Source organism: Pongo abelii, chromosome 7, assembly GCF_028885655.2.
Source record: "Pongo abelii isolate AG06213 chromosome 7, NHGRI_mPonAbe1-v2.0_pri, whole genome shotgun sequence".
In the NCBI taxonomy this organism is placed as follows: Eukaryota; Metazoa; Chordata; class Mammalia; order Primates; family Hominidae; genus Pongo; species Pongo abelii.
The window spans coordinates 38709576-38997933 of NC_071992.2; the positions used below are offsets into that span (position 1 = coordinate 38709576).

The 288358-nt window shown below is 38.7% G+C and overlaps 2 protein-coding genes and 1 pseudogene across 2 annotated transcripts; 2 read left to right on the top strand and 1 right to left on the bottom strand.

Annotated features, from left to right (window-relative positions):
* The first annotated feature begins 13897 nt into the window (after window positions 1–13897).
* On the top strand, window positions 13898–178043 carry KCNU1 (potassium calcium-activated channel subfamily U member 1). The gene is made up of 28 exons (XM_054561100.2): window positions 13898–14092; window positions 16791–16910; window positions 25107–25295; window positions 33519–33580; window positions 34687–34777; window positions 35785–35896; window positions 36955–37030; window positions 38300–38375; window positions 43844–44014; window positions 45233–45324; window positions 47280–47390; window positions 61906–62011; window positions 63138–63220; window positions 64660–64729; window positions 65154–65306; window positions 68825–68937; window positions 69296–69367; window positions 73955–74044; window positions 74178–74275; window positions 92831–92948; window positions 140465–140561; window positions 144062–144286; window positions 145686–145875; window positions 153551–153625; window positions 157228–157367; window positions 172870–173064; window positions 174837–174947; window positions 177428–178043. The coding sequence occupies exons 1-28, from the start codon at window positions 13898–13900 to the stop codon at window positions 177767–177769; spliced, it is 3573 nt and encodes a 1190-aa protein (XP_054417075.2). The 3' UTR covers window positions 177770–178043.
* LOC103891304 (putative translationally-controlled tumor protein-like protein TPT1P8) lies at window positions 105368–124098 on the top strand. The gene is given in 6 exon segments (XM_054519090.2): window positions 105368–105429; window positions 122890–123025; window positions 123218–123362; window positions 123365–123607; window positions 123610–123645; window positions 123965–124098. Coding segments are annotated over 6 exon segments (756 nt in total).
* A 53175-nt stretch (window positions 178044–231218) lies between the features above and the next one.
* On the bottom strand, window positions 231219–231731 carry LOC129060831 (large ribosomal subunit protein uL24-like; annotated as a pseudogene).
* Window positions 231732–288358: the final 56627 nt, after the last annotated feature.

Consider the following 288358-nt stretch of genomic DNA (forward strand, 5'->3'; position numbering starts at 1 on the left):
TATACATTTTAGGGAGACAGGAGACCTCAATCAATATATGAAGCTGCACATTAATTTGGTCCAGAAAGGCGGGACAGCTGGATGCAGAGAGGAGGCTTCCAGGTAACAGGTAAATAAGACACAAAAAGTTGCATTCTTTTGATTTCTGGTTAGCCTTTCCAAAGGAAGTAATCAGATATGCATTTATCTCAGTGAACAGAGGGATGACTTTGAATAGAATGGGAGGCCGGTTTGCCCCAAACAGTTGCCAGCTGGATTTTTCCCTTTAACTTGGTGATTTGGGGGTCCCAAGATTTGTTTTCCTTTCACACTACTATGCACTTACTGTTGAGATGATTTAGTGAGGCAGTCTGCAAAAACTGTTTAATATAGAACTCTGTGCTCAATAAATAACAGCTCTTATTACAGTAGTCCCCCTTTATCCACAGGGCATATGTTCCAAGACTCTCAGTGGATGCCTGAAACCCAATACATGCATACAGTACAACGATTATTCCTACACATGCAGAGCTACAATAAAGTTTAATTTATTAGTTAGGCACACTAAGATATTAACGACAATAGCAAAATAAAACAAAACAACAATAATAACAAAATAAAACAATTATAACAATATCTTGTTCACAATTTCACAGATAGAAGATTTGCTCTTACTATATCTCTTAGCAACCTCACCATACAATTTCTTTTCTTTCCTTATGGAGAATTTTCACATTTTCACTTTAAAAAAAAGCACTTGATGGCTTCTCTTTGGAAGATCTGAATTGCCAGCATCACTAAGGTTGCATTTGGGGGCCATTATGAATAAGTGAAGTGGCATCATTCATCTGGGGTAATACCTGAGGTTCCTTGTCCCACAGCCACAGAAAACTAGGATTTGGATACACCAGGGTGAGGTTCAGAGCAGAAGTTCAATAGGCGAAAGAAAGAGAAAAGCTCTCTAACTGCGGAGAGGGGTCCCAGTGAAAATGAGTTGCCAGTTCCTTTGTGAAATGAACAGGGTTTTGTAGACTACCTTGAGGAGGTGGTGTCTGATCTGCATAGGGGACAAAGAATTGTTTGGACCAGATGTGCCATTTACATAGTGTGCAAAGAGGCTGGCTGCCGCAGCTGAATCTGTTGTTATGCAGACGGTTCTCTACCTGGCTGACGCCATGTTGCCTGCTTCTTTACGGTACACGTGGCAACAAAAATAAAGGGAAGATGGAGCCTCCATGTTGAACATACCTGGCTTTCAAGTAGCCCTTTTCTATTGGCACAGCTGCTGGCACGTACCTGTGCAATCTTCCAGCTTGCTTAGGTCTGCAGCTCCATTTTTTTGTGGGAAAAGAAATAATTTGGGGACTGCTCTTTATTAAAAGGGAAATTCCACCGAGGACTCTCTTACCCTCACTATCTGCCTAATTTCTTTTTAGCTCCTGTATCATAAGGGCGACTTGACCCCAAGCACTACAATTCCACCACACTCAGTTTAATAACCAAGAGGGCTCCTAAGTGACTAGTGGGCAGGGAGTAGAGACAGTGTGGGACCTCTGGTTAAAAGGATTAATGTCCTTGATGGAGGTGGAGCAGGATGATGTAAAATTTTATCACACTACTCAGAATGGTGTGCAATTTAAAACGTAGACATCTTTTATTTCTGAAATTTCATGTTTAATATTTTCAGATTACAGCTGACCATGGGTGGCTAAAACCATGGAAAGTGAAGCTGTGGATGACGGGACTGCTGTATTATTATTGAGTGCCCGAGTGCTGTCGCACTGAGGGCTTGATACTTCAAATTGAGAAAGAGCTTTCCTCATAGTACCTAACTTGACCTCATACTGTCTACGAGGCTTCAGGGTAGGGTAGGTGTTTTATCTCCATGGATTATGTAGGGTTTTGTTTGTTTTTTTGTTTTTTCCCAGATCTGATAAGTAGCAAATCCAGGACTCAAAGCCCTCCCTGGAGGATCCAGGGCACTTTTCCCCTGGCCACAGGCGCTCTTGCCTTTCCAGTAGAGGAGCTCCAATTTGTGGAGGCCGTGATTCCCCTGTGAATAATGAGCTTCTAAACAATGAAGAGTGGTTTGTTTGGTTTGTTTTCATTCCATCTACTAGAACCAGCCAGGTAGTATTGAAGCCCAGAAGCCTTGCTACTGTGTGCTATCAATTTGTTCAATGATTATTCAAGGAGCAGGTGATTTCCATTAGATGGTCCATTAAATGGGGATGTGTGTCTTTCAAACTGGAAACTCTCAGCAAACAGAGAAGCAGAACTGGCTGGTCTGCCTCCCTAGGAGCCACTGTCCCCAGGCTCACCTTGGGTGGGAAGGATAACAATGTGGTTATCTGACTGTTGTGTGGTCAGGCCAGGTACTAGACTCTGAACATATCCACTGCCAACTGTTATCTTAGCCAGCAGTGAGAAGGATATGAGATGGGTCAGGGAGGGAAAATGACAACCAGTGTGTGACAGACAGGTTTAGAAGAAGACTCTAGAAACCAAAAGAGCTCACAGAAGCTTATTTTCTAGCTGGAGAAGGGGTTAGGGAGAACTCACAAAGCCAAGAAAGAAAGTCCTAGATGATCCTTCTAACATCACCATGATCTTTCTGGGGAAAATGAGTTAATTACCTTCTACCTTTCTGTGTTTTTGTTTTGTATGGGCATATTAAATGGGGAAAATGGTTAAGACTCTCCCACTTATGTCTTGATTTCTGTGTTAGACCTTGGTAATCTATGACTGAGATCATCTTGTAACATGGTCTTTGCTGCAAGAAAAGCCCATGCTCAGGAAGACATTTTGAGTGGAGATGCAATAAATGAGTTTATTTTTTAATTCTTTCACTAAGTTTACTAATCCAAGGATGGTGATCCAGGACAAGGATGAACTTTGCAAACCTAAATCCTCTCTGGATTTTCACACGTTACCTGTGTTACACGCAACCACCCTGCCTAGTTGTACTAATGAGATTCATATCCATAGCCCCGAACACTTGTCCTTCCAGTTTCATTGAGGTGAGCACCAAGGTAATTGCCAGGAAAGTCGTCAAGGGCTCTCCTGTATCTCATTGTTAATCAGGACTGCATTTCTTTCCCCCTATTCTGATCAGGGACTGCAAAGATGTGATTTCTGAAGGGTTTATTTGGCACACCCCTGGGGGAAAAAGAAAAAAAAAAAAACACACACAACTTTTCCTTATAAAGGGGGGTGGAAGTGGTGGAAGTTGTGGGGGGGGGGGGTGTTGACAGTTCCCTAAGGGCAAAAGTTAGACAGTGTTGCCCTCTGCTGGCAAAATTTCCCAAGAGCGACCTTTGCTTTGAAGAAACTGCAATGACACTGGCTTGTCAGGGACTGGACACAGGGCGTGCGGGACACAGCATACTTGCGTGTGGAGAGGAAGGTGTCACTTGCTCAGAGATGGCCATTCCATAGAGAGTTGCTACCTTGACAAGCAAACAAAATCTTGCCACCAAGTTGCTATGCTTTCTCCTTTCACTATCTCTCCTGGCCACAAAAGATTTGATCTTTATCTCATCTGTAGTACTCCCTTCTCCCATCAGTTCAATGCTTGTTAGAAATGAGATTAGAAGATATTTTAAAACTCAGAGGATTTGCCAAATCAAAGGTTTTTCCAAATAAGCTTACCATTAGTCCTCATGACTGCTTGCCATCCTAGGGTTTTCTTTTTTTCTCCGAAATACTATGCGTGTGGATGAATTGGGGTAGCTCTGCTTTCGCAGTTTGAAGAACAAATTCTTCTGCCTGGGTCTCAGTTTCCTCCTTTTTAAATAGAATGAACAGAATTAAGTGCTAAACATATTTAATGCTCAATGACTCTTGTACCCCAATACCTATCCATATGGTTTTTGCATTTTATATTCCAAAGACCCATAATTCAAGGACATGCTGAAAAAAGAAAATAAATGTATTAATGCAAACAGCTCCACATCAAGGGCATTGCATAGAAAGGCAGCTTTTAGACAAATGCAATTGAAATCACAATACTGATGAAGAAAGTCAGAAATACCAATAAGGAAGGCAACATTACCCTTTGATGGGAGAAAGAACAAAGCTGGGTGAATAAGTAAAGCTCTGCATAAGAATATGTTAATCATGTAAATTTGTTTGAGTTCTTTGTAGATTCTGGACATTAGCCCTTTGTCAGATGAGTAGATTGCAAAAATTTTCTCCCATTCTGTAGGCTGTCTGTTCACTCTGATGGTAGTTTCTTTTGCTGTGCAGAAGCTCTTTAGTTTAATTGGAAGGATATGAACAGACACTTCTCAAAAGAAGACATTTATGCAGCCAAGACACATGAAAAAATGCTTATCATCACTGGCCATCAGAGAAATGCAAATCAAAACCACAATGAGATACCATCTCACACCAGTTAGAATGGCAATCATTAAAAAGTCAGGGAACAACAGGTGCTGGAGAGGATGTGGAGAAATAGGAACACTTTTACACTGTTGGTGGGACTGTAAACTAGTTCAACCATTGTGGAAGTCAGTGTGGCGATTCCTCAGGGATCTAGAACTAGAAATACCATTTGACCCAGCCATCCCATTACTGACCCATCCCATGCCATATAGGATTTATAATCCTATATACCCAAAGGATTATAAATCATGCTGCTATAAAGACACATGCACATGTATGTTTATTGCGGCACTATTCACAATAGCAAAGACTTGGAACCAAGCCAAATGTCCAACAACAATAGACTGGATTAAGAAAATGTGGCACATATACACCATGGAATACTATGCAGCCATAAAAAACGATGAGTTCATGTCCTTTGTAGGGACATGGATGAAGTTGGAAACCATCATTCTCAGCAACCTATTGCAAGGACAAAAAACCAAACACCACATGTTCTCACTCATAGGTGGGAATTGAAAAATGAGAACAGATGGACACAGGAAGGGGAACATCACACACTAGGGCTTGTTGTGGGGTGGGGGAGAGGGGGGAGGGATAGCATTAGGAGATACACCTAATGTAAATGGCGAGTTAACGGGTGCAGCACACCAACATGGCACATGTATACATATGTAACAAACCTGCACGTTGTGCACATGTACCCTAAAACTTAAAGTATAATAATAATGATAATAAAAAGAATATGTTAATCAGTTTCAGGGTATTTCATTTGCCTTATGCATGCACCTTATAGCATTTGTTTGTATTTTCTTGTAAATATGTGAATTAAAATAAATTTTATTATGGAGAGTTATTTTATCTATGGTGTTTTAGTTTCTCTCTTAATTGAAAAACTACTGGGCTGTCCTCAAACCAAGAGGGACCTAACGGCCAGTCCTTTCAACTCCTGCCAGAGCTCGCAAGGAGACAGGAGGCTGTGGCGAGGAGTGTTTGCATGAATGTGCCAATTCAACAAGATCTGATACAGAAAGATGGCTTTCATCTCCTATGCTGTTGGGGGGTGACAACTGTTTTTTAACCTAAGCCTCATGTTGGGACTCAAACAGATACACAGTTTATTGTAATTAGGATTTTGGAAACACATTCACACAGCACCCATGGATATAATGCAACCAGCCACTGGGCCAAGGCTTGGTGATTTGCTTTAGTCTTTTAATGATAGACCACTAATTCCAAACAGGAGCGGTAGAGAGGATGGGCAAAGGGCTGGCATCAGAAGCTTGGCCAGAGTTGCTGGTCAGAACTGCCAACAGTGAGTCTCCACTGCTGTCTCCTTCACTCTGCTTTGTGGTGGACATTAAGCATTCCAATAAAATCACCAGCTTGATGCTCAGCTGGCCTGATTGCTGAAGAGACTGATTGCATTATTCATTCTCATGAAAAGATTTTTAGGACTCTCAAGGATCTATAGAGATTATATTAAAAAAAAAAAAGCTCCAGAGTTATCAACAGTTTAATTTATCCTCCTATTCTCTCAAAAGGAACAAAATCACAGAAGACAATAGACAGAGCCTGAACAGAAAACAGGTTTTCGCTGAGGCTGAACGAGTTTGGAAGCCCTGCATGTTATGGGATTGGGTGCCCCTCTCTTAGCCTTTTATTTTTTCTTATTCATTTCCCCTTTCCACTTTTTTTCCAGACAGGTTTCTCTATCTTCTTTAAAAAATAAATAAACAACACCCCCTCCACCAAAAAAAAAAAAAAAAAAAAAAAAAAAAAAAGCCCCAAAACAACAAAAGCTTGCTGCTTGCTAATTCCCTATGAAATACTTCCATCTACTGGCTGAATGGAGAAGACTCATATTTTAACTTTTGTTGAATTTGTACCACAATTTATGAACACCACTCTTCAAATATTTAATACAAAAAATTAGGAATCGCAAATCCAAAAATTAAAGAAACTGAGAAATGCTTTACTTTGTATTTAGCAATAGACCCAAGTAATATCCCCATGTATTTGATATAGGTATGAACATACAAATGCACTTTGCAAACACTCAAAATGAGGCACAGATCTGCAGTACTGCAGAAAGCAAATTGGTGAGAAAAAAGGAATTGAGAGACTAGGGAGAGCAATGGTAAGAGATGATCTTTCTGTCAAGCCAGTCAGGATATTTTAAATCAGACCACATAGGGAACAAGGCCGTGGCGTTAGAGATGAAGTCAGAGACAGTGGCCAAGGTAACCACATTCTCTCTATGAAGAAAGGTAATTCCGTGAGATCTAAAAAGAAACCAAATTGGATTTCAAGTTATGTTATTAAAGGGGATGCCTTCAATAAAAAGCCATTCAGAAATGATGCTTCTTCCTTTGTGTTCATTTTTTAAGAGTCCATTTGGAGAATGAGGTCAGATTCTAGAAATATGGTAAGGTGTTTACAGTCTGTTACAGAAATAATCTAAGATTATAGAATAAAAGATTGGTAGTATGTCAATGCCAGAAGGGATCTCAGAGATCATTTCAGACTCTTCTTTACACTGATGAGAAAACTATGCTTCAGGGAGCATAAGAAACTTGTTCTGAGTCTTATATTTCAGAAGTATATTAACAAATTCAACAAAAAATACAAATAAAATTTAGGGTTTCCATATGGATTTTAAATGCATTATATTGTTTGTAATATTCTTTCGAGAGTTGTTAGTTTCTAAAAGCAGATCCATATGCACAACAGAGCATCACAGACATCCTGCTATTGGGTTAACATTTATATCACAGTGAAACGTCTTGCTGTGGTTTGTCCATTTAGAATAAACAGGGAACAACAGACTGCAGAGAAAATACAGTGCCTTTTTCAAAGGGTAAGTCTCAATAGGTCATGAGGCGAAATAAAATATGGATTGAATTATGTTCCCTTATTACCTGGGCGTGGTGGTGTGTGCCTCTAATCCCAGCTACTCAGGAGGCTGAGGCAGGAGAATCACTTGAACCTGGGAGGAGGAGGTTACAGTGAACTGAGATCACACCACTGCACTCCAGCCTGGGTGACAGAGCGAGACTCTGTAGGAAAAAAAAAAAAAAATGTTCCCTCAAAAAGAAGCTTCTCTGAAAGTAATTAATATGTCACGTACCCTATTGGTGAAATGTAAAAAGAGGGGTTAAAACAAAAATGAATCCTTAAGGAGGTCTAAGGTAAAGACTTGGTGACTTAAATAACTCCATGTACACATGTTGAGAAACTGAAGCTGTAATCTTTAAGTCAATTTCCTCAGTGAGAGATATAAGAACTCAGCAAGGAGAGATTTCCCTGGAAGCCCCCGGCTGTGATGGGCTTTCGCCATGACTCTAGTGCTCTGTGGCATTAAAGCCATTTCCATCCCCAACTTGCTTCTGCCATTGACTGGCTGCATGAATTGAGGATTGAGGCTTAGCATTTCTCAATGGTATGAATTTCCCAATAGTATGAATGTGCTCTGAGGATATAAAAAAAGCTCTGCTTGTAGAAATAGAGAAATGTGGGGTTATAGCATTAAGTGCAATGGATGCATTTAGGCACTTAAGAAGGCAACATTACAATATAATTTATTACTTCCGGTAGCATTGCAAACACACACACACACACACACACACACACACGTATTCATGAGTGCTGCTATCTACACTTAAAAATGTAATTCTTACTTTCCTTTCTCAGATATGGCATGTTTCTTCAAGAGAGTAAATTTTTAAAATTAAACATTTATTCAATCCCATTATAAAGTATAATTTTCCAGAATATTTGAGTGCCCTGAGGTAAATTATAGAAATGTGTACAAAGTGAAGCAATTTTTCTAATCAAATCACAGACATGTTAAAAAATCCATCTGAACTAAAGAAAAGAAAAGAAAAGATTCCGTAGCACAGTCTTCATTTCTTAGATTTACTATTAAAGGCATAGCAGTGAAAAGCCTCCCGGAACCACCCAGAGGTATCACTCACAGACCCAGGATCAGCTTTGAGGCTTCCTGGCCCTCATGTCCCAAATGCTGACTTTTCCCGACATCACTCACACCTGCCCACTTGTGTCTCTTCCCACCAGCCCCATCCCATCAGGACTAGCGTCCTGTCACTGTCGAGACCAGCTGTCTCTGCATGAAAACCAGTGTGATGCTTTTACAACGGAAATGCAATGACTTACCTCCCTTCTTTAGAACCTATCAAATATTTCCTCTTGACCTTAGGATAAAGTTGTTCTTGGTTTAGCCTAAGCTGGAACACAAAGTCTTGCATAATCTGGTTCCCTTTAAGACAGCCAGGTTGGAAAGGGTCCCCGGAACATCTCCAACCAGCCTGCGCACTAGGAGAAATGCGCACTGGGGTGGAGACACGGAAGTTCATGCCCTTTGGAGCAGGGAGGAGCCTGGCCCCTCCTCTTCCTGTGTGGAACCTGGGATTCAAGTTGCTGGCGGGAAGCGCCCGAGCAGGGACTCGCCTTGCGAGAGTCCCTGATTCGAGCCTCTTTTCTTCCTTTCACTCAATACAACTCTCCCCTACTCACCATTCAAACCGCCTACGAGCCTAAATTTTCATGGCCATGGGACGGACAAGGACCCCGTCTTTAGCCGAACTAAGGAAAAGTCCTGCAACACCTTTACACACGCCCAGCCTTCTCTTGGGTCACTGCGTTCCACCTGGCCGATGATTAATGCACTTCAGCACTTTGGGAGGCCGAGGCGGGCGGATCACGAGGTCAGGAGATCGAGACCATCCTGGCTAACACGGTGAAACCCCGTCTCTACTAAAAATACAGGGGTGGTGGCGGGCGCCTGTAGTCCCAGCTACTCGGGAGGCTGAGGCAGGGGAATGGCGTGAATCCGGGAGGCGGAGTTTGCAGTGAGCCGAGATCGCGCAACTGCACTCCACCCTGGGCGACAGAGCGAGACTCTGTCTCAAAAAAAAAAAAAGAAGGAAAGAAAGTGCATTCTCCTTTCCACATATCTTCTCAGCCTGATCATGCTCTACCCCAGCTTCCTTAACCCCTTCTGTAGTCCTGGCCTGGGAAGCTTTTCATTCTACAGACCTCAGCTTCAAACAAGACGTATTTGAGGTAGCTTTCCTGACCCCCTCGATCCTCACTAGGTTAGTTTATTTTCTAAACACTTTTTGCAGTTTGTCATTGTAAATGTCTTCCTCAGTTGACTCTCTTCTATGAGGGAATGAACTGGATTTGTCTTAGTGTCCCTGGTGCTCCCAGTCCTTGGTATAAGGTAATTGTTAAACACACACACACAAACACACACACACACACCACAAAGATTCTAGCTTGCAGCTGGTAGTGAAAAAAATAGTTATTGTTTTTTATTCTTATCAAACCATCAACTACAAGGAGAATACTATCTTAATTACTGTGAAGGGTATCATTGCTTCAAAATTCTCTACCTTCCAAGTTCTGAACACTGAACTGCTACCAAGCTACGAAGGGCTATGCCTAGTCACATGTCCACCCATCACCAAATAACTCACTAACCGAGAATAATTACCAATTTTTTTTTCTTTTTTTTGAGACAGAGTCTCACTCTGTCACCCAGGCTGGAGTGCAGCGGCACGATCTCGGCTCACTGCAACCTCCACCTCCCGGGTTTGAGGGATTCTCCTGCCCCAGCCTCCCGAGTAGCTGGGATTACAGGCACCCACCACCCCGCCTGGCTAATTTTTTTGTATTTTTAGTAGAAAGGGGGTTTCACCATGTTGGCCAGGCTGGTCTCAAACTCCTGACCTCAGGTGATCTGCCTGCCTCGGCCTCCCAAAGTGCTGGGATTACAGACGTGAGCCACCGCATCTGGCCATAATTACCAAATTTAAATTTGCAAAGATGGTGACACTTTGACACTTGATCCAAATCAGGTGCCCCTTTCACTACACACACATACACACACACGCACATGCACACACACAATGAACCATGCATTACACACTATGGATGATGCTTTCGTCACAAGAACAGTTTGCCATCAAAGATGGGAAATATGGAGCAGAGAAATCTGGATAACTTGGGTTAAGTTTCATGCAAATTCAGTATTTCATTCACGTGACAAATATTTTTGAGGATCAACAATGTATTCATTCAATCGCCAAATATTTACAAAGTCTACACATTCCCAGGCATGTGCCAGGTACAATACTAGACAGAGTAATCGGTGATGAGTAAAGCGGAAATGATATCCCGTGCTTGTGGAGCTTACAGTCTTGTGAAAGGAGATAGAAAATAAACCAGGCAACAAGTAAATCACATAACAACAAATGTTGAGTACTATGAAGTGCTATAAAAGAAAGAGTCAGAAAGCCGTAAGAGAGACCTAGGGAGAACTGAAGGACAGCAAAATAGCAGCCACTACTGAAGTGAGTGCTCTGGACAGAGGAAACAGAGGCATTGTGCTATAAGGGCCTGGACCAGGAAAAGGTTTGCACGTCCTCATAGCTAAGAGGAGGCGGTATGATTGGAGCGCAGCATAGATGATGTGTCGTGGGGTAACCAGTCGCTGTGGTTTGCCAGGACTAGGCGGTTTCTCCAGTCACTGGACTTTCAGTTTTGAACCTGGGACAGTTCTGAACAGGGACTGTTCGTCACTGTAGGTTCAAGATGGGTTTGAAGAGACTGATTTTGAAAGCACCTGCACATTTTTCGACTCATTTGCAGACAGTAATATTATTATCGTGATAACAGCATATTAGAAGGACAAACTACCTGCCTGTTCGAATTGAATGGAACCCTTTTTATGTTCATAGAGCAATATCTGCAAAAAGGGAAGAGGTGCCCAGGATGCATTATAATACAGCAGAATCAAAATACTTTGAAAATAGTGTTAGCCCAAGCAGCGCCATCCTGTAAACCCCTGCCATTTTGCACAGCCTGGTTAGGGTGGAAAATTCCCCTGGAGGGGCTCGGGCCGTGAGAAACATCCTGGCAAGTCCCAGGCCTAACTGTCTGATTGCAGGAAATTCTTCCCTTATCACATCCTGCCCTGCGGCGACCCATACTGCCCCACCTCTCCTGTGGGGACCTACAACTGCTCCAGTCTGTAAGCAGGGCTTGGGCTCCAGCGCTGTCTGGTGTTCCCCTTCTGCAAGTCTTTGTCCAATAAACATGTGTTGCTGTTGAGCAACCTCCCCTTGTCTGTTTCTTTTCTCCATCCTAACAAATAGTAAATAGAAAAAGTGAAGAAAATGAGAAAATTAAAGGGATAATGATAGATTAATCATTACTTAAAATGGAGAATACTAAGTAAAAGATGTGGATGAATTTTGGCTTGGAAACTCTGATCTTGTCCACATAGTTGTAAGAGTATATGCACACACACATATGTGAAAGAGATAAACAAGTGATTTCTCCCTCCCTCCTTTCCTTCCTTCCTTCCTCCCTCCCTCCCTTCCTTCATTCCTTCCTTCTTCCCTCCCTCCCTCCCTTCATTCCTTCCTTCCTTCCTCCTTCCCTGCCTCCCTCCCTCCCTTCTTTCCTTCCTTCCTCCTTCCCTCCCTCCCTCCTTCCTTCTTTCTCTCCCTCCTTTCCTTTACTTCTTCCTCCTCCTTTCTTTATAATTAATGCCATTCAAAAAAGGAACTGAAATGGCTAATGGCATCTTATATTGAGTTTTATGCTTTTCAAAATATGTTCACACTACCTTCTTGAATCCCCACAATAATTCTATCAAGTAGGTATTATCTTCCACATAAAATCAAAAGACTACGAACATTAAAATGACTTGTTAGACATCACACAGTAACTTAATAGAAGGACTGGGCTGGAACGCAGGGCTCCTAACTCCTAGACCAGTGTTCTTTTAAACATCGCCCTTTGTTATTAGCTAGCTCAATGACAGGATTTTGTAGAAATTATAGGTAAGCTTAAAGGCAGGAAATGTAACTGTGGCAGCAGTCCTAGGAAATGCTACAGTTATCTTCTGAAACAGCCTGCCAAACAGCGTGGAGTCATGGCAGGCTCCCAAGGACAACGTGATGATTCCTCTTGGGCCTCTTCACCTGGTGTCAGGTTATCTTCGTAGTAACTGGGGTGAACTAGGCCCTCCACTGGGCTCTGACATTTCGCCTGCCACTTGTGCACACTGAAAGGCATGACATTTCTTACACCTTTGAAAACATCAGGGAAAATCAAAGAAATTTCTCTCATTCTGAACTTTACCTCTGCTGGGCCAAAGGTTTGCTGCCAGGGCAGTAATAAAAGCAAGAAAGAGGAGAGTTCCATAAAGAAGAGATAAGTGGAATGGATTTATGGGCTGAAATAACAATCAACCAATGACCACACTAGTTAAATTGCCTTCTTCAATACCTGCACTCTATACTATGCCTTTCTTATGTAAAGAATAAACAAAACCTTTTTTTTTCTGTTTCAAGGTAATCTTGATTTTCATTGTGTGTAATTAAGGAGTACAACGTGATATTCTTTGGATTGATGCACAACAGATACACATATTTTCAAGTCACGTGATAATTTAATACATTCACATAATTTGTACAGATCAAGTCAGTGTACTTGGGATATCAATCAACTTACATATTTGTATTTTCTGTATGCTGGAAACATTCAAATTTTTCTCTTCTAGCTATTCTTGAATGTACAATAGATTATCATAAGCTGTAGTCACTTCACTGATCTATAGAACATTAGATGTTATTTCTTCTATCAAACCAAATATTTGTACCCATTAATCAACTTCTCTTTATCCCACTTCTTTCCTCAGCCACCCTTCCCGGCCTCTGGTAACCATGAATCTACTCTCTATCTTTACGAGATCCACTGTTTTAGCTTCCGCATATGAGTACAAATGCAAAATGCTCTTTTAATATACTTATGCATAGTGAAACAGGGACTACAGTCAAGCAAATTCACGTATCTATCATCTCACAGAGTTAATCTTTTTTTGTGTGCGTGTAAGAAGAGCCCTTAAAATCTACTCTTTTAGCAAAAATCCTGAATACAAAATAATTTTGTTAATTATGTTCTTTGTTCTGTGCACTAGATCTTCTAGACTTACTCATTCTGCATATCTGCTCCTTTGTATGAGGGATAAATAAAAACTTTAAAGTACTTCTCTCTTCTGTCCTTCCAAGCCCACTAAGCATGTGGCATCCTCCCAGATAAACAACTCATTCACACACATAGTTGGCTGTTGTTTCACTCCAAAGGAGTTGATTTGAAATTATTTGATTGCCTTAACTGAACTGATAACCAGCTGATCATTGCTACAGATAATGGGATTTCTTCAAGGCATAGAGAAAGTCAGTAACAATCCGATCTAGAATTATGATTTTTTGACTATTCATATTGTAGGCCTTAGCCATCTCCAGTTGTGTATTCATTCACAACCCATGAGCTGGCACCGGGAGACTGGCAGACCCTTGTTCCTGGAACCTCTCACTGGTTATCACGCCTAACGTTGGAACACTGTGGTACAGTGAACTCTGATTCCTGGAATTGTTACCAGGTGACCATGATGTCATCAAATGGCCTGGCAATTCTGTCTACTGATGTCTCGAACATGTTTCGGACTAAGCAACGAAATGAAACTTGGGAAGACTTGCCAAAAATGTCCTGCACAACTGAGATCCAAGCAGCATTCATTCTCTCCTCCTTTGTGACCTTCTTCAGTGGACTCATCATCCTGTTGATCTTCAGGCTGATCTGGAGATCTGTTAAAAAATGGCAAAACATCAAGGGAACAGGAATTATCTTGGTCAGTTTCCTTATTAGGGATCCCTCTGTGTGAAGTCGGAGATGAGTTTGGGGTAGTTTTGTGTTTAGTAAAAGATCTAAGCTTCATTCAGTTTTTCAAGCTAACAGAGTCAGCTTCTATGGCCTGGTGCCTCAGAACGGGTGGTAAGCCAGACCTCAGGCCACATTTTGAAGCCTGAAGAGACAGGGCCAGGCCTCTTCTCTCTCCCATCACTGGAAAAAGCAATGTTTTGTGTGGATAATGATTAATGTTAGCTCTGGAAACGGAGGTCACTGTTCTGAAAAAAAGGTTCATAAACACTATGTCCATGCCTCTATCTTGAATTTTAACAAGACAATTGTGCTAGGTCATAGAAAGGAGGTGAAAGGGAACAAGACATCAACGTCAACCTTGCTTTCATAAATTGTTCATGCATAATGCATGTGTACTGACGTGTACATTGCCTTTTGTGTACCATATGAAGACAATACATTGAGTTGCACATACACAGAGAAGCCCATGCATACATGCCTGTGCCATCCAGTCATAGATGCAAGGACATTTCTTATACCCAGACAAGCTTAGCAGGAGTTGATGTTGTTGAATAACAGCTGGCAAACGATGATGATGAGAATAAATGATGTATTATACAGATAAGGCATTGCTTAAGAGCTTGAAATAAAGCTCTCAAATGCTGTGTAATGGATGCTCTATTATCAGAGATCAAAGGCAAAGAGTTTTACTATACCCTGTGTAGTTTGTTTCCAATTTTGCTTCCCAAACTTTCTTTCTCTGATAGATTATAGCAATTTCCATAACACAACACATTTCACCTGTGCATCATAATATTGAAAATTTGCTTAAAACATTTCTTTTAGTGCTAAAACCTACATAAAATATAATTTATAAATTGGTAAGTTTTAAGGTTATTGGTAATATGGAATTTTGTTTTCCATATTTGAAAATTATCCAATATTGAAGCTTATAGATTTTGTTCCTAAACAGGTTTATTCTATTGATTATTTCTACATTATGGATTTTAAGCAGTGGCACAATAATTGGAGAAAGAATTCTGGGATACTGACTTATGGGTAAATAGCTATGATGAATCTGCATCCTTGTTTCTACCTTGTTTTGTTGTTGTTAATGCACAACTGAATTTGTAGGATTTTTAAATCTTCTTAGTCTTCTGCTCCAGGCAATGTTCTTATTCTCCATTATGTTCATTTTGTGTGATTACAAAAATGTGAGAGTACATTTGTCAATTTCCTATATTTTTCATTTCTTACTCTGGTGTAATTTATGTCTACACTTCAATCCAGGTGTGCCCTTTAATTACAAATATTTAGCAAATGTTACAAAATGTTAAGAAGTGAGCCTGAGCAACCAGAATGCTGTACCATTCTGCTTTCGAATCTTGAGGAAAGAGTTTGATCAAGTTGAGTTACTTTTCAATAATTTGTTTTGTTACATCAAATTAAGAGTGACCTGTTTTTCTCTAAGCCTTTGGAGAAGTTGGACAAATGCAAAAAAAAAAAAAATCAGAAATCTAGGTGTACTGTGAAGAGTTATTTTAAAAATTATTTGGAGAGTTACAATTTCTCTCCTTAAATGTGTGTTTAAAACATTTATTACATCTATAAATATGATTTTATTATATCTTAGGACCAATTTGTTTTTCCACAGAAGGTAGTTCCAATTTTATGATGGAATTCAAATGAGTATTCTATATTAATGTCATACCTAGTATTTTTTTAAATTAATTCTCAGACAACATTTAGAAACAGACATGAGTCATGTGTATTAGAGGGCAAATCATTGATCAGGATGTGAAATTTTATCAAAGAGTTTTTTAATGAGACTTCCCTTCTTCAGAAAATATGAGTAGAAAAATTAAGTGATTTTGAAATCCTGGCTTCATATAAAATGAGCTTTTTTGGAAGTCAGAGGGACTCATCTAGCTTGGTGTGGGTAGTCCTAGTTGGTTCGTGTATTTCTTTGTGGTGGTTCTAGACTATTATCAACAAACAATTAATGCCAGCTCAGGCCTCAGCCTTTCCTCATTGCCTGATATTAGGAAAGTCATTTAATTTCGCTATACCTTGGTTTCCACATCAATATAAAATTTATTTAGTCATGCCTAACTTTATCATACGAGATTACTGTAACATTCAAATATAATAAGTAAAGACATTCTATAAATGTGAGGAAGGATTTATAATTTCAGAATACAACAACACCAGGCAAAAAACTAAAAGCAACACAAAATTGCTGAAAACTTCCCCCTTCTCTCACAAAATGCGGACACTTAAGTAATCACCTAAAAAAATCAATTTGTAATCTTTTTTTCTTTGTCCACATATCTTGATGAAAACTGTTATGCTTATGCCCAGAGCAGAAGGAAGCATGATGCTCCCAATTCTGATCGTTGCAATGATGTCAGTTTGAAGGGTCTGGGACTGAGTATACATGAGAAAGACATGGAGGAAGACTGCAGAATTCAGTACAAAAAAAAGCTGTGCGGAAAACCAGGAAAATGCAAATCCAGTAAAATCCCTTTTATGAAATATTGAATAAGCAACTTCAAGGTTCCCTGGTTTGGACAAGATAGAGCGATTTTTGACTGATACCATCACAAGAGGCTCTATCAACATAAGTAAAACAGATTTCTTTCTCTCAGATCCAGCTCACATTATAAATTTCTTTCTCTTGATTATAGGAACTGTTCACATCAGGTACCATCGCTAGGAACCATGTAAGAAGCCTCCACTTTCAGGGACAATTTCGTGATCGTATAGAAATGTTGCTTTCGGCCCAGACCTTTGTGGGGCAGGTGTTGGTAAGTACATTTTTGGTGTTAGCTTGCTAACAAACTTTAGCCATAGGTGTGATTATAGTCAGTATAAATCAATTGATTCCCTAGGTAAACAACTGATGTTCCTTTGGTCGTCTTTTCTGTAATATCACCACCTCCCCATCCCCACCTCCTTGTGTCTACCACTCTTTACCCATTATCTTGCTTTGTTTATCTCTGGAGTGAATATAATTACTAAAAATTGTATTATATTATTATAATAATTTTATAATATTAATATAAATCATGATATATTATTAATAATGTTATATAATTAATATGTAATACATTATCTGTAATAATATGTAATTATATGGAATAATTATATAATTATTAGTAATTATATTCTTACTAATTATAGTTAATTACTAATTATATAATTATATATTTATAAATAGTAATATATATTTACTAATTGATTATATATTTATAATTATATAATTACTAATTGTGTATTAAAATTATATTTTATATTTATTTTCAGTCTTTCCACTTGGAAGAAAGCTTTGTTAGGGCAATAGTTGTGAGCATTTGGTTCTCCTTATATATGCAGATGGGTGTGCACATAGATATTTTCAAAAAATGTTTAGTAAACTAATCAGACCTGAAGTCTATAGCTACTTTCCTCTTCTTTGATTTCAATAGACCTCTTTATTTCATTATGCAAAGTAGCCTTTAGTGTCCCTCTGTGACATTTATCACTCTACTTCCTATTTTAATCTCGGTAATTTGAACGTATTAAATCTCACTTTGGGCATCATCTCCTCGGGGCATCCTAACCTTACCTCTTTATTAGGCTAAGAGTTCCTCCTCTAGCTTCTGTAATATTCGTTGAGCATTGCTATTAAAATTATCTGTGCACATGCTTGTCTCTCCCAGAGTACAGTGAGCTCCTGTCCATACTATGTCATGGAAATGTTTATTTCCCATTGTCAGGAAATAACAGATGCCCTATAAATGAAGATTGCACTGATCATCCTTTCAGTAGTGTAGTTTGATCTAAAATATGAAAAGATGAAATTCGTAATTAGGGGTATGCTGCCATCAGATGGTCTTATGGTGGAAGTAGGTTCATGTGAGCTAAAGATTATCCTCTGTTTTTTATAACTAGCAAAAACATGGCTCTTTTCCAGTTACTGTTTAATTCCAATCTAATAAATTGCTAAAGCTTGGTTGGAAGTATTAAGTAAAACTCCTTTCATAAAAGCTGCAGGGAATGTTGAATCATCTGGAAATGTGCCTCTCCTTTTTCTGTCTTCTAAAGTTTTTGATCTCCTTTGCTGAAATCTCTGTGGGTATGACCCATTGAAGAAGGATTTTGTAATTCTCTCTGATGATATCAGGGATTTCTTGGTTAGGATCTCTTCAAATGTTCAAGTCATGTTTGTATGAGAAACTTTGGGAATAATACATTAAAGGTCACTAGGGTGAGGGAGAAGGGAACTTACAACATCCATCATATGAGCATTGCATATGGGAAGTGGGTGGGAAAGGAATGATGAAAAATTATATACCAATAAAAATTACTTATTTAATGAAGGGAAACTGTATTATTTTAACCTATAACAGCTGGTGATTATCTAGTTGGAACAGCAGGAGGCAAGGAGTAAAGCTTAGATTAGAATAAATACTCTAGGCCGGGTGCGGTGGCTCATACCTCTAATCTAGCACTTTGAGAGGCAGAGGCAGGAGGATGGCTTGAGCCCAGGAGATCAAGACCAGCTTGAGCAGCATAGCAAGACCTCACCTCTACAAATAATTTAAAAGTTAACTCAGCGTGTTGGCCTGCACCTGTGGTCCCAGCTACTCGGGAGGCTGAGATAGGAGGATCGCTTGAGCCTGGGTGGTCAAGGCTGCAGTGCTGCAGTGAGCTGTGATCATGCCACTGCACTCCAGCCTAGGCGACAGAGAGAGACCCCATCTAAAAAAAAAATACTCTAATATTGAAAGGCATGACTGAGCCTCTTAGAGATCCCAAGTACAGTTTTAAGTTCTCTTAAAATGGCTTATAGTTCCTTCCTTCTATCCTTCTTTCCTTCCTTTGTAATTCGTTTACTTCTTTCAACAAATATTTATTGTTTGCCAAGTACATGCTAGGCCGACATTCTAGGTATAGTGGAAAGTTCAGGCAAGAGACTTGCATTTAAGAAACTTAAATTCTAGTGAGGGTAGATATGAAAATTACATACATACATAAATAAGATAAATTCAGATGAGGAATGCCATGAGGGAGATATGAGTGAAGTGTTTGTGAGGTATGGTTGTTATGGAGTAAGATCACAGTGATGAGAGAAAAAAATCTCTAAAAAGGTAAGATTTGAGCTAAAGCATGATGACAAAGAATAAAGCAATTGAAGAATTAAGGAAATAGAGTTCCAGATGGAGAGAATAGAATTGTGAAGGCAGAGCTCCACAAGAGTTTACTGCAAGTACCAGAAGGAGGCTCCTATGCTAGGGACATGGAGGGCACGGGACAGCGAGGTCTGAGAAGAGACTGGAAAATGGCACAATGTCTTAAGATTCATAGGGAGGAGCTAAAAGACTCAAAGGGAATCACTCTGTTCTAAGGTAAAGGGATGTCTGAGATCTTAAAACATGAGTTGACATGGTCTGATTCTATTTTAAGGTTCAAGAGGCACTAAAGGCTGAAAATAAAAGAACTGTCAAAAGTAAGCCAGGAAAATGATGGTAGAAATTAGGAATACAATTTTAATATCACGTAAGTTTAAGTTCAACAAAATTCAACCATAACCTTTGAAATGATAAATGTAACAAACCACAAAGAAGATATAACATCATTAACATCACTGCACCAAAAATATAACCCCAAGATATGTAAAACATTAAAAAGTTATTTTGATAAATGAAAAATAATTAAAATAAGTGAACTAAGTATCAAATGCAAAAAGTTAGAGAATAAAAACATTAAATCTAAGCAGAATAAATTTAAAAGATAGTTAGAAATTAATGAATTATAAAACAGCCAATTACTTCAAACAATGAAATAGAGAAATCAATAGCTAGTCTATAAACAAGGAAAAAAAAGGAAAAAGTACAACTATATGAAATAAGACATTTAAATGAGAAAATAAATATAGATAAAAAGGAAATTGAAAATATATATATGCAATTAACTTTGAAAACTAGATGATTTTTACAATAATATGAATTACCAAAACTGTCCATAAAAGGAGAAATTTAAACAGACAAAATATCTGGAAAAAACAAAGTTGTCAAAGACCCATAATCATCATCACCACCCTCCCTTTTTTCCCCTTCGATGAGAGACTTGGATGATTTCAAAGACCAGTCTATAAAACCCTCAAGGACTAGCTATCTCTAATGCTATTTAAACAGCTCCAGGTCATGGAAAAGAAAGCATTACATTTTCTTTTCCAATGAAGACACAGTACTTATATGAAAATCCCCCCAAATAGCAAATTTTTATATACCCTACAAACTAACGCCCTTAATACTTTGAGGGAGAATACATGGGCAACCACTCAACAGAAGACAAAGAAAAGGAATAAGGAGGAAGAGGAAAATAGGAAGAAGGGAAAAAAAGGAAAAGGGGAAAGAGGAAAAGAGAAAGAAGGAACGTGAGAAGGGAACTCCAACAGTCAAAAAGATTCTCTTCAAAAAACACGCCCTCTAGAGGTCTTCCTATATTATTAATATTAATAGAATATGACAAGGTATCGATCAACTCTGTAGCATCTATGGGTTTGATGTTTAGTGCATCTATGGGTTAGGTGTGGTATATCAATTACCTGCGGAAAAAAGCGTTCTTCTAAATTTAGTTCCAAATATGATCCTATTCTCAAACAATTATCTTATTCCTTTTTGAGATTTTGTGTTGTTGTAAATTATGTAACTGACTGTGTTTCTCTATTGCTTTGTGGCCAGAAAATGTAAAACCAAAATTATGGCTTATTTTTAGCAAGTGTATCTATTTTTAGCATCCTCCCAAGCACTACTGTATGCTCACATTCTGTTTTCCTGGCCTCTCTGGCTTCTTTTTTTTTTTTTTTTTCAGGTAATCTAGCATTTTGTGTTTTTGTATTCTGCCTTAAATCCTTTCTGTAAATGCATAACCTTTTCAGTGAACATGTAATCCTCTCTGTAGATAAATTAAGCCCCTAGCAACAACAACAGTTGTCAACCTTAGTATACAGAATAACTAAATGCACAAATAAAGCATCATAATTCATTTGGAAATGGGAAAGAATATTTCAAAAATGGTGCCTGGAATGACTAAATTACTTATTTTGCTGTTTTTTGCTCATTTTCCTAATGTAATGCAACCTCTCAGAAAAAAATAAGAAAAACATAAAACATATTGGAAAAGATCAGTCTCTTCATATTTTATATGCATTGTTTATGTGAAAATAAAATAAACCTTTTCCACCACCTTGAGATGAGCTGTATCTTTATCTTTGTTTTTTTCCACTTCCTTTCCTTATTCCATATTTTATGTCGAATATACCATCAAGCATCAAGAATTTACTTTTGTATATAGCATGAGAATACAGTTTAGAGATCATTATCACATGAATAAAGAAAACACTGGCAGGAAACACTACACTATCTTCCTAGAAATTTTTTTGCAGATGATTACCTTGTTTATGTTTTTCTCTGCAGTGATCATTTATGGATATTATTGTTTATCTTTTCATGCACATGATACAGTATTTTAAAAGTACAAAGTAAAAACTAAATTCCTTCCTTACCCCTATCCCCAGAAGCAAGTACGTACTGCCATGAGTTTCTTCCTTCAAAGCTCTGCAAATTCTCAGCAAGATTGTCAGATTTATTTTATTTAGGTGTTCAGGCCACTTAGGATACTCTTCTCCTCCTATAATTGTATCTATAAATATAAATTTTGAAATAATGCGTTACTTCTTGTGGCACTTGTTTGTGGAGAGTAGTAAAGTGTATGTGGCTCGTGAAGCCAGTGGAGGTAAAATTAGATCTGAATTCAGGTTAGTCCATAGATCCTGTCTTCAAATAGGGATACACCCTGCGAGAAAGGGAGGGATGTCAACAGGTTTCTGAAGGGTCAGCAGGTGGAACAGTTCTCCAACTTTCCTAGGTTCTACTTCCTAATAGTGATGAAGCTGCAAACTCCACATGCTCATTTTCCTTTTCCCCACTGCCATTTCACAATCCGTTTTTCAAGAGAGGCACTATCATTACCTGCTTTTTAAATGAGGAAACTGACACATATCTCATAGAAATACAATGTAAAATTTATAAAGTGGGGATGAAAAATACTATCTATAGATTTCAATAAATGAGCTAAAATATAAGAATAAGTTAACATTGTAATCATTATTATAGTGTTGTCATTATTACATGAGTTAATAAGTGTAAAATATATATAGGTTCTGCATATAATAAGCATTTATAGGTATTGTTATTAATATTTGTATAAACAAAATATCTCAGGACTTATATCTATAAACATAAACAATGACTAATATTGATGTTGAACCCTGTCTCTTTCTAACAATAAGTGATATCTATAAATACCTACATTAATTTGAAAAACCCAAATGTGGCACATATACACCATGGAATACTATGCAGCCATAAAAAATGATGAGTTCATGTACTTTGTAGGGACATGGATGAAGTTGGAAACCATAATTCTCAGCAAACTATCACAAGGACAAAAAACCAAACATTCGCATGTTCTCACTCATAGATGGGAATTGAAAAATGAGAACACCTGGACACAGGAAGGGGGACATCACACACTGGGGCCTGTTGTGGGATGGGGGAGGGGGGAGGGATAGCATTAGGAGATATACCTAATGTAAATGACAAGTTAATGGGTGCAGCACACCAACATGGCACATGTATATATGTGTATCAAACCTGCATGTTGTGCACATGTACCCTAGAACTTAAAGTATAATAATAAAAAATAAAATAAAATAAAAATAAATAAATAAAAAGAAAAATCCATCTCATGGATGAATTTCTTATAAAATTTTACTTTTTGTTTTGTAATGATCAGCTTATAATGTTGTTTAATAAAAATTATAATGACAATTCAATCTAGAAAAAAATATATAAAATAATATTTTGAGGCAGATGTCAAGAAATTTAGATTCCTTTTTGGTTTCTTGCACCTATCTTGAGATTTCAAACGTGCTCTCCCATTTTTCCATTTGTTTATTATGGGAAACAATATTTGTTAGGGGCATTAAGCAGTAATTACTAATCAACATGACATTTTATGTTGTAACTAGGATGATCATAAACACAGATTTCTGCTAGTTGTCCTAGCGTAATTGTTAATAGAGCCTCTTTTATTCTTAAAAGTCTATGTATGGTCAGGCATAGTGGCTCACACCTGTAATCCCAGCACTTTGGGAGGCCGAGGCAGGTGGATCATGAGGTCAGGAGTTTGAGACCAGCCTGACCAACGTGGTGAAACCCCGTCTCTACTAAATATGCAAAAATTAGCCAGGCATGGTGGTGCTCGCCTGTAATCCCAGCTACTCAGGAGGCTGAGGCAGGAGAATCACTTGAACCTGGGCAGCAGAGGTTACAATGAGCTGAGATTATGCCACTGCACTCCAGCCTGGGTGACAGAGCGAGACTCTGTCTCTCAAAAAAAAAAAGGTCTATATGTTTGGACAATAAATAATATAGTCACCTTTGTTTTAAATGAAAGCAAGTCACAGGTCATTTTCCAAAGAAGAGGAGCCAACAGGGAGAACACAACTTTGTCTCCTTGATAGCCCCACAGATTAAATTCCAGCTTTGATTAGAAAGAACCTTTTTTTTTTTTTGGTATGCCTCTTTTTCTCTAATTTGCACCTTTCTTCCCCTTTCCTCATGGGTCATGTTCCTACCTTTTGGTCTCATTTAGCTTTTTTGGAGATGTACATGTTTCATTAGTCTCATGAAAAAGTAGCTTTATTCATTAATTCTACATACATAAATATATATATACCTCAGTGTGTGAGTACAATTTATACACATACACATATGTATAATTAATATCTTCCTTCGCCTTCTTAATTTTAGTATTTTTTTTCCAATTTATCTTAATTTTCCTTTTCTCCCCCTCTAGTCAGTTATATGAACGTATCACATGCTACACCACCAGTTCAGGATGAGCATTTTCTCATAAACTTTTTCTAGTACCCAAACTGCTTCCTCTTACCAGCCAAAAGTCCATCCTGGCCAGGCATGGTGGTTCATTCCTATAATCCCATGACTTTGGGAGCCTGAGGCAGTAGAATCACTTGAGCCCAGGAGTTTGAGACCAGCCTGGCAACATAGTGAGACCTCATTTGTACAAAAAATAAAAATATAATTACCCAGGCATGGTGACACACATCTGTTGTCCCAGCTATTTAATTGAAAGGCTGAGGTGGGAGGATTGCCTGAGCCCAGGAGGCTGAGGCTGCAGTGAGCTGAGATTGCACCACCCACTCCAGCCTGGGCAACAGAGCAAAACTCTGTCTCAACAAAAACAAAAACAAAAACAAAACAAAACATAAGAAATGAAAGTCCAACCCAAGCTGAAGAAAGAGAAGTCTAGTTGGGCTCTAAATTTCTTGGGAGGAATCCCTAAATCCATGTTTCCTCTTTGCAAGGAGATGGGGCAGGGAGAGCTAATTCCAGCCCACAGGGCAAAAAGGATTAATGGGTAATAAACACATTGCTCAATGGTTCTTGTGAAGCTTGCCCTTTAAAAAGAACATCCTCAGGACAGGTGTTTTCAGTGGCAGTGGCTCACACTGTTAGCTTTGGCAGAGGAGCCTGGGCTCCTTCCCCCTAGAGCCTCTACCTGCCTCTGTCACCAGCAGTGACTAATCTTGGATGTCTCATGCACTTGGCACTTTCTCTTAATCACTGACCCTGATTGCAGATACCCAGCAGCTCTGTCAGTAATCCCCCTCACATCTGGCATCCACATCCATGCCTTGTCCAGGCTGTCAGTAATCATCCCCTTCAAGGCCAGAAAGTGGCTGGTCAATGAGGGGCACAGGGACTTGGTAGAAATGGCCCCCAGGATGGTGTGTACCTGATCCATCCCAGACTGGCACCCCAGGAAAGTTCCTCAGTGGTTGGCCGAAGGTGATGTGGGGGTTGGGCTGGACACTTGCCCCTTCCTTTGCAGAAGCAGTGTGGTACTTTCCAAACTTCTCCTGTCCATAGTTCCCTGAATCTGTGTCCTGGAGGATCTGGCTGTACTTGACTTCCTCCTTCCAACATCGTATTGATGAATTCACTGGACCATTGGATCTTCACAGAACTTGTGTTCTTGGCTGGGGCAGCTTTGATGAGTGTCTTTCTGAGATCCAGCTCATCCTTTGCCCTCTGGATCAGCTTGGCCTTGGGCTTGGGGTAATATTTGTTGTCAGTCTGGGCATCCCTGTATTCAGGACCAGAGTTTCATCATCTCCCTCAGCTTAGCCCAGAGGCACAGGACAGCACCACAAGCCCAGGCTAGGTCCCACCATCTTGCACAGCCTTCACCGTGGAAACAGCTATCTGGGCTGGCCAAATTTTCCAGCTTCTTGAGTTGAAATTAATTGTATCCGAATTTTTCCTCTGAGTACTTCTTTGGCTATATCTCAGAGACTCTGCAAGTAATGCTCTTATTTTTATTGATGCATAATTCATCTTTTAAGTTGTTTAAATTTTAATTTTGGTTTTTTGTTTGATACATTATCTATTTAGAGAAATGTTGTATGCTTTCACTTTCCTCAGATGGAGGGGTTTTCGATTGGGGATAGAGTGGCTATCTTTTCTACTTTGGTAGAAATTTATGGTCCAAGAATGTCAAAGCTTTTATGATTTCTACTTCACGGAATTTATGGAGAAATTCTTTTTGCCTAGTACATGATCAATTTTTACTACCATGTAATGGAATTTTGAAAGACTATTTGATGTATAAGCAATACTAATTATGTTATATGTGTTTTCCGTATCCCTAATTATTTGCTGAATGATTGAAAAGGACATGTCAGACAGCTTCATTTACAATTTTTTAGTTTTATTGACTGTCATGTATTTCCAGCAGACTTTGAATGATATATTCTTATACGATATCCACTGATATACAAAGTCACCTATTGTATCTTCTTGGTTGATAGTGCCTTTCATCATTATGAAATATCCATTTTTGCCAAATTTTGTATTGTTTTTGGCTTTGTTTTGCTTTTGCTGCAATATTTTGGAATGCAATATTAGCATGTAACATTGATCCTCCTGTTTTCATTGTATTCCTACTGGACTAGGCTATCTTTGCCCAGCTCTCTTTCAATCTTTCTTTCTTATTTCTTCTTAAGTATGTCTCTTGGAAGTGTCATATAGCTGGATTTTTGTTCTTGTGTTGATTTAAAAATACATTTATTTTTTAATTTGCCAGGAGAATGTAATCATTTTCCTTTATGGTGATCTATTTTATTGGTATTTATATTATAATATTTGGAGATTAAATATACTGCATAATAGAATATCTAAATATTAGTGGCTTAAACAAACAAATGGGAGATCTGTTAGCAAGAAAGAGAGAACAGGTATTGGACACACACTAGGAGCTCTGCTAGGGTCTGAATTTCCTATCTCACCAGAGAGGCAGAACTACATGATGATTGTGAATTTCAGGAGATTTTGGTTCAAACACTTGCGCCTCCACTTCCTAGTATGTAATCTTGAGTGAGTTAATTTTTCTAAATTGGAATTCATTCACATAATATGAATATAAAGGAGGTTATAATAACATCCATTAGAGTGTTGCAAGGAGAATTCTATCATAATACATGTAACCACTCAAGGCAGAGTAAGCACTGACCATTGGCTGATATTTACATTTCTACTTTTTTTTTATTACTTTAATTTATTTTTTGGCATCCTCTACTGTGGATAATTTAATTTTAATAGACTATTATAGGCATTATGTAAATCAAATGCAGAACAAACTGTCTGCTCTATATTTCTCTGTGTATCTTTGTGTGTTTGTTATATCTATATGCTCCTTTTGTATGAGAATAATTGCAGGGGAGTTCTGGTAGCATTATACATCTAGCATGATTTCTTCTTAATATTCGCTTTAAAGTTTAAAATTACATTAAAACCTAATTTTATCAGTTTTATTATGTACCAGTTTTTCTTACATAACATACTATTTCTTTCTGAATGTTTCTTCTTTTTTTTTTTAAAGAAGTGCCCATATTCATTTGCCATGGGGAAGTGTGGGTAGTATACTTTCTGAATCTTTGAGTGTCCAAAAAAGTTTTTTTCTTGCTCTTACAAGTAAACAACAATGTGGTTGAGTTTAGAATTCTTGGCTTGCAATCTGTTTTTCCTAAAACTCTGTAAAAGCTGCTCCAGTGTTTTCTAGCACTTAGGGCCACATGCCAGGTACTAAGCTATTGTCTAGCAGCTCCAATGTAGCCTCTCTCCTCTGTTTTGTGAGGCGGGGCCAGAACTCAGCAAGTGTGCCTCTTCTGTAAGCCTGCTCCTAGACTCTGCCAATGGGGAGTACAAGATGAGGCAGGAAGCCTAGAGGTCAGAAAAGGGAACTGTTTGTAGCTTCTGTGTTTCGTGTCTGTTCCTTTCAGTCCCACCTACTCAACAGATTTTTAGTCCAGTTGCTGTACTTGGTTCTTGTTTCCATTTTTTTTTCTTCCAACACTGCCACAAGCAGCTCACAGCATCTCTGCAGAGGCACAATTACCATCAGTGCCAGGATCCTTCCTCTTAAGTCTTGAGGACTAAGCTGATTATTTTATCTTGCCCAAATTCCTATCTAAGGGATGTGGGGAGTCATGCCCTACAAACCATAAATTCTCATCAGATGGGTTTTATTTAACCCTATATATTGTGAGTTACTTTCCAATCTGAATGGCATAGCATTATGCCAGAAGAAGAAAGTCAAAATATTTTACCCCAAAACATGTTTCTTTGCCGTATTTTGAAATGGCCCTGCAAAGCTGTCCTTTGTGGGGGAATATTTGCATCTGTAAAGAATCTCTATTAACATAGCTAGATCTTTTTCTTCCAGGCCCTCCCAATCCTAAAGAACTTAACTAAGAGTCCAGCACATTTTTAAGATCTGGATAGGAAACACGTGTCATCTATTGTCTCTAAGGGCAGCCATCATAAGACTTCAGAAGAACCTTGTTCTCCACAGTCTTTAACCTTAACCTGAACATTTCCTTTCTATCAACCCCAGGTCTCCAGACAAACTCAACCAATTGTCAACCAGAAAATGTTTAAATTTACCTATATCCTGGAAGCTCCCCACCACTGCTTTGAGTCCTGCCTTTCTGGACTAAACCAATGTATTTCTTAAATGTATTTGATTGCTATCTCATGCCTCCCTAAAATATGTAAAACCACGCTTCACTCTGACCACCTTGGGCATGTGTTCTCAGGATCCCCTGAGGGCTGTGTCACCGGCCATGGTCACTTATATTTGGCTCAGAATAAATCTCTTCAAATATTTTACAGAGTTTGACTCTTATCGTCGACAGTCTGAATCCCAACTCCAAAAAGCACCTCTTTTAAACTACTAAATTTTCAGAATTCCAACCTCTTTTTTATTGATTCCCCAGGCACCAGGGTGCAGAAGCTCATAGTTAGTTATGCCCGTGTTCCTCTTTTTGCCTTTCTGATCCTCCAATCCTACTTAATAAATTTTTAAAATTCAATTCTCTTAAAGTGACTGGTGTGACTTCTGCTTTCCCTTCTGGATCCTGACAGATACAGATTAGAAAGGAGAATAACAAAGTCAGTCTTACTCTCTTTAGTTTGCAGATAACCCGTGTTTTTATATTTTCCAATATAGAAAGTTATAGCCTATCTTCAAAATCTGAAATTTTGCCATGATATGGCTGTGTGTGTGTCTTCTTTCAATGTTTCCTCCCTGACAAGTCTTGGTGGGCCTTTTAGATCTAGACTTAGGTTAGTTTTCAGTTCAGGGAATCATCTTTTGCTTTTTTCTTTAGCTGTTCTTTTTTTGGGGGGTGGGGGCAGGGTAGAAGTCTTTGTCTTATCCTTCTAGAATGCCCATTATACTTGTTTCTCTTGCATTTAACCTCTCTGCCATTTTTTTTTTTTTTTTTTTTTTGATGGAGTATCACTCTGCTGTCATCCAGGCTGGAGTGCAGTGGTTCAATCTCGGCTTACTGCAACCACCACCTCCCGGGTTCAAGCAATTCTCCTGTCTCAGCCTTCTGAGTAGCTGGGACTACAGGCACACACCACCACACTTGGCTATTTTTTTTTTTTTTTTTGTATTTTTAGTAGAGACAGGGTTTTACCATACTGGTCAGGCTTGTCTTGAACCCCTGACCTCAGGGGATCCTCCCACCTTGGCCTCCCAAAGTGCTGAGATTACAGGCATAAGCCACCGGGCCCGGCCCCTGCCCTTTTAATTATAGTTTTTATCTCAGTGTTTTTGCTTGGTGGTTTTGGAGAATTCCTTTATTCTAGTTCACTTTCATCAGTATCCATTCTGCTATTCAGTACCTCTATTGAGACATTAATTTTGTCAATCACATTCCCTCCTGCCCTAAGACTTCTCTCACTTATCATTCCTTCTGATTGTAGGCTGCATTTATTTTATCAGTATAATATCCTCTCAAATCTCACTAGAAACTCTAATTGTAACTTTAAAATGTTGAATCGTAACAGATTCTGTGTTAACTCTTTCATGAATGTCATTCCATGTACTTTCTTTGCCTGATCCTCCTGTTTTCCTATACTTCTCAGAAAACAGGCACTTATCCATGATATGTTAATATTTCCAAAGTTTAGAGTACTCCTGGTGCCCCTTTTAAACAAACTGCATTGGATTTTGTTTCTTATCTGAAGACCCCCCACATCTATCCTCTAACTAAACAGGGTTTTTTAGATCCCATTGTGAAAATCAAAGTCCCAGGTTTCTATGTGTTTCCTCATAAAGATAAGCTTGGGGAATAAGGCTGGGGCCAGCAACTCTACAAACAAGGCTCTGTCTGGATGAGGTCTCCACTCTTTCAGTTAATTTTTCTTTGACTTCTTTCTGATGTGATTCGTAGAAAAAGAGCTGTTGCCACTAGCCAAGAGGTTCCTCCTCTGAGAGTGCTCAGCCTCAGGGTGTCTCCTCTCGGCCACTATTTGGCTGGGTGGTCCCATCTCCAATCCATGGCCTCCATGGCTCAGGTAAAGGGCTTTCTACCTGTCTCTGAACAGCCAGCTCTTCCAGATTTTGCTCCTCAAACCCAATGAAAAATTTACAGCTCTTCTCAGAATTATCTATCATTTCTACCCGACTCACTGAACAGTGTCAGTCAGAGCCCTGGCATCAGAAAATAGTCATCTTGAGAGTTGGTAAGAATGACTGACAACAGTATATGTTTGAAAAAGGAAAGTGTTATTGGAAGGAAAGAAAACTGCGGTAGAGTTCAGCAACGTGCTTCAGCAAAACAGGACTGAGTGTTCACCAATGTGCTTCAACGAAACAGGACTGAGTGTGCAGCAAGGTGCTTCAGCAAAACAGGAGTGAGTATGTTGAGATGGATTTTTCCTTAGGGGTGTTTCTGGACTTTAAAGCAGGAGCTTAAGGGAAATTTGAACCATATTAGCCACATGGGTCATCATAAATGATTACATTTGTAGACATTTTGGTGCCTTGATGTCAACAAGGGTTGCGCAATGAGTTTCTACATGCATGCAATCCAGAGATGTATAGAAATTCTAGTTACTTATAAATTAGGGGGAAAGAAACATAGAACCAGATGCCTGCTTTAGATAATAGGAAAGTCTGATTACTTGTAAATTCCTCAGGTAAGGAGTTTTGAATATGGATGGTCTGCTTGATGGGCACCAGGTGATCTTTCCTCTCCTTAGTGTCCACAAAGCTGTCAGCTCCCAGCGCCTTCTTTTGGTTTTAATATACATTTTGCTGTTGGTTTCCTATGATTTCTGGGTAATAATCTTTGGGTTTGTGGTATTCAATTCTTAGTTTCTATCTTTTTTTTTCTTTTTAAATTTACTTACATGTTTTTATTCATTTCCATGGGTTGGGGGGGGTTTGTAAATGTAAGTCATATATGCCATCGTCTTTCCAGAAATCTGTCAATATTTGATTTTTACTTGAACCTTTTATGGGATTTCATAAGAGAAAAAATGTATATAATCATATGTAAAGAAAAGCAAAAGGATTTCATTAAAATTATTAATAATTATCAATATGCTGCTATTAAATGTATATATGTGTGTATATATACACACACACACATATATATATCTCCACTCCCAACAACTTTTCTGAGCTTCAGACCACAGTTGCAACTGAATATCTGCATGAAACCATCAAACTTAGTACTATCTTCATCAACACTTAACCTAGATTTTTTAAATGGAACTTACAGGGCCAAGCGCCTTGGCTCACACCTGTAATCCCAGCACTTGGGAGGTCAAGGCGGGCAGATCGCTTGAGGCCAGGAGTTTAGGACCAGCCTGGCCAACATGGTGAAACCCCGTCTCTACTAAAAATACAAAAATTAGCCAGGCATGGTGGTGGGTGCCTGTAATCCCAGCTACTCGGGAGACTGAGGCAGGAGAATTGCTTGAAGCTGGAAGGCGGAGGTTGCAGTGAGCCGAGATTGTGCCACTGCACTCCAGCCTGGGCAAAAGAGTGAAACTCCGTCTCAAAAAAAAAAAAAAAAAATGGAACTTACTATAAGAGCTGAGACCCCAACACTACCACTTACAAAGCTCTTGAAAGAAAACCAGTTGAAGCTCCTAGCCTCTTACCCAATCACTTGTAAACTAGGGTCAACTTGAAACAGAAGAGCGTTTTTGGAAGGAGCTCTGCTGTTGGAGAAATGTGAGGGTACTTTCCTCTCATCTCAAACTTAGGACAGGAAGCTGAATAGGGACCACTCAGAAATCTCAGTTTGCCTTCCTTGGAACTTTGGGAGCACAGAGGACAGGTCTGTGGCTCCTTTGTGGCTCATTGTTGGCTACCTGCTTTGTGTCAGACGAGTTGCCACCCAGGACATAATCTGTCCCTTCCAGTGTTTGTTGGAACAAAGAAACCTTAAGAGTTTCCATGTGCCAGATGTGAATCACATGGGAGAGACTTCTATAACCAGCTGAATGGGGAATCTGGGAGGATAAGAGTTCCAGCAGAAAATAGGAGGGTGAGAAGTAGTGAGAGAAGAGTGGCCGTGAGAGAACAGGCTTCACCGAAATCAAGGGAACCACAAATGGGATGCTTAGCCATTAAATATCAAAAAGATTGTCTTTCCTCTTCCCCTTCCCCTTGCATTTTCCCCCTTTATTTTGCTTTGTTTTATTTTCAAAGAATTTCACTTCTAACATACCAGATGATTTGCATATTAATTATCTTCATTTGTCATCCAGGCTGTGATGTCAATGAGGGGGCAGGGATCTTTGTGTATATTGATCACTGCTGAATAGAAGAATACTTGGGTCCCAAGAGGAGCTAGAGAAATATTTGTGGAATTTGAACATGAATTCAGTTGGAATCTCCAAAGAACAGTGGGACCACTCATGAAAGTAAACATTAAAGACCTTTCATGCCCAGAGAGCCCCAGGGTGTGAGCTTCATGATCTAACACCAGTCAGAGAAGCAAGTTCCTTCTCTGATGTCCCCTTTCTGATCCCTCCCCACATGGAGCTACAATTCTGGAGAGGTCAGAGGTAGCCTAGTCAGAAGAATCTAGGAATAAAAACCTAGAAATGGTTAATAGAGATGAAACTGAGTCCTTTCACAATATACATAGCCCACCCAAGGAATATCTGAGCTAAAATAAAGAGAAGATTTAATCCTAAATGAAATCCAGAGTTTCATTATTAGAATTACGCTGGACTGAACATGTTCAAAAGCTGGATGGTTGGAAACTAGAAATAACTGGAGGAATGTTAAATTACCTAAAATTAACCTGAAATGTCATGAAGGCTGCCAAAGATTTTATCCAAACACCCCCAGGGCTTTGAATGGACAGTTTCCAATTGCATGCCCTGAGTTACCCCTATTTTACAGAGGCACTGGCATGGTAAAAAAAAAATCACCTTCTTCTCACTTGTAGCATTTTCCCTACTGTGAAAATTCTGGCTATCCTTTAGGGAACACATGTCTGGAATTTTTTCTATAATATAACCAATAATTCAAATCCAGGGTCTATTTCCAATAACCCCTTCTTTTCTAGCATGCGATAAATTGCATAAAGCCTATTAAGCACTTAATAGATGTTTGATGAGTGAATAAGTGATCACAGGAAAGGACCTCTTGAGATCAAAGATTAAAAGGCTCTAGAAGCAGCAGGAAGGACGAACTGTGTATTCTGAAGTGTGTGCAAGTTAAAATTAGATAAGTAAAATGGGTACATATTCATTTTTTTAATACTCAGTAAAGGTCCAATCAAGTTTTCTTGAATCGATAAACAGATGAATGAATGAATGAATGAATGAATGCTAACATAAGTGAATATGTGAATAAATGGCTACACGTACACAGGCATGGTAAAAAGAGAAAACACACTTTTGTCAATTTATTTAATGCAAATGAAGTGGATTTAGACATTTGTCCCTGTTTTTCATTTTCAGGTGATCCTTGTTTTTGTACTAAGCATTGGGTCTCTTATAATCTATTTCATCAATTCTGCTGAGTGAGTACATTGTCCAGTCATGCTTGTCTGCTATTATCAGTATATTGCTCGTCTAATTTGGAATTTTCTCCTCAGGAATAATGCTTAATATACTTTCACACACACATGCACGCACACACACAAGCTCATAAAAAATGATACGTTTGGCTTCTCCCAGTAAGCACTAAGCCCAGCTCTGCAAAATATACAAGAGTTTTCTTGTATCCTGCCACCTTCCACTGCTAGGGGTCAGGGTGGTCTGCAACCCCCACCCCAGATTTACTCTGGAGTCTCTGGGACACCAGCCTTCAGCTTTCTTTCCCTCACTTAGGCCACTCATGAAGGTTTTATATGTCTTTGGTTTCCTTAGGTGTTGGAGCAGAAACTGTCGTAGTTTCAGGGTTTCTCATAGGTTTCAAGCAACTTCAGATGGTATTGAGAAAGGAAAATGCCAGCCCTCACCTGTGACAAAGAAGCAAATTGTTGCCTGCTGTCCTCTGAAAGCGTCCCTTTCTTATTTCTCAGGGTTAGGGCAGCTATTTTGGACAAAGCCCAATCTAATCTGAATTCCATGTCAATCACTTGGGAGTTATATTGGATTTCTAGCTAAAATGGAATTGGGATTGCAGGGCCACAGAAAGCCAGGCAACTTTAGAGAACCTAGGGAAACTGGTTGTCTTTGCATTGTAAATTCCTAAGAGATATTTTAGGAGATTTTCTTTGAAATTGGTTCAAATCAATCCATTTGACCTAGAGTATCTCTGTATCAGAAGAGAATAAAATGAAAATATACTCACTAGATAGATGATCTTGCAAACCAAGAAGAGCCCCATCATCTCTCTGGCTCTGAATCCCCACTGTTAAAATGGAAATAGAACCAATACATACTATGAAAGAAATTGTGGGTAATTTTCCTGTTATTTCCAGTGCCATGGGCAGTCCACTGGTTTTGTTCATGCATTCCTCTACTCCCAAGAGAAAAGTTAATTTCCTTGAGATCTTAACTTAAGTGTCTGGATTCATGGTGAATAAAGAAAAATTTTCCTATTCTTTCCCTTTAGTTGGTCTTATATAGACACCACTTTTAAAATGTTCATCTTCACAAACTGTCCTTCTTTCTTTTCCAGCCCTGTTGGAAGCTGTTCATCATACGAAGACAAAACCATTCCTATTGATTTGGTTTTCAATGCTTTCTTTAGTTTCTATTTTGGATTGAGAGTAAGTACCTATTGAAAGTGGGAGTGAATATCCAAACACCACAGGCACAACATACAGAGAACTAACCGTGTCTCAGTTAGTCCTACAATCTGCCCGAGTTTTCAAACTCTAAAGATAGATCATCTGTGCCCTAACTTGTTAAATATATACCGATCCCTAAAAACTCTCTCTCCTGCACGTGAAACCCTAAACCAGGTTAAAAGTTCCAACACAACATGAAAGTAATTCTTTTGTTAAATGCCATCACCGTGTTCCCATGGCCTCCTTACTGGCTTCCCATCTTTACTAATAATGACAAGCGAGCAGAACTTGAGTAGCAAGTCTCTGGAGATGTCCTTGGCTCCACTGGTGGCATGCCAGCAATACAACTGTGGAAAATAACTTTGTATCTTTGTTTCATTTTGTTACACTCATTTGTTAAATATTTCTCTCACTCGAGGTATTTATTAAGACCTGCTCTAGATCTAGATTTCAATCTCTTCATTTCTTGTTTGTGGGAGACTAATGTGTGTATATAAAATATACACATATATGTATGTATATATAGGCATGCATGCTGTGTATAAAAACATACCTTTTTTTTTTTTTTTTTTTTTTTAGACAGGGTATTGATTTGTCACCTAGGCTGGAGTACAGTGAAGCGTTCTCAGCTCACTGCAACCTCTACCTCCCAGGTTCCAGCGGTTCTCCTGCTTCAGCCTCCCGGGTAGCTGGGATTACAGGCAGCTGCAACCATGTCCAGCTAATCTTTGTATATTTGGTAGAGATGGGGTTTTGCCATGTTGGTCAGGCTGGTCTCAAACTCCTGACCTCAAGCTATCTGCCCGCCTTGGCCTCCCAAAGCATCCACATAGCATATAAATATATGTGTCTGTGTATATGTAAAATAGAAGGAGATCAAGGCTTCAGCTGATAAGTAAAATGTAGCTGAATAGTGCTATCTCTTGTGTTCACTTTAAAATTCTTGAGGGTAACAGAATTTGTGTTATTCTGTTTCCATTTCTTAGTTTATGGCAGCTGATGACAAGATCAAGTTCTGGCTGGAGATGAATTCAATCGTAGACATCTTTACCATCCCACCAACCTTTATTTCTTATTATTTGAAGAGCAATTGGCTAGGTAAGTGTGCTGTGGGAATGGGTAGCAATATCTAGGAATAAAACAAAAACTCAACGTTCATTTATAAGTATCTATTTTTCATTTTTCCTTAATGCCTGACTGTCATTTTAAAAACCTCTCACCTTAATAGTATGGTTTTGTAATACACTTGCAGAAACCTTTTGACTTTAACACTTAGCAATGCAGCAGGCACACAGTAGGTGTTCAATAGTTGTTGATGGAATTGACTGTATTTGTAATGTGAGAGGCAAGGCTCCAACATCTCATTCCCCTGGTAGCACCTTTATGCTGGGATCCCACAGGAGCTGGGGGAGATGAAAAACCTCCCTTTGTCTTTAAAAGCTAATCATCATCTCCATATGTGCTATGGCATTTTAGAGAATTATTTAATTAGTTGTTTTGTCTTTAAGGTGAATGTGTTGACAGTGCATGGACATTATGTAGCTTTTATCAGTTTCATGTAATTTTATATTATGATTTATTATCTATAAAATAAATATGAATTCCATTCCTTGCTAATGTTATTATCATACCACCTAAACTAAAACATCATTCAAACATTGTGAAGCATATCATAGAGATTGTATAGTCAGGAGTTTAAGTGGTTAAGGGAAATTTTGCTCTCCGTTCTAAAGAAGAGTTAAATAGAGTAACATGAATAGTCCCCATAATATGTGAGGCATATTCTACATGCTTGATATGGATGCTATATCATATGGGGAATAGTCCCCATAATATGTGAGGCAAGCTTCTACATGCTTGATATGGATGCTACAACTCTGTGAGGTTGGTACAATTATAATAGTACCATTTTACATTTTACATTCCCATCTTACAGATAAGGAACTAGAGAAGGCGAGGGGATTGCCTTAGGTTATAACAGTGTCCGGGCTAGCATTTGAACTACAGCTTATGCTGTTAAACCTATAACATGAAAATAGATTTGGAACATGTCTAGAAGAAAAAGAATGTAAGCGATTCCAATGGTGTTATAATGTAGGCTCACTCTGGAGTCACCCTCTGATTTTGGCAGCTTTCTCCTTTCCATTGGTTTGTAGGTTTAAGGTTCCTAAGAGCATTGCGGCTGCTAGAACTCCCTCAAATCTTGCAAATTCTACGAGCCATCAAGACCAGGTAAATAGCCCTGACTGAAGTACTGCTTACTTATTAGTTTGGATTAGAAAATGAATGTATTAACTGGACCTTAAACTCAATGCATTTCTTATCAGAATTTCAGTGCAAAGATCATGTAATCTCTCAGCTGCCAAAATATTATTTGTTCACATTCTCCCATTATATTACATCTTACACTAGCTGAAAACTTTGCAATCCTTTTAAAGAGCTGGTTTAGTCTTTGTTTTGTAAAGCTATGGTGTATAAGTTTATTTAGGTTTTAATTCTAGGTCCCTCCACCAAAAAAAAAAAAAAAGTCAAAGTAATTCAGAGGCGTTGGTTCTATATATTTGCTTTAGTAACTCATGTCTCTGCTGGCTAGGTAAAAAAAAAAGAAACACTTCTTCAGCCATATTGGAATGTAAGACAATTCCCCGAAGCATACATTACCCAGTAGCAGCAAGCAGTGAATTATTTCTTGCAGAAATATAGCCACCTAAGTATTTCCAGACAATAAGAACAGAATCCAAACTACCTTTGAGCAGCAATACTTGTAAAATTTTAAGCGGTTTGGTCTGTTACCCACTCAAAATCTCCATGCCTTGACAGTCAAATTAGAAGCATCAAATATTAGAGGCCAGGTGGATTTCACTGCTACGTGTTTATGAATTATGAAGAAGCTGGAGGAAGAAAGTCTGGTCTTGTGTGATGGGTGGTCCTGCCTGAAAACCAGGGAGATCTCAGCTAAGCTCTAGGGCTCTCCTTAGGTGACAAGGGCCCCTCTGATCTTTCTTCACTTAAAGACCCTGTTATCAGTTCAGCAGTCTGAGTGACTTTATATTTTTGTGTTCTGTTCAGAATTTTATTTTGCAAATCTGCTCCCTGAATTTCTACCCCTTGGATTCCTAGCATAATGCATTGCATAGTATTATGTTGGACAATATAACAATCTCTATGATCCACATGTAGATATTTTAAAAAGTGATATGAGGCTAGTGGATATCGCAGCAAAATTCAAACTTTCCGAACAAGTATATGTGACTGGGCGAGTTTCAGAGCTGTGTTTCTCAACCTCTAATGTGTATATGAATCAAGCAGAGAATCTTGTACCAATGCAGATTGGGAGATCGGGGCAGGGACTGGGATGCTGCATTTCGAATATGTTCTCAGGTAACGCCATTCCTTCTGGTCCATGAGCCACACTTTGTGTAGCAACATCTTAGAGGATGAGGTGTTTATGTTGTTCTGGAATCTGTTAGACCCAACAGCTCTTTGTCTCTCTTCCTCTAGTAACTCAGTGAAGTTTTCCAAACTGTTGTCAATAGTTCTCAGTACCTGGTTCACAGCTGCGGGATTCATTCACCTGGTAAGCATCTCATCACAATCCCTAGTGGTGTCTGTTGTTACCAGCATCCATTTTTTGAAAAATGGAAGGAAACCTGCTGAGCCCCTGTCTCCATCACTGTAAGCCAGTTGGAGGTGTGTCTTTCTACTTCCCATTTTCAGGTTTTCTTTACCCTCATATTCTCACAAATATGCGTCTCCTACAATCAAAGTGTCTCTGTTCCCTCTTCCAACTTTCAAAACCTACTCTTAGGGAAAGACCTAGTAAGCTCCAAATGTATCAGCAATAGGTAAAATGTATCACTATATCTTATAAGGGTTCTGGCATTAAAAAAAAATTAAAAAGTGAAGGAAACAAAGCCAGTTACAGGATTTCAGACTTATAAATGCTGAGACATATAAGGGAGGATTTACTGTTGCAAAGGGGAGTTTGGGGGCTTTCTTGATCCTCCTGAAATCAATCTGTATACCTAGCTGCCTCCTTTGCCTGTAGGAAAGTCTGGTTCTTATCCCACATAATGAGAAATCTAGGAAATGGATCTCAGCTGTAGGAAAGGAACTCCTGGACTTTACTTCTTGAGGACAGTTGAGGAGCAGTCATTAGCAAATACAGAAATTGATGGGAGATGTTAAAAGCCCGCAAAAGCCTTTGAGATAAACAAAACAGAATGCATAACAGGTCTTTTTTATCTGAGCCCTTCTCTCAAAATTAATATAAAACAATAACAATTTTAAAATACATTAAAAAGTTACCATTGTTCAATTCAACAAGAAAAATGTCAAATGCAAACAAGGATATGAACCTTCAAGAAATCTGAAGCTCTCTACATCCTCCTCAGCACTCAGGAAGGAGAGAGATTTTCCTGAAGTGTCACAGCACTAAAGGCTGATTCCTAGATTTAGAGAATTGAACCTTAGAGTCCTGGGCCCACCAGGGGATAAGCAGACATTAGTGTCCCTGTAGAAACCTCGTGGCCACCACAGGATGCTAAAGGAAAAGTCATTAGGACTTTTTTTTCTTTTTCCTTTAATAGCTGTCTCAATGAGAGGCTCTAAGGCTTAATGTGGCCTACAAGCATATTATTATATTTGACCTAATTATGGTTTTTTTTGTTTGCTATTTTGTGTCACTCGCTGACTTTTATGAAGAGCTCACATAAAAATCAGAATTTCTGAATTCTTTGGGAAAATATAAAGTTCTAATAATCCCATTCTCCCAAGGCCACCAACAGCCATAGCTGAAGAATAGCTTCGGATCACGAGGTCAAGAGATCAAGACCATCCTGGCCAACATGGTGAAACCCTGTCTCTACTAAAAATACAAAAATTAGCCAGAAGTGGTGGCATGCATCTGTAGTTCCAGCTACTTGGGAGGCTGAGGCAGGAGAATCGCTTGAACCCAGGAGGCACAGGTTGCAGTGAGCTGAGATTGCACCACTGCACTCCAGCCTGGCGACAGAGCAAGACTCCATCTCAAAAAAAAAAAAAAAAGAGCTTCTCCCTATAGCTTCTCCAGCTTCTCCCTATGTACAGCAGGTGCTCTTGGGTTTAACACAGTCTCTGCCAGGCCTACTTGAAATCATTATAGTCTTGCTCCACTCCTCTAAGGATATGAGCATGTTTCCCTGCTGGACATCTGGTATCCCAGGAAAGGAGACCTCCAGCAAGGATGTAAGCACAGAAAAAAGGAGAAGCAATCAGATGGCATGTGAATTAGACAGTGCCACTTTGAGCCATACCAGTTTCTAGAACATTAAAAACCTAGAAAAGCTATATCCCAGAACAAAGAAAATAGCAGATTTTATTGAGGGGATATTTGAAATGACAAGCCAGAATAAAAGCTATGGTTGCCCTAACTCACCATCTTCCCATTCTCACACTATCCTTCAGCTAAATGATGATATCATTCAAAGATGAGTATTAACTAGAAAGGAATCAATATGACACCTGTGCCTAAATTCTGCTAAAAATAACAAGAAGGTGTGTTGGACAGCAGAGAAATATTAGCATAATAGAAGTTACAAAATAAAACAGTTATGAGAGCAACAATTAAGATAATTTGCCCAAGGTAACAAAGGAAAAGTTAAGAAAAAAAGTCCTTTATATTTAAAAAATAAAAATAAGTTTTTTAGAAAAACTGGAAATGATCCTTCATAGAATATTTATACAGTTTTAACCAAGGGATTATTAAACAATAGAAGTAATTGAAAGTGGGCCAAAAGATATCAGAGAAAAATAGGAAGAAGAGTATTACGGAGCTAAAAACCACATTAGAGGGAAACAAAATATAATAAATTTGACAAAATCACATTCAAAACATGATGGACAGGACTGGAGCAAAAATCTTGACATGGAAAATAACAAAGATACTCAAATGGTTGTAAAAAAGAAACATGAAAGGACAATATTGATTCAACCTACTGTAAATATCATTAGGGTATTACAGAAAATAACACAATAAATGGGACCAGAAAGGTGTTTTAAAACAAGGTGTTGAACCTGTAGATTAAAGGATAGACTGCATTCCATGAAAGATAATTCTAAATTATTAATTCTAATCATATATTGGAGCAGTTACAGACATCCTGGGATAAAAAAGATAATCCAAGCAGAACAAAACAGGGTCTATACAGGGGAGAACCAATGAGACTAGCCTCAGTTTTCTTGACAACATTGGTCTATACCAGAAGATGATACAGCAGTGTCCATAAAGTTTGCATAAAAGAAAGTGTAACCTGTCCTGTAATTTTAAGCATGCAAGGGGAAATGCACCAGTGAGCTTCTTTTGAATCTGTATTAATAGCTTAATGATAAAATTCAGCCACATAGGAGATTAATGGAAAGAGAATTCAAGAATGGGGAAGCCATGGTAAGAAGTAGTGGTAGTGGCTGGGCACGGTAGCTCACACTTTTAATCTCAGCACTTTGGGAGGCCAGGGCAGGCACATCATTGGAGGTCAGGGGTTTGAGACCATCCTGGCCAACATGGTGAAACCTCGTCTCTACTAAAAATACAAAAATTAGTCGGGCGTGATGGCAGGTGCTTATAATCCCAGCTACTTGGGAGGCTGAGCCAGGTGCATCACTGGAGGGCAGGAGTTCGAGACCAGCCCGGCTAATGAAACCTAATCTCTACTAAAAATATAAAAAAATTAGCTGGGCATGGTGGCATGCACCTGTAATCCCAGCTACTCTAGAGGCTGAGGCAGGAGAATCACTTGAATCCGAGAGGCGGAGGTTGCAGTGAGCTAAGATCATGCCACTTCACTCCAGCCTGGGTGACAGAGTGAGAATCCATCTCAAAAAACAAACAACAAAAAAACCCTGATATTTTGGCCAGGCCCCTTGGCTAATGCCTGCAATCCCAGCACTTTGGGAGGGCAAGGAGGGGCGGATCACCTGAGGTTGGGAGTTCGAGACCAGCCTAGCTGACATGGGGAAAACCTGTCTCTACTAAAAATAGAAAAATTAGTCAGGTGTGGTGGCAGGCACCTGCAATCCCAGCTACTCAGGAGGCTGAGGCAAGAGAATTGCTTGATCCCAGGAGGTGGAGGTTGCAGTGGGCCAAGTTCATACCACTGCGCTCCAGCCTGAGTGACAGAGCAAGACTCCTCTCAAAAAAAAAAAAAAAAAAAAAAAAAGTAGTGGTAATGATTACTGAATGGATAAAAAATAGAGCTAAGACATAACCAAGGTAATTATCACTACAGACTAGAATGTAGATGCACAAATAAAATTAATATAGCTAATATAAATGTTGATGGGCAGGTAAGGGGAGATGAAAGAGTGTCCTCATATTCTTTTTCCTAGTGTATCTTATCTAAAGTTGAAACAAAGTTTAAAATAATAAGAATTCAGTTTTGAAATATGGAGCTAAAATAGATAATGATTCAGTCTGTTAACATTAGTCCATAATACTTTACCTTAACTGTATTTCCCACCTTGGATTGATGGGTCAATGCTAACATGGTTAAGAGGAAGAACAGTGTGAATAAGTGGACCTGCAGAAGGCTGCCAGCTCCCTTCCTCCATAAACTAAAGAGATACTGAGAAAGTGAAAAGGGATTTGAAACACCAAATTATTACTCCCAAGGACAATGAGTTAAATTTTAAAGCATTCTTTAAAAAATTATAAAGGATATTTCCAGGTTAAAATAAATTTAGTTTTACTTTGTACATGTTGTGCCCTGTCGTATTGAATCCCTGTACTACGACATTGTAAAAGGCACTATGGGATTTTAGCTTAAAGGGAATTGTGCCAATAAATATGAATGATTTAAATCTGTGTGACTTAAATTTGGTTTTCTTGTAATGTATGTCTTGGAAAATAGTGAAGACTCCAGAAGTCAGTGACTTTGCAACAGTATCCACTATCAGCCATAAGACTTAAGAACAGACATATAATCCCATTCTTACTTTGGAGAGGAGTATTATAGGGGTCCACACTCTTAACCTATTCATTAAATTTAAGAAAGGATCAGCACTTGGCACATCACTTTTAAAAAGGGAACAAATATCTGAGCAAACTGCATGGTTTCTAATTTCCATCTCAGTTCTTAAAAACAAAACAAAAAGCCCCCTTCCCCAGTCAGACATCTCTAAGATTTTATCATCTTTTGTGCTAAATAGAAATGGAAAACATCTAGAAAATATGTGAGCTGAGGAGAGAAAAGGATCTAAAAGAAAAAACAAAGAAATGAATATTTTATTATAAACTATGCATGTATAAATGTATGTTATATACAATATGTTATATTATGCAATATTTTACATATATTTATAATGTATGTAATAATGTGTCTAAGTTACTTCATTTATCTAATATAAAAATTCTGATAAATTTAGTTTTCTTGAAAGGTGAAGACTCAAAGAAAAAATCAGAGGAAAATATTTTTAAAGGTTTTTTAAAATATTTAAAGTTAAAAAATAACTTTAAAATTTAAAGTTATTTTTAAAAAAAAAATCACTGAAAAGACCACTGTGCAAAGAGGGAAACAACTTGGAAAAATCGGTTTGTTTTTCCGTAGACACTAGCATTCTATGTGCTTAAGCTCACTGAAATGAAGTGCTCATTTAAGTGCTTCTTTCCTTAATGATAATCCTAATCTGGTTAAAAAGTGAGAATATGTCATAATTGCTCAGTCTGAGAGCCTTTGGAGTCCCCTGGCTCCAGGATGCAATGCTTGTGCCCACTTGAAAAGAAAGCCCAGAGGCATCTGTCCCCTGTGGAGCTTTTCAAATGCTGTGCTGCAGCTACAAGCCATCTCAGATTTCGGCAATGATCACAATTAAGGAAACCAAGACTTTATACTCACTACCCATGATTTACAAACTCTTCCATTTATGTAAACTCTTCATAGCAACCTGAAAGCCATTTGGTATTTCATTTGGATTAAATGAAGTGCAATTAATCTAATGTTTTGCCTATTCTTTAAAAATCTTCTCTTGGATTCTATTCAGACATTTCCTGAGTCTTCTCTCTTTGGACAGGTGGAAAATTCTGGTGATCCCTGGCTCAAAGGTAGAAATTCACAGAATATATCATATTTTGAGTCAATTTACCTGGTCATGGCAACAACGTCAACTGTTGGCTTTGGAGATGTGGTAGCCAAGACATCCTTAGGACGGACCTTCATCATGTTCTTCACACTGGGGAGTTTGGTGAAGAATATTTTTAATATATTTTGAATATAGCTACATAAACCAGAAAATATTTGGTTAACAGTAATCAATGAAGCAATATAGGTTTAAGAGTGAATGTTGCATTACTTGGGGCACATATCAAGGGCAAATGAAAAAATGCACAGATCCCATGTTTTCCAAACTGCATCCCCTGGAGCTCAGGATAAAATTGCTTGGTTTCCAGGAATGAAGGATAGTAGACAAAGGAAGCAGAATTTCCTTATTAAGCTCTACATTGATTTGAGAAAACCTATCTTCCTTCATAGTTTGCCCATCAAATTAAAGTCTTTCTTCTAAAGAGGAAGGATATTTGAGATTTGATCTGAAGAAAATTCCATTCCTCCCAGCTCAAATGAGTAACCTTTCACTAAAACAGCATTTAACTTTAGAGATATGAACATCTGTGCCTGGTTTACGAGTGTAGCAAAGGCAAAAGCCTTCTTTTCTTTTAGTGACTTTCATTTCAATTCCTTAAAAACCACAAAAGAGTTCTCCACTCCACTTTTTTGATATCTACCCATCCACGGTCTCACATCCCTTTTTTCAGTCATTGTCTCTTAACCCTCCTCTGTCCCATATGCTTTCATTTTTCCAAGCCCCAAATAGAATAAAGTCAGAGTGAGAAGGGAAGTTAGAAGTGATAAAAGGAGGGCCGGGCACAGTGGCTCAGGCCTGTAATCCCAGCATTTTGTGAGGCCAAGGCAGGCGGATTACCTGAGGTCAGGAGTTCGAGACCAGCCTGGCCAACATGGAGGCATTCCATCTCTACTAAAAATATAAAAATCAGTCAGGCATGGTGGCAGGCACCTGTAGTCCCAGCCACTTAGGAGGCTGAGGCAGGAGAATCCCTTGAACCTGGGAGGCGGAGGTTGCACTCCAGCCCGGGAGACAGACAGAGACTCTGTCTCAAAAACAAAAACAAAAACAAAAGTGATGAAAGGATAAGACATGTGGTGAAGTCACCTTGCTGCTATCCTTTGCTTTCATCATTTTGAATACAGAAAAGCCTTGTATTAAATTTTAACAAAATTCAAAGGCTGAAATAAGGAAGAAAAACTAGGTCCCTTTAATATGCTATCATGTGCTCTTAGATGACAGAAAGTTTTATGTGCCCTCCTTTTCCTTTCTAATCTTGACATTTTTGGAGTATCCATCAAAATAATGAGAACTAAGGTTTTATTTGCTGATCAATTTTAGATATTATTTGCGAACTATATACCTGAAATGGTGGACCTGTTTGCTAACAAGAGGAAATACACCAGTTCCTATGAAGCACTCAAAGGAAAGAAGTAAGTAGTGTTTTAAGTATAATTTCTACAGTTTAAGAAATTCTATTAGCCATATATCTCATTCTAGACATCTATTGTCTGGCTTAGCTGTAGAACCCAAGGCGAATATATCAGCAACATCCTGCATTCACTAAAAAGGATTGTGCTAAACTAAATACCACAAGAAAATGATATTTGCTACTTGACCCAAACCGCTACATAGATGCTCATAAGAAAACTAAATCAACTAAAATGACAGATAATGTTGTAATTCACTGTCAATAAATATTATTGATGATGGCACTATTTGTACATTCGTTTTCACTAACTTCTCCTATAGCCATTACCAATTGTCTTACTCATTTTCCTTGTATGGGTAACTTATGGCTAACTTTACATAACAGATCAGATTAAAGCCATGATTCCAATTAAAAATAATTAATTTAATTCAGTTGTCTTAGCCAAAGCTCCCCTAAACCATCGGGGGCTCATTTATGGATGAGGATTTGCCAGCGTGAGAAGTTTCTACCCTGTCTTCTATAGCGCCTCCTAGATGACTGATTTTTTTTCCATGCCACAGCCATGTGTTCCCAGGAGGAAAATGGAGTGGAGTTGTTTTTATATTATTTCTTCTTGGATTCATGTTACCTTAGCTTCCATTACGTTTTTTTCCCATCTAAGACAAAAAGAATGAAATGGAGATCTTAAATTCGATGTGATGCTTTTTAAAACTTAATCCCTGTCTGCTGTAATGAAAGAGGCATAACGGAGATAGGCTCCCTGAAAGCAGTCTCTTAATACAGTTGGATGAAAACTGTAATTGATCTAGGACTATGAAGAGGAAAGGAAAAATATGATGAAATGAACAAAAGATAAATAATGAGAAGCAATGGATTTAACTAGATAAGCCAAAATCCGGCCTCATTTGTCTCAGGAAAGGCCTATGGGACACACACTAAATCAGTCAATAGTTCTGGGAACTTTAATGTTAACTTAGGCTAAAATTATGTTTTCAGTTTTCTTCAATGACTAATAGGAGAAAAATAGCTCCTTTAAATGCATTAAACCTAAGAAAATTTTTCATGACAAAAACTATATGCATAGAGTTCTGCATCTGTCTTCAATGTCCCTCCACTGGGCTCATGTTTTTGTAACTACCAGATATTTGTAAATGTGGAAGATAAGCTGAAACAATCTGGAATGTGCTGCTTTCTCAGCCATGATATTTGGCTGAGAAATGGAAAAATTGATGAACTTTTCTGCTCCTCAAGAAAAAAACAAACAACAACAACAACAACAAAAAACCCTCTATCAGACAACTAGGAATCAAGTGAAAAAATGAAGTAAAAAGTCTATTATAAGTTATAAATAAATGTGAAAAATCTAGCAATAGTAATAGTTGCTCTTGTATTCTTAAAAAGCTAGGTGCAATTTAAATGTTTGGCATCATATTCTACTTGAGATGAGATAGAAGACTGTGGATAGCTGATGCTTCTTTTGTATTAGAAATGCAGTCCTTAGTGTTTCAATGTTTAAAATCTGGGTGATGCAGGCCAGGCACAGTGGCTCATGCCTGTAATCCCAGCACTTTGGGAGGCTGAGGTGGGCGGATCACCTGAGGTCAGGAGTTCAAGACCAGCCTGACCAACATGGAGAAATCCTGTCTACTAAAAAAATACAAAATTAGCTGGGTGTGGTGGTGCATGCCTGTAATCCCAGCTACTTGGGAGGCTGAGGCAGGAGAATCATTTGAACCCAGGAGGCAGATGTTGCAGTGAGCCGAGATCACACCATTGCACTCCAGCCTGGGCAGCAAGAGCAAAACTCCATCTCAAAAAAAAATAAAAAAATATCTGGGTGATGCAAATACCATATTTATTGAAAACTAAGTTTAAGCTAATTATTCATCTCTAAATGCTGACAGGAAGGTGCTTGTGTTCCTCGGATGATCCATCTCACCTGTTCTTGCTGCCTAGGTTTATTGTGGTCTGTGGAAACATCACTGTGGACAGTGTGACCGCTTTCCTGAGGAATTTCCTCCGCCACAAATCAGGAGAGATCAACACTGAAATTGTTTTCCTGGGAGAGTAAGTATATCTGTATGGCTCACGGGTTCTAAATTAATACTTAAAATATGTGTGTATATTTTTAATGCAAGAAAATTACCTCACAATATTTACAGAAAAATTAGGTATTGATCATAAACAAAACAAAAAAGAAAAGAAATCTTTGACCAAGCTAATCTCTGCAAATATTTTGGAATATATCTTGTCAGATGTTCTTCTGCATAGGTACTAATATGATTTAAGTGATTATTATTTGGCATTTAGGTTACTCTACACGTTATTATCATACATGACTATAATCTTATGCAAAAGCCTGGTGCACTTTATAATTATTATTCTGTTAATTCTCAGAATTAGAAATGTGAAGTTCAAATCAACACAGAAATGATTATTCTTGATGCTGTTGTTGTTCTATGCAGTCTATCTTTCCACTAGCAGAGCCTAAGTCAAATATTTTGTCAAGCACTGGGAAATACATATTTAGTACAGAAGGATTTTAAGTATAGCTTAGGTATACAAAATGATTTCTTATATTTTAATTTTGTAATTTTCAATTTGGTAAGATTGGCTAATTTTCTATGTTTTGACTGTTGGCTTTTCTCTTTGAAATTTCTCTTTCTTTCTTTCATCCTCTCCTATTAAGTGGATTACCTGTTGCTTTATTGACTTTTCTACTCAATATATGTTGATACTAGCCATTTCGTGTTATATGTTATACATGTTTTTCTTCCAAATTCACCTTTTAATTTTTTTCATGCTTTTATTTTCATACAGAAGTGTTTGATTTGCATGGACTCCACTCAGCTCATTCTTTTAGTGTTTAAGATCCATGGAATTGCTTTTGCCTGCTGTGTAGAGAATTAACTTCTTTATTTTTCTCAAATGATTCATCAGTTACCCAAATATCATTCACTAAATAAGTCAGCCAGATTTTGAAATGACGTTTTGATCTTACATAGGATTGTATATAGCATCGCCTCCATCTTCTGGCACTGTGTAGTTGAGCACTCTACTTTTGCATTATGACATGTTCAATTCACCATAAATTTGGGCCTTCATGTATGGAATAACCGATAGCAGTTTGAAGCACTCTATGATGTTACTGACAGCCAAGAATTCCGTTTAAGTAGCATCACTGTGTCCATCTTTCTAGCAATTTGTGCATTATTTAAATCTTTTGTTAGAAAACAGTAAAAACAAAGAGTACAAAACTAGAGATTAAAAGCTAATTATTATAATCCAGTTGAGACAGAGAGGAAATCAATAGATGTGTGACGTGTTTTACCCATCGTTGCATTTTTATGGACTTACATGCGTTGTTGTATGTACTTACCAAGATAATGAACAAATTTTTTTTTAATTGTGAAAAATGTGGAAAGTATCTAGAATTTTGTTAATTTCATCTATACTCCAATGACTGCAAAAATTTACATCTTCTCTTGGACATTCTCTGTGGCTTCGTGTTTACACAACTAATTGCCTCCTGGATATGTTTAACCTAGTGTTATGAAGGCCCCTCAAGCTCAACATTCTCAAAAGTGAACTTATGATCTTGTGTTCCCCTTTCCAACTCAAAGGCAAACAAACAAAAATCAAAGAAGGAAAGCAAACAACATTTTCTATCCTAGTAAATGAGACCTGATTAATATACTTCCTTAAAACAGAAACCTGAGTATTATCTCTGATACTCCTGTCCCCCTCAATCCTTATATACATTTTCATCAATACCATTAACTTTGTCTCATATGTAAATCCTAATTCTATTTCCACCATTTCTTCTCCACTACCACAACTCTATTCATAGTTAAATCTTGTCTTCCCAAAATTTCTCTAAAGGCCACTTTATTTGTTTATTCTTTGTGCTCCAAAGCTCTTCTCCCTTTATATGACCAATTTATTCCCATCCTTTCCACTCAGAGAGACAGTCCCTGTCCATTCTATCTAAATTGGTGTCCTCTAATTTCCTTCTATCTCATTACTCTATTTTATTTCCTTTAAAGCAATTATCACAATCTATAATTGTGGTAGAGTTTCCTTTAACACAGCTGTTAACATTTCTTTCTTTTGCTATATGCCCCTTCTCCCATTTAAATGTGAATTCTCTTTCTTCTCCCTTTGAATCTGGACTGACCTGTGGCTTAATTTGATAAACAGAACACAGAAGATGTGACACTTTGCTACTTCAGGCCTAGCGTTTAGGAGGATTGACAGTTCCAGCTTCCACTTAGAGCCCTGAGTCATCATGTAAAAAGCCATACTACCTTGCTGGAGAGAAGGCCTAGTCAGCTGTCAGCTACTCTAGTCACATAGCTGAAGCAACAGTCATGTGTATGGCCACTTTGGACATTCCAGCTCCCTGTGAAGCTCCTGGATGAATGTACCTATGTGGATGCCCCTAGTCAACAATACATGGAACAGAAGAACAACCTAGCTGAAACCAGCCAACCTACAAAATCATGAACATAGTATATTATTGTTGCTTAAGGTCTATAATTTCTAGGATGGTTTGTTTTGCAGAAATAGATAATTGATACAACAAGTGGTACTAGAAGTGGGGTGCTATCATACCAAGAGCAAAAATGTGGCCTTTTCCTTGGAACTGGTGGAGACAGAGGCCAGAAGAGTTGCATGGAGACTCAGTAAAGGCTGGAAGAGCAATGAGGAAATTGCTGTAGGGTGCTGGAAGAAGAACAGCCCATGCATGGTTTTATGGCAGAATTTTAGTAACACTGTCACCAGCAATAATATGGAAGACAGGAAATGTACCTAATGAAATTGTGAAGCTAAGAAGATTTCCCAAAAGAAAGTCATTTACTCTAGTTTAATCATGCATGCTAAGGTATTATGAGAAAATTCAGCAAAAAAAAAAAAAAAGAAATTCTTTAGTTTTCGAGCAGAACTTAGAAGAAATATAGAAGGCCCAGAACAATCTTTCCAGATGGTCAAAAAAAAGGAAGAATGACCTCAGAGAGAAAAAAAATCAAATTTAGGGTGCAATCTATAATATTTGACCTCAAGGTCAAAATTGAATCAAGGATGCAACTGTAAGGTCATTTGTTAAGACCTCAGAAAGATTTAAGGTGGTGACTTACAGAGGCTCTCAGTCAGGCAAAGGGGCTGCAAAGAAGCTTACAGACATTCTTCTCGGAAGCCTGACATTGTCAAAGTGGAGAGAGATCTGTCTGCAAGGAATCATGGATCTGACTTTTAAAGCATGACGTGAACCTGAATTAGGTTTATAGAAAATACTCAACAGAATTCTGCTTCAAACAAAATTTTTCTGATAGCAGCCCTACCAACTTGAAGTAAAAGGGAAAGAAAGAGTTGAAAACAAAAAAAAAAAAATGCTTCTGAGCCCAATTTAGCACACACAAGAATCAGGCAGAGAAAGCTACTGAAGTATAAACATAGACCTTTTATTAAAGAAAGGGAGCATGGTGACTCAGGATCAGAGGACAGAGAAAAGAATTACGGACAATAGATTAACTCGTGAGCACAGAACTGGGCCATAATTGAGAAACATTCTCTACCCCTAATAACACAAGCTCAGATTTCAGAATTTCTGTGGACCCGTGATTTCTCAGTGCCCTCCGTTACAACCCCCACCACTTTTGATGGGGCTTGCCCGTTGCAATTTTCCTATCCCTGTTGGTGTCATCATGGTGAGTTGGCTGTTGGATTTGGGGTATTCACTTCTCCATTCAGTTTACAGGTGTTCACATCAGGACTAGATGTATTTAAGAGCCCCCATCCAGGTCTAGGCCTAATTTAGATGACAAGATCCAGGACTTTGAGCTGATTCTATAAAGAGATGAGACTTTGGGAGGAAATGTGAGAGTATTTTGTACAAGGGAGGGATGTGGATTCTTGTGGCCAGGATGCAGACTGTGGTAGTTTAATGATGGCTAATAGCAATTCCTCTTTATACATACAGATGATCCCTGGTTTATGATGCTTTGACTTAAAACATTTTTTTTTTTTTACTTTATGATGGTGCAAAAGCCATATGCCTTCAGTAGAAACCATACTTTGTATACTCACTTTCAGTACAGTATTCAGTAATAATATGAGATACTCAACACTTTATTATAAATGGACTTTGTGTTAGATATTTGACCAAATGTAGGCTAATGTGAGTGTTCTGAGCATGTTTGAGGTAGGCCAGGCTAAGCAATGATGTTTGATAGGTTAGCTGTATTCAAAGCATTTTCAACTTACCACGTTTTCAACTTATGATGCGTTTATAGGGATGTGGCCCCATCATAAGTTCAGGAGTGTCTGTATTCTGCTTCTCCTACCAAAAGTGGAGTCCATTCTCCCTTCTATTGAATCTGGGCTAGCCTTTTGACTCACTTTAACCAATAAGATATCAACAAGTGACAATATGCCAGTTATGCCAGCCCTTAAGACTCCTGACAGCATCTGCTTTTAGTATCTTGGAGCCTTGAAATATAACTATAAAAATAAATACACACACATCTATGTATGTATATATGTATCATACATATATACATACATATATATACATATGTATGTATGATGGAGAATAAGGTCCATCCCACTGCCAGTCTTTCCAGCTAGCTCAGTCGAGGCAGCACAGATGTAAATGATGCCATCTTGGATGTTCTAGACCACTAAAGCTCTCAGCCAAAGTCAGTCCTATAAAGGACTCTAACAAAACCACAGGGAACAGAAGTGTCACCCAGCTGAGCCCAGTCAAAACAAGGAATACAAAAAATAATAACTTGTTATTTTAAGCTACAAGGTTCTTGTAAGATTCTATACAAAAATACATAAATGATACAGTATTACCATTTTCTTTCTTTGGTTACTTGTTTATTGCTTGAACAAAGCAGTATCTAACATATTACTCTATGAAATGTTATGAAAATAAAATATTAACTTATATTTCCATAAGTCAGACTGCTTAGTTGCATGCAAGAAAAACTATGGCTAAATTAAGCAGAAAAGAATATAAAAATAGATATTACACAGCTCTTAAAACCACCAAAAGCCAGATAACTAGGCTTAGAGACTACACAGCAAGGAGCAGTGATGATGTGATACCTCTTTCCTTGAGTAATTTGTTTTATGAGTGGGCGCATAAAGGTCGACTTCCTTGTCATTCTTTATGCTGACTGCATGTGTCTTATACATTTTGTATACGTACTATTTTTTACAATACAATTTAAAAGATGAGAACTTTCTAGGTTTGACAAAAGAAATCAGTTCTCAGATGAGAAGGTACAATAAATCATGTATACTTCCATGTACTTGAAATGTGAAAATCAAAACATAGGGATAAAGAGAGGCATGCATGTGAGTGTTGTCATAACAGAGGGGGCAGCTAATTCAGCAATTGTTAGGGGATGGGGCAGATCAGAGTACGTATTCAGAAGAAAGTACCATTCAAGAAAGTATTAGGTTGGTGCAAAAGTAATTGTGGTTTTGCCATTAAAAGTAATGCCAAACAGTACGTGACTGTAAGTTACACATCAAAAGCGAAATACTTACCATGAAGTGTTTATCTCTCTTTCCCTTTCCCCAGTCCTACTGCTCAGAGACAACTGCTTTCAGTTCTTTCAGACTTAGTATTTCTTCAAATTTTAAGTCTAAATTTTACCACTTTTTTGATTCCTCAGTTATAAATGGTATTTATTAACCATCAGATTTGCAAATGAGAATTGTTCAACACTCTGCATCACTTCTATTGTTTCAGTATTATGATCTTAAATCTGTAGTTACACGATTAGTGTTTATATCATTGCGGCAAATAAATATTATTCATTGCAGATTCAAGTAAAAGTGTATAAGGATAACAGTATATTTCCTCAAAATTTTATTTTCAATCCTCAATGATTGTTTCATTTTATAATATGTTTATCATATATCTTATATCATATAGTATATATAATAGAGGTACCATGTGAATGACAATAAATATTTTCCGATTTCTCCAATATGTAATAATACAATAGGAACAAAAGTTGAGTGAGAAATTTCTAAGAGTTGCACATGGGTCATTGGACTATAGAAAAAATATGCCAGAACATTTATTCATGTCTAAAATAACAAGGAAATAATTAATCTCCTTGTTCAAACCTTTTTTTTTTTTTTGAGAAGGAGTTTTGCTCTTATTGCCCAAGCTGTAGTGCAACGGTGCGATCTCAGTTCACTGCAACCTCTGCCTCCCAGATTCAAGTGATTCTCCTGCCTCAGCCTCCCAAGTAGCTGGGATTACAGGCATGCACCACCACACCCAACTAATTTTGTATTTTTAGTACAGACAGAATATCACCATGTTGGCCGGGCTGGTCTTGAACTCCTGACCTCAGGTGATCCACCCGCCTCTGCCTCCCAAAGTACTGGGATTACAAGCGTGAGCCACCACACCCAGTCCCTGTTTAAGCCTTTTTTATACCAAAATATAATTCAAAATATCACTTAGAATTAAAGTGATTATAAAGTGAACATCCATGTAACTACCACTCAAGTCAACAAATAAAGTAGTGCCTCCTTATCTGCAGTTTTCCTTATCACAATTTCAGTTATATATGGCCAGTTGTGTTCTAAAACTTAGTGAGTACAGTACAATATGGTATTTTGGAAGAGAGACTGCTTGCATGTACATTTTATTACAGCATATTGTTATAATTATTCTATTTCATTATTAGTTGTTATTGTTAATGCCTTACTGTATCTAATTTATAAATTAAATGTTATTATAGGTATGTGTATATAGGAAAAACGGTACTGTATATACAGGGTTTGGTACTATCTGTGGTTTCAGGCATCCCCTGGGGGTCTTGGAATGTATCCCCTTCGGATAAGGATGGATTACTATATTCCATAGCTAGCACACCAACACAACCCTCTGCAGTTGAAGCTCCATCTTTAGTTCCTAGAAGTAACTACAGTTCGGACATTATATCTTATTATTTTTTGTCTTATCTTCTATGCTTATTTAGAATATTATTTTCCTTTTCCTGTTTTTTTAAACTTGTATAAATGGAATATAAATTTATTTACCTCAATGTTATGTTTGTTAGATTTATCCATATTGCAACTGCAAATAGTTGTATAATACTTATTTTTATTGCTGTGTAGACAATATTCTATGAATGCACCACAATTTTTCTTAATCCATTCAACCATTGGTGGCATTTCTCCCCTGTACTTTGGCTATTATAAAGAATGGTGCTGTGCAAATTTTTGTATATGTATCTTGGTACCCAAAAATATAATTGTATGGTAATAAAGTTTAAATATTTTTCTTAGGTAGAACTGTCAGTTGTCCGAAATGATTTGAACGATCTGTACCATACCAGTAGCCCTGAGAGTTCCTGGTGCTCTACATCCTACTAACACTGGAAATGTAACTCGACAAACTAACACTTAGAAACAGCAGTCTTTTTAATCGTAGCCATTCTTGTGGGTAGTACTTTATTAAGATAGTGGTACTTCTTGTGGTTTTAATTAACATTTTTCTCATTACTAGTGAGGCCAAGCATCTTTTCAGATCCGTAAGCCACCTGGACTCCCTCATAATAAATGATGATCCATTTGTCTTGACCATTTTTATGCTGAATCGTTAGACCTTTTTTATTTGCATAAGTTATATGTGATTGGAACCTTTGTCAGGTACATGCATGATTAAGCTTATTTCATGTTATAAAATCTACCGACTTAAAGTTTTATGACAAATTTCATTAAATTTACCTTAACATTTAACCTTTTGTTCTATTTATCTCTTCTTGCACCTCTGCTCTTCCTTCCTATTGTAATGATTTTCTTCATGCCAAAAAGTAAAAAAATTTTGGTATAAGTTTAAGGAGTACAAGTGCAGTTTTGTTACATGGAAACACGGTGCAGTGGAGAAGTATAGGCTTTCAGTGTAACTGTCACCTGAATAATGTACATTGTACCCATTAAGTAATTTCTCATCTCCCAACCCCTAAAACTTTTAAATTTTCCTTAAATGCAGATCTACCAGTGACTAACTCCGTTGGATGTTGTTTGTTTTTTTAAGTGTAAAGATGTCTTTTTTTTTTTTCATTCTTGAAGGACAATTTCACTGATACAGAGTTACAAGCTGACAGTTTATTTACTTAAGAACCATGAAATTTTATTCCACTTACTTCTGACTTCTGTTGTTGCTATTAAGAAGTCTGTTGAATTACCTTGTTGAAAGAGCTATCTTTTTTAAAGGTCATACATTTTACTTAATATGGATATATGTTATACTTTTCCTGTGATGTGTATAGGTTTGAATTTCTATTAATTTACCACAGTTAGGATGCATAAATCTCCCTGAGTCTCTGGATTGGTGTCTTTGATCATTTCTGGAGGATTCTCAGTTATTTTAATTATTTCTTCAAATGTTGCTTGTGTCACCTTTTTGTTTCTCCTTTTCTTCCGGGATTCCAATTACAGGTTAACTCTGCTAGCCTTTTTCTTTTTTATTGTTCCAGTTATATGTCCTGATTTTTTTTTTTATTATTATTTTATTTTATTTTTTGAGATAGGGTCTTGCTCTGTCGCCCAGGCTGGAGTGCACTGGCGCAATCTTGGCTCACTGCAACCTCTACCTCCCGGGTTCAAGCGATTCTCCTTCCTCAGCCTCCCCAGTAGCTGGAATTATAGGTGCCCACCACCACGCCTGGCTAATTTTTGTATTGTTAGTAGAGATGGGGTTTCACCATGTTGGCCAGGCTGGTCTCCAACTCCTGACCTCAAGTAATCTGCCCACCTTGGCCTCCCAAAGTGCTAGGATTACAGGTGTGAGCCACTGTGCTAGGCCGTGTAACCTGAATTTCTTATCCTCTCTTTTGAACTTATCTCTTCCCTTTTTATATCTCTGTGTTGCATTCTGGATAATTTGTTTTGACCTAGATTCCAGAACCTTAGCTCTTTTTATGTGTTTAATCTACTTATAAATTCATCCATTAAGTTTTCAATTTCAGTTATTATATTATTCAGTTCTAGAATTTACATTTGATTCTTTTTTTAAAAAAAATAACTTTTATTTTGATTTCAGGGCTACCTGTGCAGGTTTGTTATATAGGTAAACTTGTGTCATGAGGGTTTGTTGTACAGATGATTTCATCAGCCGGGTATTAACCCCAGTACCCATTAGTTATTTTTGATTCTTTATCAAACGTCCTGTTTTTATTTTTTGCATTTCTACCTTACCTTTTGTGTATTTCAACAAAATAAGCATAAATATACTGTAGTTAGTGTCCAATAATTGAATGCCTCATGTCTTTGATTTTACTGGCTGTGGCTTCTGCTGAATGTTACACATACTGTCTTGTTTTCTTTCTTTCTTGTGTGTGTGCCTATTGTCTTACATTATGCACTGATTCCTGTTTTGCACAATTATACATGGAAACACTGTTAACTTAGAAACATGATGTTACCTTCTTCCAGAGAGTGTATTTCTTTACTTCTTTGAAGCACAACAGGGCACTTCTGCCTCAGGACCATCTAATCCAAGCTCAATGCTTGAAACTCTCTGTACTTCCTAGGTGACAAACTCAGGATGACAGCCCATTTATAAGCTAGTTTATTCAATTTTACCCTTCTTCTTTGCTTCTATGCTTTTGTTATGCCAGTTTATATTTTGGAAAATATATCAAACCCTTCATTTTGTATGTCAGGGGAACTGCACTTTTTTGTCCTTTGACTTGTGTAACAACCAAATGTTATCTCAGATTGGTAGCTGCTTCTTCTGAATTATAAAATGCGTTCAGGGGAAGAAAATTGGACTTAACTCCCGAGTTATTGATTTCTCTCAAGTTTTGGCCTGATAACTCTTCATTGTCTGCTTATATCATTGATGACTTCTTAGGAGACATGTTTAATATTTCATCCAGCTTTTTTATATATCCTCAGGAGGGAGTTGGCTGAAGTTACCTAATTTATTATTCTTGAAAGTAGAAGCTCTCAGCTCTGTTAATATTGTATGTATGCAAATATAAACAGAGTTCTCACTTTTCCACATATGCTGATGGTCATTTATCACATACTGAATCCAAAGTGTTCTAAGGAAAAGGGGGAAGTTTCACTCATAAGGACTGATAATTTCAGAGTATTTGAAAATATTGTAATTGATAGTGGGCCTGATAATAAAGGTGTATTGAGCCCATTGTACCATTGTAGAGACTTGGCTTTAGGGAAAGTAATTTTCTCTGTGTCAGTTCTGATTGTTGGAGTACTTTGAGTAGAGGGATGACATGATTCTTCATCAATTGTGAGAATTGCAAATTTCTTCTTCAGGTTTGTAATTTGCCTTTTTACTGAATATTACATGTTTTTAATATTTAAAAATTTTTAATATTATCACAAAGATTGAATATTTTCTATGATATTAAATCACTTTTTGTTTTTTGTTTGGAAAATCTTTCCCTATCCCAGTGTTTAGAACATGTTGAACTACATTTCCTACTAAGATTTAGTTTTCTTCTTTGAGTGTTAGAAAATCAGGATGAGATTTATTATAATTCTTAGTCATAACATTCATAATTGGTTTACACATAAGCACATTTTGGTTATCTATGTTACTAGTTCCTTTTAATAATTTTGTAAGCACCAATGCATGAACTCACCACCAAGGTCAAATTTAGGACAATAATCTATATCTAACTGTATAATCCTCCCCATATTTCAACTTATGGTCAATTTTTTAAATATCACTACCATTCCTTCTTTCGCATATGTTTTATTACATCTATATTCACATCTAAAATGTGCATATTAGTTTAGACATGTTTAACTTTATAAAAGGAATACCATACCAATGTAATCTTTGGGATTTTATTCAGTTTATGTTAGTAAGATGCTTTCATATTTTTGAATGTTGCTGTAGTTAATTGGTTGTTCCTGTTAGTGATATTCATTTCCCTCAGTTCCACTCTTCTTTTGGTGTGATTAGGGTTATTTCTATGTTTTGCAATTGGAAATAGTTTTGTTATTAACATGCTTATATATGGCTCCTGGTGGACACACGAAAAGTGTTTCTGTGTGCATGTTTTTGTGCATTTGTGCTTGTACGTGTGTGTGCTTAATAGTGTCAAGTATGTGAATGTTCATTTTTAGGCCATTAATCATTTTTTCCAAGTCATTGCACCATTTGCAAGCCTATCAGGAATGTGTAAGAGACTTCATATATATATATACACACATTCTTTCTAACAACTGGTATGGTTATATGTTTTAATCTTTGCAATGAAATCAATGTAAAATGGAACCTTCTTGTGGGTTTTGATTTCTATGCCCTTTAGCGCTACAGATGTGGAGCTTCACCATTTTTACTAGCCACACATCTTTTCTCTTTCCGTGACATACTCATCCATGTGTTTTGCCTATTTATTTTTTTACTTAACTATTGTGTGTGGTTTTTGTTATTTAATTTTAGGAATGTGTAATATATTATTTGCAATAATTCTTCATCAGTTGTGGGAACTGCAATTTCTTCTTTCAGTTTAAAATTTGCCTTATTACTGAATATTACATATCTTCTGATGCTTAAAAGTTTTTAATATTATTATAGTCAAATATTGAATATTTTCTATTCTATTAAAGCACTTATTGTTTTTTGTTTAGAAACTCTTTCCCTATTCCATTGTTTAAAATATGTTGAACTACATTTCCTACCAATAATTTTAAATTTTTGTTTTTGTCATTTATGTCTCTAACTCATTTAGAATTGTTTATAGAGTAAGATACATGTATAAAGTTTTTACTTTATTCCATATAGATATAACTATAGTATCAATGCCAGTTATTGACCAAATCCTTCCCTCTCCTCACTGATCTGGCATGCCACCACTGTGAATAGAGTACTTTCTATTTTATAGATAAATTTTATATATTAGTCTTGTAATTAATTTGTATATTAATCTTATATCTAATCACATAAATTTTATTTTTTTCTTTCGTAATGTTAGGGGTCTCCATGTAAATAATTGTATATATAATTAATTGTAAAATTATTTATATTTGTGTAATTATAATTATTTGCATTAAAACAATTTATGTTTATTTTATTGTCTTTATAATAAAATAAATATAAATGAAGATTTATAAATCTGTATGAATCTTTATCAAATTTTCTATTGCTGCATTCATACTACAGTCTTTTAATTACTAAATCTTTATAACTAGTTCTATCTATCCCTAGAGCAAGTCTTTTTACCTTTTATTTTGTTTTTTTATAGTTGACAAGCTTTACTTGGCCCTTTATATTTTCTATAAATTTTTAAATTATTTTATCATGTATACTATTTTATTATGAAAAACTGCAGAAATTTAATGCGAATCTAATTGAAACTTTAGATGCAGCATTGACTGCTTTATGCTACAAACTCTTTCCAACTTTTACTATACTGGGGTTATTCATTTATTTAGTTCTCATTTAGTACCCCTTAATAATGTGGTATGATTTCCCAGGTAGAGAGCTTACTAACTTTTATTTCTAGGCACTTGGTATTTTCTGATATTAGTAAAAGTAATATCTTCCAGTTGGGTTTACTAGTTGTTTGCTCTTAGTACAGGAAAAACACAGTTAAATTTTGTATATTAGTCTTATATCTAACCACATAAATTTTATTTATTTCTGTAGTAATATTAGGGGTTTCCATATAAATAATTATATTTATATTATTTATATTTGTATAATTATACTTATAATTATTTACATTAAAACAATTTATCTTTATTTTATTATCTTTGTAATAAAATAAAATAAATCTTTATTAATCCAGATTTATAAATCTTTATAAATAAAATAAATCTTTATAATAAAATAAACATAAATTGTACACATAAGGATTAGAAAGAAGGAAATAAACTATTTGTCTGAAATAATATAATTATTGCTGAGACATCAAATATAATGTTGAAAAAGAGCAGTGATGATATCTTTTCTTTACTTCTCATTTTTAAAAGCACCTTTAATATTTTTTCATTAAAGATATGTTTTTTATTTTAAAGATACTTGTTGGGTTAAAAATATTATCTTCTATTTCTAATATACCATGAGTTGTATTTCTTAACTCCGAAGAAATATTTCTGTCAATTTGTCTGCATCTGAGGTGATTATGTAAGTGTTGTTTTTTAATTTGTTAATGTGGTGAATCACACTGATATTTTTGATAATATGATTATTTTGTCTTTTTTAGTATTGGTTAGGAACTATTTCCTATTTTTAATGTCTTTAAAAGGCTTTGTATAAAAATGAGACTATGTGTTGCTTTAAAGTATGGTAGAAGTTAAATGTGAAACCATGTAGAACTAGTGGTTTTCTACATTTTATTGGGGGGGGTATGTGTGTTTGGGTGTGTAGGTTTGTGTGTGTGTGTGTTTGTTGTGTTTTGAGAGATTTTAAACTACAGCTTCAATTTCTTTAACAGTTTAGGCTTTTTATTTCTTCTAGAGTTAGTTCTGGTAAGATATACTTTTAAGTAATTTGTTCATTTTGTCTACGTTTTCAGAGCTGTTGACATTTAGTTATTTGCTGTCTACTTTTGCTATTTTTTATATCTACTTTGACTATCTGTATTGTATCTTCTTTATTCAATATTTGCATCATTTTTGTCTTTTATTTTTTCTCCATTAACTTTACAAAACTTTTGTCTATTATGCTAGGTTATTTTTCAAAGAACTGACTTTTGATGTGGTTTATCTTCTCTGTTTTATCTTTTTGTTCCTTTTTCATTGTTTCTTATTCTTGTTTTTATCATTTCTTTTATTCTTATTTCCTTGATCCTATTCTGTCTCCAAAGCTATAAATTATTCCTAAAGCACTGCTGTTGTTGTATCCCAAAGCATATATATTTAATATTTTCAACATATTTCTAAGGATAATGATAAAGAATTGTTGCAATTTCTTCTAAGCCCATAATATTTTTAGCAGTCTATTTTTTTATTCCTAAATCTGAAAACTATTTTTATTTGTGTTTTGGTTAACTTCTAAGTTAATTGTATTGTGATCAAAGATCATTATATATAATAACTGTGTTTTTGTACTGTGTTGAGGCTTTCATTGTCTGTCAAGTAAACTACCATTTTGATAAATATTTGTGTGTTCTTTATAAAAATTAGTTCCTCTAAATGTTCTTTGCAGAATTTATAAATATTAAACATGTGTGTTCAAAATCCATGATGATTGTTTTCTGCGTGCTCTATCAATAGTTTAAAAAGATATGTCAAAATCTCTCATAACAGTGGCAGATTCATCAATTTCTCCTTCTAATTTTTTTCATATTTGCTTCTTATATTTAAAAGCCATTTTATTAAATGTATAGTTGTTTTAAAATGTTATGCCTATTTCAGTAACTCAGTTTTTTAAATTAAATAGTGAACTTTTTCATCCTTAGTAATTACATTTTTTAAAAAAATAGCATTAACTTGATTTGTATTTTTTCATATTACTATGAGGGATTCTACTAAATGTACCAAATATGTTATAAAAACCTCTAAACCCAGAGTCAATCATCTTTTTTCTCTCATTGCTGCCACATTCTTTTTTGTCCAGGACCCCTCCTTCTTTGGAACTTGAAACCATATTTAAATGCTACTTGGCCTACACAACGTTCATTTCTGGATCTGCAATGAAGTGGGAGGATCTGAGGCGAGTTGCGGTAAGATCTAGTTGTTTTTGTTCCTTGTAGTTTTCCTTAGTTGCAACAATTAAAATGATAGGATATATTGCTTTTTAAAAAAGGTATTATTTCAGCTTCTTTAATTGGTGGAAAATATAACTTCCTCAACTTTAAAAACAATTGTAAAGGAGGTGTAGTAATTGACCTCCAAATCTGATTTCAGAAAGTCAAGCAGACCTCACTGTTTGCCAACACTTATATTTAAATTATTTATTTCACAAAATTCTCTATCTAAATCAGTTTTATTTTATCAGCCTAAGAGGTCTGAAAAAGGTATGGATAGCAAGGTGTGTTTGATCTTACCACACAAATAGAATTCTTACCAGAAGGCAGATCTCTGAGTCCGTCAGCTTTAATCAACTTCTCCTCCTAAATGCATGGATATGCTTTCCAACAGGAAAAACATGAAGGAAAATAGTAGAAATTTCATTAAAAGTTGTGACTAAAAATAATGAGCAACAGCCAACCCTCTAGACAGGTTTGGCTTAAGATCAAAGGCAGCTTCTTGTCATGTTCTCAGTCTCGGAGAATCAACAAACAGAAAAGTTTCTGTTTAAAGCCAAGATCTATAGAGTAAACATGAAGAATTGACAGACCCAGAAAAATATTTCTCTTTCCTGCAATTTAGTACTGTAAGAGCCACTTCAGTAATTTTCTAGAACTTTGAAATTCACACTCCACCAATATTAAATAACTGCTTACTTAGAGCCAAGTAGACTCCCAGTTCCTCTGTTTTTACTGTCCTGAAAGACAAATAAATACACAGACAGTTGCTTATAAAGGTCTTAGGGCTTATCACTAGGCATCAAATAATGGTGATGGTTGGTAGGAAAAATATAACTCCGTATTTTACCCATTTGAAAGCAATCTTTTACGTATGTCAGAGACCCTGTGCCCTGGCCCATCAGCTGCAAGCCTTGCCCGTTGCAACATTTGCAGGACAACAATCCTGATGTAAAGACATCCTCATTACAACTCATTCCCAAATGTGTCCTCTTTTGTGTTAGCAATTTTATTACAAAATTCTAAGAAAACCCGAAAGGGGAAGACCAGAGTATTTCCCATGTAATTAACAAGGTGGCTCCTGTCCGATCTTGAAGGGTAGGTGGAATCTGCAGAGGCATGCCTGATTATAGCCAACCCTTTGTGCAGTGATTCCCATGCTGAAGATATTTCCAACATTATGAGGTAAGAAGCTGTGTTTTGTATGCTATAATGATTATTTTTTTCTATCTCTTTTAAAGTAATGCTCAGTACATAAGCATAAATAGGAGAAAATGCCGTCTATCATATCACTAGGTTCATCGTTTTCCAAGGTTCTGCCTACTTTTTGCCCCCTCCCCAAGACTGTGCAGATGGATGCAAAAGGAAATGAAAACAGAGCATCCTGAGTGTGAATGTGCTTCTCCATATAATTCCCTGAAGTTTCATATGTATAGTAGCCATCTGAATTTAAGAAGCAAGCATACAAATAACTGATTATTGTTCAGATAGAACCATTATAACTAATATCCTCTCCTCAAAAACAAAGATGCAATTTTATGAACCCTATTAGTGCACTTTATTTATTGGGATTTTTCTGTAGTAGTTGTAGTGAAAGATTATGCATGGTCCGATATGACGTGCTTTTTGACCATCGGTAAGTATTTTCTTTTCTTTTTTTTTTTTTTTGAGACGGAGTTTTGCTCTTGTTGCCCATGCTGGAGGGCAGTGGCGTGATCTAGGCTCACTGCAACTTCCGCCTCCCCGATGCAAGCAGTTCTCCTGCCTCAGCCTTCCAAGTAGCTGGGATTACAGGCATGTGCCACCACGCCAGGCTAATTTTTTATTTTTAGTAGAGATGGGGTTTTACCATGTTGGTCAGGCTGGTCTTGAACTCCTGAGCTCAGGTGATCTGCCCACCTCAGCCTCCCAAAGTGCTGGGATTACAGGCTGGGCCACCGTGCCTGGCCTGACCATGGGCAAGTATTTTCAAGATGGCTAGAGTCAGTGCTATTACATTAAACTGTGAACTCTTCTAGCAAGAACGTGACTTGTGATAACAAAGATCTAACTGTGATTATGATGACAATGGCATTTTGGCTAATCCAGACGAACTTCCAATCTCCAGAGTAAAATAAACACAGATAGCTGAAGGTGACATTACATATAGCAAGAAACAGCTGAAAATCTGTACCATACATAATACAGTAAATATGAGGTAGATCTTAGTTTCTTAATTTGTAAAATGAGGAAGTTGAATTAGACAGTCTATGAACTATTTCAAGCCATAGACTACCATCAAATTTCTATTTTTACATGTAATTATTAGGTTTGGGTTTGAAGGCTAAAACATGAAACTGTTGATTTCCTTCTCAAGAATTGGCCTCAGAAGAAAGAAGAACACAGTCTTCTAATACCAAGAGATAATCATTCCATAGATTTGGTTGGCAAAGTCATGAAAACAATGATGCTCTTCTGTGTAGGCTACTAAAAACATTTTTAGAAAACAACACAACAATAAGCTTTATTATAATGCCAAGTTTTTCTATGCTTACCTACATATCAATTTAACTCTGAATTAAATTATATTACAAAGCCCTTTGGCTATGACACATGACTAATGAGAGTGTTCGGGGTTTATATAGGGTGCTCTCTATCAAGAACTATGACTCTACCACTAGAATCATCATACAGATACTGCAATCCCATAACAAGGTATAGTAACATTCTAGCATATTCCATCTCCTTTTATCTATATAGCTAGACGAACTTTTTTATTTTCTAATGGATGTGTAAATAAAAAGTTTTTGCCAATCATGGGTAAAATTTGGAGTCTCATTAAGATGGATAATCACTTAACAATGTAAATTGGGGGAAGAATTAGAGGTTTAAGCCATTTGACCTGATTTTGCAACTCTAGCTATTTTTGTTTCAAAAAATGAGAGCCATTGACCACTAACCACTTTCAAATGCTGAATTTGTTCTTATCATTTTCATTGACCTGGGCACCACTTTTATGTGCAAAAATGAAGAATATATGATTTCAAGTAAATTAAGAAAAAGAAAGACATCCATCCATAAGAGCTTTCTTGAGGTGTGTTTATTCCTAATGCTTGACCTGCTTTGTACTATGGAACAGGTTTATCTGCCAAAGATTCCCAGCTGGAACTGGGACACTGGAGACAACATCATCTGCTTTGCTGAATTAAAGCTTGGATTTATCGCCCAAGGCTGTTTGGTGCCAGGCTTGTGTACCTTCCTAACATCTCTATTTGTGGAGCAAAACAAAAAGGTAACCTTGTAAATTAATGTTGGTTCTTGGCTCTGTCCCCATGTCCTACATATTAGGATCAGAAATAGGAAAAAAAATTGAGAAAAGCATCAAGGCTCCAAGAAATGAGATTTGACTTCTGCTTGGGCTGGGAAGGGATTAGAAGATCAGAATTTAAAAGTCCCAGGTACCACATTGACCTTGAAGAAATCATTTATTTTATTCCTGCCTAAGAATATTTATCTACAAAACAGAAAAAATATAACTCTGCTTCCTACCTACAGTCCAGGATGTTTTAAATCAAAGTACATTCATCAAAGTAGAAGCATTGAGTTATTGAAAGTGAAAATATAAATAAAGGTTATATTATTAATGAAGGATTCATATATTTCAATACAAATTAAATCCAAAATAGTAATTGGTATAATAATTATATTCATCAAATAGAAATTATACAAATAGTAATTAAAATCTAATTTTTCCAGGTTGTTTTAGGGAGAATTCCATGCAGGAATAATAACAGTAACCACATGATGAGTGCCTACTGTCTTGTGTTTCTCCTTAATAATATGTTAAGTTAGTATCCCAGCAGTGAATTGGTGAAGCTAACTAACTTGATCATACAGTAAGTTAGTGAGCCGCAGAGCTAGAACTGTCTGGTTCACAGTGTTGTTACCACAGTGCTCTATGCCTCTGGTGTTATTTCCACACAATGTCTCACATCAAGATTTTTGATATTTTTGTCTGAGACAAAGTAAGGGGCTAAAAGTGACTCTTGGGATAAATTTTGGTAGCACAAAAGGTGGTGTTCCAAATATCATTTCCATGAAATGCTCCAGGCAAGGTGTGCTAGCCCTTGGCTGGACCTGGTCTTCCTTTTATTAAGCGCTTGCAGAGAATGACCTTACTTTCCATTTAATTCTGAGTCCATGCTTGCCTTTCATACACTTGACTTCCCTCTTGACCTCTCTTTGGTCGCTCTTTCCTCTGTTCTCTTTTTTCTGTGTTCAGTACAAATGTTTGCATCTTTTTCTGTTTCTTCCCTGGTGCTATTTAAGGAAAAGCAAAAGAGGTAAGAGGTGCTCTGGCCAGCTATATGCTAACTGCAACAAATGGAATGCTTCTGTATTTCCTTCTGTGAATGTGAAGAGATGTAATATACAGGTGAAAAGAAATGGCAGTCAGGGTGGAGGGAATGAGCCTTCATGCAGCTACAACACACAAGCTTTTACTTCCATGTAGTGGTCACTGTATACAGCCTAGAAAACGGTTGATAAGGACACTGTCTTTGTGTTGTATATTTAGAAAGTAGCAGAGAACTTCAATATTTCTTGTGATTATTGTGATTTCAATCTCCATGGTTGGAGAAAGTAAATGGAAATAAATGGAATGTGAACTCTATATGAAGACTTATCCTCCTTCATGAAACTATAGAAGATAGGGATGTAAAACCATCCTCTTGTATTTTTCTTATTTAAAGAGTTGTGGCCAGGTGTGGTGGCTCATGCCTGTAATCCCAACACTTTGTGAGGCTGAGATTGGTGGATCACTTGAGCTCACGAGTTCGAGACCAACCTTGCCAACATAGTGAAACCCTGTCTCTAGTAAAAATATAAAAAATATTAGCCAGGCATGGTGGCATGAGCCTGTAGCCCCAGCAACTGGGGAGGCTGAGGCAGGGGAGTCGCTTGAACCTAGAAGGTGGGGGTTGCAGTGAGCTGAGATCACGCCACTCCACTCCAGCCTCGGCGACAGAGTGAGACTCTGTCTCAAAAAAAATAAATAAATAAAATAAAAATAAGATCTAGAGTTGTAACCTTCCCACTGAAGATGATCACCTGTCATTATTTATACAAGATGGATTTTAGCTTACAGGAATTGAGAGATATTTGTGGTCTCCATAATGTTTTTTTGAGTGAAGTCTGAAATCTACTTTCAGGAATCCTTACTGAACAGCATCAGGCAAAATATGTGAAAGCTGCATTATTCTTTGGTGCTTTCGATTCTATAACAAACTATCGACTTTGTTTTAATGGCTGGGACTCCAGAGTTTTATGACTGATTTCTCTCAGAGTAGGCCCTTACTTTCCCTGACTGTCAATTTCTCTATCTATAAAATTAAAATTATTAATCTCATAACTGGCTTTTTCCAAGTATTGAGTTAATATTTGTAAAACTTCTGAGAACTCAGATTAAAAGGCCTTGAATCAATGCCATGTGTTTTAATTATATTGATCATATTGTGAGAAATTGTAGCTTGAAGAACATTTCCAGTTGGTCCTGGGTTCAGAGCATGGCCTTAAACTTAAATTTACATTAGATCTGATCCAACTGGCTTACTTGAGCACTCAGATTCTTTTATCCAAAATCCTCCTGTTTTCCTTTCTGATCTTTTTAAATCTATCTCAGGAAGTGTTCTCCATCCCCACACTATCATTTTTTACCTTCTTTCAAACATTGAAACATTTAGATTAGAAGCACTAAGCCAATTTATTTAGTTATTGGAAATTAGTGGTATGAACCACCTAATAATCAGAGCCCTCCTCATGAGAGGACTTTAAGAAAGTGGGAAAAGGAAAAGGATTCATTCAGCTGAATCTTGGTGGTGGAAGTAGGCACTGGAACGCCTGAAATAGTCTGTCCTTTTTAGTAGGGCAGAATTGTTTGTCTATGTGTTTGTTTTTGTTTTGCTTTTTTTCGAAACTGCATCATGACCATCTGAAGAGAATTTCTGAACCAGCCATAACTCTCCGCAGCAACAGTGCTCCTAAACGTTTAGAAATTCAAAATTTTCATCTGAGATTCTGGGTTTTAAGAAGACTGTCTTGCCATATCAGAACAGTGTGGTGGTGATTCTCATGGCAGTAGGTGGAGAAGGATGAGTAAAGGGTCCTACACAAACGTCAGCCACGAGTTCCTAACAGCCTTTCTGTTGGGTTGGGTGCATTTACCAGTTTTGAGATATCTTTCTCCTTTCACATCTCCCATTTCTCTGGAAACCTACCGTTTGCCTTGATTTCTCCATTCTCTCTTCCATGCATCAGGATGGCCCTTCAAGTTCATTTGAACTTATGAAGGGTTCTGATACTGGACAGAAGCTGTGAGTATTTTCTTCTTTGAGGTATATGGTTAGTAGAAAACTAAAATATTTTAAGCCAATCTTGAGTAGTCATATCCAGAGAGAGAGAATTTAGATTTCACATTAACTTTTCCATCTGATTTTTACTAACTCAAAAGCTGAAATCAGGACTGGGTGATGGAGAATTCTCACTGCCAGCAAGGAAACTTGAATGACATCTGGAAAGAAAATAAGTAATGATGTGTCTGCCTCATCCTGAACTCTGGTGAAAATAGTTGAGATGGAGTTAGCTTTTTAGTTATTCCTTTAACATTTCTCTAGTTAGGCACTAAGATAAATCTCTTTTTTATGACTTACATGCAATGAAGACTCGTTTGTGCTTAGCAGAATATGCAGTGTGAATTCTAACATTCTACATTCCTTGTCATTTTGCTTCGTGTGGCATGATTATGTATTCCAGGTTACGCCTAAACAGACCTGGCAGAAACACTTCTTGAATAGCATGAAAAACAAAATTCTGACCCAACGTCTCTCTGATGACTTTGCTGGAATGAGCTTTCCTGAAGTTGCCCGGTAAGTGAAGTGTGAAATACTTCCCTCGTTCTTCAGACAACAACGTTCTTTCAACAACGTTCACTGAGGGCCCACTATAGGCCAGACTCCATTACAAACTGAAGATCTAAGAAGGGACAGCCCAGGGTCCCTGAAACTTAGAAGTTTACAGTTGGGGTGGGACAATTTCATCTCTGTCCCAGTTGGCGCAGTGGCTGTTGGTTACTTTAGGTGGATTCACTTACAAGGGATCATTCCACATTGGGAGTTCTTTCCTCTAAGATGTTGGTTTCCTCCTAGGCACAGGGCACAGAGTGTTAGTTATTTTGTTGTTCACTGACCCCTTGCTCTCCTTATGTCTCCTCGTCTTCCTTCCCAGGCTCTGCTTTCTGAAGATGCACCTCCTGTTGATAGCCATCGAATACAAGTCCCTCTTTACAGACGGTTTCTGGTACCAATAAGTCTGCTCATCTCTTCAGTTTTTTTTTTTTTTTTTCTGGAGAATCTTTGTGATTAAGACTTTTTCCAAAGATGCAGCTATAACTAAGCTCTTTCCCTTTGGTGGATTGGCTGAGAGGCAGCCTCTGGGGCTCCCTGACTCCTCTGCTGTGCTGTCTCTGATGGCTTGTGTTAGGGTGGTGACCCTCTTGGGCAAACACTTCTCTTTTGTTCCTCGGACCCTGCCCCAGTTCTCTCTCAGGAGCAGAGAGGAGAAGAAATGGTCACCTTCTCAGATCTGTTTCTCTTAATAATATTATCAGATCTTGACCATGAAATAATACCACAAAGTTGAATTATTTGTGATAAAAATGTTCCCACAAACACTGGCCATGCAAAGTAAAGGACAATGCTGGGCACGGTGGCTCATGCCTGTAATGCCAGCATTTTGAGAGTTTGAGGCAGGTGGATCACTTAAGGCCAGGAGTTCGAGAGCAGCCTGGCCAACATAGTGAAACCCTGTCTCTACTAAAAATACAAAAATTAGCAGGACATGGTCATGCACCTGGGCCTGTAATCCTGGCTACTTGGGAGGCTGACGCATGAGAATTGCTTGAACCTGGAAGGCAGAGGCTGCAGTGAGCCGAGATCATGCCACTGCACTTCAGCCTAGGTGACAGAGCAAGACTCTGTCTCCAAAAAATAATTTTAAAAAAAGTAAAGGACAAAATATGGCAAAATGGGAATCTGACCAGCCGACTGGACAAAGGCTTTTGTTGACAGAGTTGATAAAGGAGACCTATCATCACCAGACATCAGCATTTCCCAAAAACCCATAAGTGAATAAATATGAAAGTAAGAGAAGTTATCACGTAATGCGAAATAAAATTCAGAGCAAATGAAATATACATAAACATAAATGGAAGAAAAGGTGGAAAAGAAAGACAAATAGATACTATAATATAGAGAAAAAGATCTGTAAAAAAAAAAAGAAAAGGGGTGGGGCTTAAATGGGATGAGGGCAAGAAAGACTGTGTGTTGGCTCATGTGTACTTTTCAGTGAAAAATTAACTTGTGCTAAATAGGAATTAATAGACTAGTTTCTGATCCTGACTGATTTGCTGGCCCTATAGCCATGGATAAGGATTCATCATTTGTGGAATGAGGAAATAGTGTTAATGAATCTCTCACGCACCTTCCTGTTCTAAAATTGACATTACCAGAAATTGTAAAATTATAGGAAAACATTCAAAATGCAATAATTTTCAATTATATCGGATGGACTATAAAGGAATTATTAAATGTGAAAAGTTTGGAAAGAATCAAAGACCTGTCTGAGTTGACAGGATATAGAAAGCATCTGGGTAGAAGACATCAGTGGGATTATAAAAAGCAAGTCATCAAGAAGAGAATAACAAGTAGTATTGTCTGGCTGCCTAAGTTCTGTTTAAAAATCCTGCTGTGCTCAAGAAAATCTCACAAGCAAAACCTCTGAATGTAAACATCTGCATAAATGAGCCTCCTACTAGAAACAGGTCATAGTAAAATGGGTAGACTTGGAATCATAAGCCAGGTAGTTTGGGTTTCAGACTGACCCAAAATTTTATCAAGTTTTAGTAACAACTTTGTTTTTCAATCACCTGGATTATATGTCAGAATTATTTGCATAAGTTTTTTTGTTTTTGTTTTTGTTTTTGAGACAGTTTCATTCTTGTTGCCCAGGCTGGAGTGCAATGGCACAATTTCGGCTCACTGCAACCTCCACCTCCCAGGTTCAGGTGATTCTCCTGCCTCAGCCTCCCGAGTAGCTGAGATTACAGGTGTGTGCACCATGCCTGGTTAATTTTTGTATTTTTAGTAGAGACGGGGTTTTACCATGTTAGTGTTCTCAAACTCCTGACCTCAGGTAATCCAGCCACCTCGGCCTCCCAAAGTGCTGGGATTACAGGAGTGAGCTACTGTGCCTGGCCTGTTTGCATAAGTTTTAAAGACTTATAGATTCCAAAACCCTACTTTTCACTGCAAAACCAAATCTTCAAGGGTGAGCCTGAGAATTCTTTCTCAAGTCTCCATGATACAATTGGTTTATTCACTGGAATCTGGAAACTACAACCACATGCCCTTAAGATCCTTTCTACCTCTTAACATTCTAGATTTCTGTAAACTTTATTAAGATGACAGTTAGGACATCACAGACCAGAAACATTAATATTTATTTAGCAACTAATCTCATATAGATTTAAGAGGCCCTGTTTACTACCTAGCACACATGTACCTCAGTGAAAAGGGGATCTATGGAAACAGAGATTTAACTTTGCCTTCTCACTGGGAAGTCTGGCGAATCAAAAGGATTAAGATCTGATTTGGCAAATGTATTGATAAGAACATTCCCTTACATGATTGACACTTTGTGACCAACACTGCTATAGACCTGTTACATATGTTAACTCTTGAATAATCCTCACAACAGTGCTGTGAGATGGGTACTATTATTATTAGTCTCATTTTACAGAAGAGGAAGCTGAACCCCAGAAAGTTAAATGATTCTCCCAACCTCACACAACACCCAAGTGGCAGAGCCAGGATCTGAACTCAGGTCCTCTGGCTCCAGGGCTGTGCTTCTGTAACCATTCTGTAGTAAATTCACTGCTGCCATTATTGGTAGAAGGAAGACTGCACGTTTAAATAGTTGGACTTTAAGCAAATATATTGAAATTCTGGGGAAAAAGCCTATCTTTTCTCACCTTATAATTCCTCTTCTAATTGGCAAGCTTGAAGAGATCGTAAGACTTGCAAAAGACTTGGAGAATTATAAGAATTTTTCTTAGGGAATTATTTGTCACCTGCTAACAGATGAAGCTGGATCTGACCCCAGTCACTTACTGTAATGATTTTGTTCCAGGGACAACCATTCTCTGATAGAGCAACCAGCCAAATCATAAAGAGAGAATCAACTAATAACTCCATGTTAGGAAAATCCTTAGGAGAGGCTCACCTCTTTTCTCAAATACAGTCAAATATATGTTTTATTGTGACAGTATCTTCATAGCTAGATATTTAGTATGAGTTCAGAGAAACCTTTCTCCTTTAAAAAAACAAAAAACAAAAGAAGCAGCCATGCGCAGTGGCTCATGCCTGTAATCTCAGCAGTTTGGGAGGCCGAGGCAGGTGGATCGCCTGAGGTCAGGGGTTTGAGATCAGCCTGTCCAACATGGTGAAACTCTGTCTCTACTAAAAATACAAAAAATTGGCCAGGATGGTGTTGCACACCTGCAATCCCAGCTACTCGGGAGGCTGAGGCAGGAGAATCACCTGAACCTGGAAGGCAGAGGTTGCAGTGAGCCGAGATCGTGCCATTGCACTCCAACCTGGGCAACAAGAGTGAAACTCCGTCTCAAAAAGAAAAAAAAAGTCTATGTAAGACACAACTAAGCATGCATCTGCTAGTTAGTGAGCATCAGCCAATAATATTTAAGGGGCCACAGTTGTATTTTCTTTTCCTTCCAAAGTTAAAATCAATTATTTCACTCACTAATATGTCAGTAAATACTCAGAAAAGGCCATCCATTGTCTGAGGTAGTAATCTACCTGAACACAGCTATACAGCCTGGGTCTATTCTTGGCATAAGACTGAAGAACTTTGGCCGTGCAAGCTCATTTATTTTTGTGAGGATCCTCTAACACTTGAAAGGTGTGAGTATCCCAGCAACAGAATAAGCTTTGCCAGAATTAAAACTTCACCTCATTTCGATGTGAATACAAGAGGAGGGATGATTTTTGAAGGAGGAAAGAAGAACTTCGGTTCTGCAAAAAAGAAGTGAGGGGAGTTATAGGGTTGTAAGATCTCACCATAGACATCTGAATTGAAGGAAATAAAGGCAGGAGATCCTGAGAAACAGGGAGAAATGTCGGTAATTTGAAAAGCCATAGCAGAGTACTGCATCAAAGAGTATCATGGACAGAAAATTACAAAACAATATTCTCAAACACATAAACCACAAGAAAATAGAAAATCAAAAGTTTCAAGTAAGATAACAATAGAAATAATTCACATGGTTCCTGCTGTCAAAAATCTGGCAATCAAAATAAGCAAAACTGAAGTCAAAAGAAATGCACAACCTCAAAAACTGCATAGGTGAATACAAGAAACTTTTGAATCCAGCTGGTGAATTAAACATTAACTTTCAATGGCAAGTGGCCTAAAGATGAGCACTACTAGTATGACGCTAAGCCTGGCAATTGTGTGGTCTCGGCATATTTGTCATTTGATAGCTTAAATCAGCAAGATGTTGTGCACCTGAGTTGGTCAGACCATCTCAGATGCATGACAGAATCCAGGAGAGACTTCCCCGCAGGTCCACTGCGTGTTCAGCTCACTGATCAAGTTGTTCCCTGGCTCCTCTCTGCATAGTCAGCCCCAATCAAACAAAGAATTACAAATGTCAAATTCACATTCTCCACTGTGTTTGGCAGTAAAAGGAGGTTGAATACGATTAACTTAGCAACTTAGAGAATCCATTGATCATAACAGAAAGAGGCACCAACTGTTGCCACTGAAATCAGAGGGAAACATTACCGTGTGTTTATTTTTTGTTTCCAGTGGTCTGATACTAAATCCACCTGCACAAGTTAGGATACGTAAGAACACATTAGGGTTCTTTATTGCTGAAACTCCAAAGGACGTCAGAAGGTAATTTTTTTATTACTTTATGGGGGAAAACCACTAAAGCAACTACAGCTTAATGGGAGGCCCACTGAGTCAGCACCATGCCTCCTTTGCGTTAAGACTCATAAATCATTCTTGGTTTTCTTTCATTGTCCAGAGCCTTGTTTTACTGTTCAGTCTGTCACGATGATGTGTTTACTCCTGAGCTAATTACAAACTGTGGCTGCAAAAGCAGAAGCCGGCAGCACATCACAGGTAATTACACTTTATTTCTGGCTGTCCTTAGCCCAGCCTCTAGGGAGCTGCCAGAGGAAAGAGAAGAGGGTTCCATCTCTTAAAAGGCAATGTCCATTTGAACTTGGCCAGGAAGTGGCAGACATTTCCTCACTGACCACACGAGAGGTGAGAATCAGTGTTTTAGAGCTGGAAGAAACCTAACTAGTTATCTAATTCAATTCCTTTAAAGGCAGGCAAATGCATTTTAAGAGATCCAGTCACTTTGTCCAAAGTTACATAGCCAGTTAGTGGCATCACCAAACTCAATCCCAGGCATGCTGACTTTCAGCCCATTGCTTTTTCATGATTTCACAGTTTTTCACAACTTCAGATTGAAAATTCAGCCTATATCTGACCACTTGGTTGGCCATGAGGATGCTACCTCATGACCATACCTTGAGTACCCTGTTTACTTAATGGGTAGCAAGAAGTTTAAAGTTTACTCATCCTGACATGGTGCCGAGGGAATGTAATTTTCTCTATTTTCTCTAACTGAACTCAGCAGTTTACCAACACCCCTTTCCACTTAATGGCAGAAAAGAAAAAATTAGTCTCAAGCATTCATAATCACTTAGTCCCTTCTGGTTTAAAATTTAGCCTCGGCCAGGCATAGTGGCTCATGCCTGTAATCCCAGCACTTTGGGAGGCCAAGGGGGGTGGATCATGAGGTCAGGAATTCAAGACCAGCCTGGCCAAGATGGTGAAACCCCGTCTCTACTAAAAATACAAAAATTAGCTGGGCATAGCAGCGTGCGCCTGTAATCCCAGCTACTTGGGAGGCTGAGGCAGAGAATTGCTTGAACTTGGGAGGCTGAGGCAGAGAATTGCTTGAACCTGGGAGGCAGAGGTTGCAGTAAGCTGAGATCACACCACTGCACTCCAGCCTGGGCGACAGAGTGAAAAAAAAACAAAAAAAAAAACTTTGCCTCATCCAGGTACATTCAGACTCTTTGTGTAAAACCCCAGGGTTTCAGAATTTAAACTTAAGTCAATTCAAAATATGAATTTTCTATCAGGTCTGTTTTCATCCCTAAGCTTCTTGTTCTCTCCTTCTTCTCAGAGTGCTATTTAAATGCAAGAATAAGCTGGCTTAGCATCATGAGTGTTCTTGCAGTGAACCACAAGTCTTCATTGATTCCTCCTGAGGGTCCTCATTAACTTTGGTCTGCAATCGTTACCTTCTGTCACCTCTGCATCAATGACCAAGGAATTTGCTCCTCCTGGCTTTGGGTCAGGCTCTATCACTTGTTACTGAAATCCATTCTCCTAGTCTTGAAGTCTGCAAAACTCTTTTCAGTAATCCTTGTCTTTTCATTCCTTTTTAAATTTTTTTCTGTTACTTTTAGTTCACATGTAATAATTGTGTATATTTTTGAAATACAGAGTGATATTTTGATATAGATATACAATGTATAATGATCAAATCAGGGTAATTAGCATATCCATCCATCACCTCCAACTTTTGTCATTTTCATGTTGTGAACATTCAAAATCCTCCCTTTTAGTCTTTTGAAAATATACAATAAATTATAGTTAACTATGAAGGACACTATAAATTATTCCTCCTGTCCAGCTGTAACATTGCATTCTTTAACCAATCTCTCCCCATCTTCCCCTCTCTCTCCCCTTCTCATCCTTTAATAACCACAAGTTGAGTCTCTACTTCCATGAGCTCAATTGTTTTTTAGCTCCCATGTGTGGGTGAACATGTGGTGAACCTAATGTCCTCCAGTCTCATTCATGTTGCTGCTAATGACAGGATTTCATCCTTTTTAATGACTGCATAGTATTTCATTGTTTATACATATCACATTTTCTTTATCTATTTATCTTTTGATGGACATTTAGGTTGCTTCCATAACTTAGCTATTGTGTATAGTCCTACAATAAACATGGAAGTGCAGATATCTTTTTGATACACTGATTATTTGTATAGATACACAGTAGTAGAATTGCTGGATCATATGGTGGATCTACTTTTAGTTTTTTGATGTATTCCCATACAGTTTTCCATAGCAGCTATACTAATTCATGTTTCTACCAACAGCATATGAGTTCCCTGTTCTCCACATCCTTGTCAGCATCTATTGTTTTGTTGTTTGTCTTTTTTGTAATAATCATTGTAACTGGAGTAAAATGATAGCTCATTGTAGTTTTGATTTTCATTTCTCTGATAATTAATGATGTTAAACATACTTATATACCATGTGTATGTCTTTTGCAAAATGTTTATTCAGATCTTTTTCCTATTTTAATCAGATTATATATTTTTTGCCATCGAGTTCCTTTGATATTCTGGATATTAGTTTTATGACAGATGAATGGTTTGCAAATATTTTCTCCCATTCTACAGGTGTCTCTTCCGTCTGTTGATTGTTTTCTTTGCTGTGCAGGTTTTGGTTTAATATAGCACCATTTTTCTATTTTTGGTTTTGTTCCCTGTGCTTTTGAAGTCTTAGCAATAAAATATTTGCCTAGTTTAAAATCTTGAACCATTATTTTCTTCTAGCAGTTTTGTAGTTTTGGGTATTCCATATAAGTCTTTAATCCATTTTGAGTTAATTTTTATATGGGGTGAAAGAAAGGGGCCTAGTTTCATTCTTCTGCATATGGATATCCAGTTTCCCCAGCACCATTACTGAAGAAGATCCATTCCACTTGGTGTGTTTGTGGCACCTTCATTGGCCTAATGTTATTTTAGTCTCTCTGCTGTTTGGCATTTTAAACTCTCCTCCTTTATATGCATTTGTATGTCAGGACGTGGAAACTTCAGTGGGTTTCTCTCCACATTTCTCCCCACTTACAGATGCTGTCTTGTTTCTTCTTCTGCAGTCCTCTTGCATTGTTGCTAGACACAGTTTCAAGAGCACCCCACCAATAATCCATATGAAAAGGGAAGCATCTCTCTCATTTTTCTCCTTGCACATCAGACAAATAATCACATTTTCCTGGCCTAGTCACCCCTTATCAACCTGAAGCACTGTATATATGTGTGGGGGAGGGAGTGGAGAACTGGGTTCTTTCTCAGAGATCAGGCTCTGTCCTATCTTTATAACATCTTTATTCAGATATATTTCAAATACCATGAAATAAATATATATCCATTTACAGTGTACAATTCAATGAGTTTCTTTATACAAATAGAGTTGTGTAGTCATCACTACAATCAATTTTAGAACATTTTCCTCACCTCAAAAAAAACCTCATACCCAATAGAAGTCATTCCTCCTTCTCCTCAACCCACAGCCCTGGAAACCACTAGTCTACTTTCTGTCACTGTAGATTTACCTATTATGGTCATTTCACAAAAAAAAAAAAAAAAAAACGAAACAAACAAAAAAAACCCCACAACAACAACAACAAAAAAGGATCCTATAGTTTGTGGCTTGTTGTGTCTGGCTCCTTTTATTCAGCCATGCTGTAGCATGTATCAATACCTCATTTCAGCCGGGCACAGTGGCTCATGCCTGTAATCCCAGCACTTTGGGAGGCTGAGGTGCGTGGATCACTTGAGGTCAGGAGTTTGAGACCAGCCTGGTCAACATGGTGAAACCCCATCTGTACTAAAAATGCAAAAATCACCTGGGTGCGGTGGTGCGTGCCTGTAATCCCAGCTACTTGGGAGACTGAGGCAGGAGAATCTCTTGAACCCAGGAGGTGCAGGTTGGCAGTGAGCCGAGATCACACCACTGCACTCCAGCCTAGGTGACAGAGCAAGACTGTCTCAAAAACAAACAAACAAACAAAAACCCCACCAAAAACCTCATTTCTTTTTCTTGCTGAATATTATTCTGTTGTATTTTTCTTGCTGAATAATATTCTGTCATATAGATCTATACCTCATTTTGTTATACATTTATCTATTAATGGACATTTGGGTGGTTTCCACCCTTTACATATTGTATATAATGCTGCTGTGCACATTGGGGCACAAATATCTGTTCAAGTTCCTGCTTTCCATTTTTTTTATGTATACATCCAGAAGTAGAATTGCTAAATCAAATGCAAATTCTATGTTTCATTATTTGCGGAATCACCACACTGTTGACCACGGCAGCTACACCATTTTATGTTCCCACCAGAAATGCAGAAAGTTTCCAATTTTTCTACATTCTCACCTACACTTACTTTTCATTTAAAAAAATAATGGTCATCCTAATGGTTGTAAAGTGGTATCTCATCGTGGTTTTGATCTAAATTTTCCTAAATGGTATTTTTTCATGAGGATCTTATTGACCATTTACGTATCTTCTTTGAAGAAATATCTACTTTGATCCTATTTTTAAATTTGATTATTGTCTTTCTACTGTTGAGTTGTATAAGATCTTTATATATTCTAAGTACATAGTCCCTCATCAGATGTATGATTGGCAAATATTTTCTGCCATTCTGTGGTTTTGCTTTTCATTTTTGTTACATACTTTGAATCACAAAATTGTTTAGTTTTGATGATGTTCAATGACGTATTTTTTATTTTGTCACTTGTGCTTTTGTGCAATATCTAAGAAGGTTTTGACCAACCTAATTAGGTTTAGGAAGATTTACTCCAAAACTTTCTTCTAAAAATTCTGTATCTTTGGCTCTTACATTTAGATCTGTGATCTTTTTTTTTTTTTCCTTTGGTACAGTGTCTCACTCCATCAGCCAGGCTGCAGTGCAGTGGTGCAGTCATGGCTCACTATAGCCTCAACCTCCTGGGTTCAGGAGATCCTCCTGCCTCAGCCTCCAAAGTAACTGCGATTACAGGCCCACAACTATGCCCAGCTAAATCCTGCATTTTTTGTAGAGATAGGGTTTTATCATATTTCTCAGGCTGGTCTCGAGCTCCTAGGCTTAAGTGAGCCATCTGCCTCAGTCTCCGAAAGTGCTGGGATTACAGGCATGAGCCAATGTTCCCAGCCTCTATGATCTATTCTGAGTGATTTTTGTTTATGGTAGAAGACGAGGATCCAACTTTACTCTTTTCATTGTGGCTATCCAGTTGTCCCAAAATTCATTTATTCAAAAACTATTCTTGTCAAAAAACAATTGACTTTAAATATCTGGGTTTATTTCTGGGTATCAATTGTATTCTATTAATCTATATGTGTAACCTTATGCAAGTACCACACTGTCATGATTACTATAGTTTTGTAGTAAGTTTGACCCTGGGAACAATAAGTCTCCAACTTTGTTATTCTTTTTCAATATTATTTTGTTTAATCTGGATTTCTGCATTTCCATGTGGATCAGGATCAATATGTTAATTTCTGCAAGGAAACTAGCTGGGATTTTAACTGTGAGCCTATTGAATCTATAGATCAATTTTGGAAATATCTTAATTATATTAAATCTTCTGATTTATTGATATGGTTTGGCTCTGTGTCCCCACCCAAATCTCATCTTGAATTGTAATCCCCATGAGTCAAGGGAGGAACCTGGTGGGAGGTGATTGATTATGGGGACAGTTTCCCCCACGTTGTTCTTGTGATAGTGAGTTCTCACGAGGTCTGATGGTTTAAAGTGTGGCACTTCCCTTCTCTCTCTGTCTCTCTCTCTCTCTCTCTGTCTCTCCTACTACCATGTGAAGAAGGTCCTTGCTTTCCCTTCGTCTTCTGCCATGATTGTAAGTTTCCTGAGACCTCCCCAGCCATGCAGAATTGTGAGTCAATTAAACCTTTTTTCTTCATAAAATAGTCTCAGGGAGTTCTTTATAGCAGTGTGAAAATTGATTAATACACGATGAACATATGATGTCTTCATATCTACTTAGATCCTCTTTAATTTCTTGGAACAGTGTTTTATAGTTTTCAGATCATAGGTTTTGTATTACTTTTGTTAATTTGATTACTAAGTATTTATTTTTATTGCTACTGTAAATAAAACTGTTTTCTTAGCTTTATTTTTAGATGGTTCATATGTAGTATATAGAGGTACAATTGATTTTTGTATATTGGTCTTATATCCTGCAACCTCACTGAATGTGTTTATTAGTTCTAATAGTTTTTTGATTGCCTCTTATTTCATTTTCTTGCCTAATTATCATGGCAGAACCATCAGTACATTCTTAAATAGAAGTGGTGAGAGCTTGTATTTTTACTTTGTTCCTGACCATAGGGGGAAGGCATTCAATCTTTCACCATTAGTTATGATGTTGGCTGTGAATTTTTCATAGATGCTCTTTATTTGGTTGTGGAAATTCTGTTCTATTCCTATATTGTCAAGGTTTTTTCTCATGAAGAGCTTTGATATTTGTCAATTTTTTTTGCTTTATTGAGATAATTACGTGGTTTTTGTATTTTATTCTATTAATGTGGCATATTGGATTAATTGATATCCAAATGTTAAACCCACCTTGTATTTCTGAGAGAAATCTCACTTGGTCATAGTATAGAATCTTTTTTATACATTGTTGGGTTTGATTTGCTAGCATTTTGTTGAGGAATTTTGAATCCATATTCAATACAAATTTTGGTCTTTAGGTTCCTTTTCTTGTATGTCTTTTTCTGCTTTTGCCATCATGTTAAAACAGGCCCCATAGAATGAATTGGAAATTCCCTCCTCTTTTATTTTTTGGAAGGGTGTGTGAAGGGTTAGTGTTAATTCTTCTTTAAGCATCTAATAGAATTTTCCTTGTGAAACAATCAGGGCCTAACTTAACATTTTTTATTATTAATCAACCTCTTTACATGTTATAAGTTTTTCAGGTTTTCTACTTCTTCCTAAGACAGTTTTGGTAGTTTCATCTACCAATTTGTTCATTTAATCTACATTATCAAATTTATTGATTTATATACATCTAATCATATGAGTATACATCTGATCATATAAGTATACATGTTGTATACTTATGTGTACATATGATATGCATAAGTATTGCTTTATATTTCTTTTATTTTTTCAGACCAGTAGTAATAATCTGTCTTTCATTCTTTATTTTGGTAACATGAGTATTCTCTCTTTTTTGCAGCTAAACTTGCTACAATGTTTATCTATTTTGTTGATCTTTTCAAAAAGAACAACTTTCTTAATGTTTTTTTTCTAATTTTTTCTATTCTATAATTGATTTATTTTCATTCTAATTTTTATTATTTCCTCCTTTCTTCTAGATTTGGGTTAACTTGCCTTCCTTTGTTCAGTATCACCTAAGGTGAAACATTAAGTGAAGTAATTGATTTCAGACTTCTCCTTTCTTTAAAAAAGGAAAAAAAAACTAGGCTGCCAGGTGTGGTGGCTCACACCTGTAATGCCAGCATTATGGGAGGCTGAGGCTGGCGGATCACCTGAGATCAGAAGTTCGAGACCAGACTGGTCCACACACCAAAACTCCATCTCTACTAAAAATACAAAAATCAGCCAGGTGTGGTGGCACATGCTTGTAGTCGCAGCTACTCGGGAAGCTGAGGCAGGAGAGTCACTTGAACCTGGGAGACAGAGGCTGCAGTGAGCCAAGATCATGCTACTGCATTCCAAGCTGGTTGACAGAGCAAGACTTCTCTCAAAAAATAAATAAATAAATAAATAGGCATTTATATCTAAAAATTTCCCTCTAAGCACCTTTAGAAGCATGGTGTATTTTTAATGTGTTATGTTTTTATTTTCATTAATTTAAAATACTTTATAATTTCCTTGTGTTTTCTGTTTTCTTTTTTTGTATGTTTTTGACCCATTATTTAGAAATGTGTTGTTTTTACTTTCACATATTTGTGAATTTTCCTAATTTTCTCTTTTATTATGTTCTTATTTAATTCCATTGTAGTTAGAAAGCATACTTTGTATGACAAATTCTTATAATATTTTAAGACTTGCTCTATTGTTTAATACATGGTCTATCCTGGAGATTATTCAATGTATACTTGGGAAGATCATGTATTATTCTGTTGTTGGATGGAATGTTATATGGATGTCTGTTAAGTATAGTTGGTTTATAGGGTCAGTTAAGTATAGGTTGGTGTGTGTGTGTGTGTGTGTGTGTGTGTGTGATTTTTACTTCTTCATGTGGATTTGAATTACTGCCTAATGTGCTTTTATTTCAACCTCAAGGAATACTGTTAGTATTTATTGTAGGGTTTGTCATATGTCAACAAGATCTAAGTTCTTGTTAATCTTAAAAATGTCTTAATTTATCATTTATTTTTGGAGGATAGTTTTGCTAACTATTAAATTCTTTGTTGGCAGTTGTTTCTCATTCAGCACTTTAAATATTTCATCCTACTTCTTTCTGGCCTCTATTGTTTCTGATTAGAAATAGCTTTCAATTTGATTGGTCATCCTTTGTACATGATGAGTCACTTCTGTCTTGCTGATTTGAAGATTCTCTGTCTCTGTCTTTGAGTCTCACATTTTTTATTATGACAGGTCTCCATGTGTCAATCTCTTTAAATTTATCCTACTAGGAGTTTATTAAGCTTTTTAGTTGCGTAGATTAATGTTTTTCAACCACTTTGAGAAGTTATTGGCCATTATTTCTCAAATATTCACTCTACTCCTTTCTTTACTCTCCTCCTGGATCTTTCATTAAATCCTTTGGTACACTTGATAATGTCCCAGCGGTCCCTTAGGCTGTCTTCATTTTTCTTAATTCATTTTTCTTCTGTCCCTCAAACTGTATAATCTTCATTCACCTATCTTTGAGTATGCTGATTCTTTTTTTTTTTTTGCATGCTCAAGTCTGATCTTTAGTTCCTCTTGTAAAGTTTTTATTTCAGTTCTTGTACTTTGAACTCCAAGATTTCTACTTAAAAAAATTTGTAACTATTTAATGATATTCTCTATTTTGTGAGACATCATTCTCATATCCCTTTTGGTTATTTATATATAGGTTTTTAAAGCTCTTCAAATATATTTAAATTAGCTGATTTTAAAAGTCTTTGACTAGTAAGTACAATATCTGAGCTTCTCTCAAGGACGGTGTCTATTGAGAGCCTTTTTCCTGTGTATTTTTATCTTTCTTGTTTCTTTCCAAGTCTTATAACTTTTTGTTGAAAATTAGACATTACACAGGTTATAATGTGTTATTTATGGAAATCAGATTCTCCAGTAGACTTTCCGAAAGTCTATCTCTCTGTCATTTGTGGCCATTGAATTTTCTATTCTGTTAGTTTAGTGGTAAGCTTATAATTGGACAATGATTTTTGTTAAACACCTGGAATCAAAAAGTTTCTCAGTCTTTGTCAAAGGATTCTGTGTTTGTGTTGGGGCATGCCTTCAATATTCAGCTGTAAAGTTGACAACTCTGTTTAGCCTTCATTTTCTGCTTGTATGAAACCTCAAGGTCAGTCAGAGATGAGAGCTTTGGAACTTCTCAGGCCTTTCTGCTTATGCATACAGCTTTACACAGTTCTGGGCATCTTCATTATCATTTAGATTTCCAGTAATATTCCAGAGTTTTTCAAAGTCCCTTATAAGTAAGAAGACATTTTATTCTTCAGTTTTCCTTTTATGCTTTTATTTGGTCTTCAATTTGCCCGGCTATCTGTTGCCTCAGGCACATGTGACATTAATATATTTGATAACACTCCCTGGGAATAGGCTTGTAGCACTAGATAAATGCAAATGAGGTTGAAAAAGACAAGCCATTCAAGTAGGGTTATGCAGGGAACCACCAGACAAGTCAAATGATGACTCTTCTTTGGAAATAAGGCTTTTGAATAACTATATTTCTGTTGTACTCCCTCTAGCGCCAAGAATATGGAGTATTATGTTTTGAAAGCTATCGATGAGCTGTGGAGCTGGAGATGAAACTAGTGTAAATTAAAACAACACAAATCTTATATCTCTTACTGCTATCTATTTATTTCTCTTGACTAAATGTTTTCAAGGCTCCTGTTGGTTAGTTTCCAGAGTTCTGAAAAAAAAATAATTCTCACAAGTTTTGCCAGTTTATTCTATTTTTATGGAGGGGCAGCCTATCTCGGGTCCTTCCTCTACCTTTTATTTTATTTTTTTTTATGGTATCTTGTCTTCATTTTTTAAAGGTAGTTTTCCTGGGTATAAAATTCTTGGTTGGCAGTTTATTTCCGCACTTTTTTTATGACATCTTATTGCCTTCTAACCTCCGTTTTTTCTGACAAGAAGTCAGCTGTTTCACATGTAAACCACATTTTTCTCGTGCTGGTTTCAAGATTTTTCGTGATGTAGGGCACAATTTACTCCACAACAGTCACATTTTGAGGTTCTGGGTAGACATCTATTAATATTTGCGGAGACAGTCTCCAATTTATTAACCCCTCTAGTGAATAATTAACATCAGTTAATGTACTTTTCAACTATAAAACTTTTATTTGATCCTTCTTAAAATTTGTATTTGTTTATGGATAATGTTTCTTTAGGGAGATATTGTCATCATACTTTTATTTCTTTAATCAGGATTTCCTTCATTTCTTTCAACATATTTAGAATATTGGCTCTTAATATTTTTTCTGCTAACTCTGACATGGACTCTTGCACAGAAAGTTTCTTTTGCCTGCTTTCCCCACCCTGTGTATAGCTCATGCTTTCCTGTTAATTTTCATGTCTCATGCTTTCCTGTTACTTTGCATATCTCATATTTTGTGTTGAAAATGGATATTGTAGATAATTATAGCAGCTCTGAAAACCAAGGCTTGTTGTTGTCACGGTTGTTTAGTTAGTTGGTTAGTGATTTGGCTGAACTGTTTTATAAAATAAATTTCCCCTAAGTGTGAAATCTTTGATGTTGCTCATTGGAGAGTGCAGCCTTGGCCTACAGTGGTTAACAACCATTGGGCTTATAGTGGTTTTAGCAGGGCTCGTTTTAATGGTCTCTTTCCCTGATCTCTATGGTAAGCTCTCTGCCTCTGTTGGTATCACACCCAGCTCCTAGACTACACTAGCAGGCTGCCTATTATTGTTTTTTACTATGCCTGAGGTATCTATCGCTCCACAGTATTATGCAATTAAATTTGGGCCCCTTTGTAAGAGTGGTTTCTAAGACCAGTCTTTGCAGTTTGTTCTGTCCCTAAGAGAACAGGTATTAACTGTATTTTTTCTGGTTCACTATGGTAAATTCTGACTTACGGTTTATCTTGTTCTCATGGAGTTACTAGCCTCCAATTAATTGTTTACCACCAAAATCACTGTTGTCAAAAAGCACCCTTGGGCTTGAAATTCTTGATACTCTGTTCCAAGTAAAATCAATTCCTTTGGGCAGAGCTTCAGAGTTCTTTGTTCTTATGGCCTGCCTCTCCTCCTGGGCAAAATCTCTGAGCCATTGCTCCCGAGCTTGCAGGATGGTGGGTGGTATTGGAAAAGAAGACGCCTCTGTTGAAGTGACACACCTGTTTTATGAGTAGGACACTAGCACTGGTGGTAGCCTCTGGCTTTCTTTGTTTGCTTCTCCCACTTTGAAACCTCTGCCTTGGGGGTGAGCTGGAGCCAGGGAGATTAATGCTTCATTGTTTTCATCCTGTGATACCTAAACAGAGCCTCACCTATAAATGAGAGCTGTGAAGAGTAAGAGAGTCTCTATCCTCTAGGATGCACTCACCTGAAACTTAGTTTCTGCAACACAGAGTGGGAAGGGGATGAGAAATACTGAGGCCGTGTCCCTCACTGGGACATAGCACAGCATTTGACTGGGAGCTGGAGGGAGGGGGAGCCCTGCATTCTTGAGCACACCTGTCCAGAATGAAGCTTTTATCACACCCAACTGGGTTTGGAGGAAAGGAAACAGTCTCTGGTTCAAGTGCCAAAGATTCTTTCTGCCCTTACTAAGATTTAGTGTATTTTATTGAATACAAGTTTTCTTTGTTTTGTTTTGTTTTTTTGTTTATTTGTTTTTTGTTTTTTTGTTTTTGTTGTTGTTGTTGTTGTTGAGAAGGAGTCTTGCTCTGTTCCCCAGGCTGGAGTGGAATGGCTTGATCTGGGCTCATTGCAAGCTCCACCTCCCGAGTTAAAGTGATTCTCCTGCCTCAGCCTCCCGAGTAGCTGGGATTACAGGTGCCTGCCACCACGCCCAGCTAATTTTTGTATTTTTAGTACAGATGGGGTTTCACCAGGTTGGCCAGGCTGCTCTTGAACTCCTGACCTCAGGTGAACTACCCGCCTCAGCCTCCCAAAGTGCTGGGATTACAGGCGTGAGCCACTGCGCCCGGCCACAAGTTTTCTTCATTTGCTATATGTTCACAGGACAATTTCTAGAGATTTTCAATGTGTGTGTGTTTATGTTTTGATAATTTCACTAGTTAGGGCTGTTTCACTGAGGAGCCAGTTTATGAAGCTTCTGCTGCTGCTATTCCACACCCAAAACTAAAGGCTCTGTCTTAACATTATCTTCTGTGAATCTTTGTACTTCCCCTTGAAAGCCTAAGACAATTTCAAGGATGGAAAAAACAAAACAAAACAAAACGAAAAACTGTTCCTATGTAATTTCCTGAAATCCCTGTTATCTACATCCTGAAATCCCTATTTCTACAGGGTAATTCAACTGAATGCTTGAATCTGAAGAATATTTTTTCTTAAAATGTCTTCAAGACTTTATTTTGGGACTGGAAATTTAAACATGGACTCCTTACATTCAATAAAAATGTGAATCTTTTTTGAAGCAGTGGATGAGTCTGACTAAATAGGAAGAAAGTCCCATTAAAGGAAGGGCCCATAAAAAAGAACAAGATAATACACTAAAAAGTATAATCTCACTATACATGTCATCCTATTATATGTAAATTTAGTATAGTTTCATGCAGTATATATAAGCCTTTAAACACAGTGTACAAACCAAACTTTATGAAAAGAAATTACACATACAAGCACACACATGCATATACTTCTGTCATTCTGCAAACAAAAATGTTTTATAAAAATAAATAATCATCCCTTTTTAGCTGACTTTTGTGACTTTACTATAAATATTTTAAAACAGAAAGTTGCTCTAGTATAAATGTTAAAATATTTCTGTATAAAAAGGAAGATTCTGCCTTTATATTTGTAGACATGCCAAATTTTACCCACTTCTATGACATGTATTTTATGATATCTAGGGATAAGTTAATGAGACTTTCAATTTACAATCTAGTTTCTTAGCTTCAATGTAGTCATCATACTCTTCAGAATCTTTCATTACTCTTAAAATAGAATAATTTCTTTTTCCTACCCTATACTGTTCCCCAATCACCAGTATTACCAAATCTATTCCACTCCAGCTGGAACTCTACTAATCTGGTACTGAGATTCTAAAGTAACAAGCAGCAAATGATCAACTGTTACTGACTTCAATATGCCAGATGATGGCAGCAGAGTACCATGAAATGCTCACAGCTCAATGGCTTGGTGTGTCGATTTCAATCTGGAGATCCTGGTTCTAACTAAAACGTGCCAAAAGAGAACACTATTTTAGAAAGAGGCTGCTTGACCACATAGTTTTAAATGTCATGATAACATCTGGGCATTCTCTTAGAGAATTAACTTTCAAAAAGGGCTTAGGAACTTATCAATAAATGACAACATAGAAACCTTACACTGACTGAATTAGTACAATTATCAGGTTGAATATTTTATGGGTTTAGAGCCAGTTAAGAATATCCTCAGTCCACTCCCTTCAAACAGTTATCTCTTTAATGAGTTCATTAAATTTCCTTGGTCCCACTGCTTTCTCCCCGCTACTATACTCAATGAGAACTCAGAAGACTTGAGTTGTGATCACAGCTATTCCACTGATTACTGTGGTTGGCGAAAAACATGTTAGCTTTTGGGGTCTCAGTGTAATCATCTCCAAAGAGGGGAATTCTTAGTGTCTATGGCCCTTTTCAACTCTGGTGCTCTATAATTCTGAATCCTTCTTTTTTTGATTACTTCCATTTTTCCAAACTAGAACCACACTAGAGGTTCTCCAATTAAATTCATAATCAAATATTTTACAGAAGAAACATAGAGTGCTGGTTACGAACATGAATTCTGGATTGGCCATTTACTAACTGTGTGACTTTAGGCAAATTATTGAAATTTTCAAGGTGCTTCAGAGTTTTTTGAAATGTTGACAATAACATTGCATATCTCGGAAGGTTAAATGAGAATATCAGTACATAAAGAATATATAAATTGATTATATTAATATAAAAAGCATTAAGCCTAGTGCCTGGCCAAGAGTAAGTTCTGCATATATGATCATTATTATGCCACCCATGGGAGCACAAACTCAAAAGGAATCTTTTTTTCTTTTTTGATCAATGAAATACAGATAAAATAAGAATTGAAAGAGAATTCCTAATAGATTGTACTTATTCTAACCCATTACCTGATTTTTTTTTTTATTTGAGATGGAGTCTCTCTCTGTTGCCCAGGCTGGAGTGCAGTGGTGTGATCTCAGCTCACTGCAGTGTCCGCCTTCGGGGTTCAAGTGATTCTCCTGCCTCAGCCTCCTGAGTAGCTGGGACTACAGGTGCCCACCACCATGCCCAGCTAATTTTTTTTATTTTTAGTAGAGACAGGGTTTCACCATGTTAGCCAGGATGGTCTCAATCTCCTGACCTCTTGATCCACCCACTTCAGCCTCCCAAAATGCTGGGATTACAGGTGTGAGACACCGCTCCCGGCCCATCCCCTGATGATTTTTGGGTTCACAGCATAAACACCAGTAGGGCTAAGCCTTCAGAGTAGGAGGAATAATTGTCTTTCTGATCTTCTTCTTAATGGAATTAGATAAGTTTTTGGGCGTGAAGTTTCCCAGCCTCAACTCTACAGTTCACTACCTGCTATGTCTTCATTGCAGTTTCTAACACCTAGGATTTAAGAATAGTAGTATTCAACCAGGGCAAGGAGGGGTGCATAAGAATCTTTACATGTGATAGAGTAGAGGGAATGCGCAATTTGGAAATAGCCCTTAGGAAAGTTGTGCCCAAATTCTCCTAATCTCCACCCCTTGAGAACTGTTTTAGAGTCTGCATTAAAATGCTACTATTCTGCAATAGAGTCAAATCTAATGGAAAGCAGAATTCTGAAAAGGAAATTGGAAAGAGGGTGCAAAAACAGTTAGGGACAGGAAAAAAAAATGACAAGAAATGAGTTGAGTAGGTGGTCCAAATATGGATTTATTTTACTTTACAGTTTTCTTTAGGTTTGGCCCTGGGTCACTTTTTGTTTTTTATAAACATTCCAGACTATTAATTGACCTTTTTAAGGAGGAATGACCCCAGCCAACGTTTCCTAGGGAGGAGAACTCCAAACTCATAAGGTAGCGATTTAGCTACCCTAATGAATCTACCAGCTCATCTTCCCAGCTTAGCTTATTTAACAGCAATGAAGAAGAGTCAGAGGTCCCATGGTCTTACATTAGGTAGGAGAAAGAATAGAAGATAGTTCCTGCATATTTTCTTCTCTAAGAGTTCAGGACCACATGTACACCAAATTTCAATAAAAAGAAAAGCAACTTGGTAAGAAGTCTATAAAGACCCTACACAGATATATTGCACTCCTATATTTGTGTCAGTTGCAATTATTCTTCTAATGGTACAGTTGTGTGTGGCTTTCCATGATTTCCAATCATTAGCATTATTTCTGCCCCAGCTGAGGCCTTCTTTCTCATCCTAATGACTACAATAGCTTTCTACTTGGCCTCCCTGGCTCTGGTCTCCTTTCATGCCAATCCATGCCATTTTTCATAGCTATAATAATTTTTATGACATTCTGATCATGAATGGATACGTAAATAAATATGGAATAGATAGGCAACTGTTACCCCACTTCTGCAAGACTAAGGCATGGGCTTGCTCTGTTGCCCTGTTGCTTTTTCAGCTTCTAAAAATAGTGGTTTTTATCTAGAATATGTAATATCACTTTTTAGGCGTGTCACAATGAGTGGTAAAGTACTACATTTTATAAATAATTGCAACAATTTAGCTATTTAGTAAATTGGAGAAGATTTGGGATAATCTGAATAATATAGGCATTATTTTCACTCATTTGAACAATGATAAAACTTCTTGAGGGAGATAGAAATAAGTGGAATTATTGCTATCCATATGGAAATCACATATGAGGCATTTCTTAAAATGCAGTCCTATCATGTATTCCAGAAAAGGAAAGATTTGCTTGTTGCTTTCAAGGGAATTACTTTTTGAAAGAGAAAGATAACCAAAATGTTGGCCATGTATTTAGAAGGACTTTCATTTTTTCTAGTCATTTATAGGTCTCAGATCCCATGTTTTTTTTTTTTTTTTTTTTTTTTTTGGTATCCAGTGCTTTACCTAGAAATCTGTAAGGTATCCATAGGGAACTCATGGTAAGTCATGACAAGACATTAACAGTCTAGCTAAAGTGTTAGGAAAAATCCATTTCAACTTTCCTCGCCTAAAATAGATTTAAAATATATTGCACACTGTTGGCTATAGGTAGGTTAGATAGATAGATAGATAGATAGATAGATAGATAGATAGATAGAAAAAATATCAAACAGAATGAGATCAGAGAAACTTCATTGCTTATCTACTGCCTTGAGGAAGGGACTTTGTCTTGTTTTTTTCTTTAATTTTTTCCTCAAATATTTGAAGCAATATTGAAACTGGGGAGAAACTGTTGCAACTTCTTTATCTGCCCTATCTTGCAACCTGGTTAATAAACAATTTTCAACTTCCTTTTTGAATGCCATTAGAATTATAGAATTTAGACCTGGAAGGAATCAGAAGAGATCACTTGGGCCAGTTTGTCCTTGACCTTCAGGTGGTCAACACCAATCAGAAACATCAGCAATCGCCATACAAGCTGTTCTGTCCACCCCACACACATGCACATTCTTCCATAATTACGAAAGCTTTCAAAATTATAAAAATCATTAATGTGTTTTCAGATGAGGTTTTAAGAATGATTCAAGGAAAGATTCAAAGCTTTAGCAAAGATTTTGAGAGTTTCACAGAAAGCACTCACCCCTCCCACTTATCCTTCCCCCAACCCTCATTTTTTAACAGCTGACAAATGTTATTGGCTAGAGAGTTAGGCTTTGAGAAAAGGAGAGACGTCCTAAAAGTTCTATAATTCCTAGGCTAGTTTGGGCATGTTGTCTTAGACATTCCATAACTCAGTTTCCATCACAACCAGCCAGCCTTTAGAGACTGACAGTTGGTAACACAGCTAGTCCTTGCTCAGATTTTACTTCAGGTGTTCCCTTCCCAAGCCGTTCCCCCCAGGGCAAAAGGTAACCCTGAAATAAGGAAGCATCAGTCAAGTGAAGGCTTCTGAGGATTACAGGTAGGGTAAACTTAATTCCAAACCCATCTCTTAGCACACCTGGGTGATGCAATCACTGCCAATTTAAGTTGAGAAATCACATATCCAAAGGATGTCCTTCTTCTTCCAGAAGTGTGTTTTGACTCAGTTGATGTTTTTATGGATTAGAATGGTACAGAAAAGAATTACATCAAAAGAAAGACATTTTCTTGGCTTTTTCTGTCTGCCACTGATCAAAATGAGGTGATAAGTGGGATTAAGGGCTTGTCCCACGTGAACGCCCCACTGTGGCTAGTCCAAGTACAGAAATAATGCTTATGTTGAGACAGTAGGAAAAGGTCATGTCTCCTTTCTCCACTTGGGTGGGCAGGGGAAGAGGAGTATCAGTGATGACTGCCCCTTGATGTGGTCCACCTCCTTATTAACTTCTGCTCAGACAATCTCTCCATCTCTGATCACCAAGCAGTCAGGTTCTGGCAAGCGGATCACACAGGCTCTTTGAAAACTGAAGAGAAGCATTTAATTTGCAAAGCGTTGTTTAGAATATGTTTTTTAAACATCACAACAGCAAGTGCAAATTCTTATTGTGTGACAATGCCTACCTAGCCCAGAGGGTTGAAAATGATTCTTGGGTTGAATCTGGGTTCCAGGATAAGAACTGCATGATTACATATCAACATATGGGTTCAGGAAGAAGTAATGGCTCACCTGTCACATTTTTCCATATTAAAATGGCTTCATGGTGCTCATTGAATCTATTAATTCCAACCTTCTTGCATGTATCCTTATAATCACCTTTCAAAGTCATGGTAGTATCCCCATACTGAAGGAGAGAAAATGATTTCCTTTTGTGTTATTTCCAGATTTGGAAATACACAAAGGCTTTGATATGCATCTACTGTAAGATCAAGATTCTTCAAAAGTCAAAATTAATAATAAAGAAAGCCTCAAAGAAAACATAAAGCAAAAGGAGGTGATGTCCAAGCAGAATGAATTGCAAGCCTGGGCAGCATCTGCAGGAAGGAGACAGGATTTTTGTAGAGTGATGCTTTCTTAGCGTCCTAAGGTGCCTCTAGACATGCTGTAGCAAATGCACTTGGGTGAATTGGGAGGGGTGATGGATTGGAAAGGTGCAGCAGCTACTGAGTAGGTACTTATTTTAAACACACCATATGGAATTGAAATTCTCTCGCACTCCCTAATTCTGTAGAAGGAAACCAAAGAGTTTGCTACAATTCATCCTTTTCTAACTAGGCTGTAGCTGAGACTCCCCAGCCTTTCCCTAGTCAAGGGTCTATAAATGGCTCAGCCAAGGGGAATAGTCCAAAAATCCCTTGTGAAGAGATGTGCCAACTCACTGAGGTTTCTATCCTATTGCAGTGCCATCAGTAAAGAGAATGAAAAAATGTCTGAAGGGAATCTCCTCTCGTGTATCAGGGCAGGATTCTCCTCCAAGGGTATTTGCAAGCACTTCAAGCATATCAAACTTCACCACCAGGTAAGAGCTGCAGAGAACCCTGGTCTTCTATAGTTTTTTTGAGAATCAGTGGGCCATATATATTGTATTTAAACCAGAATATTTGCTTTATAAACTCCTATACTGACCAATGGAATTGTTCCTCCCCAAAATGAGATCATCTCCACCTTGCCCATATCATTAAGCTAATCAAATACATCTCTTTCTTCCATTGCTCAAATCATCTGTACCCATAATAACCCAAAAGTTAGATACCCAACTTTCTTTCAGACCACCTTTCAGGCACTTTAGAAATGTAAGTTAGAGCCAAATTTTAGCAGCTCCAAATAGCTTTTCTGTTGTTAATCAATCCCCTATTTCCAATACATTCAAGATGTGATTGTCTTAGTTTTTGCATCTGCAAAATATGGGCAACAAATCCCTCCCCCCTGCCCTTTTCCTTGCAGCTTTTTAGTACACTAAAACCTCCACTAACCAGAAAGCAGAGTTGGAGGAGGGTGACCTGCTTAGTTGATTTTAATTAGAGGGGCAATCCGAAAGTTCTATCATTTCAAACTTTAATGAAAATAACTCTGTAGTATCTTGACAACATTTCAGTTTATTAGGGATAATATACCAGGAAGACATTTGATGATTAAAAACTGTGATTATCTAAGGGTAAATATATTATCAAAGAGTCATTATACTCTGGCATTACATAATGTTATAAATATTTTGTAGGTGTTTTATAGTGATTAAATGAGATTAGGTATTTAAAGCACTTTACTGCTGCAGCCAGTATGGAAAACAATATGCAAGTTCTTCAAAAAATTAAGAATAAAACTACTATATGATCCAGCAATCCTACTTCTGGGCATTTATTCAAAGAAAACAAAATCAGTATTTCAAAGACAATTCTGTACCCCCATGTTCATTGCAGCACTATTCGCGATAGCCAAGACACAGAAACAACCTAAGTGTTATTCAGAAAATGAATGGAATAGGGCTGGGCATAGCAGCTCATGCCTATAATCCCAGTGCTTTAGGAGGCTGAGCTGGGAGGATTGCTTGAGCCCAGGAGTTCAAGACCAGCCTGGGGCAATATAGAAAGACCCCGTCTCTGCAAAAATTAAAAAAAAAAAATGAGCCAGGCATGGTGGCACACAGCTGTAGTCCTAGCTACTTGGGCTATTGAGATGAGAAGATTGTTTGAGCTCGGGAGTTTGAGGTTACAGTGAGTTGTGTTCATACCACTGCACTCCAGCCTGAGTGACAGAGCAAGAGCCTGTCAAAAAAAAAAAAAAATGGATAAAGGAAATGTCATACACACACACAGAATATTATTCACTCCTAATAAAGAAGGAAATCCCTCCATTTGCAGCAACATGGATGAACCTAAAGCACATTATGCTAAGTGAAGTAAGCCAGACACAGAAAAAGAAATACTGCACAATATCGCTTATATGTGGACTCTAAAATAGCCAAACTCATAGGAACAGAGTGGAATGGTGGTTATCAGAAGTGGTGGGTGGGGGAAATGGGGAGCTGTTGGTCAAAGGGTACCAAGGAATCACTTTGCTTGATTCCCGGCTGCTAGTATTTCCTCATTAAATGCTGCTTATTATTGCAATGATCAATTCTTATAGCCAGGAAGGTATTTAAAATTGGGCCAAGAGTGTAATAAGTGCAGAGCCTTCCAATGATGTAGATTTTGCAATAAATCTTTTACTTGTACTTGGTTTTGATACAATTTACCTATTTCTTTTAACACACAGAGAGTCCTCTTCTGTTTACCTGAGGATTCTGGATTGTTGGGTTTGGTTAATGGAAATTTTCCTGTACCCTCCCAAAGGTGGGGTGGGAGTCACAAGTCTGCGCCACCAATTTTCCCTCCCTTTTATGCACTTTCTAAGAGCAATATAAAAGTCCGGGAATTACAGTTTGTGCCCTTCCTGCCTTCCAACCCCAGATTTTATGAAGTGGATGAGATAGCCTATGGGAAAGCACTGAGAACTAGTTGAAGGAAAGGTCTTGGGGCATTTCAGGGACCCAAATTTTGCCTGGCTATTTCCAACAACAAAACAGTTACAGATGAGCACTGGGATCTGCAGATGCATTTTCTTCAAAAATCCTTGGTAAATAGGCATTTATTGAGTAGCCTGTATGTGCTAAGTAGGCACCATGCTTGATGCTTTTGTAAATATAGAAATCATGTTTCAACTTCCATGCTGTCTAGATGGGTAAACAAGATGGGTTCATATAAAATGAATCAGAGGCCAAAGAAAGAATAAGTGATAGTTTTTGACAGCACAGTAAAGTGACTATAGTTAATAACAATATATTGCATATTTCAAAATTACTGGAAGAGAAGATGTAAAATGCTCCCAATGCAAAGAAAGGGTTCACTTGTGAGGTGATAGGTATTCTAAATACCCTGACTTGATCATTACACATTCTACACACATATCAAAATATCATGTGTATCCCATAAATATGTACAAATATTATGCATCAGTACAAATATACAGAAAAGAGAGGTTAATTTTATTTCCTAAAAAGTACAAGGGAAAGAAGTTGGAAAACTTTCACAATAAAAAGTTTTTGCAGTTCAGTATAAACACATAATAAAAGCCAATCAATTAATCAATCAGAGGCCAAATAAAGTGATACTCTTTCAAGTGCTACATTGATGGTTCTGGCAGAAGGTAGGGGAAGACGAGGTCAATGAGAGCTGGAAAGATTGTTCTAGAAAGCTTCCTGTGAGGGGTGGGATTTAGAAAGATGGGAGACAGTGGGAATCTCAACTCTTGTGAATAGAGTGACATGGATAAAGCCTGGGGGGAACGTGGCATTTTCCATGTAGCAGCTAGCCAGCCTGACAAGAGGAGAGAATGCACGGTAGAGTGTCATGGGAAAGTCTCAAATTTATCAAGAACACAGTCTTAGATTTTGGTATTGTGCATGCATGCATGTGTGTGTACACTATGTTTATGTTAATGCAAAGTTGTTATAAAAACATGATTCAAACTTGAAAATTGTTTGTGAAGACATAAAGACAACATATGTGATAACACAGAAAATGCTCCAATCATGTTTGTGCTTTTGTTTATTCTCTCCCACATCTTCTCTGTGATGGTAAAGGGTTGGGGAGCCATAGATAATCAAACGCCACAGAAAATTCTCAAGTGTAATTTTACCCATTCAGTTTCACTGGCTTTTCTTTCTATTCTTTAGCACAGCTGTAAAAACAAAAATAATTTAACATATCGGAATTTTTCCCATTGGTTTTAATTCCCGTTGTCTGTAATAAACAAGAAAATGGTTTAAAGCAGCCATCTAAAGGGAGAATGGATCCAGATAACCTGGTTCATCTGCATACCTGGTCTGTCAGCCCTATTTCTGGTTGGGGATCCCTAAATATGCTTTTGACCCCAAGTAGATCAGAGATTGTGATAGTAACCCATGAAGATGATTGCTAAAGCTGATGATTAATTCCCTTGCACTTCTTAATTCAAAATCAAGGTAGGTTTGCATGAATTAAAGAGCTTTAAACAAATAAACGAGGGCCACACTTCAGAGTTTTTTAGATGGTGGTATATCCTTGAACAAATATGTTCCATTTGAGGGTAAGTCTCTGTGATATTTCATCAACAGAGTTGGTTAGTTCAGGTGACTTACGTACCGTGTTAGTGGGTCGGTGGTAGAGTACTCCCACTTAGTACCATAGAAAACAGTTTGTGTTTGTTTTGTGTTTATGTTGTAGGACAAAGGGAGTTCCAGCTAGCAAATTGGCAACATATGTCTAGAGGATCTATGTTTGCCATAACAACAATGAGTGGTAAAATAAACTGGATGGCTTAATAGAGACTAGGAGGCATTTTTGGAAAAAAAAATGTAAAGTGTGTGCTATGTGCTATTTGTGATCCATTTTTTATGCATTAATAGTCTTGCATTCACAAACCAAAAGCAACATATTATTATTTATAGTTTTGCTGACAATGAACTTGATATTTTTAAAGATGTAATATTCAGGCCACCAGTGGGTTTTCCAGTAAGTTCAGAAACTACTATTTTCTATTCTTAGTACTTAAAGCACTACAGACAGCCCTAACTTATACAAAAGTTATTGTCCAATATTTTACGGTATCCCTGGTGTCTTTCTTTTCCCATAGAATAAGCAATGTTATAAATAGCAGTTATATTGTCAGGCTAGCACACAAAAGACTGTTTAATAGATGGTAGTTAAATATATATTTGTTGAATGAATACGTATACAAACATTAGCTCTATTTGCTTGAATTTTATGTCCTTAAATCAAAGGATCATATGATATAAGAGAAAGAAAGTATTTCCTGTTTCTTTTCAGGGAGATAAAGTTAGACCTGTGCAGTGTTTTATAGTAAGTGAAAATGAATCTCATTCATTTCTGGAGCTCCCTGGTCCTAGCTTCCAATTTCTTTACCTTGGCCATTCCACTTTGGGTGAGTTAGGACAGTTTTGCCCACTCTACCTATTACACAATTATTTACTATTCTCTGCTTCTTCTCTATCAAAACTCTCTTCTTTAGTAAAACTGATTTTAATTAGATATTAGAAAGAAAAGGTTTAGATACAACTGATTTGTATGATGTTGTGACTAATAACACCATAACCACAATAAATTATCAGCTTTCTAAAAAGTAGGTGCGAATAATCTCAAATGAATAGTGAAAGATATTTAATCGGTGAAACAAGGCAGAAATTTCCAAGCATTGTATAACAGACCTGGGCCAGGAGAGGAAATCATTTTTAATAGAAATGCTTGTTTTGTTTGGCCCTATCACACTTTCCCTGGAAATTCTCCCTACTGGGTCTGCTTAAGTCAACTTATGGCCCATATTGAAATCTAAATACTTTTCCATATAACATCCCTTCTCACCATGTCTTAATGGTATCTATGAATGAGATCACATTTATAATATCAACTTCATCTTCATCCTCTTTATGTTCTTTTACAGATACCAGAGACCATAAATGCTATTTTTTTCTCTCTTTGCCAATGTCCAAGCCAGCCTTAGTCCACAAATATTAGCCATGAGCAATAGCACCTATGGCAGACATGAGCTCCAGATCGCCATCTTCTTAGCTTGTAAGCTTCAGTTTTCTCATCTGTAAAATGAGATGATATTAGAATCTAATTGAAATGTTGTGAGGATTGGTTGAGACAGGACTGACTCAATTCTTATATAGCGCCTAATATACATAGTGAAAATACAGCAAGTGAAAAATGTTTCATGCTGTTGTTGTCATTGTATTTCCTATCACCATCTGCTGTCATGTCTCTGGTTCTTAGACTTCTACGTTTTTGCTACCACTTTCTTTCGCATTTTAGAGGAGAGGTTACAGAGTTCAAGCCTCACAAGATTTAATTCACTGTCTACAACCACCATTTATAGACCACCAGCCTGACAAGCATACCAGCAGGGTTTTCAGTGAAGATCTATGATGCAGTAGTTCCCATTGGTAAGGTCACTTTGCCATGTCCAAGTCTGCCTATAGCTTGCTATTCTCCCTGCAGAACATTCTTTTCCATGGCAATTCTAGCTCCTTCCTTGGCTATTTTCCAGTGCCTTCCAGTCATCCTATGGCAGTCTTTCATTTCCAACCAAACTGTAGTCCATCCTGAAGGACTGCCAGGATAGGCTTTGCCAAGCTGGAAGCTTGCTAGTAAGTAGTGCACTGGCTGTAAGGATGTAAGAGGTTCAATTCAACTGGAATAAGTTGTTTGTTTCTTTTCTGGCACATCTATTTCCAGCCCTACATAATTTATGCCCATGCATGACTCCTGAGACACCTGTCCCTATGACCTCTCACTTTCATGCCCCCTCTGCCATACATACCCTGTTGTCTCAGGAAAAGAAGCTGAGCCCTTCCTCCCTTTTTACTCTCAGTTCTGTACACTTTATCGAATTATGTGTCCCAAACTATTCAGGCAAGAGAATCCCCATCTATTAGCCTCAATGATGTCTGAACTCCTACTGAGAGCCGGCCTCTGAGTCCACCTAGTGGGGGCAGAAGATCAGATACAAATCACCGTACATGGCTCTTTTCATGTCATATCTGAGCTTTCTGAAGAAATTGATCAGATGAGATTATCTGAGCAATTCCTTTTATCCCTTCTTATTTTATATTAAGCTTTTAAAACTACTTTCCCTCCAGACAAGCATAGACTTTCCTATTTGAGTGTAATGTAGCCCATAACTAGTAAATCAAAAGCATTCTCTGGTTCTTTCATTCATATATGCCTATTGAGTGATGCCTTTACTGTAGCATTTCAAATCATGTTCTGGAAATCTACATTTACTTAACACTGGCCAGTATTTCATCTTCTAGAGTTACCTTTCCCCAAGAGTCCAATTGGCACTTATGTTTCCCATTCTATGGTTTTCCACCTGAGATTCTAGAACCTCTAAAATATGCTTTCTCTCATTTTAATTGATGGTATAATTTGGGACCACCAGAATCCCTAGCAGGGCTATGTGTCTGCAATGAAGTTTAATAAATATCTTCATCAGGTCTCAATAGCAAGACCAAAGAAGACAGCAGGACTAAATATATTCAATATAATTATAGGGATAGTCTAGGGGTAGGATTGAAAATATACATGCATGTATACATATAAAAACTATACTTTTAATCACAATGAGCCTGAGTTCCAAAGACAGATGAAAGAGTTAAGGTGGCAGGGAATATAGGAATAAGAATTTTGAAAAGATGACTAGGTATTTTCCTTCAGATCCTATAAATACCTCTTTTCTAGTTCTTATTTTGTATTCATAGGTGAAAATCCCATTTTTGGGAAGCAATGTGCCACAGTCCTAGCAAAGTACCATATATATATATATATATATATATGTATATATATATATATAGAGAGAGAGAGAGAGGGAGCAATAATTCATCAAGTATGTATTGAATAATCGGATTCTTTAGATTAACAAATAAAATTTTATTGTTATTGCTTAAAAATAGCAGAAAAATAGCTTCAGGCTTCATAAAAGCATCAGAATTGTACCATAGAAAAGTCAGCATCTCTCTTCATTACTCTCATCTCCCTCATCCTGCCTAGCTTTGCAGACTATAATAAAGGAGAGACAAGGCATTTTGTAAATATCTTTGTGAGTCTGTGGACAGGTCTTTTAAAAAACTAAAAACAAATTCTCCCGGAATTACGGGTATGGAAATTGATTTGGCTTTGTGCTAAGATGAGAAGTGGCCCTCAGATCATTGTGATAAAAATTACCATGGGATGACTGATCATTTACTGAGTGCATATATTTATTTGCATTAGTTAACTAGTATTTGCATGCTTTTATTCTTCATTTCATTTATAATCTCCTAAAAGGCAGGAATGAGACCTTGTCTGTTTAGGGTCATATATAAAAGACCAACTCTATTAGACAAGGTGAAGGTTATGCGAAGCTTAGTCACTGTTTCTAAGTAAAACTCTCTTCAAGGCCTTGAGACATGACTTGCATAGTTTCCAAGAAAAAAAAACGTGAAGTAGGCAAATCGCACTGATTTTCACTTTGTGTTATTTGTCCTCTGAGTAACACCTTACCATCGTCTTTCTCAGGGGCTCACAGTCCCCAGGTATTTAAATGTCCTCATCAACATCTATTATCTAAAACTTCATTTGCAAAAACAGAAGAATAAAATATTAACCCTTCTGGGGCAGTTTCCCTTTCATCATGGATCAAGGACTTCAGCTAAGGAAAAAAGCCCTAACTAACAAATTTCAGGTATCAACGTAAAGGGGAGGTATAATTTTAGGCAACATCCGATAAGAGTCTTCTATGTACGTCCAATACCACATCTCGAACCCTATCGCATGCTATGCTATGTTAGCTTTTTGGCTTCAGAAAGAGAGATAAAGGGGGACGCCACCCCGCCCTGTACCTATGGTGGGGGCTCCAGCAGTAAACTGTAGAGTGTCAGATCACAGTTCTGTGATGTTCATGCTCTGTGACCATGAGCAAGTCACTTACTGTCCTGTGGCTCAGATCCCCCATCCAGTAAAATAAATAATACAATCTCATAGAAATGATGAGAAGATTAAGTATAAGACTTTGAGAGAAGTTCCCAGCATTGAGTAGTAAGCATTCAATAAATGCTAGCAATTATCGCTACACAAGAGTCAGGAGTGTCCCATAAAATAATTGAAGTCAAGGTCTGGAGAGTTACCGCAAAGCAGCTTTCTGCTAATATTAAAATTCTGCATTTGTGCTAACACCAGCAGTTTGAGTAGGTAAGACAGAGGACTTAGAGATGAATGTTATTTCAATTAACATCTTGGGCTGGGTGCAGTAGCTCATGCCTGTAATCTCAGCACTTTGGGAGGCCAAGGTGGGTGAATCACCTGAGGTCAGGAGTTTGAGACCAGCCTGGCCAACATGGTGAAATCCTGTCATGCCTGCCATCCTAGCTACCCAGGAGGCTGAGGCAGGAAAATTGCTTGAACCTGGGAGGTGGAGGCTGTAGTGAGCCAAGATTGTACCATTGCACTCCAGCCTGGGCAACAAGAGCGAAATTCCATCTCAGAAAATAAACTAACCAAACAAACAAACAAAAAAACCCCACAATTTACATCTTGTGGGGGAGGCAAAGTGGCAGCAAAACTCACTTTTAGTAATAAGAGAGGTAGACCCTGTCTCATTCTCCCCAGGAAGCAATGTGGTCCTTGCCTACTAAGAATAATTACTTTCTTTCTTTCCTTCCCCCGGCCCCCACCCCCACCACTTTCTTTAAAGATATGAGAATGTAAGAATTCTCCACCCATATTAGACCATGCTTGGCTCCTAAGACCACGCCAGTTTTGATAGTGAAAGTCAAGGACACAATCATAATTGTCCTCCTCAACTTAGCATCAAATATAATGGCTGTTTACCCAACACTATAAATTATTGGCTTACACAACACAATATATTATTGGCTTTTATACAATTATTTATACTTTTAAAAATAAACATCAAGAACAAGTGAGTGTGGAGTCTGTAACAATCCCCATTTAATTGGGAAAATCTTTCTTGCTAAGAGAGGGTTAAGAAAAGGCACTTTTAACAAATTCTTCTTCTTCTTGAATGCCCATTTGAATGCCCAATTTTGAATGCCCTTTTGAATGCTCAAATTCTTCTTCTTGAATGCCCTTTTCTCTCCCTGCTCTCTGTTCCACAGCTGGCTGAGGACTGCAAGCACAAGGCAGGCAGAACTTCAGGGCTGCTGGGCAGCTTTACAAGTTGGCAGCTGTCTTCAGCACATGCGCAACGATCAGGACAATAAAATATTGTTCATTGCTTTTACCCCACAACCAATTAGGTCAGCTGTAAATATTGGAATTGCTTGGTAAACATGCTGGAAGATTGTGCTGACTTGTTAATATAAGTGAAAATGTAATTAGATTTATAACACTTTTTTTCCAAGTCATAATTTACAACAGCAACAACAGGAGAAAAAAAAATCTCTTGCAACCTGCTGAAATATCATTATTAAAATGCACATGAAAAGTCAATTATGCCAGAGGGAGGTATTTAAGAGAAGTGAGTTTCCATACTGTGGGATTACACCGTGGGGATTACATATTTCTTATTTATTTTTTTCCCTGGATCTTTTCTGCTGCCAAATGAAAAGGAACAGATATTTTACTTATTTCACTCTGAAATATTGCTGCAGATAGTGCTAAGAAGTAAACCAAATAACTGACTCCCTGGAAACCTACTCAATTCTCTTCAAAGCCCCAGGAAAAGCCGAGTAGTCACCATTCTTTTTTATTTATAAGCCCATCTCGCTTTAAGCAATAGTCATGTTCCTTAAAACATGTGGAAATCATTTTTTTTTCCTAAATGCTATTCTGTTTTACACTCTAAATGAGAAGATTATTATATAGAATTCTGTGGGGGCAGTCCTTATGTAAAGATAATAAATAAGCCCTCATTTTCATTTTAAAATCTGGAGTTTCCCCTGCTCACAGGGTCATAGTGGGAACACCACTCTACCCTCACTCAAGGATGGTACAGAGTGGCAGGACATTCATGTGATGTCCCAGGCACAGGTGCCAGCCACCATGTGCCCTCCCTGGGCAGGAGATCTTGGTGGCATCATCCCTGAGCTGGGCTTCATCCCATGAGGAGTGTTTGGGGCTCTGTGGGTCAGGTGAGGACACAACCATTATTGTCCCCCTCAAATGAGCATCAAATATAAAGGCTGCTTACCCAACACTATAGATTATTAGCTTACCCAACACAATATATTATTGGCTTTCATACAATTATTTATACCTTTTAAAATAAACATCAAGAACAAGTGAGTATGGAGTGTGTAACAGTCCCCATTTAATTGGGAAAACCTTTCTTGCCGAGAGAAGGTTAAGAAAAGGCACCTTTAACAGATTCTTCTCCTTGAACGTCCCTTTCCCTCCCTATTCTCTGTTCCACCAGAGGGGTTCTGTTCCTTCCTTAGAACCCCTCTGTTCCTCCCAGAGGGTTTCTAAGCCCACTTACAATCATAACCCAGCCAGGTTGTTGCCCTTCTGCTTCCTGGTTTCCTCCTAATGAATGTAAGTGGTATTATATCTCATCTACATTTAAGGTACCAGTGGGGAAAAAGCGAGTTAAAAAAAATCATAAGGCCATGTATAAATGTGAAAGAAGCTGCCATTTTCTGTCCGTCTCAAACTTCTAAAGTGTTCTGTTTAGATAATGGAAGAAATCTTTTAATGCATTTTATTAGAATTGCTAGTGCATATATTGCAGATAAATTACTCTTTAGGGAAAGATTTTGGTGTTGCTACATAAGAATCAACCAAAATAAATCACATGTATATGTGTGTATATATACACATATATGTATGACTTATTTATACATACCAATACATACATACATTACATATATACTTTACAGATATATAATATATATTACAGATATATAATAATGTTATATATGTTATTATATAAAACATATATACATTACAGATATATATACACACACACACATTACAGATATATTATATATATACTGGAAGATCTAGAAGAGCTAAAAATAAGGAGTGGCAAAGTTTACAGACTTTGATTCAAAGTAGCCTTTTAATCCAGTGATACAGCTTTGTAATTGAGAACAATGCAAATGACCTTCCAAAATAAAAATGTCCAGTTTTTATTTACTTATTGCTTGTAATAATTATGATTAATACCTTTATATTCACATTTTATTACAAGTAAAGAGCACATTAAAATTTCTGGTTCATAGAATAATATTTTTATGAAAAATATTTTCATGCAGATTAGCTAGCTTTGCTTCAACTAAAATATTGTTTGATTTTATACTCAGTCAAGTCTGGTGCCTGGATTTTACACTGTTTAGGTATAAATATAAATATCCAGAGACCTTCTTTCTAAAAATCCCTGTTTTCGGCTGTTGCCCACAGCATAGGTATCTGCTGCCAGGACCATGGGCAACGTGCTTTCTTTTTTCTCACTTGACTTCTGTTTTATTCCTTTGAGAAATTCTTTAATGGATCAGCCTTGGAAACCAGTTTTAAGAGACTTAGAGATAGCTCAGAGGCAAAAGACAGTTTGAAGGGATTTTCAGGGCCAGGTCAAGTATCTGCTTGGCTTGTGAGTTTAGGCTTCCAGGAACAGTTCCAGTATCTCCTGCCCACAGCCACCGAGGTCCCACTCAAACTAATCGATTTCCATAATGCATCCCCTAGGCCCACCCAGGACAAGTTCCGAGCTGAGCAAAAATAAAAAGTCTATGAACCCACTGGCATAAGGCTTTGACTTCTCTACATAGATTCTATCTGTGTTTCTTTACAGCTAATCGGGAAAGATTTGGGTGAATGTGTTAAAAAAGAAAACAGACAAGGAACCATCCTGGGTGGCTTTTACGTTTTTCTGTTTTTCAAAGTCAAAGAGCTATGTCAGAGGACTCTCAATCTTTAGGGAATCAGGAATAAGATCACAGAAGAAACATGTTTGTATAATTACACAAGCAGATCATCTCTGTCAACCCTGATTCTATCCCTCCTTCCAACAGTCTTTCAAGGTCTATCTTCCCATCTAGAACCATCTTCTTTCTTGGAGGTAGGGAAGGGTAGGCATTCCTAATGAGGTGCTCTGTCACCAGACATTCTTACCCCCACCTCCAGATCTGTGGAGCTGCCTCAAGTTCTCCTCCTCCTTCCCCTTCTTCCTCCTTTCCTCTCTTTCAGTTCACCTTGCAGCCACTACATTTGGTTCTAGTATTTTTTCAAGCCAAGAAATAAGAGTAGAGAAGAGATGAAACCGTACTTTCCAAGGTGGGTGTGTATGTAGGTATGGATATAAAAATGTCAGGGGATAAGAGGCTTCTTTAAACCCTTGTCTAATAATATACCCCCTGGCTGGCCTGTTTCCACCCTGAGAATCACAGCACACATACAAGGCCAGATGTTGGTGATGGGAGCACTGAAGCGGAAAGGAGGTGAGGAGACAAGAGAAGAAATGGAGAAGTAGGAAGAGCAACTGGATTCTGGAAAAATAATTTACTATACCAAAATACTAAATTACTATGCCAAATAATCTACTATACCAAATTGTAGAATACAATTATAAAATCAACACTTTTCCCAAGCACCTGATTTCTCTCTAACTCTCTGTTACCTGCACTTAGAAACACACTCTAAAATAAGCAAAAACAAAGGGCAAAGCAGATGATCTACAGTGAACCCAGCAGGGGCTGCAGATTGCTCACATCTGGGCTAACAGTTGGGGTAAGGATTCATAGAATCAAGTGAGGAAGATGTGAGAAAGGTTTCTCTCCTCAATTCAGTCAAGCCTCTTGCTTTCTCTATTTTATTCCTAAGGATTTCTTGAATCTCTAGTTTTTCCTTTTCTTTTTTTTTGAGACGGAGTTTCACTCTTGTCGCCCAGGCTGGAGTGCAATGGCATGGTCTTGGCTCACTGCAACCTCTGCCTCCTGGGTTCAAGCAATTCTCGTGCCTCAGCCTCCCAAGTAGCTGAGATTACAGGCGCCTGCCACCACACCCAGCTGATTTTTTTATTTTTAGTAGAGATAGAGTTTCACCATGTTGGCCAGGCTAGTCTCAAACTTCTGATCTCAGGTGATCCTCCTGCCTCGGCCTCCCAAAGTGCTGGGATTACAGGCATGAGCTACCACACCTGGCCTAGTTTTTCCATTTTTAATTCAAATCCCAAATCAAGCTACCATCTTCTCTTCCTAGACAAACACTGAAATATCCTCTGGTGTGGTCTTCCCATATCTACACTTGTCCCTTCTTCTCCGTTTTTATATCACAGCTTGAGGGATGCATAAAAAATGAAAATGTGAAATACTGCTTCCCTGGAATGGTTTCTCCATGCCCTTAAGAATGAGATCAAAATCCTTAACAATGCCCGTTGTCATATAACTCCTATCTCTCAAAAGCCGTCTAAACTCGAACTATATTCTACCCTCTCACTTGTCCAAATATGCATTATACTTCTTATCTGCCTTGGTCCTGTGTGTATACATAGAATGTGCTTCTGTCTTCCCATCTTTGCCTAATAAATTCTCACTGCATTCCAAGAACATTCCAAAACTCAACTCTAAATACCCCAGATTACCAAGAGAAAAAGGACTTTGTATTTTATTAACATCCCAAAAATATCTAGCTTCTCATTATAAGGAATGATCTCTTTTCAAACAAAAATATGTCTCTCAGGTGGTATTTTAAAAAGCTGATTTAGCAATAAAATATAAGCATTTAAAATAATGCCCAATTAGTTGCAAGTAAGAGAAACCAATTAAAAATAAAGACAAGAAAATTTCTGATAAGGAATTTCAGATCAGAAAAACTCTAAGGGAGAAAGTGATGTTGGCCTTCAGGTGAGACTGGAGCCAGGAATGGGCAATCTGTGTGCCCCACCCAAGGAGGCTGCTCTGTCAGCTGCATTCTGCCACAGGTCCATGTGAGCTGTGGTGTAGACCTCACCCTCCGCACAAAGGCTCTCTTTACCTCTGTAAAGCAGCAGATGGTTGTCCCTGTCCTGAAGTCATATCCCTGCTCACAAACTAGGTGACTAGCTTCTCAGTTTCCCAGTTTCTCATGACAAGAAGAGAGTATCCAACTGACTCAGCTCAAGTCAGCTTTCTGTGTTATATCAGGAAGTGGAGACATTGGAAACAAACTTGACCATTGGGTAGGGGATGAAATAGTTCTCAAAGAAGTAAAGGAGTGCAGATATGGACTTGGAAGAAACGCCAAAGGAATTATTCCAAATAAACACAAGAACAATACTCATAGTAAATAAATACTTTTAAGCATTATCACATCAATTAGGACATATGTGTATATTTTATATATATAAAATATAGTTATACATACATATCTGCCCTAATTGATAGGATAATGCTGAAAAGTATTTACATATTTTATATAAAATATTTATTTATATTGTATATGTATATAAATATATAATACATTTTAATACATTATATAATATATGTTTTATATATATTATATATGAACAATTTTATATATATAGGAAAATTCAGACTGGCTTTCCTCTCAGGTGAAATTTACTTAGCAACTATGACAGTAAATCATTGGGACGTTGCTGAAGTCACTTTCTCAGATCTTCTGGAAGGCCTACATTGAGTGGGCACCGTAAAACATTGGTTTATGGCTTGGGTATTTCTTGCATTTTAATAAGGCTTGGAAACTTAGATGTTATTCACTGCAGCTGCCAATCAAGTACTTGTGCAGTTCAGGCATATATGTATGTGTGTATATATATACATATATGAAATATATGAGATATATAAAAATATCTTTTTAGGTTTTATATATATACCCATATATGCTGTAATTTTATATAAAATTACATGTTTGCTGTACCTACTAGGTACTCAGTGGTATAGCACCACTTGTGGTATAAATCTAACCTTGAGAAGTATATGTCTGGTATGCAAGAAAAATTAGCTATCAATTAATTGCAGAATCGATTGAATAAATTAATGCAGACCATATTTCCATCTAATATTTGTTGAGTGCCTTTGATATGCATTGTGCTTTCATGAATTTATTAATGAGAAGGCTGTGTTGAGGGATGGGTCAGGTATTGTGCTAGAGATCAGAAAACTGGGGAAATTAATAAGGAAGGCTTCCTGCAGGAGGCAGGTCTTGAGCTGCATCTGAAATGCCGAATGCTTCAACAGCTGGTGTTCTGTGATCTGTAGGAATAAGAAAAAAATTGTTACAAAGCAAAGCAAACCTGATTGGCTTTCCCTCAGGTGAAATTTACCTGGCAACTATAATAGTAAATCACTAGGACTTTGCTCAAGTCACTTTCTCAGATCTTCTGGAAGGCCTGCCTCGAGTGGGCACTGTAAAAGATTGGTTTGAGGAGGAGCCAAGATGGCCGAATAGGAACAGCTCCGGTCTACAGCTCCCAGCATGAGCGACGCAGAAGATGGGTGATTTCTGCATTTCCATCTGAGGTACCAGGTTCATCTCACTAGGGAGTGCCAGACAGTGGGCGCAGGTCAGCGGGTGCGCGCACCGTGCGCGAGCTGAAGAAGGGCCAGGCATTGTCTCACCCGGAAGCACAAGGGGTCAGGGAGTTCCCTTTCCTAGTCAAAGAAAGGGGTGACAGACGGCACCTGGAAAATCGGGTCACTCCCACCCGAATACTGCGCTTTTCTGACAGGCTTAAAAAACGGCGCACCAGGAGATTATATCCCGCACCTGGCTCAGAGGGTCCTACGCCCAAGGAGTCTCACAGATTGCTAGCACAGCAGTCTGAGATCAAACTGCAAGGCAGCAGCGAGGCTGGGGGAGGGGCGCCCGCCATTGCCCAGGCTTGCTTAGGTAAACAAAGCAGCCGGGAAGCTCGAATTGGGTGGAGCCCACCATAGCTCAAGGAGGCCTGCCTGCCTCTGTAGGCTCCACCTCTGGGGGCAAGGCACAGACAAACAAAAAGACAGCAGTAACCTCTGCAGACTTAAATGTCCCTGTCTGACAGCTTTGAAGAGAGCAGTGGTTCTCCCAGCACGCAGCTGGAGATCTGAGAACGGGCAGACTGCCTCCTCAAGTGGATCCCTGACCCCTGACCCCCGAGCAGCCTAACTGGGAGGCACCCACCAGCAGGGGCAGACTGACACTTCACACGGCCGGGTACTCCAACAGACCTGCAGCTGAGGGTCCTGTCTGTTAGAAGGAAAACTAACAAACAGGACATCCACACCAAAAACCCATCTGTACATCACCATCATCAAAGACCAAAAGTAGATAAAACCACAAAGATGGGGAAAAAACAGCAGAAAAACTAGAAACTCTAAAAAGCAGAGCGCCTCTCCTCCTCCAAAGGAATGCAGTTCCTCACCAGCAACGGAGCAAAGCTGGACGGAGAATGACTTTGATAAGCTGAGAGAAGAAGGCTTCAGACGATCAAATTACTCCGAGCTACGGGAGGATGTTCAAACCAAAGTCAAAGAGGTTGAAAACTTTGAAAAAAATTTAGAAGAATGTATAACTAGAATAACCGATACAGAGAAGTGCTTAAAGGAGCTGATAGAGCTGAAAACCAAGGCTCGAGAACTACGTGAAGAATGCAGAAGCCTCGGGAGCCGATGACATCAACTGGAAGAAAGGGTATCAGTGATGGAAGATGAAATGAATGAAATGAAGCAAGAAGGGAAGTTTAGAGAAAAAACAATAAAAAGAAACAAGCAAAGCCTCCAAGAAATATGGGACTATGTGAAAAGACCAAATCTACGTCTGATTGGTGTACCTGAAAGTGACAGGGAGAATGGAACCAAGCTGGAAAACACTCTGCAGGATATTATCCAGGAGAACTTCCCCAATCTAGCAAGGCAGGCCAATATTCAGATTCAGGAAATACAGAGAATGCCACAAAGATACTCCTCGAGAAGAAAAGCTCCAAGACACATAATTGTCAGATTCACCAAAGTTGAAATGAAGGAAAAAATGTTAAGGGCAGCCAGAGAGAAAGGTCGGGTTACCTTCAAAGGGAAGCCCATCAGACTAACAGCAGATCTCTCGGCAGAAACTCTACAAGCCAGAAGAGAGTGGGGGCCAATATTCAACATTCTTAAAGAAAAGAATTTTCAACCCAGAATTTCATATCCAGCCAAACTAAGCTTCATAAGTGAAGGAGAAATAAAATACTTTACAGACAAGCGAATGCTGAGAGATTTTGTCACCACCAGGCCTGCCCTAAAAGAGCTCCTGAAGGAAGCACTAAACATGGAAAGGCACAACCGGTACCAGCCGCTGCAAAATCATGCCAAAATGTAAAGACCATCGAGACTAGGAAGAGACTGCATCAAGTAACGAGCAAAATAACCAGCTAACATCATAATGACAGGATCAAATTCACACATAACAATATTAACTTTAAATGTAAATGGACTAAATGCTCCAATTAAAAGACACAGACTGGCAAATTGGATAAAGACTCAAGACCCATCAGTGGGCTGTATTCAGGAAACCCATCTCACGTGCAGAGACACACATAGGCTCAAAATGAAAGGATGGAGGAAGATCTACCAAGCAAATGGAAAGCAAAAAAAGGCAGGGGTTGCAATCCTAGTCTCTGATAAAACAGACTTTAAACCAACAAAGATCAAAAGAGACAAAGAAGGCCATTACATAATGGTAAAGAGATCAATTCAACAAGGAGATCTAACTATCCTAAATATATATGCACCCAATACAGGAGCACCCAGATTCATAAAGCAAGTCCTGAGTGACCTACAAAGAGACTTAGACTCCCACACAATAATAATGGGAGACTTCACACCCCACTGTCAACATTAGACAGATCAACGAGACAGAAAGTCAACAAGGATACCCAGGAATTGAACTCAGCTCTGCACCAAGCGGACCTAATAGACATCTACAGAACTCTCCACCCCAAATCAACAGAATATACATTTTTTTCAGCACCACACCACACCTATTCCAAAATTGACCACATACTTGGAAGTAAAGCTCTCCTCAGCAAATGTAAAAGAACAGAAATTATAACAAACTATCTCTCAGATCACAGTGCAATCAAGCTGGAACTCAGGATTAAGAATCTCACTCAAAACCGCTCAACTACATGGAAACTGAACAACCTGCTCCTGAATGACTACTGGGTACCTAACGAAATGAAGGCAGAAATAAAGATGTTCTTTGAAACCAGCGAGAACCAAGGCACAACATACCAGAATCTCTGGGATGCATTCAAAGCAGTGTGTAGAGGGAAATTTATAGCACTAAATGCCCACAAGAGAAAGCAGGAAAGATCCAAAATTGACACCCTAACATCACAATTAAAAGAACTAGAAAAGCAAGAGCAAACACATTCAAAAGCTAGCAGAAGGCAAGAAATAACTAAAATCAGAGCAGAACTGAAGGAAATGGAGACACAAAAAACCCTTCAAAAAATTAATGGATCCAGGAGCTGGTTTTTTGAAAGGATCAACAAAATTGATAGACCGCTAGCAAGACTAATAAAGAAAAAAAGAGAGAAGAATCAAATAGATGCAATAAAAAATGATAAAGGGGATATCACCACCAATCCCACAGAAATACAAACTCCCGTCAGAGAATACTACAAACACCTCTACGCAAATAAACTAGAAAATCTAGAAGAAATGGATAAATTCCTCGACACATACACTCTTCCAAGACTAAACCAGGAAGAAGTTGAATCTCTGAATAGACCAATAACAGGAGCTGAAATTGTGGCAATAATAAATAGCTTACCAACCAAAAAGAGTTCAGGACCAGATGGATTCACAGCCGAATTCTACCAGAGGTACAAGGAGGAACTGGTACCATTCCTTCTGAAACTATTCCAATCAATAGAAAAAGAGGGAATCCTCCCTAACTCATTTTATGAGGCCAGCATCATCCTGATACCAAAGCCGGGCAGAGACACAACCAAAAAAGAGAATTTTAGACCAATATCCTTGATGAACATTGATGCAAAAATCCTCAATAAAATACTGGCAAACCGAATCCAGCAGCACATCAAAAAGCTTATCCACCATGATCAAGTGGGTTTCATCCCTGGGATGCAAGGCTGGTTCAATATATGCAAATCAATAAATGTCATCCAGCATATAAACAGAACCAAAGACAAAAACCACATGATTATCTCAATAGATGCAGAAAAGTCCTTTGACACAATTCAACAATGCTTCATGCTAAAAACTCTCAATAAATTAGGTATTGATCGGACGTATCTCAAAATAATAAGAGCTATCTATGACAAACCCACAACCAATATCATACTGAATGGGCAAAAACTGGAAGCATTCCCTTTGAAAACTGGCACAAGACAGAGATGCCCTCTCTCACCACTTCTATTCAACATAGTGTTGGAAGTTCTGGCCAGGGCAATTAGGCAGGAGAAGGAAATAATGGGTATTCAATTAGGAAAAGAGGAAGTCAAATTGTCCCAGTTTGCAGACGACATGATTATATATCTAGAAAACCGCATTGTATCAGCCCAAAATCTCCTTAAGCTGATAAGCAACTTCAGGAAAGTCTCAGCATACAAAATCAATGTACAAAAATCACAAGCATTCTTACACACCAACAACAGACAAACAGAGAGCCAAATCATGAGTGAACTCCCATTCACAATTGCTTCAAAGAGAATAAAATACCTAGGAATCCAACTTACAAGGGATGTGAAGGACCTCTTCAAGGAGAACTACAAACCACTGCTCAAGGAAATAAAAGAGGATACAAACAAATGGAAGAACATTCCATGCTCATGGATAGGAAGAATCAATATCGTGAAAATGGCCATACTGCCCAAGGTAATTTACAGATTAAATGCCATGCCCGTCAAGCTACCAATGACTTTCTTCACAGAATTGGAAAAAACTACTTTAAAGTTCATATGGAACCAAAAAAGAGCCCGCATCGCCAAGTCAATCCTAAGCCAAAAGAACAAAGCTGGAGGCATCACGCTACCTGCCTTCAAACTATACTACAAGGCTACAGTAACCAAAACAGCATGGTACTGGTACCAAAAGAGAGATATAGATCAATGGAACAGAACAGAGCCCTCAGAAATAACGCTGCATATCTACAACTATCTGATCTTTGACAAACCTGAGAAAAACAAGCAATGGGGAAAGGATTCCCTATTTAATAAATGGTGCTGGGAAAACTGGCTAGCCATATGTAGAAAGCTGAAACTGGATCCCTTCCTTACACCTTATACAAAAATCAATTCAAGATGGATTAAAGACTTAAACGTTACACCTAAAACCCTAAAAACCCTAGAAGAAAACCTAGGCATTACCATTCAGGACATAGGCATGGGCAAGGACTTCATGTCTAAAACACCAAAAGCAATGGCAACAAAAGCCAAAATTGACAAATGGGATCTAATTAAACTCAAGAGCTTCTGCACAGCAAAAGAAACTACCATCAGAGTGAACAGGCAACCTACTAAATGGGAGAAAATTTTCGTAACCTACTCATCTGACAAAGGGCTAATATCCAGAATCTACAATGAACTCCAACAAATTTACAAGAAGAAAACAAACAACCCCATCAAAAAGTGGGCGAAGGACATGAACAGACACTTCTCAGAAGAAGACATTTATGCAGCCAAAAAACACATGAGAAAATGCTCACCATCACTGGCCATCAGAGAAATGCAAATCAAAACCACAATGAGATACCAACTCACACCAGTTAGAATGGCAATCATTAAAAAGTCAGGAAACAACAGGTGCTGGAGAGGATGTGGAGAAATAGGAACACTTTTACACTGTTGGTGGGACTGTAAACTAGTTAATTGTGGAAGTCAGTGTGGCGATTCCTCAGGGATCTAGAACTAGAAATACCATTTGACCCAGCCATCCCATTACTGGGTATATACCCAAAGGACTATAAATCATGCTGCTATAAAGACACATGCACACGCATGTTTATTGCCGCATTATTCACAATAGCAAAGACTTGGAACCAACCCAAATGTCCAACAATGATAGACTGGATTAAGAAAATGTGGCACATATACACCATGGAATACTATGCAGCCATAAAAAATGATGAGTACATGTCCTTCGTAGGAACATGGACGAAATTGGAAATCATCATTCTCAGTAAACTATGGCAAGAACAAAAAACCAAACACCACATATTCTCACTCATAGGTGGGAATTGAACAATGAGAACACAGGGACCCAGGAAGGGGAACATCACACTCTGGGGACTGTTGTGGGGTGGGGGGAGGGGGGAGGGATAGCATTGGGAGATACACCTAATGCTAGATGACGAGTTAGTGGGTGCAGCACACCAGCATGGCACATGTATACATATGTAACTAACCTGCACATTGCGCACATGTACCCTAAAACCTAAAGTATAATAATAATTTTTAAAAAAAGGGTTGGGTTTCCTCTGTGTTATCCAGTATTTAATAATCTATTATACCAAAAATCTCAGATATAATCTCTTTCCCAGTTTTATTTATTGTAAAGAGTGATTATTGATACATACTGAAAAATTAGGTATAATCAATATGAACTTTCCATCACAACTGGAATTGATTAATTGAGATCATAAATTTAAAATGTAAATATACCTGTAACACAAATTACATATTTTTTGTTTTATTGTTAGAAAATGTAATTATATGATTACAAAAGTCTGAGAATAAAAAGGTAAGATTTAAAAAAAAAATTGGTTTATGGTTCGGGTATTTTTTACATTTTAATAAGGCTTGGAAACTTAGATGTTATTCACTCCAACCACCAGTCAAGTACTTGTGTAAAAGCAAGACAAACGTAACAATAAATGCTAAGCACTCCAGCGTACAGCAGCTCTGGCAGGATGTACTGCAGGCTTTATGAATGTATGAGAGTGAATATACAGAAGCTTGGGAAAAGGTCATTGGTATTTTTGGAGCAATAAATCAAGTATGGAAAGATTTGCATTTTGACTGTATAACATGCAGGACTGGATTAGAGGGAGAGAATACTTTGAAGTAATATTTCTCTGCTGACTTGTTTTATTAGCTTCTTTTAAACATGTTACATTATTGCTTATAGAATTTCATTTACTCGGATTGGCAGCTTGATAAATACGTCTATTGGCGATGATTTGGATTGCTCTGGGCATTAATATTATTAAAACCTGTCACAAGGAAATGTCTGAAAGATGACTTACTGTAAAGATTGCAGCATGAAATAAATCATCCAGTGGTATTTGTTACCATTTATGGCCTCTTGGAGCTGAGTCAATCCCTTTTTATGTTGCATTATTTTTCAAGTTTTTATAGCCTTACATTATATATTGCTGTCAGAAATGAACAGATGGGGTGTCGAACACAGGCTTTCTGAATAATTCCCACCCTCCAGTTATCGGTATGAAGGACAAGTGCAAAACTGTGCGTTCTCAAGCAAAAAGGAGAGAGAAGGAGGTGGGGAAGTTGCTGTTGAGGAAAGGGATCCCTTTGTCAGATGCTTTAGGCCAATCCCACCAGCTGGTTGGAATCCCTGACTGGCAGTCACCCTGTTTGGGTTTCAAGCAAGAGATGAGGTGGCTGTATCTGGCACCAACAGCCAAAAACTGCAGTTTTCAAATGCATTTTTTCCTGAGTGCCTCTTGCTGAGACACCCACCTCCACATTTGGAGGTAAATGTGTCATATTACTTTTTTCCTAAAAAGCTGAGGAAAAAAAAAAAAGAAAGATGCACAGAAAGAATTGAATATTCTTTGAGTGAGTGACTAATACTGCAAACATCCTGTTATTGGGCTTGGGGATGGGACATGAAGGATTCTGAGTAATGTGGATTGCTTTGCAGGGCCCTGGGCATCAATATAAAAAAAAATAAAAGGAGCACCCTGGAGGTTCTCAACATCTCACAGAGGAGGCAGGAACATGGTGCTCCAAGACTTCCTACACACTGAAGGGCAATGTGCCCTTAGGGGTCATTAGCTGCCCCCACTGACAAGACCAGGCAGCCACCAAACCTTGCGGGAGCCCTTCTGCAAAGCTCTGAACCATTGCAACCATTGCAACCATTGGAGGAGGAGAGAAAGTTAACTCACTAAAAGGCCAGACAACTGTTTTTTGTTTGTTTGTTTTTGTTTTTGAGACAGCGTCTTGATCTGTCATCTAGGCTGGAGTGCAGTGGCACCATCATAGCAGACTTGAGCAATCCTCCCACCTCAGCCTCTGGGGTAACTAGTACTACAGTCATGAGCCACCATGCCCAGCTAATTTTTAAAATTTTTGGTAGGGATAGGGTCTCACTGTGTTGCCCACTCTGATTTCAAACTCCTGACCTCAAGTGATCCTCCCACCTTGACTTCCCAAAGCACTGGAGTTAACAGACGTGAGCCATTTCATCTGGCCAAGCCAACCAACTTTTTAAGAGGAGGGGGAAACATGAAATTTTCCTCACCTAGTCTCCACACACACTACGACGTCCATTCTGAGTAGTTGTACAAAGTACTAGCATATTATAGAGGAACAGAAAATAGACACAAAGCCTAAGTGTCTGGAATTCAAATTCATTGCTCACCATCTTGGGACTTTGAGTGAGTCACTTAATTTCTCTTCATCACAAAATGTGGATAAAAATATTTTTTCCTGCCTACCTCACGGTGTTGCTGGGAAAAGTCAAATCACACACACACACACACACACACACACACACACACACACACATTCAAGTTTACTGGCCCCTACATTTGTCAAAGATAGGTATTCGAGTCACCATGTTACAGTCAGATTCTTACCTTGTCTCCTATAAAGCTCTGCATCTTCATGAGTTTATCAATCTCTGTTACTCATCTCCTCATCCCCAGATCCCTAAATGTTCAGCCCTTTCTCCACCATCTCTTAAAAGTGCTACCTTACTAGGAGCGATTTGCAGACAGTCATCTACAGCCTCTCCAAAAAGAGACCCATTCTCTCTTACCACACCTCTTGACTCCCTTGTCTCAATCGTTTCTTCGTTTATGTCATTTCTGAAAGGACCTTTCATATGAGTTTCTTGTCTATTTGTCTCATTCGTGTGAGGATGTCATTTGGATAAGCCCATTTAAAAGTCCATATTTACCAATCACACCTGAAACCGGCAGGGCTGTGGAGGAATGTTTCTTCCCAGGCAAAGTTCACAGCGTTGCTCCTTTTCATTTGAGATCTCATTCCTGAGTAGCACAGAAAGTTTTTTGTCCTTAACCCAGAGAGAGAGTGTGTAAAAGGGTGAATTTCAGATAGTTGAGTTTATAAAGGCAGTCAATTAGGTATGTATGCCGAGCTAGAATTTCTGTATTCCTGTGAGAGATACCTCTTGTCCCTTCTCTGCCTCTTTTTTCTCATTGCCTCTACCAAAGGACATTTGCATAAACCCCATCGTCCTCACCAAATTAGGAGCACTAAGCCTCCATAGGCTGATACATAAACATTTCATTATTATTATTATTATTTTTGAGATGGAGTTTTGCTCTTGTTGCCCAGGCTGGAGTACAGTGGCACGATCTCGGCTCACTGCAACCTCCTCCTCCCAGGTTCAAGTGATTCTCCTACCTCAACCTCCTGAGTAGCTGGGATTACAGGCATGTGCCACCACACCCAGGTAATTTTATGTTTTTAGTAGAGATGGGGTTTCTCCATGTTGGTCAGGCTGGTCTCGAACTCCTGACCTCAGGTGATCCTCCCACCTCGGCCTCCCAAAGTGCTGGGATTACAGGCGTGAGCCACCAGGACCTCCCGCCACATTTGTTTAACTCTTAAATATTGCATCAGTCTATAAAATATGCATTTCTCTTTTTTCTTTCTTCTCCTTCCCTTCGTTTTCTATCCATCTCTTTTTTGCCTTCCTTATCTTTTGCATTTTACTTTTACAAAGATATATCGAATGAGTCATCAAAGTTCTTAGCATCTTCTGAAAAAGCATCATGATGTCTGTGTTTCCACATAGTAATTTTCTTGTCTCATGAGAAGTTATAATTCACCAAGCTGAACAATCAGTGAATTACCTTTTCTTTCCTCTGGACATTTAGCGTGAACCAGCCGTCAATGTTCTCTCACCATGCTGAGAAAGTTGATGTTCACCAATTTCCTCTTCAGTTGGTGGCCTATCACGCTTTAAAGAAGAGACACGTGGCACTAGGCTTGATGTCTGGCTCTCTTAGTAACTGGCAGTCATATATTCTCTCCAGGCTAAATCCCCTATCTGTGAAATTAGAGAGAAAATGAGACGTAGTCATCTAAGCTTTGAACTTTATCATTTACTCCTGTTCCTGCTGTCATATCCAGAAACAACCTCAGGGTAACAATTTCTCCTTGTTGTGCTCTGCCTTTTCTGGGAGGAAAGACTTCCACTGGCTTGGCAACATGGCTCACACCTGTAATCCCAGCACTTGGGAAGGCAGAGGTGGGAGGATCACTTGAGCCCAGGAATTCAAGACCAGCCTGGGCAACATGGTGAAATCCTATCTCTACAAAAAAAAATACAAAAATTAGCCAGGTGTGATAGCTTATGCTTGTAGTCCCAGCTACTTGGGAGGCTGAGGTGGGAGGATCATTTGAGCCCAGGAGGTCGAGGCTGCAGTGAGCTGAGATGATGTCACTGCACTCCAGCCTGGATGGCAGAGCCAGACTGTCTCAAAAAAAAAAAAAAAAAAAAAGACTTCTGCTGATTATAGTTGCCAAATATCTGTGTCCAATCAGTTGCAAAATACTACCTCATGCAGAGTTCATAAATCCTCTTCCTTCTCCTAGTTCAGCTTTCATTTTAAAAAGTTATCATAAATTCACTAAAACCATTAATTCATGTATTAAACTATCTGAAAGGTAGGGATGCATCTTCAGTGTGTTGGGTGTGGGGTTGGGAAGACATGCAACTTTGACCCAGAGTGACCTGAGATAATGAAGTTTCATAGTAATGGCTAATTACTGTTACCCACCTCTTTATTATTAATTCCACAATTCTGGCACATAAAATAACTTAATCATTTTCAGAATTTGCATGACTAATGGAGTGAGTTCTGATAGAATAAGGATAAGTTTCATAATTAGGTTTTGCTGGGAACTTGAGCAAGCCGGTCTATTTATAATTTGGTCAGCTCCTGATTTTTAATGAGGACATTGAGAGGGACTGAAGCCTCTGGCGGCATTCACTTCATATTTTAATTACCCACAGTAATTCTGACAATTACACATATGTCATAAATCACATCATAATGACCCGTGAAGAAAGTGTATTTAATTACTGAAAGGGGAGTTTTCAGGTTAAACGTGTGGCAGGGGTATGCCGTGGTGTGAACCACATTTGAAAACCAATAGCCGGGCGCGGTGGCTCATGCCTGTAATCCCAGCACTTTGGCAGTCTGAGGCGGGTGGATCACCTGAGGTCAGGAGTTCCAGACCAGTCTGGTGAACATGGCGAAACCATGTCTCTACTAAAAGTACAAAAATTAGCCAGGTGTGGTGGTGCACACCTGTACTCCCAGCTACTCCGGAGGCTGAGGCAGTAGAGTCGCTTGAACCCGGAAGATGGAGGTTGCAGTGAGCCAAGATTGAGCTACTGGACTTCAGCCTGGGCAACAGAGTGAGGCTCCATCTCAAAAAAATAAAAAATAAAAATAAAAACCAGGAAAAAAGAAAAAAAAGAAAGAAAACCAAGCCTCCTGTTTCTGTGGCCTAGGAGAAACAGTCTTAGTGAATAAGGAAAGCTGTGGTTGAATTTCTAGTTTTAACTCTGGCTTGTAAAGATCTTTGAAGTCATCACTCCTGTTCTTACAATAACAAAAAACTAAACAAACTGAAAACTAGAGACTTTTCTTGGCCCATCAGTGAAACTGAGGTTATAGGGCAAAATCCAGAAATGTGGAGAATTGCAGCTGAGATTTGCTCACTGGGGGAAGCACTGAAGCTGTAAACTAGTAGGAATATTTACATGATAACTGGGATAAATTACTAGAGGCTGAGTGTGGATAGGGTATAGAATGAGAAACTCCTGGGGGCACACTTTGGAGGGTTTTGCCTTCAGAAATCCTACCAGGTTCCAGGATTTTTCCAATGAAAGGTCTAGAAAAAGTCCCTGAGAGATTCTGGCAGGGTGAGAGAAAGAGTAACGATTGTGAAATACAACCAGAGGCCGGGCACGATGGCTCACGCCTATAATCCTAGCACTTCGGGAGGCCAAGGTGGGTGGATCACCTGAGGTCAGGAGTTAAAGACCAGCCCGGCCAACATGATGAAACCCCGTTTTTACTAAAAATACAAAAATTAGCAGGGCATGTTTGTGGGTGCCCGTAATTCCAGCTACTGAGGAGGTTGAGGCAGGAGAATCACTTGAAGCCAGGAGAAGGAGGTTGCAGTGTGTGAGATTGCACCACTGCACTCCAGCCTGGGCGACAGTGCGAAAATCTGTCTGAAATTAAAAAAATAAAAAAAAAACTGAAGTCAGGAGTTGGAGACCAGCCTGGCCGACATGGCAAAACCGCGTCTCTACTAAAAATACAAAAATTGGCTGGTCATGGTGGTGGGCGCCTGTAATCCCAGCTACTCTGGAGGCCAAGGCAGGAGAATTGCTTGAACCCAGGAGGTGGAGGTTGTGGTGAGCCAAGATTGTGCCATGGCACCCCAGCTCAGGAGACAGAGCAAGACTCTGTCTAAAAAAAAGAAAAAGGAAAAAAGAAATACAATCAGAGCATTCTCCATTACAAGGACCTGCTCTCCAGGGAAAAAAAAACTTTCCCAGGGCTTTGCCTCAGCTGAGGGAATGGCATGTCTCCTACTCTACCCCTGTATCACCTGAAGAAGAAAGGAGAAACATGGGGAGTTAAGATCCATGCTGATGGTCACAGCCTCCAAAAACAGACCCACTAAAAATCTGAGACTTCATCATACAATCATATAATCTTCCTGTATCCCACACATTACCACCACACCAATAGGGCTTCAGTATCACAAAAGTGAATTATAGTTGAAAGAGGTGCAAGGTACAGATTATTCAAGAAGGAGTTCTTAGGAAAACCCAAAGACAACAAAGTAGACAAAAGCAATGACACTAGAGGAATTTAGAGCCTCTGAACACTACAGCTACAGCAAACAAACAGTGCAATTCGTAGCTAGATTAACATAAAACCTCACACTGAACACCTATTTACCTCAGTTCTTATTATCCAATACAACATATCCTATTGTAAAACAAAATTGCAAAGAATGCAAAAAGCCCAAAACAAAACAAAACTCTCTCTGAGATGTTCAATTTAAAACCACACCATTTATAAATTCGGAAAGGAGACTTTATTTCTTGTAAAAGGTTACAGCCTGTAAGGTGGCCATCCCACAAGCCGGGAAGTGTGCCTCCAGAAAAAACCAGAAACAGGAATTTCAAAGGAGAAGGGGTTGAGGTAGGAGCTTTATGTTGAACAGGTTGGCAAAACATACATATTCAACAGGTTACAGGAAGAGCTATGAATATGCATGCAACATAAGACCCATGTTTACCTTGGGGTGGAGACTTACTACTTTTTTAATGTTAGCTTTAGGGGTACAAGTGGTTTTTTGGTTATATGGATGAATTGCATTGTGGTGAAGTCTGAAATTTTAGTGTACCTGTCACCAAAGCAGTATACATTGTACCCAATATGTAGTTTTTTATCCCTCATCCTCCTCCCAATGTCCCCCTTCTGAGTCTTCAGTGTCCCTTATACCACTCTGTATGCCTTTGCATACCCATAGCTTAGCTCCCACTTATAAGTCAGAACATACAGTATTTGGTTTTCCATTACTGAGTTACTTCACTTAGAATAATGGACTCTACTTTCATCTAAGTTGTGACAAAATACATTATTTTGTTGTTTTTTATGGCTGTGTAGTATTCCATAGTGTATATATACCATATTTTCTTTATCCACTCATCAGTTGATAAGCACGTAGGTTGTTTCCATATCTTTACAATTGTGAATTATGCTGCAATAAACATATGTGTGCAGGTGTCTTTTTGACATAGTTACTTATATTGCCTTTGGGTAGATACCCAGTAGTGGGATTGCTGAATTGAATGGTGGATCTACTTGTGGTTCTCTGAGAAATCTCCATATGTTTTCCATACAGATTGTTCTAATTTACATTCCCAGCAACCGTGTAGAAGCATTCCCTTTTCACCACATCCATTGTTTTTTGACTTTTAATAATGGCCATTCTGGCTGGAGTAAAGGTATATCTCATTGTGGTTTTAATTTGCATTGATCTGATGATTAGTTGAGCGTTTTTCTGAAAATGTTGAGCATTTTTTCACATGTTTATTGGCCATTTGTATTTTTTTTGGAGAAATGAGACATTTAAATGTATCACAACTAGTCCCTAAACATCAAAATGCCTTTTCAGGGCATGAAGCCATGTAAGAGTGTATCTTCTGGAAACCAGCCAGAACCAATCCATGGTTGATGGTCTTCTTATCTGTAGAAAGTGGTGAAATCAGTCTCTTGTCCAATAATAGCTGTAGTTAGGGCTGGTAGAACAGAGATCAGTTAGTCAGAATGTGGTGGTGAACTACAAATTGTTTTAATATTGCTCATCTTGAGGTCAGTGCTTGTTTAGCTGCTAGAGAAACAAACAAAAAGTTTTGTGGCAGTTAGAATGTCATTTATTTCTGAAGTGTAGGGTACATGACTTAACCCTTGCCTAGAATGGTCTTAAGTTCCATTTATAATTTGGTATCTTATTGCCACAAAGTGTCTGTTCTGTCAGTTTCATAATCTCTATTTTAACATTAATACTTGTCAGTAGTTATGTTGAAACAATAGAAGGGAGGGGGGTATCATGAGGCTCATCTAATCTTCTCTCCTGTCATGGCTGTGAACTCAGTTTTTAAAGATTTTTCTGGGGTGCCCTTGCCCAAGAGGGAGTCTGTTCAGTTGGTCAGGGAAAGGGGGATTTAGAATTTTATTTTTATTTTATAGAGGAGAAAAACCAAGTAACAGAGACAAACTAAGAGATGATACCAATTTGGAATTATCAGAATTTGAAATAAGTATGATTAATATGTTAAAGACTCTGATAGAAAACATAGACAACATGGAACAACAAATGGACAATGTAAGCAGAGAGGTAGAAATCCTAAGAAATAATCAAAGGAAATACTAGAAATCAAAAACACGGTAACAGAAATAGAAAATGCCTTGATTGGCTCACCAGTAGACTGGACAGTGTGAAAAGGAGAGTAGCTTTTCCTCACACTCCTCCCTCCCCCACAACACCACTCTGGCTGCACTGTGCTCTGAACTCCAGGCTTCTGCTAAGCCAGTGCCACCTTCATCTCCGTTCAGCCCCATCACGATTATCTTCCAGGACCTCATCAGCCACAATGAGATGTTCTCTGACATTTACAAGATCCGGGAGATCACAAATGGGCTGTGCCTGGAAGTGGAGCAGAAGATAGTAAGACAACAGGGAACACTGATGACTCACTCATTGGCAGAAATTCCTCCTCTGAAAGCACTGAGGGTGAAGTTACTGAAAGCACAATAATCACTAGTGTTGATATTGTTACAAACCATCACTTGCAGGAAAGCAGCTTCACAAAAGAAGCCTACAAGAAGTATATCAAAGATTACATGAAATCAATCAATGAAAAACTTGAAGAACAGAGACCAGAAAGAGTGAAACCTTTTATAACAGGAATGAAGAACAAATCAAGCACATCTTTGCTAATTTTAAAAACTACTAGTTCCATTTTTTTTTTTTTTTTAATTTTTGAGATATGATCTTGCTCTGTCACCCAGGCTGGAGTGCAGTGGCATAATCACAGCTCACTGCAATCTCTGCCTCCTTTGTTCAAGTGATTCTCCTGCCTCAGTCTCTTCTGTAGCTGGGATTACAGGCATGCACCACCATGCCCAGCTAATTATTGTATTTTTAGTAGAGACAGGGTTTCACCATGTTGGCCAGGCTGATCTCGAACTCCTGGCCTCAAGTGATCCACCTGCCTTGGCCTTCCAAAGTGCTTGGATTACAGGCATGAGCCACATGCCCAGCAAAACTACCAGTTCTTTATTGGTGAAAACCTAAATCCACCTGGCATGGTTGCTATGCTGAACTACCATAAGGATGGTCAGTATGACCCCACATATGATTTTTTAAAGAATGGTTTAGAAATTAAAAGATGTTAAGAAATTTGGTAATTACTTTGGATCTATCACCTGTCATCATAACTGGCTGCCACTTGTCATCAGCACAACACCAGAGATTAAGACAAATGAGACTGATGTCATCTTGAGCTTTTTAATTGTTTTGACTCTGATTTATTTGGTGTGGAGGCATCACTTTTAAGGAAAAAAAACTTGTCGCGTAGATTGTCTAAAAATAAAATGCATTTAAACTAAGAAAGAGAGAGAATAAGTACTCTTGAGGATACATCTTCAGAAATTTTCCAAACTGATATAAAAGGGCATAAAGAAGAATAAAAAATAAGAACAATATCAAAAGAAAGTGGGACAAATTGAAAATGTGAATATATGCATAACTGGAATATGAGGAGGAGAAAGAAAAATGGAGAAGAAGCAACGTTTGAAGTAATAGTAGCTGAGACCTTTCCAAAATTAATAATGCCAACCCACAGACCTGGAAATCTCAGAAAACAGGTAGGATACATAACAAAATATATACAACTACTCATATTATATTCAAACTGCTAAGAAAAAAAAAAGAAAATTACAAAAGAACCCAAATGAAAAAGAAGTCATCTTGCCCATGGAGAAACACAGAAAATAATTATAGTTGTCTTTTTGTCAGAAACCATAAGTAAGAACACAGTAGAGTGAATTAAAGTATTGAAAGAAAAAACCCCATCAACCTAAAATCCTATTTGCAGTAAAATTTTTCTTCAAAATTGAAGGAAACAGGCAGACTTCCTCAAACAAAAACTGAGGCAGTTTATCACCAGCAGGCTTACCCTACAAGAAATGTGAAAAGATGGTAAGAAAATCTTCAGGCAGAAGGAAAATTATATAGATCAGAAACTGAGATCTATATAAAGAATATTCAAGACAGAATAAATGAATTAATTTTTTTATTTTTAATTGACTTAAAATATAACTGTTTAAGGTATTCATAGTAAAATTGTAAGAGGTGACCAATATACCTAGATACTTGAAATGAATGTCAGCAGTGTCATAAGAGATGGAAAGGATGAGTTGGAAATACTCTGCAATAAGCTACGTGCACTATACATCAGGCAGTGTAGTGTTTTTCAAAGAGAAACTTAAATCAGTTAAAAATATATATTGCAAATTTGAGGTCAACTCCTAATTTAAAAAAATAAATATAAGTGTGTTGTGCTACAAAAAGAGATAAAATGAGATCATATAAAATGCTCAATCAAAACCAGAGAAGACAGGAAAGAAAGAACAAATGTAACAAATTAGAAAACAGTTACAAATGTGGTAGACATTAATCCAACCGTATCAATAATCTTTTCAATATGAGTGGTGTAAATACAATTAAAAGACAGCTATTGTTAGAGTTGATAAAGAAACAAGATTCGACATGTGCTGTATATAAGAAATCTACTTTTAATATAAATATTTGGACAGATTAAAAATAAAATAATGAAGAAAGATAAATCATGCTAACACTTATATTTAGTACCTTTTTTCTTGATGTCTATTGTGTTTATTATTAGTATAGCCACTACAGTTCTCTTTTAATTACTATTTTCATGCCGTTATTTTCCATCCTTTTACTTTCAACCTATTTTTGCTTGGAATCTAAATTCTGTCTCTTGTAAATGAAATACATATTTTATGAATATTATTACAACCTCTGCATTTTTATTAGTGTAATCTATTTATACCTAAATTGATTATGAATAATGAAGCATTTAAGTCTGCCATTTGGTATTTTTTATATATGTCTCTTGTCTGTTTTTAATCTATTCCACCATTACTGCCTTATTTTATTGTTAAATAGATATTTTCTATTGTACCATTTTAATTCTCTTGTGATTTCTTTTAGAGTATTTTTATTTTATTAGTGGTTGCCTTGGAGATTACAAATAACAGCTTATAGCAATATAGTTCATATTAATACCATCTTATTTTCACAGTACATAACTATTTTACTTCTATGTAGCTCTATTTCTTTGCCCACCTTTGTGCTATGATTATCATACAAATTACATCTTTATAATATTAACAGGTTCATCAACACAATCCTATAATTGCTTTGCAAACTTGTGTTTTAAGTCAGTCAAGATAATACGAAAGGATGGATGGATGGATGGAAAAATGGATGGATGGATGGACGGATGCATAGAGAGATAATACTATCTTTCCTATTTACCTGTGTAATTACTTTTACTGATACTCTGTTTCTTAATGTGGATGCAAGTTAAGGTTTGTCATCCTTTCATTTCAGCCTAAAGGAATTGTAATACTCTTTAGTATTGTTTATAATAAAAGTTTGCAAACAATAATTCTGGCCATTTTTCTTCATCTGAAAATGTCTCAATTTCTTCTTCATTTTTGAATAATACTTTGTTGGATATAGAATTCTTAATTGATGTCTTTTTTTTGAAAACTTTATATATGTTCTTCCACTGCCTTCTGGCTTTCATGGTTTCCAATGAGAAATTAGCTGTTAATCTTATTAAGGATCCCTTGTAGATGCTGAGTTGCTTTTTACTTGCTGCTTTCAAGACTCCTATTTGCCCTTGGCTCTGAAGAATTTGATTATGATATAATCCAGGTCTGAATCTCTTTGAGATTACTCTACTTAAACTTCCTTTAGCTGCTTAGATATGTTAGGTAATGTTTTCATTAAATATGTGAAATTCGTGTCCATTTATCTAAGTTTTCTTTCTTCTTCTTTCTCTCTCTCCCCTATTTCTGGAACTCCCATTTTGTGTATGTTGATACACTTGATGATGTCCCACAGTTTTCTGAAGCTTCTGTGTATACTTCTTCAATAGGTTTTTATTTCTATTTTTCTGACTGCATTATCTCCATTGACTTATATTCAAGCTCATTTATTCCTTCTTCTGCCAACTCAGGTCTGCTGTTGAGCTCCTCCACTAAAATTTTATTTTCAGTTATTGTACTTTTTAACTCCAGAATTTCCATTTGTTTTTTTCTTATAATCTATCTCCTCATTGATATTTTGTATTCAGTGCTATATTGTTCTCATACTTTTCTTTAGTTCTTTAAAAATGGTTTCAGTTAGCCCTTTAAATATATTTATAATGGCTCTTATAAAATCTTTGCCCAGAAAGTCCAATGTCTGGGCTTCCTTCAGGATAGTTTCTATTGGTGTTCCCCCCCCCCCGCCCCGCCCCCGCCAGGTATGGTCCATACTTACTCTGTCTTTGTGTCTCATAATTTTTTGTTGAAAGCCAGGCATTTTAAATAATGTTGTATGACAACTCTAAAAACTATTTTGCTATGCTTTATTGTATATTGACACTTAAATCTCTACTCAGTTAGCTTTATGGTCAGCTAATGTTTGCACTGAGATTTCCTTAAATGTCTTGAACTGATAAATCTTCTTATATTTGACAAGGGATTCTGTGTGCATGTTGAGGTAATTACTTTGACATTTTAGCAGTTTACCTCTTTGCCTTAGCCTTCATTTTTGGTTTGTGCAGTCTCAAGATCAGCCAGAAGAGATTAGGAATATCTCAGGTTTTTTTCCCCTGGGTGTATTTACAACTCTAAACATGCACATTGTTTTATTTTTATTTAGTTTCCTACAGTGAATGTTTCAAAACCTTTTAATACCCTCTATAGAAGTCTGTTATTTTCTTTTGTTTTGTTTGAGACAGAGTCTTGCTTTGTCACCCAGGACAGCATGCAGTGGCACGACCTCAGCTCACTGCAACCTCCGCCTCCTGGGGTCAAGCAATTCTCCTGACTCAGCCTCTCAAGTAGCCGTTATTACAGGTGGGAGCCACCATGCCTAGCTACCTTTTTTTTTTTTTTTTTGGTAGAGATGAGGTTTCACCACATTGCCCAGGTTAGTCTTGAACTACTGACCTCTGGAGATCCACCTGCCTCAGCCTCCAAAAGTGCTGGGATTACAGGTATGAGGCACCACACCTGGCCCTCTCTATAGACTTCTAATTCTCCAGCTTTTTCTTTTGAAGATTTTATAAGTCTTTTTTTGGCCACATTGTTAACTATAACTCAGATATTTGCAATTTTAAAAAATTGCTGCTGATTATTTTTTTTAATATGCCTCAGGAAAAATTCCACTGAGAAAGCTCCCAGGCCAAATAAAGATAAGCCCTGTGAGAGTGCATTTCCAGGGAGCTGCTAGAAAGCTCAAATAGTAACATATTCTGTGAATAAGGATATTTAACAGCTTCAGATCTATTATTTTCTCTCTGGTGGCTGCTGGACTGCTGGTTTTTAGAGCTACTGTTATTGAAAGGCTTCTGATCTTGAAGGCTACTGTTGAATTAAAGATAGTGGAATGGGAATAGCACTTCTCAAAAATGCCATCAAGCTTATTGTTCTTACCAAGATCTCACCATTTTTCTTTAACAAATACTCCTCATATTGCTTCAAGTCTCTGGTTTATTTCCAGAACTCTGAAGATGTTGATTTTGATAATTTTTTTGTCAGTATTCTCATTGCTTGTGTGGAATAGTGAATATTCAAAGGCCCTAACTCTGCCATTCTGGAAGAATGCCCCTTGTAGTTACTTTTTGTAGTTATTTTTCATCTTCCTATTAAACTTGTAATGGTCCCTCAAGCTGGTTTAAGACCATCTCTTTGCAGCAACACCTTCCTTCATCTCTAACTTGACACTTTTAATCTGCAAGCCAAAAATCCAAAAAGCTTAGAAATATAGATAATTCATGAAAAAATTTTCCATTAACAAATTCCACTGAGTATTTGTGATATCTTTGGTCTATGCAAATGCTATTTTAAAATGGTGTCAGGCTGCTTTCTAGATTAGAAGTCAAAATCCACTTCACTACCTGTTTTTATATGGTTTGCCGTACAAAAGCATTGTGTTTAATTTGCAATGAAAGTATAGCTGTGGTTAAAGACTACAATACACGTTGATATTATCAAACTTGGCACTTATCACAATATTCCCAATTCATGGTAAAGCCATGGTTAGAAAAATTATAAAATTTTAAAAGAACATCTTAACACAGCAGAATTTGCAACCAAAGTTTGTTTCTGAGTGACTCACTTATTAGCCAAGCAAGAGAAGTCATTTACTAATGGTGAGTCAATTATATTGTGTTTGATTGCAGCAGACCAAAAAAATGTATCCAGACAAAATAAAAGTGCCTAGTACTATTAACCTTTTAGCAAAAATCATTGCTGGAAGAATTGAAGACATCAGAAGCAATATCAATATCACTTAAAAATGAGGAAAATAGTTGTGAGTGGTTTCCCTTGGCTTTTAATATGTTAATATACATTACTGATACAGCTTAGTTATTGTGTATTCAAGGAGTCAATGCAGAGTTTGAAGTGCCTAAATGGCCTCTGTGAATAGTCTGCATGGCACTATTACGTGTGAAAATATATTCAAAGAAGTTGAGAAAATATTAATTCAGTATAATCTGAAGCAGAATCTGCTAAGATGTATTACAGCTGATACAAACATACATGTGGACCAGAAACAGTCCTAGTTAGACAAATTTACAAAGTTCGTAAAATGTAAAATGCATAAAGACTATAGTCCTTATTGTGTTATCCATCAGAAAGTATTTTGTGAAGAATATATGAATTTATCATGAGTTATTGAACCAGAAGTGTCAATGGTGAATTTCATTAGCTCTCATGAACTTTGCCATTGTTAGTTCCATAAAGTTTTGTAAGAAATAAAATCTGAATATCCTGACTTACCCTACCACACATCAGTTTAAGAATTTAACAATAGTAAAGTTTTTTGTGATTTTTTTTGAAACAAAGTCTCACTCTGTCACCCAGGCTGGAGTGCAGTGGCACAATCTCAGCTTACTGCAACCTCTGCCCTCACAGTTCAAGTGATTCTTCTGCCTCAGACTTCCAAGTAGCTGGGATTACAGGCACTGACCACCACGCCAAGCTAATTTTTTATTTTTAGTAGAGATGGGGTTTCACCATCTTCGCCAGGCTGGTATCGAACACGTGGCCTTAAGTAATCTGCCCGCCTCGGCCTCCTGAAGTGCTGGGATTGCAAGCATAAGCCACTGTACCTCGCCTTTCGTGTTATTTTAAAAACCTGGATCAAGATTAAAATGTTTCTGAATAAGAAGAACTGTGCTGTCAACCACTATTTCCGAACACTAAATGACTTCGAAACTTACTATTCACTGCAGGTTTCATCATCTCTATTAACAAATTTAAAATTGAAAGTCAAAGCAGAGCTAACATGTGAAACTTATACTATCATAATTACAATGACAATCATCAGTCTTTGAATCACAACTAATATCATTCTTCTTTATATACTTCCCATGCTGTCAAAAGTTAAAATAAAAAATGAGATTACTATTTCCACACAAATTTTCCGTAGATATATTTTCTGATCTCAGTTTCAGCTTTGTCGTTTTAGACCTTGATGCAAGTGCTAAAAAAATTCTGTATTTCAAAGTTTACTTAACAATGCAAGTGAGAAGTTTCTACCTAAACTTTCATTGCAAGTGATTAATCTGCAATATAATGACATGCTAAAAGGCAAATATCAAAAGAATCTAATAAAATGCTATAAATGCCTTCTAAGCAATAAATATGCTCAATTATTATAGAATCTTATGCTCTTGGAGCACTATCGGTATATGATAGTACCTATCTGTGTGAAAAGACATTTTCAAAGATAAAATATGTTCAATTTTGTTGTTGTCAACCTTAACATATGAATATTTGCAATTAATTTTGATTATAGAGAATATTAACTATGGATGCCAATTTTAAAAATCCCTTAAAAATTATTTTTTTCATTAGTAGACCTATAATTTAAGAAATTTAAATTACTAAACTATTATATTTTAAATATCATCAATGAATATTTATAAAAACTTATTTTCTTTCTTGTTATGTTAAGTACCTACATGATATCAATTTAGCCTCTTGGCCTGAAGAGCTTAAAATATTTATATCTAGCTCTTTGCAAAATAAAATTTGTCAACTCTGTTCTAGATAGTTAAGATGAACAGTATCACATCAGATGTCTGGAAACAATAGTCAAAGATTAGATTTGTGATAATTTGATAAGAGCAATAATTTTCATTCCAAACTATTAATAAATGTTTTGAGTTTAGATTAATAGGTTGTTGGAAAATTGGGAAAAGTAGGGGTAAATAATACTTTTAAAGAGAAATTGACTCAATTATATAATCTTAATTTTCCATGGAAACAAAAGTAATAGTACAGCAGATAAAGGAATCAAAGAATAGAATGCGATGATCTTTAAGACATCTAAAATTTGGTGTGGTACTGTTGGACTTTTACTCCTGGAACTCTGAGAAAGAAGGTCCGTTCCTTTGAGGTGATCAAATAGAAGAGGTTGGAGGAAGATTTCAGAGAACATGCAGTTTATTTTCTTTTTCATACAGTAAAAAGAGCTTAGACATGATTGGGAATCTATTTCAATGGAGCTTTTGATATAAAAAAGAAAGAGATTATAGGAAAACATTTCTTCTTGCAAAATAATCAAGAAACTGATCACCAGGAAGTGAGATATTATTTATATTTGTATTAAGATAGTTTCATACAGATGCCAATTTATTCTAGTCTGTAAAAGCCAAAGTTGATTACCTAAAAAACTTTCACAGTACACAATTTTGCATCTTCCATTTACTCCACAAGATCAGTAAAGAGAGAGATGCATGTGCTTCTGCCTGAGTTATAACTAGTGGTGAACCATGGGGTGATTTTGTTCTTGCTATGGGACAATAGCAAAAAGAGTCTGAGTCAAAACTCACTTATCAGCATGCACAGTGGTTCCACTGTGCAGACATTTGATTATACATAAGACAGAATTTTATTGCCAAAAGCTGTGTGTATGTGTGTTTGGTGGTGATTTTCAAATTGTAGAACAATTCCCATAAAATTTATAGACTCATTCTCTCTTTCTCCCTCTATTGTAGAAAAATTCCCATAAAATTTATAGAATCATTCTCTCTCTCTCTCGCTCTCTGTCTGTCTTTTTCTCTCCCCCCATAAATGGCTGCAACTAAGTACAAAACATTTACAAGGCAATAAATGACTTCCAGTATTTCCCTCTGGAGCTTTAGAATAAGAAGTGGAACATCTAAATAGTTTCTTGATGCAACAGGTCTTAGCTTCAAGGAATCCAAATATGAATGTCACTAAGAGTCACACATCAGGAAAGCTGAGGACTTAATGACCTTTAGAAACTCCATTTCAAATTAGAGGTGAACAGAGCAGGGTGAATATCCTCCTTCTTACCCCTTTTCATTTTCATTCACCTTTAATTTAAAAAACTAAAGCATAGGAAACATCTAAGCATGAGTGCCCCTGCCTTACTGAGGCTATCTCACCCTGCACTTCTACGGCCCACTAAAAATCTCTGATGCTTACCTTTCATCCCTAGTCACAGCCCTACACTAATCACATCTTCTTGTTAAAGAACACTGTCCATAACCTTTTCCCTCCCACAAGAGACTTCTAATTTTAACTTTTCATCTTTAATCAAGGCATGCCTCCTTTTAAAAATAGCCATTGTGTAACACACAGACTGGGAGGACTCCATGTCGTGAGTGATCCCAAATGGCCTCCATCTCCATTATCTCCATTGCTTCTTGACAGGTCGCTGGTACTAAGTAAAATGTTATAACACTCAGGATGTCTGTATTCACAGGCTTTCCTCCAGTGATGGCTTCCAGATGTGAGGAAATTTTTAAAGTTTGTGGTCCTCAACACATCACCATTGGGTCCTTCCAATGTTTTCAAAAATCCATAATCACAAGCACACTATGTTGACTCCATTTCAACATTCAGCCACAGGGATTTCAGAGAAACTAAGCAATATGGATAAGAAGAGTTCACAAATAACTTCCTATTTCTAGAGAAAAGACATTAAAATATTCACATACCTGCAATCATTTTAATTTCCTCTGCAGAGTTTGATACCTACCCCCTGTATCCCTCTCTCACATACGTAAACACGTGTGCACCTCACACCAGTAACATTTTGATGGGTGCTATTGTTTCCAGTCCCAATTCCTTTTGGGGGTTATTAATGTTAATAATTTTCCAGGCCAAGCCTCCCAACCCACTGCATAAGGAAAGCATTTATGTCATGTTGAACCCTGACCTGAACTCAATCCCATAAAACCTTGGGAAGTGGATCAATACAGTGAAAAGGGAGGTAGTTTTCAGATATCTCATGCTTCAATTCCCCATCTCCATACCCCACCAAAAAGGAAAAAAGAAAAAAAAAAACAGTCTTGTGTCTGAAATTTGCATTTGTTTCAGTAATGCGTTTTAGGATTGAAAGTGTCAGAGTAACTGACTTCATTGTTCAGTTCCTTGTCCAATACACAAAGAAAACTGTATGCCACAACTGTCTATGGGAGGGAAGTATTTTTTATTTAGATCAACTTCTGTACTTACTATGCAAGTTGATATTTAGAAAGTGTTGGAGAGTGTGGGAAAGAGCATCTAAAACTACAACCTTATGCTGAAAAAAATTGGCTGAAGAAATTGCTTTCATGAGGATTGAGACTTGCCCTGAGCCCCAGGCTCTTCTGCCAAGGGCACAGACTCCGACTTTTATTAAAGGTACCTGCCGCTCTGGGTCATGTCTCATTTGTCCTAATGTTGTAGAAAATTCCAAATGCAATTTCCATGAAATATAAAGGGATTTAAATGAGGGTTCATCTGAAGAATGGGTGAGAAAGAAGGAAATTGTCTTTTTATCTTTCCCTTTTCATCTGGTAACAATTTATATTCAGAGATCCCTATACAAATTCACAGAAAAAGCTCTGCAGAAAAGCTGTCAGTTTTTACTTATCAGAAATAAAGCAAAGCTTAACAGACAGAAGTTTAAATATGGGCTCAGATGTGGGTTTATCTAATAGAAACTCTATCCTAGTCTTGCCTCACCTGGGCTGGGGCCGCTCTGATCTTGGGTCTAACTTCTAAGCTAGAAGGTAGAAAAAAAAATGCCTTCATGGAGATTTCAGATTGTAAACATTGAAAACAGAGGCCATGAGTTTGACAGAGCCCATCTGTAAAGCAGCGTTTAAAGGCAAACAGAACACTCTGCTCACAGCTGATCTGGTTTACCTTAGAACACAGTTTACATTCTCCTACATAAACTGAAATAAGATTATACTGAATAGAATGATATCCCGAATTTTCATATACCTCCTGTTAAAAATACCATTTACAGATGTTTTTTAAATCATATCTTTTATCTCTACTATTAAAGTTTATAATTTAATAATGACTTCATGAAGACTCTGTGTATGCAAAGAATCAGGAGAGACCAGGAAGCAGAGAGAGGTTGAAGAATACAGAGGCTGTTTATCTTAAAACATTTCAGGGCTGTTGGCCTCCTAGCTGTCTTCTCTGTCTTCTCTTCCATTAAACATCAGCAGAACTCATCAATAAACACAGAGGTGTAGAAAGTTTTCTGCACAACGTGGAAGGCTTTCTAGGCATGATATTCCAAGTGTTTTATTCTTTCTTTCCTCCTCTTCCTCCCAGAGAGCTTTTCAAATTAGCACAAAGAAGTATCGCCATTTGGGCAACAGAGTGACCAGTTTTAGCCCTGAAAGTCTCCGTGTCCTAGCAAACCCAAGCAAAGCAGAATGGCCAGTAGACAGTGTGTTTATTTTCCTCTTCCCAGATGGTTTCCTAAGGTTTTCCCAGATGGCAACCAAGGGGGCTTGGTGCTTTGGAAGTAACCAGGCTGCTGTCAATGTATGTCACATCCCATGAGATTTCATGGCAGGTCTTTTTAAAATTTTACCCGGTAAAAGAGTAACAGCAAGGATTAACTGGCCAAGCTGGATGCAAGACACAGAGCCTGGTGCCTGTTTCACTCCTCATGAAAAAGGAAGGAACCACAGAGGCCTTTCTAACAGGGAGGGTGAATTATGTCCCCAGTTGCTTGGTCCTGAGAGTTTCTTGGCACTCACAGGATCTCTTTTCAACTTGCTTATACACAGGTTTCTGGGGAAATGAACTATACAAAATTATCAATTTTTTTAAACCTTAAATTTCCCTCCAAGGTAAAATAAAACGCCTCATAATGAATAAACAGCAATGAGATGAAATCCAGAAAAATTAAATCATAATGTGGCCATAAAGATTAGGCTCAGTTTTTAATATTTGACTACAATATGTGTATAGGTGTGGGAGGGGGTATGTGAGTAGGATCAGGTGGGAAGAACTGATTATGTAACCTGCCCTTACATTCCCCAATTTTAGGTGATTTTTCCCCCATAACATACAGAAGTCATCAGAATTGACAATAAGTGGGTGTTTCCAAGTCAGGTGTAAACTGAATAGCCTTGCTATTTATAAAGTCATTGGAGAGAGGGCAGATGTAGCCTTTGATATACAAAAATCTCAGAACCATCAAAGGCATCCTGTGACACAGGATTTTTTTCTTGATTTTTGGCTAGAACTTGACTATTACATTCAAGAGACAGTCACAATGGATTTTTCAAAAGATTGAACCAAGAAAGCCACTCAAACTGCTGGACACGCAAATGCTTTTCCCTCCTTCTATCTATGCTAGAACTTCCTGAAAGTTGTTATTTTTGTAAAACTCAAATCTTGCCCCAAAAATATATTGCTCTGCATCTAGGCCAGAAAACTCTCTCTTAAGAATTTACAAGCCATCTGTGGGGTTTTAAGGAAATTTCAAGTAGAATGGTCATAAACCAGGATTTCCTAACACAGCCGAAAATGAGGTCTACAAAAGAAAAAAAAGGAATTGTAGAGGCTTTTTGAACTTTCTAATAAATATTGTGAACAGTGGAAGATCTCATTTTTTGGCAGATCACCTTCAAGAATCATCTGAGTCAAATCTGTAAGTTGGAGAAAATAATGATGACAAATTTACATTCTTGGAAACCATGCCTCCTGACCTAGCACAGTGAAACCTAGTCCACCTTCTTAATAGAAGTTTTCTTACATGGTTTGGTCTCTCTCTCATCAGGTGCCACCACTGGCAACCAAAGGCACAGGGTTTATTTATTTTTTCCTTTAACTGATAGGATTTATACAGGATAAGTTGCTAGGAACATGGGAGAATAGAAGTTCTATTCAGAATGGTCGCAGAAAACAGAGCTGCCTTTCCCTGCTGGAACACGTTCAAGTGACACGTTCTGCTCATGAGGCAACACGTTCTGCTCATGAGACACAGTCTTCATGCATATCAAAGCAACCCAAAGAAAAGCAGTCATCAGAAAGGAATGCTGATTTGTGTGCTGCTCTACACAGTCACAAGCGGACAGGCTGCAAAAACTGTTCTTATCCAGCAGCTTCCAAAGCTGAAAGCTGGAGATGGGACTCTGAGAACATTTCAAGGGTCATTGCTTCCTGGATGCTCCTAGACAGAAATACAACACGCTGTTGCTTGGGCAGTAAGAAGCAAGACTTGTGACCAGGGAATCAACCCCACCATTATCCCAAACACATCCTGCTGAAGGCCATCCCATGCAACTCCAACCACATTTCTTGCCAGTCGCTCCTATATACAAAGCCCCCTCCACCTTGGTCAGGCTTTGACAGATCTTTTTTGACCTGAATGGTACCCCGTGGCTACCTTTTCCTCCTATAGCATAACCTTTATGTTCTATTCCTTGCTTCCATGTTCTAAGACTGCTAGTGCTGAACATTCTCATAGATGATTTATTAGTCTCTTAGGTAGAGTATGTTTCTATGAGGATCCTGACATTTGCAAAGCATATGGCAGAAGGGAGCTTTAGTTAAGGGATGGTGATGTAAATTGCATTCGGTTTTGCTTTGGCAAGGACACCAGATGGATGCCTTTATGATGAAGTGGGTTTCCTTCAGCATTTTTTAAATATCGGTCTCCAACAGGTGTTTCCTTTAAGGCATATCTGTTTTTCATAACATTAGAATGAAGAAAAATGTTGTCTGTGACAGCTTGTATACATATATCACACTTTTATTATGATAAAAATGTACAGTGATTGATTCCCTATTCTGAGTCATGTTAAAATGTGCTTGGCAGAAGATCATCTTAAATTTGCCAAAAGGGCATTTAATTACCAGACCAGACTCTTCATTTATCATGAGGTTGGAGAGGGTGGAGAAGGAGGGGAAGTAGAGACAAGCTGAAGAAAGTGACCAGAAGGAAAGTAGTAGCAGCAGCTGTAGACTTGAGTGCTGAGGGCAGACAGCAGGGAACCACCTCCTAAAAGGTAACATAGCTATTTCCAAATTGTTCTCAAAGAGTCCCTGAAAGACAGTCACTACCAACTTGGTCATGATATGTAAACACATGTTCTGAGGATCCTAGGGAGAGTGTCTAGGAAGTGACTCTTAGATGGAAAGAGGTTCTATGGATGAATAGTATCATTCATCAATGCTCCAAATCCTGATGAAAATCAAGACCAGACTCAGGTATTAGCTGTGCTTGCTGGTGAGTCCCATTAACAAGCTTGGCATAAGGCTGCCATCAGGGTCCTGTCTGGTACAATTAAGAGAGCCTGTGGGGCTTTTGGAACTTGGTGTTGGAACTCATGGCTTATAGATATTTAAGTTGCCAAAAGACATGTTAATTTGAATGAACAGGGTAACCCATTTTGGTCAAGCTGACCTTGAAGCTTATATGTTACATCGTCTAGCTAGGCAAATGATTAGAATTCACTAAACCCACTAAGTTTATAGGTAGTTCTTAAGTGCAAGAGGAGATTAAGGATTGCATCAAGACCTTTTCCACTCTTATTAGGAATTACCCTCTCTGACTTTCCAAACCTGTTTCTAGTATCCCATTCCCCCTACCCTGGCTTCTCCTTCTAGATCCTCTCTGTCCTATTACTTTAAGTTTGACACTTCAATCTAAGTTAGAGTAAGTTCTTCTGTCTGAAAAAAAAATAAGATGTAAGATATCAATTTAGAAGCTAGCCTTCTTGAGGAAAGCAAAATTGCTTGTCATTATGTTGAGGTCTGAGTTTGGGGTCTAGGCATTGAATAATAAACTGTATTAATTCACAAGGAAACCCCCTAATCCTGCAGCATGAAGCGGAATAGATTGTATTTCTCCCAAGATGTAGAGTAAAATCACATGGGAGAACATTGTTATCAGTTACATCTGAGATGAGCAGGACTGAATCTGTAATGTGACACACAGTACAGTATATTCCAAAAGGCTGTAGGGGACAATCACAGATACTTTTAAATAAATAAATAAAATAAGTAAGTGTGTAAGTAAATAGTAAAAGCTTTTGTGGTCAGATAAGTTGTGAAACACTGGATTATACAATTTTTAAAGGATTTCTATATTGCAGAAATCCTTTTATATGCTGTTGTCAGAACCTTTCACAGGCCAAAGTGCACTGTGACTATATTAGTTCGTTCTCACACTGCTAATACTTGAAACTGAGTAATTTATAAAGGAAAGAGGTTTGGTTGACTCACAGTTTAGCATGGCTGGGGAGGCCTCAAGAAGCTTATCATCGTGGTGGAAGGGGAAGCAAAGAAGTCCTTCTTCACATGGTGGCAGGAAGGAGAAGTGCAAAGTGAATTGGGGGGAAGCCCCTTATAAAACCATCAGATCTCCTGAGAACTCACTCACTATCACGAGACCAGCACAAGGGTAACCATCCCCATTATTCAATTACCTCCAACTGGGTCCCTCCTATGACACATGGGGATTATGGGAACTACCGTTCAAGATGAGATTTGGGTGGGGACACAGCCAGATCGTATAAGTGACTGTTAAAGAGGGGCCATTCCTCTCAAACTTTGGTTACTCCTAGGATGTCTCCAGTTACTAATATACCATGGAACATGTGTTTTGCAAAAGGAATTGGTGTTAGAATGAGATGGACTTATGCCCTGGTAACAGCTATGGAATCTCAGTGGCTGAGCACAAGAAAGGTTTATTTCTTGTTCACATTACATGTCCAGCACAGGCCAAGCAGGCCAGGGCACTCAGCTCAAGGTGCCCACTGCTGCAGCCAGGCTAGGAGAGACCCTGAGAACTTCACCTGAGAGCTTCTCACTGCCTGGACCGTCTCTTCTCACATTTCACTGGACAGAGCTAGTCACATGGCCCCACCTACCTATCCCTACACTCAGGAAGGAAAGCAGAACTGGATATGGTGAGGTTGGTAACCTCAACTTCAGCAGTCTATTCAAATGCCAGTTTTGCACTTTGTTAGCTCTTTGACTTTTATCCATAAAATAAGGGCAGGTAGTCTTTAAAGTTTCTGGCAGAGACAGAAATGCTCACTGAACATTTCAAGTTACTTCCCATGTTCCCCAAGCCTCTAAAAGTCAGCAGAAGCCATGTGACTAATTCTGGCCAATGAGATGTAAGGAGAAATGAAGCGAGTCACCCTGGGCCAAGGCAGTTAGAGGCCTAGGCTTGGTTCTCCAGTTCCTTTCTCCTCTCCTGCCTGGTGACTGAGGAGGATGCATGTTCCAGATGTTGAGGCCATAAGATGGTAGAGCCTCTGTCCCCCAGGCTCCGGATGGCTGTGTGGAGGAGAGACACCTTTTCACCTGAGTAAAATATATAGAGTAGGTGAGAAGAAGTAAGCTGTGTTGTGTTAGGCCCTGGGGATGTTGAGGTTATTTCTGCAGTGTAAGCCTAGATTTTTCCTGGCTGATATAGGTCTTTCTAATCCTTGATTTTCTGTAATTTGACAAGGGTTTTCTTATTCTCTCACAAGCAAATATGCATTCCTTAGGATGAAAGTGGGATTTTTCAAAAGAACATCCAACCCTGTCAGGGATTGAATATATTATGAAACAAGCTTGTGTCTAACTGCAGTGTGGGGTGGCCACGGGGATGACATTGCCAAGACTTAGATCAAGATCAGAGCAAAGTCTAGGCAAATGCAGACCAGTGATGAAAGCTTTAAAAAATGCAAAAAGTATTTACTAAATCAGGATGTTTCAACAGGGACCCATTGAGAAAAACACATGGAAAGGAGACAGGAGGAAAATAGACTAAGGAGAGAAATATCACCCATGATTGAATCTCTCACAGCTATTTAAATTCTATATTCAGGTTCCCAAAACACTGCTCATGATATCTGCCAATGGATAACAGTATCATACAGTATCAAAATTAAAAGCAGAAATAACTATCTTCAAGGTACATATGATCTAAGGCAAAAAAAAAAATCCTGATGTGGCTTTTGCCCAAAATGCTTAGTGTGTCTTCAGCTATGATACAGTCTGGGCTCTTTGTGCTTTTCAGACCTAAGCCTTTATTCTAGAGTCTTACAGACCTGAGGTCATTCTACTTATGCTATTCTCCTCTTTGAGCTCAAGGCTCTGATGAGTTTTACATCTCGGCTTTGTTACAGAGGAGCTCCAAATAGTCTCAAACTAACTCTCCATTCTTCCTATTCAGGACTCTACAACATGATGTAGAACAAGATTCTGACCAGCTTGATAGCAGTGGGATGTTTCACTGGTGCAAACCAACCTCTTTGGACAAGGTGACTCTGGTAGGTGATCTTGCATCATCAAATCTCAAATAAGATAAAGCATTTCTTAGGGTAAATGATGTTCTTGTTAGTCATAAGCACCTGTCACTTTTCTTTGTAAACTGTGAATTTGTCAAAAAAAGAAAAAAACCCACATCCCTCACCAGCCATATGAATAATGTGCAAAGTAACACATGAGGCATTTGACAAAGCCTACATGAGCAATATGCTGGAATTTCAAACAATTATATGTCTTCAACTATTTCCTCCCTCCTTTGACAGTTTAGCTGACTCGGTTATTCAGAATAATGCTCTCCTGAAGTTTTGCTGTTTTCCTAGTAAATCTAATTAATTTAAATGCACCAGGGAAACCTACTGTTTACAAGGACTCTGCAGTCTTTTTTTTAAGTAAATAAGCATTTTTCTAATGTATTGGTTTTGAAATTTGGATTTTTCTGTAGTGATTTTTCTTAAAGTTGGCTCTACTTAGATTTAACACATAAGCCACAAATATGCCTCCTAAACACTCCGTACAACCTGGGTGAATCTTTGTAGATATTACAGTCATGTCCTTGTCTCTCTTCTCAAAGAGACAAACTAACTCAACTCACAGAAATGCCTGCAACTAAGATGGAAAAAATCTTGTATCCTAACCCAGGGTCTGGCACCTGCTTTCTAGATGCCCACCTACTGTAATTTTCTGGAGTTGGAAACTCAAGTATAATCTTAGTGGTTTACATTACAAGTAGTAGCTGATAAATTTAACAAATAAAAATGATTGCTTGCATGCTGTATGAAACCTATATATATTTTTTCATATATGACTAATTGATACTTATATATATTTTCTTGCTTTCCAAAAGTAGTTTAGTTCACTTTTTTTGATAGATGCACACATGCATACATACACATCTTTGTGGCTCAGCGCCAGTGTCCTGACAGAATATATTTCAACTTTTGTAAAAGCATGATCCATCATTTGATCAGAAACACGAAACTGTCAGAACTGTCATACCAACTGGAAGACTATTAGGGTTGCTGAAACTCACCATTTTAGCAATTATGCCTTATTCTGAACTATACAAAAATAAACATCCGTTGAGCAGGAAGCCAAACATATTTTCAGTGGGAGGCAAATCTTTAGAAAGGTCAGGAAGTTGATTGCAGATTGAGACATTTGAGACCAAAGGATGGAAATAGCAGAAGTTTTATTAAATCGTATTTATTAAGAATGCAGACAGGTTGCCATGATTGATATTTCCCTTATGATACTTGATATGGAATATAGTTCAGAATACCAACTGGGTCTTTTGTTAAGTTTAGGATGCCTTCTAGCTTTAAAACTGGTAAGGAATTTGAAATGTGTGCCCCTAGGAAAGAAATATCTGGATTGCAAAATTCGGGGTGTCTTTAAACTTGGTTTCATTTGCAAAAGGGTCAAGTAGAAATGATCAATTTAAGTTACCTTGAACAAATAAGACACCCTCTCCTTCCTCCAATAGCCACCATCTTTCTTAATCAGGAGACAGTTTTGTGCCACAGTTTCTTGGAGAAATTGCCTCTCTAGCTGTGCCCATTAATGCACTCGGCCATGTATCTTGTTTCTAATTGTTTAGTTCTACTCAGAAGAGCAATTGTTGGACTTTAGACATGTTACATTAAATACCGTCAGAGGCTTCACTATTCAAATTAAAACTAATCGGATTAGCTAGAGACAATTATTTAATAGATTTGGTTAAGATTCATATCACTCTAGGAAGGCTCTCCAGACAAGTAGCTTTATTTCCCCTCACAGGGAGATCTCTCTTGGAAGGAGGGTACAGTACAGTATTTCCCAGTATATGTTAATTTGGTAAACTTTAATTGTTGAAATGTCAGATGTTACTTATTTATTCTGTTAGACTTCATCAATGCCTGTTTCATAGAAGATTGCCATTTAACCCAGCAAAGGACTGGCATAAAGAAGAATGATATATCCATTTGAAGTATTCTGAGTCTTTGTGTGTCTAGGAATGCAGGGAATGCTCATGCTGAAAATTAAACTTACTCTGTACCAGCTTCTAAATGTCCTCCTTTGAAAATATAGAAATTCAATAACTTTTAGATTTGATTGATAGTTATTGAACAACTTTTAGTGAGTTAAGAAATAAACACTTTGAATATATAATGTCCTACAACAAAATTAAGTCTTTGGGGTTTTTTTCCATTTTAAACACAAAGAAATTTAGAACCAGAGAGGTTAAGCAATTTGCTCAGTCATATAGCTAACAATAGAACCAGAATACAAAATCATGTCTTCCGACTCCGAGTCCAGGGTTCTTTCTGTCACATCCCACTGCTGTTAAGAGGAGACATTAGCCATGCTCTGAAAGAAACCACACATAGGCTTACAATAAGTTTCCCACAGGAATATCATTCTTTAAAAGTTACATTTATTGTTTTTATGAGTCTCTATGACTGTGGGAGAAACTTAAATATATTCCATGCATATTCTTTTGTTTTCAACTTAGAGACACAGGGGCAATGTTAACAATTGGCAATGCTGATAGTAGTATGAGACATATTCAAATGTTTGAGATCAAATGAAATTTTTTTTATTATACTTTAAGTTCTATGGTACATGTGCACAATGTGCAGGTTTGTTACATATGTACATATGTGCCATGTTGGTGTGCTGCACCCATTAACTTGTCATTTACATTAGGTATATCTCCTAATGCTATCCCTCCCCCCTCCCCCCACCCCACGACATGGATGAAGCTGGAAACCATCATTCTGAGCAAACTATCACAAGGACAGAAAACCAAACACCACATGTTGTCACTCATAGGTGGGAACTGAACAATGAGAACACTTGGACACAGGATGGGGAAATGAAATTTTTATAATATTTTTTTTCTTGTATGCACTTTGCGTGATGAATTTCCTTGATGCAGGAGTCTATAGAATCAGTTCAGTATATTCAACTGAACCATATGAAATTGCCATTGTTCAACCATTTTTGACCCATAAAAAGGTAAATTCATGTGGTTCAAACTAATGAATGAAAACCCACTTAATACTGCAATATGTTATACAGCTTGCTGTAATTTTCAGGACTCACTAGAAGACATAATTTAGCATTGAATTTGGAATGTCTTAGGCTTTCACTGAATTTTACTATGGCACATACAAGGCTAAAAATGTGTAATAAAAATCAAGAAATACTTTCTCCATTTGGTCCAATGATTTCACACCCTGAGGAATGATGCTAATCTGAGTTTTAGTTGATGCATTCCAAGCTAATAGAAAACTAGAAAGAAAGTGAAATAAAAAGAAATTCCACAAAAAAGTAAAAGGTGTAATTGCACCACTTGTGCATGAGTTCTCTTTTTTATAAACAATTTGCAAAATTATATTCACCTTATGAAAGTAGAGCTGTGGATGTACCTAGAAGAACTGGGAGGAGGAGAGGGGGCCTACTTGGAGGGATTCTCATCTTGTTTATGAAAATGACCAGACTCTGGCATCCTTATCCTTAGAAACGAACTGGCAAGTCAAAACATAAGTTTCAGAACCATATTGTAGCATGTGTATTTGGAGATGCCCACTCAGCCCTGATGGGGCTTCGGAACTTTGTAATGCCCTTGAGAGCCAGCAACTATACCAGGAAGGAGCTGAAAGACATAGTGTTCATTGGGTCTCTGGACTATCTACAGAGAGAATGGCGATTCCTCCGGAATTTTCCCCAGATATACATTCTGCCTGTAAGTATCATATAAGGAAAAGTTAATATTTATAAGGATTTCGATATTAATAGGACTAGAATTAATAATGATAATAATATTGCAGTTCTACAGTGCTTGCCAGATGCCAGAAACTTTTCTAAATATTTTACCTATATTAATTCATTTAATCTCAAAACCACCCTATGGGGTAGGTATTAAATTTATTGAACTTTAAGCATGGGAAGAGTAAGTAACTTGACCAAGATTTCACAGCCAGTAAGTAACTAACAAAATTAAGATTTAAATCCAGATATTGTGGCTCTTGAGTTAATGGTCGAATCACCATGTTTTATGGTCTTTGTACAAATAAGAGTTTCTCTGCATTTCTGAGTCAGATTATAATTTAATGGCTACACCTAAGCTAATACTGGCCAGCATTTGTGCTCTAGCTTTTTCGTCTTTTCTGGAGACATTTTATATGGACCATATAATGCCACATGGTCCCTGATAGCGGTATGGAGAGGAGGGATTTTGCTTGTGTGGTATTGCTGTTGCAACTATATTTTCCCTGAACTTGCATAGATCTATGTCCCACTCTATGTCACAATTTCGCTGGTTGAGGAGTCCATTATGTACACTGTGAAATGCACCAAAGCATTTCATTTTCATGAGATACGCACCAAAGCATTTTCATAATGCTGGCAATATATTTGAAAGTAATGGCAAAAACCATGGTTACTTTTGCACCAACCTAATGTAAGGAATAGTTTTCAAATTTCAAAAATAATTATCTCAAGAAGCAAATTGCATTTGCTTTTTTAAAAAGCCACTGTAAGTTTCCCTGTACTACCACTCCTGCTTAAGTCCATTGAAAAGAAGAAAAAAAAGAGCAAATCTGATCCAGCTAGTGTTAGGAATTAACACTATATTAGACTCCAACCTACCGGAATACAGTACCAGACTGATCTCTGTTTTTCCACCAAAGAAAGAAGCGACTGCCACTTTGCTAGTTAACCCACAGAGTACAAGTAGGGCCAGGTGTTTGTACTAGCAATATTGTAAGGATGCACATTTTGCCTCTAGATCCATAACCTCTCTTTTTCTGAATTTTTTTCCTCATCACTGTTACCCTGACCCTACTCTCTTCTTCCATCTGAGTCAGTGGCACAGACTTACGTTCCTCCCTCCCCACTCTCCTCTGTCTCATCCAAACTTGCTTTCAGGAAAGAATCTATGAAATTTATTCACACTAAAATATTAATGTTTGATGAGGTTAAATGTGTCAGATATGAGGTAACTAAGTTTTAAAATCAAGTCAGTGAAAGTTGGAGCTCAAAGCTCAAAAATTACATCAATCACAAAGAGCCACCACCATGAGCCATGATATAACATCCCTCCATCAGACAAATGCCTCCTCTCTCTGTTTTCCTCTCATTAGGGATGTGCACTTTATTCTGGAGACCTCCATGCAGCCAACATAGAGCAATGCTCCATGTGTGTTGTCTTGTCCCCCCCACCCAAGCCATCTAGCAGCCAGAGTATGGTAGACACAGAAGCCATCATGGCAACCCTCACCATCGGATCCTTGCAAATTGACTCCTCCTCTGACCCATCACCCGCAGTGTCAGGTGAGAACAGCACCCCTGAAAAGAAGAAACTAGGATGTATGGGAAAAGAAAAGAGAATTAACTCCTCTTCGAAGTGTTTTAATTATGGGGAGCAGGAGGGTGGGACAGATGTCCTCTGAGGTCCCTTCCAATCCTGAGAATCCTACAGTAGAAACAGCCCGCAGTTCAGTGCTCTGGAATTCTAAGTCAAATGGATAATGGCGTGCATCTTCTAAATGGAATGCACTTAACACAGTTTTTTTAATTTTTAAGGAAAAACTATCACAATTTTGAAGTGTTATCATTTTTGTTGTTATGATCAGTGAACATAGTATGTGGTATATTACTTTAATTAATGAGGTACTACTATAGTTATTATTATTATGAAATTCTCATTGAATCTTATAGATCTAATGCAATCAAATTCAAATTGTTAGTTTTGTGGTTGAGAGAATGAAACATGAGTCTCTTTTACTTTTTGAGATGATTTCAGTATATGAATTTTAGAAGACTAACATCTTTTCTAACATTCATAGACTAAAACCGTCATACTGCAACTTCAGACTAGAAAGAGATGGTGAGGGAGATGCAAGGGTCTTTCCAGGATGGGGATCATGTCTTTTTTCCCTTTGTGTTCCTCTCAGTGCCTATTGCAATTACTGTCATTCGGTTGATGTTTAACAAATACTTGTTGAATTGCAGCAAATGAGCTGTGACACCTGAGGAGCTTCCACACATTTCACTATGCCCAAAATGTGCCTATGGTCAATCCCCATGCAAAATTGTGATTTTCCTTCTCCGTCAAAAAGGGAAAAAGCTTATACATTAGTCTATTTCTAAAAATTGACTACCATCCCCTCAACCTAATCTAAAAGTACTATTACTGAAGAATTTTCTGTATCTAAAACAGATTTCCAATTCTAGAAATGAAAGTAAGTCATGACTGGAATCCCCTGGATCAAGCTATGTTCCTTGGGAACAATTGATTCTCTGTATCAAGATCAGGTACTCAATCCTTGGGTCATGCAGCCTCTGACTGCAGCTGCCCCACTTTGCATGGCACTTGAAGAGGTTAGCATTGAAGGCATTGCAAGGCTTTTCATGATAATGGCTGTCGATAACAATGTTCATGATTCAAACTGGGAATCCAAAAATCTCTCTCTGACTCCTAGACACTGTTGCTATGCAAGAAAATATAAGGTTATTGGCACAAAGGAATAAAACAGTAATCTAATCTTTGGAGGGCAAACTAAGCCAGCTATTAGACAGACCTTCACTAAGCAACCAATCCTGACCCAGAGACTAGGTTTTCAGGGTGTTTTCCAAAGCAGAGCTAATAACAAGGCACTTCATGAATATCAAAATGCCATTAACAGCCAGACTCAGGAGGGGTGAGCCCTACCTCTGCTGAGCAAATCTGAAGATTCATAAAAGTGCTGTTTTGTTCTGCCATAGGAATCCTTAGCTTAGCAGTTAGGGTCACTTCTTGGATTCATTCATCATTTGTGTGTGTGTGTGTGTGTGTGTGCATGTGCATGCTTGTAACTGTCCATAATTGGACAAAGAAGAAGTATTCACTTTAAAAGCAGTATAGGCAGGGCGCGGTGGCTCACACCTGTAATCCCAGCACTTTGGGAGGCCGAGGCGGGGGGGATCACAAGGTCAGGAGATTGAGACCATCTTGGCCAACATGGTGAAACCCTGTCTCTACTGAAAATACAAAAATTAGCTTGGTGTGGTGGCACATGCCTGTAATCCCAGCTACTCGGGAGGCTGAGGCATGAGAATCGCTTGAACTCATGAGGCAGAAGCTGTAGTGAGCCGAGATCGTGCCACTGCACTCCAGTCTGGTGACAGAGCAAAAAAAAAAAAATGCTTATAAATCCATATACAAATGAAAATCCATGCACAATATAAGCCCAGGATAACTGACAACACTGTAAGTCATTTAGTTGATGGTCTAGGTGACTAGTTCTTCCTGTTATTACTATTATTGAAATTTCACCTTCTTTATGGACTAGACAAAACATAAACCTATGATTCTAATTTTAGTTTCCTTTATATCTAGTGATTTTCCTACTTTATTCATTCAATCAACAAAAAAATATTGATTTTTTTATGATGTGTCGGATACTCTGTTACAGGCAAGAAGGTTGCCCTTAAAGGAGGAGCTGACTGGTTTTTGGGGAAGGAGGTTGAGGAAAGAAGGAAAAAACATTGGAAAGGCAAAGAGAAAAGGAAGGAATGTCAAAGTATTTGAATCATTATGAGTATGAATGTGCTTATGTGAAAAGATGAAAAGAAAAGGTTAGAGAAGAATGTGCTGAGTTGGGCTTGTTTGGATGGGATCACACCCATTTGTGTGACGGGGAAACATAGATGCAGATAGGCTCTAAGGACACACCTAATGAAGGCGTCAGGTCTGCTTACCTGGCACTGTCACATCAGTGAGGTCACATTTATTTATTTATTTATTTATTTATTTATTTATTTATTTATCTATTTATTTTTTGAGATGGAGTCTTGCTCTGTCGCCCAGGCTGGAGTGCCGTGGTGTGATCTTGGCTCACTGCAAGCTCCGCCTCCCGGGTTCACACCATTCTCCTGCCTCAGCCTCTCAAGTAGCTGGGACTACAGGCGCCCACCACCACGCCCGGCTAATTTTTTGTATTTTTAGTAGAGAAGGGGTTTCACCGTGTTAGCCAGGATGGTCTCGATCTCCTGACCTTGTGATCCGTCTGCCTCGGCCTCCCAAAGTGCTGGGATTACAGGCTTAAGCCACTGCGCCTGGCCATGAGGTCACATTTTAAGAGCATTTTGAGGCAACCTGTGAATAGCAAAGGGCTGTTACCCGGAATCTTCCCCAATTACTCTGGCATCATAAGTCTCTATCTGGAGTTTGTATTAATAATATAGAAATTCCCAATCTTCACAGAAGCCTGTTTGGCTTTCTTAATCATTCTTCTCCTTCCATAATAATACTCCTCTTTCACCATGCGTTAAGAGGTAGAACCAGGAATACACACCCCCAAGAACTGAAATTATAAAGGATTGTGAGATTCTACCAGGAGGCAGAAAGCATCGTCCACAATCAGCACTAAAATAAGATTTGCTGGTAGGCAGTTTTCTATCCCTTTCACTAGGGGATAGAGTGGTTCTCAACCAGTGGCAATTTATCTCCTGAGGTCACCTTACGATGGCTGGAGGCAGTTTTGATTTTCACCACTGTGGGAATGCTATCACCATCTAGTGGGTAGAAGTCAAAGATGCTGCTAAACATCTTTCAATAAACAGGACGGCCTCACACAATTAGAAAATGTCAGCAGTACCAAGGTGGAGAAATTCTGCCCTAACCTATCTGGTGAGCCCTTTGAGGGATCAGTGGGCTTTTCCACATCTTTGTAGTCATGATAAACATAAATGTGAAGCCAAGCTAGGACCATCAAGGCTATTCACTGCAGAAATTCACCAATGGAAATTGGATGGGGCGGGGGTGTTTGAGGGAGCAGCAGAGTGAGGAATCTCTGAAGGATCAGTGAGAATGCCAGGCCTCCTGGACATCTCCATGGGAAATTTTAGGTTTTTCTGTAATACTCTAATTACTGCCCTGTCACATCACAAGGAGAACAGGTTGGCAAACCTAGGTACTGAACTAAATAATCTGTGGCATAATCTAAACATATAACAGTAATTAAGCCTGACAACTTAATATGCTACTGAAATTTAAATGTACAGAAGTAATCTACAATTAAGCAATCTTTTGTAATAGCACCCTGCCAGGCTGGAAGATTTCAGGTATAATACTGTGTACTATTAGGTAGCAAAAATATTGACATTAGTAAAATGTACCCAGGCTATGATCTGACACATTCAAATGAACCATTGCTCGAAAAGGAGATGGAGTTAAGGTGGAAATTCAGATGCTCTCCTTCAGCCGGCGTCAGAAGCAGATTTTCATACAGCTGCTTCAGCTGATGTGAATGTGTCTGAACCCAATTAGAACACTAGATTCTAAAAGTCAGGATATTTCAAGTCCTTTATTAGCAGAGAACTGGAATCAGAAAGTGGGGTTCAAAGGGGGATTTACCCATAGGGAGGTTTCCCCTTTGAAGAAAACTGATTTCAATATTTTATTGAAAATTCTAGTCAAACCTTGTATGTTTTAATAGGGCTACAACTTAAGTAGGTACCCTGAAAAGGGTATGGGCTTTGAAGTTGGTACTGATCAGGCTGTGAAGCCGCCTCCATTATTTACAAGCCATGTGATCTTGGGCATGGTATGTAAATCCTGGCTGCAGTTTTCTCATCGTCAAAGGTGATCTCACTATGGGTAACTCACAGAGTACATGTAACAATTATATAATTCTTATCTCTTTACAGTGTCCATTGCTCACAGCAGCCAGAGATCTTTTACACATATTCATCGGATAATCTCATTTCCTTACTTTAAATTCTACAATGTTAACTCATGGCAATTAAAGGAAAATCTAGGATCTTGCAAGCCAGCAAGGAGCTTGGATTCTCTCCTCCTTCATCCTGTTCACACTGGCTATTTCCCACCATGGGTTATTTATTGCAACCCTTCTGCCAGGATGACTTTTCCTTTTTCCTCAGATTCTGTCTCAATGTCAGAGAAGCCCCCATTTGGGACCTTATCTAAAGTCATGTCTCCAAACTCAATGACTATCCTCTAAAATTTGGGGTTTTCTCAAACTCATCAATATCTGAAAATATTTTGTATTTGCAACATGTGGTATGTAACTGGGGCAAGGACTGTACATAGTTCTAGCATGGAGTAGATACTTTAAAATATTTAAAAAGGAAGAAAGGGAGGGAGGAGGAAAAGAGTAGGAAGGAAGAAAAGGAAAGAAGGAAGGAAAAAAGGAAGGAAGAAAAGAAAAAATGGAAAAAGAGAAAAGAATGAAGGAAAGGAAGAAGAGAAAAAGAAAAGAGGGGAGAAGAGGGAAAGGGAAGAAAGAAAAAAGAACAGGAGGAGAGGAAGGGAAGGAAGGAAGGAAGGAAAGGTGGGAGGGAAGGGAAGGGAAGGGAAAAGAAGGGAGGGGAAAGGAAAGAAGGAAGGAAAGAAGGAAGGAAGGAAAGGGGAGAGGGAATGGAAGGGAAAGGAAGGGAAAAGAAGGAAGGAAGGAAGGAAAGGAAGGAAGGAAACAAAAGGAAGAAAGAAAGGAAAGGGGTGAGGGAAGGGAAGGAAAGGGAAGGGAAAGGAAAGGAAGAAAAGAAGGAAGGAAGGAAGAAAGGGAGGAAATGAGAAAGGGGAGAAAGAAAGGAAGGAAAGAGGAAAGGAAAGAAATTGGAAATGAAAAAGGGAAGGAAAGGAGGGAAGGGAATAGAAGAGAAGGGAGAAGAAAAGGAGGGAAAGAGGGCACATGAAACAGATAAGGCATCTTAATCTGAGAATAAAATAAAACTTTAATTCCCCCAAGTCTTCCTGCATTATGGAAATCTCAGAGATATTTTTAAGGAAAAACAATTTAAGGTATTTAGATCCCATCAAGAGTAAGAATTATCAGTGAATTATGATCTCTAGCCATCTGTGTAAACCTTCCTCTTTAAATAGTTGTGTGAATCCAGTTAGCCCTCTGTGCTTCCATTTCCTCACCAAAAACTGAAAAATTTTGCGAAATTCTGGAGGTCACTGATGGTTCTAGACACAAACCAAATGTCTTGGGTTCTTCATGAGGAGCTTCAGTTTTTATCCTACATTCATTACTCAGAAATTTAGTAGAAATCAGAAATATATGCAGCTCTACTCTGCATTAACAAGAAGCGGCTCTTTTCCATCTCAGTAGTGAGGTGGAAAAGGTATGAAATATTGTACGTAGCATTCCCTCTGGAAACAAACCTCTCTTTGGATTTCCCCTTTTCCTTCCTGGTCTCCACCTCAGTGGCTCCATTCCCTGTCATCTTCCCATTGTCTGTTTCTCAGGGGGCCTTAGCACAGAGCTCACCTGCATTCATTCCACTTCTCAGCCCTACCAATTACCCCACTCAGGGAACAAAGTATCTTCCAAAGATTTCACTCTCTTCTAAGCAGCAGGGAATCTTAATTACAAGTAGATCTTGAAGGTTTACAATATTTTTTTCCTCTTACATCCTCAGAAAACTTTAAGAAAGTAACCAACAGTCGTAAGCACAACTTACAATGCCATTATGGTGTGTTTTTCTTTTTCTTTTTCGTGGCACCCTATTTTCCCATTTTCCCCACCAACTTCTTTTTTTTTTTTTTAAGATAGGGTCTCGGTCTGTCACCCAATTTGGAGTGCAGTAGTGTGATGATGGCTCACCATAAGCTCTGAACTCCTGGGCTCAAGCGACCCTCTCACCTCAGCCTCCTAGGTAGCTGGGATTTCAGCTGTGCAACGCTACACCCAGCTAATTTTTTTTTAATTTTTGTAGAGAACAGGTCTCTCTATGTTGCCCAGGATTGTCCTGAACTCCTAGACTCAAGCAGTCCTCACGTGTCAGCCTCCCAAAGTGTTGACATTATAGGTGTGAGCCACTGCACCCAACCTTCTATTCCATTTCTTTCCTCTTACATTTTTAGTTTAAGTTGGAGACTAAACCTCTGATGTCATACTTCTTTTTGAAACTCACCACATGATAAAGCTGTATCAGGCCAGTGCTGTGCATCCCCTGTTTTGGAGTCGAGTCTCACAGAGGTTACTGCAGTGCCTTATCTCCGAAGACAGGAGGGAAATGTGTCTACAACCTGAGCACAGAGGTCAAGGGCTCTCTGAGTGACATCCCAGCTCAGTCTTTAAGAAACCCCACAGCCTTCCATATGGAGACAGGCAGGCAGCCAGTTCTGCAGAGACAACAGCAGTGCCTCAGCCCAGTGAGGAGCTCAAAGAGGCAGAGAATACCCGGAGCCAGCAGCCACTTGCAATGTGTCCTAAAGCACTCATGGGGACAGCACCACCCATATATTTGCAGTTTCCAAAAAATGCTACAGGCAAATTGATGTGGTTTGAGCTACTGCCTGACTGAATTGTTACCTAGCACAGCCACTCAGTGGAGAGTAAGCATATCTTAACTGTGACATCAATAAGCAACTACTGGGAGAGCTTTGCCTTTTTTTAAGTCATTTGAAGTGCCATTGAGAAAGAATAGACACAACCAGGCACGATGGCTCATACCTGTAATCCCAGCACTTCAGGAAGCCAAGAAAGGAGGATTACTTGTGGCTGGGAGTTTGTGAGCCGCCTGGGTAACATAGCAAGACCCCATCTCTGCAAAGATAAAAATAAAAATAAATTAGCTGAGTATGGTGGAATGTGCCAGAAGTCCTAGCTACTCAGGAGGCTGAGGCAGCAGGATCACTTGAGCTCAGGAGTTGGAGCCTGCAGTGAGCTCTGATAGCACCACTGTACTCCAGTCTTGGTGATGGAGCAAGACCCTGTTTCAAAAAAGGAAAAAAGAAAAAAAGAAAAAAGAAAAGAAGAAAGACCCCCCCGCCCACACACACACATACCCACTCCCCTCCCCACATTTATCTAAAGGAGATGCTGAGGAGACCCACGTAATAATTTTTTGTCTAAACATAGTAAAGGATTTGGGAATTGCCCATGAAAGTAACTTTGCTAAGATAAAGCACCAAATTACATGATATTCTTCTACATTTTTGACAAGTTTTGTAAGGCATTGTGTTTGCATTTATCACCTCTTTTCTTCTTTGCAGAGGAGACTCCAGGTTACACAAATGCACATAATGAGAAATCAAACTGCCGAAAAGTCCCTATCCTTACTGAACTGAGTAAGTGGTGTTTCGAGGGGAAAATTCAATGGAGAAATTTTTGTGATATATAATTGATGTTCCAAGGATCTTTTTAGAATGCACAGTCAAAGGACTCAGGAACCAGAATGGGGCTCAGAGCTTTAAGTGCTTGCCCGGATGTTACACCGGGCTTTGATCCAACTGGGGACGTCGGTATATCTGGTGTCAGGGTTCAGAAATGACATCTGCCTTCTCCACTCTTCTAGTTACCAGGAGAGGGAGGGGGACCAGCAACCAGCTTAGTCTTATTCAGAGGGAGGGGCCATCGAGATGAAAACTGCTAGAAAGAATCTCCCTGTACTGACTAGTCAAACCCATCACAGGACTTTAGGTCAGATGCCTTCCTTTCCAGCAGTGACACCAGGGCTGAGGCCAGGGTAAGGCAGGAGAGGCATGTGGGGTACAGACTTAGAGGAGGTGCTTATCCTTGGTGTCTCCAAATTTTGTGTCCCGTGTATTTCCCCCCGTCACTTTAATCCAAGCCCTAAGTGATACTTTCCTAAAATAGGCAAAAAAAAAAAAAAAAAAACTCTCAAAGAATTAACAGAATATGCTGTTATCTGTCACCAACACCTGTACAAAACTTCCCTAGGCACGAGGAGCTGTGGGAACAGAGGACAAGGGAGGGAAGGCAGGGAAGGGTGCCCAAGTGCCTTTGGTGGGGTGCATTGCTGGGGCACCAGGGGACGCATTGGGTCTGTATTCAACTATACTGAGTATAGTTGAAGGGAAAAGGAGAAAATCCCAGGCAAGAGGTGAACGGTGCCACTAGCGCAGATTGAACCAATTCAGAGATGATCTCTAAAAACTGGTCCTGGCTGTGATTTGACCTGATTTTACTAACCAGAAAAATGCATAATGGGCATTTTATGAGCAAGATTACCAAAACCACTGGGATTTATCCCAAATTAGGTGAACATCTAGAACTCTTAGTCCTGCAAACAAAGCAGGGGAACTTAGAGAGGAGTCAGTAGGTGTCACTGCCACGTGAGCTGGGAGTGACAGTGTAGCAGGTGAGAGGTGAGGCACTGCCTCATTGCTACCTAGCTTTCCTGGCCATTTTGTGGAGTAGAGGGTGTTGAAGTTCAGCTCTGAAGATCCTAGACCCCTGGATCCTAGTACCTGCCTGCCTATTTGGAACCACCTTGAAGCTGTCTACTGCAGTTTTTAATTATATTTTACTTTTTTCCTCCCCTTTGAACCATCTCTAACTCCTGAGCTGTATACAGTTGGTTCTCTGTATCTGTGAGGCATTGGTTCCATAACTCACTCACTCTCCACTGCTCCCCTGGCTCTACTTCCTGCAGACACCAAAATCCATAATGCTCAAGCCCTTTATATAAAATGGTGTAGTACTGTCAACCCTCTGTATCCATGGGTTTCCATTCAAGAATTCAATTAGTTGAATTCTTAAATGCAAAACCTGTGGAAATGGAGGGCCAAATGTATACACCAAATGCATTAATTCAAAGAAGAGTGTAAGTTAGAGTGGTTGGGAAGAAATCAACCAGTTTCTCACTGACCCAGAGGTGCATCTGATCACTCTGCAGGGACTTACAGGCTTTGTTTCTGGCACCTAGTAGCCCTTGTCAAGTGAGCCTAACAACCTACTTGCCAGCTTGTCCAGGTTCTTGTTGTCTGGCTGGATGGAAAGGGTCATGTTGACATGGGAGTTGCAGGTCTGATGTTCTGTACCACTTTGGTACAGAATGGATGGAGATCTGAAGGAAATGGCCAGGAAAGCTGAGGCCATTAGTTTAGGATGATACAGCAGAATTTGGACAAAGGCTCATGGGATATTTGTGTGTGTGTGTGGTGTGTGTGTGCGTGTGCGCATGTGTGTGTGTGGAGGGTTCACAATGCAAGAAGAGAAACGTAGAAGTGCACAGGAGACGTGGGTTGATATTAGTCATACCTTGCTCATCTTTTATGAAAATAAAGCTGTTCTCAGAAGAAAATGATTCATTAATATCACTTCATTCATTAACATCACTTCCCCTAAACATACTGAGGAATAATTTAAGGCATTAGGGGATAATCCAGTCATAGTAAGCAATGGATTCTGAGTTGCATGTCCAGCAGATTTGTTTGGATTGGTCATTTCAAGAACTGTAATGTCAAGAACTGTGGAGAGTCTAAGGCTATCCTATTTGCAAACCAACAGGTGCACCTACCCCAGTGTCATGGATGCTGGCAGAAGATATAAGAATCCTGGATCAGAGACCAAAACAAAACAAAACAAAACCAATCAGTTTATTACTCAGAGTAATAACAGCGGCCAGAGTATCCTCGTTTTTGTATTGGTTGCCCAAGCCCTGCTTTCTATCAGGTGACATGAAGAGGGCCAAGTGACACCTGTACCCACAGTGGATTGCTTTTTAGGATAGGAACCTGAGCTCAGGAAACCAGAGTCTTTTATAACAGGCAGTAAGCATGCCTTCCCTTTGCTCCTGTGGGAGACACCATCTCTGTCTTCCAATGCTGTTCTTGAGACAAACATTCTTGAAAGAAGATTCTAGAAACAAACTTTGGGAGGCTGAGGTGGGTGGATCATTTGAAGTCAAGAGTTTGAGACCAGCCTGGCCAACATGGTGAAACCCTGTCTCTACTAAAAATACAAAAATTAGCCAGACATGGTGGTACATGCCTGTAATTCCAGCTACTTGGGAGGCTGAGGCATGAGAATTGCTTGAACCCGGAAGGCAGAGGTTGCAGTGACTGCACCACTGGGCAGACTGGGCAATGAAGTGAGACTATCTCAAAAAAAAAAAAAAAAAGAGTCTAGGAACAAAGGCAGCCTGTGCATCTCCTCTTATGGACCACAATGACCAGCTGTATTCACCTCAGAGGCTGCCTACAAGGGTCTGAGTTGGAGCCTGGGGCCAGTATAGACATGCTGATGGATAATTTGGCTACTGCTGTACTGGCCTCAGTTAGGATGATTCCCTAAGCCCTTGCCACACAGAGTGTCGTCCATGAATCGGCAACCTCAGCAGCATCTGGGAGCTGGGTGGGCACGTAGACTCTCAGCCCTCACCCTAGATCCAGTGAATCAGAATCTGCATTGCAACCAAATCCCCAAGTGATTCATATGTGCATTACATTTTGAAAGGCACTGGGCTTAACTGACTCTAGGAACCCAAGTAAATACCAAGTCATCTATCTCATAGTATTTTGAGAAATAAAAGACTTTAACTGGGGTGACCATGTGTTCCTATTTATTCCTATGATTCCAGGGCAATTTTTGAGCATGCTCCCTTTTGCTCCTCCAAAATATCCTGGTTTGAAAGATAAATTATGCAAGGATGACAATCAGAACACTTCTTGAGAAACTGAACCTGTGCTCCAGCAATGTCCCCTTGATGGTGAATGTACCCAGTAGAACTATGTCTTTTGTGGGAAGAAAGATATTTGGAAAGGAAAGAAAAAAAAAATACTGAAAAAGGAGTAGATCCCACAGAGACCCCAAAGTAGACATCAGATCTTTTGATCAAGTGGTCACCCCTTGGCCTGCATGGATGGCACTTCTTATATTCTTAACCTGATCTGCTTGTCTTTCCTTTTTGCCTCTTGCCTTGCAGAAAATCCTTCCAACATTCACTTTATTGAACAGCTTGGTGGACTGGAAGGGTCCCTCCAAGAAACAAATCTGCATCTCAGCACTGCCTTTTCTACGGGCACTGTTTTTTCCGGCAGCTTCTTGGATTCTCTCCTGGCCACGGTAAGAAAAGCTAAGCCACGGAGCCCCCAAAACCAAGCCCTCTGCAGAGAAGTGAGCAAGTGGTGTAAGGCTGAGTAGATGATAACACCTCACAGTTCTAAGTTCTCTTTGATTTTCAAAAACAAGCTTGTTCCTATACGTTAATTTATCTTTTCTCATAACTACGTGGTGTGGGAAGCAACATTTTCACATTTTCAAGATTAAAAACTTGAGGCCCTTGCAGCCAGAACCCCTGATGCCAGGAAGAGTGAGTGTCAGCCTCTCAGCTTCTAAGGCATCACTGCAGACCAGGTCCCTTGGGATCAGAGCTCAGGAGATACCACTTTCCCTTCTCTCTAAAATCCTCCGAACAGCTTATGTGGAAATTGGCCATAAAGGGATCCTGGGTTTCAAGGAAGAAGCTCTGGCCTTTGCTGGTGAGTTTTGCTCAGAGCTAAGTCAAATCTCCCTCCATGTTCCTACTGTCATGGGAGGCATTCTTGACTACATGGTTGTTCTTTAGTTTTCAGCACCTCTTTAGCCACCTGGCAAACCTTTTCCATCCATTAGGATTCCCCTGGGTGGAATTAATTCATCCTACAAATGCCCACTGAACACCTACTCTGCACAGGGAACTGTTGGGGTGCTGGGGAATCCGCAGTGTGAGAATGACAAAAGCCTCACCCACACGGGGCCTGCTGAGTGGAGGGGATTTACATATGCATGATAAATAAGTAACACAGAGGGATGCCAGTTAAAGGGCTAAGGAGATGTGAGATAGGAAATGTGAAATTTGGGGAAGGAATTGCAAGATTCAATAACATTGCCTTCTCAGGGAAGGCGATGCTGAGAAGGCAGCATGTGACCCCAGCTCTGGGGGAGAGGAGAGAACACAGCATTCAGAAGCAGTGAGGTGGGAGTTGTTAGAAATAGATAATTGGTGCTGCGAAGAAAAGTCAGCATGGAGACAAAAGACCTCTCAGCAAGGCAATCTTTACTTTCTGCAGAAAGGGTGCTCAATGGCAGATGGAACAATGGCAAGAGCACACTTGAACAAAGGAAAAGCAGACATATTTATCCCTTATGCATTTGGGTCGTCCTTACTGCTGTGTCCTGCATCCATTGGCTGGAGCTGGAACTCACAGTCTTAAACTGATACCCAATTTGCTAATAACCTAAAACTTTCCTAAATAGGTAAGTGCAAGAAAGAATGAAGAAGGAGAGGAAGTTGCTTACGAAAGGTTTAAGGAAGCAATAACATTTCCACATAAAGAAGATGAATAAGCTATGAGCCAAGACTTGCCTGGGTCTGTCCAGGCATGCCTGAGTAAGCCAAAGCAAATAACTGGGTAAAAGTGTAAGAACTAATAGTTGATAGGACGCTTTAGAGTAAGGAGCTATTATTCCTAGTGTCTATTATTTTATTTTTAAACCAAGATGAGCTTTGAAGAGCAACTTTTCTGCTTTCTACAGAGTACACCCCAGGGTGTTAAATGAATTTCAAATTGACTGAGACTCATGAGATCGGTGTGTAGCCATTTGTGAATGACTTGCAAAAACTCTTCCAAAGGAAAGCCACATAACCCACTGCCTCCTATACTCCTCCTACCCGGGATTTTCAAGAGAAGAGCTGCAAAATGGCTGGATGTCAATATGCAAATGCTTAAATGCAGAAGAATCTGAGCACAGTTGATGAACTTGCTGCCTCCTGGAGGTCCACAGTGAGAGGCATCATGCCTGAATTTCAGGAATGCTTCAAGGCACAGTTTGCAAGTTTAAGGGAGCACGGCTGGGCATATCCATCCCCTTCCTGACATCAATGCCATTCGGCATGACATTGTGTTGCCCTGGGCTCTGCCTCTCTAAGCCGTGGTAGGGGTCTCATACACCCCATCAAGCTCTTAGAGACAGAATACCACTTCAGTGGTAGTTTAACATTAAACAAATTGGTAGAGTGCAAGGCTCCTAAAGAGTTAAGCAGCTCAGCCTTCACTGAGCCAGGGAGGTACTAGAGGAAGTCAAGTCAGGTTACTTTTCTGAGAAGGTAGCTCTGTCAGAGAAAGTGTTATATCACTGTCTGTCACTGATATGTCAATTAACTCACCTGGAATTAATGACTGGAGTGTCAGGCAGGAGGTGACTTTCGATGAACTTGACCTGTCTGCAGATACATTTCAGATGGGTTTCAGGTCCCAGTTCTCTTCAGAGATCCTTAGATGTCAGGCAGCTTCATGCCTTAAATTAAAGTTGAGACTTAATTAAACACCACCAGCTCACACAGGCAGGAATAGAGCCACAGATTCTATTTAGAGTTGGTCAGAAGGGCAGGATGGACAGGGAAGGGCTGGAAGCGTAAGGACAACAATGAATAAACACACAACTAGAAGCCAGTATGAGGAACACAGATTTGGTCATGACCGTGATTCCTCCCACCACTCAGCACCTGATCGTGACATTGGCCTTGGGTGGTCTAAAGACTGCAAGTTCTTCCCAGGCTGCCTTCAAATATTGGGTCAATGGGCTTCACTTGGTGGAAGAGGAAGATTCTTGCTAGAAAACCAAATGTGCTACATAGAGAATAAAGGCCACATAGCATGACCTAAAAGTGAGGTCATCACATGAGGTCACAACACACAGTGGATCATCAGCTTTGCCTTCAGAACTCTTGGTAAGTACTTATTTTAGGACTGGCATTTGCTCAACTGAATTTGGGCAGGGACAGCAATGGAGCATCAGGGAAGAAGGCATCTTCTATGTCAAGGGTGCCGACTGAATCTTGAACCTCTAAATCTCTACCTAGCAGTTTTCTGTCCCAGCTCTTGAATCTTTAATGTTGTACGCCACAGGAAAATGAACACACTGTAACACTATTTAATGATGAGCTGAACTGGGCCATTGGAAGTAATTGTGAATGCTGATAATTTTTGTTTTCCTTCTCTTGTTTCCCTTCTCCCTGCACCTGATTCTACTGGTTCTATGTGCCCTTATCAGTGTGGGGGTGGCTTCCCATCACCAAAGAAAGACCCAAGGATCAAGACTGAGCCTCCAATCTCATTGTCTCCTTTATTCCGGGGACCATTTGATTTTGGGTGGACTCTGGATCTTACCACCCGGTCACATGGAAATACCCTCGGAGAGGAAGAGAACATTTATCACCTTCCAATAACAACATCTAGAGTCACTACAGCAGCTCTTGAATATGTTCTCAAACACTTCATTTATTCTCCGTATGTGCTGGAGCATCTCCTGGCTGAGGGTTGGTAGGAAGGCAAGGACCCTGATCTCCCCATTAACTTAGAAAGGCAGTTGTGGGTCCTGGAGCTATGACTCTCACAGACCCCCAAGGCAGACATTGCTGATGACCACAGTTCTCATCCCTCAGATCATACCTTTTCCTACGTAGGTCTCTAGGCAATTTACTTAGATGAGTTTTCTTGTTGAGATAATATCAAGAATCATAGCTATTGATCTTAAGAGGAGTGACATCTCTCAAGCACTTACCAAGAGCCAAGGAATTCACTAAGTGCATTACCTCCATTACCTGGTTTAATTCTCCTGTCAAATACGGAAGCTTAGCTGGGTAAATAATCTGCCAAAGGCTGCATCATTTACCAGTAACGAGTTGGTTTTCAGATCCAAGTGTATGTGATCCCAGAGTCATTCCTCCTGACACAATCAACTGCCCCTCCAGAAATCTATTTCTGTAATGATCAGTGTTCTTGCAACACAGGGATTTTCAAGTTTAGTTTAGAGGGCTCCTTCCCTGACAATGTTCTGTGCAGAAAGAAGGAGATGTGCCCACCCTGCCTTGCCCACCCACACCTCTCCCCTCCATCAGAGCAACTCCACTTTCTTTTTTTGTTTGTTTTTCTTTTTTTTTCTTATTATTATTTTTATACTTTAGGTTTTATGGTACATGTGCGCAATGTGCAGGTAAGTTACATATTTATACCTGTGCCATGCTGGTGCGCTGCACCCACTAACTCGTCATCTAGCATTAGGTATATCTCCCAATGCTATCCCTCCCCCCTCCCCCCACCCCACAACAGTCCCCGAAGTGTGATGTTCCCCTTCCTGTGTCCACGTGTTCTCATTGTTCAATTCCCACCTATGAGTGAGAATATGCGATGTTTGGTTTTTTGTTCTTGCAATAGTTTACTGAGAATGATGATTTCCAATTTCATTCATGTCCCTACAAAGGACATGAACTCATCATTTTTTATGGCTGCATAGTATTCCATGGTGTATATGTGCCACATTTTCTTAATCCAGTCTATCATTGTTGGACATTTGGGTTGGTTCCAAGTCTTTGCTATTGTGAATAATGCCACAATAAACATACGTGTGCATGTGTCTTTATAGCAGCATGATTTATAGTCCTTTGGGTATATACCCAGTAATGGGATGGCTGGGTCGAATGGAATTTCTAGTTCTAGATCCCTGAGGAATTGCCACACTGACTTCCACAAGGGTTGAACTAGTTTACAGTCCCACCAACAGTGTAAAAGTGTTCCTATTTCTCCACATCCTCTCCAGCACCTGTTGTTTCCTGACTTTTTAATGATTGCCATTCTAACTGGTGTGAGATGGTATCTCATTGTGGTTTTGATTTGCATTTCTCTGATGGCCAGTGATGGTGAGCATTTTTTCATGTGTTTTTTGGCTGCATAAATGTCTTCTTTTGAGAAGTGTCTGTTCATATCCTTCACCCACTTTTTGATGGGGTTGTTTGTTTTTTCTTGTAAATTTGTTGGAGTTCATTGTAGATTCTGGATATTAGCCCTTTGTCAGATGAGTAGGTTGTGAAAATTTTCTCCCATTTTGTAGGTTGCCTGTTCACTCTGATGGTAGTTTCTTTTGCTGTGCAGAAGCTCTTGAGTTTAATTAGATCCCATTTGTCAATTTTGGCTTTTGTGTCCATTGCTTTTGGTGTTTTAGACATGAAGTCCTTGCCCATGCCTATGTACTGAATGGTAATGCCTAGGTTTTCTTCTAGGGTTTTTATGGTTTTAGGTCTAACGTTTAAGTCTTTAATCCATCTTGAATTGATTTTTGTATAACATGTAAGGACAGGATCCAGTTTCAGCTTTCTACATATGGCTAGCCAGTTTTCCCAGCACCATTTATTAAATAGGGAATCCTTTCCCCATTTCTTGTTTTTCTCAGGTTTGTCAAAGATCAGATAGTTGTAGATATGTGGCATTATTTCTGAGGGCTCTGTTCTGTTCCATTGATCTATATCTCTGTTTTGGTACGAGTACCATGCTGTTTTGGTTACTGTAGCCTTGTAGTATTGTTTGAAGTCAGGTAGTGTGATGCCTCCAGGTTTGTTCTTTTGGCTTAGTATTGACTTGGCGATGCGGGCTCTTTTTTGGTTCCATATGAACTTTAAAGTAGTTTTTTCCAATTCCATGAGGAAAGTCATTGGTAGCTTGATGGGGATGGCGTTGAATCTGTAAATTACCTTGGGAAGGATGGCCATTTTCACGATATTGATTCTTCCTACCCATGAGCATGGAATGTTCTTCCATTTATTTGTATCCTCTTTTATTTCCTTGAGCAGTGGTTTGTAGTTCTCCTTGAAGAGGTCCTTCACATCCCTTGTAAGTTGGATTCCTAGGTATTTTATTCTCTTTGAAGCAATTGTGAATGGGAGTTCACTCATGATTTGGCTCTCTGTCTGTTATTGATGTATAAGAATGCTTGTGATTTTTGTACATTGATTTTGTATCCTGAGACTTTGCTGAAGTTGCTTATCAGCTTAAGGAGATTTTGGGCTGAGACAATGGGGTTTTCTAGATATAAAATCATGTCATCTGCAAACAGGGACAATTTGACTTCCTCTTTTCCTAATTGAATACCCTTTATTTCCTTCTCTTGCCTAATTGCCCTGGCCAGAACTTCCAACACTATGTTGAATAGAAGTGGTGAGAGAGGGCATCCCTGTCTTGTGCCAGTTTCCAAAGGGAATGCTTCCAGTTTTTGCCCATTCAGTATGATATTGTCTGTGGGTTTGTCATAGATAGCTCTTATTATTTTGAGATACGTCCCATCAATAGCTAATTTATTGAGAGTTTTTAGCATGAAGGGTTGTTGAATTTTGTCAAAGGCCTTTTCTGCATCTATTGAGATAATCATGTGGTTTTTGTCTTTGGTTCTGTTTATATGCTGGATGACATTTATTGATTTGCATATATTGAACCAGCCTTGCATCCCAGGGATGAAGCCCACTTGATCATGGTGGATAAGCTTTTTGATGTGCTGCTGGATTCTGTTTGCCAGTATTTTATTGAGGATTTTTGCATCAATGTTCATCAAGGATATTGGTCTAAAATTCTCTTTTTTTGTTGTGTCTCTGCCAGACTTTGGTATCAGGATGATGCTGGCCTCATAAAATGAGTTAGGGAGGATTCCCTCTTTTTCTATTGATTGGAATAGTTTCAGAAGGAATGGTACCACTTCCTCCTTGTACCTCTGGTAGAATTCGGCTGTGAACCCTTCTGGTCCTGGACTTTTTTTGGTTGGTAAGCTATTTATTATTGCCACAATTTCAGCTCCTGTTATTGGTCTATTCAGAGATTCAACTTCTTCCTGGTTTAGTCTTGGGAGGGTGTATGTGTCGAGGAATTTATCCATTTCTTCTAGATTTTCTAGTTTATTTGCATAGAGGTGTTTGTAGTATTCTCTGATGGTAGTTTGTATTTCTGTGGGATTGGTGGTGATATCCCCTTATCATTTTTTATTGCATCTATTTGATTCTTCTCTCTTTTTTTCTTTATTAATCTTGCTAACGGTCTATCAATTTTGTTGATCCTTTCAAAAAACCAGCTCCTGGTTTCATTAATTTTTTGAAGGGTTTTTTGTGTCTCTATTTCCTTCAGTTCTGCTCTGATTTTAGTTATTTCTTGCCTTCTGCTAGCTTTTGAATGGGTTTGCTCTTGCTTTTCTAGTTCTTTTAATTGTGATGTTAGGGTATCCATTTTGGATCTTTCCTGCTTTCTCTTGTGGGCATTTAGTGCTATAAATTTCCCTCTACACACTGCTTTGAATGCATCCCAGAGATTCTGGTATGTTGTGTCTTGGTTTTCGTTGGTTTCAAAGAACATCTTTATTTCTGCCTTCATTTTGTTATGTACCCAGTAGTCATTCAGGAGAGTTCCCTTTCCAGGGGTGACAGACGGCACCTGGAAAATTGGGCCACTCCCACCCGAATACTGTGCTTTTCCGACAGGCTTAGGAAATGGTGCCCCAGGAGATTATAGCCCGCACCTGGCTCAGAGGGTCCTATGCCCACGGAGTCTCGCTGATTGCTAGTACAGCAGTCTGAGATCAAACAGCAAGGCGGCAGCGAGGCTGGGGGAGGGGCGCCCGCCATTGCCCAGGCTCGCTTAGGTAAACAAAGCAGCCTGGAAGCTTGAACTGGGTGGAGCCCACCACAGCTCAAGGAGGCCTGCCTGCCTCTGTAGGCTCCACCTCTGGGGGCAGGGCACAGGCAAACAAAAAGACAGCAGTAACCTCTGCAGACTTAAATGTCCCTGTCTGACAGCTTTGAGGAGAGCAGTGGTTCTCCCAGCACGCAGCTGGAGATCTGAGAACGGGCAGACTGCCTCCTCAAGTGGGTCCCTGACCCCTGACCCCCGAGCAGCCTAACTGGGAGGCACCCCCCAGCAGGGGCAGACTGACACCTCACACGGCCGGCCAGGTACTCCAACAGACCTGCAGCTGAGGGTCCTGTCTGTTAGAAGGAAAACTAACAGAAAGGACATCCACACCAAAAACCCATCTGTACAGCACCATGATCAAAGACCAAAAGTAGATAAAACCACAAAGATGGGGAAAAAACAGAGCAGAAAAACTGGAAACTCTAAAAAGCAAAGTACCTCTCCTCCTCCAAAGGAACACAGTTCCTCACCAGCAACGGAACAAAGCTGGACGGAGAATGACTTTGACGAGCTGAGAGAAGAAGGCTTCAGACGATCAAATTACTCCGAGCTACAGGAGGATATTCAAACCAAAGGCAAAGAAGTTGAAAACTTTGAAAAAAATTTAGAAGAATGTATAACTAGAATAACCAATACAGAGAAGTGCTTAAAGGAGCTGATGGAGCTGAAAACCAAGGCTGGAGAACTACGTGAAGAATGCAGAAGCCTCAGGAGCCGATGCGATCAAATGGAAGAAAGGGTGTCAGCCCTGGAAGATGAAATGAATGAAATGAAGCGAGAAGGGAAGTTTAGAGAAAAAAGAATAAAAAGAAATGAGCAAAGCCTCCAAGAAATGTGGGACTATGTGAAAAGACCAAATCTACGTCTGATTGGTGTACCTGAAAGTGACGGGGAGAATGGAAACAAGTTGGAAGACACTCTGCAGGATATTATCCAGGAGAACTTCCCCAATCTAGCAAGGCAGGCCAACATTCAGATTGAGGAAATACAGAGAACACCACAAAGATACTCCTCGAGAAGAGCAACTCCAAGACACATAATTGTCAGATTCACCAAAGTTGAAATGAAGGAAAAAATGTTAAGGGCAGCCAGAGAGAAAAGTCGGGTTACCCTCAAAGTGAAGCCCATCAGACTAACAGCAGATCTCTTGGCAGAAACCCTACAAGCCAGAAGAGAGTGGGGGCCAATATTCAACATTCTTAAAGAAAAGAATTTTCAACCCAGAATTTCATATCCAGCCAAACTAAGCTTCATAAGTGAAGGAGAAATAAAATACTTTACAGACAAGCAAATGCTGAGAGATTTTGTCACCACCAGGCCTGCCCTAAAAGAGCTCCTGAAGGAAGCACTAAACATGGAAAGGCACAACCGGTACCAACCGCTGCAAAATCATGCCAAAATGTAAAGACCATCGAGACTAGGAAGAGACTGCATCAACTAACGAGCAAAATAACCAGCTAACATCATAATGACAGGATCAAATTCACACATAACAATATTAACTTTAAATGTAAATGGACTAAATGCTCCAATTAAAAGACACAGACTGGCAAATTGGATAAAGACTCAAGACCCATCAGTGGGATGTATTCAGGAAACCCATCCCACATGCAGAGACACACATAGGCTCAAAATAAAAGGATGGAGGAAGATCTACCAAGCAAATGGAAAGCAAAAAAAGGCAGGGGTTGCAATCCTAGTCTCTGATAAAACAGACTTTAAACCAACAAAGATCAAAAGAGACAAAGAAGGCCATTACATAATGGTAAAGGGATTAATTCAACAAGAAGAGGTAACTATCCTAAATATATATGCACCCATATAATACAGGTGCACCCAGATTCATAAAGCAAGTCCTGAGTGACCTACAAAGAGACTTAGACTCCCACACATTAATAATGGGAGACTTTAACACCCCACTGTCAACATTAGACAGATCAACGAGACAGAAAGTCAACAAGGATACCCAGGAATTGAACTCAGCTCTGCACCAAGTGGACCTAATAGACATCTACAGAACTCTCCACCCCAAATCAACAGAATATACATTTTTTTCAGCACCACACCACACCTATTCCAAAATTGACCACATACTTGGAAGTAAAGCTCTCCTCAATAAATGTAAAAGAATAGAAATTATAACAAACTATCTCTCAGATCACAGTGCAATCAAGTTAGAACTCAGGATTAAGAATCTCACTCAAAACCGCTCAACTACAGAGCAACTCCACTTTCATCTGTGATATATTAGAGGCGCCTGCATAAGATTCAATTGCACAAGAGACGTCTGTTGTTAAGAAGATTTTGGAACTCATTTCCTTGAAGTTAGGATGCAGGACCAACAGAGAGGCATAACATAAACAGAATCCTATTCTCCTCTATTCTGAGACAGTTTTCCAATTTCCAGCCAGAAGTCTGGTGCGGGAGGCAGGAGTCAGTCATTTTGCCCAATTTTGCATGTCCCTTTTATCCATAATATCCCTCCACAGAGACTGTCTTCTGGGTTTGACACTTCCAACCTGCAGCCCAGCTTAACGCACCAAGAGATATGTGTCCCATTGCAACATAAGAGGTTACAGAGGTTACAATTAGACTCTAAACATTGGTTTTCTTGATACCCGCACTATACAGAAGGTCAAGGCTAAGAGCAGATGCATTCAGGACAGGTTCCCTGAGTGTATCTGCTAATGCTTCAGCAGTTTCTGAAACAAGATGACAACACCAGCCATTACTTCAATCCCAGTGAACTATGTTTTCAACCAGATATTAAGGGCCCTCTTCCTTCCCATGTGTACTCAGACACCTCCATAGTGCTCTTCCACCTTTCTCTCTCCACCGCCCATAATTAACACCAAGAATAAATGTGCGAATCCCAAGAAGGCCACAAAGCCCACAGTCATGTGCTGTGAACTTGTCACTGCTTAGAAATACTAAGGTTTTGTTTAAATTTTCATGCAATTTTAAAAATTCTATCTGTTGATAGACCTGTGCTAGTTTTTTCAATGTAAAATAATGGGTTTTTCCCTCCAAACCTTCTGATACAGTTGACATTAAAATGGCTTCAAGTATTCCTGGTATACTACCCTAAACTCCTGACCCAGCTGTAGAAATATGCCTATAGGATATAATTCAGATTTGCTTTTAATCCTCTATCAGTTCAATGCTGTAAACATTCAAATATGGTGGGGCAACCAGGCCCATATGCAGGGTTCCTATCTGGTTCTACAACAAAAGACTTTCAAAACTAGATGTGAACTTGGGGAGCACTTTCCCTTACTTGTAAGGAAATTCAAGCCCACACAAATTACATGACATTCTTAAGGTCACTTGGCTTGTTAGTTGCAGTTTTCCTACCCTATACTCTCACTCTGAGATTAGAAGTATTTCCCAAAGAATGTTTGATCTTAAGGTCTTTGAGAATTCTCAGAATGAAAAGCAGCATTTGGCTAGGATGTTAGCATCTATACCATTAGGTAATATTCTAGGTTATGACAGGGACCACAACATTCATGGTAGCTGAAAGTTTAAAACATTATGGGCAGCAACATTTTCTAACATTGAAAGTCCAAGTTCCAGTAAATAAGATGATATTAGAAACATTGACAAAATTTGAAAGTCTGAAATATTTCAAGTGCCCTTCAACTTGCAGATTTTCTTGTGAAGGACAAGAGGGATGGATAGAGAGAACAAGAGGGAGAGAGATAACTAGAGGGAGGGAAGGAGGAAGAGAGGGAGGGAAGGATTAAGGGAGAGAGGAAGGAAGGAAGGAAAGAAGGAAGGAAGGGAGGGAAGGAGGGAGGGAGGGAGAGAGGGAGGGAAAGGGAAGGGAAGATAGAAAGAAAGAGATATTGAGAAAGGTCTGGTCCAGAGAACCCCAAATAGTAAGAATAGGAGATGAGCTCACAGAATATGGGTGACATGTAAATCCCATTATTTTTCTCAATATAGAATTATAATCCTTTTGATGTCAGAACTGAAGAAATGATATATTCAAAAGCTAAGCCTCTCTCAGTTAAATATGTAAAGCACGTGTTTCCCAAGAGCTATTGATACCAGGATAACCCTAGAATTTACACCTTTTCTTTAATCAGTGGAGAATTATTCTAACAGCATTATGTTTGATCACTCTACACTATGGCCACATGTTCTTAAACGGATTGTGGTTCAACCTGGATTTATGTCCTCCACTCCCCCACTCCCTGCCCAGATACTGGGGACTTTATTCCATAAGCACCCTCCCAGGTGGTAGTGGGATGTAACAAAGAAGAAACATAAGGAGGAAGACATCACTCAGGAAATTCCTTTAGTCTGGGGACTAGGGCGAAGTCATCTTCTAACCTAAAAAATACTGTAAAAGTTATTTTTATTATCTTCTAATTCATATAGATATTATTTCTTGTCAACTTATCCCAATCACGTCTACATTTTACCAGCAATATTTATTTGTTAAAAATTACCTATCCATTGAAGTCAATATTCTTATAGCTTTCAAACACCTGCCTTGTTCAGTGCACTACTGAGGATATGAGTGTTATGTAGACATAGCCTATCTTCCGAAGGAGCACATCATCTTCAGGAAGTATTGCTCAGTCTGATCTGAGGACAACCAGTGTCAGAACCACTCAGGGTGCCCTTTAAATTCCGATTCCCACTCCTGTCCATATATTCTGATCCAGGAGATCCGGGATCCCAGAAATCTACAATCATTAATATCACTTCAGATGATCCAGATACATGAGAAGCAATGATAAAGAAAACAGAATTTAGCAATGTGTGCAGTATATTTTACTTAATCCTGCAAGCAATGCTAAAAGGTAAGTATTGCCAGGTCAACTTTAAAGATTATAAAATTGTTGCTGAAAAAACAATCAGCCAAACACAGTGGCTCATGCCTGTAATCCCAGCATTTTGGGAGGCCAAGGTAGGTGGATCTCTTGAGGTCAGGAGTTTGAGACCAGCATGGCCAACATGGCAAAACCATGTTTCCACTAAAAATACAAAAAAATTACCCAGGTGTGGTGGTGCACGCCTGTAATCCCAGCTACTTGGGAGGCTAAGGCAGGAGAATTGTTCAAACCCAAGAGGCAGAAGTTGCAGTGAGCCGAGATCGTGCCACTGCACTCTAGCCTAGACAACAAACAGAGTGAGACCCTGTCTCAAAAAAAAAAAAAGAACAAAAAACAAACAAACAAACAAACAAAAAAAACCATGAATTGCCCAAAGGCACCCAGCTAGGATATGACAGTCCAAGATTCAAACTCAAGTGTGTTTCATACAAGCAACTAACTGTAAAAAATTGTAAAATATAGAAGAATGAAATTAAATAAAACCCAGTGCCCATGGAATCCCAAACAAAGAGAAATTTCATTCTGCTTAGAAGACCCAGGAAAGAGTCACAAAGCTGATGAACCAGAGTTTCAGAAGCAAAGGCATGAAGAGGTAAAAGAACTGCTTAAGCACCTGTAGATAGACTAGCGTGCCCCAGAGGGAACAGGTCATGGAGGAAACAAGCCTGGGAAGGGGGACTGCATCATATCCTGGAGGTTTTGAAGGCCAAAGTGGAGACAGAGGGCCTGGTTTTGTGTCAGGATACTAAAAGGTTGAGGAGGTGGAGGTCATGATCTGATTTGTGTTTCTGGGAATTGCTATGGAAGCATTGTAAACAATGGGTTGCAGATGAGAAGAAAATCAAGGCAGAACAAGAAGTAAAGAGGTTCCTATGATAATCCAGATTTCAGAAGATGGATCCCTGAATTTGAAAGTAGAGAAAATAAATGGTAAATGAATAACAATTGAAGTTATTCCTGATATTTATTATAAAAAAAGATATAGATCAATGGAACAGAACAGAGCCCTCAGAAATAATGCTGCATATCTACAACTATCTGATCTTTGACAAACCTGAGAAAAACAAGCAATGGGGAAAAGATTCCCTATTTAATAAATGGTGCTGGGAAAACTGGCTAGCCATATGTAGAAAGCTGAAACTGGATCCCTTCCTTACACCTTATACAAAAATCAATTCAAGATGGATTAAAGACTTAAACATTAAACCTAAAACCATAAAAACCCTAGAAGAAAACCTAGGCATTACCATTCAGGACATAGGCATGGGCAAGGACTTCATGTCTAAAACACCAAAAGCAATGGCAACAAAAGCCAAAATTGACAAATGGGATCTAATTAAACTCAAGAGCTTCTGCACAGCAAAAGAAACTACCATCAGAGTGAACAGGCAACCTACTAAATGGGAGAAAATTTTCACAACCTACTCATCTGACAAAGGGCTAATATCCAGAATCTACAATGAACTCCAACAAATTTACAAGAAAAAAACAAACAACCCCATCAAAAAGTGGGCAAAGGACATGAACAGACACTTCTCAAAAGAAGACATTTATGCAGCCAAAAAACACATGAGAAAATGCTCACCATCACTGGCCATCAGAGAAATGCAAATCAAAACCACAATGAGATACCATCTCACACCAGTTAGAATGGCAATCATTAAAAAGTCAGGAAACAACAGGTGCTGGAGAGGATGTGGAGAAACAGGAACACTTTTACACTGTTAGTGGGACTGTAAACTAGTTCAACCATTGTGGAAGTCAGTGTGGCGATTCCTCAGGGATCTAGAACTAGAAATACCATTTGACCCAGCCATCCCATTACTGGGTATATACCCAAAGGACTATAAATCATGCTGCTATAAAGACACATGCACACGTATGTTTATTGTGGCATTATTCACAATAGCAAAGACTTGGAACCAACCCAAATGTCCAACAATGATAGACTGGATTAAGAAAATGTGACACATTTACACCATGGAATACTATGCAGCCATAAAAAATGATGTGTTCATGTCCTTTGTAGGAACATGGATGAAATTGGAAATCATCATTCTCAGTAAACTATGGCAAGAACAAAAAACCAAACATCGCATATTCTTACTCATAGGTGGGAATTGAACAATGAGAACACATGGACACAGGAAGGGGAACATCACAGTCTGGGGACTGTTGTGGCGTGGGGAGAGGGGGGAGGGATAGCGTTAGGAGATATACCTAATGCTAGATGACGAGTTAGTGGGTGCAGCACACCAGCATGGCACATGTATACATATGTAACTAACCTGCACATTGGGCACATGTACCCTAAAACTTAAAGTATAATAATAATAAAAAAGATTGCATTTAGATAATATATAAAAATAGAAATTCTCATTTTTAATAAAGCAAAAGTCTAATTTAGATAAAATGAAGGATGAAAAATTACAAATATTATATATTCAATAAATCTGAGAAAACCTAGTGGGTAATATATTCCAATGACCTTTCCACGTATGTTAATATCTGGTCCACACTGAATGTTGTAGCAATCTTGGAGAAAGAGACTTTATTAAAATGGCTGGGATTATTCAGACTCAAGCTCATTTCAAAAGAAGTTTGCCATGTCTTCCTCTGGTTTCATTTGGATGCCAAAGATTCTGAAACCCTATCCATTTAATTATTAAACACCTATAATTTCTAAAGTATAGTGAGAGCTATGGGAAATCCAAATGCTAATAAGACCTATGTTAATATCTGTCCCTAAGTAGGTCACAAACAAAAGGATTATAAGTAAATTCACATCCAGAAGGCTCAAGTATAGATGACAATAATATCATTAGTTCCCCACTGGAAAATCTACAGAACATCTCAGTAAATATATGTATTTTTAAATATACATTGATGATGATTAGGGTATCTGTGGCCTGACATATGTACCTCCTCTGGTCATTTTGGGAAGAGGGGAATGCCTGGTGTCAGTATTATTATCCACTTTCTTCTTCATCTGAAGTGTAATCTCCAAGGAATAGGAACTGGGTCAGTATTGTTTTCTCTGCACTTGGCCTAACCTGGCACAGCACCCAAACTGCCATCCTTCAGCTGCATTAGATAATGATAATGAGAAACACTGTAGTACACCATCAGGTCCATGTTAAACAGCAATGCCCACTAAATCTCCAAGACTTTACCCCTCCACAGTTCACATATTGGCTCTTCTGACTTTGCATGTGGCTTGTCCTTGTTTTCCAGGCCTTCTACAATTATCATGTCCTGGAATTGCTTCAGATGCTGGTGACAGGAGGAGTAAGTTCTCAGCTGGAACAACATTTAGATAAGGATAAGGTCTATGGTGTGGCAGATAGCTGCACGACGCTCTTGTCTGGAAGAAACCGGTGTAAGCTGGGGCTTCTGTCCTTACACGAAACCATTTTATCAGACGTTAATGTGAGTCTACTCTTCTCAGAATTCAGTTTTTCCCTTCCTTACCTCTCTGAGCTTCTGAAAATGGTCCAGGCTATTTGGGTTCATAGATGTCCCATAGCACAGAAATGATAACAATAAAAATAACAAAAAAAGAATACAAGTTTATATTATTCATAGAGTATTTTACAAATCACAGCATGTTAATATGTTATATTTATTTTTATAATAATTATGGGAAGTAGATGAAGAAGTTGTTATTATCCCCATCTTCTAGATAAATAACCCGAATCTACAGGGAGCATGGGAGAGGCCTGGCAACTTTGTACCTTGACAAGAGTATTCATAATAATTATAACAGCTAATGTTTATTGAGTATTTTCTCTGTGCTTGTCTTTTTTAGTATTTTTTCCACTTAATCTGTCCATGGATTTATATGGTAGGCATTATTATTAATTCTATTTAACAGATCAAGAAACTGGAGCTCAGAGAAGCAAGGACTTGCCAGAGACCACATTGTCAATCAGTGTCAGAGCAGGGACCCAGCTATAGCAGTTTGACCCCGGGCCTGCCTACTCTCCCTATACTTAAAATGCTAAAGATATCTGATAAGGTCAGCTGAAATCAGGCAGAAGACTTCTGTATGTGGTTCTAAGAATCTGGCTGCACTAGCCAGTGGAAAATGTTTGCATTTTCTTAGCCAAGGGAGCTGGTAAACAGTAGATTACAGCAAGAGATAAGATAATAATTCTGGAAAATTCTAACAGGGCATCCAGGCATTTGGGAATCAGAGTAGGGTCTAGCCAAGAAATGAGAAATCTACTTGTCATTGTGGTGCCTTCTGGTTTGGTTTTAATTGGCATTGCATTCAGTTATCCAGTGTTACTGCTAGGGGCAGGCTTTTCCAAGGAAACATCTGTTGTTGATTCAGAGGACATTAGCAAAACTCCCGGGTAGAACACTATACCTGGTGCATGTCGATGTGTGCTGCCAAAAGGGGCAAGACCCATGTTCTGTGCATTAGCATTTAAGGTGTAAACCAAATTCCAGAAGCTGCCTCTTTGTAGTCTGGTCCTTTGCATTTCCGTAGTCCCGGATTGCTCACCTACAGATGGACTTGTAAGTGTATATAAGCCCAGGAAACTGTTGCTAGCAACTTCCTGTTAGCATCAAAGAGGATGGTAGACTTGTCCCCACTCCTGTCCCTCCTCTCTCCATTTATGCCATGTCCTCCCTTTGTTCTTTATCCTGAGGAATCACAGAACTGTATGGATTGATCTCTTTTGATCTTGCTGAGCCCATTTGCTGCTGCAGGGGCTTGAAATTGTTGTCTATTCATAATGATCTTGTTGGCTATAGCCTGAGAATAAGGTCCAGACGAGTATTTGGGACTGTGATCTGTTTCACAGTAGGATAAGATGACTCTCAAGAGGTCATTTAACATCCCAACTCATTATATATCTCAAAAGCTGCATTTTCCAACCTGTGGCTCATTGTTAATTCATAGTGGTTACCAGAATGGCAATGGTAATAAGGACAAGCACAACAACATGTCACACCCCACCCACCAGAAGCTCTTGAAAGAGCCAGAATGATAAAAACAATCACTGGGATTAGAGTTTCAGAACTAATCATACTCTTAATTACCTATCCACCTGGCAGTGCCACCACAAAGATATTAGTAAGTGGCTTTCCAAGCTTCTACTACCAGGTAAAGCAAACGACACTCCAGTGAGTGCTTATAATTGCTTGATCAAAGTGCCCAGCAGACATATTTTTGTCTTTTCTCTCCCCAGCCAAGAAACACCTTTGGACAACTGTTCTGTGGCTCATTAGATCTTTTTGGAATCCTGTGTGTTGGCTTATACCGAATAATTGATGAAGAAGAGCTCAACCCAGAAAACAAAAGGGGAGTGTGCTAGATTGGAAAGCACCATCCACCCATTCAAGCATAAGAACCAAAGCTACTTTATTCAATGTGAAAGAGAATTCCAGAGCTCAGGGTCCACAGTTACAAGGAAGGGTGCATGGGAAATAAAGAACTATGTAAGAATAAGGAGGGATGGGTATAAACAAGAGGGACCTGAATAATTAGGGTCCTATTAATATTGGCCATGTAAGAAGAATGGAGTCTCTGTCCCCCAGTGAAAATTGAAATGTGGAGCTAGATTTTAAATCAGCTCCATGTTTCAATTTTGTAACTTATTCCTTATCCATGTCTGTACAACTTTCTAAAGCTGAATGCCACTATCTACATTTGAAAGATGTACTTGTTTTCTGCTGGACTCATTGGGTAAATATTGATTGAGACCTACTTGGCTAGCCATGGTGCTTTTTACATATAAATCATGGGGGTGATATGTTCGGCTTTCAATTTAAAGAAAGACCACTCTGACAGCCCCGAGGAAGATAGAAATGTATGTGGAGGGGAAAGGGAAAGGAGAGGTTACAGTCTAGAGACAACACAATCGTGTATGCCCAGACTAAGATCCTCACAGTGGGAATGGACAGGATTCAGAAGGGAAGAAGAAACTGAAAGGAATAGAGTGGAAATAGATCTATGGAACCTGTTCCAGGGGAAAGGAGAAGGAAGCCAAATTACTCAAAGTGGAGTGGTCTTGAATAGAAAATAACAGCAACAATTTTTTTTGGCCCACGGGAGAAAAGGAGGAAAAGAAGAGATGCCAAGGCAGATCTAGCTCTAGGTGAGGGCTGTGTTTATGGGAATTTTTATTTTGCACTAGGATTTCTCAGTGCATAGTCATTGCTGAGAGAAAGATGGAAGAAATAGTATCAGGAGTTGAGAAAGGAGTCAATGTTTAGATTAGCTGCTGAGAGGAGTGGAAGAGGAGGCTTATTGTGGATTTGTGAAGCAATCCTAAACCATACAGTGAAAGAAGAAAGATTGCAAATCCCAATGCATTGAATAGTAGATGTACTCAGAGTTAAGGGAGTGAGAGAGAAAGTATGATGAGAAGTTGTAGTCAGCAGTGATTTATTGAAATGTAACATTTTAGAGGTGGAACAATGTTAGGAATTAAAACAGCTAGGACATGGCCAGGAAAGTGGTTTGGAAGTCAAGGTCATTGGATACTGGAAGTCATAGCAATACATCTGAATGCTGGAGTTGTAAACCACATAGACACTGTAGGCATGTAAAATGATGGCTGCACTAGAGTTTGAAAGGAAAAGCATGTCAAGTGCCAAAGGACAAAATAAGCATCGAGGTCTACAGATGACTCTGATGGATGGGGAAGGAAGGTGCCATGGCTTTATAGTACCCACCAACAAGACAATGGGGGAGGAGTGATGTTCTGGAAATAGCTCTCTCTCTCCCTCTCTGCCTGAACTCCACCCCCCACCAAACACCTCTGTACAGCCCTTGCAACATGATAACTGGGAAAATATACAGCTTATATTAATACTTGATCTCAGGGGAAAAATTGATATTTTTGTTTTAAACAGAATATGTGATCTTGTTCAGCAGATGTTTTTAAAAATAGAATTGAGGCTACAGAGGACTCAGTGGGAGAGATAAAAGTGGGTAGGTTATTCAGTGAAGGAAATTCAATGGTGCCTTGAGATCTATGCTAGGAAATAGGTGATCATTTGAGGCACTAGTGAGGCAATGCAGGATGAAAGCCATACAAGGCTACCCTGCCTCAATGTTCCCACATAAGCACTGTTGCACTCATTACTTCAGCTCACATTTTTGGGCATTTGCTATGTACCTGATGCTGTGTTAAGGGTTCTGGATATTCTTTAGGGTTCATTAACATTCGCTATTTGCTTGCCAGTCAGGGTTTCAAATGAAACTGTTTTTTTCCAATGCTTTTCTCCATTGGCCAGGCTACATTCTGTGGGAAAGTTGGTGGCATAAGCATTAGGTTAGAGTAGGTCTAAGTCAGGATGAAAATACCTGAAATATATGTCATCTTTCTGTTGACAAAGCTTGGCTACATGGTCAACATTGTGCCAGCTGAATTCATGAGTATAGTGTCTTTTAAAATCAAATAGACCTGGAGTAAGGCCATTAGACATCAACCAATCCAAACCACAGTCTTCTCCCTCTTCCCACTGGAACAAAAGATGAGCGCAGCAAGGCCCAGGGAAGGAGGACACCATGCCCAGAGTCAGAAGTGGTTGGGTTCAGAGGTAGGGATGAAATCCAGCCCCCTCATTCCTACTCTAGAACCTCTCCTCTTGCACTGTGCTACAGGAGTAAGTACTAAATAGCTATTTACTATTAATCAGAAACCAATGAAGCAAAACAAAACAAAAACGTTTCCTCTTTGGGCCCAGCAAAATGACCTCTTTATTTGGGCCACTGCCTGTCTCCACACTGGCCAGCTGCAGAGGCTCAGCATTTATCTTTGCCTTGTCTTACAGGTTTGTGATCACCCGGCCAGCCAATGAGTTCAAGCTGCTGCCCTCAGATCTTGTGTTTTGTGCCATACCCTTCAGCACTGCTTGTTATAAAAGGAATGAAGAGTTCTCATTGCGAAAGTCATATGAAATTGTAAATAAAGCATCACAGACAACAGAGACACATTCAGACACAAATTGTCCTCCCACCATTGATTCAGTTACTGAGACATTGTATTCACCCGTCTATTCTTACCAGCCGAGAACTAACTCCCTCTCTTTTCCTAAGCAAATGGCATGGAATCAGAGTAGAACAAACAGTATTGTATCATCTCAGATACCTTTAGGTGACAATGCAAAATAAAATGAAAGGAAAACCTCAGATGAGGGGGTTTATGATGAGGACCCCTTTGCATATTCAGAGCCGCTATAGACCTGCCCATATTCTTCACGTGCTCTTAACTTGCTGCTTACAAATCATCTCCCGAGATGCTAACTTTGAACAAAGAAAATAAGAATGGAAGCATGCCATTTTTCTGCCCATTGCTTAGTGGTTCAGGAAGGCCACACTGTTTCGGATAAGACAAAATTATAATGCCACTGGATCTTGTGTGATAAATAAAGAAATATATGATCAATGCTTCTGTAAGGAAACTTCATTGCTCCTGAGTAGAAAACATGTTCATTTGAGCTGCATTAAAGAAGTCCTCCAGTACTTGCTGGATTCCCCAGGTCAGGAAATACAGGTAATCAAGATAAAAATGAGAATTACTCAGACATAGGAAAGAAGTAAACAGACCCCCTTCAATCAAGAACCTTACATTTTCTTTTATCCCAGAACAGGCAAATAGTAAACTGGTATATATTTCTCTCTTTCCCTCCCCATAGTATTTTTCGTTATTCCATTGTATTTTTATTTCATTTCTTTTTATAGGAAGTGAAAAGCACCAGATGAGGAGATGTGACTGGAATTGGAAAACAATTTGTCTATAAGACCTGGGCATATACCTGGAACATAGTAGAGGTTTCATAAGAATGAATGTTAGAGTATCCTGGGATGGGGTGCCTGAGTGAAATAAGAGAGATTAAAGTATGTAACCTTCCAAATTATCTAATTCAAGAACAGAGACATCATTGCATAAAAGGTCTGAAACATTTCCCTATTCCATATTCCAAAGCAAACCAATCCACCGCTCTATAAACCTTATCTTACAATTAAGTCATTTCACCTAGAGGTTACTGTTTACATTGTAAACAAAAGTTCAGCATATCTAGGATGTATCCACTCCCAATTGGTTGTCTTACAGTGATGAACTTTGTAAGCAAGCTCCTTGCATTATCAATACAACACAGGTAGAAGAGTGGTGGAGGGACAAAGAAAATAATTAACCATTTCTCTTAAATTGTTTTATATAACATTTATTGTTATGTAAATTGTTTACATAACAATTATAATATCCTTGACATTTTTAACAATATCTTTGCTGATTTGGTATTATTGCTTCTGTTTTACAGGGCAAGAAACTATGTCACAAATAGTATTGCCAGATCAAATAAACATGCCCAGTTAAATATCAATTTCTGATAAAAGAACAAATAATATTTTTATTATAAGTATGTCCAAATTATTCCATTCAGCTAGTAAGTGATTAAATCAACATCCAAACCTGGTTTATTTCACTCCAGCACTTGTAGACATTATGCTTTGAAATATACTAATAAAGAAAATAAAACAAACTAAAGAAACACAAAAATATCCATCCAGAGGAAATACAATTTTGCATCAGTTAAGCTTTGGTTGTAAAGAAATCAATTCAATCTATGTGGAAAACAGAGTAATTGTAAGGAAATTTGTCAGGAACCAAGGAAATTTAAAAAATTTTTTTGAAGTCTACCAAAGTCATTTTCATCCTTCCCCCTTTTCAGATAGACTTTGCTTTTCCATATATATGGCAAAATATATCTTCCCGCAATTCCAAATTTATAGGTAGAGTTCTAGGCATATCAAAGCTTTAACTGACTGTCTCTAAATCTCAATCCTAATTTTTAAAAGTATTTGATGGGCTCAGCTTTGGCCACTCCATTCCAACTGTTAAAGGCTGAGGATCAGGGTGCCTCTGAATGAAGGACTGTGCTCAGGGAAGGGAGGAGGGTCCATGGCCTGGGATGAAGTGCCACCAAAACCTATTGCAAAGACAGTATTAGTCCCTTTTCCCCATTCCCCTGGCCAGTCTGTACACATAGCAGGTTTAGTAGAGATAAAATGTTCCTGAGAAAGAAATTATGGATTGGCTATCTATGGATATTCAAAATCCAGTATTTTAAGGAAATGAGTACTGGAAATCTGGCTAAGGAAATATCTGTTGCAACTACAGCCAGTGTGTGAGCATTCATATTGTCAGTATTGATAAATGAAGTTGGCAGAGTACCCCTAAATTTATGTGCCAAGTCATTCCATAGCTCCGGAACCCAACTCTTAACCTGTAAGTGACAACATTTTAATAATACAAATCATAAACACCAGGTTCTTTGGCAATATGGTGGATATTTAATTCATAATAATTGTTTGATTCTTGTTAATAGAAGAACTGATATGAAGACAAGGGAAAACATACAAGGAATTTAGTTCACAAACAATATGTGGACCAGAAGTTCTTAAGTTTTTTGACACTTTAATACTTTCAAAATTGGATGACAGCTACAGACTTCCTCCCCAGAAAAATTTACATATGCATATATTTCACAAAATTCCTCATGTAAGTGGGAAGAAGGACATGGATCACTCTGTAGTCTATTTATTATCTTTCAAAATCCCTGATACAGACTTTTTATAATCAGCAGAGTGGTCACCAGATAGAACATAGGAGAGGGGAGTCAAGAGACCTGAGTACATGCTTTGGATATCTCATTAAAGATTTTTTGTTTATTTGTTTGTTTTTAATATTGGGCAAAGTCTTAAAACCTTCCTCAGCTCATTTTGCTGTTTGCAAAAGGATAAAGTTGAACTAGAAGATGCTGAGCATTACTTCCATCTTCGTTTATTCAACACATTTTTTTTTTACTTCCTACTATGTATCAGGCACTGTGCTAGATGCCGAGGATAGAGCAGTAACCAAGACAAAGTTGCTTTCTCCATGAAGCATACATTCTAGTTGAAGGAGGCAGAAAATAAGAAAGAAAACTAGCATCGTTAGAGCATAGTGAATAAACCAGAGGAAACATTACATGAGATGAGACTGGAAAGATAGGCAGGACCTAATTAATAAAGGCTCTATAGACAAAAAAGATTACATTTGATTCTAAGTGCGATGAGAAGCCCTTTAACAATTTTAAATACTGGCGTGAGTGATGTGATTTACTGCTTATCCATGAACAACACAAGTTTGAACTGCGTGATATACAGCTATTCATCCTCTCTTGAGACAGCAAGACCAATCCCTTCTCTTCTTACTCCTCCTCAACCTACTCAGCGTGAAGATGACACCTCCTCAACCTACTCAATATGAAGATGACAAGGAAGAGACCTTTATGATGATCCACTCCCATTCAGTAGTAAATGTATTTTCTCTTCCTTATGATTTTCTTAATAATATTTTCTTTGCTCTAGCTTACTTTATTGTAAGAATGCAGTATATAATAGATATAACATACAACAATGTGTGTTAATCAACTGTTTATGTTATTGGTAAGGCTTCTAGTCCAGAGTAGACTATTAGTAGTTAAGCTTGAAGGGAGTCAAAATTTATATGTGAATTTTTGACTGTGTGGCAGGTTGGGGCTCCTAACCCCTGTATTGTTCAAGAGTCAACTGTATATTTTTCAAAGATTAGTGTGGCACTTAGGGTTTCAGAAGTATAACTAACTGAATTCAAATGTATTTTCTCTCTGCTAGAAACACTCAGAAATGCTAGGTAAACTATAATAAATTTTAAATATATATATAGCAGTTCCTTTTTTTTTTTTTTTTTTTTGAGATGGCATCACGCTCTGTCACTCAGGCTGGAGTGGAGTACAGTGTCATAATCTCGGCTCACTGCAACCTCTGCCTCCCAGTTTCAAGTGATTCTCCTGCCTCAGCTTCCTGAGTAGCTGAGACTACAGGCACATGCCACCACACCCAGGTAATTTTTGTATTTTTAATAGAGACGGTGTTTCACTATGTTGGCCAGGATGGTCTCAAACTCCTGACTTCAAGTGATCTGCCCACTTCAGACTCCCAAAGTGCTGAAATTACATTATAGGAATTACAGGCATGAGCCACCACACCTGGTCTATAGTAGTTATTTAAAAAGAAAGAAAACTCTCAAGCAGAAGCAGGAGGGAAGTCATAGCCAGAGAGGGTGCCTGTGAGAGATACAGGACTAATATGTAGGACTGTTTAGTCAGTGGCTGGGATTATGATGTCATGGGGGAGCCATAAGATGAGATGGGAACTGAGAACCAATATAACTTTAAGCTGGGAAGGACCAGCCCATCTGAGCAAGAAGCAATAGATAGCCTCCTTCCACTGGCCAAAAGAGGACCAAGAACATTTATCTTTGCTTAGGAATCTGGGTATGAAAAACACCTATCATGAGAAATTGAAGCCCCAAGCTCATATCATGTGCTGATGTAATATTCAAATTTACACCATGTGTGGCAGAAATTTGAAACTGAAAATGTAATAAAGAAACATCCAGTTCCAAACGAGTAACACTCTTGGAATGACATGAAAAAACAGGGAAATATGACACTACCAAGGAAACAAAATAATTATCCAGTAACAGATCACAAATAAAAGGAAATATACAAAATGCTACAAAAGGAAATCAAAATGATAATCTTAAAGACATGCAGTAAAACACAAGAGAATAAATGTAGGCAATTTGATGAATCAGGAAAAATATCCATGATCTAAATGAGAAACTCAACAGAGATAAATACTGTAAGAAAGAACCAAACAGAAATCTTAGTGCAGAAGAACTTAATGAATAAAATAAAAATGTCCAAAGCTTCTATGAAATACTAGACCAAATAAGAGAAAGACTTTCTGAACTGGAAGACAGATCTTTTGAAATAATGCAGACAGATGTAAAAGAAAAAGAAAAAAGAGCTTAAAAGAATGAAGAAAGCCTATAGGATTTATGGGGCACCAATAAGCAAACAAATATTCATATTATATGAGTTCCAGAAAGAGAATAGACAGAAAAAGGCATAGGAAGCATACAAAATGAAATAATAGCTGAAAACTTGCCAAGTCTAGGGAGAGAGATGGACATCTATTCCAGAAACAACAAAAATCCCCAAATACCTTCAATTCAGACAGATCCTCTCTGAGGCATGTTATAGTCAAATTTTCAAAAATCAAAGAATTCTAAAAATAGCAAGATAAAAATGTGAAGTCACATATAAAGGAATCTCCATTAGACTAGTGCAGATTTCTCATCAGAAACCTTACAGGTCAAAAAAAAAAATGGGATTATACAGTCAAAGTGCTGAAAGAAAATAAATCTGCCAACCGAGAACACTGTATCCAGCAAATCTATTCTTCAGAAATGAAGTAGTCTTTCCCAGACAGGCAAAGACTGAGGGAATTTATCACCACTGGATCAGTCTTACAAGAATCACTTAAGAGACTTCTACATTTGGAAGTAAAAAGGCAATAATAATCATCATGAAAACACACAAAAAAATTATAAAACTCACCTGTAAAGCAGATACAAGAAGAAAAAAGAAAAAGGAATCAAACCTTATTGTGACAGAAAAACCACCAAACAACAATGATAAACAATAATAGAGGAGGAAATTTTAAAAGGATATACAAAACAACCAGAAAACAACAAAATGATAGGAGTAAGTCCTCCCCTATCAATACCTTTGATGTAAACTGATTTCCCAATTAAAAGACACAGACTGGCCAAATGGGTTGTAAAAATAAACAGACATAACTACATGCTGCCTATGAGAATGCAATTCACCATATAGACATGAATAGACTGAAAGTGGAGTGATGAAAAAAGATATTCCTTGGAATATCAAATGGGTACCAAAAGCAAGCAGGAGTAGCTACATTTATGTCAGATAAAACAGACTTTACATCAAAAACTGTAAAAAGAGACAAAGAAGAATATTACGTAACAATAAAGGGATCAATTCAGCAAGCGTATATAACAAATGAAAATATATAGGCATTAACACCAGAGCACCCAGATACATAAAGCAAATATTAGATCTAAAGAGTGAGAGAGATTCCAGAACAATAATATTTGGGGACTTCAACATCCCATTCTCAGCATTAGACAGATCATCTAAACAGAAAATGAACAAAGAAACACCAAATTTAAGGTGCACCATAGACAAAATTGACCTAACACATTTATAGAACTTTTCACCCAATAGCTGCAGAATACACATTCTATTTCTCAGCACATGGAATATTCTCCTAAATTAACCATATGTTATGACACAAAACAAGTCTGAAAAATTAAAAAAAAATTAAAATCATACCATGTATTTTTTTCTTACCACAATGGAAAAAAACTAGAAATCATTAACAAGAATATTCAAAAATATACAAATACATAAAAATTCAACACCATATTTCTGAGTAACCAATGAATCAAGGAGGAAATTAAGAAGAAAAATTAAAATTTCTAGAAACAAATTGACATAGGAATACAACATACAAAAACCTATGGGACACAAAAAAGCAGTATTAAGAGACAGGTTTATAGTAATAAATAAATGCCTACATTGAAAAGTAGAAGTATTTCAAATAAACCACCTAAGAAGGCACTTCAGGGAACTAGAAAACAATAACAAACCAAACCCAAAATTAGAGAAGGAAAGAAGTAATAAAGATCACAGCAGAAATAAACAAAACTGAGACTATCACATCACATAAACAAAACATAAAATAAAAACCACATCATCATCTCAATAAATGAAGAAAAGATTTTCAATAAAATTTAACATCCCTTCATGTTAAAAACCCTCAAAAAACTAGGTATAAAAGGAACATACCTCAAAATAACAGGAGCCATCTATGGCAAACACACAACCAACATCACACTGAAAGCTGGAAGAATTCACCTTGAGAACTGAAATGAGACAAGGATGCCCTGTCTCACCACTCCTATTCAACATAGTACTGGAAGTCCTAGCCAGAGCAATCAGGTAAGAGAAAGGAATAAAAGGCATGCAAATAGGAAGAGGGGAAGTCAAACTATCTTTCTTCACTGATGATATCATTCTATACCTAGAAATACCCATAGTATTTGCCCAAAGGCTCCTAGAACTGAAAAACAACTTCATTAAAATTTCAGGATAAAATATCAACTTACAAAAATCAGTAGCATTTCTATACATCAATAACATTTAGGCTGGGAGCCAAATCAAGAATGCAATTCCATTTACAACTGCCACAAAAAGATTAAATACCTAGGAATACAGCTAAGCAGGGAGGTAAAAGATCTCTACAGGGAGAATTACAAAACACTGCTGAAAGAAGTCATAGATGACACTAACAAATAGAAAATCATTCCATGCTTACAGATAAGAATAATCAATATTCTTAAAATGGCTATACTGCCAAGGGCAATTTACAGACTCAATGCTATTTTTATTCAACTACCAACATCATTTTTTTCAGAGATTTAGAAAAGACTATTCTAAAATTCATATGAAACCAAAAAAGAGCTTGAATAGCAGAGCAATCCTAAATAAAAAGAGCAAAGTCAAAGGCATAACATACCTGACTTCATACTATTCCACAAGGCTACAGTAAACAAAACAGCATGGTACTGGTACAAAAACAGACACATAGACAAATGAAAAATGTTAGAAAGCCAAAAAATAAAGCTGCACATCTACAACCATCTGATCTGGAACAAAGATGACAATAACAAGCAATGGGGAAAAGACTCCCTATTCAATAAATGGTGCTAGAATAACTGGCTTGCCACATGCAGAAGATTGATAATGGACCCCTTACTTTTACCATATGCAAAAAAATCAATGCAAGACAGAATAAAGACTTAAATGTAAGACCTGAAACTATAAAAATCCTGGAAGCAAACCTGGGAAATACCATTCTAGACATAGGCTTTGGCAAAGATTTCACAATGAAATCCCCAAAAGCAATTGCAGCAAAAACAAAAATGGACAAGTGGGACCTAAGTAAACCAAAGAGCTTCTGCACAGCAAAAGAAATTATCAGCATAATAAACAGCCTACAGAATAAGAGAAAACATTTGCAAACTATGTGTTCGACAAAGGCCTAACATCTAGAATCCATAAGAAACTTAAATCAACAAGAAAAAAACAAGCCCATTTAAAAATGGGCAAAGAACATGAACAGACAGTTCTCAAAAGAAGGCACACAGGTGGACAACAAGCATACGAAAAAAAATGCACAACATCACTAATCATTAGAGAAATGCAAATCAAAACCACAGTGAGATACCATCTCATAACACTCAGATGGCTATTATTAAAAAGTCAAAAAATAGCAGATGCTGGCAAGGTTGCAGAGTAATAAGAGTGCTTGTGCACTGTTGTGGGAATGTAAATTAGTTCAGGCACTAAGGAAATAAGTTTGGGGATTTCTCAAAGAACTTAAATGAAAACTACTATTCAACCAGCAATCCCATTACTGGCTATATGCCCAACGGAATATAAATCATTCTACCAAAAAAATCATAAACTCATGTATTTATTGCAACACTATTTACAATAGCAAAGACATGGAATCAACGTAGATGCCCATCAATGGTGGGATGGATTAAAAAAATGTATATATGCACCATGGAATACTATGCAGCCGTAAAAGCATAAACTCATGTATTTAGCAGCAACATGGATGCAGTTGATGGTCATTATCCTAAATGAATTAATCTAGGAACAGAACACCAAATACTGCATGTTTTCACTTATAAGTGGGAGCTAAACATGGAGTACCCATGGACACAGAGATGGGAACAATAGACACCACAGCCTGTTTGAGTGGGGAGGGTGGAAGGAGGATGAGGGTGGAAAAACTACCTATTGGGTACTATGTTCACTACTGGGTGACAAAATCATTTGTACACCAAACCCCAGTGACATGCAAGTCACCTATATAGCAAACCTGCACATGTACCCCCGTACTTAAAAGTGTAAAATAATAATAATTTTTTAAAATTGTTTTTTCAGAAAATCTTTAGCTATACTAAGAAAAAAAGAGAAAACTCAAATGAATAAAATCAGAAATGAAGAAAAATGTTACACCCGATACCAACAGAAATAGAAAGAATCACTAGAAGCTATTACTAACAACTACAGACCAAAACATTTGAAAATCTAGAGAAAATGGATAAATTCCCAGATACTTACAACCTACCAAGATTGAACCAAGAAAATATAGAAAACTGAAACAGACCAATAATGAGTAATAAGGTTGAATCAGTAATAAAAAGTCTACAAAGGGGCCGGGCACAGTGGCTCATGCCTGTGGTCCCAGCACATTGGGAGGAAGAGGCAGGTGGATCACGGGGTCAGGAGATCAAGACCATCCTAGCTAGCATAGTGAAAACCCGTCTCTACTAAAAATAAAAAAATTTAGCCCGGCGTGGTGGCGGACGCCTGTAGCTCCAGCTACTTGGGAGGCTGAGGCAGGAGAATGGCATGAATCTGGGAGGTGGAGTTTGCCCGGAGCCGGGATCATGCCACTGCACTCCAGCCTGGGCTACTGAGGGAGACTCCATCTCAAAAAAAAAAAAAAAAAAAAAAGAAGTCCCCAAAGGAGAAAACCCAGGACCAATGGCTTCACTGCTGAATTCTACCAAACATTTTTTAAAAAGCTAATACTAATTCTTCTTAAATTATTCCAAAAAACTGAAGGGAGGCTAATTCTTCCAAATTCATTCTGCAAGACCACTTTAACCCTGATACTAACACCAGATAAAGACACAACAACAACACTACAGGCCAATATTTCTGATGAACATAGATGCGAAAATTCTCAAAAAAAAAAAAAACTAGCGGATTGAATTCCACAGCACGTCAAAAAGATTATACACGATAATCAAGTGAGATTTACCTCAGGGATGCAAAAATGGTTCAACATATGCAAATCAATAAATGTGATATAACTCATCAACAGAATGAAGAACAAAAACAATATGATCATTTCAATAGATGCAGGAAATATTTGATATAATTCAGCATCCTTTCATGATAAAAACTCTCAATAAATTAGGTATAGAAAGAATGTACCTCAACACAATAAAGGCCACATATTATAAACCCACAACTAACATTATATTTAACGGGAAAAGATAAAAGCTTTTCCTCTAAAAACTAGGACAAGACAAGACAAGGATGTTCACTGTCACCATTCTAATTCAACATAGTACTGAAGGTCCTAGCCAGAGCAATTAGGCAAGAGAAATAAATAAAGAGCATCCAAATTGGAAAATAGGAAATATAATCATTCCTGTTTGCAGACAACATAGTTATATATATAGAAAAACCTGAAGACTGCACCAAAATACTCTTAGAACTGATAAACAAATTCAGTAAATTTACAGGACACAAAAACAACATTAACAATCAGTAGTGTTTTTACACACCAACAAACTAGCTGAAAAATAAATAAATAAATAAATCCCATTTACAATAGCTAAAAAAAGAAAAACCTAGGAATGAGTTTTACCAAGGAGGTGAAAGGTGTCTACCAGGAAAACTATAATACACTGATAAAAGAAATTGAAGATGTAGGCAAATGGAAAACCCACGTTCATGACCTGGGAGAATTCATTTTGTTAAAATGATCATTCTACCCAAAACAGTCTAGGGATTTAATGCACTCTCTTTCAAAATACCAACGACATTTTTCACAGAAATAGAAAAAACAATTCTAAAATTTGTATGGAACCACAAAAGTTCTCAAATAGCCAAAGCAATCCTGAGCAAAAGAAGCGAAGCTGGAGGCGTTATACTACCAGACCTCAAAATATACTACAAAGCTATGTATGATAAACAAAAGAGCATTGTATTGGTATAAAATGGATACATAGATTAGTGAAATGAAATATATAACCCAGAAATAAATGGATACATAGATCAGTGAAATGAAGTATATAACCCAGAAATAAATACATGTATTTACAGCTTATTGATTCTTGACAATGGCACTAAGAACATTCATTAGGGAAAGGACAGTTTCTTCAACAAGTGGTGCTGCGAAAACTGTGTATCTATATGCATAAGAATGAAACAAGACTCCTATCTCTTACCTTATACAAAAATCCACTCAAAATGGAGTAAAGACTTAAATGTAAGACCCAAAACTATAAAACAACTAAAATAACAAAGGATAAATCTTCAAGACATTGGTATGAAAAATGATTATATAAATAAGACCTCAAAGGTACAGGGAACAAAAGCAAAAATAAACAAATGAGATTATATCTAACTTAAAAGTGTCTGCACAGCAATGAAAACAATCAACACAGTGAAAAGATAACCTACCGAATGGGAGAAAGTATTTGCAAACTATTTATTTGACATGAGATTCATATCCAGAATATATAAGAAACTCAAGAGAAAAAAAGTCATCAGGTTAAAAATACAGCAAATAATCCAAATAGACATTTCTTAAAAGAAGACATGCAAATGGCTAACAAATATATGAAAAAATGCTCAACATCACTAATTATCAGGGAAATGTAAATCAAAACCACAATGAGATACCATCTCAACCCCCTTAGAATGGCTACTATCAAAAAGACAATAAAAAACAACAACAACAAATGCTGGTGAGTGTGGGGAGAAAGGGACCTCTTATACGCTGTTTGTGGGAATATAAACTAGTATACCTATTATGTAGAACAGTATGGAGATTCCTCAGAAAATTAGTACAACAACAATATGATCCAGCAATCCCACTGCTGGTTATATATCCAAAGGAAAGGAAATCAGTATGTTGAAGAGATGGCTGCACTCCCATGTTGTTTGCAGCACTGTTCACAAAAGTCAAGATATAGAATCAACCTGTGTCCATCAATAGATGAACAGGTAAAGAAAATGTGATAGACATAAACAATGAAGTACTCTTCAGCCATTTTTTAAAACGAACAAAATCCTGTCATTTAAGGCAACATGATTGAGCCTGGAGGACATTATTTTAAGAGAAATAAACCAGGAACAAAAAAATAAATACCACATGTTCTCACTCACATGCAGAAGCTTAACAAGTTGATTTTATGGAAGTAAAGAGTAGAATAGAGGTTACCAGAGGGTGAGAAAAGGAGGAGGTGGGAGTGGGGTAGAAAGGAATTGGTTAAGGATACAAAATGATGGCTAGATAGGAAGAATAAGTTATATTGCTCTATAGCACTGTAGGATGACTATAGTTAACAGTGCATTATTATATACTTTCAAATAGGTATGAAAGAGGACTTTAAATGTTCTCAACACACACAAAAAATGATAAATATTTGAGATGATGGATGGGCTAATTACCCTAATTTAATCACTATACATTGAATGTATTGAAACATCACTATGTACACCATGAATTGTGCAACAGGCAAGGTGGCTCACTCCTCTCATCCCAGCATTTTAAGGGAGGCTGAGGTGGGAGGATAGCTTGAGCTCAAGAGTTTGAGACTAGCCCAGGCAGCAAAGCAACACCCTGTCTCTACAAAACAAACAAAAATTAGCCAGCTGTGGTGGTGTGCACCTGCTGTGCACCTGGTGTGGTCCCAGCTACTTGCGAGGCTGAGGTGGGAGGACTGCTTGAGCCCAGATCAAGGCTGCAGTGAGCTATGATTGCACCACTGCACTCCAGCCTGCACAACAGAGTGAGACCCTGTCTTAAAAAAACCAAGCAAACAACAAACAGAAAATAACAAGTGTTGGCAAGGACATGGAGGAATTGGAAAACTTGTGTACTGTTAGTGACAATGTGAAATGTTGTAGCCACTATGGAAAATAGTGTGGAAGTTCTTCAAAAAGTTAAAACTTGAATTACCATATAATCCAGTAGTCCCAATTCTGATTATCCAAAAAAAAAAAAAAAAATGAAAACAGCATCTCAAAGGGATATTGCACATGCCCATGCTTATTGCAGCATTATTCACAATAGCTAAGAAGTGAAAGCAACTTAAATGTCCATCAGCAGATGAATGGATAAAGAAAATGTGGTATAAGCTGAAATATTATTTAACCTTAATAAGAAAGAAAATACTGTATCCATGCTACAACATAGACAAACCTTGAGGATATTAAACTAAGTGAAAGAAACCAGCTACAAAAAGACAAATACTGCATGATTCCACTAATATATGGCATCAAAACTCAAACTCTTAGAGAGTAGAATGGTGGTTGCAAGTGGCTGGGGGAGAGGGTAAAGGCGAGTTTGTTTAATGGGTATAGAGTTTTAGTTTTGCAAGACGAAAAAGTTCCCAAGATCTGTTGCACAACAGTGTGCATACAGTTAATAATACTTTACTGTAAACTTAAAAATGGTTAAGGTGGTAAATTTTATGTTATGTGTTTTTGACCACAATAAAATAAATTGTTACATACATATAAATTAGTAGAAAGAAGTGAATTTATAACTTTATATGAATATGTAGGAATAGATGAAATCTTAAAAATTAATAAGCTAGTCATTCAATTTATTGTAGTAAATTAGAGAAAGAATGGTGGAGTAAACTGACATAAGTCTAAAGGAATTTTGCATCAGTCTTCATATTTCCCAACAAACTTGTCTGGAACAGGAAACCAGAACACAAATCAAGACTCTGCTTTACTCAATAGCTAACCATTTGTTATTTTGAGAAATAGGGAAAACATCCTCCATCAAATGGATTGTTTTGTTTAAGTAGCCTAAAGAAATACTGGAGCAACATTTGAACAGAACTGAAGAGTAGGGTAAGATGAAGAAGCTGGAGGCAATACGTAAAAATCTCTTTAAGATGTGTGGTTCAAAATATGGTCTGCCAACAAGCAACATCTATGTTACCTGAAAGCGGGCCCCATCCCTGGCCTATTGAATCAGAATCTGGATTTTAACAACATTGATAAATGATTTATACATTAAAGTTTGAAAAGTAATATTTTCAAGGGATATATACATGTGCATGTATGTATGCAATATATGTGTGTCATATAATACACATGCACACATACATATACTAATATATACACAAATATGCATACACATAAATACAGACACACACAGTGGTTTCTGAAAAATTAAAACGATCTGGAGGTTTGGTTTCAATGAAAACTACCTCATTATAGTAACATATACATGTGAATGTGTGTATGCAATATATATGTGTCATATAGTACACATACACACACATATACAAATATATATACACAAATATGCATATACATATAGATATAGACACACACACACAGTAGTTTCTGAAAAATTAAAAAGATCTGGAGGTTTGGTTTTAATGAAACGACCTCCACCAACATTCTGCTGTTTGGCATGTTAACTTCTATTTAAGACATATATCTTCCAACACCTCCAATTAATTATAAAATTCTCAAGCTGCATACCTTCAAACCATAAAGGAGTTAAGGGAGGTTAAACTTCAATGAGATTGATGTATATTTTCCTGAAGGAAAAACAACTTACAGCTCAAAACTTAAGAGTTGTTTCTTCCAGGCCAAAGAAACACAAGAGCCAGAGCCCTGAAAGTCATCTCAAGTCAGTTCCTTGATTTGCATGCACAGGGCTCTCTGAACAGTGAGAAGGAAAGGAGGGAGTGAGAAGAATGAAGGGCTGCTGGGGATGGGAGGGAGCCAGCAAGGAAAGGCCCTAACACTAATTAGGTTTGAAAGACTACAGGATAAGGCCAGCCACTGCATGCTGAGAAGAAAGGAACCTGAGCAGCTGATGCTAAGTTCAGACTAAACTAGCTTCAAGTCCTCTGGGGACGTCCCAAGGTAAACCTGATCGTCTCTGTCATTTACAATCATTATCAGGCAGGCTGCTTCTCTAATTTTACTGGGGAGCCAATTAACAGGTCCCTGAAGCTAGGGGGGAAATGTCCCAGCCCTCCTCTTGTTTTTGAAAAGAAAAAATAAGGCAACCCCTGTGCTGCTGTCTTCTGAGTGCTGCCTTTTCTAAAGGCAGGAAAGATGACTTCATACAATACAGATGCAGTGACTCCTCAGGTCAGGCGGATGGTGGGAGTCAGTTTTTTTTCTGCCTTAATTTACTCTTTTCTCAAGCAACCTAAATTAGCCACCAGATAGCCCAGCAAGCCCTGCTTCCTCCTTTTCTGAGATATGGAAATGCTGACCAGCTCTTTTACTCTTCTTTGCCTTCAAGAAAATGTCTTTGCAGCATTTCATCTGGTAAGAAAATGGGAAAGGCCAGCTAATGTGCTAAGGAGGCAGTAAAGGAGGACCACTCTTCTATTTATTGCTCAACGACACGTATTTTCTCCTGCCCTCGTCCTTTCTCTTGCCTTCCCGTCACAAACTTGGTAACTAGTTGTCTATATTCAGCACTTTATTTCAACATCTCTGATTCACTACTCAAACCACCCAACCTGGCTATAAATCTACTAAGAATGCTCTTCCTAAGATCACCAATGACATTTGTGTCACTCAGGATACTAGAATATTTAGTGCTAGCCTGACTTGAAGCCTTAGGAGGACTCAGTACAGTTGATCCTCCTTCTCCAACCTGAAACACTGTCTTCCCTCGACTTCCATGATATAGCAATCGTCTAGTTTTTCTTTCACTACTCTGGCTGTGCATTCTCACATTACTTTTGATTCTCCTTTTCTACAACACAATTAAGTATTTGAATCACTCAAAGCTTGATCATGGACCGTCCTCTTTTTTCACTCTCAAGGATCCCTTAGTTAGGCAGACAAAAAAAAATTACTGGAGAGCATATAACTGAAATGAAAAGGACAGGGGCTATTTGCCTCTAGCCTTTGCTGTCATGCAAGAATGCAGGCTCGATGTTGCTAGATTTTTTTTTTTAATTTTTAAGAGAAACTGGCAATTCTGATATTTGTATGACATTATCCTTTCAAATTTTAGATTATGACTGTGAAAGAGTAGCTGTAGCAGACCAACTCTCACTCCAAGAAAAAAATTACAACTAGATAAACATTTTTAAAATTATCTATTTGAAGTAATCATAGAGCAACGAAGTCAGTAAGACCTTGAAAGGCTACGATCCAAGAAAAAAGAAAAACTTTGAGGTAAGCTCACCATTTTCTGCCACTTTTTCCTTAGGGCATCTGCCAGTTAGTACGTGGTACTGGACAAGAGATCAGGTTGAACTGTAAGGCTCTAGTTTTCAGCAGACTCATGGTCCTGGGAGAAAGAAAACAATTGGACAGGGGGCTATCAAGGTAGCCAGGTTTTGAGGGGACTCAGTTCAGGAGAAAAGAACTGGAAAGCAGGTCCTGTGCTGCTTTTCTCCTTGAGAAATTTATTTATTCCCAATATTTTCAGCATGAGAGGCTGAGCACCTAAGAAAAAAGCATTAGCTAAAAAGCTAGAAAGGTAAGCAGAGCTTTTGCCCTTCTCATAGTGCTAGAAAGATGAAAATTGGCATTCAAATCCTGGAAAGGGGAATAGACCCCCAAAACCATCTCTTGTTTTCACTGGGGTCCTCGAAAGGCCCTACTTTAGCATTACATCAAACTAGGAATGGAGCACTTCTCACAACATCTGAAATCCAGTTCAATGTCTTCTGTTCCCTGACTACATGAAGGTGATCAATTCCTACTGTAACTGCCTATAAGAAAAAAAAAGATAAATTATCTCTGCTAGAAGTTAACATTATTCAGAGCTTTTCTATGCTCTTTATACACTGTATCAAGCACTCAAGAAAAATGGTTAGCCTCAATATTATCTCTGCTTTTATTTACTCTTTAGGTAGGGCAGCAAACTTTGTTTTCTTCTTTTCTGAGTTATAAAAATGTTGACCATCTCTTATTCCTTTTTTACCCCTGCAAGAAATAAATAGGTAAATAATTATCATGAATGGCAGCAACAGAGAAACTCAAAAAAATAATAATAAACCAGAAACCGAGAAAAAAATAGATAGTGGAGATGGCCCACAGGCGATCTAGATATCATACATAAGACATGGACTTTAAAGTCACTCTAATTACCACGTTCAAGACATTAGATGACAAGATGGAGAAATTTACCAGAAAATGATCATTTATCCCAAAACTATTTTAAAAATACAAGAAGTAAAATTATAAATGTAAGAGACATGTTTAACAGTTGTTTGAGTAAAAAAGAAGGTAAAATTAGAGAACTGGAAAAAATGTTAGCAGAATAAAATCAGAGTATAGCATAGAGAAAAAAAGAAAACGTGCATAAATATGTGTAGGAGACGTGGTGATAATGCCTAAAATGTAATTAGATCCCCAGAAAGACAGAAAAGATAGAGCAAGTGGGATAGAATTTTATGGAAATACTAACCAAGAATTACTCTAAACTGAAGACATTGACCCACGCATTCAAGAATCTTTTATACCTCAAACATGAAAAAAAAAGAAGTCCTAAACACATCATGGTAAAATTTCTTTGTATTAAACTAAAATAGAACATCTTAAAGACATCCAGACAAAAAAGACACATTATCTTCAAAGAAGCTATGATAAAATTTATAGCTGACTTTTTAACTGAAGCAATGAAAGTCATAGGTCAGTGGAATAAAAGATTTCAAGGTTTGAAAAAGAAGAAAACTAACTGGCCAGCATCCTAGACCCAGTGAAAATATCCTTTATAAATAAAGGCAAAATACAAACATTACCAGAAATACAGAAAGTGAAATAATTCATCACCTTATACTATATCAGAGTTATACTATAAGAAACACCAAAGAGAATTATTTAATCAAAAGAAGAGACCATAACTGGTAATATGGAAATACAGTACTGAATGAAAAGCAAAAAAAGTGGTAAATATATGGATAAATACAAATTAATACTGACCAAGGTAAATGATAGTAATTATCTTGTAAGATTTAAAATAAAAAAAAATAGGAGTTGCTAAATGGAGGTAAAGATATCTAAGGTTTATGCATTGCTGGAAAATGATTGAAACACTGGTGAAAATGCTAATTCATAGTAACTTTATTAAGTGAAAGATACTCATTATAATTTACTGGGTAAACATTAAAGGAATAATAAAAAGAATACATAATGAACTATAAAAAACAAAATGGAAAAAACTGTGATTGGTCAAAAGAAGGCAAAAGACAAAAAGGAAAAAGAAAAAAGCTACTAATAATCAAGTAGCAAGATGGTAGGCTTTAAAAATAAAAATAAACTATTTACTCAAAAAATAAAAATTTTCAGATTGAATAAACAGAATAAACAATCCCAATGTATATAATGCCAATGAGACACAGCTTAAATATATGGCACAAAAAGATTGAAAAAAAGGATAGAAAAGCTTATACCATAAAAATAACAGAAAGAAACTTGGCATAGCTATACTAATAGCAAATAACACAAACTTGAAGGTAAGAAACATTAATAAAGATATTAAGGGATGTTTTGTAATAATAAATATGTTAATCTAATGAGAATGTTTAAAAATTCTAAATTATATTTACCTAATAATATGTTCTTAAAATATTTAAAACAAAAAACGACAGCAGAGACAGAAAAAATAAATACACAAGGTAAAACATTTTAACAAACATTTCCTGGTAACTGATAGATTAAAGAGAAAAAAATCAGTAAAGATATGTAAGATTTCTAGATCCCTGAGGAATCGCCACACTGACTTCCACAAGGGTTGAACTAGTTTACAGTCCCACCAACAGTGTAAAAGTGTTCCTATTTCTCCACATCCTCTCCAGCACCTGTTGTTTCCTGACTTTTTAATGATTGCCATTCTAACTGGTGTGAGATGGTATCTCATTGTGGTTTTGATTTGCATTTCTCTGATGGCCAGTGATGGTGAGCATTTTTTCATGTGTTTTTTGGCTGCATAAATGTCTTCTTTTGAGAAGTGTCTGTTCATGTCCTTTGCCCATTTTTTGATGGGGTTATTTGTTTTTTTCTTGTAAATTTGTTGGAGTTCATTGTAGATTCTGGATATTAGCCCTTTGTCAGATGAGTAGGTTGCGAAAATGTTCTCCCATTTTGTAGGTTGCCTGTTCACTCTGATGGTAGTTTCCTTTGCTGTGCAGAAGCTCTTTAGTTTAATTAGATCCCATTCGACCCAGCCATCCCATTACTGGGTATATACCCAAAGGACTATAAATCATGCTGCTATAAAGACACATGCACACGTATGTTTATTGCCGCATTATTCACAATAGCAAAGACTTGGAACCAACCCAAATGTCCAACAATGATAGACTGGATTAAGAAAATGTGGCACATATACACCATGGAATACTATGCAGCCATAAAAAATGATGAGTTCACGTCCTTTGTAGGGACATGGATGAAACTGGAAATCATCATTCTCAGTAAACTATCGCAAGAACAAAAAACCAAACACCGCATATTCTCACTCATAGGTGGGAATTGAACAATGAGAACACATGGACACAGGAAGGGGAACATCACACTTCGGGGACTGTTGTGGGGTGGGGGGAAGGGGGAGGGATAGCATTGGGAGATATATCTAATGCTAGATGACAAGTTGGTGGGTGCAGCGCACCAGCATGGCACATGTATACATATGTAACTTACCTGCACATTGTGCACATGTACCATAAAACCTAAAGTATAATAATGATAATAACAATAATAATAAAAGAAAAAAAAATAAATAATAAATAAATAAATAAATAAAATAATTCCAGTAATAGGAAGTCAAAAAAAAAAAAAAAAAAAAAAAAGAACAGTGAGGCTGGTAAGAAATGCATTTGCAGTATAATACAATGTAGTATAGTTTCATTTCAAAAAAAAAAAAAGATATGTAAGATTTAAGTAGCAAAATAGAATAAATCAACATAATGGAAAAATATGAAACATGATATGCAACAACTGCTGAATGAACATTTTCTCCAAGGGCACATGGGATATTTACCATTTGATCATATTTGGATCATAAAGAACATCTCAATGAATTTCTAAGGACTGAAAATATTTAAAGTACATTTTCTGAGCACAGTAAAATTAAACTAAAAATCAATGTTTAAAAATCTAGAAAGCCTCTCAAATGACTTGAAATCAAGCAATATACTTCCCCAAAATCCATAAATGCAAGGAAAAAAGAAGAAGTTAGAATACATTGGGAATTGAATTACAATGAAAATATATGCAAAATTTAAGAAATGCTGCTAAAGCTATACTTAGGAAATTTATCATTTTAAATAGCTACATTCAAAAGAAAGATTAAAAATTAAGAACCTAAGCATCTTTCTCAATGAGTTATAAAAAGAAAAGGTATTCAAAACCAAAGAAACTGATAGTAAATAAATTATAAAGAACAGAAATTAATAAAATGAAAACAATACAACAAAGAAATTTTCAAAGCCAAAAGTTGTACCTTTGTTAACGTTAATCAAATTGGTTTACTCTATCAAAACTGACTAAGAAAAACATAGCAAAGCCATAAATGATCAGTATTAGAACTTAGAAAGGAAACATTGTATAGATCTTACATATTAAGGATATATGAACAAGTTTATATAATAAATTTGGCAACATGGATGAACTGGGAAATATTCCCTGAAAAGTATAATTTATCAAAAATTATGCTTTCAGTATAAACAAAACATGTGGAGGTTTCTTGTATGAGTCAGAGTCCAGTAGGGAATGGAAATCTCACCACTGACTTAAAAAGAGATTTAATAAAATAAATTATAAACTGATACCAAAAGATTAACTGTTAAGAGGGGTAAAGAGAAGTCTGAAGAATAGAAGAACAGCATATTTAGGAAGTAGCCATTACCTGTCTCCTAGGGCTGAGGAGAAGTACACAAGAACCCCCAAAGCTGAGCTGTGGGCATCATCGGGTGTGGCTGTGGCGCATTGGGTGCCAGAGAAGTTGTTAAGGTGCCAATGGGTGGAACTTGTGAGCAAAAACCACCTCCTTGAGTGCAGGTGAAAATCACTAGAAACAAACCTACTTGGGTGACGTGTGACTTTCTGGGAAGCCCCCCACTTGGGTGCCAACACAACTCACTGGGATGCTACCTGCTGAGGGGCTGATACAATTTCTAGGAAGCCACCCTCTGAGTTAAGTGAGAGTTAAATAGGTATTGCTAACCCCTATTTCATTCAAGCTTTTGATTGTGGCATTAGCTTCTGCAGCTCTCTCAGAGATGAGGGATTATTCCTGCTTTACTATCTTGGTAGGGAGGGGAAATTCCAGAGACTTTCACTCAGCACCTTTTACCATGATAGCACTCACACCCATGGGTCCAGAGTGCCATTGAGCAAATTCTGCAAATTCTCAAGTATGTCTATTCCAACTACACACACAGGAACTACATGTGGGGGTGAGTCAACATGCCAGCTGGAGCCAATGAGAGAGGGATTCTGGCTATTACCTTATCACTATAAGCCTCCAGGTTGGCTAGGGGACCACAATGGCATTCTGGGGCCTTAGGAACTAGAATCAAAGCAGGGGCAATGTCTAGTAATTTTTTAAAGGTCTGAGTATTCCCTTTTCCCCAGGGTACAATTGTTTTAATAAATGGCCTGTTCCTAACCAGAGTTAATGTTTGTTTAAAAAAGATGGTGACATAAGCCTACATATAAATGGAGACACTTGGAGATTTTTAAGGAATAATAACATTTAAAGGAATGTCCATGAAAGAGAGAAAGAGAGAACAAAAGAACATAAAAAGACTCCAGGCTTAGGAACCACACTTCGAGACTTCTGGTTTCATAGAATCTTTAATTTATTATGATTTTAATTCTGAGGAATAAAATCTTAGAAATAGTACAGAAAACATTTACGTTTCCATCATTTGTAAGTGATTGTTATCAGCATTTTGTCGCACTTTAATTTTGTAAATAAAAGAAGATATTACAAATTTTTTTTCTTTTTTTTTGAGAGGGAGTCTCACTCTGTCACCAGGCTGGGGTGCAGTGGCGCGATCTCGGCTCACTGCAACCTCCGCCTCCTGGGTTCAAGTGATTCTCCTGCCTCAGCCTCCCGAGTAGTTGGGACTACAGGCGTGCACCACCATGCCCAGCTAATTTTTGTATTTTTAGTAGAGACGGGGTTTCACCATGGTGGCCAGGATGGTCTCAATCTCTTGACCTCGTGATCCGTCTGCCTCGACCTCCCAAAGTGCTGAGATTATAGGCATGAGCCACAGCGCCCGGCCAAAACTTTAAATTTTATTGAATCCTGAACCTAATCCCAATCTGTCCTCCTAATAGATGTGTATAAAGGTAATGATTACCATGAATTTAGTATATTTCCTTCTAATTTATTTTTAACTTTTACACATGTATATATTTGTGAATTATGGATATTTTTCAGTGTTTTTAATGTGCAAATATGGAATTTTACTCTTTTTATTCAACATATTATACATCTATTCATTGAGACATATATAAACTTAATCTATTTCTCTACATTTTATCATCTTTTAAACATATTTAATACATTTAAAATAATATAAGTGATATGAATATTATGAAACACAAAATATAGTCAGCATCCTTGAGCCTACCAATCAACCCAAGAATTAAAAAATTTCAATAACTTGAATCTATTTCTGCGTACCTTTTATATGGTTTTATCACATTTAAATGTGTATCTGAAATGGTTTTTTAAATTAGTTTTGGTGGGTTTTAAACTCTATTGTACTGTTTTAACACTTACCTTTTTCTCTCAACATTATGTTTCTAAGACTAATTTGTGATGTTTTGATATTTCTCATTCATTTATGCCAGTGGCTGTATAGTATAACCATTTCTAATGTCAATAGACATTTAAATTTTGTTTTGTTTTATTCATCATTATAAACTCTTCTGTACATTTTTACTGATGTGGTACACGTGTGCAATAGTATCAAGAGAATATATATCCAGAAATACAAAAATGTAATTGCAGGATTGTAGAATATGTGAATGCCTATCATTACATGATTTTTTTCCTTAAATTTTCTTCCTCTCTGACTGCTTTTAATATTTTCTATTTGTCACTGGTTTTGAATAATTTTATTATGAAATGTCTTAATATAGCTTTTTTCCTGTTTCTTGTAATTGATGACTCATTGAGTTTCTCATATCTGTGAGTTTAGAGTTTTCTTCCAATTTAGAAAAATTTTAACCATTATTTCTTGAATTTTTTGTTCTCTACCTCCCTTCAGGGACTTTGATTATGTGTATAATTAAACCTGTTGAAGTTTCATAACTATGATATATCCCTTCATTTATTTCGCTCTTAATTTGTCTCAACATTTTTTGTAGTTTTTAGAGTACAAATCATGCACATATGTATCCCTATGTATTTCATAATTTTTGATGTAGTGGTAATGGGTACTTTTAACATTTGAATTACAGGTTTTCTGTTGCTAGAATATAGTACTATTGATTTTTGTATATTAACTTTGTATCTGTGTTGTTGTCATACTCACTTATTAGTTATATTAACATTTTCCAGATTCCTTGGGTATTTTTACATCGATATTTATGTCATCTTTGAATGAAGTTTGTTTTACTTATTCCTCTCTAATGTTTACACCTTTTTTCTTTAAGGCACGGTCTGGGATATCCAATACAATATTGGAAAGCAAAAATGACTTTTATTTCTTTAATTTCACTATTCTGAAGACATTGTCTTCAGACTTTCATAGTTTCTTATGGGAAGTCTGTCTTTACTCCTCAGCATATGGAGTTTCTTTATTCTCTGGCTGCCTTTGTGACTTTCTCTTTATTTTTGATTTTCAGCAGTTTAACTATGATGTGACTAGGGGTGTGTGTGTGTGTGTCTGTGTGTGTGTGTGTGTTTGTGTGTGTGTGTTTACCCTACTTGTAGTTCTCTGAAATTCTTAAATTTATGGTCTGTTGTCTTTCATTAAATTTGGAAAATTTCAGCCATTAGCTCTTTAAATATTCCTTTTGCCTTATTTTCTGTTTTCCATTCAGTAACCAATTACACATATGCTACTTATATAATATTATCCCTCAGATTTTGGATACTCTGTTCAGTTTTTGTTTGTTTGTATATTTTTTATTTAACTATTTTTCTCCTTGTATTTCAGATCAAATCATTTCTTTGGTCTCTTTTTAAATTCCCTTATTCTTTCCACTCATGTATCAAACTTTTGATAAACCAGTCATTGAGATTTTTTATCTTTCATATTGTGGTTTTTTTAATTCTAGCATTTTTATTTGACCCCTTTCTTTGGCTTTCCTTTTTCTATTGACATTTTCTATTTGTGTACAATGTTAATATTTTCCATGAGTTATTTTAACATATATACCATTGTTATTTTGAAGTCCTCATCTGATAGTTCCAACATCTAGGCCACCTCTAATTGTTTTGACTGCTGTATCTCTTGATAATTACTTTTCTTTTGATTATTTTCTGTCTCACAAGTCTTGATTGAATGCCAGACATTGTATGTAGAACAGCAGATGCTGAGGCCTATGTGCTAACTTTGTGTTGAAAATTATCTTAGAAAATTTTGTGTTGAAAATTAGCACATATCTTTTTCTTTCAGGTAAAGAGTTTGGGGTTTAGTTAATAATTCAGTGTATTTGGGTTTTGTTGTTGAAATAGTTACTTTGAAAGCCCTATGGACCTCAAATTCCTCCAGCAGCAGCTATTGTAACTTTGTGGTCAATGTTGGGTGTGGGGTGTAAGTTTGTGGTCAATGTTGGGCATGGGGTGTTGAAAGCTTTTTTTCTACTTCAATTTTAGCTTTCTGTAGGTCTTGTTTCCCTCTACCACATAGAATATTTCTCTTTATGCTCTGTCTTTCCCCCAAGCAGTCCTTTCCCCCAAGCAATGCTACTACTGGTTAATAGGTATACGATGTATGGAAGGAGCAGAGATTCTGGATTCTCCTGCTTCAGCCTCAGTTTTAGTCAGGCACTGCATACTTGATGTCATGGTTAGGGTTTTCTCAGTATGACTGCCCCTTCCTTCTATGGCTGCCAAACTTTGCCAGCTACCTATAGGGAGATCTTGGGCAAGAGAACACTTCCTGCCCCTCCCCAGTGGTCACCAGCCTTTGGTTTATAGCAATGCAACATCCTTAAACTCAACAGGATTTTCCCCTTCCCAATGGAAAAGAGTTCTTTCACTCTTCCCTCAATGCATTTCCCTTTGCCACTCACTTATTACTCAGCACAAGGATTGTGATTAAGGATATTTCCTTCATCTCCCTTAGGAGCATACAGGTTTGACTTCTACTCTTATCTCAGCATCAGTTCACCTTTTCCTGGGACCCTGGACTGGAAGGTCTCCTAGCCCGTTACCTAGAGTCAGAAGGCTTTTTCCCCCTGCTCCTACCCCAGAACAATGAATCTTTGCTTAGGCCTTTTCTGCTTTCCCTCAAGCAGTTAAAGTTTTGTACTTTGCATAAGAGAAAGGAACTGGAGAATGAGGAGAGGTCTCATGCCTGTGCACCTCCAAGGAGTCTCTCTCAGATCTCCTGCTCTGTCCACAATCTTTTGAATGAGCACCTGATGAAGGACCATAAAAAATAATTTTGTAGTGCATGTGGACTCCTCTTGTGTCTGAGGTTCTCAGGAATTCTCAATGTTATTCTGCCCCTCAGAATTACAAAATGTGGATGTTTATTCTTACCTACCATTATGTGGGTCACTTCTTACTTCTGTGCTCTGCAAAGGTGGAAAGATCTGTGTGTCCTGTCTTTGCTGAGAGGGTCTTGTCAGATTTTGGAATCTAGGGCACCAAGTTGCCTTGCAAACTCAGCTCTCCATTGGTTTCTTGAAAAGTGATTGTTTTGTAGATTACCTGGGGGTGGTTTATGCATTATTAGCTTGAGATTGATTTTTGTTTATGGCTTTCTAAATTCTAAGAAGAACCCCTGTAGTCTTTTTTATCAACATCTCAAATTAAACATGATCTTTACGATAATTTTATAAAGACAATGTTTATTTGGATTTACTGGAGATTTAACATTTTATATTTGTATCATATCATCTTCTTTATTGTGGTAAGAATATTTAACATGAAATCTACCCTCCTAACAAATTTTTAAATGAACAATACATTATTATTAACCATAGGCACAATGTTTTACAGAAGATCTGTAGAACTTAATCATCTTGCATAACTGAAACTTTATACCCATTGAATAGCAAATCCCTATTTCCCTGTTCCCTCAGCTCCTGGCAAACACCATTCTACTTTACATCTACATATTTGAATATTTTATATGCTTTATATAAATGGTATCAGCAGTATTTGTCTTCTGTGACTAGATTATTTCACATAGCATAATGTCCTCAGGATTTATCTGTCTTGTCACATACGGCAGGATTTCCTTCTTTTTTAAGTCTGGGAAATATTCTACTGTATGTATATGCCATTTTTTTATCAATTTATTTGCCAATTGACATTTAAATTGTTTCCACATCTTGGCTATTGTGAATAATGCTGCAATAAACATGGGAGTGCAAATATCTCTTCAAGAGCTTGTTTTCAGTTCTTTTGAAATTGAGGTAGTGAGATTGCTGGATCATATGGTATTTCCATTTTTGATTTTTTGAGAAGGCGCCACACTGTTTTTCCAAAGCAGCTGCACTATTTTACATTCCCATGGACAGTATACAAGGATTCCAATTTCTCTACATCCTTACCAGCATTTGCTATCTCTGTTTTTTGAGTTTTTTGTTTTTATAATAGCCATCTTAACAGAGGTGAGTTGACATATCATTTTGTTTTGATTTGCATTTCCCTGATGATTAGTGAGGTTGAGCATCTTTTCATGTAACTGTTGGCCATTTGCATGGCTTTTCTGAAGAAGAATTTCTTCAAATTATTTGCCTATTTTTAATTGGGTTATTTGTTTTTTTGTTATCAAATTGAAGGAGTTCCTTATATACTTTGGATATTAACCCCTAATCAAATTTATGGTTTGCAAATATTTTCTGCTATTCAGTAGATTTTCTTTGCACTCTGTTTTTTGTTTCCTTTACTGTGCAGAAGCTTTTAAGTTTGATTTAGCTCCATTTGTTAATTTTTGCTTCTGTTTCCTGTGCTTTTGGTGTCATATTCAAGAAATCATTGCCAAATCTAATGCCATGAAGATTTTTCCCTATTTTTTTCTAAGAATTTTATAGTTTTAGGTTCTGTGTTTAAGCCTTTAATTCATTTTGGGTTAATTTGTGTGTGATATAAAGTAAGGTCAAAATTTATTCTTTTGCATGTGGATATACAGTTTTCCTAACACCATTTATTGAAGAGACTATCCTTCCCCCAGCCCCCACCCCACCATTATGTATTCTTGATATCCTTGTGAAAGATCTGTTGCCCATATATGCATGGGTTTATTTTCAGGCTTTTTATACTATTCCATTGTTCTACATGTCTGTTTTTGTCTAAACAACATACTGCTTTAATACTGTAGCTTTGTAATATATTTTGAAATCAGGAAGTATGATGTCTCCAGCTGCATTATTTTTTTCAGGAAACTTTTTTCTACCTGGGTTTCTTTGTCGTTTCCCGTAAATTTTAGGATTTTTTTTCTGGTTTTGTAAAAAATGCCACTGGGCTTTTGACAGTGATTGCATTGAATCTATAGATCATTTTGGATAGTAGGTCCACTTTAATATTAATTTTTCAAATCCGTGAATCCACGAACATGGGATATCCTTCCATTTATTTGTATCTTCTTTAATTTATTTCATCAATATTTTAAAATTTTTAGTGTATAAGACTTTTACCTCCTTAAGTTCATTGCTAAGTATTTTAGTCTTTGTGATAATATTAATATTATAAATGAGATTATTTTATTAATTTCCTTTTCAGAAAATTTATTATTGGTTTATAGAAATACAATTGATTTTTTTTTTCTTTTTGAGACAGAGTCTCACTCTGTCACCAGGCTGGAGTGCAATGGCACAATCTCGGCTCACTGCAACCTCCGCCTCCTGGTTTCAAGCGATTCTCATGCCTCAGCCTCCTGAATAGCTGGGATTGCAGTCACGTGCCACCATACCCAGCTAATTTTTGTATTTTTAGTAGAGGCAGGGTTTTACCATGTTGGCCAGGATGGACTCGATCTCCTGACCTCGTGATCCACCCGCCTCAGCTTCCCAAAGTGCTGGGATTACAGGTGTGAGCCACCACACCTGGCCTTACAACTGATTTTTTAATGTTGAGTTTGTATCCTGCAACTTTACTGATTTCATTTATTAGTTTAACAGATTTTTTTTGTCTCTGTGGAGTGTTTAGGGTTTTCTACATGTAAAAGCCTGTCATCTGTAAAGAGAGATAATTTCTTCTTTTCTAATTTGGATGATTTTCATTTATTTATTTTTATTATTATGTTTTTGCCTATTGTTCTGACTTGGACTTTCAGTACTATGTTGAGTAAAAGTGGTAAGAGTGGAAATCCTTGCTTTGTTCTGAATCTTAGAGAAAAAGCTTTCAGTTTTTTTACCATTGAGTATAATGTCAATTTTAAGCCTTTCATATGTAGCCTTTCTAGGTTGAGGTAATTTCCTTCTATTTCTAGTTTGTTGAGAGGATGTTTTTTAAATCATAAAAGGGTGTTGAATTTTACCAAATACTTTTTCTGCATATATTGAGATGATCATGTGATTTTTATCTCTTGTTCTATTAATGTGGTGTATCACATTAATTGATGGGTATATGTTGCACCTAGGGATAAATCCTACTTTGTCATGTTATATGACCATTGAGTGCTGTTGAATTCAGTTTACTAATATTTTGTTCAGTATTTTTTGTGTCTATGTTCATCAGGAATATTGGCTTATGGTTTTCTTGTAGTATTTTTGTCTGGTTTTGGTATCAGGGGAATGATGGCCTCAAAAAACCAGCTTAGAAGTGTCTATTCTCTTCAATTCTTTGAAAGTAATTAAAAAGTACTGGTGTTAACTCTTCCTTAAATATTTGGTAGAATTCACCAGTGAAGCTATGTGATCCTGCACTTTTTTGGTTTTTTTGAAGATTTTGATTATGGATTTATTCCCCCAAGTAGTTATAGGTCTATTCAGAATTTCTACTTCTTCATAATTCAGTTTTTGTAAGTTGTACATTTCTAAAAATTCATTAATTTCTTTTACTTTATCTGTACCACCTCGTCTTGCATCTCAAAATGTTTTCCTGTAATAACGTTTCTTCTTTCACAATTGCTTAAGAAATTTTTGTAGCAATTTTCTGGTGATAAATTCTCTCAGTTTTTAGATCTCTGTAAATATATATCTCATCCTTATTACTGAAGTGAATCTTTATGATTATAAAATTCCTTGTTGATAGTTATTTTGAATAGCAAAGACCAATCACCTTAATAGTTTAACAATTCTCCTGAGTGGTCAATTGATTTCACACATGGATTTTACCTGCGCTTGGTGCTTGGACCTCCAAGCAAGGACATCAGTTGACTCAGAGTCATGTGATGAGAGTCCAATCAGCACAATGCTATCTAGAGTCATGATTAAAATCTGCTTTCACCTGATGATTATTCTATTGAAAACTGGAAATAAAATGAACAGATATTTGATTGCTATCAATACTTCTTGTGAGGTTACCCTCATTCTCGTAAAATACAAGCAGGCAACTACTTATCTCAGCTGAATAAATCTCTGAAATTGTGTTGTTCTGAACCCTGAAATAGCCTTAAAATAAGTTTTACTTTGGCAATAAATCTACAAAATACATACTCAATAAGCCCTGGGCTTTTTCTAAAGAAACATCCGTGATCATTGTCTCCTGAAAACTCCTGCTTCGCCCACTTTCATGATATCTCACTTTCCTGATTTTCTTCCTTTCTCACTGGTCACTCCTTCCCAGACGTATTGGATAGATCCCATTATCTAACCTCTAGAGTTAGAATGTTCCACAGATCGGACCAAGGCTGACTCCTCTTCTCCATGTTTACTATCTTCCTTGGTGATATCATCCAAGTCCATAATTTTAAGTATCTTCTAAATGCAAATGACTCTAAAATTTATATTTCAGCCCTTACATCTCCCACTGAGTTCCATGTGTCTATTAATGTCAACATCAACATCTTAATGTTGGGTGCATCTGAAATTCAATATGGTCAAGAAAAAACAATGAATTCCACCATTTCCTGGGCCCCAGGCTTCATCTTCTCTGTTACTCTGTGTCTTAGTTAACTCCACCCTCATGTACCCAATTTCTCAGGCCAAAGGAGAAAGGCCTTATCCTCTCCTTTCCTTATGTCCATATCCAATCTATTAGCAAATCTGCCACTTTTATTTCTCAAACATATTCTGGTTCTGTAAACTCATTGCCTGTCTATTGAATTGCTACCTCTTAGTTTACTCAAGTTCTTCACTTCACAACTGGACAATTTTCCTGGCCTCCTAACAGGTCTTGTTTTAAGTTTTAATTGAGTTTGTTTTAGGTAGGATTCTGTAAGACTCATTTGTTTATTTGGTACTGTATTCTTGACATTTAGAATAGTGCTTTGTACATATTAGATGCTAAATAGATATTAGTTGAATGAATGAATAATAAATGTGGGGTTTCATACCAAAAGAGCACCTTTCATAGTTTTACAAATTCTCACTTAATTCACCCATAAATTTATAAATTCTTTGTCAGAACATGTGTCCTGAAGTTTTATACCACTGAAAACAAGAGCAGAAGCTGTTCAAGATAATAGCAGCTCATTATTTTGTTGCTATCAAAGATACTCCATCTGGGCATCTTCACTCATGGGGTTCTGACCCAAGACTCAAAGGAAATCTTACTAGCCTTCTGCCAAGAAATTAGTATTCCAAGAAGTCTAAAAAGAATTATCCTTTTGAAGATATTCTTCAGAACGTATGCCCTTTATTAATCCATGCATTTAGAGCATATTATTAAAATTCCACAGTTAATAGAATCTCCTACTTTCTTAAGTCATTCCAACAATTCCCAAATATTCTCCTCACTGTATGGCCATTTTATTATTGCCTGTTAATAATCCCAAACCCAAATAACCTCATCTAACCCCACAGGGAAAACATCACCTTCCTATTGAGGTGATAAAAATTTGAGTACCAGAAATGGGTAAAATGGGAGATGAAGAAAAGAAGCTAGTTGTAATGTCAGAGAGGCCCAGGCTCCAGGTTTGGCTCTGTTGCTTTATGGGGCATGAATTTGAGGAAGTAGTCTACTCTCTGCAAATCTCATTTTTCCTACCTGAGAAAGGCTGCCAATATGCCTCTCTTGCAAGGTGCTTGTAAAGTATAGGCATAATCTACCTGGCCTGGCACATATGGGAAAAGTGCCGGCCCCATGCCTGGAGCTAGTTTTTTGTTTTTGTTTTCACAGAGTTTCACTCTTGTTGCCCAGGCCAGAGTGCAATAGCACAACCTTAGCTCACTGCAACCTCCACCTCCTGGATTCAAACGATTCTCCTGCCTCACCCTCCAGAGTAGCTGGGATTACAGGTATGTGCCACCATGCCTGGCTAGTTTTTTTGTATTTTTAGTAGAGATGGGGTTTCACCATGTTGGCTAGGCTTGTCTTGAACTCCTGACCTCAGGTGATCTGCCTGCCTTGGCCTCCCAAAGTTCTGGGATTACAGGCATGAGCCACCATGCCCGGCCACTGGTAAGCTCTTGAAAACTCTTCTGGTTCATCCCTCCAAGGGCTCTGTTTTGGCCACTATCAATCAGCTGTTACTGACTACTGTAACTAACACCAGTGGCAGAGCCTACCTCTTCCCAAGATCCAGACAACTTGGGGAAAGTAAGAAATGAGGAGTCCTGAGACAGTTGTCATAAGTCTCATTCATTAAATTAAATATAGCTACTCAATCTGACTTACACAGTCACGTGGGAGATGATCAATAAACATTCCAGAATGAATTAACAAATGAAGATGGAGGTTGTTCTTCATCAGTTACTTCCTAGATAAGTAGAGCCACATGTTTCATTGTTTTGTTGTACTTTACAGTTCAGAAACCTTTCAACTTGGCAGATGGTACAAAAATGAGTGCTGCTGTGTTGAGGGACTCAGAAGCAAGGAGGGTGGGGAGAGTGGGGGGAATTGTGAGTCAAGGAAGAGCAGAGATTTGATTCTGAAGAGCAAACGCTTACTGGGTCAAGGCCGTTTTTGCATAATTCTATTATCACCAAGAAGAAGAGAAATAATCATACTAGGTGTGTGCTATACTGCTCAGCGTGGCTTGTCTTACCTTACTTTTTGAAGTCATACAGGTTTAAGTGCTTTGTGTGAGTGAGTTGTTCAGAGGCACCTGATCAATAAGGCATGTGCTGTCAGGGTAAAGCAGGGAAGTTTTTGATGTTGACAATGACATATATTCTTGTGCAGAAAGGAGTAATCCATTTGGTCACAGTAATAAAAAAGTTGTATGTATTGCTTTGGAGAACAGAGGCAGTGTCATCAGGGAAGGCTGCTTCCAGGCAAGCTGGCCAGAGGACATCAGCACGCTGGTGGGTCAGCCCATGACCAAGAGGAGCCCTTTATTGCACCTCCCTGTCTTCTGTATGGAAAAATGGGCATTTGCACAAGCAACTGCATAGTGTTACTGAGAACATTGGTTCCCCCTCATCTTCTGATTACAGAGCCCAGGCATCTCATTAGTTAGCATCGAGTTTCTGCCCAGCATTGCCTCTTCCTGAAGCCCAGTGCAGTTCACAGCAAGACCCGTGTCCATCCAGGCTCTGCTGGTTCCAGGTGGGGCTTGTACAAAGCCTCCCCTACAGTGGACCAGAGGTGGCCAGGGAAACATTAGAGCTTCCGTCTTTCCAGCCCATAGCTCTTGTTCTCTTTCTTCAGATGAGGTATCTCATCTGTCAGTGGCTGCCTGAAATGGATCAGAGACAGTCTAAAGAAGAGAACATCAAATAAGGAAGGTGTCAATCATTTTAAAGGTGTAAACACTCTCCATCGTTGAACAGCATTGGCTTCGTAACAAAATGTCCTCCTTTCTAATTCCTCTATTCTACCTCAGTCTCTATGAATGATGCCAGGCTTGGCACAAGACGCTAAAACTCTTGCTATAAAGAGGAAAAAAGCTACCTCACCTCAAGTAGCTCCCAGCTCATAGTGGAGAAGCAGTCTGCAAAAACAAGCACAATGCAAAGAGGAGGTAGCAATGCATAGTGCTTAAAAGTATGGGCTGTAAAAACAGGGACTTCTTTCCTCCAAATTCCACCTTTCCATCTATTCACTGGGTGTCTTTACCTACTTACCCCTTTGGTACCTCCAGTTTTGTTACTTCATACATCTGTAATGAGGACAAAATAGGATCATACATGTGATCCTTAGCATGATTTGGGCATTTAGTCAGTTCTTAATAAATGTTAATACTTTAAATAATAATTACCATGGAGAAATCTCTGTACTGTGTTCTTCAGATGGACAAAGAAGGGAGGAGCCAATTCTAATTAAGATGGTAAAGAAAGCCTTCATGTAAGTGAATTCTGAAGGATGATAATGGTTATGATTTTTGTTGTTACAATTGTATTTTAAAGCAGTTACTGTGTCCTGGTCTCTGTGTTAAGTACTTACAGGTGATGTCTTCTGTGTTCACAAAACAACCACAAAAATTAACTAAATTGCCCTTACTCCCATTTTATGGATGAACATAAGTGAGTATAGTCTGATTAAAAACAAATAATCTGTGAATGCACAGAGAAAATAATGAAATATTATTCAGCCTTAAAAAGAAGGAAATCCTACCATTTGCAACCACAAAAATGAACCTGGAGGTGATTATGCTAAGTGAAATAAGCCAGGCAAAGTATATGATCTCACTTAAATGTGAAATCTAAAAAATTCATGGAAGCAAAGAGTAGGAGGGTGGTTATTAGGCGGTGGGAGGTGGGGGAAGTCAGGGCATGTTGGTCAAAGGGTCTAAACTTTAAGTTGTAAGATGAACAAGTTCAAGGAATCTAATGTACAGCATGGTGGTGATGGACATGTTAATTAATTCGAGTGTAATAATTACTATACAATGGATACATATGTAGAAGAATCACATTGTATGCCTTGTATATATGCAATCTTTATTTGTCAATTAAATATTTGAAAAAAAACTAGTAATAAAGTTCAGAAGATAGAACTAAGAGCTTCCAAATGCGCCCTTACAGAGAGAACACAGACTTGCCATATATGTACAAAGCGAAAGCAAACTTTATTATCAATTGTCACCTCTCTGGCCCCTGTGGGAAGGAAGGAAAGTCCCTGGTGCTGATGCAGAATTTGCTTTCACCCCTGCAGGCAGAGCCCAAAACACACTGATCCCAGAGGTTCAGAGTTTGAGCCAAGAGGGAACTGGGAGTCCATCTCTCCAGATGAGAAGAAAGAGGAACAGCACAGGCCAGAGTGTAGTCCTGTTATGTGTCTATGCGTGTTCAGAGAAGACCAGCATACTTATTTCAAGGGACCAACAGAAGTCTCATCATGGCTCTTGATAACAGCATCCAGGGCATTTGCAGGCCACTCACATTTAAGCAGATAATCCACAAGTCCTCCCAAACCACAGGGCATTTGCAATGAAGCTACTGAACTATTACAACATTGCATTCTCTTGCTTAAATCGTAAGACTTACAGGCTTCAACTAGTTTAGGTGAGAGTTTGGTGAACAAAGGGAAAGGTCCTTATTAAAAGCTAAACTGCTTAGAGCATCCAGATAACTCAAGAGATTTTTCTGGGGATCATTCCTGTGGATGTTCTTCACACAGGAAGAATATGAAAGGGCACACCCAAAGCAGTCTTAGGAGGGTGAGAACAGGCACAGAGTTGTGGAAAAGCATGGTGTGTATTCAGTGCTCATCAAGTTCTTCAGTATGATTAAGGCTTAGAGTGTTGGGGGAGGGTAGAAAAAGTTAAGGCCAAAGAATTATGCCTAGGCCAGTATGGAGGACTTTGTACTTTATGCTAGTGAGCTCTGGCTTTGTTTTGTATGCTTTCAAACTATTTCCTAGTTGTTTAATGACTCTTGAATTCACATTAGCACTTACAGCAGCTAGAGTAAAAATATGTAGCATAGGCAGCCACTGTAGATTTCCATGCCCATGGCAGACATTACTAATTGATCATAGCACTCTACTCCCTGAGCCTGGAAGCAATTTAAGAAATTCTTCACTGGAGTCCTCTAGACAGCTATTAACAATTGATCAGAGTTTTCTTGACTTAACACCTATCTTCCATCCCCGGCTCACGAGGAAGCCAAGTGTCTATGTGACAGATAAAGGTAGAGTCTTTCTGTCTGAGGCCCTGGTATGATCAAGGAGGTGGAGTCAGTGGTGCACTAGAGCTGACTTCACATTTCTTCCAAAATCTCATGATGCTGGTAGCTTGAAATTGGTCATAGTGGGAGTGTCTGTATTATAGAAACTAGCCAAATCTACAAATAAGGATTTTGTGCGAGGTTTTTGTTTTCACTTTTGGGGAGCTGGTTGTTAAACATTTGCTAGCACAATACTAAGCTAGGGGCTGGGGGCAGAAAAAGGATATCTACACTTCAGAGCCCAAATTGCCTTCTCTCCCCAACCTTCCCTGCAAACACTTGAGCGAATGTCTCCTTTAAGGTGACAACCATGGTAGGAAGTGACCAGCCACAAAAACTTTTGAGTGTGCTTTTGTTTAAGACCAGATTTGTACTTTAGAAAGGCAACCCTGGCTTTAATGTATTGGATAGACTGAAAGGGTGTAAAATCACAGATAATATCAGAGGCAAGAAAGCTAGAAGGTAATCTAATTGTCCTTGTCCAAATAAAGGATAATGAGTCTTGAACTAATGCAGGAGCAGAAGGAATAAAGTAGAGAGGACAAATATAATAGATGTTAGTGAAACAGAGATGATAGGACTTATTGGTTGATTGAGTGTCAAAGCGAAAAAAATAAAAACATTCAAGTTTCAAGTGATCTTGCTATTCACCATGACAGGGTACACAGGAGTAGCATATTTTGGTGGAAAATTGGTGGCTTAGGTTTAGAGCAAGTTGAGATGCCTGAGCAGTAGGTTTAGGAGGCTGAGGCTCAGAGGCACAGGCTTAACCAAAATGCATTTTCAAAGTCAGAAGATGGTGGGAAATTGAGAGCAGGTGATTAGAGGGAATCACTGGGGGAGAATATGAAGTGAGAAGACGTCCAAAGAAGAAACATGGAAACATGATATTTAGAGGGCACACAAAGAAATGAGTCAGCAAAGGACAGAAGGATTGACCAGTGGAGGAAGAGGAGAACTGGAAGACAAGCAAAGGGAGTTAGAGGATCAGATGGTCATGGATACAAAATGCCAGGTCGGGGTCAAGGAAGATACAGTCCAGTGAAGAGTAGGATTGGTGTAGCTGCAAGAAGATTGTGAGGGCCTTTTGCCAGAGAAGTTTCTGTGGAGTGCAGGGAGAGAAGGAGCCAAATTGCAGTTTCTTTGAAGAAGGAAAACTGGGAGGTGGACAGATGGAAAACAAGTCAAGAAGCAAGAATTTGTAGGCTTGGATGGTAAGAAGAGAAAAGAAGGTGTAGGATCAGGGGAGGACTTTAAGATGGACAACATGCTTGATCATAATTTTATAATATGAAGAAGGAGCCAATCCAGATGGACTTGCCCATTTGGGAAGGACAAAGGGAATCCCAGGTGCAACAGGTCCTTGGGGTGATAGGAGCATTGTCAGTCAAGGGTACAGGTGGAGGGAATGGCCTTAAACAAGATAAATAACAGCTCTTCCTACAAGACCTGAAGGAGGGCGTGAAAATAAATGCAAATATGAACAGCTTTTCAATGGCTGGAGATTGAGGATGTTTAAGCCTGATAATCTCAGTTGTCTCTTGAAGTTTGAAAAAGTTTAAGTAGAGGGGTAGAAGTTTGAAATAAACACTGTAGGGAATAGAACAGGGCATAACACTCTGCTTTAAACCTACATTACATTTTAATGGTATAATGCCCATACATGATTTTATTGTACTGTTGTGTTTTGTCTATTTTGTGTCTCCCTTAGTAGCTGTATCATCATAGTCATAATAGCATGGCTCACACAGCATTACTAGTGCTTATTTGATTACCTGCTTTCCATATAGCAGTAACCCTAGATAGGGAAGGAATAGTGTATCTAGCCTAGCAAAGCACCTGAAATATAATGAATGATTAGCAAGTGTTTGTTGAATGGATGAATGATTAAGGAGTAGATGTCTAAATTAGTCCAGTCTTTCCAACTAAACTGTTAACTCCAGGGTGGGGATTGTGTCTTAACTTGGTTGGATTGCTCAGCATGTTTGGTACAAAGGAACTACACAATAATGACACATTAAAATGAATCAAAGGTCGGGTGCAGTGGCTCACACCTGTAATCTCTGCATTTTGGGAGACCAAGGAGGCAGGAGGATAGTTTGAGCTCAGGAGTTTGAGGCTAGCCTAAGCAACATGGCAAGACCCCACCTCTATAATTTTTTTTTAATTAGCCAGAAGTGGTGGTGCACATCTGTGGTCCCAGCTACTTGGGAGGCTGAAGTGGAAGGATCGCTTGAGCCTGGGAGTTTGAGGCAGCAGTGAGCCGTGATTGCACCATTGCACTCCAGCCTGGGCAATGGAGTGAGACCCTATCTCTAAATAAATAAATAAATAAATAAATAAATAAATAAATAAATAAAATTGAGCTACATAAGGACCAAAGTGTGAATGTGAGAAATCAAGAAGTACCTTCCAAGGGAGGAGCTTGAGATGAGATGAAATGATGGGGAATGCAATTCAAAACTAGCTAAACCTTTAGAAGAAAATACAATCTTCTTCTTCCCAGCAACTTCCTGTCATTATTATGTAAGTTTTAGGTAAAGGATCCTTTGAACATCCCAGTGCTTGGCATTTTCCATTTCTAAATGGAATGGTCCAATCATTACCAGAATCTCTCATCCAACCTATTCTCTGGTTTCTTGGACCTTAATCCCCATGGTCTAGAGACTGAGGTCCAGATAAAGTAGCCAATTAACATTGACTATTTCCCTGCATTGACTATTTCCCTGCTTTGTGGTTTTTCTAGTTCTAAAATCACACTCCCAACTGCCAGCCCTCTGAAACAATGAGAGAGAGAAACCCTTCAGGCAGTCAACGAGAAGCAGCTTCTCTCTGCTTTGCTCTGAAATGTCCCATAGCAAATGACAGTGGCAGGGAAATGTCTTAATAGAGCATGTTGTTTAGCATAATTGATGTTCAGATGCAGTGTTGGTAGATACAAGCCCAGTTAATTGGTCTCTCAACCTACATTAGCTGTTGCATTGCAGCCAATTAGGCAGGGGCCAGAGGGCCCTCTGCTCAGTCATTAGAGCCCTGCATACTGAGGCGGGGAAGGGCAGCAGTTAGGGAGCAGAGCTGGCGTGAAGGGCTTTGATGAGGTGTGTGTGCAGCTGCACCACGGCCAGAGCCATCTGTCCATTTAGGAGTGCGAGACCCTCAACGACTGATCTTAAAGGTGACAAAAGGAAGATGACATTCAGGAGAGGGAAATCTGGGTGCTCCCCAAGGGGTGAAGTGCTAGAGGAAAGTTTGAAGATCATAGATTTGAAGAACATTGTCCCACAGCAATATTTCTGATGAACGAAGAGCCCGTGTCTATTCTCTGAGCCTTGATGTTATGCAGAATGCCCTGGATATAAAAAGGAAGAACCAGGCCGGGGGTGGTGGCTCATGCCTGTAATCCTGGCACTTTGGGAAGCTGAGGTGGGTGGATCACCTGAGGTCAGGAGGTCAGCCTGGCCAACATGGTGAAACCCAGTCTCTGTTAAAAATCCAAAAAAAAAAAAAAAAAAAATTAGCCAGGCATGGTGGTAGGCACCTGTAATCCCAGCTACTTGGGAGGATGAGGCAGGAGAATTGCTTGAACTTGGGAGGCAGAGGTTGCAGTAAGTTGAGATTGCACCATTGCACTCCAGTCTGGGTGACAGAGTGAGATCTGCGGACCAGTGGCACCACCATCATGTGGTGTCCTAGGTTGGCAGGCCTCAGGCTCACTCCTGACCTGCTGAATAGGAGTCTACAGTTTAAGAAGCTCTCCAGGTGTTTCATATGCTCATTAAAGTCTGAGAAGCAGTGCTTTAGGCCAAGGATCAGCAAACAACTTTCATTGGCACACAACCATATCCATTCCTTACCCATTCCTCATGGCCGTTTCCACACTTCCATAGCAGAGCAGAGAATTTGCAACAAAGACCTAACAGCCCACAAGCCTAAAATAGTTACTCTCTGGCCCTGTTTTACAGAGAGAGTTTGCCAACCCCTACTCTAGGCTGCACTGACCAGGATGGCAGAAATCTCTGTAAGGAACCCATGTGACAAACATTTCTGTTCATCCTCAGAAGACAGGCGAACCCCAGATATTTAATTTATTGTTTAAATATAGTCATAGGGGCTGGGCATGGTGGCTCATGCCTCTAATCCTAGCACTTTGTGGGGCTGAGGTGGGTGGATCATTTAAAGTCAGGAATTTAAGACCAGCCTGGCCAACACAGTGAAATCCCGTCTCTACTAAAAATACAAAAATTAGCCAGAAATCACTTGAACCTGGGAGACAGAGGTTGCAGTGAGCCGAGATTGTGCCACTGCACTCCAGCCTGGGAAACAGAGAGAGACTCTGTCTCAAAAAATAAATAATTCATAGCTGTGTTGTGTCAAACCCCTATTGACTTCAATAGGGAAGGCACCAGGTTTGAGAGGCTGAAGAACAGATTCAGAGACATGGGATTTTATTTGGGGTTTATGTACAGGAGAAAGAGTCCAGTGGTGGCAGACTGGAAAAGAGATCCATCTTCTACGGTCCAGGGACAGCAGGCTGGCCAGGAAAACCATGGCCACCTGCAAACATCATGCAATTTCTACGGCATTTTTACTTCACACTTTCCACCCAAAGGCCTCTACCTGGCAATCTTTATTTAACCCAAAACTGGGGACCTCAATCACCTGCATGGCCTGTGTTCCACAGGACAGGCTCGGGGCTCGGATGTTTATCATAAATAAGGAACGAATCTCTGGGTTGGCCACGTCCACATTCCCTAGCTCAGAACACACATTCAGGTGCATCTGCCCTACAGGGTCATTCTAAGAGTCTGCTTAAATCATTGCTAGCAAGTGCATTTACCCTATGGGATCCTATGGACAGGTAGAGGAATATCTGTTAGGTAATAAATAACCTCAATTTCTAGGGGTTTAGAAGTTCATAAAGACTTCAGCAAAAGTTGGCAAAAACTTTGAACTTCCTGCTACCATGAATGAGTCAAATGGTTTTCAGAATTCTTTCCTCCACATAGAGAATAAAGAAAAAGTGATAAACTGAAACTAGTAATAAAACAATCACCAATTTTCTATATTGTATCCTTGAATGCATGTTTATTGTGACTAGCAGTATTTGCGTTTTTCCCAAATTTATCAAGAGGTGGCTTTGACTTTATTACTAGAGTTTGGGGATAATTTTACTCCCAACGATGTACCCACAGAGACCACTTTCTTCTCTCTTGTTTTTCAGCGTGTGAAATGTTACAGAGACATGGACCCTTTGAATGTTTGAGGTAGGTGTGGTGGCACACACCTGTAGTCCTAGCTACTCTGGAGGCTGAGGCATGAGGATCCCTTAAACCCAAATCCCAAGCTGTAGTGTGCAAGGATTGTGCCTGTGAATAGTCACTGCACTCCAGTCTGGGCAACATGCAAGACCCCATCTTTAAAAGAAATCGGCTTGGCTACTCTGCTTTATATGTAGCAAAAGAATTGTTGGAAATATGCCTTCCTTGGTGTATCCGCCCATAAAGAGAACTAGACTCCACAATAACCAATGGTTAGGAAGAGGCCTACTAAACCAACATTTCTGAAATGGCTGAAATATTTTGATAGGAGATTCTGGCTTCGAGCTTCTAGAAGACATGCACTTATAAAAATATTAAAGAGACACCTCACTGTTTTTAAAACCCTTGGAGTTTTTCCAAGCCCTAGCTACCCAAGTCTGTCTCTGTCCCTCAGTCTGACACGCATGCCCGCATGCACACACACACGCACACACACACACACACATGCACACACACACACCCACACACACACACACACCCCACCAACAAAAGCCAGGCTGCAGCCTCAGACTCCAGACGCATGCATCAATCATAATTGCAGCACCGCTGGCAGTCATGTAACTGCTTAAAGACCTCAACAGCCTTCTGGCACTTAAAGGAAAAAAAAATCATCTAATTAATCACAGGTGAAACAGCTTGGACTGTCTCCAAAAGCCCCTGAATTTACTGCCAAGCTTTGATGCTAATTTTCTTTCTAAGTAACCCCCTAAAGAAATTTACGATTAGGTAATTAAAGTAATGAATAAAGAGATACTTAGGTGGAGGAAAATGAGGAGAGGGAAAAAGTCTATATTTCCATCCTGCAATAAACACCTCTGGGTATGCATCATTTGTGAACCCCAACTTAAAGGTCCCCAAGTGGCTTTCTCCTGAAGAATATTTTAAAAATCAATATTTGAAAGACCAAAATGAGGCACATAAATGAAGTTAGGAACAGGTCATTCGCTAGGTCCTGTTAGACAGGGAGGGAAAGCTGTCTTCTGCTGGATACTTAACTCTTAAAAAAAAAAAATAATAATGTCATGGCTTATATCCTTGGGAAGGTTGGTAGTGGTTTCTCTCTGTGAGCTGATTGGATAACATCACTGGGTTTGATTTAGAGATCTCATCTTCCACCTATTCCCCATGTCCCTGCTGGGATGGAATCCAGATTTCTGGTTTTAATTGGTTTAAAAGCAATTGCTCCAGTCTCTTGTCCTTAAAATTGGAAATGTTCAGGGGAGGGCTTTGGGTTTTATTATTCCAGCCCTGATCCTTCCCTCAATCTCTGACACTTAATATTGGAACACTCCAGGAATGGGGAACTTTAGTTAATTGGTTACTTTAGATTACAGAATTAAACAGAAATGCTCATGTTTAAATAATTCATCAAACAAGTTTCTGCTAAACTCCTGAACACCTAGAGCTTCAACTCCTCCTGAAAAATCTTGGTAGCAACTATTTTTCTGACTTAATAAATACAGTGTAATAAGCATAATGCTTTTTTAAATAATTCAGAATCTTGAATTTTTGATCGAAAAGCTCTTTGCTCTGATTTGTGTGTACCCTTCGGGATCGTTTACAAGCTTCTGCAAGGAGAAATCAAAGCAGGTCCCCATGTTGTCTCTTTCCCACATCTAGCAGAGCATGAGTGCTCATTATTTATTACTGCTCAATGGTCTCCATGGTATTCCAGTTTATGCAAAGAGGGTGTAAGAGTTTTTACTAAATAAACACTGACTCAAAGTGTCATAGCCTGAAAATTTAGGTTTTTATTTTTCACTAAGTTACCATATGAACTTACATATTTAGTTTTGTACCCCTCCTGAAAAGAGAAGGGTGAAAATTGTAGATTTAGAATTTTGACTTGGAAGTGAGGTTGGCGATTTTATAGTCTGAAACTTCATTTCTGAGCTGAGGACATGGAGGCTCAGAGAGGTAAGATGATTTGGCAAAGACACACAGCCACCTAAGGGGTTGTGAAGATCATACACTCTGAAGCCAGATGAATCTGCATATTGTAAAGCACTTCTGCTACTTGCCAGCTGTGGACCTCGAGAAACTACATGCTTTATTCTGAGTTTCTTTTTCTGATCCGTACAATGAGAACAATAAGTATTCTGAAGATTAAATGAGCTAATATAAGAAAGATGCTTAGCATCATGCCTGGGATGTGATAAACAGTAAAAATCACTTAGCTCTTATTAGTTTTATTTATTCATTATTTATTTATTTTAAAGGATCTTGTATTAAATTATAATTTTATATTTATTTAAGAAATTTATTTTCATCATTCACAATCCCTTACATCATTTACAATGATGTAAGTGAATTGTTTTCATCATTCACAATCCATGGAAGGTAAAGTCTTAGTCAAAAGTGGTGCTTTGGTTGCTCACAGCCAGATGGGCATAGAAATTCAGTTTTGTGGGAGCTGGACCAGAGCTCAAGTGCTCTGCATAAGAAAAAGCTACACATTTTCAGCCGGGCATGGTGGCTCACGCCTGTAATCCCAGCACTCTGGGAGGCCGAGGCAAGCGGATCACTTGAGGCCAGGAGTTCACAACCAGTCTGGCCAACATGTTGAAACCCCGTCTCTACTAAAAATACAAAAATTAGCCAGGCATGGTGGTGCACGCCTATAGTACCAGCTACTCAGCAGGCTGAGGTAGGAGAATTGCTTAAACCCACGAGGCAAAGGTTGCAGTGAGCTGAGATGGCGCCACTGCACTCCAGCCTGGGTGACAGAGTGAGTAAGACTCTGCCTCAAGAAGAAAAAAAAAAAAAAAGCTACACACGTTAGAGGTCTCTAATTCAGTGCTTTTTCTTCTTCCCAACCAATGTAGAACAATATGAGATTTGAAACTTATTCCTAATTGAGAATTGAAAGATCCTGTCCCCAAATTTCAGAACATGGATGAGCCCCCCTAGAAAGGTGGAAGGTAGGGGCAGGGGTCCATTTGAGGATGTGGGTGCCTCCCCACTCCTCCCGAATCAGCCAGATTTGGAGGCCACCATCCACACTGCCTAATCTCTCTGCTCTGCTTCCCAGTCCTAAGAGCCTCAGGCTCTCCTCTGAGCCTTTATCTGAAAGGCTAGAGAAGTTGGAGAATCCTGCCAAGTAGGAATTAAAAATGACAAAACAGCTGATTAGATCTGAGGTGACAAGAATGAGAAATAAAAGCCATTAGAGCCCATTTGCAACGTGCCCTCAGCGAGTCAAGTTTCAAGGTGTTCCTCCGAAGATTATTAATGGCGTGACAGTGTTTTCCGTGTGGAAATCTGATACGTGAAATAACACTGGCGTACACACGCTGCATTCTGGATGGTAAGAGGGGCCTGCCCTCATTTATTTAGTTTCACGGATTTGAAGAGACACCCTAATTCAACTGTCAGGGTGAGGGTCAGTGTGAGCACCCAGCACTTGAAGGAACAGATTTCCATGGTAAATAGTTTTCCTGTAAAGCAGGGGTCTGTCACCATGGCCCAGAGGCTAACCTGGACAGATGCCTAATTTTTGTACAGACAACATGCAAAGAGTGATTTTGCATTTTAAAATGGTTGGTACAAAAATCAAAACAAAACTATGTGATGACCCTTGGAAGTGTTGTGATATGTATGCCGGTGTTTATAAATAAAGTTTTATTGGAATATAGTGTCCCTCATGTGTTTATATATTGTCTACGGCTGCTTTTGCACCACAACAGCAGTGTCGAGTGGCTGTGACAGAGATGGTGGGCCTGGAAAGCTTAAATTATTTACTATCTGGATCTTTACAGAAAAAGTTTGCCAACCCACCTTGTGTAGGATAGGTTGGCCATATTATTAACATTGCTTTTGCAAAAAGAAAAGTCGGCACAGCTTAGAAAAATACCAGAAGGGTTTCCTATAGCAAGCTATAGCCTCCACTTATAATCACAGCACGGAAATCAACGTATCCACCACTGTCCAAGGACAAGCCACCTAATCCCAAAAGCAGCAAGTTCCAGATTTTGTAAGAAGTCACTGGGCTTTAGGTCCTCCAGGCCCCTGGTGGCCATTCAGTTCTAAGAGAAGCCAACAGCTCCAAACGGCATTGTAAACATCTTATTCTTTCAGAAGTCGTCTCAGGCTAGTAATCAGGAATCCTGTGTAGTTGGTTACGTTAAAAGTTACTTGCATTGGTAAGGGATAGGTGAGAGCCCAGAGAAGATGTCAATCCTAATTATTTTCATCTCTACCCCTGCCTCAACATGCATCCAAATTTCATTTCTATGCCTAGACTTTTTTGCAAGATTTAATAAAAATGGAATTTTACTCCTTTCTAAATTATTCCCCGCCTCCCCACAAAAAATAGCTGTGGCCTTCAACTAGTACTACCAATTGTGTCCAAGATACTTGTTATCCTAGAGTGACTTATTGCTTACAAAGTCACTTTCTGATAAGTTTATTACTATTATTTATAAATAGGAGCAATGTGGTAATCTTGAGTTGAAGAAAACTGTTGCTGTTGTTTGGATGACACCAGGGATGAGGATTGACAGGGAAGAACCACACTCACCCTAGATGCCTCAGATGCCAGTCTCCATGAAGCCACTCATGAAAACTCTCCCTCCTCAACATGCTCAGAGGGCTTTAGGGGCCAGGGACCAGCAGCTTCTTATCCAGCAGGACAGATGCAGCTGCATGTTCACAAACAATACAGAGGAGAAGGTAGTCCACGTCCAAGAGGAGGGACTCACAACAAATGGAGAGACCTTACAGGGAAAGGGCACAGCATGTGGCAACTTAACAAACGAAGGACAGTTGGAATTGAGTGGAGGAGATGGGTGGATTGCACCGGTCAGGGGGAAATTAATAAAGATTTTGAGACGAGAAAACTCTTAAACACTGAGCCATTTAACATCTTTATTACAGTGATGACTTCATCCAGTAGGGCTGCTATAACAAAATACTTTAGACTGGGTAATTTGTAAACAACAGAAATGTATTTCTGACAGTCCAAGAGGCTGGGAAGTCCAAGATCAAGGTTCTGGCAGATTCAGTGTCTGGTGAAGACCCATTTGTCACAGTCAATGCTTTCCCACAACATCCTCATTGGGTAGAAGAAGCAAATTTGCCCCCTCAAGCTCTTGTAGAAGGCACCAATCCCATCTATGAAGCTGGACCCCTCAGAGCTAATCAACTCCTAAAGGCCCCACCTTTTAATACTATCACATTTGTGCTTAGGTTCAACATAGAAATTTGGAGGGACACATTCATTCATTGCTATTCAAATCATAGCAAGTCAGCTGGTCACAAAGCCAGTCTCTTGACTTTTTAATTGAATGCTCTTTCAGAAAAGAGTAGACAAAGAACCTTTAACCAGTGTCTCAATTGCTAGAGGCAGGAAGTTTTGTAGTACATGGTTTTTCAAACATAAAATGCTACTTGGGTAGTCCTATCTTTGGTGAGGTGTAGGGAGAAAAAGTGATTCAAAATCCCAGCAGATTTTGAATTCTGCTTTTTTTACAAAATGAGATAAAGTTTGAGCACTCTCACCCCTTGACTAATGGGACCACAACAGCTTCAGTTCGTGGGGCTCCCCTGCAGGATAAATAATCTATATATTGAACTGTGGAATGCAGGTCAAGGGCTACCAAAAAGAATTCTGAACCAAATGCAGGAGCAAATCATAGAAATGACGTTTCTTCTCCTTCAGTCTTTAATCGTTCTTTTCCATAGGTCTTTGCGGTTTTTTTTCCTCTTTCATTCTTATCCATGAATACTGAGGGTTTTTTCAATCAAATCTGGAAGAAAAACCTTATTTTGGATTGTGATCTCACAAAGGTATAGATGAGAGGGGAAGTATGGGGTTAATTTAAATGACTTCAAAGGGTCTTTTTTGTTTTCTCTAAATGTTTTTCTTTTAAGAATGCATCCCTGAGTTATAAGCAGGTAGTCACATCAAACTGGATAGGAATTGTGAGACACTCAAGTTAATGCTCTTGCAAAAAAGTAGGTCGTAGAGAAACCTGATAGAAATTGTGTCTGAAAGTGGGAACTGTGACATAATACCCAATTCACAAATAATATCACAATCACTTCAGAGCATCATAAGAAAACAGATGTCCTATGAACAAGAGGCTCCATTTCAGCACTGCTCCCTGTGGCCTCCCTCTGGGGGTTGCCAATAGTTAAATTATCGAAGGTTGAAATTTTATGTGAACAAAGTCCCTTCCCAGGTGTCTGTACAGCTTTGCCTATGCCATCAAGTTCCTGTCCTTTGAGAAATGCAGAGGACTGTTATTGTCAGTGGGTTATGCCCAGTGCTTCAGGGTAGATTTCCTAATAATTGAGACCCCTGCCAGGCCTCCCACCTGGTCATCCAGCTAATAGAAGGGCAGCCTCGCCAGAGACTTGGCAGTGAACACCTTGTTCTGCTCATTGCCTTCCAAATAGCTGGTATAAATCTTCCAAGAGGCATGAGACCACTTCCAGCCCAGAAAATACCAACAGGGAAATGAAGGTGAAAACAATTGCTCTATTTAGGCAGAAATGTATATTTCTATATATAGAAGCCAAGATATTCCTCTCCCATCGTGCAGCCATGAATGTGTATGTGTTGTGTAGGGGAACTATTCTTTAGGGGGAAAAACCCACTAATTGGCAGTATGCTATTATTATAATTAAAAGCCTCTTTAACTAGAACAAAGTTTATTCCTGCAGAAACTCAGAAGAGGGCAAGGTGGCTGCAAGTTCCACCTAGAAGTGTCAGCAGGCCTGAACTCACCTTCCTCCTCTCCTCTCCTCTGATAGTCACAGGAAGCCTGAAACCCTTTTGACACTCACCTCGGAGATGACAGATTCTCCCTGAAGACTTGACACGGCAAACAAATGCATTGTTCTCCTTGTCAACTCACTATTGAAAGGTGATCCACAGCTAGCTGCAATTGGCCTCATTTGTTAGTGTTAGCAAGTGCTAGGCTGAAAGCTCATTACCCTGAGAAAAGCAAAAGCCGAGAATAAGTTCCTGAAATCAGGCTGCAGAATCAGAGACCTGTCAGCGAGGCCTGAGCGAAGGAAGGAACCACCTCCACTGGGTGAAGGAGCCCGTCTTGTCCCTGCCTCAATTGGCCCCATCCCCACCTCGAACATCTCCAGAAAATGGAATCACAGGGGTATTGTGTATCAGGAACATGAATTTCAGTTTTCTTGTCCAGTTTTCTTTTCATCATTACACGTGGCCTCCCTATGGAGTGAGAGAGCCCACAGACTAGGACTCTTAGGAGGACTTTGAACTTGTGGCCCTCTGTGGCAGAAGTGATTGCTCCATCATCTGAGTCCCCATAAATCTCGAGCCCTTACCCATTTCAGCATTGCACATAGAACCGCATTGTGCAATGTGTATGGCTGCTGAGACCTTTATGTGTCAGGCTATCTTTCTGAAACTGTGAACTCCTTAAAGAAATGGTTTTTGGGCCAGGCGCAGTGGCTCATGTCTGTAATCCCTGCACTTTGGGAGGCTGAAGCAGGTGGATCACTTGAGGTCAGGAGTTCGAGACCAGCCTGGCCAACATGATGAAACCCCATCTCTACTAAAAATACAAAACTTAGCTGGGCATGGTGGTGCATGCCTGTAATCCCAAGTACTCGGGAGGCTAAGGCACGAGAATTGCTTGAACCCAGGAGGTAGAGACTGCAGTGACCTGAGATTGTGCCAGTGCACTCCAGCCTAGGCAACAGAGCAAGACTCTGTCTAAATAAAATAAAATAAAATAAAATAAAATTAAAAAAGTCAGGGGTTTTGAAGACAGAGATGGGAGGATGGGATTTGGCCTGGGTTCAAAAGCTGGCTCTACTATATCCTCAAGGTCAACTGTCAAATCTTTCCAAGGTTCAATTTTCTACCCACACAATAAAGAAGTAGAGGGTGTTATGGGGTGAATTGTGTCCTGCACCTAAAATTCATATGTTGAAGTCCTCACCTGCAGTGTCTCCGAATGTGACTTTATTTGGATATAGGGTCTTTAGAAACATCATTAAGGTTAAATGAGGTCATCAGGGTGGGCCTTAATCTGATATGACTGATGTCCTTACAAGAAAAGGGAATTAGGAACCAGACAAGCACAGAGGAAGGACTAGGTGAAGATAAGGGGAAGGCCATCTGCAAGCCAAGGAGAGGGGCCTCAGAAGAAACCTCCCCTTTCAAGACCTTGGTCTCTAATTTGTAGCCTCCAGAATGGTAAGAAAATGAGTTTCTGTTGTTTAACCCACCCACACTGCAGAACTTTGTTATGGCATCTCTAGTCAGTGAACACAGGAAGGTGTGAGCTAGGACCCCTTCGGCCCTAACAATCCAGGCTTTTTGTTTATAACTTTGAGGATCACACACCCCTTTGAGAAGGTGCTGGAGGCTAGGGACCCTCTGGGAAAATGCGCATACACATAGAAGTTTGCAAACCATTCAAAACCTCAGTGATCTAATTATGGTTCTTAATGCCCTAAGGCCCCTGAAAACTTGATTGATGATTGAGAAGGAGAAAGGGAATAAAATTCCAGGTGATAATGAGATGTTTCTGAAGAGGTAGGCCCTTCATGGCCTGGTCAGGTGAAAGAATTAAAATCTGGGGGAATAAATAACGCAACTCTCACTTCAACTCATATTCCCTGAAAGGTACTTGAGTCCTTTATTCTAGGGGAGAAAAAATTTGATTCTCAGATTCCTCAGATTTTTTTTATTATCTTTGGAGACATCAGAAGGAAGAAAGAAGAGCCCCTCAGGGCATTTTTCTTACTTTATCAGCTTTGCTTAAAAACACAAATAAACAAGCCAAACTTGATGTGCTATGATATTCAGGGACATAAGGGACATTTTTCTTTTCTGCCCACATCTAAAGAATGAAAGCATTTGGCCATCTCACTTTATTTGGAAGAAAATGGTATGTGATGGGCAAGGAAATGACGTGACTTAGATTAGTTCTAAACATTTTAGTTCTAAAAATGTTTAGCCTTTTCAAAGTCATGGCACTTTCAGAGAGAATTAAAGACTCAGACTTTCACTAGAAAACTCTAAGTAAGACTTAACATGTTTCCTCTTATTTTTCCCACCCTGGTCACCCACTAATGATCTAAAACTTAACATCACCACCTGTACTGGACATTTCTGTATTCTCCTTTTTCCATCTCCCCCTTCCCCATTTCTTATTATGTAAAATCAGCAGGTTGAAAAGATCTCTATGGCCCCTTTCAACTAAAACAAAATTCTATGATTTTATGATTCTCTGAATCCCAGTGCTGCGGTAGCTCTAATTTCAGGCTTGTCTTTAATTCTTTGCCTTGCTTCACGGAGCAGGAGAATAGCTTATGTTGCAAAATGCATCCCAGAGAGTAGCGCCCCAGAGACCAAGAACAGGCCAAATGCAGGCATAGCTAACACAGCACTGCAGCCTGACAGGCTGGAGGAGGAGGGAGGGAGTCTTGCATGTTGATTGTGAAAAGCTTTGCTTGGCAATTTGGCTGTGCTGGTAATTATGGGAGGGAGGGTGACAGGGAGTTAAGTGATGGTGAAGATTTCGGTTAAGAGAGCTCTTCCAGGAGTTTCTCCCTAATTTACCTCTATTGAAGAATTGGGAGAGCTGGCAGAGCCTAGGATAAACCTTGCAGGGAGCAATTCAGCTTCCTTACCTGCCTAATTTTAGGAGATAACCATGATATCTGAGCACATTGCTTTTTTTTTCTTTTTCTTTTTCTCTTTCTTTCTTTCTTTTTCTTTCTCTCTCTCTTTCTTCCTCCCTTCCCTCCCTCCCTTCTTCCTTTTTTCTTTTCTTTTTCCTTCTTTCTTTCTTTCTTTTCTTTCCTTTCCTTTTCTTTCCTTTTATTTATTTCTCTCTTTCTTCTTTCTTTATTTTTTTCTTTTTACAATACTGGAAGAGGGCTTTCCATGAAATGGAAGGTCACTGACTCACCCTTAACCCTTCTTGTAACATGTCTTCTTAGGCAATCCTATCGGACAGAACCCAGGATAAGTCATGCATAATTTAAAGAAATTTCATAGGAATTAAATGAGATAACATAAGTGAATGTGATTTAAAGCTTGTCATATGTGAATCCACAAGGCAGGGGGTAGCAGAAGAAGCATTGGCTCTGTAGACAAAACTGGCTAAGATCTGGCTTTGCGTTTAGCACCTAGTAAGACCTTGCAACCAATCCTCTTTATGTCATACTTTCCCTAACTTTAAAGCAGTGTAAAAGTTGTTATTGTAATAACAATTACAGGGTGACTCAGGGGTGGTATTAGTAATAGGAGTAGTAGTAATAATAATGATTCTCCTTCAAAAGGAAAATGAACCACACTCTCCAGAAACTTCAGCTTTATCCTTAGCGCTGATGAATTTTCTCCCGGAAGGCCTCTCTCCATGGAGTTAGCTGGGTCACGAGTGTTCTGGTCACAATAGCTGCAAACGACATCTTCTAATTTGGAATACCGAACCCTGTTGCCACCTTTAAAATCATTCATATGAAGAATCACCCACCCTGAGCCACCAAGGAGTGTTTTACCTTTTTTTATGGCTCCAGGGGGCATCTAAGAGGTGATGAAACTTCTCTGAGACTGCCACAAAAATAATCTCAACTCTTGCAGAAGTACAAATACTATATTTACAACTGTTATGGACATATAAATCCATGTTATAAAGACACAGTGGATATCTCTGGGTTATGGGAGTTATGGATGATTTTTGGCATCTTCTCTATATTTTTCCTTATTTTTCACTTCAATGAGCATACATTTTTCTTTGGAAGGGACTGGCAATGATGTGAGGGCTAAGTATTTATCTTCCCTATTTAAGAAAATTAAGAAGACCCAAGAAGAAGCATGCACACACACACGCGCACGCGCGCACGTGGGAATGCATGTGCGCACATGGGAATGCATGCACTCACACAAATTGAGACACATACATCTGATTGAGGAAACTGGTTCCTTATGCCTAATTTCTTAACTTTCTTTCATGAGACAAAGGAAAACTAGAGCCTCAACTTTCCGGGTGGCTAATGGCCTTTTCTTAAATTCTGTGCTCTTCCAGTGACGTTATTTATTGTTTGGGTTAAGAAAAGAGAGACAAATAGAAAGAAGAAAAAGTCAATAACAATGCTCATGCCTGCTTCAAGGGGCAACTGGACCCTCACTGTTAACAGAGGAGGTGCCTGCACGTCCAATTCTCCCTGAAAGCCAGCCCTGTTTTCTGTGCCTCATGGCAGACACATGAGTGATTTATTGCTCCTAACGTCTCTTAGTTTGTAATAAAGTTTTCAGCAGCTCTTTTTAGCTGCTGCAACCTCTGCCCCTGCAAACACTCTCTCTTTCTCTTTTTCTCTCTCTCTTTCACACACACACACATTCTGACTTCACTTTGTTCTTTTTTCACATAATGTCAACTCATAAAGCTTTCATCAAGTCAGCCAGGTAGAAAAATCCCTTTTGCTGAAAGAAGCCTTCATTCCGGTCTGGGTGGTGGGGAAGAGTCACTGGGCAGGAGAGGGGATCAGCAGACAAGGTGGGGAAGAGGAGAAAGTGTGCTGCTGGTGGGAAAAGTTTTATGTGTGATGAGGTGAGTGCGAGCTTCACAGGGGCGTGCCCTCCTGATGAAAGGGCTTCTCTCCTCCGCTTTCCCTGGTTGCCAACATCCACAGAAGCTGACAAATCTGTCATTGCAGGAATGGGGGATGGAATCCATAATATACGTATTCAAAGCAGTAGAGCTTTGGATCTAATACCTAATGATGATAAGATGGCATAAGCAAAGTCAGGAATTCTTCCCTTGCAGCACAGACCAGCCTCTTGTGAGGAGTTCGGCTTCCCCTTCCTTCCTCCCAGGATCCTCTCACCCCCTGGTTTCCGTCTTCAGCCCTGCTACATCCTGCCAAGGTCACCCCTACCACCAGCCCCATCCTGCTCCTTAGAGCCTTCTCAGCCCACTCAGTTCATATTGGCTCGTAAGTACCCTAGAGCCATGTGGCAAGGAAAAGTGTTACTAGAAGAATAATACTTGGAGAAGGAAGGACCCAGATAGATCAAGACTACAAGGAAAGGTAGAGTAAGATGTGTGAGGTCCTTTGTTTTCTCAAGGGCCAGTGTCAATACATAGGAGTTTAAGATTTGGGGAAAGGTTGAGTATTGCCAGAGCCCGGTTTTCCTTGCAAGAGGTTAATTTGACAGATACTCCCTGAATTCCTGCAATCCTCATGAAAGCTCCATGGTATTTTATACATGGAGGGCTTCCAGTGCTCCTGTGAAGCATCTGAACATTAACTTCACCCTTCCAGAGATGGATGGAGAAGACTCTAGTCTCTGAGCTCTGATTTTTCCCTCCCTTACTCATGGTACTTAGTAAGGGCAGAGAATACCCACTGCTATGTAGCAAATTAACTTTTTCCCCAAGTCAGATCGTAAACAGAAAGCAAGATGCAGTGAAGTGAATGCATGCAAATACCAAGAGACACAGCTTGCATTAATGTGCTTGGAAATTCTATGTTCTCTCTCCCCTCTACTTGAGTCCAGTACCGCAGCAAGATTTCCAAACACTGATGTATGTAGCCAAACAGCATTCTACTTTGGTTGGAATTTTCTCCTTTTCTTTGATTTCAGTAGTTTCATTATAATGTGTGGGGGTTTTTTTTGGGGGGGGGTGGGGAGGGCGTTTTTATTTATTCTACTTGGGGTTCATGCTTCCTGATCTGTAAATTTATATCTTTCATCAAATTTGGCAAAGTTTTTTTGTTGTTGTTTTTGAGAGACAGTCTCTCTCTGTCACTTAGGTGGCAGTGCACTGGCGCCATCTCGTCTCACTGCAGCCTCAGCCTCCCAGGCTCAAACGATTCTTCTGCCTCAGCCCACCATTACAGGCGTGAGCCACCACACCTTGCTAATTTTTTGTATTTTTAGTAGACATGAGGTTTCACAGTGTTGGCCAGGCTGGTCTCGAACTCCTCACCTCAGGTGATCCACTCGCCTTAGCCTCCCAAAATGCTGGGATTATAGATGTGAGCCACTGTGCCCAAGCAAATTTGGCAAAATTTTAAATCATTCCTTCAATTTTATTTTCCTGCTCTATTCTCTCTCTCCTCTCCTTCTGATACTTCATTTTTGTTAGACCTTTTGATATTAGTTTTTTTCTTCATTTCAAGTTTTAATGAAAGCCTATATATAAGATTACTTCATTCCTGCATCTTCTCAATTGTTTCTCCCTTGTATTTGCCCATTTCCTTTCCTGCTTGGTGAGATTTGGCTTTCTGTTCAAGGATCTTTTTCCGGTTTTTGGCCACTTTTAGCTTAGTGATGAAATGTTGCTGGGGCGAATGACTACGTGTACAGTTGAGCCATCAGCCTTTTCCCACTGCACCCTTTCAATGTCGACTACATATTTCTTCCTGTAAACCTGTACTATTTTGCCCATTTGCTGACCTTTATAGTGTCCTGGTACAACCTGAACTTCATCAACTTTTCAGATGGGCATGGATCAAATGTTGCACTTCTGTCTCCTGTCTCAGCTCTTTGGAAAGAGGGAAAGACATAATCTTCCTGTGAATGTGAGAAGGTGCATTGAAATGCCTTTGGTGGTTCTCGCTTTGGTCAGAAGTCACAAAGGGATTGAACTTCGTTTGGGCTGCTCCCACTTTGGTGATGGCCGCAAAAGGGAAGACAGCCACATGCTGTGTCGTTGTAAGCATTTATGAAAGATCTTGGTTTGGGGATTTTTTTAACTTTGTTCTTCAGATTGTATATTTCCTACTGCTCAGTCTTCAAATTTACTGACACTTCGGTCATCTCCAATTTGTTCTTCAGCCTCTCCAGTGATTTTTTAAAATAAACGTTTTTATTTGGGAATAATTTTACATTAACAGAAAAGTTAGAAAAATAGTAGAGGCTTCCCCTGTGTGCTATCACCTTCCACCCAATTTCGCTCATTGTTAATATCTTTCATTACCATGGTACATTTGTCAAAACTAAGAAACTGACACTGATATGTTACTGTTAACCAAACTCTGGACTCTTTTGCATTTTCACATCTTTTCCATTGGTGTTCTCTTTCTGTTCCACACCCAGTCTAGGGTACAACGAGACATTTGGCTGTCATGTCTCCCCAGTTTTCTCTGATCCATGATAGTTTTTTGTTGTTTTTCATTTTTAATGACCTTGACAGTCTTGAGGAGTACTGGCCAGTTATCCCATAGTATGCCCCAATCTAGGTTTGTCTAGTGTTTTCTTATGACTAAAATGGGCTTCAGGGTTTTGGGCAAGAATACAACAGAGAAGAAATATCCTCCTTGCTGGATCATGCCCGAGAGTACATGATATCTACACGACACCACTGGTGGTTAACCTTCACCACATCAGTTGATGTCCTGTTTGCCAGGTTTCTCCACCTTAAAGTTACTACTTTTTGCTTTCCCTATTTTATTATATCCTTTCAAAGAGAATGACTAAATCTAGCCCACCCTTGGGGACGTAAGGAGGAGTAAGCTCCACCTCTTGAAGGAGAGATTTTCTACATGTAGTGTTTGGAATTCTTATGTAAGTATGGTTTGCCTCTTCTCCCCTGTGCATTTTTTAATTCAATCATCTATATATATCCGTACGAACTCATGGATATTTATTTTGAATTTTAAGTAATAACCCAATACTAATTTATTTGTTTTGTTGCTTTAATTGTTACTGCTTTGACCAGTAGGTGCTCTTTCAGTGGGCTCCTGTGTTCCTTTGAAAATCTTCATCCGTGTGTGTGTGTGTGTGTGCGCGCACGCACGCGCATGCGTGCACTTCCTTACTTTCTGGTATACAAAATGCTCCAGGCCCACATTATATTTTATCTGTCCTAGCACTAGAATCAGCCATTTCTCCAAAGAGCCCTGGGTTTATGTTTATTTATTCATTCATTTTGAAAGAATTATATTTCCAAACCAAGATCTGAGTGCTCTGTGTACTTATTGCTCTCCAGTTATTTTTTTTTATTTCAGGTGTTTATTTTTTAATTTTAGAATCTCATTTGTTTCTTTATATAGTTTATATTTCTCTGCTGAGATTTCCTATTTATTTATTTATTACAAGCATATTTTCCCTTACATCCCTGAGCATAGTTGCTTTAAAACCCTGTTCTGCTAGTTCCACCATTTGGTAATACTAAGGTTGGTCTCTATTGATTGCTCTTTTTCCTCTTTTGAGTATGGGCCATGTTTCCCTATCTTCACATTTAGTAATTTCACATTTAGAAATTTTGGATTCTATCCTGAACATGGTAAATGATATGTCACAGAGATTGTAGAACTTTTATATTTTATATTCCTTGAAAGAGTCTTGATTTTTTGTTGATGTTGTTTGTTTGTTTGTTTGTTTTGGTCCTAGCAGGCTGTTAACTTGACAGGACTCAAACTCCAAACTCTGTTTCTCTATAGTAAAAAGCAGCTGATATCTCTGTTCAGTCTTTTTAGATTTAGACGCTTGAAGTTTGCCCTGCACTTGTGTAGTTCAGTGATGAAACATATATTTGGGTCGTTTATGCGCAGAATTTAAATGTCTTCTCTCTAAAATATACTCCCTTACTTTCCAGTTGCTGTGGTTGTTCCTCTGGTTCTTCAGTCAGCAAAACTACAAGTTTCCACCAGAATTTTAGCCACTCCACAGGAGGCCAAACTAAAGCCTACACCTAGTTAAAGAGCCATAAAATCAGGAAATTCACCTAATGCCATTCCCCTCTGCCAAATGTTGCCCTGCACTCTAGTTTCTATGTTTGAGGTCATTCTTAAGTGCTTTTAGATTACTTTTTTTTTCTGGTATTATGTCCAGTATCAGTAGTTGTTATTTGTGAAAGATGTGGCCCAATTGGACCTACTCTACTATTACTGGAAGCACAACCTTGCTACTGCTTTTTAATACTAGGATCAATGTCCACTGACCCTGCTATTATTACACTTTGGTTGTCTACAAACAGTTTTAAAACTTTAAAAAGAAAATTCTACAATCTGTGTGTTCAATAAAACACAAAATTTTATCAAAAACTCACTTTCAACATTTATAAATTTCACAGGAAACACATTGTACCTATGGCCTGGAACTCTCCATCTCCTCTCAGGAGAATACAGTCCAATCAAAGAAATAACTTGGCCACAACATATAAATAGCAGCATGCAGCAGCGTAAATAAATACCAACTAAGTGATGTGATAATCAATACTGGGCAGGAAGAGGTCTGACTGGGGTCATTTAGATCATGAAATCTTCCTAGACAAGGCACATATTGAGATGATATTGAAGAACAAATATTTAAATAAATGGATAAGAAATGACATTTTCTATGAGGAGAATAAAAACATGAACAAAAGGCATAATCTGATTTAGGGACAGCAAGTAGCTCAATTAGGCTGAAACAGAAAGTTCAAGTAAGGAAGTAATGTGATACAATGTTAGAACAGATGATAGAAGATCAAGACTCCAAAGCAAAGGTACTTGGATTCTATTATCTTATGAGGGATAGAACTAAGATTCATTATATGCAAATTATGCAACTGAAGAGCTCAGGACAAGATGCAATAGGATGTAACCTGCAGTTTATGTTGGCTGTGTGCTGATGCAACAACTGCAAACTATCAGCAGTAGTCTTTGGTTGAGGGTGGAGTCTCTACTTGAAGTGAGTAGACTTCATGTCAAATATCTGTGGAAGTGCTGGGTTTTAGGAAGGAATCTGGAACCAGCCTGAAATTGCCTAGGGAGAAAACTACCTTTCCTTGGTCCTCACTCTCTTAAGTCTCTACTTTTCTTATGTTTCTGGGAGGTGAGGGAAAGATGATCCCTACCACAAAGAACAGGTTGTAATTGAAGCAAGGAGATGCTGTGATTATAAGCTCCATGAGATCAAAGACTCACTCATTCATGTAACTCAACATCCAGGGGCCTGCAGCATCTAGCAACCAGTGAACACTAAGATTGGTCAGATGAATGCAGATGAATAAGGTAGAACTTACAAGTGGATTGCATGCTATTCTTCACACTTACTTCCCATACCCCTCTCTTTTTTTGTGGAGGTGTCATTTAAAAGTATTTTAGCCTATGAGTTTAGATTTGTGCTTTCATTAAAAGTGAACAATGGTTGTGGGAGTACAAATTAGTAATAAATCCTGAGGAAAAGGTAAATAAATCTCCAGAGACACAAATTTGAACCTTAGGGAAGTTCTTCCCCACATAAAATATTATTCTATAATGTAAAATATGGAGTCTCTGGGTTTGCTTGCATTATGAAGGTGGAAAATAACCCAAGGGGTAATTCAAACTATTTTTAAAATTTTATTATTACACTACCCCTGTAAATGCAGTATTATTTTCATATTAAATACGAGAAGCATGAGGTCCAGAGAACTTAAATACCTTACCCAAATAAACACAGCTTAGTAGGTAACAAAGCCAGCAATTAAAACCAGATACCTTTAAATGAGACATCAATTAGCACTAAGGACTTAGGTTAATAAGCTGGTTGTGGTGTCATGTTCATGATACGGTTTACAAATGAAGAGAAATCCATTTATGGAGTAATGATGGGAGGAATAGGCTCATGATATAGCCCCACGATGGGGCAGGCTTGGGGTTAAAGATGAGATTAATAGCATCACATCTTTCTCCTCTTGACACAGCCCGTAATCAACAGTCAGAGAATAGAATATGACTAAACCAGTGAAATTCAGACCAACTTTTCCTTAATCAACTTGATTATCAGAGCTTACCATAGGCAAAATTAGGACTATAAAGAGACCTTCAGCTGTCATGATAAAAAAAAAAAAAAAATTACTACATCTTCCTGTTTGGAAATTCTACATTCCCTACTACTCCTTTCTCCATAGTCCTCCCCAAGTGCCCCAAATTAAAATTAAGGCTAAAACTCAGTCCAGAAAATCACAGACAACCCAGAAATCATCTCTACTTGATTTATTTCACTAAAATAGATCAATTGAGGGAGGAGGCTGCTGAATTTAGTCCTAGTTCTCTTTCATTTAATTACAGATCCAACAAAATTTATTGAAGACTTGACTATATCCCACATATGTTTATAGGCATGCAGGACATAGATATTAATAAGACACACTTCTTACCCTCAAGGAGCTCATACATAGTACAATTACATAATCTAAAACCAAAGTGACTTTACCGTCTTTAGGCTTAATTTGCTCATCTATAAAACAAATAGAACAACTCTCAGCCTTTTTCTGAGATGCTGAATATTCCTGTAGGTGTTAATGCAGCTTGTGCTGCATTGCGGTGTGAAAAGTAATCTATGAGAAAATTATTTTTACCTTTACACACTGCTTCATTTAACAGCCAAGAAGCAAAATCTAAACCATGTGGATGAATTAGGCAATTTTCTACCAAATGCTCTGAATTCCTATGAGACCACTAGCAGAGTCATATAAAATCACCTCATCTTCTCAAGGATTGAGGAAGTAGAGAAAAAGAAGGGGTATTGTTTTTCAGATTCAGTAAGGATTACCTTATTTAGGATTATATTTGTCTCTAAGTAACAGGGATTTAGAAAAGGGTCATCTAAATTAGGTAGAGGTTTATTTCTCTGTCACATAAGAGAACTTGGAGATAGATAACTCCAAGACTTAAATAGTTACAACGTTGTCAGGATGAAATCAAGTTTCTTCCTACTTTTGGCTGCACCAAATTCAAGCTCTATAGTCTTTGTTCATTTGGTTCAAGACAATTGCCATAATTGTAGCCATCACATTCTTTTCCAATAGCAAGATGTGTAAAGAAATGTGAATAAGCACGCTCCCTTCTACATTACCAATCCATCCCATTGGTCAAAACTGAGAAACATAGCCATGCTTCCCTGCAAGGGAGGCCAAGAAATTTAGTCTTTAGCCAGGGACAACGTGCCTACCTAAAATACAACTTCCTTCGAGAGAGAAAAATGGAACGAATATTTGTAAGGCAACTTAGCAGTCTCTATCACAGGAAGCATCAGAAATACATTGTTAAATATTCATTGACAACTCCTGGAGGTCTACTTTCTTCTTTGAGAGCTGCCACCTACTACTGTTTAGGATAACCTTAATTCTTAGCCAGTGGTTTTCAAACCTTAGCATGCATCAGAATCACCCGGAGGACTTGTTAAAACACACATTGCTGAGCTGCAGCTCTAGAGTTTCTTGTTCAGTAGGTCTGAGGTGGGGCCAGAGAATTTGCATTTTAGTGAAGTTTCCAGGTGATGGTGATGCTGCTGGTCTGGGAACAGCACCTGAGAATTACTGCTCTAAGCAAATTGACAAGACAGGAACAAAAGGAAAAAGGAAGAAAGCAAAAGATCATGAGTATTAATGATGAAATGGGCAATAGAGAATAGACTTGATGAAAATAATAATAATATCAAGTCATGAGATGGAAACACTTTAAGTCAGGACCTCTAACCCACCTACTAGGCCTCAGAAGAGTTCTTCTAGAGTTCCAGTACATTCCGGCTCATAACATAACCCAGATGCTGTTGCCCAAGAGATCCTGGGTGTGACTGTGACCTGACCTGCTTGACGTGCCTTTTTGGAATCAGCAGAGGCCACACTTTATTGCTCCACTTTGCTGAAATCTGATTTCTTCCTTACTTCTGACATATCATCTATTGTCCCATTGGAATTGCTGGCCTATGACCTGCCTGGGATATTTAGCTCATTTTTCCCTTGGTAGGGTAGAATGCTGACAAAAAAGTATCCATAATCAGCTTCCTCTCTCCCACAGTCTCATGAAATCAGTCAACTGGGAACTCCTGCTTTCCTTGTCATCTCTCCAGAACCCCCTAATCATGACATCTTCCATATGAGGGGCTGCCAGCAATGATAAGTCAGAAAATTCTAACCATTGATCAAGAAAGACAACAACATTGTCTACTTGGGTGGAGCATCTTACTTTATCACTGGGGGCTTGTTTCACCATTTGTTTCACATATGTTCTTCCCCCCTGAAACATAAATGTACTTATGGCTATGTGCATATGATTTTGATCTTACTCTTATTAGTACATGCTATTGGCCTACTCTAGTTATTTGTGAATATCCCCTCTCCTCCAGCTCATGTGAGCATCTGAGGCATCCAGCTCAGTGCCTGACATTTAGGCCATCAATAAGTACTAGATAGTTGATGCTGGTCTTGGGGTTTTTCCACACACATGGTTTGTCAACAGAGCCTTGAGATTCTCTGCTGGCAGCCATGCCACAAGCTCCAGGCCTTACCTCCACCTGCAAGCACCAGCAGCCACAGGATGTAGCCACTTTCTCATTGCCCCTTCCCTCATCTGAAATTAGATAGTGCTCTAAACACTGGACATACTACTTTTGGAAGAGTGCCAGACCCTAATGCAGGCCTTTGGCAGGAACAAACACAGATAAAAGGGGTAGAATATAAATTCCTAAAGATTTTCTGTCCGGGAGGAATAGCAGATCCCTGAACTATACCAAAGGAATCCCAAAGGCAGTAGCAATCGTAGGGATTGATCCTGACCTAATGGGTCAGTGAGCGCTCAGAGTGAAGCAGACTTACCCTGCTGCCCTGTGTGTGTGTGGCAGATAGGGCATAGAATTTGACTCAACACTTTCATTCCCTCGCTGACTCATTTTGCTATAAATTGTCACCTCCTTCACAAGACTGCCCCATCAAAGATCCTGTGGAAATGATTTACCAAGAGATTTATCAGGGAAGTGAGAAAAATCAAGAAAATATTAAGGCTCTAACAGCCTTGCTTCTTCCTTCTTCTTCCTGTTATTCCTTTTGGCATTAGAAACCTAAAGCTCAGCCAGAAAGCACAAACAAATGAGGTTTTAAAGTCACCCATACCTCAGGTGCCAGGCTGTGTATGGAAAATGAAATTGATCTGTTTTAAAGACTTGATTGTGCTTAGAAAGATAGTTCCCTGAGCTCCGTTCATCTGCCTCAATCAGCTGCATTTTTTTTTTTCAGTCTCATTTCACTTTTCTTGCCACACGGATAAAGTGAGTGAGAACAATAAAAAAGGGAGGGAGTGAAGAAGGGATAGAAGGAATTAAAGGGCTCCGGAGTGAATAGGTAATTTGACTCACTATTTACATTGCTGGTGGAGATATTTAAACAGTTGGCCTACTGATGGCCCTTTAAATTGAGATTTTAGAGAAATTTTTAAAATCAAATAAACTTTGGAGTAATGAAGTATTCAGACTAGGAAGGGATTGGGCAGGGGTTATTACTGGCGAGGGAGTTGAAAAGATAGTTCTTCTTTTTCCTTTTTAAAGCCCATTGTTATAAACTATCAAAAATTTATGGCAATCTGTTATGTGCAAAAGCATATACTGGACAATTAAAAATATAGTTGGGGGAAGATAGAGTATAGAGCACAGAGAAAAATGTTTTTTCTTGTATGTTCAAATGGTAAACATATATATAATATGTTGGAGAGGAAGACATTACTATGGAGTGTGATGTTCAAAAAATATTTCATGTACCAAGTGAGATTCTATAGGGTCTTGGGTGATACATAAACTTCAGATAGATGGAGGGGAGGTAGTTATTTTTCTAGAAAAAGGAAAAGGCATGAGATTAGATAAAAGGAGAGAGAGGGCACTAGAGATTACTGTGTTAATAGTTGCTTAGCAAAGTAATGAGCAGAATCCCATGGGGAATTTGTGGGTAAGATGGTAATGTTCAGTGAAGATTTATAAAATCTCCCTTCTACGTACTGACCAAAAGAATGAAAAATAAGCAAAATAGAGAAAGATACTTTTTTACTAATTATTATGATTAATGATCCTGGAGAATAATCTTACTTTGTGTCACAAACTCTGACAAATACATGTAAGATACAATTTGGTCCAAACGGAAATGAGTCATCAAAGGCTGACAACCCACACCCATTTCCAAGAAATCTATGCAGTGCTGTGGGAAGATGAAAAGAAATTCTATCTAATAATTTTCACAAGAATCCAATCCCCAATTTATTAAGATGAAGATGGGATATATGAACAGGCTATAGGCAAAAAAGCAAACACCTTACCCTGATTTTCTTTCTGCACTGAGGTCAAACATGCCTTATAAACCCAACTTTTGGAATAGAAGGTTAGATAGTCATGCCACATTTTATTTTGTCTAACATGACTTTCTAATGGTAGCATAGGCTGCCTCTGCAAGAAAGACAAACCCTTCCTAATACGTAGAAACATGATTTGAAGTAGAAACACCCCTAGCATAGGTGTTTCCACTGTGATACAAAGTCTGAATTTGCACACTAAGTTCCTTAGCTGCCCATGGCTAGAGCTCCTCACCCAGTGATTACTGAACAACCGAATTAATCATTCCAATCCCCCATCCAAGTCTCCAGATAAAATATAAAGGGAGGATTAGATTGGTTTGTAAGCAAACTAAAAATAGAGAAAGGAAAAACCTACTTCACTCATGCAAATATAAAGCCCAGAAAGAGCTTCTGTCATTAAAAGGTAATGAACAGAAAAACAAATGAAACAAGCAAGCAAACACAGAAGCTATGCAAAAATTCTGCATGACAAATGTACACACAAAGCATGAAAATGAATATAGATTGTAAGTTTTAGATGAAATTCATCCTCTGGAATAAGATTTAGTAAGAAAATATGAGGAAAATGTAGACAACATCATGCTTTTAAAGAAATTAAAGAAAATGGACTTTATGAAACAAATTGAGTAAGTGAAATAATTAGTAGATTTAGTTTTTAAAAGAGTTGCTAGAAATTAATAAACATTTATTATGATAATGCTGTTGCATTTAAGTGACATGAAATTTAGCAAAGATCAGAATTAACAATACAATGATAGAATCAGGGACACAAACTGAGATTTTAGAGAAAATTTTAAAACCAAATAAAGTTTGCAGTATGAAGACTATTTTGTAGATTCTAAATGAATTCAGGTTTTAAGACTAGTAAGGGGTTGGGCAGAGGTCAATATTTGGGGAATGAGCAGGCTTACAGAAGAGGCATCTAGACTGTAGGGAAAAGTCGCAAAACACTAAAAGTAGTAATATGTATGGAGAATAGGCAGAAAACAAGCATATGAGTCCAGGTGCGGTGGCTCACGCCTATAATCCCAACACTTTGGGAGGCCAAGGTGGACAGACCGCTTGAGGCCAGGAGTTTGAGACCAGCCTGGACAACATAGTGAAACCCTGTCTCTACCAAAAATACAAAAATTAGCTGTGTGTGGTGATGTGCACCTGTAATTCCAGCTACTTGGGAGGCTGAGGCACAAGAATTGCTTGAACCCAGGAGGTGGAGGTTGCAGTTAGCCAAGATCGCACCACTGCCCTCCAGCCTGGGCGACAGAGAGAGAACCTGTCTCAAAAAAATAAAATAAATAAGCATGTATATGATCAATAAATGGGCTTTAACGAGAAAATAGAGCAAATGGGACAGAAACAGTATACAAAGACATCACAGAAGAAAATATTCCTAAAGTTAATGAAGATTTCAAACTGCTGGCTGAAAGAATTTACCATAAATATCAAAATTACCAACAACAAATATATATTATAATAAGTCTTGTGAATTTCAACATTTAAAAAATATGCTACAGGCAGGGTGGCAAAAGTAACTTACAAAGGAAAATAGTCAGGTTGACTTCAAAACAAATATTCAAAAACAAAGTATTCCAGAAGGAAATGGCAAAGTATCTGTAGAGTTTTGAAGGGGAGGGGAAATGAAATATGAAATTTTGTATATCCAGCCAAATTCTATTTATATGTATTGGCAATAGAGAAGCAAACTCAAAAGTTGATGCATAGCATTCTCCAAAAAACCTACTTGAGGAGAAAGTCTAACCAACTAAGAAATTAATCAAAATAAGTCATGAATAAAGAATTATTAGAAAAATGTAATTTTGAACATTTAATCTATATAAACACAGTGTTGGACCCAAGTAATTTTGTTAATTATGTTGAAGAAAAATATTATAAATATCAAATTATTCAAAGACAAAGTGTGTTACATAGAAAATGCTGACTGACATATAATGTAGTAATAATTTTGCTAGGAAAGTGAATATAACAATAAAACCCAGATACTAAAGTCAAAGTCACCTGGTTTCTTCATCTTTAATAGACAAAAATTAATATTATTTACCTTTTCAATTGTATTAAGTTATAATTATGTTTTAGCAATTAGTTAAACACATCAAATATTCACAACCAGATGAAAATGTTCAGTTCTCAAAAAACTGACCCAGCAAGGAACATAAACACAGCAAAAGTTACACAAGTGAGTGCAGACCATGTGGCAACAGAAAAAATATTTTAAAAGAAAAATAAATAAGTAAAATGTGAAACAATATAAAAAAGAAAGCATAAAAGCAAAAAATAAAATAACAATATAAAACCAAAAATATCAATTACATTTATTTTTATAAAAGTAATTGATAACTTACCTATTCAAAGAAAAATATTAGAATGAAGATATAACTTCAGGCTGCAAAAAACATAGCTATAAAGAAGGTATTTATTAAGACTGAAACAAAAATGATAAGCAAATACATAACAGATAAATGAAAAGTAAAATAAAGCCACATACAACTGAAACAGAAGAAACTAGATTTTCAATAACTATGTCTTGCAATGTTGAATTCCAAATTAAAGAATTAAATGGGACAAAAAGAGTCCTATTTTATTGATGAAGACGTAATACCCAATGAACATATAACTCTCCTTCACTCTATGTGCCAAATAAAATTAAATTAAACTATATAAAATAATAATCTGCTTAAAATGAAGTGAAAATTTTACTGAAACACCCCAGGTATAGGAAACTTAAACACTGTCCAAATTCAAATATAAGATGCACTTAATGTACTAAGCAGATTATACCTGTTCTGAATGATATAACAAGTAAAGTTATGATATATACTGTATCATTTCAAACTCTATGTATCTAAATCCCATAGGAGATAAATAAAAAGGTTTCTATTGTTTATGAGCAAAATTTACATTTTTTTTAAAAAGTTGATTATACAAAATGTGAAGGAAATTTAAGTAAATTTCAAAGATAACAACACTTTTTTTTTTTTACCACAATGCAACTAAACGAGAAATAAGTAACAGACGTACAAATAATTGACAAACTTAAATATTTTAAACTCTAAAAACCTCCAATCAATGAGAAAGTCAAAATCATAATTAAAATATTAAATAACAATAAAGAAAATACTCATAATCAAATTTGCTGAATGCAAACAAAATTGTTTCCAGTGGGAGATTCATAGCCTTAAACAACCTTATTACCAAACAAGAATTGGTAAAAATAATTAGTATTTAATTCAAAATATTTGAAAAATAAGTAAACAAATCTAAGAAAACATATGAAATAAATTCGCACTTACAAAAACTAAGCTCAATAAATCAGTGCTTCATAAATTCCAAAGAATAAAACAGATAAATCCACTAGTTTTCAAGAAATTAGAAAAAAGAAAATATACAATACTAGAAGTGATAAAGGGGGCATATTCACAGATTTAATAGAAATTAGATAACTTAAAAAACAAAAACTTTATTTGATAGTATACAAGTAAAATTTTTTAAAAAAGGATAACAAGTATTTTATAGAAAAATTAAAGTTACTCAAATTTTCTCAACAAAGGTAAGAACATTTAAATTGATTAATAACCACTGGGAAGAAAAATTAAGGATACTTCAAACAGACCAGGTACTGTGGCTCACACCTGTAATCCCAGCACTTTGGAAGACCGAGGCAGGTAGATATCTTGAGGTCAGGAGTTTGAGACCAATCTGGCCAACATGAGGAAGCCCCATCTCTACTAAAATACAAAATTTAGCTGGGCGTGGTGGCAGGCACCTGTAATCCCATCTACTCAGGAGGCTGAGGAAGGAGAATCGCTTGAACCCCGGAGGCGGAGGCTTTAGTGAGCCAAGGTCACACCACTGCACTCCAGCCTGGACAACAGAGTGAGACTCCCTCTCAAAAAAGAAAAAGAAAAGAAAAAATACTTCAAACAAAAATAAGCGTCCTTCAACCAAAATAAAAATAAAAAACAAAGGACAGAACTCAAATGGTTCCAAACATAATTAATAGGGACTCAGGAGTTTTTTAATGAAATATCTAATTCTGAAAAAACGAGGGTTATTCCTAATGTCTTCCTGAGGCTGTAACCCTGGAAACAGCCTGGACTCACGGCCAGCTAAATCAGAAATAAATTTTAAAACCTTTATTTTTCTAGGCAGAATCAGGAGCCTGGAGAAGGTGGACAGTTAAATAAAACATCAGTTCACACTTATTAAAAGCAGGAGAGGCAAAGTTCCTTGCCAAATTGGCTTGAAGCAATTGTGTGGCAGGTATGCTTTTAATGAAGATAATTTCTCCACCTTCCTGTTTTAATTTGATTTCTCTGGCAGAGTTGGGCTTCCTTGGCTTGGAGGAAATGTGCTTAACTGCCGCCATCTCAACCCTCAACCGTGAACCAGACAGAACTGAATTCTTTCACCACGTGGGCAGCTTGGCGTTTGACTTCCACATAACAGTGTGGCCTCCACCAAAGTCCTGGAGCGTCTCCAGGAGGAAAGGAGAGGCTGCCACATTTGGCTGGGACTGGTCACGTGATGTGAATGGCAGAGGCTTTGTCCACTTTAAGCTAAATTATAAACTGTATTTTCTTCCCAAATGTGTGACCCCTAGCTAGCTGGCCTTTGTAAACATCTCCACGCCACTGTATAAGTGCTCCTCAAGCTAGAAGTGTGGCTGGGCCTACAGACTCTGCTCAGTTCCAGAGCAGGCTGGGGCTGCACTCTTATCTCACCTCTGGGGCTCTCCACATTTAACCACACTTTTTCTATAGATTGCGTAAAAATGTCATGGCCATTTCATGGTTTTCCAAATAGGTTCAAAATTATATCTGAATGTGGAATGTCCCGCAAGGCCTGAACCCAGGCAGTCAAGGGTTTGCTAAGCATGTCTGCCTTCGTTTCTCATGGCAGCTGCAGCAAATCAAAATGAATGTCATAGTTTAAACCAACACATTTTTTTTTATCTTCCACTTTATGAGATTAGAAGTCCAAAATGGTCTTACAGGCTAAAATTAAGATGTTGGAAGAGCTGCATTTCTTCTGGAAGGTCTAGAGGAGAATCTGTGTACCTGCCTTTTCCAGCTTCTAAAAGCCACTGTTGTGCCCTGGGTCACGGTCCCTTCTTCCATTGCTAAACCGCATTACTGCAATCTCTGCTTCCACTGTTGCATCACCTCTTCTGACTTTGACCCTCTTGCCTCCCTCTTACAGGGACACTTGTGACTATTTTGGGTCCATCCAAATCGTGTAGGATAATCTTCTCTTCTCTAGATGGTTAACTTAATCACATCTGCAAAATCTCTTTTGCTATGTAACATAATGTGTCCACAGGTAACAGGAGATAGGACCCGGACATTATTGGGGAGCATTTTTCTGTCTACTACAGTGCCCTCTATGAAATCCCATGGTACCTGCCTACAAGGACACATACCCCGGCAATATAATTCAACCAGGCAAGAGCTGCTACAACGTGATGTGTGAGTAAGATCCAGTGAAAAAACAAGAGGTGCAACAAGTGTTAGGAGGTTAAAGAAGAGAGAGGACATCTTGTTAGGGAGTGGTCCAAGGAGCCGTCATGGAAGGAGGGGCCAAAGAATTGAACTAGATCTTAAAGGATGAAGAAGTTTGCTTCCCTGTGTCCCAAAGGGAGCTTTGATGGGCAGTGGTTAGTTAAGGATATAAAATGGCAGCACTTTCATCACTTTCCTTTTAGAGGCATCTTCAGACATACAAATACCAAATAAATAGCTTTTTAGAGAGAAAGAAGTCAGAGAATTTAGCTTTGTAGTGGGCTGTCACAGTTCTAACTACACCCACCTCCCTGTCCCATCAATGCCAGAGAATCTGTCTTTTCTTTTGAGATGGAGCCTGGCTCTGTCACCCATGCCAGAGTGCAGTGGCGCAATCTCGGCTCACTGAAACCTCTGCCTCCTGGATTCAAGCAATTCTCCTGCCTCAGCCTCCTGAGTAGTTGGGATTACAAGTGCCTGCCACCACACCCAGCTAATTTTTGTAGTTTAGTAGAGATAGCATTTCACCATGTTGGCCAGGCTGGTCTTGAACTCCTGACCTCAGATGACCCACCCGCCTTGGTCTCCCAAAGTGCTGGGATTACAGGCGTGAGCCACTGTGCCTGGCCGAGAATCTGTCTTCATCACTCAGAATGAGCTGGGGTTAATTGGGTCAGGGATATGTCCAAATGGAGCCTCTATTTTTATTTGGAAAAAGCCTCTGCCATTCCTCTATTCAATGAGAAGGGAATGTGTCCTGATTTCCTAAGTTGGAACTCGGAATCTCTCTCTCATGGAGAGAAGCAAACAGAAGCCAAACAGAAAGAATGTAAAGTGTCATTGGAACACACATAGATTCTTGGTTGGAAAGGCCTTCAGAAAGCATCTAGTCTCTGTTTGGCTTTTGCTATCCTGTTTATTTTTTAATTGTTACTTTCAGTTTAATTTGAGCCACTTGAACTCTGCCATTCTTTCAAGAAATATGTTGAGCCAGGCACACTCTTATTCACAAGTCTAGGAAGACTTAGACAGGAGGAATGTGTTCTTTTCACTGAAAAATGCAGCAAATTGAGCAGATACCATAGCCAGCTGGCCCCAACACAGTCTCCCTGCATTGTGACTACACTACAACTCCTAATTTCTGGTCAACTCCCTTCTAGGTCATCATCTGACACATTAATTTCGCCTCTTGTAAAAGTCTGTCTCTCCAGACTGTTGACCAACACCTACCTTCATTCACTCTTCAACCTCAGCACCTCTTGTGAGTAGCTAAAGAAGAAGCACAAGGTGCACCTGGACCACAGCCTTCTTGCTTTCAAGGACTAGCATGTCATGAGACCAGGGGTGATGCTGCTAGGCTAGACATTGTATTTACAGAAGAGAAAAAAAATCAAGCATGGTCTCTTCCCTCGAGGAGCTGATAGGCCACTTCAAGAAACAAATATTAAACAAGTAATCATGCAAAGGAACATATAGTAACTCCATATTCTGATAAACATTACAGATAAAGCTTATCTATATAATCCAGAAGAATGAGCAGAGGCAAGGTTTACATTGGGCTATCAGTAGTGGCTGCACGGGTAGCTGAGAAGTGAATGTTGGATAGGGCTTGGACAAAAATCAATTGGGAGGGAGGGGAGCTTTCCTGGAACAGCACATGCAAAGATCCTGGAGCTGGAAAGAGCTTATGTATTTGAATACCTGAACGATGGGCAGTGTCACCCCATCACTCATCTGTCAGTCCTCTCATGTTTTCCTTCTAGGAGGGAGTTCACTTATGTACTGCATGCCCATGTGAAATATCTGTTTGCTATGGAGTTGTAAATAAACGGACTGATTGTATAAATGTGTAATTGTTCATGTCCTATAATCTGCTTTCCTATAATCAGGTCATAAACTCCTGGTGAACTTGCCTGCAGAGTTGAAAGATTCTTACCCTTTAGCATAAAATATAGACAACCACCATCTGTCCTAACCCAGATTAGGACTTCAGTCACACTCCATTAGAGAATCTAATGCCAACCCTCACTTAGATGAAGCCTTTTTATCACTCTGCCTCTAGATATTTTTCTTTATTCTTTGAAGATTGGGGACTAGGGAACACAACTTGCAAGGCCCCAGGCACAGAGCTTGTGAGGAGAGCTGGTTCAGGGGCAGAGATAGCCAAGGCCAGGACAGGTAAGTCTCCAGGAGAGGATGTGGAGGAAACGGAAAAACAAAACTATACTAATGATGTATAAATCCCTTTACATTTTTGTTAATTCCTACATAGACGTTCTGATCCTTGTTTTACAGATTGAAGAACCTACTAGTGAGAGTAAATGGGTAACTTGTTTAAGCTCACAGTTACTAAATGCTGTGCTTTTGAACCCAGGCCAGTTTCCAAAGCTCTTGTTCTTTCCCTTAGATTAAATACTGTGGCTCCCATCCACACCAGGTCATCAAGCCAAAATGAGACTCATTTCTATTCTCTGGAAATTCTTCTATGCAAGGGTTATCTTTTTAGGTGGGGAGAGTATATCATGATAGATGCTTCTAACTTTTGATAAGTTTAGGTGTCAGGGACATGTCAGGTCCACAGGTCCAGGAAGAATTGTCCAAGCTAAGGTGAGGTCCAGCCAGTGAATCACCAAAGTGGAATCTAACACCTTGAAGGCAGGGGGGTCAAGTTCTCTGGCAGAAGATCAAGTTCCCTGGCTGAGTAGGCAGGCTCAATTTTCATCAGGAATCAAAACCCTGTTAGAATATCAACACACAGTGGTGATCAGAGAGGATATAACTCTATGCTCAACCTTTAAGGCCAGGTTCCCCAGGAGGACACTAGCACTTTACCTGCAGGCACTTCCTAGGCCTCCACTCCGGTGGAGGAGATGCTCCCAGGACACCGCTACATCTGGCTCTCACTGGCTCCAGAGAAAGGGATGCATTCTCTCTGACAGCTGGGGAGGGCTGGACAGGTAACAACTCCAGCTAGGACTAAAGTGTGTATTTGGAATCAGACATGTCCCTTTTGTTTCATCATGAGTAGTGTTCTATTTTCCCAATCCAGGTAGAGCAACTTGGAATTTTCGGGGACACTTCCTTTAGCAAAAGGAAGTGGTACAGGCAACAAAGGACACCTGCCCAGGTATGTGAGAACAGGGCAAACTGAAAGTATTAGGTTGGTGCAAATGTAATTTTGGTGGTTTTTGGCATTACTTTCAATGGCAAAACCTGCAATTACATTTGCAGCAACCTGATAGCATGCAGCAGGACCAGGGGTGGCACGGCAGAAATGCTGTCTAAAATATTCTCAAGTATCTTCAACATGTAAAGCCCATTTCACGTGACTTCTCTCTTTCCTTCAAATTTGAGGCATAAGTGACTTTCTATCAAGGCTCTTTGTTTATTTTCTAGAACTTTCTATGATGTGAAAATTGTCCATGTCTGTGCTGATGATTATGGTGGCTCCTGGCCACTTGTGGCTGCTGAATACTTGAAATGTGACTCGTGTGAATGAAGAAATGCATTTTTAATCTTATTTCATCTTAATTAATTTAAATGTAAATGCAAATAGCCACGTATGGCTAGTGGCCACAATTCTGCACAGCGCAGTTCCAGATTCAAGCCACATCAGCACAGCAGTTGTAATTTATTCAGCCTTGTATTCCCAGTGCAATCACAGTATCTGGCACATGTTCTGCCCTAAATAAACATTTTCTATCTTGATTGAATGAAGAGAGGTAAGAAGGAATCATTAAATTTAAATGATCCTACTGTGCTAAAATGGAAAGAGGACAACAATTTCTTGCTTAAATTTTGTCTCTACCTTTTACTAGTTGCATAAATTTTAGTAGGCTATAATTTAAAATGATATAATAATAATAATAATAGTTGGTAACATGTATGAAGTGCCCAGTGAGCGAAGTCTTCCATGAGCATCAATTGGTTTGATTCTTTCAACAAGCCCGTTCTTCAGTTGAAAAAACTAAGACTAATGAGAGGTTAAGTCAAATTCTAAACTGAAGATCATGACCCATTACTGGGTGGAAAATTAATTAAGTTGGTTCTATCCAACCTATATATATGCAACATATGTAAATACACATACATATACAGTATTTATACATATAGATATATACTATATACGTATATGTATAGATAACATATATATGCAACATATATAAATAACATATATGTAACATATATAAGTACATATACATACACAGTATATATGCATATGTATTTATATATGTTGCATATAGATAGATAGATAGATAGATAGATAGATTGGATATGTATATGAAGTTGATATGGTTTGGCTGTGTCTCCACCCAAATTTCAACTTGAATTGTATCTTTCAGAATTCCCATGTGTTGTGGGAGGGACCCGGGGGAGGTAATTGAATCATGGGGGCTGGTCTTTCCCATGCTATTCTCATGATAGGGAACAAGTCTCATGAGATCTGATGGGTTTATCAGGGGTTTTGCTTCTCTCTCATTCTCTCTTGCCACCACCGTGTAAGAAGTGCCTTTCACCCTCCACCATAATTGTGAGACCTTCCCCAGCCACGTGGAACTGTAAGTCCAGTTAAACCTCTTTCTTTGGTAAATTGCCCAGTCTCAGGTATGTTTTACTGGCAGTGTGAAAATGGACTAATACAGCAGTATACCTATATACACATATATATGTATGTATATATATGACATGTTTGTATGCATATTCAAAAGTATCTGAAAGCCACTAGATTAACTAACTTTACAAGGCTATTCAACTACCTAATAGTGAGTTTAGATTTGTACCCAGGCCATTTGACTCTAAGAGTTATACCTTAACTGTTATAGTCTACAGCTGCCTATGATTTTGTAAGACATGCATTTAAATTTTAAACAACTGACTTATACATAAATCTTAAGAACCTCACCAATCCATAAGGTATGGGATATGCTTGTGCATGCATGCACTCTCTCTCTCTCTCTTTCATTATCTGTCTCTCTCTCTCTCTGAGTAATGTCTAATATCTTTTAGATTCAGTCTATTGTCTCTGGCCGTAGACCAAGGAAAATCAATCCTAATTTAAATATCTCTAAATCAACCTAAAGGATTCCACTTTGGCACAGATTCCTAGTGCTCACAGATATGCATATCTTCCCTTTTCATATTAGGGACACTGCTAGGCTACCTTTCCCATTTGCCTTAAAGTTAGGTGGGGCCATTTATTGGGTTCTGGCCTTTGAGGCATAGGTAGAAATGTGATACACCATTGCCAGGACCAGCCTTCCAAATTGCCCATATAGGGCTCCAGGGTCTCTCCTTGTGCTCATCAACAGGCTGGATGGATAGAATAAAGTGGAAGATTCTGGAGCTCAGAAGGGTGGCAGAGTCAAGAAACATTCCTGTTCAGTGCTACAGAGAAGTCTTGTCCCTCAATGACTATGTGGGTCCCAGGTCTCTACCTTTCCCCCGACCATGCTTTGGATTGTGATGTAAGAGACAGTCTTTGCTTGTATTATGCCAACTACGATTTATTAATTTTATTACAGTAGTTATCCCATCCTGACTAATATATCACATTAGTTGGTGAAATGCACAAAATAAAACAAATCTGAGATGTGTCTGTCTACTCCCATCGCATTTCCACTGTCAGTCACACTGAGACAAGGAAGACCACAGTCCAGTTGCATTCACTCCTGGGGTCAGGAATGGGTAAGAGGTCTGCGTATTGTAGCTTATCCTTATTGTTTAGGCCATCAGAGGAGAAGGACAATGGGTATTCAATCATCTTCATAACATGACTTTCAATTTATACAGTGCTTTGTAATTTCTAAAAGTGCTTTTTCAATACATTATTTTATCTGACTAAATTGAATAGGAACAAGTATACCCATTCTACTGATGAAGAAGCTGAGACTTAAATATAGTAAGATTTACCTGACACCGCAGATACACATGAAGGGCAAGGTTATGATTTATGTCTGCAGATTCTAAATCCAGTGACTTACTGAGGAGGTGAAGAAGCGTGAGGCATCCAGAAGCCAGAGTTGAGGTTAGTCTACATGAAGCAAGTTCAAGCTCCTGTCTACTTGCAAGAAGAAAGCCATAAATCATATGTGGCATTCTAAAGTTTCCAAAGTATTCTCATAATTGCTGTCTTATCTGATCCTCATAATAACCTGTGAAGTAAGCAAGGATGACATTATTATCCCCATTTTACAGATGAGGAAACCGAGGTCCAAAAAGATGAAGTGATTTTTTTCTTAAGTACATAACGTGTTACTGAGAGGATTAAGAGTTGAACCTAGGTCTCCTGACTCCCACATCCAACGGTTGTTGGTGGATTGTGGTTCTTCTCCATTCCTGATCTCAGAGAACACTTTGCCTAGAATGATAGTTTCTCACCAGCCAAGGCTTTATTTTCTGGGACTCAATATCTTTTCATGAATTGGACATTTTTCTCACTTTACTTCTAATGCATTTTAGCTCAGGGAAAATCAATGATTTTAAAGAAGATGGAAAGTTTCCTTAAGCTACTAGCTGCTTTTTTTCTTATTCTTTCTTGATTTTCATTATCCAGGACCAAGATACATTCCTGTTCAGTCCTATAGTATTTGAAATTAACCAGGTGGTGTTGCAGTGGGGAGTCGCCATTGCTCTGGCAGGGTACAAGATAGGATGGATCAGGGAAGGGAGGGTACAGGGCATCACAGACACTTGGATAAGGGATCACAGGCTCTGAAACAGCTGACAAGAAAGTAAAGATAAAACAACAACAACAGCAACAAACAGACTGAAGGTGGCCACCACTGTCAGGCACAAGTGTGCTCCATTGCCCCTGGCAGCTGAGAATCCTGAAGATAATTTTGGGGAGAGAAGATCATAAATCATTTCAGTGATGTGGCTCAAGAAGGAACAGGAATTCCCCTCTACAAGGAATGATGGCAGGAGGCGGGGCAAAGGAAGCACAGGCAGAGATGCTGTAGGGGCTGAATGGTGGCCCCCAGAACCTGTGAATATCATGGCATCTTGTATGGCACAAGATGTGATTAAGTTCAGGGACTTGAAAGGAGATGCTTTTTTCCTGTGTTATTTGGGTGGGCCCTAAATGCAATCACATGTATCCTGTTCAGAGAGAGGCAGAGGCAGTTTTGAGACAGATGCACAGAGGAGAAGGTGATGTGAAGATGCAGCAGAGAGAGACATAGCAAGACAAGGAATGCTAGCAGCCACCAGAAGTTGGAAGAGGCAAGAAATGGGTTCTCCTCTAGAGCCTCTGGAGGAAGAATGCCCTTCTGACTCCTTGACCTCAAACTTTTGGCCCCCCAGAACTGTGAGAGAATGAATTTCTGTTATTTTATGCCAGCAACGTTGTAGTCATTTGTACAGTACCTCTAGAAAACTAAGACTGATGGGTTACAAGGACCAAAAGTCTGCAGAGAGGCAAACCCAGAGAATTTAACTCTTGCCGTGTGTGTTCAGAATATGGAGATAACAAAAGCATCTGACATGCGAGACCACAAACACATCTGACTTATGCTGGTTGGCTTGGAACATAATTCCAAATTCAGTTCTACTTTGAAACTACAATGGAAAGCAGCATATGAGAATTCCAGGCTCCTTTGGAAGTTGAGACAACTAACAAGCCAATGAGTACCCACCATGACTTTGTAGGTTTTACACATAATGTGATTAAGATCTCTATACCCCCACCAAAAAACACGCGTGCATGCCCCTTGATCTCTCCTTCCACACCCAGGAGAGAAGCCTGGGAATTTGGAAGAAGTCAGATTAGTGAAAAAGAAATTTGACATGTAATCCATAGTGTGTAGGAAGGGCTTGCAGATAATTGTTCTTTTAGCATAATAAGGTCAAATTTATATTAATAGGAAGAAAAATGTTTCTTTATGCAGATACAAGGCACAGTGAAGTTTTTTTGAGTAAAAAACTCATTCTTGAAGGATGAGATGTGACTACATTTTTTTTTAGCTATTTGAGGAAAAAGTGAAACGATCTTCTGTGTGCCACCCACCCCCACCCTTATCTGACAAGGACACTGACATTCATATTCCCCTTCTTGGAGCAACAAAAATGGGCAGAAGAAGAAAGACATCGGATTCACAACAAGCACCAGAGACAGGGCAATTTACACATCAAATGTTGGGATTTAATGGTTTCTGAAGGAGGGGTGGTATGTCAAAAAGTGGGAGTGGGCAGAAAGGACTTCGGGGGGCCAGGCAAGATTTAACAGACAAATGCAGTGTCCTTAAGAAAGGAGGGAGCATTTTCTTGGAACAAGCTCTGAAAACTCGTGGATGTCCACATGGGACCCCTGATGATCTCCACAGGGAGCTACTGATGTTTCCTACACAGAAGGGAACACAGTTCACTAGACCCTCAACTTCTGGTTCAATTCCTGGTAGACTCTGCAATCTGAACCACAGCCCCTGAGTGAAAAAATTACCTGAGGCTTCTTCGGTCACATATGATGTGTGTGTATGTGTGTGTGTGTGTGTGTGTGTGTGTGCGCGCATGCATGTTCCCTTTGCAGAAATTATGGCCAAGGCAGTACCTGAAATAGGGAGGGTATTAACTCCTCCACAGCTGATTAATTGAGGAACTAGGTGGACAGAGAGGAGGAGTATGTACTCACAGTGGATGATCCAGTTGATGCTTCCAACTTCTTCACTCAGAAAACAACATAAAAGGGCAGTTACACAGATAATATAAAAATTAAAGTATTCATTAAACACCACCACATTTTCCCATGCCCTTTAGGAGGTATAGTGGAAAAGGAACAAGCATTGTAATCAAATCGAATCCTAGCTCCAATACTTAGCTGTGTATCTTTAGGCAAGTGATTTAATCTCTTTAAGTCCCATTTTCCTTTCTCTAGGAAGGGCCAGTGTCTATTTCCGACAGTTGAAGAACTAAATGAATGATGTATGCAATTTATTTAAATATAGACACAGAGTCAAAATTAAATCCCCTTGAAAGCAATATTGGTTTCAATATTCTGCAGAATCCAACTGATATCTAAGATGACCTTCTTTAAACACAGAACTCAGAATTGACTGTTCTTTTTAATCAACAGCAATTACTTCTTTCAAAACTCTTGCTCTTGATGCAAATCTTAACTTACCCATTCACCTCCTAAACTGGGACTCATGGAATATATGTTTTTCTAACTGCCAGGAAATCCTAAACTTAAAGTTGGACTTTCTATCCTTCCATTTGATGTTGCCATTAACATTTTACATTTGCAGAAAACTACTAAGTATTTATAGCCATTTGCTCTTATTACTGGGGGTAGGCACCAGGCAGTCAAGACCTCCTGTTTGGGAACTATCAGAAAATCAGAAAGGGAAAGTGGGAAACTCGGAGCCCAGCATTTGTTGCTCTTTTTTCCCCTCCCTCCTTTCCTCCTTTCCCCTCCCTCCAAGCTTTCTGGCAGCCAAGGGAACAGGCAGAGCTAACAAACCACAGTGGGCCTCTGACCTCAGCTCTCTTCCCACAACACTAAAAACACAACAAAATTGCCAGCCTTTGTGTGCTGTCCCTTTCCATTTCATTAGGTCAGTGAAAAGCAGAACCAGCAAAAAAACAATTTTTTATTTTAATTTTAATATTGTCAATTGTAATAAACTCAACTAAGTTCCACTAGCAAACTTTTCTGCTTGTTCAGGGAAATTAAGTTGTAGTCTTCAAATCCTGCTCTAACTAGATGTTTGGTTTTGGAGTAAGGTTACAGCATCTCATGACACTAATGAATTCTGTTGGCTCCTAAGGATCTGGGGCCGATGCTGAGCTTGTGGGGCTATTTGATTCATTTAACACTCATGACTCACTTAATACAATGTGTAAACAAAAGAAGAAATACCTTCTGAGGCACTGGAAGTACTTCTTCACATCTGACAAGGTAGTCATAGCAAGTGTGTTGACTCTTTCCTTCCTTAGCCTCTCAGTTAGATTTGCACATACATGCAGCTGAACCTTAAGAATTATTGGAACAGTTGAGATAAATATAACTTTATTATGTTGAGGCCAAGGATTGAGGGACTCTGGGAAACTGAGTGTTAGGTGAAGGGAGGCAGACTCCAAAGAAGGAGTTTCTTGTTTCTCAGGGGTCCCCCAGTGTGTTAGTCCATTCTTGCATTGCTATAAAGAACTAACTGAGACTAGGTAATTTATAAAGAAAAGAGGTTTAATTGGCTCACAGCTCTACAGGCTGCACAGGAAGCATAGCAGCTTCTGCTTCTAGGGAGACCTCAGGAAGCTTCCAGTCAAGGCAGAAGATGAAAAGGGGGAGCAACTGTCTCAGATGATGACAGCAGGAGCAAGAGAGAGAGAGAGCAAGGGGCAAGGGGCTACACACTTTTAAATTACCAGATTACACAAGAACCCACTCGCTATTTTAAGAACAGTACTAAGAGGATGATACTAAACCATTCATGAGAAATCCACCTCTGATATGGTTTGGCTGTGCCCTCACCCAAATCTCATCTTGAATTATAGTTCCCATAATCCCCACATGTCATGGGAGGGACCCAACGGGAGGTAATTTAATCATGGGTGGTTACCTCCATGCTGTTCTGGTGATAGTCAGTGAGTTCTCATGAGATCTGATGGTTTTATAAGGGGCTTTCCCCCACCTTCGCGCTCATTCTTCTCCTTCCTGGTGCCATGTGAAGAGGGACATGTTTGCTTCCCCTTCTGCCATAATAGTGAGTTTCCTGAGACCTCCTCAGTCCTGTGGAACTGTGAGTCAATTAAGCCTCTTTCCTTTATAAACTACCCAGTCTCAGGTGTGAGAGGAAAATAAACCTTGGGGCCCCAAAATCACTAAACTAAAGGGAAAAGTCAAGCTGGGAACTGCTTAGGGCCAACCTGCCTCCCATTCGATTCAAAATCATCCCTCTGCTCATTGACATAGATGCATATCTGATTGCCTCATTTGGAGAGGCTAATCAGAAACTCAAAAGAATGCAACCACTTGTCTCTTATCTACCTGTGACACGGAAGCCCCCTCCCCACTTCAAATCTTCCCACCTTTGCTTCAAGTGGTCCTGCCTTTCCAGGCTGCACCAATGTACTTTTTACATATATTAAATGATGTCTCATGTCTCCCTAAAATGTATAAAGCTAAGCTGTGCCCCAACCACCTTGGGCATATGTCTTCAGGACTTCCTGAGGCTGTGTCATGGGTGAATTTCCTCAACCTTGGCAAAATAACTTTCTAAATTAACTGGACCTGTCTCAAATTTTTGGCGTTCACACAGGTACATCTTTATTAGCAGCATGAGAACAGACTAATACAACCTCCATGATCCAATCACCTCACCAGGCCCCACTTCTAACAATGGGGATAACAACTCCACATGAGATTTGGGCAGGGACACAGATCCAAACCATATCATCCGATTTCTTCCCAGGAGGTCCTGATCCAAGAGTGTTCTCCAGACCTGGGGCCTTCTTGGACCAGCAGCCCTTAGTTGGTGTCCTGGTTGTGCCTGGGTCAGAGTGACAGCAGAAACACAGTCATTGCTCTCCATATTGGTCTTTTGCAGGCTGGGAGAAACAGGCGAGTGCTGAGGAATCTGAACTCAAACCACAAAGCCATAAGCTTAGTGAAATAGCTCAGATCTGAGAAAGAATAGTGGGAACACGTTGGCTGGTAGGACTTTGCAGTTGTTTTCTGAAATGAATTTCTGCCTCACACTTCCAGGTTAGAGCACTTGAAAAGTGTCATCTGAGACAGAGATGCTGACACATACCTTCATCCAGCTGCCGGTGAGGATGAGGATTCACTTTCTGCTTGTTTCTGCATTCTTGCTCTCACTATTCCCAGTTCTATTCCAAGCCTCTCCCAGCCACTGCACCCCCATGCTCCTTCTGCTGAAGGATTTTTAATAGCTATCCTCTTGTCCAGGGCTTCCAGTGTTCTTCTCTTGAATAGATCCTGTACATCTGGGCTCCAGGGGTTTCCTCCACAACCCTCTTTCTTCTGCCCAAGTCTGAGCACAGTGCCATTCCCTCAGCAATTCCTTAATACCTTCCATTGTCTACTTCCTTGTCAGTATTCCCCCAACTCCAGTCTGAATTTCATATGGTGGAGGCCATGTCTCCCATGTCCACTACTGCATCCTTGGTACCTTGCCAGCTTTATGGCATATACTTATTACATATTTGCAATCTGAGTGGATAACAGAGAAGTTGTGTGTCTATAAGCAGGCACATGTTTGAGGCCACTGGTGGGAGTTAGAAAGGAAGAGAAAGAACTTCCACTCAAACTATGGAAGCTTTCATTCCCTGAGCACTAGCCATCTCTCTCTTATCAGTAAGCACTTGAACATGTGAGATATAAAACCTGAGGCAGCTCTCTGGTTGTTTTAACTGCCCATAAAAAATAAGACTCAGATCAGTATTTCCTCCAGCCTCTATAAGTTCTTAATTACTCAGGTGTTCCCGTTGCATCTGTCTTGGTTCAGGGTATCCCTTATAACACGCCATCACAGCCCCCTTCTATGCTTGAGTTGTTTCCTGTGCACAGTTAGCTTGATTCACTCATTAGGTTCAGCTCTTGAGCCTGGGACCTGGACTCTATTCTTTGGCGTGGGCTGAACATGCAAGATTTTCCCTTCATCAGTCTAATGAAGTAAGAGTCTTATGTCATCATTAGTGCTGGTGTTAATCCAAGCAGAACTAATATTGGTGTTGTTCCAAGTAGAATTAACCAAGCCCAGCCCCCAACAAGCCAGATGTTAGTCAGGCATTTCTTACCGATATTAATGAATAATTCCCTTGGGTTCCACAAACAGCTGAGTCCACCAAATGAACTTCAGGGACCCAGAAGCAAACTGCCTGCCTAATAGAGATTTGTCCTGGGAGGCTACTGAGGGTTTGGAACTTCTGAGCTGAAAGCAAGAGAGTTCCTTTCTCTGGACTGCAAATGACTCCACTGCTCTTAGCTCTCCAAAGAGCTGGCCATGTGGGGTCAGCTAACAGGCCCAAGGGGGTTCCTAAAGATTGCTTTTTTGCAGATCCCTCTCTTCCTCTGTGCCTATCTCAATAACTGGGGTATATGTTTGTGTGTTTATTTCCTCCACTGGACAATGAGGGCAAGGACTGTCTTTTCCCCTCTGTGTCTCTGGCACCTGACAGAGAGATCATTCCACTGTTGTCTGGAAATAATTGATGATAGAATGTCTTCCTGAAGAGGTTTGCTTCATCTTCCAGTTCCACATGGCTTTTCTCTCCCTCTCGATCAAGTAAAATGCATGAGCGCTAGACCTGTCATTTGTACTTGATCACTGCTCTCATAGAAATGTGATAATATGAATAGAAACCACTTATAGCAAGGGCCAGACACTGTGCTAATAAATTTGCATAAAGTTTTCAACAACCCTTGAAAGCAGTATATTGAGACTTTTAAATGCATGACCAAGGATTGGGGATGGATGGGGAAGCAGTTTAAGTAATTTCTTAAGATGGTAGGACTAGCCCAGAGAAGCTCCAGAATGGGAATCAGAGACAAGCTGATGAAAGTCTGTCCATTCCACCAGCAATCAGGTCATCTGTTCAGCAGGAAGTCACCCCCATAACCCACCAGGAAAAAAAAAAGGTCAAATGTCTGTAGTACTTCCTACCTAAGCCAATGGGGGGGAATTTTTCTACTATTTCTTCCCATAGTAGAAGAATTTGTAAATAAAAGCTTAAAATATTTTGAGAGAAACAGAATAGGAGAAACAAGAGGATAAAAGGAAGCCATTATGAGTAATTTTTAGGTTTGCTAAAATAATGAAGACAATATACTGAAGAGACTATCAGAAAGCAATTTACAGATGTTTGATTATTACCATGGTCTACCACTGATTTCCATGTACCCTACCCCTCCCCACCATACTAGAATGTTTTCAGGCTCTCTCATTCTTCTCAGATACAGTGAAGGATGCATAGAAATGTCTTTTAATTAGTAGCAAAGATAATATGGATACCAAGAGGATTTCCTTCCTGTGGCTGCTCCATCCAGGTTTTCAGAATCTTGTCCATGATTACTCAGTCAATAGCTCCTTCCTCCTGGGCCGCTCTCTTCTCCAAGTTCCCACCACAGACCTGGAAAAGAACTGGAACTTGGAGTTCTGCACTGGAAAATGTGAGACTTTATCAACCAAACCCCCACCCCTGACACCATCACCAATGCTGGAGCCTTCCTATACCCTTGATGATAACATCGCATGACAGTGCAGCAGAACCTTCCGACCTCACTCTGCCCATTCCCCTCATCAAGCCTCAGCCCCTACCTTGCTATGAACACAATAATGTGTCCTAAAGCCAAGTTCAGTTTGTCTCCAATTCCTTTTCCTCTCTTAAAGCAGCACTGGAAAAATCTCTATGTCTACTCTTTCTATCATCTATTTCACTTTATGCCCTTTTTCTCTTCCCAACCAGAAATTTCCTCTTTTTCTAAATATCTTTGTTAACAGTGACTAAAACTTTCAGCTACTACTCAAATCAAAATAGAAGAAAAGAATACAGGAGTAAGCCTATTTTTGCTAGGCTTTTCTTAAAGGATCTTTGTGGCTGGGAGAGTTACTACATATAGATTATTTCCCCGGGTCAATGCCCAGTCCATTTGTGCAAACCTGTTTTCTGCATGCCAGACGATGACAATAATAATAGAATAATATTGAACACCCAACCCTATGCTCCAAGCGATATGCTGGGCTGGGCACTTTCCATACAATATCTGTAATGTAATGACCCTCTAGAGAAAAAATTATCATCTCCGTGTCACCAGTGAAGGAACGGATGTCCATCAATGTTAATTGACCTGACTTAAAGTTACTTAGTTGGAGATGAGCTCACTTCTCTTCATTTTGTTTATGAAACAACTGTTTATACCAGAGAGGCAGAGTCATGTTAGTGTGCCTGGAATGGTTAGCCACAGCTTCTGCAGGGAATCCCTGAGGGTAACCTTTCTCCTGGGAGAAGCAAGACTTCCAAGCCCCGGCAGGGCCACTGAGGGATGTGTCAGCCCTTGTCTCTATGACCTCAAGTATAACATGATCAGATATGTTCTGGCAGAGAAAATGCCATGTTTAGAAAGCCTCCATTGGGTATTTTGGTTTTTATACTTACCAACACATCACTTGATCCTCCGCTCTTCCAATCCTTGAACTTCTAGTTTCCAATTGAGATATAGTCCATAATACTATAGTATATGACACTTTATCATGATAAATGAAAGCTCAAGGTATTCTTTCAAAGTAATGGTTTCCCAGTTAGGCATAGGAAACTAAAAACATTGTTGAAACTCCTGAAAGGAAACTGAGTTCCTTTTAAATTCATGGATCCTTTGAGTATGAGATGTTCCATCATTTTTGTAATATAACTTACATATGTTATCATATTTTAACTTCACAATTCAAAGGTGTAATTATAATTATCCTTATTTTATTGATAAGACACTGAAAGGTGTAATGCTAAAAATAATGGGCGCAACAGTGGAACCTGGTACCATCTCACAGCAAGGCCAATACAAGTTGAGTGTCTGTAATGTGAAAATCTAAAATCTAAAATGCTCCAAAAGTTGAAACTTTTTGATCACTAACATAAAACCACAAGTGGAAAATTCCACACAGAAGTACTTAACACAAATTTTGTTTTATGCACAAAATTATTTAAAATATTGTATAAAATTACCTTCAGGCTATGTGTATAAGGTATATAATGAAACATAAATACATTTTGTGTTTAGACATGGCTCCCAGGCCCAAGATACTTTATTATGTATATACAAATATTACAATATCTAAAAACGTTCCAAATATAAAACACTTCTGGACCCAAAAATTCAAAATAAGGGTACTCAACCTGTATATGGGGTAGCTCAGGAGTTCTAAATTCCAACTTCTCCCAAGAGGATTCTTTGACTCTCATATTCGTTCCACTTAGCTTGATAGTTGATATCAACTTATTGGCCAGCCAACTGTTGGTCTAATGCCTATTTGTTTTGTTTTGTTTTGTTTTTGTTTTTGTTTTTTTGAGATGATGTCTCACACTGTTGCCCAGGCTGGAGTGCAATGGTGCTATCCCAGCTCACTGCAACCTCCGCTTCCCAGGTTCAAGTGATTCTCCTGCCTCAGCCTCCTGAGTAGCTGGGATTACAGGCATGTGCCACCATGCCTGGCTAATTTTTTGTATTTTTAGTAGAGACAGGATTTCACTATGTTGGCCAGGCTTGTCTCAAACTTCTGACCTCGTGATCCGCCAGCCTCAGCCTCCCAAAGTGCTGGGATTACAGGCATGAGACACTGTGCCCAGCCTAATGCCTGTTAATCTAAACACTGAAATTTGATGTCTTTGACTAACCTGTTTATGCAAATTAGGAGCATGTGTCCCCATTCTAAATGAGAAAAGCTGTTATTATGATACAGTTGTAAATGTTAGACCCTTATCCTGTTCTAAGCCCTCCCATTAAGACTAAATCTAACCCTAACTTGAAATGGTCTACCTTCCAGAATATTATGCCCTATACTACCATGTCATCTATATATTCTCAGGTGTAATTAGAGATTTTATAACCTCATGATCCCCCAGGGTCAAGGCCCAGAGCTGGTAACACATAGGGAGTTTTTGGAAAAGCAAGGCTAATGAGTAGGCTTCCCATACACGTCTTTCCAGGTAAAGAGAAAGACTCAGGGAGAGGAAGAATAGCTGATGGTTGGGCTGGAGGTTGATGCTGGGCCCACTTGAGCTGTAGGCTTTTTCCTCTCCATGATTCATGAACATGGGCCTGGACTTTGCAGCCTTGCCAAAGCATATCATCAGTGTGTGGGACCCACACACCCTAAGGGTCCCACACATGACATCATCGGTGTGTGGAACCCTCAGGGAGAAGGTAGGAAGGTGTCAGCAGGGCCAGGATAGAAAAAGAGAACAAACCAAGGACTGGAGGTTTTCTATGTTACTAATTTAAAGCAAATGATGCATTCTGGCTGTTGGGTTCAAAAACAGATGTCTGTGGAAGTATAAGGTCATTCAAGAGCATAGAGTTATAAATGAAGGTTATAAATATGCATTGCTGTAATCTCTTAGTTATATCCTTTATTCTCCATCCTGCATCTTATTCTAGGTCACAGGGATGACAGAGTGCAAGAAATTTGTGCTACAGAATTTTTTATCCCCTATGCATCTCGATGCCTTTCTCTATCTACCCAACACACACACACATTCATAGACCTACCATGACGGTTTAATCAATAAGATTAGGTAAATTACGTGTCCTTGTTATCCAATACTTGATGTGTATGGGTAACAAAAGTATCCATTATATTTATGAAGTTCTAATTTCAGGCAATGTTCCAGTGGTGAAAATAACCATTTAAAGTTTCTCCACGTATATGCGCAACACACGTTCCCAAACACTCAAGTATATTTTCCATTTGCATCTTTTCTCAGCAAAAACCCAAACATTCATCTCAATAAAATGATTACCACATGCTGAATTTAATTAAAAGCTCCAGAGGCCCATAGCTTGCCCAGATACGTGAGAGCCACAACACACTACACACACCTACTCACACCGCCACTTCTACCACCCACCTCTGTCCAGCAAATCGTTGCACTCAAATGCCCTCACTTCCCTCTCTTCCCACTGCAGACTGTCAACTCACCAGCCTCGTCTGATCTCTGCCCTCCTTTTCCTCCAAATTAAATTTCAACTTTTTGTAAACCTCTCTGAAAATGACAAGCCAGTGCCAGAGCTGTCTTTTAATACACAAAAGCATAAATAATGCCATCCATCAGGACTGTCACTCAGAAAGATAGATTGCTAGTTGTCCAGACCCCTGAATGACACCAAAGCCAAAGTTAGAAAGTGTCTCCTTTCTTTTCTTTAGTCTCTCTCTCTCTCACACACACATGCTCGCTCACTCTCTCTCTTTTTTATTTGCCGGACTGCTTGATTCTGATTAATGGTCCTGTCAGGGTGGGATTCCACTTGCTCGGATAATGAGTCAAGAATGTATTCCCTGTCACAGGCGCAGCAGATGTCAGGGGCAGAAGGGCTCAGGGATGCCAGAAACAATATACAGTTTCTTCCTAGTCCCCTGACAGGCCAATATGCTGCACAAGGTCTAATTTATGTAGACAAAATGCAGGCGGGGCTGCGGCAACTGGAAAACTGCCCCAGAAAACCCCAGCTACAATGCAGCTTGCAAGCGGGGTCTGTGGGCTGGGGCAGCCAGCAGCAGACTGGTAATGAACATCAGCGGCAGACTCAATAGGGCTGCCTCCAAAGGCCTGGACACACTGAGAGGCCCAGGACCTCTTTGACTTCATTAAACTGTTCTTTATATCATTATGGGAAGAAATCAAACAGGGCAGAGGGCTTCTGTTTCCTTTAATGGCTTGATTAGGTTATTCACTGCTGGGCTCAGCCATTATCATACTGGGGCTGCTGAAAGCTGCTGAGAATTGTCAGCCTACACAGTTGCTCCAGCCAGACGGACGCCCTCTTTGCTTTGACTGGACTAATTTGATCTCAGAAGTTTGTGTATGGACAGGGACTGTCAGAACTCCCCATCATTCCACCAGCGCTCCAGGAAACAGAGCTGTTCCTTGGCCAAAACACAGATGCCCGGTCTCAGCCCAAAGGTGGACGTGCTTGTGTATAGTCAACCTGTTCACATAGATCTTGCACATATGCATGTATTTCTTTTTTGAGAAAAATCTCTCAGGCTGTTTTGGGAGTTACGACATTAAAGCAATCTATATTTCCCTTAGGAATTAAAATGGGACGACATTCCCTTGACAACTCAAGCAGTTAAATGGTAAGGACACACTGGAATCAGATAAATCAAAATCAGGCAGCGGGGACTGTCAAATCACTCAGACTGGGAAGATAAAATTCCTGTGTTTACCAGCCTGCATTTTAATCTTAACCATGTCATAAGAATCTTCCACTAAAGGAAAAAAAAAAAAAAAACTTCAAAGAGATGCTAAAATTCATTTTAAAAGTCTCTCTGCTTGCCTTCTACACCTCATTTCTGTGAGTACAGTGGATTATTGGGATAAGGTCTCTGGCTTCAGGTCTTAGGTTGTGGGTCCCATTAAAAGGCGGCAAGCAGCATGATTGAGCTTCAAAGCCTAGTCAAAATGTTATAGGCTTAGTTGACTTCTCTTTCTTATAGTTTTTTCCTATTTTATTAACATGCTTTTCTCCTTTGCTATTTTTTTAAATTTAAAAAGGATGTTGCCATATGTGAGCCAATGTGATGTTGTGGAAAGAATATGGACTCTAGAGATGGGCAGGTTGGTATCTGAGTGAGGCTCTGCCTGGCACTAGGGTTGAGGCTTTGGGCAAATACTTACCCTCTGAGCCTCATTTCTTTTAACTGTAAAATGTGGCTAACATGATCTACCAGGAAGCATCTGAGGTCATGCATACACAATGCAAAGTTATGTGTTAGGCTTCGTTTGAGCATTTTCTAAAAGCCAGCTGGCAAAAATATGGTAGCAATTATTATTATGTATTTTGTCCCACTGCCTGACATTGGATGATGCAGAAACTACTACAATGCCACTGATTACATAGAAACAGAAATTAAAATGTCTCAGAAATTAAATGTCCCTGTAGTCATTACCCACTTAATCGAGTTCACATACAACAATCTTGAGCATATGTATACCAGTCTCATCCTTACCTGGACCTCTCAAAGCCCATCTCAGTGGCAAGCACATTCCCCAACTTCTGCCTCTTAGTCTACCCATTTAACCCTGTTCCTTACAAATCCTGAGTGTTTATTGGGTCTCGCATCCACACACATTTCTCCACTAAGTAGCCTCTTGAGATTTTCACAAGTGGCAGCAATGGGAAAAGAAAACAAACAACCTCCTCAAGTAGTTTGCCTCCTCAAAGGTGAAAAAATGTACTGTTTAATGATAAAAATAAGTTGCAAAGAGTAAGTGTAATAAAATCCAACTTACATTAAATAGGTGTGTTTTTAAAATTCATGTATTTAATGTTTGGAAAGATACATAAGAGATTTAGCAGAGATACCGCTGAGTGGTTACCTCCAAGGGGTTGGATTTTTTATCATAATGATGTGTTACTTTTATATTAAAAACCAATTTTTAAATAAAATAAAGAAACAGAACTGGAGAGGCCAACTTATGCAACCTACTTCCTGAACTATCCCTGACTTAAAACAGTGACCTTTCTAATGGTCTAGAATTTACTGGAGAATCATCAAGCCAAAGCAAATTTTGCAATATAAATGAGCCCTACTTTCTGAAAATTCAGTGGGCAAAAACCCAAACATCAGAAGAAACTGCAGCATAGAACCTGGCTCAGCTACAGCAATAAAGGAAGGTCAGATGGTGGGAAACAGGGTTGACAGTGGGCAAAGGCAGTCATTGGCCCACAGTGCTGAGTGCTAAGGAGAGGTCACAAAACAGAGGAGAGTGTGGGATGTTTTGCAACTATAAGAAGATTTTCATGTTACAAGTGATTCATTGGTAATCCCCTGAAATTTGTTTAGACATTTGTATGTGAAACCAAAGGGCTGGAGCAGGGCAGGAACATTAACATTTGCAACTTTTAGGGGCCGTCTGACCAAATGGTGAACAATTGGATAGGGAGGTTAGGCAGCGAATGCTCGCTTCCTCCAAAATAATAAGCCAAGAAAAGCAATCTATACACAACTTGTGGGAAACAACTTATTGTGTAAAATGAGCTACATTTGCACCAACTTGACCTTGGAGCATGCCTGTTTTGATTTGTCTGAATGGAGGTCATTCATCACAGACTACAAAATCCCACAGCTGAGGCACTAAGCAAGGTCACCTGAAAGACTCCAGGGTGAGCACATTGGAATAAATACTGAGAAGAACAGTGGAATGGAAAATTAATTTTAAATCCTAGTTACTGAACTGTTTCCAAAGGCCTGGCTGTTCCAGGGTGTGGAGAAGTGTGGTGTGGAAAATGGCCCTGCCTGATTTTATGCCCCTGTCTAGAGTAGGATGAATGCTCTGGCCTTGCTAATGTTGCTGGAATTGTATCATCATTGGAAACAGTGACTTCATTGGCTGCGAAGGGTTAAGAACTGCAGAGATGAAGGGTATTTCTGTTAGTAAGCCATTTTTTTGTAGGCATTCCCTGAAATGTTCCTATAGAGTCCTAATGAGGGAAAGAACCAGAAACAAGAGCTGGTTTCACTTCTGGCCTCACACCTATCCGGGATTTCCTGCCTCTGTTCCTCTTTAGCACTTAGGTTTTCCCACTTGCATGAGGTCGACTTTCCCTATCATCTTAGTCAATCACGCAATCTGCCTTCCAGGCCAGATCTGATGCATCCTTCTCTGACTTTCTTGTTGTAAGCTGCCTTAAATCCTTTTTGGGAGGCAGGTTCCTGGATGTGAAATATAAAGTCATGTCAGGAGCCTTTCCTTGCTATCCCTGCTGTCCCTGGGGATACTATGTCTAGGGACATGTGGTGCAGGGGAAAGTTGAATGATTGGCCTTACTCCTGCTCCAGTCAAAGATGCACAGGTCCTGTTTAGCAGGTGCCTAAGTCCTCAGCAAGGCTGCTCTCCACTGATGATACTGGTGTTCGGTAGGGGAGGTCAGGGTTGTGAACCCAAATCTGGAAGTTACTGTCATAATTACCTCCCCATACCAAAAACACATGGGGCCCTGATGACAGTTGAAGCAGGTTTTTGTTGGAGAGGCTAGTGATCACCCCAGTGCATGTATCTTCTCCTAGGAGAAGCCTCTCTAGTCAAAGTCATTCCCTCCCACATACTACTCACTATATTGCTTTCCCTGTATTTTTGTTTTTGTTTTTGTTTTTGTCTTCATTAAGCTTGTCTTAAAATTTGGGTTCCCTCAAAAGCAGAACCTGAGGCAAGGACTTGGGTGTAGAAAGTTTTTTTGGCAGGTGATCCCAGGAAGCAGAAGTGAGGGAGGAAGCGGAAAAAGAGGAAAAGCTAGTATTCACATGTATATCACAGTTCCTGCTGTAGGCAAAGGGGCTTGGCTCCATTCAGGCTCCTGAGAAGACGAGAAGAGCTCAGAACACAGTCCAGCACTGTTCACCTAAAAGATTAGGAGACTGGAGCATCTATATGCCAATTCCCAGCTATCCCTGCTAGTGGAGAGTTTCTCTGGGAAGCATATTCACTCCTCACTGCTGGCCTGCTACTGGCCAAAGGGCTTCTGGGCCAAAGGGACTGACAAGGGCACCAGAGTTGTCTCTACAACGCTAACTGTGAAATTCCTTATTTATAAGATGTTCACTTGTTTAATGTCTCTCTCACCCCCACTTGAGAGCAGAGATTCTTCCAGGAGAGGAAAATCTTCCATCTGCACGACCTCCAGGGAATCATAAGAAATATTTGTAAGAATCAGAAAATGGCACCACTCCTACCTCACCTAGGTGGTCACTGCCCTCAGGTCCAGGACTCAGCAAGTGGAGCTCAGGTTAAATGTAGTTCCCCACTGAGCCCCTCAGCTGGGTGCTCCTATGCAAGGGAAAACCCCTGCAGCCATAAGGAAAGCCTTGAACATTCCTTCTGTCTGGTTTGATGGAGTATCCCCTACACCTAGAATAAGAACTGCCACTAGTGCATGCTCAACTGATTTTGTTGGATTAAAGAGTTCAAGTCACCTTGGTCAATCCCTTTATGTGAATCATAAGCTCCATAACCTTTTGCATCCTTTGAACACCAGAAGTAGTTCTCTCTTCTGGTCTTGAGTAGCCATGTGGAAAGGAGCACTGCTTTATAATCTCAGTGTCTGCTGCCTCTCTGCTAGGGCTCAGGAGGAGGATGAGGTCTGCCCGTGAATGGCTCATGCATCCATAAGCTTCCACTTCAGGCTGCAGTTGTTTCTTGCCTAAAAAATCTGAATGTAAATACGTTTCAAATATACCCTCTCTCTCTCTCTCTCTCACACACACACACACACACACACACACACTCCCATCTTTATTCTCTTTGAGTTCTATTTTAGAAATCTATGCCCCTTCCACATTTACCTAACTTTCATAATATAATTTACCATATGTTACAGCAATTTTGACTATTATTTAAAAACTTTTTTGTTTTTCTGACACAGGGTCTTACTGCATTGCCCATGCTGGAGTGCAGTGATGCAGTCATAACTCACTGTGTCTCCATTTCCTGGGCTCAAGCAATCCTCCCACCTCAGCCTTCCAAGTAAATGGGACAACAGGCATGCGCCACCACACCCAACTAGTTTTCTTTCCTTCCTTCCTTCCTTTCTTTCCTTCTTTTTTTCTTTCTTTCTTTCTTTCTTTCTCTCTTTTTCTTTCTTTCCTTCTTTCTCTTTTTTTCTTAGAGACAGGGTCTCACTATGTTGTGCAGGCTGGTCTTGAACTCCTGCCCTCAAACAATCCTACTGCCTTGGCCTCCCAAAGTGCTGGGATTACAGGCATGGACCACTGTGCCCAGCTAATTTTTTTGTTTTCTATTTTTGTAAAGATGGAGTCTTGCTATATTGACCAGGCTTATTATAACTTTTAATCCCCTCTGTAATTTACCTCTACATAGCTCCTGGGGTGATTGTGTCACTTTCCAGCTTACAGCTCTTCCTAGCTTCCTATTACCCATGGGTAGGATCAAGACTGTACTTCTCAACATAGTGCACTAGGACTTCCAAGATCCTACTTCAATCCACCCTCCCTGTATTACCTTGTACCCTCACTATATGGAATCCTATAAAATTCAATCCAACGGAATTATATATGTTGGTTTTTCCTAAGGGTCTAACATTTTCCCCTGCTTAAAATGTCCTTCTTCCTCTTCACTATGAACTTGTGCTCATTCTTTGAGGTCCAGCACAAATATTACCTCCTTTGTAAAGACTTCCTTTGCCTGGTCCTCACCTCAGCTGTGGCAGAATGAAGTTTATCCTCTCCTGTATTTCCATAAAACTTCAAAAGCAGCACCTACCACACCATGTTGTAGTTATCTAGCTATAAGACAGTCTACCCGAACAGACTCTATGTCCCATTGAGGTAGGAGGTGGCACCTGACTCAGGAGGTGGAATTCAACTCTGGAGGTGTAGCTTGGACACCAGACCTAATTGAATACTAGCTAAAACAGGGACAGGGTGAAAGCACCTCCCCATAGACATGCCCACCAATGTGCCATGTCAGTTTACCATTGCCATGGCAACGCCTGAAAGTTAATACCCTTTATCTAGAAATTTCTGCATAATCCAACCCTTAATTTGCATATAACTAAAACTGGGTATGAATATGACTACAGAACTGCCTCTGAGCTGCTATTCTGGGCTCACTGCCTATGGCTTAGCCCTGCTTTACAAGGAGCAGTACCTCTGCTGCTGCTGTGCATGGTTGCTTTAATAAAAGTTGCTGTCTAACACCACCACTCACACTTGAATTCTTTCCTGGGTGAAGCCAAGAACCCTCTTGGACTAAGTTCCAATTTGGGGGCTCACCTGCCTGCATTACCATGAAGGCCTTACTCAACCGCAGTATCCCAGCCTCTGTCATCGAGTCTAAAATAGGAAAGATTCTCGATAAATGTTGAAGAAAATGATGGATGCATGAATGAGAATAATGTACTCCAGGCACTGCGTTTTCCCCCATGATCCCCACAAGCTGGCCAAGTCCTCCATTAGGCATCATTTCCCAAACCGACAAGATAAATTCAACTAATTCTTGGATACCACTGCCTTCTCCTTCTCTATGCCTCTGAACAAGGCTCTCATCAAGTTCAGGATTGGCTTCAGTCTAGGAAAATAAATAGGTCTCTCCATAGACACAATACAGCCAGCTAATTTATATGAGGAGGTGACTTCAGGCCCCCTGCTTCTTGGACTAAGCAGAGAGAACAAGATGAGGAGCTCCAACATGAGTTATGGCCTCATTCAGCCCAGGCTCTCTCTAGCATCAGGGCCTTCTGCTCTTTTGACAGAAGTTTATGTTCTAAGTCATTAAGGTTTTCTGCCAAAACACAACGTGTTTCTCTTTAAAGGCCCTTGTTCCCACTCAGAAGTTTCTTAATCAGAAACAGTGACCAGCTGTTAAACTCAAAATAAAGGAAATAAAATTAAATATCCCAATTGCTTTTTGCTGGTTTGGGCTTTAGTTTCATTTTATTATTTTCTTTACAAGCCTTAGGCTTATAAGGGAACTCCCCAGTGCCCACCTTCCCATTCTGTTGTGGAAGGAGAAAGGTGTGATGCCCAACATGACGTTTGAGTTATAGTTTCTCTAAGCCATTTGCAAATATTGATGAATTTGGGATGGTAAGCGCCAGTGTTTCAAACTAGCATGTCTGGACTGTGGTTAAGAGACCACTATGGACTCCTAGCTGCATAGGTGCTGGGCATTTTCAGAGCTGAAGAGACAATGGCTTAGGAGGGAAGAAGAGGATTCTGCCAGCTTATATTTTTGAATGGATTCCAGCTGCTCTTCCTATTCAAGAAAGGCCATTGTAGCAGCCTGCCTCTTTGATCCAACCATGGAAATACCTGGTATAAAGCCATTCAGGTACAGCTTAGAGAAAAGTCCAGAAAAGAGAGTGAAAAGTACAAAGAGAAGGAAATGATAAGAACTAGAAGAACTGGGTAGAGAGACTTAGAATCATTGAGTTAGAACTAGAAATCATCTGGTTCATTATATAGATTGTACAAATCAGAAGAGTGGGACCCAGAGAGACTTTGACTCACAAAGGGGGTGAAAAATTGTTCAGTGCCCTCTTCCCCTTACTGGATGAGAGAAAGCATGAAGGAACAGGCAAAGCCTAAAACTTGGCACATTTCCTGGCACAAAGTAGACAATAAACACCTGGTAAAATAACGTTAAATAAGAGTTCACAGAGGAATAATATAACCCCATATTTTCTCTGCCCCTCAGGCAACTTCACACAAAAAAGTTTGGATGTATTAATATTTTTAACTTTATTTTGAAATAATTCCAAATTTGCAAAAGGAGTAAGAATAGTACAAAAAGTCTCCATATACCCTTTACCCAGATTCATCAATTTGTAATTGTTTGCCACATTTCTGCTCTATATCTGCCCATATGCACACACACGTATTCTTCCTGAACCATTTGTGAGTAGGTTTTTCTGTGTTTGTTTCCCCTTATTCCATCAATGTGTATTCACTAAGAACAAGGACATTCTTTCATAGTTATCAAATCCAGGAATTTTAACATTTACACAATACTTTTATCTAATCAATTTTCAGCTTTCACCAATTGTCTTAATGATGTGCTTTATGGCATCTTCCCCATAGAGCAAGGGTCCCCAATCCCTGGGCCATGGCCTGTTAGAAAACAGGCTGCACAGCAGGAGATGAGTGGCTGACCAGTGAGCGTTACCACCTGAGTTCCACCTCCTGTCAGATCAGTGGTGATCTCACCTCCTGTGAGAATCAGCATCAGATTCTCACAGAAGCATGAACCCTGTTGTGAACTGCACATGCAAGAGATCTAGGCTGCGTACTCCTTATGAGAATCTAATGCCTGATGATCTGAGGTAGAGCAGTTTCATTCCAAAACCGTCAACTCCCTTCCATGGAAAAATTGTCTTCCACGAAACCGGTCCCTGGTGCCAAAAAGTTTGGGGACCACTGTCATAGAGGACCCAATATAGGATCACATCTTTGCACTTAATCGTCACATCTCGTTAGTTTACCTTGATCTGCACAGTTCTCAGCCTGTCTTTGTCTTTTCTGAAATTGACATTGTTGAAGAGTGCAGGCCATTTCTCTCACAGAAAGACCCTCATTTTGGATTTGCCTGATGGTTCCACAGTATTAGATTCAGATAGTGCCCTTTTGGCTGAATCACAACATGAGCGGTGCTGTGTTTTTCTCAGGGTATAGGAGACACAACTACAAAAAGCCCTAGCGTACTCCTTAATTAGCCTACTCCTAGCCTACTCCTTAACCAGACACAACTAGGAAAATTCCTAGCCTACTCCTCAATTGCTGACGTAGACTGAGTAATCACAGTATTAGCATATAATCCAAACATTCTGGAGGCAAACATTCTGGAGGCACATCTGGATGCACGCTAAGTTTGTTTGCCTCTTGTCCATGATGCTAATTGTGATCAGTGGCTTCTCTGCTGTACAGTTACTATTTTCCTATTGTAATTAATAAGCAATTTGCAAGGAATGTTTTGAGGCCATGTCAATGGCCTGTTCTTCATCAACCCCCACAACAAACTAAGCAACCAGTGAACTTTTTGTCTTTTATCCATTGGGTTGTAGAGTTGTCTCACACTGAACATTCCTTTGTCCTTTTGGCGTGTTCTCTTTCTGTTTTTTTAATTTTTTTTTTTGAGATTTTCTTGCTTTTTGACAATACCAGATGTTGCAGGCTCCTTTGTGTTTCCCTGCCCTATCCATGACATCAGCCTTTCTCCAAGGATTCCTGATTCCTCTAAGTGAAAAATAGCATTTAGGAACCAATATCAAGTGACTTATTTTGCCATTGGGATATCACCGTTTTAAGGGGCAATTGACAGAATTGGTGAATATACGTTTTTAACTTATCTGCTTATATTGATATATCCAATACAAACAAACTCTTCAGTGATATTTCTTGTCTTTCTCTATTTTATATTTTTATATACTTACTTCACAGTGAGAATCCTGGCTCATGAAACAAACAAAAAGAATATTTATTTATTTCCTGAATCCTACAAGACTCAAAAGCAAAATAGTTTTAAAATGGTTGCATCCATACCATTACAAAAAATGACTAAGAAAAGTTCAAGGTATGTTTGTATCCTTTTCTTCAGAGGAAGACATATATAGTCAAGGCACTGTGTTGAAAAGTTACTTGGAATAATTTGTATTCCTCTCTTTGGTGTGATTATATAATTTCATTGAAATGTAGTTATGTCTATTTATTTCTGTTTCCAAGCAGTTTTAAGGCTTTCTCCCCATCCACATTTAATGTTTAAGTTTATAGAAAAATAATATGATTTCACAAATCAAAACTATATGGAAAGGTATATCCAAAGAAGTGTTCCTCCTCGTCCTGTCCAGCCACTCTGTTTTCCCTCTGCTTGCACTTCTGGTAGATTACCAATTCCATTAGTCTCTGGTTTATGCTTTCTGAATATCCTTTCTCCCAAACAAACAGGAAAAGTATAAGTTACTTCCAAGAAAAGTTAAAAAAAACAGATATTTTTAATTTCCTTATTTCCCTTATTATCACAAAGTAGCATACAATCTATGCATTATTTTGAGTTTTCTTTTTTCATTTAACATATCTTGAAATTCATGTCACAATAAATCATAGACATCTTTTTTTTTTGAGACAGAGGTTTGCTCTTGTTGCCCAGGCTGGAGTACAATGGCGCGATTTTGGCTCACTGCAACCTCTGCCTCCCAGGTTCAAGTGATTCTCCTGTCTCAGCCTCCCAAGTAGCTAGGATTACAGGCATGTGTTACTACGACTGGCTAATTTTGTATTTTTAGTAGAGACAGGGTTTCTCCATGTTGGTCAGGCTGGTCTCAAACTCCCGACCTGAAGTGAGGCCTCAGCCTCCCAAAGTGCAGGGATTACAGACTCAAGCCACCACGCCCGGCCAGAAATCTTCTTAATTCTTCTTTTTCTTAGTCTTCCATCATGTGGATATACAAGTTTATTCAATCAATTTCCTGTGTTTGAGCATTTATGTAATTTCTAATATTGTGCAATTATGAATAATGCTGCCATAAATAAGCTTGTGGTGGTGTATTCTTATGTTATTGGAGCTGTATCTTCAGGACAAATTGTCAGGTCAAAGGGCAAGTGCATATGTAGTTTTGTTAGATAATTCTATAGGGTAACACTCTTTGCATTCTCAAAAGCAATCTGTGTGTATTTCCCCACAGTCTTGCCAACAGAGTCCATCAGTGTACTTCACTATACTTCTGTAAGTGAAGTTGAATATATTTTCATATGTTTAATCTGTGTGCGGGGTGGCGGTGTATATGTGTGTATATTGTGTTCTTTTTTAATTTTTAGTTTTTGGTCACATGGAATAGTTCTTTAGTGGTGATTTCTGAGATTTTGATGCACGCATCACCCAAGCAGTGTACACTGTACCCAATGTATAGTCTTTTATTCCTCACCCCACTCCCAACAGTTCCACCAAAGAGTCCCCAAAGTCCATTATATCATTCTTATGACTTTGCATCCTCATAGTTTAGCTCCCACTTATAAGTGAGAACATAGGATATTTGGTTTTCTATTCCTGAGTTACTTCACTTAAAATAATGGTCTCCAACTCCATCCAAGTTGCTGCAAATGCCATTGTTTGCTTTCTTTTTATGGCTGAGTAGTAGTCCATGGTGTATATATACCACATTTTCTTCATCCACTCATTGGTTGGTGGGCATTTAGATTGATTCCCTATTTTTGCAATTGCAAATTGTGCTTCCATAAACATGTGTGCAAATGTCTTTTTCATATAACTTCTTTTCCTTAGGGTAGATACCCAGTAGTGGGATTGCTGGATGGAATGGTAGTTCTACTTTTAGTTCTTTAAGAAATCTCCATACTGTTTCCCATATTGGTTGTACTAGTTTACATTCCCACCAACAGTGTAAAAGTGTTCCCTTTTTCACCACAACTATGCCAACATCAATTGTTTTTCATTTTTAAATTATGGCCATTCTTGCAGGAGTAAGGTGATATGGCACTGTGGTTTAAATTTGCATTTCTCTGACAGTGATGTTGAGCATTTTTCATATATTTTTTGGCCATTTGTATGTCTTCTTTTGATAATTGTCTATTCATGTTGTTTGTTCACCTTTTGATGGGGTTGTTTTTTCTTGCTAATTAGTTTGAGCTCCTTGTAGAATCTGGATGTCAATCCTTTGTCGTATGCAGTTTGTGAATATTCTCTCCTACTCTGTGGGTTGTCTATTTACTCTGCTGATTATTACTTTTGCTGCACAGAAGCTTTTTAGTTTAATTAGGTCACATTTATTTATTTGTTTGTTTATTTTTGTTGCATTTGCTTTTGGGTTCTTGGTCATGAACACTTTGCCTAAGCCAATGTCTAGAAGAGTTTTTCCAATCTTATCTTCCACAGGTTTTTGGTTTGGGGTCTTAGATTTAAGTCTTTGATTCATCTTGAGTGTTTTTTTTTTTTTTAGTAAGGTAAGAGATGAGGACCTAGTTTCATTCTTCTACATGTGGCTTGCAAATTATCCCAGCACCATTTGTTGAATAGGGTGTTCTTTCTTCACTTTAGGGTTTTTGTAGGTTGTCAAAGAACAGTTGGCTGTAAGTATTTGGCTTTATTTATGGGTTCTTTATTCTATCCCATTGGTCTACTTGCCTATTTTTATATCAGTACCATGCCATTTTTGTAACTATCGCCTTGTAGTATACAGCTTGAAGTCAAGTAATGTGATGCCTCCAGATTTGTCCTTTTTGCTTAGTCTTGCTTTGTGTATGTGGGTTCTTTTTTGGTTCCATATGAAATTTAGGATGGCTTTCTCTAGTTCTATGAAGAATAATAATGGTATTTTGTGTGTATTTTATTCGTATGCCTTGCTTTTTTTTCTATATAACTTTGGTCTTTTTTTCAATTTTAGAGTTCCTTGTTTATTAGTCCATTATTTGTTGTATATGTTCCAAATATTTTCTGCCAATTCACTTATTTTTGACTTTGCTCACATTGTTTCCTGCCGTGCATTGTTTTAATGTAGGCAATTTTATTAAACTTTTTTTGCATCTTGATTTTGAATTATGGTATAAAGCCTTTCCCTAAAACCAGGTAAAAGAGAAATTGACCCATTAAAAATACCTATATAATTAAACGTTTACATTTATATTTCTAAAATGGATTCATTTTATCTTTGTCTAAATGGCTATTCAGTTATCCTAACATCAATTGTAGAAAAGTTCATATTAGCTCTAATGATTTGATATGCCACCTTTATCATATTCTAAATTTCCAGATGTACTCAGATTTGTTTTTTTTTTTTACTTTCTTTTGCATTCTACTTTTCTTTTTGCTTTTTTCTTTTCCATACTAGTTCTACAATATATTAATTACAGAGATTTTATAGTATCTTTCAACATCTGGAGTCAACCTCTGAGATCTTCCTTCTATTGTTTTGCTAAATATTGTGGCATGCTTTTTTCCATAAAACTTTAGTATTAACCTCTCTAGCTCCAGAATAACAATGGAAATGTTTTAATTAGGAGAACTACTATCTTGATGATTTTGAACTATTCTATCCAAAAACAATGAATATCTTTTCGTATACTTAATTTTTTAAAGTGTGAATTCAGTACGTGTGTGTGTACATTTTTTCCTCTTTTTTAAAACTATTTCATGTTAAAATTAAACCATACTAAACAAATGTAACACTAAAAGAATGATAAGACAAATAGTCTTGTATCCAAGTCAAGAAATGGAACTTGGTCAGCCACACCAAAAACCCGTCTATGAGCTCCATTCCAATCACAGCTCCCTCCCTTATTCCAAAAGTAGCCAGTATCTTGAAATCCATGGTAATCAGCTCTTTGCCTTTCTTTATATTCAAACACTATATGTCCATTCTTTGAGGCTAAAGTTTAATCTTGCCAATGAAAACAATTTTTTATATGTCCGTTAAATCTCACTTAATCTACAGACTTCTTCTCCATCCTTTTGTTTTCTATATAGTTATCTATTGAAGAACCTGGGCCTATTAGACCTCTAGAGTTTTTAAAGTTTGAATTTTGCAAACTCAGGATGCAGTTCGTTATGTTTCTTCTGGAAATTTGTATTCCCTATAAATTGGGAATACAAATATAAATTGGACCAAAAGGATTGATCAGACTCTTGTTCGATCCTTTTGGCAAGCTTATAGTGCTGTTGTTGCATTATTTCATCAGGGAACACAGAATATTAGGCATTCACTCTTTTTTGATATTAATAATTATTGTTGCTAAATGCCTCCAGTCTCTTTCTTTTCAATATCTCCCTAATCATTTTGTGTGTCTGAAACTCACTGATATGCCACAGATATCTATATTCCTTTGGAAAATAGAAAGCCTGGATTTTTACATGCAGTTTTCACATCCTTTGTATGAATAAGAAGTCAGTTCTGCACCCTCCCCTTCATACTTACCCCCTTCTCCTCCTATCCACACATAATAACAAGGAGGTGCCTTTTACTATCTTGGTGGTAGGAAATAAGCACTGTGTATAAGAGCTCTTGGGAGGGGAAAGTGTAATATAGCCAACGTCCCCAAAGAGCACCATCCTTGCCTAATAAGCTCTAAAGGTTAAAGAACCTTACATGTCTGGAGTAGATAAATAGTTTGTGTTCATTTACATTTATTAACATGTATTAAAAGACACAGGAATGCTTAGCCCTGAGGGAAAAGTCATCCCTAGGTGTGTTTATTGCTCCAAAGGGCATGGTAGTGCTGAAGAATTCCTTTCATATAAGCTACTCCTAACCCTTCCTTGACCCAGAGAGAAACTTATCCAGAGGTGAGTTCTCTAAGGATGCTTGGCTGGTTAATGGGGCAAGCAGGGCTGAAACCCAAGTCTCCGACTGCCTAGCTCATCCTGCTGCAGAGGAGCACAGTCTCTACTTGGATCCCTCCCTTCTTTCCCTCCTCTCTCACCAAGAGTAGAAAACCAGGCTACACTAGGTCTCATAGTCACTAGAAAATGCTTAGATCAGCATTTTAAACAGGTGCTTTGTTTACTTATTAGTTATTTTTATTAAGTGCCTACTATGTGCCAGGCAACTGCTTGGTATGGCTATCCAGTGATGAACAAAACAGATAAGGTTTTGCCCTCATGGAGTTTACTATAGTCCACAGAGGAAGATGAGCAATAAGTTAAGAGGCAGCTACATAAACACAATTACAGATGATGCTAAATGCCATATAGAAAAAAGAAAAAGACAGAGAGAGCAAGAGAGAGAGAGAGTGATATGGACAAAAAAATACAGGAGTGGGGTTCTTTAGAATATGCTACCCAATGTCACTTCCTTCTATCCTAAATAAACTTATGTTAAATATTTCTTATGTGCAAATCACTGTGCTAGCTGCTAAGAGCATACCAAGTTAAAATGACGTGCCTTTGTCCTAAGCAAAGTTTGTAGACTGGTGGAGGAAATACATAAATACAGAGATAACAAAAGAGAATAAACATAAAGCAAAGAGGGAGAGGACTGAGTTCTGGCTGAGGCTGGAGATGACTGTTCTCAAGTTACTAGATTAACGCTGCAGAGGCAGAGATGTTTAAAATTCAATTCCAGTAACATCATTGATGTTGGCACTCAGAGAGTGATATCCCAAAGAATGGAGCTTGGTCATGCTGAGCACTTTTGAATTAAAGAAACTGGAAGGCTTAAGAAGATACCTCTGAATCAAGGACTTTCTCACCTTCTCCAGCTCCTACACAACCACCTCCAAAGCACAGGAAGGGGTTCTCTCTGGAAGTTCTTTTATCTAACTGAGAAAAACTTCTTTGCAGTTATCTTGAAACCCCCTCCCTATAAATTTCATCAAACAACCAGGAAAAATTAACCACTGAAGAAAAAAAGAGACTAAAAATCATCAGCAACCATGCCCAGACTGACTTTTTATCTATTCTTCCAAAGGCAGCTCCAAGAGATTCCCTGGGAGGCTTTATCTACGTAATAAGACAACCCTTTTCACAGTGAAGTTCCACCGCTCAACTTCCCATAACTTGTCATTACTGCTCCCAGAGCTCAGAGGAACTTTGCCTCAAACTCTTGTCTGCTCTTTGGGCCCATTCAATTCTCCCAAAAGTCACTTACTATCCTCAAGAGTGCCTACATTCCCCCATATCCCTCTCCCATACATAGAACAGCATAGAAGATTCTGAGTTTCAGCCTGGCACAGTGGCTCAAGCCTGTAATCCCAGCACTTTGGGAGGCCAAGGTGGGTGGATCACTGGAGATCAGGAGTTCCAGACCAGCCTGGCCAATGTGGTGAAACCCCTCTCTACTAAAAATACAAAAATTAGCTGGGCGTGGTGGTGCACACCTGTAATCCCAGCTACTCAGGAGGCTGAGGCAGGAGAATCACTTGAACCTGGGAGGTGGAAATTGCAATGAGTCAAGATTGCACCACTGCACTCCAGCCTGGGTGACAGAGCTAGACTCTGTCTCAAAAAAAAAAAAAAAAAAAAAAGATTCTGAGTCTCTGATCTGTGGAGTATTCACTCACTTGTGATTTTCCCCTGTGCATGTTAATAAATGTGTATGCCTTTTCTTCCATGAATCTATTTTTATCTTATTTTAGCAAATCTCTAGCAGGTAGAAGGAAGCTTTTCTTTCACCCCTATATTGATAAGCAAACAACAAAACAAAACAAAAACCATTAAGCTCTAGGATCCACAAATGGTCCCATCAGAAATCTCATCTCAGCAGCATAATTGGTAACAGAAGATCCAAATGCTATACCTTTGTTCACTTTAGATAGAATAAGAGGCATTCATTCCATCCTCAAAGAAACAGCAGGTGGAATGGAGATATGGTGAAGAGTTTTCTGGTCTAACAAGCCAGTTCTCATGCTGCAAATAAAATCTGGTGTGTGCTAGTCTACAGTCTTTCTTTTGTTATCCATCTTTGGGTTCAGAATGATTTGGAAAACATCTTACTGCATATTCAAAAGAACTGAAGTTACCTAAAAACAGCAAGAATGGACCCTAGCAATGTGCATATCCCCCACTGTGCAGCATGAAGTTGCCAATAGAGAAAGAGAGAGAGAGGTTCCACCTACATAGGCTTACCTCCTCACTGTAAGACACACCTCGTTTGGATGTGGCCTGACAGTCCTTACCCACCTTCATCTTCTTCCCTATGGCCTCACCAAGTAGCCCGGGTTGTTCATTGGTCATGGGGAGTATGAACGCATTCTCTTGTCTTCTACTCCATGGGCTGTTGAACCCACACCTCTGGGAAAGACGGAGCTGACCTTGCCAAAATCCACAAACCATCCAGAATTGCTTGGATCCTTTTAATTACTAGATTCGCTGCCCAGGGTATTCCTGGTAGAACTGCAGAAGCAGCATGGGTTAAAAAAAAAGTTTTTCTCCTTCCTTCCTCCCCACCTATGTCTACCTTTCTTGGCTACTAGAAAGACAGAGTAGATGAAGAATAAAAAGCAAAATGAACAATTCAGTGTTGAAGGGGGGCAGAATTTTATTTACCAAGGCCTGTGCTCAGTGTTTGCTATTTATAATTTCCTGTAATTTTCAAAACAAATGAAGTTGACATTTTATTTTTATTTCATAGATGAAGAAATGGAGGCTGAAAGGGTTCAAGTGAATGCCTAGATTTGAATGGTCTCAGGTCTTCTAAATAAATAGTATATGCTCTTTTAATGGAACCAGGCTGTCTGCAGGCAACACACTCAGGATGGTCTCCTGTAGTCATTGTTCTTTTGAAATCATAACACTAACTTAGGAGGTTCATTGAAAGCACATTGTCTTGTCCAGTTGCCGTTAGATCCATTGTGAGATTCCCTGAAGTTCTGAACTTAAGGCCAGAGCTCATCTTCACTGCCAAAAGATGTATCTGAGACTGATGAAAAAATTAGGTTTGACTCACCCCAGCCCAGGCTCCTAGGAAACCATGCCTGTGTGTATGAGGCTGAGTGAGCACTTTAGTCAAGCACATGACTAATGTGAGCTGGAATAGCATATTGTCAAGATCAACCCCATCCCAGCTTGTGTGCAAATCAGAAATGCCAGAGAATTTTTCCATAGTCTTCCATAATGTTCATTATAAAAGAGTCCCCAGATGGCAGATGGCTATTAGCTCACCATGACCTATATAAATGTCAAACGTAAAACTATTGCCCCAGCAAAAATCTCAAAATAAATAACAACAGGAGGGATGAGATTCTGTTGTCATCAGTATTTACAGTTGATGCATTTGGGCTCTTCTGTTCTCAAGCCAGCACAGAAATGCTTTCATCCTACTAGAGAATTCAATTAACAAGAGCAATACAGGAAGAGGAGTCCCACAGAAGTAACTCATACAGATGAAGAATGGCTACCCTTACAAGGCTGGGAAGCAGAGGGTGGCTTTGGGGTATTGCTTAGCCCACATTTTAAAGGTTTATCTCCAGATCTTTATCCTCTTGACCAGATTTACTAAGCGAAAAGAAAAGTCGGCTTGTTTAGTTTCACACCTGGACAACCTAAAACAGGAGCATTCTTTACCATCAAAGGGAAACCCCAGATCTCTAGAAATAGAGAATAAGTTATTTTTGTATAGGGCTTAGAGAACAACTTATACCTTATTTGAAATTCACAGGGTCTCTGCCTGACAACTGTCAGCCCTACAGAGAACTGCTTTCCACCATGATATGTGTGTGTATATGTCTGGTGTGTATACATACAATTTTTATACACACACACACACACATATACACGCACACACACATATATATACACTTAAAAAGATGTGTGTATATATCTTTTTTAACATATCAATGTTTCTAACACAACACAATTTAAATCTGGTTCTCCAGATGAACAACTGGAAAAATCTTCAGTCAATCTGTTCAGTGAACTAAAATCAGCTTACATTGTCATGTTGACTTTATGGTAAAATGATTCTGTTTGGAATTTTCTCCTACATTTCTAAAGATCTATTGATTCTAGGAGCTGAGAAGTAAAGGAGGAAAAAATTACCCCTAGAGCTTGGGCAAAGGATTCACCATGAAGCAATTGAGTAAGTGGTATGATCTGCAAGTTCAAAGAGAGGATGACCATCTAATTTACCTTCCAGACTGGGAAATTCTGAGTGGAAGGCGGTGCTATTAATAATTTCACCAAGGCAACAGGCATAAACCAGTGGTATCCAGGCCAAACATAGACATCAGGTCACCTTACTCAAAGATGATTTATAGACACCACCAAAAGAGCTTATTTATACAGTGCATGTGTCTGTGGAACAAAAGGTTTCATTATGAGAAATAACCAAAGCAGGAAGGCAGCAGTGTGTAATAGAAAGAACTTTGTAATTTGACAGCACTTTGTTTTAAAACCGGCTCTCTTTCCCAACTAGCTATGTGACCTTAAACCTCTACTTTCTCATTGGAAAAGTGAGAATAAAATACCTTGAAAAGCTATTGTCAGAATTAAATGAGATAAAACATGTGAAGTGTCAGACACATTGCCTGGGAAGAATAGGGATGTCGGAATTTTTCTTTCCCATTCTCAGGAACATGCAGATGCCCCAGCTCATATCCGTGATATGACATTACTCCTTGGTTTTAAATAAACAACTACTACAAATGCACTTGAAAATTAATTTGCAACCAAGCTTTTGCTAACAATGGACAGTTGGCTCTACTAAAAATACAAAAACTAGGAGGGCGTGGTGGCGCATGCCTGCAATCTCAGCTAGTCTGGGGAGGTTGAGGCAGGAGAATCGCTTGAACCCGGGAGGTGGAGGTTGCAGTGAGCCAAGATCATGCCATTGCACTCCAGCCTGGGCAACAACAGTGAAACACAATCTCAAAAAAATAAAAAAGAAAATAGAAAAAAAAAGCAGTATTTGATCCTAGTGTTGTTTTTGTTTTCACCTTTGAGAAGACAAGTGATTATACAAATCACACCTCAGCTATGGGGTCAAGCCAAGGTTTGCCCTGGAAGTATAGTTCTCCATTCCTAAAGAAACCTCCCAGTTTAGGAAAAGTGTCCCGTGTGTAAATCATAGACCATGAGTCTCATCATACATCTATTAATACAAGATAATTTCTGGTATGCTGAAACTGGCCGGTGTCCTATGTATACTTTTCATATGCTGTAAAATTTAAAGGTTTTGTAGCAAAAAGTCAATTTATACTATTTCATTTAACTTCAAGAAAGCTCCCCAAGTGGCCCATGGGTCCCAAATAAGAGATGGCCCATCTTTCATTCCATGTGATGCTTCTTCTGGCTCCTGTTCTCCCAACTCAGGGTACTCACTGGTGGATACTTTATTTGTAACACTCTTATAAAAGCAAAGTTGAAATTATTCCATTGGAGTCACATTCCAAAATTTCACTCTCACTATGGAAAAACTTAGAGAAAAATTTAGCCCTGAGGGTCTTATTACTGAAATTGAACTCACATTCTAAAGTACCACTAATATTCTGAAGTGGGTTTTGAAGTTAGAATGCATTTATCTACTGTTCAATAGGTGTTTGTAAAGCACTCATTACATACCAGCATCATAGTAACAAGCTGAAACGACTCAGGGTTGGCATTCAAGAAGCTCAACGCCTTAGGGGAGAAAGGAGCAACTAGATACTATACACCAAGTACATATTTTAATGGAGTTAAGAACAAGTTAAATTGAAGCATAAAGAAGCATCTAGACAGACTTGGGGAAGAAGAAAAGAAGGAGAGGCATTTGAGCTGGGATTTAAAGGTGGAGTTTGCAAAGGGTTCAAGATCTAGGAAGGCGGAACAGCCCACAGAAAGGCTGGGAAGAGGGGCCTGGCCTTCGCCTGTCACAAGCACAAGGGCGGCATATGATGTGCAGAGGCTAGGAAAGGCCATAGGATGGACATGTGCGGAGGACTTGGTCATGAGGGACGCTCTTCACTTTGTAAAGGTGTGCAGAGGTTTATCTCACATGCCCTCAAGTCTTCAACCTATGCTTTGGATCTGCTCCACAACTCCATCAGAAAACCCTGTCTGCTGTATGCTGAGAGTCTGTCCTCCATTTGACTCCTCCTGGTCAGGCCAACATCTCTCTCCTGCTGGTCGGGAATAACCTGTCCTAAATGATTTTGTGTGTCTGTTAAATTTTGTTTAATTTACTCTTAACTGTTCCTTCTATGTCTACCATGGCTAGAATGCAAGCTCTGTGAAGGATTTGCTTAGGTTCATCTCAACTCACTGGTTTATTCCCAGTTCCTTGAACAGTGCTTACGCAGACTTGGCACTCAGTAAACACATACAAAGCATGATTGAATGAAGTCCATCAGAGAAGAAGGGGAAGGCCAAAGAGAAAGCCTTCTGTTCCTCCTTCTATGGTCTTTGCCTGTCTTAAACATCAGGGTTCCTTATAAGTTTTCAATGCAAATCAGATTCCACTGCTTAAACAAACAAGCATAGAAGGAAACAATTATGACGGCCTCTAAGAATTCTAAGCACTGTGATGTGACCCGACTTGACGTTGAGGAGATCCTAAGGTGCAGATGAGACAGAGGCCCTAAGGCTAGAAGGAGGAAAGGCAGGTAAGGAGGGTCCTCCTAGGCTACAGGAGAGGAGCTGAGAGCCTGCATTCAAGGGGAAGCAGGAGAACTTAGGAATGGATGAGATAAGTGAGAGGGATTTTTAGAAGGAAGAATCCTTAGGTTTGGATGTGGAGCAGGTCAAGAGAAGAAGGACTCTAAGAACTCCTCTCAGTTTCTGGCTTAGACAAATTGCACAGAAGGTGACAGCATCAGGTGACACAGTGAAGATGAACGGGGCAGTCTGGAGCTTGTGTGAAGGCCTTAGGGGACACCTGGGTGACAATGCCCGTGTAGGCATTTGAATATAGATGGTCCCTGAATTACAATGGTTTGACTTACATCTTTTTTTTTTTTAACTTTATGATGGTGGGAAAGTGATATGTATTCAGTAGCCACCATACTTCAAATTTTGAATTTTAGTCTTTTCCTGGCTAGTAATATCTAGTATGATACTCTTTCAAGACGCTGGGCCAAGTCATCTAACACAAAGCCTGTCTATAATAAAGGATTGAATAGCCCATGTAACTTATTGAATACTGTGCTGAAAGTGTTTTGATCACTTTTAAGGTAAGTCCGACTAAGCTATGATGTTCATTAGGTTAGGTATATTAAATTCATTTTCAACTTATTATATTTTCAACTTATAATGATTTTATGGGGACATAGCCCAGTCATAAGTCAAGGAGCATCTGTACAAGGCCCTAGAGCTCAAGAGAGATACAGAAGTCATCGGCATTTGGGAGGTGGATGGAAGCATGACCTAGAGTGAGGTTATTCAAGGAAAGTGTGTAGAGTGGAAAAAAAAAAAAAGAGCACAAAAAACACTCATTGAGAGGCACAAGCATCCAGCCATCAGGTGCTTAGAACATGATGATCTTTGGTTTTTATTCTGGCACCACAATATGGTGTCCAATACACTGTATCCAATGTAGTGAACTCTTCAGAGCCTCAGCATTCTCATCCACCAAATAGTGGGAAAGATAATTCCCACCATTGAGATACTTCCCATTTGAATGATACAAATCCAACTAGGAGACAGTGTAAAGGACTTAGAACATACGAAGCATTTAATAAATATGAGCTGTGGGCATTACTAACTGTTATAATTATATCAGGTAAAATAATGCAAAGTAAATTGACACTTAATAGGAAGAACAGAGTCACCAACCTAAGGAAAAAAAGCATTTCAGAAAAAGAGTGAGTGGTCAACAGTGTGAAATACTGCTGACAAAACAAGCAACATTTCAGAAATGCTACTCAAGTCTGGCAGCTGATTTTTTTGATGACTCTGCTAAAAGCAGAGCAGAGGGAGTGGTGAGTACAGAAGCCAGATGGACTTGGATAGGATGAGAACTCAAGAAAATAAGTTTTAAATCAAGCTCAACCTCTCTCTAGCTCTGTGATCTTGGAACAATTACTTAGCCTCACTGTGAGCTGTGGTTTAAATATTTGTCCCTTCCAAAACTCATGTTGAAATGGAATCCCCAATGTGGCAGTATTGAGAGGTGGATACTTTACGAGGTGATTGTGTTAGGAAGCCTCTGATGTTATGACTGTATTAATCCATTCATGGGTTAATGGATTAATGCATTAATTAGTGGGTTATCATGGCAGTGGAACTGGTGGTTTTATAAGAAGAGGAAGAGAGACCTGAACTTGCACACTCAGCCCTCTCACCATGTGATGCCCCATGCCACCTTGGGACTTTGTAGAGAGTCCTCACCAAGAAGAAGGCTCTTGCCAGATGTGCCCCTCTACCTTAGACTTCTTAGCCTCCAGAACTGTAAGAATTAAATTCCTTTTCTTTGTAAATTACCCAGTTTTACATAGTCTGTTCTAAGCAACAGAAAACAGAATAAGACATTGTGTCTCAATGCCCTCATTATAAAATGGAAATAATAAGATGCTTATGACAGTATCTGGCCAATGATAGGTGATATTCCATTGCTTCTTCTCTTTGTTCCAATAGCAAAAAGGAAAAACAAATGGAAAAGAACCAGCCATTGTATTTGATGCTGCTTCAAACACTTCAGCACAGAAGTACATTGATAGTTTAAAAAATAGCTATGCAGGAAGAGAACATCAGATGATGAGAATAAAATTTGCATAAGGTATCCAAATAATTATGTAAAAATTAAATCACTCTAGCCAGTCAATGTTTTATTTTTCTCTTTTCTTAGATCAGGTTTCCTTACCCAATAGTTACTCTCACCGTAATTAAATGTAATTACACAATGACTGGACAAACCCCCAAAATGTATTTTCTTTACATTGGCCATCAGTGAAACTGACTAACATGCTCACAGCCCTAATTCAATTTTAACTCCCTTTGACTTCAAAGGACCCTGTTTTGAGTTTGGCAGTAAATTGCTATGTTGCCCTGATGAGGAAGTATTTATAAGGTTTCTGGGCCCTGCTATTATATGACCAGTCTGCTATTTTTCTTGCTCAAATGACCTCATTTTCTTAGAGCCAAAAAAGGGCTCAGCAGCCTCCTTTTCCTTCTTAGGCATCCTACTCCTGGGAGCTGAAAGAAAAAAAAGTGAGAAGCTACATTCCCCCAAGCCCAGAGCAGAATCTCAATATATTCATTTCCTGCCCAGCCTCCCTTTGGGGAGAGGAGAGACTTTTGTTCCTCTGCTGGTGAGGACAGAGTTAACATGACCCAGAAGAGACACAATAAAGTCTTTCCCCTCTTCTTATTCTGGCATGCCTACTCTTCACTTCAATGTCTATTTGCACAATCATAAATTCTGAACTCAGGAGGATAATCCCAGCCAAAGTCTACATGTGCCGGATACCATAATGTAAACTGCATATGTTGCAAGAAGCTGTTAAATGGAACCAGTGAATGAAATCATGGCCAGCTCAATATTTGTGTCTCTGGATTTCCTCTCCTCTGTAAACCAAGGCCTCTCCACTCAATTCTAACTTTCTGACATGCCTATAAACAAAGGTATTTTTGGCTACCAGATCCCCTTGAGATATTCAGGAATAGCCTCAATTCCAGAGCTGTTCAGGCTTTGCTCAAGGGTACCAAGGGCCAGCCCTGAAGCTCCTTTCCCTCCATATAGTCAGCAGACAATGATGTGCACAGAGTACCCAAAAAAGCTTCACTTCTATTCTTCACGGGCCCATCCCCACTGCCTTCCACTGGAAAGTTGACCCAGCAGACTGGTTCAGCAGGGATGAATCCAGTCCACAAAATTAGGTTAGTAGTAGTTTGAGCTTCCATTCGGCTAGGGAGATAGAAACTTATTTGAGCCATTTTAGCTCTCCTGCCTCCCACCTCCCTGGGGTGGCACCCAAGTTTGAGGTGATTAAGGGTTTTATTTCATTTCTGTTGCTATAAAGGAATACCGGAGGCTGGGCAATTTATAAAGAAAAGAGGTTCATTTGGCTCACGGTTCTGCAGGCTGTATGAGAAGCATGGCACCAGCGTTTGCTTCTGGTGTGGGACTCAGGCTGTTTCCACTCATGGCAGAAGGGGAAGGGGAGCTGGTGTATGCAGAGATCACATGACAGGAAAGGAAACAAGAAAGAG

Coding starts and splice junctions, on each gene's coding strand:
- KCNU1 (XM_054561100.2), top strand. CDS start 13,898: ATGTTTCGGACTAAGCAACGAAATGAAACTTGGGAAGACTTGCCAAAA. Junction 69,368..73,954: donor CTCTTTACAGACGGTTTCTG/GTACCAATAAGT, acceptor TTTTGTTTCCAG/TGGTCTGATACTAAATCCAC. Junction 173,065..174,836: donor CCATTTTATCAGACGTTAAT/GTGAGTCTACTC, acceptor TTCTCTCCCCAG/CCAAGAAACACCTTTGGACA.